The sequence below is a fragment of the Pteronotus mesoamericanus genome, unplaced genomic scaffold (genome assembly GCF_021234165.1).
Source record: "Pteronotus mesoamericanus isolate MK-2021 breed Mesoamerican mustached bat unplaced genomic scaffold, CSHL_Meso_final contig_94, whole genome shotgun sequence".
In the NCBI taxonomy this organism is placed as follows: Eukaryota; Metazoa; Chordata; class Mammalia; order Chiroptera; family Mormoopidae; genus Pteronotus; species Pteronotus mesoamericanus.
Window position 1 is genome coordinate 52,211,604 of NW_026555285.1, and position 241,358 is coordinate 52,452,961.

At 58.4% G+C, this 241,358-nt stretch overlaps 6 protein-coding genes and 1 non-coding gene across 10 annotated transcripts; 4 read left to right on the plus strand and 3 right to left on the minus strand.

The window, feature by feature from the left end:
• Positions 1-232: 232 nt before the first annotated feature.
• Positions 233-10,909, minus strand: HDHD5 (haloacid dehalogenase like hydrolase domain containing 5). Of its 2 annotated transcripts, none has more exons than XM_054586691.1 (8): positions 10,759-10,909; positions 7,697-7,900; positions 6,595-6,707; positions 4,794-4,887; positions 4,520-4,553; positions 2,821-2,995; positions 1,002-1,190; positions 233-909 (listed from the first exon to the last, which is right to left on the minus strand). In XM_054586691.1, the coding sequence occupies exons 1-8, from the start codon at positions 10,882-10,884 to the stop codon at positions 630-632; spliced, it is 1,215 nt and encodes a 404-aa protein (XP_054442666.1). In that variant the 5' UTR covers positions 10,885-10,909; the 3' UTR covers positions 233-629. The 2 variants fall into 2 exon arrangements, with proteins under 2 accessions (XP_054442666.1, XP_054442664.1); XM_054586689.1 differs by having other exon boundaries at positions 10,744-10,909.
• A 6,233-nt stretch (positions 10,910-17,142) lies between these two features.
• ADA2 (adenosine deaminase 2) lies at positions 17,143-36,718 on the minus strand. Its single transcript, XM_054586692.1, has 10 exons — positions 36,602-36,718; positions 34,747-35,076; positions 33,553-33,772; positions 31,740-31,950; positions 21,628-21,755; positions 21,274-21,364; positions 20,479-20,587; positions 18,324-18,481; positions 17,526-17,728; positions 17,143-17,270 (listed from the first exon to the last, which is right to left on the minus strand). Exons 2-10 carry the CDS (start codon positions 35,066-35,068, stop codon positions 17,171-17,173), a joined length of 1,542 nt encoding a protein of 513 aa, XP_054442667.1. The 5' UTR covers positions 35,069-35,076; positions 36,602-36,718; the 3' UTR covers positions 17,143-17,170.
• A 47,305-nt stretch (positions 36,719-84,023) lies between these two features.
• On the plus strand, positions 84,024-173,630 carry LOC129080987 (chromatin remodeling regulator CECR2). The gene is made up of 18 exons (XM_054586583.1): positions 84,024-84,287; positions 144,078-144,172; positions 152,670-152,853; positions 154,018-154,157; positions 154,715-154,819; positions 155,894-155,940; positions 156,610-156,779; positions 162,867-163,020; positions 165,154-165,283; positions 165,768-165,805; positions 165,883-165,974; positions 166,195-166,321; positions 166,916-167,307; positions 167,638-167,766; positions 167,970-168,804; positions 170,187-171,561; positions 172,496-172,607; positions 173,226-173,630. Exons 1-18 carry the CDS (start codon positions 84,162-84,164, stop codon positions 173,229-173,231), a joined length of 4,257 nt encoding a protein of 1,418 aa, XP_054442558.1. The 5' UTR covers positions 84,024-84,161; the 3' UTR covers positions 173,232-173,630.
• A 6,589-nt stretch (positions 173,631-180,219) lies between these two features.
• SLC25A18 (solute carrier family 25 member 18) lies at positions 180,220-187,496 on the plus strand. 2 transcript variants are annotated; one of them, XM_054586694.1, is made up of 9 exons: positions 180,220-180,374; positions 181,431-181,553; positions 181,714-181,769; positions 182,241-182,331; positions 183,818-183,936; positions 185,342-185,468; positions 186,060-186,214; positions 186,439-186,514; positions 186,827-187,496. In XM_054586694.1, the coding sequence occupies exons 1-9, from the start codon at positions 180,355-180,357 to the stop codon at positions 186,858-186,860; spliced, it is 801 nt and encodes a 266-aa protein (XP_054442669.1). In that variant the 5' UTR covers positions 180,220-180,354; the 3' UTR covers positions 186,861-187,496. The 2 variants fall into 2 exon arrangements, with proteins under 2 accessions (XP_054442669.1, XP_054442668.1); XM_054586693.1 differs by having other exon boundaries at positions 186,823-187,490.
• Positions 187,497-187,863: 367 nt separating this feature from the next.
• On the minus strand, positions 187,864-200,002 carry ATP6V1E1 (ATPase H+ transporting V1 subunit E1). The gene is made up of 9 exons (XM_054586584.1): positions 199,824-200,002; positions 196,937-197,002; positions 195,378-195,487; positions 194,932-194,998; positions 193,537-193,626; positions 192,572-192,640; positions 191,404-191,498; positions 189,420-189,507; positions 187,864-188,360 (listed from the first exon to the last, which is right to left on the minus strand). Exons 1-9 carry the CDS (start codon positions 199,854-199,856, stop codon positions 188,298-188,300), a joined length of 681 nt encoding a protein of 226 aa, XP_054442559.1. The 5' UTR covers positions 199,857-200,002; the 3' UTR covers positions 187,864-188,297.
• A 3,963-nt stretch (positions 200,003-203,965) lies between these two features.
• On the plus strand, positions 203,966-236,569 carry BCL2L13 (BCL2 like 13). Of its 2 annotated transcripts, none has more exons than XM_054586586.1 (7): positions 203,966-204,109; positions 211,379-211,557; positions 220,461-220,569; positions 223,329-223,485; positions 228,277-228,346; positions 231,450-231,593; positions 234,818-236,569. In XM_054586586.1, the coding sequence occupies exons 2-7, from the start codon at positions 211,423-211,425 to the stop codon at positions 235,583-235,585; spliced, it is 1,383 nt and encodes a 460-aa protein (XP_054442561.1). In that variant the 5' UTR covers positions 203,966-204,109; positions 211,379-211,422; the 3' UTR covers positions 235,586-236,569. The 2 variants fall into 2 exon arrangements, with proteins under 2 accessions (XP_054442561.1, XP_054442560.1); XM_054586585.1 differs by having other exon boundaries at positions 204,010-204,109; positions 211,379-211,531; positions 220,462-220,569.
• LOC129081190 (small nucleolar RNA SNORA58) lies at positions 225,006-225,141 on the plus strand. The gene has a single exon (XR_008530263.1). It is a non-coding gene; the product is annotated as a small nucleolar RNA SNORA58 (small nucleolar RNA).
• Positions 236,570-241,358: the final 4,789 nt, after the last annotated feature.

Sequence of the window (241,358 nt, forward strand, 5' to 3'; positions counted from 1 at the left end):
AGGCAGGGTCCTGGGGGGCGCCGGAGCCTGGGCGGGCCTCCCAGGAGACCGAGACAGCCAGGGCGCGCGGGACCGTGGCTGCTGGGAGGGAGGGGCCACCTGGGGCTCCCCCGGAACCCACCCAGCCGCCCGCCCAGCAGCCTCCCCCCACAGGACCTCTTGGTCCACTCCAGACACCTTCACAAGACAGGATATAACAAATATTTATTATGATTATTTTAATTAAAAAAATAAGCTCAGTAGTCTCTGGGCAGTGAGCTGAAGTACAGTAAAAAGTAGTGTCTGAGTGTCCGCTATGCGCCTGGAGGGCGCGCAGCGGTTCCCTGCGTGCGGGTGAAGGCCCGGCAGCCGGCTCCGCGTTACTGCGCGCGGGCCCTGAGTCCAGGGGCCCCGCTGAGGTGCAGGGCCGGGCGGGGGCCGGGCGGGGGCCGGGCAGGAGCCCTGGACGCCGGGAATCCCGGTTCTGCGCCCGGCACCACCCGGGGCCGCTGCCCGCGGGCCAAAGAGCGGGTCCCCTCCGAGTCCCCAGCGTGTCCCCGGGGCGCGGCGGCGGAGGCAGGCAGGGCAGGACGCCCCGGGACCCAGGCCGGAGCCAGCGCGGGACCCGCGGCAGCCCCACGCCCCACGTGCTACGCAGCCCAGCCCTCCTGGCGGAGGACCAGCCGCACGGCCTCGTCCACGTCGCTCACGACGTGTGCTGCCTCCAGGAGCCCCGGGCTGAGGCCGAAGTCGCGGTGCCCGTGGAAGGGCGACGGCTCCGCAGGCCCCGGCGCGGCAGGGCTGTACACGCCGGTGCAAACCAGGATGGGCGCGCAGCTCCGCGCGGCCGACGGCGCCTCCGCGCCCTCGGGTGTCTGCAGGTGCCGATGGAACAGGTTGGCGCCGTAGACGTCGGACATGGGGTTGTCCCTGGCGGGCAGTGAACCGAGAGTGAGGAGAGGGAAGCCGGTTTGGGGCTGCGGTTGGGGGGTGGGGGGGCCCTGGGGCTGCAGGGCACTCACCCCACGGCGTACAGGTTCCGGATGGGTGCAGCCCAGCCCCGCCGCGCCGCCTGCTGCCGGATCAGCGCCTCCGCGTACCGGTAGGTGAGGACGCTGGGCTTGCCGGTCAGGCCCTGGTACCGCAGCTCCCGGCCCGTCACCTTGCGGTAGATGGTCTCCAGGCAGAGCAGGAAGGTGCCGTGGCCGAACCTGGCAGGGGGTGTGGGGGCAGCTCAGCGCCGGTCTCCCGCCCGCCGCTGCTCCGGGGCCCGGGGGGGACAGGTCAAAACGAAAGGACCTCCAGGAAGGACATGGACTCCCGCCGCACATGGCCTGCTGTTCTCTGAGAGCATTTACTGAGCACCGGTCTAGCCCTGGAGACAAACGTCACACTGATTTCTCAGAAAAGCCCTGAGATCACTCTCGTTTTACAAGTGAGGAAACTGAGGCATAAAGAGGTGAAGTAACTTGCCCAAGGTGGTGGCGCTGGGATTACACCCCTGGCATCTGGACTCCGGGAAGTTTAAATTCTGCTTTAGCGCCGAGGCAGACTCCTGGTCGCCATTCTCCCCTCCTCTCTTGGCGCTGACTTTCAGCCGAGCACAGCCACCAAGTGTAAGAACCATAGCCCCTTCCTCCTCTGCGGCCGGCTGTGCGGCCACGCGCCTGCACTGCAGGCGAAGAGTCAGTGACATCAGAAGTGCCGGGCCACCCATCCCGAGAATACCCTTAAAACGGTGGAGGCAACGCGCTTCTCTACCCTCCCCTCTTCCTCCCTGCTGCCTGGGATGCTGCTGCGATGGCTAACACTGGGCAGCCATCTTGGGTTATGGAGCGAAGGCCTAAGGACCGCACGGCAGGACCACGGAGGGGCCTGTGTCCCTGACAGGCGGAGCTCCACACAAGACCTGGACTGCCTACCCCGGACGTACTTTACGTAAGAGAGAAGTTTCTGTCTTGTTTAAGATGCTTTTGGGTGTTCGTGGCTAGCCATGAAAACACACCTGAACTGATACTGCACAACGTGTTAAAGCGATGAACCGACCCCCCCCCCCCGCCCCGCCAGCACACCCTGACTTGGGAGAATGCTTCGGGAAAAACACCCAACCTCTCGCTGCAGAAATGCACTGGGAAGGAACGAGAGGGAGCCCCGCCATCCTCTCTGGGCCCCTGAGCAGCCGGGCTCGAGGCCACCCCGGGCCATGCAGCCCGCACAGGTCACTCGCCAGCTCATGGGGACCCGTGGGGGGGGCCCCGGGAGAACACTCTAGGCTTTGGCCTTACAGGTAAGAGCAGCCGAACATCGCCGAGCCGCTGTCAGCTGCCCTCCCTGTAGGGCGCCGCCACGGCCGGGGCAGCGCTGTGCTCGCCTCCAGGGCCAGGAGGGGCAGGCGAGCTCTGCCCTGAGCCTTGAGGGCGTCGCTCAGCCCCTGGGCCTCAATCCCCCGATCTAGGCCAACAGCACAACAGTTCTCTCCCTCCCCTGCCCCTCCTGCTCAGGGGCAAAAGGAAACAAAGAAGCAAAGGAAGCAATGCCAAGGCTGAGGGCAAGGGAGGAAGAGCGGGAGCCGCGCGCACCCCCGCCCAGAGGCCGCCCTTCGGGCTCCTCTGGTCAGAGACCAGGCTCTGCTATGCATCTGGGAGGCAAGGACGGTTCCTCAAAGACCGTCTCGCCGCATCCTCGGTGCGCGGTGCGCGGTGCGCTGCAGCTTACCTGAACAATCAGCGTGTGACGTGGCCCCCGAGACCCGTCCCGGAGGGCCCAGGCCGCGGCAGCTGCAGGCCCACCCGGGCCCAGGGCATCAGGGTCGGCCGGCCCGAGGCCGGGCTGCGTCCTCACCTGGGCATCTTGGCCTCCGCCATCCAGAGGAGGTCCATGTTACTGGCCAGGACGGGGAGGTGGGGGTCGGGGGCCGTTGCGGGACCCGTCCCGGGGCTCCCGTTGCTGAGAAGCACATCCATGATCAGCTGCAGGCTCGTCTCCCAGCGCACTGGCTCCCCGAGGAGAAGCACCCCTTGAAAGAGCCAAGGCGTGGGGTCAGGGTGCAGGGTGGCTGAGCCGCCCGCCCCTCGAGGCGAGGCGGCAGGAGGGAGGCTCGCAGGGACCAGCTGGGGCCACCCCCAAGGGGCTCAGCCGGCGAGGGCACGGCCCCCAGGCAGCCCTGGGAGAGCCTCTCGCCTCCCCTGGCCATGAGCAGAACCCGGGGCCTGAGGCGGCGCCTCCCAAGGGCCGCCCGTGTCAGCGCGTCCAGCACATGCTGCGGGGGAGGGCGGGGGGGGGCGCCAGAGACAGGACAGGCAGCAGCCAGGCGGCCGAACCCCTCCCCCACCCCCCCGCCACGGGTGCCTGGCTGAGCGCCCCAGCCCCTCTCTCTGGGCCCAGGACCAGCAGCCCAAATGGTGGGGGCGGGGGCAGGGGGCGGGGGGCAGGACGGAGCCCGCGGGCAGACTGCCAGCTCGCCCCCGACGACCTACCGCCCCTCAGCCCCTGCTCCTCCGCGCACGGCAACACCGCCTACTGCGGCTGCGAGAGGAACCGCGGGGTGCGGCAAGCACGCGCTGAGCCTGGGCTGGACGCTCAGTGCTCAGCAAACGGACGGAGAGCGGGCCGCTGCCCCGCAGGGCGGTGCCCTGGCAGCTGGAGGACGTGTGTCACGGCCGCGAGGACCGACGCCTGGCGGCGGGTCGGAGGGAGGGACCAAGGACGCCGCACGCTCAGGACAGCCCGGCTCAGGCAGAGCCTGCCCGCGCCCCGCGCACCTGAGTGTCCCCGTGGGGACTCGGGCCGGGGAGCAGCCTGCTGGTAACTCACTGCGCCTAAACCCTAGTTCCATTCTACCTGTAAACACAAGGTGTTTGGGGGTACTTTTAACAAATACTCATTTTTCCAAAAACGTTAACTATCACATAGGAGAAGGCTGGACTTTATTTTTTCAAAATTTTGCCACGAGTTACTCCGTTTTGCAAAATCACTTCGCCTGTGGCAGAGCTGAGCCAGTTTCTGAGCCGCCAGCAAAACTCGCCTCCGTCACCCCTACAGACACACCACCAGCCTGCGTGTGTAGCGGCGCATTTGGGGGGATGCTGCGCTGGATGTGATCATTTTACCACTTCAGTTCATCCTTTGGGATCCTTACTACACGTTGGGACACATATTTCCTTACTGAATTTTTTTCCGTTTACTCCTCCCTGTTATAAGAGATGTCATCTCGGAGTTTCACTTCAGGTCAGAGGAGGGGACACTGCAGGGTTTCCGTCCCGCCAGGACAGTGCCGGGCTCCTGGGCCAGGAGCCCCGGCTCCAGGCCGCTCCAGGCCGCCCCAGGCACGGGTGTGCCCTAGGATTCGCTAAGCCTGCATTTTTCCACAACAACAAGGCAAGGCAAGTGATGGGGAAGGAGAGAGGAGCGACAAACGTCTCAGAGGCAGTGAATGGCAGGCCCTCGACCAGGACCCAGGTGACCGCGCCTCCGATGGCCCCCGCAGGGCCGGAAGCGGGGGCCCACCAGACCCCGCCCACACTCGGAGAGGCCTCCTTACCTTCGATGGCGGGGAAGTCGTCCCTCGGAAGTGTCTGCCAAGAGACAAAGAACAGGCCCATCAGAGCCAGGGCCGGCCAGTGGCAGGAGTGCAGGGAGCGGAGCCTCGGCAGGGGCGGCTCCGTGGAGCCGCCTGCACGGCGGGCGGCATGCCCGTGGCCAGGTGCCTCTCCGAGAGGGCGGCCCGGAGGGCAGGCCGCAGGGTCAGCAAGCGGGGCCCACGCAGGCAGGGGGGCAGCACCGCGCACGAGGCCCCGGCGCGCCCCCCTCATTACCGTGGTCTTCGGCCGCCGCTGCAGGTCCACCATGTCGAGCGTCGGGAAGGCCATACGCAGCTCGTCCACAGTGACCACGTTCTCGAAGCCCAGTCTGGAGCACGGTCAGGGAAACAGCACTGGACAGTTTGGGGGGGGGCACCTCGAAAGGGAAGGGCGCCAACCCAGTCCTGACCACACAAGGCTACCGGGTGCCCGGACGGGACAGAGCCACGGACGCGCTCAGAGCCCAGCAGGCCGGCAGCACACGACCACCCCCGCGCCGGTCATGGGGCGATGCCTGGGCACGGGGCGCACGGGCGCCCCGTCCCCAGGGAGCTCCCCGCGGCCCCAAGCCCCTCGCGGCCAGCGTCTGGGAGGCGCAGCCACCGCGTGCCAAGCAGCTCAGAAGAGGGGCCTGCTCGGCGGCCTGGGGAGCGGCACCAAAGGCCCCGAGAAGTCGGCCTTCAGCTGAGGCTTTAAGATGACACGGATCCGCCAGGACGCAGAGGCCGTGGGGACGGGGGGAGCCGGCTCCAGCCTTGGCTCCCCAGGGCCCGCCTCCGCCTCCCCACCCTTAGCTCCCACTTGCAGTCTTCCCTGGGCCTGGTTTCAGGTCACTGGCTTCAGGTCGAAATGAATTCTCCGAACACGATGCTTCTGTCCGATCACCCCGCCGGCACCACGCCCACAGGCTCCCCACCGCCCTGGCGGGGATGAGCTCCCTGTCTCCCGGCGCCTGCTTCCGCGGCTCCCCACGCCCAGCACCCCGTCCCGTCCCGTCCCGATCTCCTGCTTCGAGGTCCTCAGCGCCCCTTCTCTCCCCGGCCTCCTGAGCTGCTGCCCCGGCCGGAAAACCTGGGCCCTGTCCTGTGGCACAGCCGCGCCCCTCAGTGAGGCCGCAAGTGGTTCCCGCGCCCAGGATGCTCCTGGGCCCCCAGCAGCCAGGACTTCCAGGAGCTGCACGGGTCACGCGGCCCTCAATCCCATGCTGCCCGAAACGCTCCGTTACCACGTGTGGCTGCGCCACGCCTGACTCCACTGTGAGCCCTCTGAGGAGCTCGCAGCCCCACTGCGCTTCCCCTGGCCCTGCCCCAGGGCCTACAGCACATGCTGGTGCCCAGGAAGAGCAGGCGCACAGGAAGTGCAGGCGCCCCAGGAAGAGCAGGCACCCCAGGAAGAGCAGGCACCCCAGGAAGAGCAGGCGCACAGGAAGAGCAGGCGCACAGGAAGAGCAGGCGCACAGGAAGTGCAGGCGCCCCAGGAAGAGCAGGCGCACAGGAAGAGCAGGCGCCCCAGGAAGAGCAGGCGCACAGGAAGTGCAGGCGCGCCAGGAAGTGCAGGCGCGCCAGGAAGAGCAGGCGCACAGGACAAGGAGGCGCACAGGAAGTGCTGGACAAGGCCTGCAGGAGGAGCAAATAAATGAGCTGCTTGCGAACAGGGACAAGACAAGCCTTCTGCCTTTTGAACAGCTCAGGGGACGACTTTGCTGCAGACGCCGGGGTGACCCGGCAGGGAGGCTGACGGAGCCCACGGACACAGCCGGTGGCGGGGGGGGGGGCCCGCAGCGCCCCACGGAGCCACAGCCGCCTCGTTTCCTTTCCAGGGCACAGGCTGCCGGCCTTTACCTCGGACCTGGTGACACGAGGCTCCCAGGGACCTGCGTGCCGAGCTCCCAGGAGGCTCTGAGCCAGACGCTGACTCTGGGAAGCCACCGGGCGCCAGGACTGGCTGCACCTCGCCGTGGGCCCCCTCCACCCTGGGGGGGGTGGCCCGCCCCGCCGCTTCCTCTGCAGCCGAGCGAGAAGCACCAGAAGGATACGCCCGGGCATTTTCCACCAGGGGCCCCTGCCCTGAGGCCAGCATCCGCTTCCCGTGGAACTGGGAGAAGAGCTTCAGGGGGCTGTGCGAGAGAATGACTTGGTCTGGCTCCACCTGTGGGGACCAACACGAGGCGGGAGAGAGGGGGGGCACACGGCTCAGGGAGAGCAAAGGGAGAGGCGGCAGCTTCCTTCACGCAGGAAGGAGGCCCCCGCCCCGGGAAGCAAGCGGGGAGAGCCCCCTCCCAGCTCCCAGGAACGACCCACAGCTGCGGGAGCCGCCGGCCTGGCGTGGCTCTCGCCACAGAGAGAGCGAGCAGGACGGACTGCCGGCCGTGGGCCCGCCGCTCACGCACCCAGCCCTGCTCGGCGCCGCTGCCAGACGCGGAGGGCGTGCGCCTGGCCTCGGTCACTGTCACAGAGCCCGGCCCCTCGCCTCGGCTTCCGGCTCTCCTTCTACTTGAAGACCGAGCTGTTCGCCATCCACACTCCCTATGACAAGGCCGCCTTTCCTCAGAGGGTGTTTGAAACCCTCCCCGGAAACCGCGGAAAGGAGCCAGGGTCCCGCCTGCGCCCCCTGCACTCACCCTCAAGCAGGGCCACGCCAGCTACGCACTTGGTTCTCCTTCCCTCCCAAACTGCACCCCCCCCACCACGGAGGGAAGGGTGGTCTGCAAGTGGGCGAAGGGGGACTGCTTTTGGGGGACCGCACTCGCTCTCACGCGCGTCTTGTGTATGGGAGCCGCCCCCTCCAGCCCCCCCCCCCCAACCCCAGCATACGGAGATTTTGAAAAACGCGGCCCTTGCTTTCCAGGGGCAGATGAGTCAAAAGGGACGACACACACCCAGAGGGAAAGCCCCGGGCACAGTGACAGTGGGCGGAACCACCAGCTCCACGGGCGGGAGCTCCTGCCCGGCACGCGTGTGCACGTCACACGCGAGCCTGCTGACGAGGTCCCCACTCGCGAGGCTGGGCTGGGACCTCCCGTTATTTTCCCAGCCGAGCTGGGCGATCGCTGCCGAGCCCACCAGCCCTGCCCCGGGCGTGCCCAGCCTGAGCCCCAACGGGGCTCCCCCGGGAGGCGCCTCCAGCTGTCGGCTCACCCTGAAGCCCAGCAGGGCCGACAGCTCCTGGGCTTTGTCGTGCTGTAAGATGTTCCCAGCGTTCGTGACGAAGACCACGGGCACCCGCAGCTGCCCCTGGGCGTCCAGCAGCCTGCGGAAGGCTTCCAGGGCGGCGGGGATCACTTGGTGGCCCCGCACCAGCACTCCGTCGATGTCCAGCAGGAATCCAAAGGTAGGCGGGCTCTGCAGGGGGGGGGGGGGCGGACAGAGCCGTCACTGCCTGAGTCAGTCAAGAGGCACAGGGACCGGGAAGGAACAGCCCTCAAAGAAAGGGGCCCCCGTCATTCTGGGTTGCTCAGGCCTGAAGCAGAAAGCGAGGACGTGGGGCTTCTGATAGAGCAAACCTGCCTCTAACAAAGGATGAGTCTTTTCCATATATATAAGGAAAAATATTATTCATTTATTCTTAGAGACAGGGGAAGGGAGAGAGAAAGAGAAGGAGAGATACATCGATGTGAGAGAGAAACTTCGCTCGGTTGCCTCTCCCGCTGGGGACCGAACCCGCAGCCGAGGCATGTGCCCCGGCCGCGGGCCACACCGGCCCCCTTTCGCTTTGTAGGGCAACGCCCAACCGCCTGAGCCACACTGGTCAGGGCTCATATATTTTTAAGCCTATAACTGCTTTGTTACAAATTATTTTTCCATAATTAATATAAAGAAATTTTTAAAGTGGAAAAGAGAAATTCAAAACATAATCCCTACAGTTTAGCACAACCAAGGAGTATTTTCATCGCTTCATTTTCTAGTCTCATCGTTTAGCTACAACTACACTTTACATGTGCAATTTTTATTTCTGCTTGACATATAAACATTTTTTGCCTGTTGTAACAGCCCTCACAACTGTGTTTTAAAATTGTATTATAACCACACAAACACACAGATAAAAACAAAAACTAGACATAGCCCTGGCTGGTGTGGCTCGGTTGGAGCGTTGTCCCAAAACCAAACGCCTCTGGTCTGATTCCTGGCCAGGCCACATACCCAGGCTGCGGGCTGGGTCCTGGGTCTGGATGCCGCCCAGGCGGGAGGCACCCAATCAATGTATCTCTCTCACATCAATGTTCCTTTCTCTCGCTCTCTCTAAAATCAGTAAACATATTTTCTTAAAAATGTAAACCATGCTAAACCAATTCTGGGTAAGAAGCAAAGACAAAGGAACATCTACGTAGCGCCTTCATTTCAAATTAGCCTTAAACCACATGCTCCAACCCACTGAGCCCCACCCGCCAGGGTGACCTGGTATGTTTTAAACAGCAGCAGCCCTGGCTGGTGGGGCTCCAGTGGGTTGAGTGCCAGCCTATGAGCTGAAAGGTCACGGTTAAATTCCCCGTCAGGGCACAGGCCTGGGTTGCGAGCCAGGCCCCCAGTTGGCGGTGTGCGAGAGGCAGCGATCTCACACACATGATGTTTCTCTTTCTCCCTCCCTTCCCCTCTCTCGCAAAATAAATAAAATTTTACAACAGCAACAACAGCATTACGAAGATAGCTCATTTCACTGCCTCCTCCAATCACTTCCCCACTGGAGGAAACTTACTATATGCCGGTCACTTCGCAAAGTCCTCTGCATGTATCACCAAATATACCAAACGCATATTCTCACAAAAACACCGCATGGGCACTAACATCCCCGTGACATATATCAGGAAACTGAAGCTGCGAAAGCCAGTGATTTGCTCAGGTCAAACGCCAGTCCCCGCTCCGGGCAGGGCTGAGCTCCAAAGCGGCCACTCTTAAATTCTGTGACGCGCTTCCTCCTTCCTTCCCTCTGTGCACGCTCACAAAGGTCACCCACTGGTACCTCCAGACCCACAAAGACACTAGAGGGAACACAATAATTATAAACGGTGGCGATTATTCTTTACACTTAGGTCATTGCAGTTTATAGTCCTTTTGTCAATAGCAGCCTATGCTTCCGGCTTGGGCACGTCGGGCTCAAGTGCCCAGTGCCGTTCCTTCTTTGCGTCTCAGCAGCTCCACAGGCAGGATGCCACCAGGAGAACGCAGCTGCTCAGAGCTACAAGGCTGGCGCTAGGCGGCCTGGGTTCCCGGCTCTGCCGCTTCCCAGCTGTGTGCCCTGGGGCAAGCCGCTCAACCTCCCTGTGGAACAGGACTTAGCCCACACAGTTGTTAGAGAAATGCTACGGATTCATGATGTATTTGTGGAGTACTTAGAACAGTGCCTGGCGCAAAGTACCATGTGGTGGTGGGTTTGTTTGTTGTTGTTGTTTTTTAAAATGGTTGGCTTAAACCCAAGGGTTGCTGTGAAAGCATCATACACACGTATCACATTACCATTACTGCAGACGGGAAGGGTGAATGTAGCAGGCAAAAGGCTGGGGAAAGGGGGCGCGCAAGACAGGGCTGCCAGCCTCAGAATCCTGGCACGCGGTGTGGGACCTTGAAACAAAGTCGTTAAAAACTGGACTCCAAACTTCAGCGCCCTTCCTAACAGCAGGGTCATGCCCGCCTCCAAGGCTGAGAGAACTGGAAATCCCCGAAGTACCTGGCACAAATTAGGGACCCTGCGCGGGTTTTCCTCCCCGCCCCTGACAGAAGAGCGGCTCCTTCCAAGCGAACTCACAACCAATGGCACCCAAGTCGAAAGCCCCGCCCCCCGAAAAAAACCCGCACTGGTCTCCGCGCAGCCCCCTGGCAGGTGCAGCTCCGGAGAGCAGTCCATCACGAGCCCCTAAATCTCTTTCAAACGCATTGGAAAATCAAAACCCCTAAGTCCTCGTCATGAACCTCAAAGAGGAAACAGGAAGGGGGAAAACGCCGGGGACTTTGGGGGAGAGCGGCAAGAGGCCACGAGCCGCTCCGGGTGCGCGTGTTCGGTGTTTTGTCCTGCTCCAGTCGGGGTCACTTTTCTCCTGACCAAACACGCGCCCCAAGGCCCGAGTCGGGGAGGCAGGGCGCGCGGGGACACTCGCGCTTCAGGCCAGAAACAGCAGCAGATGCCCAATCACGGCCATTTCCCAGGAGGCCGGGCGCTCCGGCCTCCCCGCAAGCCCTGCGTCCCGGCTCACCTGCGTGGCCCTCACCTGAGCGGGGCCCACAGAGTAGCCCCTACCGGGACAGGGGCCCCGGAACCCCGCAGCCCCGCGCGTCGCCCGCCGCCAGAGCCCGGGCACCGCTCGGACCGCGGCGAAGACGCCAAGCACAGCCATCCGGCCGCCGCCTGCGCGCACTGCGCCTGCCCGGCCTGCCGCGACCTCCGCCGGGCGGCCAATCAGCGGCCGGCGGCGCCCGAGGCTTCTCGGGAGTTGTAGTTCCGCGTGCGTGTCCCGGACCTCGGCCGCGTGCCGGGCGGACAGCGCGCGGGGCAGCGGGGAGGCTCAGTTCTCGGGGCGTACGTTTGCGCGCCCCACTTGCCCACTTTCTCTCCTGCGGAGCCCTGTGGGGGCCCTGCAGCCAGCCCTGACACCCTCCTGCGCTGGGCCCCCTAGGGGCCCTCTGAGCAGAGCCAGGGCGCCCTTCTGCCGGCGGCACCCCGGTGAGCAGCACACAGCGGCAGCCTCGGTGGCCCCGGACCCCGCTAGGGAGGGAACCGCGGGGACAGGCAGGGAGAAGGGGCTCAGGGAGGCTGACTGTTGAGCACCCACAATACGACCCGCACCTCCCGCTAAGGGCCGCGTTACAGTCTTTCCTATAGGTCAGCGCGCACCTCCGACGGGGGGTCGGGGGATGGAGGTCGCCCGGCCGCGCCTATACCGTGCAGCGGCATGGACCGAGGCGAGGCCACCAGAGCACGCTCACACTCAGCTTTTATTAAATCCAGGTTCACACGAGAGAGAATATCAACATTCCACCAATACCCCGATGACATTCCATTAATACCGCTGTAACACCACACAGTAAACACACAACAGCCGCGGAGGCGGGAGGGGAGGGGAGGGTAACGAACCTGAGTCCCAGAGTCTCAGTCCCGGGTCCAGGAGCCAGCCTAGCTCGGCGAGCGGGGGCCTCAGTCCGCTTGGAGCGCGGATCTCGGGCGGCGTGGAAGTTCCGGAGCTCCGGCGGCGCGTGGCCCAGAGCAGCGTGGAGAAGCGTCTCGGTGGTGGCGGCTCTGAAGTCCACTTCAATTCTCCCCAAATTCTTGGCGCCTGATGGAGCTGTGGTCGGGGCCGAGAGCCACCAGCGCCCTATCAGCGGGCATGCCCTCTGTGCAGACGCGTCTGCGTCCCCGTATCGTGGGTGCGCCGCCCGGGCAGGCCTTGGGCAGGGCGCCTGGCGTGGCTTAAGCTGCTCCCTTCCTGAACCAGAAGGTCACAGCTGACGGGCAGCCCTCTCGGTTGGTGAGTGACCCCGTTTTGTTTTATATACTTCACCTTCTCTTGACCGAGCCAACGCCATTTTATTGGCCCTGCCCTCCACGCTGACTTCGGCCCTGAGCCCAGGCCCTCACCCGCCCAGACCCCACCGGGTGGGGTCCGATCCCCACCGGGCTATGCCCCAGGTCTCCAGCCCTGGGTGTCACAGACCTTGGAATGGGTGTGCAGGTACCACCACTAGTGAAATAGTCCTGCCAAGAGCATCAGATTAAACCTTATCAAGACTCACCCACAGGAAGTACAGGCGCCGCAGGATGATGCGAAAGGACGCCAAGGGAGTGAGGCCCGCGAGGTGCAGACGGGGCGCGCTCTGCAGGACAGACAGATGACCTGGCCTCGTTACCAAATACATGTTAAGAAACAAAGGAAAAGAAAAAGCGTAATGCTGTGAAGAGCTCCAGCGGTGCTGTGGGGCTCGCACTCGGTTTTCACTGCCAGGAGCCGGAGCCGGAGCCCGCCTGTAGGGCGGCAGCAGCCCAGACTTAGGCGTCCCAGGTGGAAGGCAGGGTCGCAGTCCCGGGGCCGGGATGGGGGGAGGGTGGGTGGGGAGCAGAGAACCACGTGGACATCCGGCCTGGCCCCCCACCATCCCCCGCAGCCTCAGTCGGTTGCTGCTTTGCTTGGGAGCTTCCAGAGGATCTGAAGGTCAGAGGCGGGATTCCTCCGCCTCCGCGCACGGACCGACATTTTGAGTCTTTGTTGTGCGCGGCTGTTCTGAGCGTAGTAGGATGTTTAGCAACATTGCTGGCGATAGCACCCCCTCCTGCAGCTAGAACCACCAAAATGTTTCCATGTATGCCCAATGTCCCTCGGGGGGCCCAGTCACTGGTACTGAGGCCCTCTGGGGGGGACAGCTCACCAACCTCCTGAGTGAGACCAGGAGGGGACCGGAGCGCCAGAAAACCCAGTTCCTAAGCACAGACGGGGCTTCTCAAACCGGGAGAAGCCCCTGAGCAGCAGCTGAGCCCCTCACGCTGCCCTCCGGTCCCCCTCCCGGCCTCACCCCTCTCCAGTCGCGGGGATGCTTACATTCTCTTTCAAACCAGGGCTTGTTGCCATTTGATAGCACCCCCATTTGTACATAAGGAAAATCTGTTCATTTCTTTATAACCCTGGGGTAGGGAAATCTTCCGAAGTCAAGGACCAGAAGCATTAAAGAGAGAAAAATGGAGCCCCGGCCGGTGTGGTTCAGTGGTTTGGGCGTCAGCAAGAGAAGCGGAAGGCGGCCTGTTTCACGCCTGGTCACGGCGCATGCCCGGTGCGCAGGCGGGGCAGGGCGGGTGACGTGTTTCTCCCTCCCTTTCTCTAAGATCCGTGGGTGCGTCTCTGAGTGAGCGTAGGAATTAACTTGAATAAAATACAGTAAAAATGTTTATAATAACACATATTTGAGAACAGCCCAGGTGCAGATCTGTAGGGGCTGTAATATCCTTGTCAAACAAACGAGAGTGTGTTCCCACGATGAAATACTCCGGTATAAAAAGGAAGTGCTTTACAAGTACCAAAATGGAAAGATCCCTGGGACATAGTGCTAAATAAAAACACCAGAGTTCAGAACAGCATGGATAGTATGCTGTCTGTTAAATCAGAAAGGGGAAAACAGAATATTTATATTTGCATTCGTTTATTTTGCATAAAGAAACGCAAAAAACTGAGAGACGTGGTGGGAAAAATGAGCGGGGTGGGAAAGAGGGTGGGGGTGTAGGGGTGGGCGGAAGACTTTCCAATGTATCCCTGTTCTCTTTTTTTTTAATTCTTGAAATGTGATTGTATAGCTACTTAAAATGTTTACGTAAATGTAGTAAAATGTAAAGCTCTTGACAGCCCTACTCCCCCACCCTGTGCCACGTCCTCTAACTTCGCGCAGCAGACACGACTGTCCACAAACATCCACTGAGTGTCGTTCCCAGCAGCGACGGGAGGCGACCGCAGAGCGCGCTCCAAGCCCCGGGAGCGCGGCGCGGCGGGCGCCCCTGTGGCTCCGCGGGCAGCCGCCAGGGGGCAGCCGCGCGGCGCGGCGCGGCCCCGCCGGCGGCCACAGGTGCGGGCCGGGCGGCTGCTCCGGGAAGGGGCGTCCCCCCGCCCCAGCCCGAGGCTCACACTCCTCGCCATTTGCTCTCCGCCGGCTCCTGTCTCGGCCGCTTCCCGCTAAATGGCAGTCCCGGGGTCTAGAAGGGCCGCCGCAGTCCGCAGGCGGGGGATGGGGTGGGGGCGGGCCCTGGACAAAGGGAGGCTCCCGGCCAGGCTGAGGCCCTCGGTTCCCGGAGTCCAGGTCTCCGCTGGCGGGCGGGGGTGCGGACAGGAAACCGGGGCCGTCCGCCGCAGGTCCCGCAAGGGGTCAGCCTGCCCCAGCGGGAAGCCGCTGCCTGGGGGTCTGCAGCCTGCTGGCCTCCGGGGGCCACGAGGGCGCCGTCAGGGGCCGGTTGGGGGGACACAGCGGCTGAGGCCGCCCCTCTGAGCTGAGACCGGCCCGGGCCCCAGGACTGGACGGGGACGCCCGCCGGGATCAGGCTGCGGATCACAGAGGGTCGACGCGGCGACCGCCAAGCCTCTCCCAACTCCGACGGCCTGGGACCCGCGCCCTCCCCGTCTGCGCAGAGGGGCTGGCCGCCTCCGGGGTAGGGGCTGCGGGCTGCCCCCGGCAAAGGCCCATTGCAAGGCTGGGTCCGGGCGCCATGAAGGTGGTGGATGAGGGGATGTCGCCTAGAAAACCTCGACACGACACCACGTGGCCCTGCTGGGCAGCCTGTTCACAGGAGCATCGCGGCCTGGGGCGCTGCGCAGGGCGAAGCCCATCCCATGCTGCCCCAGGCCCACCTCGCTGCACCCCGACACCCAGAGTTCTCCCAGCCTCGCCTGCCCTGACAGAGAAGAAAGGGCAAAGAAGATTTTTTAAGTTTGACTTTCAGTCCTGGCAGTTGTGGCTCATGGATTGAGCGCAGGCCCGCAGCCTAAAGGGTCTCAGGGCACAGGCCTGGCTCGCAGGCCAGGTCCCCAGTAGGGGGCGCACTAGAGGCAACCACACGTTGACTTCCCCTTCTTTCTCCCTTCCCTTCTCTAAAAATAAATAAATCTTTTTTAAAAAAAATAAAGTTGATTTTTAGAGCTAAAGGAAAACATTGTGTTGTTGTTCCACTGATCCATGCCTTCATTGGTTTGTTCTTGCATGTGCCCTGACCAGGATCCAACCTGCAACCTCGGCATTTCAGGACGACACTCTTAACTAACTGAGCTACCTTGCCAAGGCAGGACAAAGATGATATTGCTTTTAGGATGATTGCTATTTAAAGCAACATATCAGGAGGAGAAACCCTGGCTGCTGTGGCCCAGTGGATTGAGCGCTGGCCTGCCAACCTAAGGGTTGCCAGTTCGATTCCCAATAAAGTAACATACTCAAGTATTACATGAAAACATTTATGCTCTAGTATGCTAACTTAGTTTTGGCTTGTAGACATACTTATATATTATATATCCAATCCTTAAGTGATCAATACTTGTGAGAAGCAAGGACAACGTCCGTCTTTCTAACTCCTGGCCTTGGGAAAAAGGGCATTCGGGGATTCTGGCCTCGGTGGCTGAGGCCGCTCCAGAACCCGGGTCGGTCAGCTTGGGAAATTAAACAGCCACAGCTTGCTCCTGGCGTGAGGTCTTCCGTCCGGGGAGGCCCCGCCCTGCTCCCTCCTGCGTCGGCACCCAGCTCGTTCCCACAGGGGACGTCCATCGGTTCACCGCGTCCTTTTCCGGGCACTGAGGAGGTCTGGGGCAGGGCCCGCGTGAAGCCATCATTAGCGGGGGCCCACACGGAGGCCCCAGTCCCGCGGGAGGGAGACCATGAACCGGAGATAAAAGTCACCCGCAAACCGTGGTAAGTCACGAGGGAAACGACCAAGGTATCACAGGCAGCCTGGGCGGCGCCCAGCGGCTGGACCCTCGCGGGGAAGGCGAGCTGGCCAGGCGGCCGCGAGAGGAGGCCCTGGCGCGGGACAGAGGTTGGCCCCCGGAGGGGCAGGCAGCCAGCGCGGCCAGAGTCCGGGGCAGCGGGGTCACGGGCCGGAGGAGGCTGGCAGGGGTGCAGGTCCAACAGGAAGTGCTACTGAGACACCTGGGGCTTTCCACGCGCACTGGGTTGTACGCAATGGGGTAAACTGAATTCATTGAAATTTAAAAAGTGTTTTCTACTGTTATTTATTGATTTTGGAGAGAGAGGATGGGAGGGGGAGAGAGAGAAACACCGATGGGAGAGAGAAGCATTGATCAGCTGCCTCCCAACCAGGGATCGAGCCCACAGCCTTTTGGCGTGAGGGACGACGTTCCAGCCACGGAGCCACACCGGCCAGGGTGAATTAGGTTCATTCTCTAAAAGCCGCTGTTTTGTGGAAAATGAAGTGAGAAAGGCAAAGAGAAGAAAAGGGAGATCGATGAGACAGCCATTGCCACAATTCAGGCGAGAGGGGGCGGGGCTGGAGCTCAGCCCCCAGCAGTGGAGGTGGAGGTTTCAGGGCACAGTCGCTGCGGGGAGCGGGGAGAGAGCAGCTCGGGGAACCTCCCGGAGGACGGAGGACGTCTGCTCCGAGCTCCCGGGTGGGACTGACCGACGGAGGAGGAGTTGAAAGGGAAGAGTTCGGAGTTCAGAGTTCAGAGTTGCACGTCGGAGTTTCAGAGATTCCTGCGGGCTAAGGGAATAAATAAACTTGGGAACCATCAGCAAATAGAGGGGATTTAAAAGCAAAAGCAGGAACGAGACTGCTCAGCGAGAGTCCTGAGTGAGAGAGCAAAGAAGCCAAGAGTCAGGAGCAGAGGAGAAGACGACCCGGCGCAGAGACCAGACAGGGAAGGAGGACGGAAACGTCCGCGCGCACAGGCCAGAGGAGACGGAGGGAACCACGGGCGCAGACGTGCCCGAGGCTGGGGCAGAAAAAGCCTTCAAAGCCCCGAGTTCCCTCGACCGGGTGTTTCTGAGACGTTTAGCCCACAGGAGGCTTTGCTCATCTTCACAAATTCGTTTCTCTAAAGAGACGGGGGGGGGGGGGGGGCGGGCGGCGGCTACACTGGAGGGGATGCGGAGGGGGTGGGAGAGAGCCTGTGCCCCAGCCGAGGAGCGGGGTCCGAGGGGGCCGTCTTCTCACTTCGGCCGCCCGGCCAGCTCGGCCACGAAGTCGTCCCACCTCTCGGCCCAGATGTCCATGGCAGCCTTTTTCTCCGAGTCCAGCAGGGCGCTGTACCTGCCCGTGCAGAGGGGCCCAGGTCAGCCCCGGGGGAGGGGTTGGGGGGCAGGACAGGGAAGGGAGGGACTCGCAGGCGCTTGCAGGACACACTTCCCCGCAGCCCAGAGGGGCAACAGACCAGAGAGCATGCGGAGGAAACGCCCAGCGCCCTTCCAGGCCCCGCCCCAGGCCTCCGTCAACGCGGCTCTGGGATGGGAGCTGGCATGGGGGGCGGGGGAGGGCGCGGTTCTGAGAGAGGCCCAGGCCCCTCACTTGATAGAGTTCAGAGCCAGCTGCTTGAGGGTCCTCAGGTCGGCCTTCATTCCGCCGATGCCCATGAAGGCCTCGTAGAAGTCGTAGGACAAGCCGGACGCACCGAACATAGCTGGGTCATCCGAGCTGATCACCACGGGGAACCCGGTCGCCATGAGAACAGCTGCGGGGTGGTTTCTCAGGTCCGACACCAGCTGCAGAACCTGCAGGGGCGGGGGGCGAGGAGGAGGAGGAGGAGGAGGAGGACAGACTGTGGCCCGGGAAGCCGTCACGAGAAAGGCCAGCCTGGGCAGCGCCACCAGCTTCTGTCTTTCTGTATTAACCCGTCCCCCTTGTGAGCGTGGGGGTGGGGGGTGGCTTCTGGGCAAAGCCCTGACACTGGGACTGGAGCCGCCTCAGGCTCCACCCAGGCTCCCCCACTCCGAGCGCGTGGTCCTGCTCGGCCCTGCTCAGGGCATCGAGCCCCAGCGAGGTCAGACAGTCCGATTCCAGAAGCGCCCGCGCGTCTGTGGGAGCAGCACCTGCAGCCCCGGCCACTTCCCTGGCCTCCCCCAGTGTCCCTTTAGTTTGTCCAAAATTCCACCCCAGCAGGACCCGCCCTGTAGCCTCGTTGTGCTGAATGGTTTCTGGCCGGGCTGTTCCCCAACAGCTGCGCCAAGTGGGGGTGGGAAGGGGTGCAGGAGCACAGGCGGTGAGCTGGGGACAGAAGTCACAGGTGGGGGGAGGGGTCTGGGAGTCAGAGCAGAGGGCAAGGTCGGGAGACGGTCGTACTGGGTGGACCCCGCGGGTCCCGCTTACCTGATTGGAGATGGGACAGACTTCCACAGGGATGTCCTTCTTCCACATGCCGGTCCAGACGGCCGGGTGTTTGGTCAGAGCAAAGCCGTGGCCGATCCTGGTGGAGTTCAGAATTAGGGCGTCCAGGAGGTTCTCATCGACGGAAGTGCCCTGCCAGTCTGCGGGGAGAGGGGAGCCTTCCGCATGGGGAGCCTGACCCCCAGGTCATCCTCCCCCGAGGAAGGGCGGTGAACGAACGTTCGCACAGAGACACACACGTATTTTCTTTCTAACAATGTTGACGAGAGTGAGGCCGCCTGTGCTTGATGGGCGCGTGTGTGCAGGTGTGTATCTCTAGCGCGTCTCCCGTGAGTGCGTGTGTGGCAGGTGGGGAAGGTGAGACGCACTGAACGAGGCTACTCGGTAGCAAAACTGGGTTTCACGCCTTGGTGTATAGGATCCCACAGTCCCTGTTTTTTTCTTTCCATGTTTTTGTTTGTTTCCAGAGCTATTTTCTAGGAATTTTATGTGCATAATCTTTACAACCATGTGTTGCAGACACTGGTGATACAATTATTTGTATGTACTTAGTTTAATCCGAATGTTTTAACAGGACTCTTGGGACAATAGCAAGAGGGCAGCGGCCGGAGGGGGCGAAGCCGTGGCAGACGCTATAGGCTGCCTCCGGCCTAGCTGTCCCCCCGGGGCCCGCCTTGCGGCCAGGCCGCGTTAGTGAGTGAGAAGGACAGGTCCCGACCCTCCCAGATTCCCTTGCAGCTAGGAGGCCTAAGGCCGGCCTGCGGGGTCGCAGGCGAGGAGCCTCTGGGGCTTCCTCTCCTGAAGGAAACCCCTCGCTTTGTGCTTCACGGGACGCGGTCTTGCCCGAATGTGACGGCAGCATCCCGCCGCTGAGGGATGGAGGCTGCTTATTGTGCGACGTAACAGAGCACCCCCTTGTCAGGCCTGTGGGGTGCGTGTACTCCACTCCTGGGAGCCCCAGGCATCCTAACTGACCCACGTGCGAAAGGCCAACGTGGCGCTTTTCTGTTAGGAATAAAACCAGAAATAAAATTCCCGCTGCTGAATAGGGTGTGCGTTTTTAGGTAGATTTTCACTGGTTTCCTATCGAGTGCTTTCTTTTCGAAGACATCTTCTTGAAAAAGGGAGGGGCAAGCATTACTCTTGGATCTGAAATGCCCACATCCTGGCAAAATCGCCTCCTGAGGCCCTGCCTCCGAGGGCTGGGTCGGACCCCGCCTCGCCGCGAGGAAGGGATTCCACACGCCTGTGACGTGCCCCACGGGACCCCACGCTCGTCAAGGTTAACCAGCCTCGTCCTGTCACCCACAAACAATGCTTCAAATCCCTCAGGGCGGCTGTGATCCAAATGGACTTGAAACGTCAAAAAAAAGAGAGGCCTTTCCTCTGAGATGGGGTGAGAAACCAAGGCTGAGGCCTGGCTGTGAAATCCGGGCCGGTGACGATGGGGGCCCAAGGCCACGGCTGTGGCTGGCAGGGAGCGGGGGGACCAGTAGCCATTTTCCTCCTGGTCGAGGCCCCCCAGCCACTCCCTTTGGTCTGAAGTTGCAGGCATGATCTGGGACTCCTCTGGCTTAGCGTTCACCACCGGAAGAGCTGGCATGGGCAGCGGCTGAGAGAGGAGCGAGCTCGCAGGCTGAGTTGGGGGCAAAGATACGCTGCCCGAAAGGTGCGTCAGAATGAGTAGCAGTCAGGCCCCTGGGCAGCGCGAGGTCCCCCTTCAGCTCTGGGGAGCGTGGGCCACGCCCCCCGGACGCCTGGGCAGGTCACTCACGCGCGTGACCGCGGAAAGGTGCGCTCGCCTCTCCGGCACGGGGCACTCATCATAAAATGGAGGTCAGAGTAAACGAGGGGCTCAGGCTCAGCCTCCACGACTTTCCCTTGGACCGAGAACACGTTGCTCGGAGCCTTGAGCTCTTGGTCTGTGACTGAGGCCCGGGGAGAGAGCCTGAAATAATGCGCGCGAGGCGTCCTGCGCGTCCTCCTGCGGGGATGGCATCCGGCTGCCAGGGCGACTTGGGATGGCCTGCGTGACGCGGACAAGTGCCCCGTGGGCGCGCTCCCCTCCCGCCCAGCACCTCCTCTGTCCCCCGATCCCCTGTCTCCACGCGGGATCCCCTGTCTCCGCGCGGCTCACCTGTCTCTCCGGCGTGAAAGAAGTAGGGCAGCCTATAGCCTCGCGAGGCGGGGATCGCCAGGGCCTCGCTGTAGTAGCTCAAGGATCTGCCGGTGTCCTCGCGCCCCACCTGCGGGAGAGAGCAGAGGGGCCGTGGGGCTGCCCGCAGGCCGGGCCCGGGCCGATGGCGCCCCTGCAGCCTGGGGAAGCCCTCCCTCGGCCCCCGTCTCCAGGGCTCGAGGACTGCGCCACCCAGTGGCAGGGTTGGGACAGAAAAACGTGCATTCTTGCCCCCGAAGAATTTCCCCAGAGCCTTTCCCACCTTGTCTTCTCTCGCCACCTTCACCGCCTTCCAAGCCCCCACACCTCGCCCTGAGCCCCTTCGCGGGGGGAACGAGTGATGGAGAGCGAGCAAGAGGCAGAGGACAGAGACCGGGGACACAGAGACCGGGGGACACAGAGACCGGGGGACACAGAGAGGCAGAGAGGCAAAGCGAGGATGAGACAGGCAGAGACTGAGAGCCAAAGAGACCGGGAGAGGGAGGGAGCGAGACAGCAAGAGCCGGGGCCAGCGCCCCCAGCAGGGGAGGGGGGACGGTGACTCCGTCTGAGTGGCCGCAGGAGAGAGGGCAGTGAACAAGGGCAGAGGGCGGGGCACGGGAGCAAGCCCACCCGCCACCATTGCCCTGCTCCCGGAACCCCTCCTGATTCTGGGACCGGGGCCTTCTCTGCTTCCTTTCTCTGGTGACCGTCACCGCTGCGGGCCCCTGGGCGGGCGGCCACGCCGAGCTCCCGCTGCTGCACAAAGACAGTTACCAGGTCAAACCCTGCCACCGTCCCCGGGAACTTGGTCCGAAGTTTCATGGCCATCTCGACGGATCTTGCAATGAGGGACACGTTTTTAGATCTGCGAGAGACAGAGACGCGAGGCCAGCGTGGCGTGGCGCTGAGCGAGCCGCGTGCCCTGGCAGGCCCTGCCCAGTCCAGGCTGTTCAGCCGCCCTTCCCAGCCCCTCGGGGCCGCTGCCCCACGGCTACCCCAGCGGGGGCAGGGACCGTCCCCGACACCCACGTGCACACGCTGCCCCGGGGTCCCCGGCCCCCGCCCCTTCTCCTGTCCCGGCCTGCGGCTCTGCCCGCGCCGCTCGCCCGCGGCCGTGTTCTCCCTCACCTGTGGTCTGAATAAATGATTTTGATGCCAGTAAACCCGGGATGCTTTTCTGCAAAGAGGGCAGCCACGTCTCTGTAGGTCGCCACCACCCACTCTTGGCTGTGGGTCGACCCGTCCAGCTCGTACACCTGGGAGAGGAAGCACGGCCCGGGCAGGCGCCGGAGGTGAGCGGAGCGGAACGTCACGCCCGCCGCCAGATCGCCGGCAAAGCCGGGCCGGCCTTGGCGACGTGTTTGTCCGTCGTCTCTCACGGCCTCGGACCCCGGGCAGAAGGCCCCGCCCCGCCGAGGGACCGCTGTCTGGTGCCGCAGCCTGGGGCACGGGCCTGTCTTGCTGACGTCTGGGTCCCCCGCCCGGAACCGTGCCCGGCCCTTGGGAAAGGCCCCCGAGCATCGACGCGCTGAACAAAAAACAGCCCAGCCGGGCTCTTCCCGCTTTTCTGACCCGACGCTGGAGGGATCAGCCTTGGAGGGTCAGGGGGTCTCCGCAGGGAAGAAGGGCTTTCTTCACCAGGGTAGGACCGCAAGAGTCCCCGGTGGGGGGTGGCCTTGGTGCCGAGCGGGGAGGGGTGGGTAGGGTTTGAGAAACAGGGAGCGGGGGCTGCCAGGCCAGCAAACCGGTTCATCGCAGGGGGTCTGTGGCTGCAGGGGCCGGGGGGGGGGCAGGGGTACAAGCTAGAGCCGGGAGAGGAGGCAGAGGTGGGACGGGCACCGGGGAGGCTCCCCCCTAACGGAGCAGCGGCGCCTCCTCGCCCGGGTGCTCGCGACCTGGGTGCCTTGCCCTCTCGGACCCCTGTGCCCCTGCCCGGCCCCCTGGCGGCCCCGGCCGTGCTGCCTTGGTCCCCGCTCGGCGCCCCCAGCCCACGGGGCGGCCTTTCGCTCTCTCGCGCCTGCAGGGCTCTGCTCTGCTGTGCCGCCGGCGGAGCAGGGAGCAGGCGGCCGTGCCAGGCCCTTCCCATGGCCCCGGTGGCCTTGCCATCTGGTTTCCTTGGCAGCTGCCCCTGTGAACCCTGGCACCGCACCTCCCCACCCCCACCGAGGCCGCCTCAGAGCGAGCATGCTCAGACGGGCCGCCTGCGAAGGCTGCCAGGACCCTCCAGAGCGGAGGGTCTGGGGTGGTTCGCTCAGGATCTAGTATTGCCCATTCTTCTTCTTTTTTTAAATCCATGCCTGAGGATACATACATTTATTGGTTTTAGAGAGAGAGAGAGAGACGGGTCTGTTGCCTCCTGTACACGCCCCGACTGGGGACCAAGACTGCAACCGAGGCATGTGCCCCAACTGAGAATCAAACCCACGAACGTTCGTGCCCGAGACGACGCTCCAACCAACCGAGCCTCCCAGCCATTCTTCCGAGCCATATGAGTAAAGGGCGGCCGTTATTCCTACGGTTCACTGAAGGGGATCAGTATGATCACAGTACGATGACTTAACCAGCCCCAGGTACGCCATTTTTTAAAAAATATTTTTTTAAATTTATTTCTAGAGAGAGAAGGGAGGAAGAGAGGAAGAGAAACATCCATGTGTGGCTGCCTCTCGTGCAGCCCCTGCTGGGGACCTGGCCTCCAACCCAGGCACATACCCTGACTGGGAATTGAACCGGCGACTCCTTGGTTCGCAGGCTGGCGCTCAGTCCACTGAGCCACACTCGCCGGGGCAAATATGCTGGTTTTCACACATGATTATTTTTCGCTGAAGGCAATTACAGAGCAGCAAATGCAGATGCCGCGCCCTGCCCTCTCCTGACCTGCGTACCAGCAGGACATCCATCTGTTTGGGGGGGGGCCTCCGCCCCCTCCCCTGCCAGGAGGAACACCCTCCGGACTGACACAGGAAGTCCAGGTCGGCGCCCGGCGGGGCGGGGAACGGGGGCGGGGCGGGGCGGGGGATGTGAAAAAACCAACTTCGCTAAAATGGCCTTTATCTTCTCGGGCTTCCCTCCACATATTTGCCGTCTTGCAATTTACTGCCCCTGGAAACCCAAACCCCTTTTCCTCTCTCTTGTCGCTTCCCTACAACTGATTTCCATTTGTTAAAATAGTCTGTAAAGCACCTGGTCTGCCCACTGCGTGGGGTCTTCACCTCTTTTCCACAAAGGCTTCTGTGCACATAAAAATCAACATCAGGCCCTGGCTGGTGGGGCGCAGCGGACTGAGCGCCGGCCTGCAAACCAAAGGGTCGCCAGTTTGATTCCCAGTCAGGACACAGGCCTGGGTTGCAGGCCAGGTCCCCAGCAGGGGGCGCGCAAGAGGCAATTACGCATTGATGTTTCTCTCCCTCTGTTCCTCCCTAGACTTCTCTCTAGAAATAAACAAATAAAATCTTAAAAAAAAAAATTTAACATCAGCCCTGGCCTGGCGGGTCACTTAGAGCATCATCCCGATACACCAAGGTTGCGGGTTCGAGCCGCAGTCGGGGCTCGTGCAAGTATCAGCCCCTAAATGCATGAATAAGTGGAACAACAAATCGATGTTTCTCTCTCTCTCTAAAAATCAATAAATAAAAGAGCTTTTTTAAAAGTAATATCAAATTAACTCCTGTTGACGTGGCTTCTGTCGGTTAATTTGCAGGCCCCAAGAACACAACGGAAGAAAGCTTTCCCTCTGTCCTGCTGTGGCAGGGGGTGGGGCCCGAGCAGTGGAGCAGGGACCCTGGGCCGCAGGCACGGAAGGTCGCCGGGGCGGAAAGCCGCGGGTGCCGGGCCACGGGCTCAACTGGGAAGACAGGGCCCTGGCCCTCAGGCTGACCCTCCGCCCCTGGCATGTCACTGGTCACGGGGTAGGCCCCCTTGGGGGACGAACAAGGGGACCAAGAGTGGCTTCAAGGGCCTCGCGCTCAGCCCCTTGGAGGACCACCCCTTAGGCACGAATCCCTGGAGACGACAGGGTGGCTCAGGCTGTGGTTCAGCTCCAGGCCCAGGAAAGCAGCAGAGCCCGGCAGGAGACGCCGCGGCGGCCCCAGGGCCAGCTGCGGTGACCGTGACCCCTGGCCCGGGCACCGACCAACCCGAGGCGGCCGGGACCCTCAGGGGACACGCCTGGGAAGCTGATGAGTGGTCTACTGAGAGCCTCCCCTAAAACCCTGGCCCGTAAAAGCCCTTTAGGGAGCGAGCCTGCCCGTTCCCTTCGCCTTGGCTTCCCCCGCGGGTGCATCCTCTTTACCTCTCTCTCTCCTAAGCCCCGTGGGCCCTTCTGCTGCTTCCGCCCCTTGTGCCCTGAGCCCATGTCTTCTACAGCTCATGTGTTCTGCCTCGGTGACTTTCCGGACAGACTTGCTCCCAGCGTTGGAGTCTCGGCCCTGAATCCCTTCTGAGCCAGCCCGCGAGCACCGAGGTGCCGAACGGAGGTGCGGCCTGACGCCTGGGCTGCCTCCGCCGATGCGAACACCCCTTCGCCGGGGACTTTTCCAAAGGGGGATTTCCTGTCCCTGATCAAGGCTGCGACAGGCTTCCAGGCACTCGGCTGGAATCCTTCAATCTCTGGGGTTGCGAGAACCTCCACGTGGTCTTGGGGACCCCTGCGGGCTCCCCTGGGCTTTCTCCGGCAGCCTACAAAGTCGAAACTCTCTTCGTAAAAAAGGTAAGATGCTATTTGTCTCCCCCCACCACCATTTACCTTTTATTTACCGAGTTTAGAGAAAAAGAGAAACGTTGACCCGCTGCCGCCCCGCCCAGGCCCCTGTCGGCTGCCTCCCGCGCGCCCTGCCCTGGGACTGGACCGGGGCGTCGGCACGCGCCTCCGGCCAGGGCTCTATTGTTGCCTTTTCCGCTCTCATTCTCTCAGGACTGTTCAGAATTTTCCAGAAGCAGCGCCTCCGGGACACTGTTGCTCTGACCGGTGACGGGCTGTGGGTGCTTGTGTGGCCTTGTGCTTTGGAAATCCCTCTGGGGTATGATTTCCCCGTCGGGGCTGCAGGACCCAGGATAAAGCTGATGTGATCCCCACACATGCGCGCACACACACGCGCGCGCCCTGGGGACCCGCGGAACGTCTTGAAGGTACAGGTCTGAGAGCCACGGCGGTAACTGAGCCCAGAATTGGTACGTGAAGTCGTCCTGGCGTTGCCGCCGGACCTGCAGAGGGGAGGACCAGAGTGCTCCCCGCTGCGGGCCCATCTGGGTGACGACAAAACCCCGGGGCAGGGGCGCACGTCGGGGTGCCCTTCCCCCCTCCCCTCCGGCAGCACCAGAGAGGGAGCCCTGCAGACAGACGAGCCCTAACGGAAGGCAGGGCCGCCAGGCGGCAGCCTGAGCCCTCGGCCCGGGAGCGTGGGGCAGGGACCGGGGCAGGGACCGGGGCAGGGACCGGGGCGCTGGAGGGGCTGCGGGCGGAGCAGCGCTGCCGGGGCAGGAGGGAGCCCGGGGAGCCTGTGCGAGAAATCAGCCCCTGACACGTGGGCCCGAAAGCGGAACCCAGGCGGGTCCATCAAGCGCGCAGAGACCGGCGGCCGAGACCGGACGGCGTGGCGGGGCCGCCGGGGCTCCAAGGCCTCAGCTGTCACTGCAGCTTTGGGCCGGAGGCACCGGCTTCCCGTGCCAATGCCAGCGCGGCTCCCACGGCCGGCCAGCCGCGGGGACGGGCCCGGTGCCCGCGCGTCTCCCAGTGCCCGGCTCTCCTGGGCCTCTGCTGGGAGACGCAGACTCAGTGGGGGCGCCTGGGGTGGAATCTGAGCGTTCGGGAGCGCCCCACATCCAGCGGGGGCCCCGCGACTCCTCCCGGCACCCATGGGTGAGGTCAGAGCCCTGCTGGGGAGCCGGGGTGGGAGGGAGCTCGCCTGCTGGTTTGGGGGCTCCGGTTTGGGGACTCCGCTCGGCCTTCGGGCTCAGGCCCTCGGTGGAGACGCTGTTCCACCTGTTCCAAGTGCGTCACACCTCGCGGAGCCAGAGAAAGGGGCAGGTGAGTTACCGTGGCAAAGAACTTTGAGATAATAACTATTAACAATAATAATGATATTATTATTCCCCATCTCAAAATCTGCAGCTTCCTAGACAGGAGAGTAAATAGCTAAGAATCTCGCAACCTGTGAGCCCAGGCAGGTGCCAGCCCTCTGTCCAAGACTAAACGATGCAAAAGCTGCTGCAGCCGTGCGTCAGGCCTCCTGCGTTAAAAACGCGTGGACTCAATTTATGTTATTTCCATTTCTAGATGTTTTTATTTATTGACTTTACTTTTACTTTTTTGAAAGATGTATTTACTTACTGACTTTTCAGAGAGGAGGGAAGGAAGGGTGAAAAAAATGAAGAAAACATGCAGGTGTGGTTGCCTCTTGGGCGCCCTCTACTGGGGACTGGGCCCACAGCCCAGGCCTGCGCCCTGACTGGGAACTGAACCAGCGACCCTTTCAGTCACAGGTCACACCAGCCAGAGCTATTGATTGATTTTGGAGAGAGAGGAGAAGCGCGAGAGCAATAGCCACATCGCTTCCATTGGTTGTCCCACCTATTCATGACTCCGTGGTTGATTCTTGCACGTGCCCTGCCTGGCGATCGAACCCACAGTCATTAGGGTATCGGGTTGATGCTCCCACCAGCTGAGCCACCTGGCCAGGGCAGACTGTCTCAATTTTGTAACTGTGGTGTCTTCGAGGAACTGTAAATTTGTGGAGAAATTAACCAAACGACATACAGCTTTCATCACTCCGCATAGCATCACAAAGTTTTATCGTCCCCGATATCGTGGCCTCGTAGAATTTTGAAGCTGGAAGGAGGCGAAGGGGAATTTGGCAGCAGAGAGTGGCTCAAGGTCACACAGTTCGTTTCCCCGAGACCGGAAACCAGGCCTCAGAATCTCTAACTCGGCACCCGTAGCTCCCAGGCATTAACGGAGCTTCTCACCGGGCGAAGGCCAAGAGCTAAATACCAAGCCTCATTTAATCCTGGAAACTGCACCTCCTTGTCTCACAGGTGGCTTACGGGGCTGGCGCACTCAGTCCTCCAGCATCTGCTGACCCTGAAGGTCTCCGCACAGCGGCCCTGCCCCCGCCCCCAGCCTCCGCCCTGGCTGCACCTCGGAATCAGCCGTCCCCGGGATCTCTGGGCTGGGACCTGTTTACTTTGTCACTCCCCAGGTGACGCTAAAGCACAAACAAGGTACAGCCAGGGCGGAGACCTCCCATCTTTGTTGATTCGACAGGTGAACAGAACAATTGCTGCCCGGTGAGGTAGATGCTGCAGCCAGCCGTCTTTTCTTTCTTTTTCTCTTTAATTATCACTGCCGGATGTGCTCACAGAGAGGGGGAAGGGAGGAAAAGAGCGTGGGAGAGAACCCTCAAAGCCAGAGAGAAACATCGACCGGTTTCCTCTCCCATGTGCTCCGACCGGGGATTGAACCCCAAACGCACGACCTAGGGACGCGTCCCGACTGGGAATCGAACCCACGACCTTTGGGTTTCCACACTAGGCTTCAACCAGCAGAGCCACGCCGGCCGGGGCCGCTGTGCGTGTTCTGCCGGAGCAGCACCCGCACCAGGAGGCCGTGGTCCTTGCAGCACTAAGCTGGGGGCACTTCTCCTGGGGGGCCTGCTGAGACCCCAGGAAAGGCTCGCGGTGGGGGTGAGGGTGCAGAGCCCAAGTGACCGCCCCCGAGGGCTCGCCACAGACCTGTCTCCTCCCGAGACCCCCAGGGTTGGTAAGAGCCCGCCGGGCCGTCTCCCGTGGGTGATCTCACGGGGTCACGAGACCCCCCCTTCTCGGGACAGGCCAGGGCCCCGTCTGGGCCTCAGATCCTGGCCGTGGGGGAAGGGACGGAGCCCAGGAGATAAGACCCGCCTAGCAACTGTTGCTAAAGGCAAGTAGCCTTTGTTATTGAGCATTAGTAACACAATAGGAGGCTGAGCGGCCAGGATAGTCCATCAACATCATCCCAGGCCCTGAATCAGCCCCACAAGCCGGGGTCGGGGGCGGGCAGTGCGGCTCAGCAAAAGAATTCCAGGGCCGGCGGCCTTTAGTTCTCAATGTGTTCGTGGCTGCCTGCTCCGGCTAATGGGGAGCATTAAGGCATGGGCTCTCCATGGCAAGAGGCCTTTGTTCCCGGGTCAGACCAGAACAAATGGTCAAGTCCCATCCCCCTCAGCCTCCCCCAGAATCCCAAATCCCGGCAGGCCTCCACCTTCCGGGAAGGCTGGGGGGGCGGGTGGGGGTGGGCCTCGCAGGGAGAGGGCGAGCCGAGCCGGTCCGCTGGCTGAAGGTCCCGGGGCCTGTGTCCCCGCCGGGTCAGCGGCAGAAGAGGGGAGGAGGGCTGGGCCGGAAGCCGCGCTCCGGCCATGCTCGGCCCCTCCCGTTCGTCCAAGGGCCAGCAACTCCCAAACTCCCCACCAGGCTCAAGACCAACGCCTGCCGCCTTCAGACCGGCCGGACCCGACCTGCCCTGCCCTGCCCGCTGACGGGGAGCCCCAGGCCCCCCACTCCCGCGCTGAGGAAGCCGCCGGGATTTGCCCCACAGGAAGCGGCCCTCCCTGCAGGGCCGGCTGGGGGTGGGGGCGCGCGCTCCCCGGCAGAAGGACTGCCGTCCGTCCGGCCGGATGCCCCTCGGGAGCCCCCGCAGGAGGAGGGGCTCCAAGGCCCTCTCAGGTGTGGTCCAGGCGGGACCACCTGCATCAAAAGCCCCGGGTGGGGGCGGGGCGGGGCCGCGGGCAGCCTCCGGCCCAGCCCCAGGCCGCGAGCTAGGAGCCGGGGGCGGGCGCAGGCGAACCCCAGGGCGCCCACGTGAGGACGGCCGCCCAGGAGCGTGGCCATGTCTGCGGTGTCTCTCGAAGTCACACCCGCTGCCGGCCTATCGCCGGGAAACCGGGCTCCTATGTCGGGACACACAACCCGGGCGACCACGCGGGTGCTGGAGGCGAACGTCTCGGGCCGCGGGGGAGACGTGGGCCCCCCAGTTCCCGGGAGGCGCTGCAGGGGGGGCTCGGGCCAGACCCGCAGAGAAGGGGGTCTGGAGCCCACGCCGGAGAGCGATGGGCTTTCCGGCCAAAACGGGAGCACGACTGTCCGGAAGGCCCTTCCCAAAGTCTCCTCTGGGCCGCGGGCGCACGCCGGCCTCTCCGTCCGGGGCTGGAGCGACGGCGCCCAGGCCTCATCTACGCAGCCCGCGCAGGCCCCCGCAGGCGCCAGGCTGAGCGCCCTCCGGCTCGCCCAGCACCGAGGCGTGGGCGCCCGCGTCTGCGCGGGGTCACACCGGCCAGCCCGCCCGGGGCGTCCTGGCGCGCGTGGAGCCGGGGAGGAGAGGGCGCACCCCGCGCCTGCGCCCGCCGGTAGCCAGCCTCCAGGGGGGCATTAACATGTCTAAGGGGGAAGGTGGGCCCGGCCGCGAGGCCGCGAGAGGGAGAGCGCAGCCGGGAGGGTGCTTTGTCTCCGGAGCAGAAAGAGGAGCCCGACCCGCAAACTGGAATTACTGGTTCCCGGGCGGGCGCCCTCCGAGCCAGCTGGGGGTGGTGGAGGCCCTCGAGGAATCCCCACCAGAACCTCGCTTGCTTGAGAATGCGAAGCCAGCAGAGTCGCTGTATGTTGCATTTTTTCCAGAGGTTCTATGGTGATAGAGATGCATGTGAAAACACTGTCCTCAACAGTCCACTTACACTAGTACATTTTGTTCCCCTGCTGGGCAAATAGTGGTAGTTTTTTTTTTTTTACTCCTCATCCAAGGGTATGTTTTAGAGAGAGGACAGGAGAGAGAGAGAGAAACATCGATCGGCTGCCTCCTGTCCGTGCCCTGAGCAGGGACAGAACCCACAACCTCTTGGGTGTACGGGACGTCACTCCAACCAACCGAGCCCCCCGGGCAGGGCCTCGGTCTTGTTTCCAAGAGCATCCCTAGAATCTCAGGCTCGAGCCGCGCTTGGCGAGCTCCGAGCTGCCCCAAACGGGCCCCACAGACGTGTCTGCAGAGCCTGTCCCTATGCTTGCGACCCCACCGAGGAAGACGCCTTTGCCCACCTTTTCCCTTCAGTGCGGGGACCCTGCCCCGGGTTCCAGGACGCGCTGCATCAGGCCCGTCCGCTCCTCGCGCCCGCCCGCCCGCCTGCCCGGGAGCACCGGCTGGTGCCGTCCCTGGGTTCCCTCTATGCCCTGTAAATGGTTCTTTTTTTTTTTTTAAGATTTTTTATTTTTATATATTTTTAGAGAGAAGGAGAAACATCGATTGGTTGCCTCTCACGCGCCCCCTCCCTGGGGACCTGGCCTGCCACCCAGGCAGGCGCCCTGACCGGGGATCGAACCGGCGACCTTCCAGTGCACAGGCCGGCGCACCGTCCGCTGAGCCGCGCCAGCCAGGGCTGTAAATCGTTCTGTAACGTCACGTGTGTTGTTTACCCACCGTTGTTGTTCTCAAGGACACCCGGCCCGAGCACAGCCCCTCCCAGGGTAGGTGCTGGCAGTTGTCTGGTGACTGGATGAACCGGAGAGAAAAAAGAAAGCGAGGAATAGGGAGGAAGGGCGGGGCGAGAACTGGGAACAAGGCTGGGGCGGTGATCGCCCTCTAGGCGTGCGAGGCCGCCACTCGCCTCTCGGTGCGAAGAGTGGAGCTTGATTCCACCGAGACTGAAGGAAACGCTGGGTGCACAATGGTTTGGAGAAAAATCAGGAAGGAAACTTCTGTGGTGGGACAAACAGAAAATAAGAAGAGTCTGCAGCCCTGGCCGTGTGGCTCCGTGGGTTGGGCATCGTCCCGCAAAGCGGAAGGTCACCAGTTCTGGTCACAGGCCTGGGTGGCGGGTTCAGTCCCCTTTGGGGCGCGTATGAGAGGCAACTGATTGATGTTTCTCTTTCACATCAATGTCCCACTCCCTCTCTTTCTCTCCCCCTTCACATCTCTCTAAAAATAAGTAAATAAAATCTATAAAACAAAGAAGACAGGTCAGTAGCATGCGGAGGGAAGGCACGGCGCAGGGAGCCATCAGGCCTGGAGCAGGAGCAGGGGGCGGCGGGGAGAGGTGCGGGGTCCCGGGCCCAAGGCGGCGGGCGCCATGGCCGCACTTTGTTTAGGGGTCCCCGCTCATGCCCCGTGAAGGCCCGCGTCCCCTTGGGGTGACGTCGTCTCTTACTCCTGCCCTGGCCCTCGGGAGCCCGTGCAGCCCTGCGGGGTGACGGGACCTGCGGGTCCAGCCGGAGCGGCCACTCACCGGGAACAGCACCGCTCTGAGCTCCAGGTGGAGCACGTGGTCCCGGTAGAACTCCTCCAGGCCCCGGAAGATGTAGTCTCTGAACACCGGCGCGTAGTTGATCAGGCTGGAGACGGTGTAGAAGATGATCTTGAACTTAGTCCAGAGGACGTCTCGGTTCGGGTACGCCGCCTCGGGGTTCTCGGTCACCAGCGTGAAATTCCTCAGGAGGCTGCCAGGACACGCACGGCGCTGGGGGGACAGCGGCAGGCCAGGGCGCCTGGCCTCTCCCACCCCGGAAAGCGTGGCCGCGAGCGAGGTGAGGGGCTCTGCCCTGAGACCTGCTCTGTACGCGCCCCCGACGGCCCAGGCCGGATGGCCCCCCACCCAGCCTCTCCCGTTCCCCTCTGCACACTCAGCCAGCCCAACCTGCTGACCCTGCGCGCCGGACGGGGCTCTCTTTGGGGGGTGTTATGCACTGAATTGTGTCTCCCCCAAATTCATATATTGAAACCCTCACCCCAGTGTGACTATATTTGGACAGAGGGACTTGAAGGGGGGGGCTCAGGTTAAATGAAGTCTTGGGGGTGCAGCCAATATCAAGCAGGACTCTGATAAGAGAGTCGGGGGGCAGGGTGGGCGCACAGGACGGGCCACGTGAGGACAGGGTGGCGGCGGCCAGCGGCAGGCCAGGGTGGCAGGGACGGGCCTCGGGAGCCGCCCAGCCTGCTCACGCCTCGGTGCCGGACTCCTGCCCTTCGGACCAGCGAGAAAGCCCGTGTCGGCTGTTTAAGTCGCGGCGCCGGTTGTGCCCTGCCGGGGCGGCCCTGGCCGACGGGTGGGGGATCCGTTGGAGGGAGGCGGCCCTGCGTGGCCGCCTCACGCGCTGCGTCCCCCCGTAACCACGCTGGACGGTCTGAGCTGGACGCTTCCGGACGAGACCCCCGTCACGGCCCACGTGTTCCCCGACGAAGGGCATCGGCACCTGAACCCGTCGGCTCCTTTGTGTGTCCGATAACACACCTCTGGAGCCCTCGCCGCACGAAAGCGGAGGCCACACACCCCCTTGTTGTTACAGTCACCGGCTCCTTGTTAACTCCTGACCATCCCGTGCCCGCCTGTGTCCAGGAAGCGCCTGTCTGGTCGTTTTACTTTTTACCGAATCCCAGCGGCCTCCGGCTTTGCTCCCCGCCGCCGCCCTCACCCACCACCCTGCATCCCGGGGACCCCCCTCGGCCTCCTCCTTGGGTCGTGGTGTGTAAAATAAGCGGCTCAGCCGCCTTTCTCTGGAGCGTGTCCTCCGTCCGCTGAGATCCTGCTTCCCGGCAATGGTTGTCAGTTTGGCTCGAAGAAACTCCCAAAAATTCTTACAGGTGTGGACGTTTGGGACGTTGACATTAGCTGCTGCCCTGCTCTCAGGCCTTGGGCAACTTCCTCAATGAACCACAAGCTTTGTGCTTCTCACAAGCCATGGGAAGGAACCTTGGGAACACCCCATAGGCTGTTCCGTGACCGAGACAGCTGTTGTTCAACATTCCCGCGCAGGCTCGTCCGGGAGTCACTCCGACCCAGCATCCGGCGCTTCGCCCACCAGCTGACCTGTCACCGACGAGGAGCTGGGGGCTCCTCTTCCTTCGGCGCTCAGTTGGGACAAATTTCATTTGACGCAACAACGGTATTGCTGTTAAAACCTTTGCTGATCGAACTGAATTTCTAACGCACCAGGAACTTCCTGGTAAAGTTCAAAGAAATCGCCTCTCGGTTTTTGTAAGGCCACCGCCCGCACGCCACGCCCCTGCAACGGGAGCGTGGGACGTTCCGAATCGTCACTCACCTCTCATCGAACTCGGTGACGTTTTGCAGCCCCTTTCGGTATTTCTCAAGCAAAACCCACTCTGAACACTCTGCTGACGTCGGGGGGGTGGGGTGAGCAAATCGGAACACCAGGACCCCGCGGTGGGTGACACAGAAATGGCAGTGAGGCCGGTAGGTGACGTTTTTCACCAGCCAGTCCATGCTGAGGAGGCTGAACTCGTGGACGTGCAAGGCTGCGCCTGCGCAGGGAGAAAGCGGGGCGTGTGGGGCGGGGGCTGAGCCCAGGTGCCCGGCGGGGCTTCCTCGGCCTCTCGCTCTCCATCGGGAGCCGCACCCCCACCCCCACCCCCGCTTACCCGAAGCCCTGGCACAGGCCCGGCCTGAAAGGACAGCGTGGGAAATGAGCCTGGCCTCGCTCCCGCCGCGACAGCCCACGGGGGTCCCTGGCTGCGGCGCTGCTGCGGGGACCCCTGCACGTGCTTCAGACCCGACACCCATTTCAGCGCCGGCGCCGCTGAAGGCCCGGGATGCACTGTCCCCGGACTCCCTGCCCCGTCTCAGCACCTGGCTGACCCTGGCCCTCGCCCAGGGTCCCCGCCGGGTGGCTCCGCAGGCTCCCTCTCTAAAGCCCGCGTCCTCCATGCCCTGGGGACACCCCTTCGCCAGCCTCGCGGGGTGTATTTTTTCTATCTATTAATAACGTCAAACGAAAAAGGTAAAGCCTTTGTAGGCTGCACTCTGCTGTTCACGTGCGGTGCTAGGATTCTTTTCCTCCCCGTAGAACCGAGTTTGCACTGTAAAAATCTACCACTGGAAACGTGTTTCTCCAGGATGCCCTTTCACACATCCTCTTTGGTAACTGAGCCCCCAAACAAAGGCTGGAAAGGGGGGTGAGGGACGGTGTGAAGGGAAGCCAGGGTCCTCCGGGCCCAGGACACGGTCTCCCGGCGGCCACGTCCCAGCCCTGTCGGGGGGGCCGGCAGCACCCAGGTCTGCTTCCTGCTCTCTCTCTGAGGCGCAGTCCCCGAGGAAGCGGGGTTCTCGGTCCCAGGGGCCACCTGTGAACACCCCCTTCCCTAATTTGCCAGCAGAACCGGGGCGGAGCCACTGGGCGGCTCCGTTCGGAACAACGGCAGGTCCAACAACAGTGACCGGCCCCGCGTTTCGCTGCCCGCCTTCCCGGGGCCCCAGCGGCACCCAGCCCGGCCTCTACCTTTTGGCATCTTCTTCAGGATGTGAAACACCTTGCTTTCCTCGATGAGGCGCTTGGCCCGGAAGAAGTGCATGCTGGGCGGGAACTGCCGGGTCTCCAGGGCCTGCTGCGCCTCGGCCTCTTTGATGGCCATGAGCCTTGCGTTGGCCAGCTCCTCTTCCCGCGTCAGCACCAGCTGCCCCCCCAGCCGCATGGCCCTCTCTCTCCGCAGCAGCTGCCCTCGTTCCTCGTCTACGGCCACGGCCGAGCAGAGGAAGGCCGTGGCTACCACCAGAAGCAGGGGCCGGAGGGCGGTCCGCCCGGGCGAGCCCCCCGCCGACATCGGGGTGCCTGGAAGAGGACCCGCGCAGATGGAGTCAGTGACGCGAGCAAGGGCTCTGCGAGGGAGAACCTACAGACTTTAGCGTCGATTTTCCTCACTGCCTGTTCTCAGAGAACCAGGACGCGGCAGGTGGAAGAGGCTTCCCTGAGACCCCGGAGAAAAGGCCTCCAGGCACGGGCAGGGAGGGGTTCCCCACATAAAAGGCGCCCGCAAGGCCTCCTTGTAGTGGAGCTTTTCCGTCGGCAAGCCCCGCTCACACAGAGAGCCAGGCGTCGCGAGCCGATTTTTAGGGTTCCGCTTTGAAACCTGACCAACAAGCACAATATCAGAAGACACGGGAAGAAAGGCTCTAACGTGGGAAAGAAACCTAGAAAGAACACACAGAGAGAAGGAACTAAAGGGAAATGGAGACAATGAAGGAAATAAAAGGAAGAGTCAAAAGAACCGGAATTGCTATCTGTACAGAGGTCTCCAAGAAAGAGAGATCGTGGTCATAAAATAGGAGGAAAAAAATAAACGATGAGAAAGAGCTTTTAAAAATCAGAATGTGAAAGCTCCAAAAGTTTTTTCTTTCTTTTTTTTAAATCCTCGGCCAAGGACACAGCTGTTGATTTTAGAGAGAGGAAGGGGGGAGAGGGAGAGAAACGTGGGTCGGCCGCCTCCCACGGGCGCCCTGAGCAGGGAGTGAACCCGCCGCCGAGGTCTGCGCCCTGACCCGGAACTGGACTGAGAGCCGTTGCTGTGCAGGGCGACGCTCCAAGCCCCCGAGCCACCCGCCAGGGCTAAGCCGGTTCATTTACAGAAAAACGTGAGAAAACAGAGGTGCAGGGATACGGCAAAGATGGAAAGTTTGGCGGCCACCGAAGTCCCTTACATTCAGGACCCGCTCCAGGCCCCCGGCCGCTCCGCCGCGGTGAGTCAGACGCCAGCGGGCACCGGGCACAAGCCGCCCCCCTCGGACCCTGCGTTCGCTGCGAGGGGACGGGGTGCCCGCGCACCCTCCCATCCACCCCACCCAGCGCCCCGGCCCCTTGTCCCTCTCCCGCTGGCAACACAAAACTGAGGCCACCGAGTGCCTTCCCCTCCGCCCCCGCCCTCCCCGAGGATCCCGCGTGCACCCGGCGGCCCAGCCCCGGCTCCTCCTGGCCCGCAGGCCAAACTTACCAAAGGCCTTATCGGGCGGGGCCAGGCCGAGCAGAAGGAAGGACCTTATTGTGACATTGAACCCCACTTCTCCCTCGGGGAACCCTGTCGTGACTTTGAAAAGAGGCTGAAGGAAACCCTATGAAAACGCTTGGTTTCCAGACTAAGAACAAAGAACCGGACCGCGCCCGCCTGCGGCCCTGGGTAAACGCCCCGGTGCCCACAACCTTCCCAGAACCCTGTGGCGCAGGAGGCAGGTGCCCTTCCCCCGCGACAGCGACGGGCAAGGCTGGCTGCCACCCGGGGAGCAAAAGCTAGGCTTGCCGGCCACTCCCAGGAGCCTCGGGGGCCTGGTGCCCCACCCAGTCCCCTCCCCGGGGGTCCCGTTACCTCAGAGCAGCACCAGAAACTGCAGGCTGTTTGCTCGCTGCCCCCAGGGGCCGGCCAGGAGCCAGAGGAAAGCTCGTGTGGGGTTTCACTTCCCGCCCAGGCGGGTTTCGCTTCCTCCCGGGCTCCTGCTGCACAGGCCACGGGTCACGGCCTCGGGGCCGGCAGCTGCGGGCTGGGGCGGGAGGGTGAGAGCATGCGGTGCCTGCGTGTGTCTGTTGGGTGGGGCGGTTGTACACGTGCGTGGGTTTGTGCTCGCCTGGGGGCAGAGCATGCGTGTGCTTGAGAGTCCTGCCTTCGTAGGGTCCAGAGCATAGCTTTGGACAAGGACCACAAGGACGCGCGGGGCCTGCTCCTGAACATTGGCAAGTGTGGTTGTGAAGCAGGGGGCGACCTACGGGACGCAGGGTAAAAAGATACGTCTAATAACAGGTAACGGTTTTAGGGGGAGAAGCCAGGGATATGGGGCGAACGCAGGGACCTGAGGGCAGACGGTCAGGGAGAAGCGCCTGCTTTAGAAGGGTGTCAGCCAGCGGTCCCTGGCGCCAATTCAGTGCCAACTGGAGTCTCCACCTTGGGCTGCAGGGAAGAAGGGAACGTTCGGGTGCGGACAGCTCGTGACCCCGCGCAGGACACAGCGCGGCCGGGAGGCGCCCAGGGGAGGAAGTGCTGAGCGACGCTGGCGGTCCGACCTGTGCTTCCCACGCCCTGCCCCGCCCAGCTGGGGAAGCTGGGTCTTCTACTCTCAGCGGGCAGGGAAAGCGGTGAGCAGAGTCGGGGGCGGGGCGGGGGGACCTGGCTTCTGTAGAGAGGGGCCCGGCTGCTGGTCCTCAGGCAAACGAGGGCTCCACATCCTGGCAGTGCGGTGGGTCCCAAAGGCGCGCTCCAGAGTAGTCAGAGTGGAGCTGCTCTGATTGGCTGGTGAAGACGCTGCTGGGCCGGGAAAGCCTAGCCCATTGGTTGGAGCAGGTCCCAGGAGCCCCTCTGCAGGAGCCCAGTGCAGGCTGCTCTCCCCCCTCCCAGGTGCACTTTGCATGAGAGCTCCCCCCGCCCCCCGCAGAGGCAGCCGCTATGCACCCCTTCCTTCCCAGCCCCCCCAAGGCCTTCTGCCCCCAGTGTACCCACAGACGCCCTGGCACTACCACTCTCGTGCCTGGATGGCTGGGGCCTCTGGGACCCTTGTCATCTCCAAAAAGCAAGACGGTTCCCCATTTAGTAACAAGAAGAAATCCAAAAATGAAAACAGAAAGGAATTAGCAATTCCTTCGTCAAGGGTTCAAGATTGATTTTTTAAAAGTAAGAAGAATCAGAAGGAAGACGCAAGTAGAAGGAAGAGTAAAGCTGGTTAAAGCAGAAAGGAAAGAGGCCTAAGTCGCTGACTTGGAGCATAAATATTTTGCGGATTTTTAGAAAACCAGACAAAAGCTGAAGGTACAGCCTTTCTTTCCAAAAGCTGTGGTTAAAGGTGGGACCGCCTTTCCGCGCCTCGAAAGGCTGGCTCTGGGCCTGCAGCTCACGGCCTGGCCAGGGAGTGTGTGCGGCGACGCCGGGGCTCCCTGTGAAGAAAGGAGTTTTTATTTATTTGTCTGTGTGTTTTCATTCTCATCCGAATATGAGCCCATTGATTTTAGAGAGGAAAGGAGAAGGAGGGCGAGAAGCATCGATGCGCGGCAGAAACATCGACGGGTTGCCTTTCGCACGCACCCGGCCCGGGGAGTGACCCGCAGCCCAGGCCTGTGCCCTGACCCGGGTCAAACCCGCAGTCTTGGGGGCACGGGGTGGTGCTCGGACCCACCGAACGACCCAGGGAAAGCGCTGTTTGTTGGTTTGTTTGTTTGTTTGTTTGAAGCTTCCCGAGTGATTCTGCCGTGCAGCCAGGGCTGAAAATCACCGCATTTCAGGGATTTCCAGGTGCACGTGAGGGTTCAGGCGCAGTACGTGGCTCTGAGAACGCAGCCAGGGAGGGAGTTGGCCGCTGCCTCTTTCAGGAGCTGGGGTGCGACGTAGCCCCGAGCGGCGTCCGGGGAAGAGAAAGACGCTGAGACGCGTGGGCCAGGCCCGGGGGGCCGGACAGGAAGGCAGCCAGGCCGGTCAAGCAGGGTTCCCCATGTCACCGAGTGGACGAGAAGAAGGAGGCTACGGAGAGTGACCTTGCAGGGCGATCTGGTCACACCGCCCTCACTGGGCAGGGGGTCCCGCTGGGGCGTCTCGCCCCAGGCGTGCGGCTTCTTCAGGAAAAGGCCTGTCTTTGCCTGGCGAGCCCGGTCCTCTGTTTCTGTGTGTCCGGGTTACTGCACACCTTGCAAATGCCTCTCTACAGACCCTTCCCTCTAATATGTGATCAGCCCCTCAGACCCCAGAGATCACACACTCTGCACCCCGCTCCACTTCAGCTCCCCGCCCCTCCAACCTCCTCGGAATCTTCCTTCATTTCTGTGCATAGAAGCAGCTGCAAATCTGTAATTCCCTGGAACACTTGAGATCTTGCGCCCAGGAACATGTCATCCGCTCGGCTCAGATGAACCCCTAGGAAACCCAAACCCCGCGGCTCGGCGCGCAAACCCCGCACTGCGCTCCCGTGAAGAGCTCTGCGGGGGGGAGGGGCCGCGCCTCCGGGGACACCGTGGCCCCGCGGCCTCCCGAGCACGAGGGGAAGGCAGTGCCTCGTGAGAGGACGTTCAGTTTGTGAACGTGGACGTCAGGCTTTAATTAAGCGACTCGTGAATCAGGCGGTTCCCCATCGTTCAGCAAGAAGGGCGCCCCGAGCTGCCGCACCAGCGGGGAGGTGTGTGCAGGCCGGCGGAGGGCGCGGCTGGGGGTAAAGGGGTTGACGGCGCCCGGCAGGGACGCCTGCCCTCGGAGAGGCCAGGAGGATGGGCTCCCAGGCCCACTCCCGCGAGAGAAGTTCAAACTGCGATTAGCTTCGTTGTTCAGTTTCGGTTTGGTGATGCGAGTTAGCACAAGCGACTCCATTTTGGTCTGTTGTGTCTTTTGTCTCTCGCAGCCGCCAAGGGCTGTGCCCACGGACCCGCAGGCCCTGGGGCGCAGCGTCTGCCCTCGGAGGGACACAGCTCCTCCATATTCCCTCCTCCGAACCGACGAGTATGTGCCTCCAGTGCCGGGAGGTAGGGAAGGTGCGGGCGGGGGAGGAACACAGGCTGGGGGCAGCGGATAAACTGGGAAGTTCTGAGCTAAGACCACGGTTAACCCTGAGACAAGTTCTGTGCAGGGGGTAGGGAGCGAGGGGTCCAGGGGGCTCTCTGCCTGCAGAACAGTCCCAAGTAGGCTTAGGGCGTGCTCCACACGGGCGGCCTACTGTCCAAGACGCCCCCGTATTTCCCCAGCGCCTCAGTCGGGGGGTGACTAGCTCAGGCCTCTGCCTGAGGCCTGAGACCAGGGCTTGGAGGCCGTGCGTGCCTGTAGGCACTGCCCCCTCCCCCGACCGACCGCGGACAGCAGTTTGCACCTGGAATCGTTTTATAGGTGACGGAGCAACCTCCCGGGTTACACTTCACCCCTAAAGGGATGAAGAGATCTGGGGTGACTCATCCCCCAAACGTGGAGCTTTGCACAGTGTTAAAATGTAAATGAAGAGCCTTAACTATTTTTAAAGTTGCAATACCAGTAATGGATTGCCCCTGGGCCGAAAGGATTACTTTTTATATGCAAATGGAAATAATGAATCTTTAAGTGCTCCTTATTGTCAGGGTGATAGGCGGACGCAGGCAGGGGCGGGGGCGGGAGGGGTCTGCTGGGTGGGCTGCGGTGCTTTGCGAACAACCCACCGGGGCCAGGAGAGGAAGGCCCGAAGCCGGAAGAGCTGATCAAAGTTCTCGGGGCCGCGTGCGGGTGGAAAGAGGATGGGACTCCTGAGTCAGGGACTGAGGGTGGAAAGGAAGAGACAGGAGACCAAGGGGTCACCTGAGACGGAGACAGGGCAGGACTGTTCCGTCTCAGGTGGGGAACTGGCACCCACCTGCCGTTCCTTTGACATCGTCTCTCTAACTAATCGTGTCTCTAATACGTCGTTCGTCAGTACACAGCATGTTTGTATAAGGATCCTGGGCAGTAACTTCAAACATATACAGAGTCCGACCTTCAGGCATCTCATCTCCGGGAGATTCGCCGACCTGCCACCGGGGAGCCAGGGTGACGCGAAACAAACCGTCACGTGTCTTATCCGGGTGAACTGTGCGCATCTGCACGCAGCACAGAGAGAATTTTGAACCCCCCTCCCTTGATCCTTCCGTCCCCCCTCCCTCCTTATACAAGCCTCTGCCTTCACCTCGAGTTCTGGGGGTCGAGTTGCGAGGGGCGCCTGCCTACCCCTCCCATGGGGCCCAGGACTCCTGCTGGGTCTCTCAAACCAACCCGCCCTTCACCGGTCACGTCCGACCTTGTGCCCGCCAGGGCCCGGGAGCTGTTCCGACTCGCCCCGGTAGAGCTCCGTGGCTGGTGCTGGGGGCCCGGCCGCCCCGAGGGCAGGGACAGCCTTTGCCGGGCCTGGGCAGGTGTCCTCGGGGGCCCTGCAGCGTCCGGGCCGCGTGAGCGCAGGCGGGGTTCAGAGAGGCGGGGTAGGGGGGTTCTGCGTGGGGACAGAGCCCCGGTTTCGTTTGCGGGAGAGCAAACCCAGGACTCGCAGCACAGCGGTGCCTGTCTGGGAACTCGCGCCCACGGGGTTTCCAGAAACTCGGGGCTCTCGCTGACAGAGGTCACTTCTCTTCGGAGGGGTCTCAACGCCTCTGTTTCTGTCGGTTTCCTGGGGCCGCCCCACAGAGCACCACAGACTGGCGCTTTCAACAGCAGAAATGTATTTCTCAGTGTCCTGGAGGCTACAAGGCCAAACCAGAGGGTCTGCCGTCTGGTTCCCCCCAGGCCTCTCTCTGCGGCCGCTCTCTGTGTGTCCTCACCGGATCTGTCCCCTGTGCACGCACATGGTGTCTCCGCGTGTGTCCCAGTGTCCTCTCCTTATAAGAACAGGCAGCCGACTAGACTGGGCCCAACCTAACAGCCTCATTGCAACTTAACCAGCTCTCTCAGGTTTTACCTGTAATTACAGTCATGATCTGAGGTGCTGGGGTTCGTGTGTCAACAGACAAAGCTGGGGGTAAAGCACTATCGGAGTAAGGGGTGTGGACCCTGGTCCGTTTTACCAGCTGGAGGAGGGGGGCGCTGGGAGAGAGGGCAGAGCTGTGTCGGAATCAGCAGGTCACGTTTAGGTTCCAAGGGCCCCTGCAGAACTTCCGGAAGTTCTGTCCTTTGTAGACAGAAAAAAAATCAGTGCTTCGCATAGAAGCCATTTATTGAGCCCCTGTCTGTGCCAGGTATTACGAACATAGAGCCGTGGAAGGTGGGAGGTCAGGCCTCAGCGCGATACAGATATCACCTGACCTAAGCAAGAAGCAATAGCTCCGGCCGGTGGGGCTCAGTGGACTGAGCGGTGGCCTGCCAACCGAAGTGTCGCCGGTTCAATTCCCAGTCAGGGCACTTGCCTGGGATGCGGGCCAGGTCCCCAGCAGGGGGCGCGCAAAAGGCAGCCACACAGGGATGTTTCTTTCCCTCTCTCCTGCCCTTCCTCTCTGTCTAAACATAAATAAATAAAATTTTTTTAAAAAAAAAGAAGAAGAAGAAGAAGAAGAAGTAGTTTCTGAGTGGCAGAGGCTAAAGAAATACCAGACATACTCGCCACCAGTGCGGAACGACTTTTGTGGGGGCAGCTAGACGCACTCTTACGAGACACCGGGAACCTCACAGGCCACGTACAGCTGAGCCACGTGCTGTGTGGCGCAGGCTCAGTTGCGGCTGGAAGTCGAAATGAGGAAGATGCGTGAGGCGGGGAGCGGACAACAACAAGCTCGCCCATTCCGAAGCGTTCGTCAGCCGAAGCCATCGTTCCCGCTACAGCTCTGTCTGTTCCGAGCAGTGAAAGCTGGTCAGAAAGCCCCAGTCACAGGGACGACTCCAAATCTCCAGTTTCATTTCAGGTTTCTACAATCACAAGGCAACTGCGGGCCTAGCCCGGCCCGCCAGGGTCCCACCCACCACCTGCCGCCAGCTGTGAACTGAAAGCTGCCGCTCAGCTCCCCTCCCCAGCCCGGTCCGCAGACGTGGGGGACCGAGCCCTTGCGAGGGGCCCCTCAGCCGCGGCCGCGCTCAGCGGCCAGCCGCGGCAGCCCAGTTGGCTTCGGAGGCCCCTGAGCTCGCAGGGGCCTCCGCCGAGGGGATGGGCCTGGGAGGGAAGGAGGAGGAGCCGATGGGTTTAGAGGGACAGGCAGAATCAGGAGGAGGACGGACACGTGTTCCTCTCTCCCCGTCGCCCGAGAGCCAGGGGTGCAGGCCGGCTGGGCTCCCAGGCAGGCTCTGCCCCGCTCTCTCTGCCAAGCCGCTCTGAGGGGATCCTCCGTGTTCCCCCCGAGGCAGCCGGGGGACGCCTGCTGCCGGTTTCTCAGGTGCCCTGCCGGCTCCCCGGTGTGCGGCCTCCCTCCCTGCCAAACGCGAGTCCACCCGGCGGCGACCAGCCCTAGGGACGGCCCAAGCGCCTTCCTCTCAGGTGACGGCCGGGCATGGCATTTAAAACGAGTCAGGACCAAGTACGTTAGAATCCGCTCTCCTTGTGGAAGCGAGTGCCCCGGGCGCTTTGAGGAGTGTGTGTTTGGGTGGAACGGAGATCAGGAGGACAAGGCCCGACAGAGGGCAAGCGGGCCCTGAGCCGGGGCCCTGGAGGGGCCGCCGGTCCCACGCTCGGGCTGTGGCAGGCCCCGAGCCGGGCCGGACCGAGGGGCCAACTGCGTGGGGGGAGGCTGGAGGGTCACGGCCTCCTCCCTTGAAGTCCTGTGTCCTTGACGCCCCCTTGTCTCCTGGGCTTGACTTCCCGGGGCGTCCGCAGTCCATCGGGGGCCTTGACTTGGCCGGAGCACGGCGTCACGGCCAGAGCGGAACGATGCTGAGTGGATGCTGAGACAGGACATGCCTCCCGGGAAGGACTGCTGGCCACCTGGGCTCACATTTAAAGGAAAAAAAAACAACCCACAAAAAACAGAGCCCAGCCGCCCTTTCTGCAGCGGGGTCCCTCAGCACACGGCCCTCGGGGAGCCGCCTGTCCTGCCGGCGGAGCGGCCCTTACAGGGGTGACCCGGGACCCCGTTTCAGCTGCTGGGGCTGAGGCGTCCCCCGTGGGATCGGGCAGTTGTAGCCCCATCAACATCTTCACTAACCAGTCATAGGGGCAGCCTTCTGCCCAATCAAGGCAGTGCCTTTTGGACCAATCCAACTAGGAGGCTTTGGAGCCCTCATTTGCATAAGGACAGACCAATTAGGGACTGGGGCGGGGACTTCTGACTATATAAGTCGGCTCCCCTCTGCCCCGGGCGGGCACTGTGTTCCCACTGGAGAGGGGCGGGGGCAGAGCGGGGGTGGATCAGAGGTGGGGGGGCCGGCAGAGCTGCCCATCTGCGGAGGGGGCTGGGCGCTGGGCCGCCTCACAGCCGCACTCTATCCCAGCTGAGCTGTTTGCCCTGTTCACCACACACCAAACTGGGGACTCCTTTGGGGGTTGAGTTGACACCAACAACCAGCCGTTGGCATAATCAACCCTCCCCGAATCCTTAAAAAGACGGAGCCTAAGTCTGAGCTTCCTGAGAAACGCTGCCTTGTTCTGCAAGATGGGATGGGCCCTGGCGTTTAGGCCACTTCCAGGTGCACGTGCGGGTGTTCGAAACCAGAGGCATCCCGACCAGAGAGTGGGTTTCTCGTCACAAGTCCTGCTGCTAACGTTAGGACACTTCGCTTCCGTCACTTGCCCGATTCATCAACCGTATTTGAGGTGGGTTTCTCGTGTATAAAGCGACATCCGCTCTGCATCTCAGCCGCCGACATGCCATCCAGACTGAGGGAGACCCGGAAACTTTGGGGCCACGCGAGCCACGGCCAAGGCTGCGTCGGCCAGCACAGGGAGCCCCGGGGAGGCAGAGGGGGGGCTGGCGGCTGGCAGCACCCCAGGACCGGCTCTGACAAGGACACCCAGGGCACTGTGGGGGCCATCGGTGTGAGGCGTGACCCCTTGAAGGGGCACCAGAACCTCCGCCCCTCCGTCGGCCTTGACCGACGGGGGGCGGCCCCCGGCCAGCGAGCGACGCGGGCAGACACGGCTGGAAAAAAGGCTGGAGCCGCTCCCGTCACTGATGCGGGGCGATTGGGCCCCCACAACGTTACGGGCGACGGGGAGGCTCCCAAAGGGGCCGGTGGTCGTAGAGGCCGAGTTCTTCCGCAGAGGAGCCGAGGAGAATAAGGTTGCAGGCGGGGCCTGTGTCCTCGTAGCTTGAAGCCACAGCGGGGGAAGTTCATTGAGTGCCTACAAGTGCTTTTGTCCAAAAACAAGTAAGCGTCCTGGCCCATGCGGCTCAGCGGGTAGGAGCGTCATCACGTAACCAGCGGTTGCGGCTTCGAGTCCCTGTCAGGGCGCATGCGTCTCTCTCACATCCATGTTTCCTTCTTTCTCCCTTCTTCTCACCATAAAACCAATGGGAATAATGTCCTCGATTGAGTATTAAAGAGAAGAAAAAGGCTACATTTGATCATTTAACGTCTGTGTTTATTTGTTTTTCAATCTCAGGTGAGCCCCTCATCTTAACGCGTGGTTCAGTGTCCGCTCTGTGCCCCAAGAGCCCAGTCGCAGAAGTCGGGGGGCTGGCCCCGGGGCCGCTGACAGGCGCAGACCTGTGGCGCGGATGCTCTCGCCGCGCCGGCGCCCAGGCCACGTCGCCAGGGGGCCGAGGGGCGCCTGCACGAGCCCTTCCTGGCGCGGCTCCGAAGGCCTGGGCCAGGGCCTTGTCTGCGGGAGCCTCCGCCCGGGGGCTGCTTCAATGAGGGAGCTAATAGCCCCTTAGGTCAGGAGGCTGCAGCGCTGCTCGCCCCCGCGCCCCCACACCGGGGACTAGGATTCAGCCACCCTCTTGTTGGGGTGTAAGGGGGCAGCCCCCACTCTGGCCGCTGGCCCATGCAGTGCCCAGAGCGTCATTCATTGACATCGGCTCCCACCTGCTGAGCACCCACCGCACGCCAGGTGTCCCTGGTCCATCCATGCTGATCCCGGAGCGGCCCTGGGGAGGCGGACACCTAGAGGGCCCGCTTCACCGGCAGCAGAACCGAGGCTGAGGGGGTCCCGGCGGCTTGCCCAGGACCAGGGCTGACAAACTGCACAGCTCAGCCCCTCTCCAAAGCCTGCTCTTCCCCCTCACGTCACACTGCACCACCGCCCCCGAGACGCAGGACAAGGCCCAGCGCTGTCACCGAGGCCCCGGGAGCCACCTGGAGCTGCAGCTCCCTGCACTCTGGACCACGTCTCCCGCTCGGGGCCTCTTAGAGCAGAGCACGGAGCCTAAGCCCACCCTGCAGCCCCGGCTGGCGAAGGGAGACCCCTCGGCACCAGCCCGCATTCTGGGACGTGCTGCAGCCCCCAGCTGGGGGGCCCAGCCTGTCGCCCGCCCTGGAAGGAGCCTCCGACAGCAGCCCCCGCAGCTTAGAGCCCGGTGTCCTGGCCAAGTTTTAATCCGGATCTCAGCCAGCCTCTCCCACCTGAGTTTCAGTTTACAGAAAACACACCGACGAAGGAACAACTTAACTAACACAACAGGGCAGTCAGACAAATTCTCAATATGGGATGTTCCATGTGAGAACCGATCTGTCTCTTCAAGAGTCGGTCAGCAGGTAGCTGTCGGCCCCCGCTCAGCACTAACAGGGGTCCCCAGTTGGGGTGCCGTGAGGAAGGGACACCGCTCAGTGCAGGCAGCCCAGTCGTGCCGCGGCCGGGCAGGGAGGGTGGCGGGGCCGAGAGGCAGCCGGCGCCTGGGCCCTTCCTGGGGGGCTGCTCCCGGCCACGACTCCAGTGAGAAGCTGCACGCAAAACGCCTGTGGGGGCGCATGGCTCGCGCAGCGGCGCCCTGCAAACAAGGACGGGGTCCTGGCCACGGCCACCAACGCCGCCCACGGGGCGCTTCGGGGGCAGCCTGCCGGGGTCAATTCCCTGAGGCCGCTTTCTTATGTACAGGGGAGAAACCCCACCAGCCCCCTCGACACACTGATCAGCCAGCCGAACGAGTCCTCTTCCCGTATTCTTCAGGTTGTGGGGAGAAATGGGAACCGCGTGACAGCTGCTCTCTCCGTAGGTTTCGGCCACCAACAGACCAGTCGGCTGTCTTGGGGTCCGGACGAGGCCACTGGCGTCTTCTACATCCGTTTGGGTCCTGCCATGTCAGTCACAGGCAAGTGCCCAGCACCAGTCAATGGGCGAATGGATGAAATCCCCCGAGGACGCGGCACCCTGACCTTTCGGAGAGCCGGCTCGAGCGCTCCTCCGGGAGGGAGCCGCGGTGGAGGGGCCGGGCGTGCTCTGCCGGCTCTTCTCGCCCTGGGGAACCTTGGCCTTGGCCTGAGAGAGGAGCGTCCCGTAGTGGCTTCCCCAGGGGGACGCCTGCGCTGGGGCTGCCTTGGGGACCCTGGGCCGGGGAAGCAGCCGTTGCGGCCGCCGGCGTTGCCGACCACCACTCCAGGGTCCGTTTGCGGGCAGCCTGGTCTGTGGGACAGGGATGGACTCGAGAGAAATCAATGAACATTCTGGAAGCGTGGGAACCCGTGGACTAGACAAGGGCCCTGGGGCCCAGCCCCCAGTCCAGCGTCTGGCACAGGGAGGCCCGGAGCAGGGAAGCGACCGGCCAGCAGCCCCCAGCGAGCTGGAGGTGGGCGGAGCAGGGCTGGCCACGGGCTAGGCCTCCGGCCGCGTTCCATGCTGCCCCCGCACCAGCAGCCTCTGCCTCACTGGCTCACAGACAGACGGACGGTCTCATTCCTCCTCCAGCCCCAACCTCGAAGGCAGCTCTCCACAGCCTCCCCGATCCCTCCCTCCCGTGTGTGTGGGGCACCGGGAAGTCCCCCGGGCTCCAGGCTCCGGCTCTGAGGGCAGCGGGCGGAGCCTGCGCTCCCCCAGAACTGTTCCTGTGGCTTCAGCGAGCCACCGACCCCGAGGAGGCCGGGGCAGAAGGCGTCTGTGTGCCTCACACGGTCCCCAGCAGCCAGGCCCAGGGCCCGAGAGCACCCTGGGGTCAGGGCAAGTCCACCGGCACCAGGCTGGCCTCCTCCAGGGCAGGACGGGGAGGGGACTGTCCATGGAAGTCCCAGCCAACGTTCTCCTTCAAGCAAATACACAAGAACATGATACGATGGAAAAAGCCAAGGTGGGGAAACAAGCAAACGGCTGCAATCAAAGCACCGGCTTTCCCCGTGTTCCTGGGAGGGGAAGTGTGTGTATAAACCAGGTCGAAAGACCTCAGGGGCGGCTCCGTGGGTTGGAGCATCGTCATCCTGTAGACCAAGAAGGTGGCGGGTTGGATTCCTGTTCAGGACACATACTGGGATATGGGTTCGATCCCTTCTTGGGGCGCGTATGCGAGGCAACTAATCGATGTCTCTCTCTCTCTCTTTTTCTCTCTCTGAATCCCTTCCTCTCTGGCTAAAATCGGTAATAAAAATGTCTAAAAAAAGAGGAAAAAAAAGACTTCAGGCAAGTCAGATGACCCCCAGCCTTGTTGCCAAACCACTTAGCCTGTGTGTGAGACACACGCCCTGGGGCTTGGAGAGGGTGCGAAGGGGCCCCGAGTCCCAAGCACCGGTCCTGAGCCCCTGAAGAGGGGGCCCGAACAGCTGCCCGGCCAGCAACAGGGCCCCCGGGGAGCAGGGAGGAGGGTGGGCGGCCCCTCGTTCCTGCCAGGGACTGTTTCCGTGGGTCTGGGCCCCGACGGCAGAGGCTGGCTGGTTTGGTCCCCCAGGGCCGCGCCAGCCCACAGGTGGGAGCACGCGAGGCGGGGCCCAGCAAGCCCAGAGGGGCCGCCTGCACCGTGGCAACCGCAGCACCTGGGCCGGGAGGGCCCTGCCCAGCCGTTTGCCTGGCAGGCGCCGGCACAGGGGCCCAAGAAACCCTCGCGAGGGCGCAGAGGGCGGCTGGCCCCCCAGAGCCGGTCCAGGAGGGGGCTTTGCTTCAGCCTCTGAACCTGTGGCTCCGGCAGGAAGACCAGGGCCCCCGGCCGGGCTGCTCATTCTCCTCCCAGCTGCTTCTGTCTCTCTCAGGCTCCTGGACACAAAACAGCTGAGCAGATAAACAAGTCACCACCTGCTCCCTCCTCCCCCGTGACACACTGCTCGGTCCCCAAGTCCCACCCCTCCTTCCTCGCGCTCTCTGCCTCCATTCCTCCCCGCAGCCAAACCTCCCCGCAGCGGCCCAGCAGCTGCGGTCTCTGCGGCGGCCCCAGCGCGGCCCCCTCCCCCTGCTCCCACCAATGGCAAATAAGGAACATGTGTACCGAGCCCTGGGCCCTCCCTCCTCCCAGAGCCATTTCAAACAAAACAGTGTGCTTTCAGAAATTAATTCCTGGAGCTCCGGGGTCCCCAAGGAACACGAGTTTATGGCAGCCACGGCCCTGGAGCCAGTGAGTGTCTGGCCACTTGGCCCGGAGCCCCGCACAGGAAGGCTGGGAGGAAGGGGTTAATCGGAGCAGAAAACGGAGGGGCCAGCTCCAGTCCAACCTGGGGGGGGCAGATCCCTGGCATGAGGGGGCAGGAAGCAGTTTAAGCCCCAAAGGAGGGCACGTTTTCAGCAGCTCGTGCGTGGCGCCCGCTCTGCTCCCGCCAGCAGAATAGTGGTTGTCACAACAGGCTCTGGGTCTGGTAGTCGGCTCTGAGTTGGTGCCGTTTAATAAGTCCCCAGCGCCAACGGAAGGGGTTCCTGAGAGCCTGGGGGGAGGAGCGAGAGGGCGGAGGCGCGGATGACGTGGGGACCGTGGGGACCGGGGAGGGCTCGAGCGCCTCCGCCCAGGGAGGCCGTGAGCCAGGAGCTGCTGGTGGAGAGCCGTCCCCCGGGTTCCGTAGCGATGGAGCGTCTCCGTGGGGGCTACGGCTGCTCCGCCGGCCCATCTTCACCCCCGGGCCTCGCTCCTCCCTCAGAGCCCCCGCCTCCCCGTTTCAGGGATGAGGAGGCCGGCGTGGATTTGTTGGGGGAAACAAGCCTGCCTCCCATCTGCTGCTGCCTCCCACGGGCCGGCTGGGCTGGCGCTGTCCCGTGGGAAGGCGCCCGAGCTCCGGGCCGGGCGGGCGCCGAGTCTGAAGCCGTCGGCGGCTCCGCGATGCTCAGCAAGCTCCACAGCCTCTCGCAGCCTCCGTTTCCCCATCGGTAAAACGGGAGAAGATCCACCTCACCCTCGCAGCAACACTTGAGATTCCAGGGGACGTTGAGGGACAAGGGAAATCGTGCGTGACATCCGTGAGACACCAGGCGTTCTGGGGCCCGGCGTGGTGCCCAGTGACACAGTTTCCTTTCCTTTTCTCTTTTTGGTCTGTGGGAGACAAAATGGACACACCAAACGGACACTATCTGGTGGAAGCGGCAGGAACACCGGGCGCCAGACCCAGCGCCTCCGGGGAGGCGCCCGCAGGCCCGCTGGGCGGAGGGGCCGGTGGAACTTCGCCCACCGGGAGGACGAGCTCGCGGGACGGCAGCCCGCGGCCTGCGGGGCCGTGTCTCACCCTCCGCGTTGCTGGGGTGCTGGCCCAGTCGCTCTTTGTTGGGGGGCCCGTGCGCCGCAGCCTTGTCAGCAGCCTTGTCAGCAGCCTCCCCACCGCTGCCCAGGAGACGCCGGCAGCAGCCCTCCTCCCGCTCATGACAATCGAATGTCTCCAGACACTGCCAGCGTCCCCTTGGGGGCCGGGCTGTGCACACAGTAGGGGTCAGCAGAGGCTGGGAGGACGGCCGCCGTTTGCCCGTCCCTGGGTTTTAAGCGAGACTCTCCCAGGCCCAGAAGGCGGGCGGGGGGCGGGGGGCGGGCAGGGGAAGCGGTGCCCACTGGCGACGCCCCCCGGAGCAGCCCTGCCGGGGCGGACGCTGCCTGCCTCTGTGTGGCGGGGCCGCAGCCCCCCAACTTGCTCCCAGAATCGAGGGGAATTTCAGTCCAGTGGGGACACGATGCGAGTTGCCGGGAGTCGGATACGTACCCGCCCTCACTCCGCGACCCCCCGGCCCACTGTGTGCCCTCGGCGATGCGCCTCGGCGGGCGGTGGGGCAGAGCCCGCGTGTGCTCAGGGCCCGTCCGGTAGCTGGAAGTCCCGTGGCCTGAGTTTAAATCAGCAGGGCAACCGGGGTGCTGCCGAGTCTCCCCCACCCCTGCGCATCACAAGCCTGCACGCAGGGTAACTACGCGCATGTCTCTGCTGAGACCACCGTGGCCGCCCTGGCTCGATGACCACCAGGGCTCGGTCAGTTGGAGCCTCGTCTGGTGAACCAAAGGGCTGCGGGTTTGATCCTCGGTCAGGGCACATGCCTGGGCTCTGAGTTCATCCCTTCCTCGGGGCCCGTGGTGATGGACGTCTCTCTCCCTCCCTCCCTCCCTCCCTCTAAGGGATTTAAATAAAGAAACTAATGATTTTTCAACCTTTAAAAAAAAAGAACTATTGTTGTCAAAAACTGTTTCACGCGTCCCTGCTGCATGAAAAGCACTCCGCTGGCCAGAAAGAGTTTTCCCGTTCCCCTCGGGGCCCCGAAGTGCCGTCCGAGAGGGGAAGGCCTCCAGCAAAGGCTGTAGGCAGAGCGCCTCCCCTTCTGCAGCACGGAGCCTCCAGGCCGCCTGCGCTTGGGGCGGCCCCAACCGCTAGGAGCCCGCCTGCCGCTGGTCGCGGAGCCTCAGTGGCTTCATCTGTAAAATGGTCACGAGGCTGGCGTCTGGGCCACGGGCCGTTGGGAGTTAAATGAGACGGAACGGGTGAGACCGCGCGCGTGGTGCTTGGCACAGACTTCATGGTGACAAACGGGTGTTCGTGGCGCATTTTCGTTGGAGACTCTGACAGGCCCGGACGAGGAGGAGGGCAGGGCTCGGTCTGGGGAGGCCCGCCCGGCGGCCGGGACGGAGGAGCACGTGCAGGGCCGGGGGCTGCAGCGCAGCCGGGTGGGCGGGGTGGGCCAGGACGGGTGGCGGCAGGAGCTGCCCTCGCGGATCTCGGAGCCCGGCCCGCCGTCCGCCCCCGGGCTGTGCTCCCGCTGAACGGAAGGCGCCTGCGCCAGGCAGGGGTGGCGGGAAAGAGGGGACCCTCAGGAAGTGCTTCCTTTTGATCAGACACACGCTTTCCCTTTTGGACACAACCACCAGGAAGCTCGGAGCTGAGCTTTCGGCTCGGCTGTTACAGCGTTTGCCTGAATCCAGGTTTTCTGGGGTCATTGCTCCCTTGCCCCAGCTTCCTGGTCACCCTGGGCCTCAGCCGTCCCCCTGGTGCCCGTGTTAGGGTGCCCTTGTTCACCAGCTGCCCCGAGCCCTTGGTGAATCCAGAGGGCACACAAGTCAGTCAGATACGAAAGCCCGCGGGCGAGGACGTGGCGAGGGCCTGCAGGGGGCGCTCCCCCAGGCTGGCGCCCGTTGGCCTCGTTCACCGCGGCGTCCCCGGTGCCCAGGCCGGTGCCGGGTGCCCGCGGGGGCTCAGCAGCCCGCGGCTGACACTGAAAGTGACACCGGGGACTGTCCCCCGGGGGGAAGCCGAGGGCCCGGTGCCCGGCCCGGCCCACGCCCGGGCTCCATTCTGGACGTCTCTGTTCGCCGCCCCTGCGGCGTGGCCCGAGAGCCTCGGGCCTCAGGCAGACGCCACGCCACAGCCCAGGGGCGCGGGCTTTGCCGCCTGTCCCTGTCTCCCACCACTGTCCCTCGACGCGACGCGGCCCCCTAGGTGTCTGCGGCTCCAGCCCGACACGCACCCGCTCTCCTGTGAGCTGAGCAGAGACGGGCAGCCCTGGCCTCTCCAGTCCGGCCGGACATTTGGCCGCGCAGAGTGCGCGGCTTTCCTCCGCCCCGTGAGTCCCTGGACACTTGCCCGGGGAAGGAAGGAAAGAAGGCTTCCTATTGGTCCAGGGGACACCTTTGCGTGCATTTGCCCGATGGCACTTTGTGCGCCCTCTGCACTGAAGGCGGAGGAGGGACGGCGGTGCCCCCAGCCTCCCACAGGAGGGGCGGCTGCCCTGCTCGGTGGCTCTGGGGGCTGGGGCACGGTTCAGCCACCAGAAGGTCGCGGGTTCCATCCGCGGTCAGGTGCGCACACGAGGCAACCAATGGATGCTTCTCTCTCACGTCAATGTTTCTCTCTCCCTCCCCCTTTCCTGTCTCTCTAAAATCAATAAACATCTTTAAAAATTAAAAGAAAAAAAGGAGGAAAAGACAGAGGCTGCTAAGGAGCGGAGACGGGGGTAGCAGACCGGCCTCTGAAGGACGTGGCCCCCGCCCCAGGAAACAGTGTCCCTCGCTGTCCCTGAGAGCCTCACCGGGAGGCCGCGTCAGGCCGGCGCCGCGGGTGCTCCTGTTCCAGCCGCGTGCGGGGCTCCGAGGGGCGGCTCACACACCTTTCCCCCTCGTTTTTCTTTCTCTGTCCCTCTTCTCTTCCTGCCTGTCCCAGGGCAAGGACCCCCCTGACAGGGGGTCTGGTTTCAGTCATCCGTGTCCCGGAAAGTTAGGGATCCTTTCCCCTTTCTCTTTTTACCCAGGATCGCACGTTCAAGGCCAGCGGGCGCGGGGCCTGCCCAGCTGCAGTCTCGGGCCTGGCCCCGGGGACCCTCGCCAGGGACCCGCAGAGGTCCGGGCGTCCTTGCAGAGCGGGGGCAGCTCGGGCGGCCTCCTGGGGCAGGCAGCTGGCCACCGAGTGTCCTTCCACGCCCTGGGCAACTACAGCCAAGAGAGAAGCACGGGGAACACCCCGTTATTTGTGATCGGACTGGCGTCCTTTAGAAAGAGAAACACTTCGCCCTCCGCACGTGCCGCGAACCGTTGGGCCGAACACGTTGAACCCACGCGAGGCTGCCTGTCCATTGTTAAGTCCGTTAAACTGGAAAAAAGGAAAAGACAGACGAGAGGACAAACGAACAGGCGGAAACGGAAACAGCAGAGGGGAGAGGGAGGGAGAAGGATCACGGAGCGACCTCCTTAAGTTCCCTCTGACCTTGGGCTCTAGCTGCCAAGAGCGCAATCGCAAGAGACGAAAATGCGGGTTGTGGACCTGGGGGAGGCTGGCCAGCGCCTCGGGCGCAGCTCTGCTCTCGGGACAGCGGGCAGAACCGCTCCTCAGTGACAAGCGCACGCTGGGTCCCCCCACGTGGAGGCCCCGGTGGTGGCCTCCCCGCCAGGCATGGACGGCGGGGGCCACCCCACGCTGAAGGCCGGCCCCTCCAGAGCCCTCCTCTCACGCGGGGGACCACGCGGCCCACGGGTCACGTGATTCCCGGAGGGCGGAAACCGCTCCAGGACCCGGCCCTACCGGGGGCTCCTCCCCGGGCGCCCTGGCGGTGCCCTGGCTGACGGTGGCTGCAAGGAGACCGCGCAAACCAACAGGACAGACACAGGTGCCAAGCAACAGGTGCAGGCGGGCGGGGGTGGGGGCGGGTGCGAAGCAGAGGCTGTGGCAGAGGCTGTGGGGCTGGGGTGGGTTTTGAGTTCTGGCCGCCGAGGCTGGGGTTGGGCAGCCTGTGGCCCCGGCGTGTCCCTGAGGGACCGGCCTGGCGCCGGCCTCCCTCTCTGCATGGGCGCCTCCCTCGCCCTCAGCTCCTTCCCGGCTTCTGGGGTGCCGGTTATTTCCCACTTTTCCAGGACACGATGTTTAGCACCTTCACCAAGGACGGCAGGGGAGTCGGGATCAGCGTCGGACCCGGGTTCCTCCCTCCGCACCAGGCGGGGTCTCAGGAAACCGCCCCCGGTGGCCCCGGTCCTGTCGTCCAAGCAGGAAATGCAAAGCCCTGGGAGCCACACGGAACTGCCAAGGACACCCCAGCCCGGGGCCGAGTCAAGAGCATTGGCCCCTGTGGCTCCAGACCCCTCTGCCCCCCAGATCCCGGCACCACCCGCCAGTCCCCTCCCAGGGTCCCCAGCTGGGCTCCCTGAAGACCCAGCTGCCCCTGTGCCTGCCCCGGGGCCGGCTGTGCGGCGGGAACAGCGTGCACATCCCCAGGGTTCCCAGAAGTAGTTCCCTCGGAGGGTCACCAGCTGCAGACGCCCCTGTCATAAACCGTCGGGCTCTACGCCGCCCGCGGCCCGGATCCCTCCCTCTTAGCTACTCATTACCCGGCTTAACGAGGCCAGGAAACGCCGCGCAGAAGACCCTCGCGGCGGGGGGCGAGCCTGCGCGCGGATTCTGGGCAGCGCCACTTCCTGACTGGGGGGGGGGGGAGACCTGCAGAGGGACCGGCGCGGGCGGGGCCGCCGCCCCCGGGGAGCTGAGGGCTGCGCTGTTTACCGGAATGGCACCGGATCTGCCCGCCCGGCCTGGCCTGCCCTCCCCTCACCCTCCCATCTCCAGGAACCTGCCCCTCCGCCCCGCCCGCGCCTCAGGGACTGACCACTTACGGCAGAGTCACCGGCAGGAGCACAGCCTCCGTTCTCAGCCAGACCCGACCTTACCCCCGCCGGCTGGCCCCCGCCGGCCGGCCGGGCCACGCGTGCGCCGCCGGACCTCCCGGCCGCCCGGCCAGGGGCTCTCGGCTGCGGGGCTGGTGGAGGGCCGTGGCTGCGGCCAGGCCGGGCGAGCCGCGTGGGATCTGGAGTCCCGCCCAAGCCCAGCCCTGCTGGCCCCTGATTCAGCCACCCCGGATAAGCGACTTCATCCTTCCGAGCCCCCGTTTCCTTGGCTGACACGAGAGACAGCACACTGCCGTCTCATCCCAGAGCAGGGGCCATTCAGGAAGGAGCAGCCGGCGGCCCGGAGTCAGGGTAGAGCCTGGGGGGTTGGCCTCTGAGCCCCCCGCCGACGTCCCCACCCCACAGCTCTTTGAGGGAAGCTCAGGAAGAGGGGAAGGTCACAGGAATGAGCTCGCACGGTCTGCTGGGGCACGTGTGCTGACACCGTTGCACGTAATCGTCGCAGTACCTGTGTGCGGCTGGAGGGGACGGCGGCCGCTAGCGAGTGGCAGGGCAGGTCCCGCTCTGGGGCAATGGCCGGACACCCGTCCCGGGTGCTCCAGGACATGCCCAGGGCGAGGAGGGGCCCCACCCCTCGGCCGCGGCCCCGCCCGGCGCATCGCCCCCTTCCGAAAGGGGCCCCCAGAAGTCGTCCAAGAACGACCGACGTCCGCCTGGATGTCCCCCCTGCCCAGGAGCCTGTCCCCCGGGGCCGCCTTTGAGCTGCTGCTGTTTGGTTCAGCGGCCCCTGGCTGGTGGTTCTAGCCCTCGCGGTTTTCAGGGTTACAGTGTTTCCTGACAAAACGTACGTTTCTCGAGGACTGACCTCATTTTCCTCATCTGTAGGAAGACTGAAGGGGTTGGTGATTATTCTTGGTCCTCAGCCAATCGTGCTGTGATGCAGAGGTTTTGTCAGTAATTGAGAAACGCTCTTGGCCGGGTGCTCAGTTGGGTGGAGCGTTGTCCCCAAGCACCAAGATGGCAGTTCAATCCCTGGTCAGAGCACGCACAGGAGTCAACCGATGAACGCGTGAGTCAGTGGAACAGCAAGTCGATGTTCCTCTCTCCCGCCTCCTTCCTCTTTCTTGCTAAAATCAATAGCAGCCCTAGCTGGTGGGACTCAGTAGACTGAGCACCGGCCCGCAAACCCAAGGGTCGCCGGTTCGATTCCCAGTCAGGGCACCTGCCTGGGTTGCAGGCCAGGTCCCCATCTGGGGGCGCACAAGAGGCAGCCACACATGGATGTTTCTCTCCCTCTTTCTTCCTCCCTTCCCCTCTCTCTAAAAATAAGTAAATAAGATCTTTAAAAAATTACAAAATCGATCAATAAAAATATTTTTAGAAAATGCTCTCCCCCTCCGCCAAGAAGTGGCAGTGTTCTCCGGCAGGCAGCCGTGGTGGCGGCGTGAGTGTGAGGAAGACGGGGTACCTCCAGGTCCCTCCGGAGCGGGCAGGGAACCCAACCACGGAACACGCCGGCCTGCTCGTCCATGGCCCGGCCCCTCCCTAGAGAGCCCGGGGGCCTGGTTCTGCCAGGTCCCCGATGGAACCTGAGCTTCCTCTCGACTGTTTCCGGAACTGCGCCTCCGCCTCCCCATCTCCTGCCCCCGTCTCAGGGCCGCGGGCTGGGGTGCCCTTGGGCTCCCTGGCCGCGAAGGCGCCTCTCACGTGAACCCGTTCAGTCAAAGGGAGCCGCTGGCCCAGCAGCCAGGGGCAGAAAACCGCAGCGTCCTACCCGTCGCGGCCCGGCTTTGCCCTCTCTCCTTGCGGCCTGAGATGAGTGCAGCTGGGGGCACATTCAAGGGCTCGACGAGCCGTCCGCGGAGCTCGGTGCGGTTCCGGGGACAGGGCTGGGGGCAGCTGTGGGGAGACGGGCGGCCCAGCGTGCGGCAGCCCCTGGCCAGGCCCGGGAAGCAAGGCCCAGGCAGCGCCCCTGCAGGTGGGGCTGCAGGTGCAGCCTCCCACCAGAGACTGTGGCCCGGACGGCCCTGGCGGAGCTGAGGGTGGGCGGGGCCGCCCCGCACGGCACGGGGCCCTGTTCCCACGCAGGAACCTCTCAGCACCATCGTGGGCTCCTTGGCGCCCCGCCCCCCACGGGGCCCACTCCCTACCCCTCCGTGTCTTCCTCCAGGGGAGGCCTCCTGCGCAGTGGTGGGGGGGCGGGTAGGGAGTGGGCCACGTGGGGGAGTGGGCACACCCCCCCTTCCCGCCCTGGGCTTGGGGGTAACATCTGCTTCTGCCATTGTTCCCCCAGTTCCGGGCAGGAAGGACCCAGCAGAGCTCAGCAGAACCTCCTCCCAAACTGCAGCTGGGACCAGCCTCCTCCGAGCTACTGGGGAGGCTGGGACTCCCCGTGGCCTCTGAATGGGGTTTCCAGGGCGTCGTTCCGTGGGGAGGGCTGGGGGCAGGGAGGAGGGGGACAGTCGCCCTCCGGGGCGACGCCCCCATTTCCCTCTGGCTCCCCTGAGACAGGCAAGGCCCCAGGGCACGTCTACTGCCCCAGCTGGCAGCAACGCGCCCCGAGCCTTGGCTGTGGGCCAGAGCCGTGTCCCCAAACAGCTAACGCCAGGCCATGGGGACAGGGTCACCCATACCCCAGGGCCACCTGGCCTGTGGGTTCGTGTGTTCGTCTGCTGGCCTGCTCAGGAAAGGCAGTCCGCGCGTTTCTGGCAGCCCTGCCCACGGAGCATCACGTTTCAAATGTCAGGTCGGAGAGGGAAGGGGTCTCAGGGGAGGCTCGACCAGCCTCACGGCTTGGCTTCTCTGGAAACGCGGGGGCTGGGCCGCTGTGGCGAGCACGCAGCGCAGGGCGGCCCGGCCCAGGAGGGCGTGCACACGAGGACAGGTAGGGCGTCCTCGAAAAATTAAAAACGGAACTGTCTTTGACCCAGGGGTTCCACTTCTGGGAACCCCAAAACGCTGATTTGAAAGAACACGTGCTCCCCAGTGTTCACAGCAGCATTATTGGTAGTCGCCAAGCTCTGGAAGCAGCCTGAGTGCCCGTCAGCAGATGGGTGGCTAAAACAGCCGCGGTGCCTTCACACAGTGGGATCCCACTCGGCCGTAACAAAGAGGGAAAGGTCCCCTTCTGCGACAGCAGGGACGGACCTGGAGAGCATTATGCCAAGTGAAATAAGCCAGGCAGAGAAAGACCAGCACCATACGGTCGCATTTCCATGTGGAATCTAAGGAACCAAAGGAACTGAGGGACCAAATAGAGAGGGAAGCCTGGACCCGGGGAACAGACAGACAGCGGCCAGGGGCGGGGGCTGGGCGGAGCAGGGGAAGGGGTCAGCTGAGGAACACACGCGCGTGACCCTCGGACACAGACAACGGTGTGGCGAAAGCCGGGGGCGGTCCTGGGTGGAGGCGGCCACGTCGGGGCGGAGACCTCCGCGTTAGCGCCCACAGTAAAAGCAAAGCTAGAAACCAGGGCAGCCGTAAGGGCTCGCCGCGGCGGCTTTCAGAGGTCAGACCGCGGGAGGCGACCTGCCCCAGAGCCCGGGGAGGCTCCCACGCAGAGCGCGGGCCGGTCTCCCACAGCACCCACGGCGGGGGGCGGGGGGGGGCGCTGCCCAGCAGCCCCGCGTGTCCGGGGCCCGGCCCTGCCGGCCTGACCCGCAGGGGGAAGAGGACGAGCCCCAACACATGGGCGCTATGAGCAACAACGTGTTCTTTCTCGCGTGGACCCACCTCTCCAAGCGGACGCGGTCGCTCCCGGCTCCGCGGGCCCCTCTCCGCGCAGCCCTGCGGACGCGGCGGCCCCGCTCAGGGCCTGCGTGCGGGCGGGGGGGCGGGGGGGGCGGGGCTCCTGTTTCTGCCGATTCTCCTTCCCCGTCGCCCTCACCATGGCGTTCCCTTTCCGAGTAAACAAACAGTACGGAGGCTCAGAACACATCGAGACGCCGCCTCTGGCCCCGCTTTCGCTCCCTTGGCCCCTGGGGTCCGCCACCGTGCGCCGCGGTGGCCTCGCGCCGCGTGCCGCGTGTCCGTGGGAATCATGCTACCCCCGCATTCAGCTGCGTCGTAGTGTGGCTTAGTCGGGGTGCCATGATTTGTTTATTTCTTTATTGATTGATGAGTATTTTGGTGCTTATTGATTTTAGAGAGAAGGGGAGTGGGGAAGACAGGGAGAAAGACCAAGGATGTGAGAGAGAAACGTGGATTGTTGCGTTTTCTACCCCGACTGGGGACCGGATCCACCACGCAGGCACGTGCCCTGGCTGGGAATGGGGCCGCGACGCGTCGGTTAACCGGGGACACCTGTTGACTGAGCCACACCAGTCAGAGCCAGACACGCTCGCTTTTGGAAAACCTTCGCCAGAGCAAAGGAGGACTCCAGCGCCGGCGACGCCGTTTCTGTTTCTCTTTAGGGGCCGTTCGCAGGGGGCCGCAGCCTCTTGCCCAGCTCCCCCCGGTCCCCTCCGCGACGGCCTGGTCCCGCTGTGTGGTGGTGACGCGTCCTTCCCTCTGGGAGCCTCCTTCATCCCTGTCCCCGAAGGCCCAGGCTCACCCCTCGTGGCTGCATGTGCCTCCCTCACCAGGGGGACAAACGGCCCTCCCCCCACCCCTCCCCCGTTTTCTCAGGAGCCCCCTGGACAAAGCGGCCAGCACCCCGGTCACCCCTTCCCTCGCCCCTCCGGCCGCGCTCTCGACCGCACGCTCCTCCTGCGCGTCCTCTCCGTCCTGACCCTGTGTCTGTCTCTGTGGCCGAGCCCTCGAGCCCTCGTCTCCTCGGACCCTCAGCTCAGGGCGGGGTTGCCTCCTGGGCTCCCCGCTCTGACTTCCCTTCCCTCACCACCCCAGGGCCTTCGCGCCCGTCAGATGCCGCCGGGGGCTCGCCCCTTCCCTCTCCCTTTCTCTCTCGCGCCATGGCCCCCGGTCCAGCGGCCTTTCCCCGCAGAGGCGTCGGCTCCGACCGCGGTCGCCTGAGCCAGCCCCGTGCAGCGCCAAGTGCCGAGCGGGTGTCTGATGAGCCCACACGGTGCAGGCGGCCGGTTCAAACGCCCCGGACAGAGGCAGCCTCCTCCCTCCGCCCAGCGCTGAACTCCCTGGGCCTGCCCTTCACAGAGTCTGTCGCACCCGCCCATGGTGTCTGGGCGCCGAGGGCGAGTGAGAGTTTCAGCCGCCCCTCCCTGTGGGGCTGCCCTCACAGAAAGAAAGGTACCGCCGTCCACCTGCAAACAAACAAACAAACAAACAACACACATGTGCGGAAAAGCTTTCCTTCCGTGGGTGTGTAAGTGGGCCCTGAACCCCACTCTCAAAGCAGGACTTTCTGTGGAAAGCACTGTTTGCCTGGGCCCCGTCTGTTACTCAGAGGTATCCTTTTGCAAAGTACAGAGCAGAATGGAGCTCAACACCCTTTTGTAACTCCAAAGACATTGACCTTCGTCCCTCCTGCCTTGTTACAAAGTACAAGCCGGAGGAACGGGTGGAATAAAACAGTGAGTATCGCTTGGGCGCTTAAGGCTGGTTAAAAGTAGAAGCCATGCCTCGGACCTCAATATACTTATTTTCTTTTTAAAAAAATAAATTTAATGGCTTTGGGGAGAGAGGAAGGGAAGGGAGGGGGAGACAGAAGCATCGATGGGCTGCCTGTTGCACACCCCGACTAGGGATTGAACCCCAAACCAGGCATGTGCTGTGACTGGGAATCGAACCTGCAAACTTTGGGGGCACCGGATGGCACTGCGACCAACGGAACCACCCGGCCAGGGCAAAACACTTATTTCCTATTTGACAATGCCAGTCAGAGGCCCTAGACGTCGTCCTGTGAAGGGACGGTTCCCCGTCAGGGCACAAGTGTGGGCTGCAGGCCAGGTCCCCAACTGGGGCGCGTGCGAGAGGCAGTCAATTGATGTTTCTCTCCCTCTCCCTCCCTTCCCCTCTCTCTAAAAATAAATAAATAAAGCCTTCATAAAATAACATCAATACGCAGTGCTGGGGTAGGGGCCAAAAAAAAACAAAAACCAAACACAAAGGAGAGAAAGTCGGGGGTGGAGACGCACGGCGTTTGCTGCTGGCCCTGGGTCGGACGCCGCTGCCCGCCCCTCGATCCGGGCAGCCCCGCGATGGCTGGGCGCGGCGTGGAGACCCGGGGTGCTCCTCCCAACCCGGAGCCCATCACGCCTCTCCCCTGCCCTGCACCCTCCGAACACTTCCAAGGCCCTGCGACCCGGCCGCCTCCAGCTCAGGTCCCTGGATGCCCTTCGATCCCAGCCCTGCGGTGTCCTGCTGTCTCGATTGCCTCTGGCCCTTCACGGGGCAGCAATGCCCTGGCGTTCTCCTTGGTCCCCAGGGGGTTCCACCAGGTCTGACTCACAGCCTTCCTACTGCCTTTGCTGCGCCCCGGCCTGCGGCACAGGCTCTGTGCTTCCCTTCGCAGCCCCGGCGGCTCTGTGTCACAACCACCTGTTGAGTTCTCTGCCTCTTCCATTCGACTGCGGGTCCGGGGCGGCCAGAACACCTCTGTCTCGTTCACCAGGACGGCGAGCCTCCCACGGCCCTTGGCACTCCGCGTGCCGGGCGTGGAGGAAGGGGGAGGGGCGGCACCCGCAGGAAAGGAGACGGAGGAGGAGGCATCCGTGTGAGGCTCAGAGAAGGAGCGAAGGCCAGGCCAGGCCGCGGGGAGCGGAGCTGACGGTGCGGGGGAAGGGCCGCAGATCTGGGGAGGACCCCGAGGGTGCTGTGCAGACGGGTCACGCTTGAGCTGCTGGGGACACAGTCGAGCAGAAATGACTAAGAGGAAGTGGGGGATCCTGCAGGGGAGAGGACAAAGCGAAGCAGGAGCCGGGAGAGTCCTAGCGGCAGGGGCTGCAGTGGGGCCCTGCGGGCGGCAACGCCGAGAAGGCCCCAGACCGGCGCGGGCGGGCCGGTGGGAGCAGCGCAGGGCCGGCGCGGCTTGGACTGCGGCGGGCCAGTCACAGGAACCAGAAGCCCAGCCCCCGTGTCTCTGGTGAAGGGTTAGTAACACCCCAGTAAGAGGGTAGGTGGCCTTTTTGATTTTCTACTACTTTCAGTTTGGTTGAAGTACCCCCCACCTCCCCCAGAAGGTGAATGTGGTTGAGTTCACTGGTCGCGGGGGGTGGGGTGGGGGCCGTTCCCTGCGGTCTGCGTCAGGTCCCGAGGGGCGCGCGCCCTGCTGCTGGCCCGCTGGGAGGAGAGCGAGCCGCGCCGCGCCGCGCCTGCCGCCAGCGCTGCGTCTGCTGCCTGCGCGGACCTGCGTGGGGCGGGAAGAGCGCGCGCCGCCGGGGACGCGGCCGGTGGCCACCCCGCGGCCCTTGCATCGTGGGGGACGCTCCTGCCTGGCTGGGTGCACTGCCGGCCACACCCGGAGGGGACGAAGGCCGGAAAAAGGAGGGCAGAGAAACCATGCGGGGAGGAGAAAGGAGAAAAGCAGAGTCCACAGCCCCCGCTCGCTCGCCCGCCGCCCTCTCCGGCCGGGGCAGCTCCGCCCCTTCTGCCTCTCCTGGCCCGCAGCCTCCGCGGGCGGCCGGCTGGTGGCGGCCCGGGCGGGCACTGGAAGGGCGGCCCCCAGGCAGCACGGTCGTCCCCGGCCATGGCTTTGGGGGAGACAACGGCTCCGTGGCAGACGGAGACGGGGCCCAGGCTCCTTGTGGTCGCGAACAAAGAATTGGGCCGACCACGCAGACGCTGTAAAGCGAAGCAGGGGGGAACCTTTCTAAGGAAAGCACACGTCCCGAGGCGCGGGAGCGGGCCCGGCTCGGCAGGGCAAGGCTCCCTGCCACTGACCGGCTACAGGCGTCGCAGGGCTTTTACTGGAGCTCCTGCAGGCACGGTTTCCCACAATCCTCCTGGATTGCTCACCTGGAGGTACCGGGAGGACACCGCAGTGCTAACCACTGTCAGGTGTCACGCGGCGATTCCCGGGAATCACGCAAGGACGCAGCGACAGGACGGCCATGGGCCAAGCCAGGAGGTGAACCCTCACCAGGTGCCAACTCTGCGGGCGCCTTGATCCTGGACTTCCCGCTGCCAGAACTGTGAGAAACACGTTTCTGTTGTCTCTAAGCCAGCTAACCTGTGGCGTTTTGTTGCAGCAGCCTGAACGGGCTAAGGCAGGGCCGATTCTGCCAACTCTTGGGCGAAGCTCTGGAGACCGAGTGTAAGACGTCCTGTGGCCGTGCACAGAGGCCGCAGGCCGCCCGGTACCTCGCTGGGGACGGTGGCGTTAGCTGGACCCTGCAACGCATCCTGGCTCACCTTTCACTTCTTCCAGAAAGTCCAGAATCGCCCGTCTGTATGGCAGAAGAAACCTCGCTGGCCTCCAGAGCCAGGAAGGTGCCCCCCACGCCTCAGTAGCTGAGGGTCGGAAGAGGAAGCGTGCGCATGCAGAGGCGCTCGTGTCATTGGAGCAAGGAGACAAAGGCCTGCAGCCAAGACAGCTCGCCTGCGACGAGCCCGTTTCCGGGCCTGCCGGGCAACGCTCAGCTCGCCTTCTCCGTTTTCCCTTGTCTATAAAATGACGGGCTTGAACTAGATGCCTTAGGGACCAGTTTCAGATCTAAAAGCTTTTGATTCTATAATTAACCAAACCCGTAGAACTCTTCCAACTTTGTTGAGGCATCGCTGACAAATGACACTTGTATGTATTTAAGGTATGTGATATGAGTACCACCCCCACCAGTTGATGAACGTGCCTGTCACTTCGCCTAGTGACCTTTTCTGTGTGCGTGGTGAGAACTCCTAGCACCTACCCTCTGAGCAAATTTCAAATATATGGTGCGATGTTTCTCCCTATAGTCACCATGCTATACGCCAGACAACTTTTGAGTGGACGTCTGCCAAACCTAATACTTTTTAAGGGTTAAATTAGTTTGAGGTTTGTTAAGTTCAATTCAGAGCAAAGCTCCTCGTGAGTCACTCAGGAGGTAACACGACAGCTCGGCCTCTTGGGGGCCTTTTCAGGGCCCGACTCGAACCCCAGCCTTCACATGCGGGGCTCGCCTGGTCGCCAGGCCTCGCGTGTGGCCGAGCCGCTGCTCGAGGACAGAGGCTGGGGGAGAAGTGGGCAGGGTCGGCTCTTCCTTCTGCCCCGTCACGCTGATCTCTTGCCTGTTCCTGGCATTTGATCATCTCTTTGGAACCAGGTTAATTGCCTCTTTTTTTTTTTTTTTTTGGCTTGTTCAGATAATAGTCTAGTATCATCTTCAAAGGCCAAATGTCTGGAAGAGAAACAAGAGGACATCTGACAATTTACTGGCCTCGGCCTCTGAGGAATAATTTTGGACACTGTGACCTATGCGGCCTGTTATTAGGAAGCTCTGCGTCTTAATTAGAAAGGGCAGGGAGGCTTGTGTATTAAGAGGGGATTAGTAGCTACTCTTAGTTTTCTTTGGAAATGCTCAAATGTGTAAGGATAGAAAAAAATAAAGAGGGCTGAGAAATATCTGATCCAGTGGGTATTTTGTTGTTTGTATGTATTTTAAGTTGTTTTATTTGTAGTTTTAAAAATGTTTATTGATTTGAGAGAAAGAAGAAAGGAGAGAGAGAAAGAGAGAAACATCAAATTGTTGCCTACGATAAGGGCCCCCACTGGGGGTCAAACTCGAAACTTAGGTGCGCGCCCTGACTAGGGATTGAACCCGCAACCTTTTGGTGTACGGGCGATGTTCCAATCAATTGAGCCACTTGGCCAAGGCGAAGGTTAAGTTGTTTTATTTTTAAATCCGAGAGCAATTTCTGGGTGACAATATCATTACTCCCTTTTAAGAGTTACTTTAAATAGCAAAGGAACCACCAAATGCACTTAACACACAGCAAACTGCTTTGAGATAAACCTTGTTTATGTTCAGCAGGAAAATATATCAGAACATTTAGCTAAGAAAAAAGAGCAGTTGCTTTTTTAGTACTTTCTCCGTGGCGTCCCAGAAATGGGCACGGGAAGTAGTTGGGGGTCCCGTGACGCCTTGCAAAGGTGAGGAGCCCTGCTGTTTGTGGGTGAACAAACCCCACCTGACTCGCCGAGGGTGTTTCCTGCCTCTCTGCTCTCCAGCCAGCCCAGAGGACACGGCTGCGGCCTCCACCGGCCTTGAGTGACGTTGCCCCGCTGGCCGGGTGTGAATCCCAGACCCACCAGTCATGAGCCACAGGACTTGGGCAAGTGTCTTTTTTTTTTTAATTTTTTAAAAAAATGTGTTTACTGATTATAAAGAGAGAGGAAGGGAGGGAAACATCGATGTGAGGGAAACATCGATTGGTTTCCTCTCATATGTGCCCCGACTAGGGATTGAACCCACCACCTAGGTATGTGCCCTGACCGGGAATTGAATCCCCACCCTTCGGTGCACGGGAGGACACTCCAACCAGCTGAGCCAGCCAGCAAGAGCAGGCAAGCTGCTCCTTAGGCCTAGTCCCTCTTGCATGTGCCTTGGCATTTGCAATGCACGGAGGCCAAAAGGACACCTTCGCAGCTCTTGTCCACCTTCCTATCAAGCTCGTCAGCTCACGTGTATCAGTTACCTATTGCTGTGTAACAAATGGCCCCAAACCAGCTGCATAAAACAACGAGTGTTCACGTTCTCCAGTTTCCAAGGTTCGGGAATCCAAGCCAGGCTGAAGTGGTGATTCTGACAAATAAATGACAATGTTCTCTAGCTATGTTTCTGGAACCTGGGCAAATTACCTAACCTCTTAACCTCAGTTTCTACATGTGTAAAATGAGAATACTGATGCTGGCTCATAAGATTTGGGGAACTTATATGGAATAATAAGTTCACAGATACTGAGCACTGAAATGGGAACTATAAGTATTTTCATCTTTTTTTTCTTGAAATTTCTGTGATACTTACAACCAATACCACACACATGACCCTTATTTATTTTTAAGTTATTTTTTATTTTTATTATTTTAATAAAAATAATTTTAGCCCTGGCTGGCGTGGCCCAGTGGATTGAGTGTCGGCCTGCGAACCGCAAGGTCGCGGGTTCAGTTCCCATGCCACGGGTCGCAGGCCAAAGTTTCTCTCCCTCCCTTTCTCCCTCCCTTCCACTCTCTCTAAAAATAATAAATAAAATCTTTAAAAAGTAAAAATAAAATCCTTTTTCCGTCACATGGATCCCCCCCAACCCTCTTCGACCTCCCTGCACCCCCGTGACTGCCTCACTGTTGTCCTGGTTCATGAATTTCCCTCTTTCTCTCTGTTTGTTTTGTTTCACTCAATCTCTCCGCCCCCGGCCCCTCCCCAGAGCGGTCAGGCTGCTATTTTTAAATTATTCCAAGGATGCTGATGTTGTCTCATAATCAAATCAAAAGCCCCCGTGAAGCGATGACAACTCAAACTGTTTCTGTGTCTCTCGTAATTCCTGGTTGAGCTCCGGGACCCAGAGGACGCAGGACTAAGTGCCCTGATGGGTCGCTTGTTGGCAGCGGGAGAAACACTCTCTTCTGGCCTTTAGCAGCTGATAACCATTTCCACATGTTGGGTCATCATGCACTGATGGTCGGGGTTTGGGGTTTAGCAGAAAAATGACCACATGACTGAAGCCACTTCCCAAATTATGAGATTTAATGAGCCACGGAAATTTAATTATTCTCCAAAGTGTACTTTCTGGTTTCGATTATAACTCCGCAGCAGTTGTTACCACTGTTACACATGGAACTGGGCGGAAAACACGATTTTACTCATCTATTCGTATTTATTAAGAATCTCCTATACGAAGGGCACTGAACCGCGCACGTTGGGTGCGAAGACGCACACGGAACAGGATCCCTGCCCCCAAACACTCCGCAGGCTGTCAGGACCGCCAAGCCGGGGAAAGAAGTAATTAGAGCACGCGGCGCTCGGCAGGGAGCGGACGCACGACAGAAAGGGTAGAAAGTCTGAAGGAGCTTTCCCCCTTCAGAAGGAGAGGATGGAGAAATCAGGAAGGGCCTCCTGGAAGAAGCGCTGTGTACACTGGGCTTTGCAGGATGAGTCGGCCTTGGGATTTCAATAGCTGGCATTGGGTAAAGGGCCCTTTTCAGCCGAGTGACGTTGGGGAAGACAGATCGAAGAAGTGAAGGTAGAGAGTCACGGTGGGGGGTGGGGGGGACGCAGTTGGGAGCCAAAGGCAGGGGAGCCTTAAACGCTAGGTTATGAGTTTTGATTCTATATATTAGACAAGAGCGGGGGTCTTACTCGTTTTCTAGTAGAAGAATCCTGGGACGTTTATTGTGCAGTTTGTGATGGATGGGTGGGATGTGCAGGTAGGAAAAACTAGGCGCAGTTGGCGTAGCCCAGGCGTGGGGAGGGAAAGGCTGAAATTAGGCGGTAGCATTGGCAGTGCCGAGGGGACAGGTAAGCGAAGGCTCTTAAGGATTCGTGACCCGGCCGGACATGGACGTGTGGGGAGACAGCAAACCCTGGGCTTTCGTGGATGACGAGGTGGAAGGTAGGTGTGTGGATTTTGGTGCTGTCCCGGGACATGCTGGGTAGGTGCTATCGAAAGAGAGGAAGGAAGGAGGAAGGAAGGGAGGAAGGGAGGGAGGGAGGGAGGGAAGGAGGGAGGAAAAGAAAGACAGAAAGGAAGGAAGACAATGCACAGAAGAGAGAAGGTAAAAAGGCCACGTGGAGCCGTCATCACAGACTGGAAAGGAGCCAGAAGGGAACACTGAAAGGGATTAAAGAAATAATTATGGCCCATGTGGATAAACTGCTCCTGGCGATCCGGGCGCTGCTCTAAGGGCGTTACAAGCACCAGTTCCTCTCATTCTCACAGCCGCTTCGGGAGGAGGCAGGGAGGCAGGGAGCGAGAGCCGTTTGCCGGGCGCCCGGCGAGGCTCGAGCCCAGGGCCACGGGCTGGCTCCGAGCGCCACGTTCTCAACCCCCGACACAGCCTCGAAACGGGGGTGGGGGGCAGGGTGGGGTCACTGAACTCGTGAGATAAGGAGTTTCAGGGAGGGGGCAGTCAGGGCGCCCGCGTGGACAGCAGGGCCACGGAAACGCGCCGCGCCGCCCGAGGCGGAGCCCGAGAGAGCCCGACTCCAGCGGGAGGCCCGGCCGCCCACGCGCGAGGCGTCGGGCGCCCCCCCCGCCCCTTGCCCCCCCCCCCCCGCTCCCCGGCCTCCGACGCCCGCCCAGGGCTCCGGACCCGGTCAGCCAGGCGGGACCCGGGGCTCTCCTTCCGCTCTGGGGACTGTCCCAGGGGCCAGGTGGCTGGGGCAGCGCTCGCCGGCCTTCTCGGCCATCCTCTCAGGTCCATTCAGCTCATCCACCTGCCACGCGGCGCAGCCCCGCCTGTCGCCCCCAGGAGGCCGTCGGTGAAGGCCGGGGGCCCCCTGAGGGACGCCCGCGTCCTTCCCTTCAGCGGGAGCCGGAGGGGGGTGGGGGGAGGGGCGTGACAGTCCCGGGATCAGCCGCGCGGGGAGCTCTGCGTCCCGCGTGCGACCCTGCGAGGGCACTGAAGGCTGCTGAACTTTCTCGTGCCTTTATACGAGGGCCCTGGCTGAGATTTCTTACTCTACTCAGTTATCTCTGTGCAGAATTCAAGGACGCCTGCTGTTTGCCCGGCAGACCCCACCCGGCCTTCTGTTAGCCGCTTCGAGTTTTTCCTGACCGACGCAAGGCGCACCGGCGGCCCGACCTGCCGCTCGCCTCCCCCGGCTGCAGCCCCTGCGTGCGACCTCCAGGCCTTCTGGCCGCGTGCCTTTCCCTCCTCCGACCCTGGGTGCCCGACCCTGGGTGCCGTTTGCTCCCACCACCCCACTGGCAGGGGACGCTGCGGCCCCTCCCTGCTGCCCAGCCCATGTACCTACGTATTCAGTAAATAGTTATTGGGGAGCAGGCTGTGGGGCAGGTACTGTCCCGGCTGGAGACGGGGAACAATGATCAGGTGGTTACGCAGTTTGTCAGATGGCGATGAGCGCCCTAAGCAAAGCTACATAAGCGAGGACGAGGGAATGGAGAGCGCGTGAGAAGATGGGGAGCTGCTGTGCAAAGAGGGGTCCGGCCCTGGCTGGGTGGCTCTGTCGGCCGAGTGCTGTCCCGGTGCGGGTTCGATCCCTGCTCAGGGCGCGTACGGGAGGCAACCAATCGATGTATCTCTCCCCGCGGCCCCTTCCTCTCTCTCTGAAAGCAATGAAAAAATGTCCTTGGGTGAAGATAAAAAAGAGAAAGAAAGAAAGAATAAAAGAAAGACGGCGACCGAGTATGAGGTAGCATTTGCGCAAAGGCGCCGGCTGAGCGCGGGGCGGGAGGTGGGGGGGGTCGGCCCCGGGGCAGGCGCACTCGGATCAGGTCGCACGGCTCAAGGGCGGGCAGCATGTCGCTCGGAGCGTCTACAGCTCTGTCTCGCACCGAGGAGCTTCTCAGTAAATACCAGGGGAATGGTCTTTTGAATAAAAAAATTTAAGGAGCAAAGCAACCTATTGACCTACGGACTGTTACATTGGACTAGAGAAAACACCAGTTGCACAGAAACTTCTTATAATTAGATAAACTCATTATTTTCAGGTGAGTGGGACATGAATGAGCACGGATTTGAAAAGGTTTCATTACATTTTACTAGGGACCTGTTCTTTGCAGCGATCATTGTTACAATACAATTTTATCTGTTGAATTAACCGGTTATGAGTTAGAGTTTTGTACATTTTAATACATATAAATTCCATTAAAATTTTCTGCCTTTCTTACAAAAATAACTATTTCAATTAGGCAATGTACTTACAAGACTTAAAAATCAGATGCTATAAACAGGCACACTCACTCCACACATGTGTGAGCTCACACACACACACACAGAGCCGCTGTTACTAGAATCTTGTATCCTCAGACTTTGTGTATATACAGATGAGTACAGATAAGTATTCTTGCCCCTTCCTTTTATACAAATAGTCCATTCGCCGCTTTGCTGTTTGAAATTTCATAATGCATCTTAAAGGTCTTTCCACACCGGCGTGCAGAGGGCTCCTCGTTCTGTTACGGGTGCAGCACATTCCTTGTAGGGAGGACGATGGTTCATCCAAAGAGGTGGCCCGTCAGGGCTCTCATCTTCTGTCGTTAGGACAAGGCTTCAATAAGTAACCTGGTACATGTACCCTTTTTTGCATCTGAGCGTAAAGCTGTAGAAGAAATCCCCACGAGACAAATGGCCGGATCGAAGGGCATATTAATTTGTAATTTGTACGGATGTGGCTGAGTCGTCTTCGCTAGAAGTTGCGTCATTTAACTGCAGTCAATGAGTAGAACATTCATTTCTTTTTTCTTTCACTCATTACACAAATTTGTACTGAATCTCCCCAGCCTCTCAGGCACCACGAGGAACACTAGGGAAAGAAATCAAATAAGACATGGTTTCTGCCCCAAAGGAGCTCGCAATCTGGGACAGTGGTTCTCAGCCGGGGCAACGTGCCTCCCCAGGGGATGCTTGGCAACGTCTGGAGACTCAGCAAACATGTATCTGGTCCAAAGCGTCAACAATGCCGAGGCTGAAAAGCCCTGTCTAGCGGGAGAGACAAAGGTTCAAATGTGCCGTGGAAGAGCGGTGCTCTGGAACTTTCTCACTGAGGCCCAGGAAGGGACGGAGGGTGCGTGGGAAGGGGAAGAGGGCAGCGGCCGTGAGAAGTGGAGGCGAAACAACCTGAGCCTCAGGAGGGAGGGCGGGTGGCTGCGAAAGGCTCGACAGGGAACAGCTGTGTGGGCACCGCGTGGGGACTGCAGCCAGCCACGCGTCTGCTGGGCAGGGGCCTCCGCTGCCCGGCTCCGAACTTGAAGCCACGTGGGAGCCGCCGAGGGGTTTAGGCAGGGGAGTGAGGGGCTGAGGTGTGTATCTCAGAGATGCGCCGGGTGCAGGGTGGGCTGGATGGGGTCGGCCACGGGCGAGGCAGGGGAGCGGGAGGCTGCGGTGGTGATCCGGTCGGTCGGAAGCGACCAGGGCCTCCACCACCGTGGGACTGGGAGGCGGTCGTGGGCCCCAGAGACGGAGAGGAAGGTGGAGTCGGGGCAGGGAGCTCAGGAGGCTTCCAGGGCAGTTCCGGGCTCCGGGGTTTCGGGTATGTCAGCAGCAGCGGGGGCGCAGGGGACGCATTCCCCAAAGCGGGCCCGCGGGAGGAGGGCAGGTGGGGCGAGGGGTTAGAAAGGAGGATGGATGCGCGGAGTCGGAGTCTCTGAGCGGGTGAGGCATCAGACCCGCAGTTCGGCAGGGCGCCCCGGGCCAGCACGCGCACCTCGGGGTCCAGCAAGCGGCTGCCCTCTCAAGCCCCGGGACGGAGCCCTCGGGGACAGCTGTGGACAGGCCCCCTGGAGCTCGTCATAAGGAGCGGGCTGCTCATCTCTCTTTAAAAAAAAAAAAAGCATTATACTTTTAGAGAGAGGGGAAGGGAGGGAGAGAAACTTCACGGCAAGAGAGAAAGATCCACTGGTTGGTTGCCTTGCACGCGGCCCGAGTGGGCACGGAAAGTGTGAGTGGAAAACACCTTGAGGGGCGCGCAGCGTCGCCTTTGGGGGAGGCCGGCAGAGTTTCAAACCGTGTTAGAAACCCCAGTGCCAAGGTAGGGGTTTCTTGTGTTCACATCACTCGTGCCTTCTCTGGACCCCGCAGCTGATCCTTTGCGGTTTCATCACTGTTCCCGAGTCCTGCTTACCTGGCATGTAAGGCGAGCTCGCCGACAGGCCGGTGCCAGCGCCCACCGGGCTCACCGGCGCGGGAGCAAGTGATCACCACGCCCCTCCGCGAGCGCAGGGGTGGCCAACAGGACCTGTGTCACCAGGACGGACACTGTGTCAGACGCCCCTGCTCGGCAGGCGGGATGCAAGGCTGGAGGGCACCTTCGGCTGGCACAGTGGGACTTTTCCAAAGGCGCGAGGCCGGGATGCAAAGAGCTATTGATGCCCGTTCAGGCTCCTCTGGGGCTGAACCTGGCGGGCTTTGCACGTGAGGGACATACCGAGAGAACCAGGTGATCTACAGGAACTTACCCAGGTCACCCTTAACTCACCTTCAAAATTCAGCATTTATAAACACCTTAAGTTTGGGGTGATTTAAAAATATTTTATAAAAATAACTCATGCTTGCCCTGGCTGGTGTGGCTGATGGTTTAACATTAAGGGGCAAGAGAGACAAAATTATGTATTTTTATTGAAATAATTTATTTTAATTTATGTTGAATGGATGAAAGGAAATAAATCCACATGTTCATGGGAAGTAATGCTGATGGAGATTCTGGGTAATTTTGTTTTAAATTTTGTTTAATTTATTGGTAAATTCTTCACACTTAGTAGGTATTTCTTCTTTTTCTATTAAAACTTAAATTTATCGCCTTTTTCCTTATGAAAGAAGCACATGCCCTGGCGGGGTAGGTCGTCCCGCTGCGCCAAGGCTGCGGGTTCGATCTGTAGTCAGGGCGCATGTGAGAAGCGACCGATGAGAGTGTGAATAAGTCGAACCACGAAGCGATGTGTCTCTTTCCTTCGCGCTCTCTGAAACCAATAAATTAAAAAACAGAACAAAACAAGACCCGTCGTCGTCATGAAGCCTCCCTCAACCACCTCAGGCCGCTCTAGGAGGAGCCAAACAAGCTAGAGTATTTCTTACACCCCTTCGTGCCTGTGGCGTCACGCAGTGTAACTCTCACACTCTGCGAAGTGGACAACTTGTCCGTCGCGTGAGAGGCTCCCTGCGGCCAGAGACGGAATCTTCTACCCGGGCGTGCGCTTCTGCGTTGAATGGAGCCAACTGGAGAGACAACTGCCCCCCAGAGAAGGAGTCTGGGGCCAGATGTGTACCTCCCTCGGCACCTTGTCGCCCAAAATAACGCGGCCTTTAAACTGAGCAGGGACCGTTGGAAGCCGGAGGAATGACAAGAGGAGCTAAAATAATTTAAAAGAAATTAAAGATTGTAGTCCCTTTGAGAAAGGTTAAGGGGCAGTCGTCTTGGCCTACCTGTAGAATCTGTAGACACAAGTGCAAAAAGAAAAAAGTTCTCCTTTTACCAAGAAAAGGTACAAATGGGAAAAAAAATTGCCTTTGTAGCCTTACAAATACTCATTCTCTGCTCTTACATAAATGGAAAAAGTCTGGGCTCTCCTTGGCCATCTCTCTAATAAAGTTCACTAACATCCAAGAAAAATTCAGCGGCTTCTGAGCGACCGCGCGGAGAACCGAGAGGCTGCAGAGCTCTGTGACCTGGTGTGGAGAACAAGGGCAGACGAGGCCACCATGAGACAGGCCAGAGAGGGCCGGGCCGGGGATTCGGAGAGGAATTTGGGAACAGCACAGCGTGAGCGCAGAGCCAGCAACCCAGAGGCAGCAGGGGAGCTGATTCGCAGACGTAGCTTCTGGAACAGGACGGCAGCCCGGGCCTTCGGGGGGACAGTAAGCGCTGGGGGGTTCTGAGTCCTGCCTCTAAGCCGCCGACCGGAGCGAGGAGGCTCGGCTGCTGCCTACGCGCCCCCTCGAGCGCTGAGTCAGCGGGCAGGTGCGATCCTCTCCTTTACGCCGCCCGTGGCGCGAGGAGGCCACCGCGGCCCTGGTCCGCGCTGGGACAAGCTGGGACGGAGCTCCCGAGAGCCGCAGCCTCTCTGCCCGAGGACGAACCTCTCAGGACGCCAAGGAGCCGCGCCCGCCGGGGTCGGGAGGGTGGCAAGCCTGAGCCTTCGGTTTTGTAGCGATAACAGATTCCCAGGCTGCGGGTCAGAAATAGAGAGAGCAGCTCCAGAGCCGGGGGCTCGGCGGCCTCGCGGCCGTCACCGAAGTGCCGTGCGAGGCCGGCGGCTGGCCGGCTCCCAGCACGCAGCGCACGCGGCGGAGTCCGCGACCCGGGGGCGGGGGGCGCGGGGCGGGGCGCCGAGGAGCGGTGTGGAAGGCAGACAGGAGCACCGCAGCGTAGCTGCCACGTCCACGGGCCGTTAGGAAGGGTAATGAACCGGAGAAATGCCCAGGGAAATCCCTGGGAATGGGGTACACTTACACGGAGCGCGGCACTGTGGGCCAAAGAATTGCCGGCCCCAATTCCGCGTTCACAGTGAATCCTTACGGTGCCTTTGGCTACTTATCCCAACACACTTCTAAAAAGACTCTAAACCGCCCTGGCCCGCTGGCTCGGTTGGCTGGAGCGTTGTCCCGAACCCCGAAACGTTGGAGGTTCGATTCTGCTCAGGGTGCGTACCTAGGTCGTGGGTTCAGTCCCGGGTCGGGGTGGTTACAGGAAGCAGCCAATCTATGTTTCTCTCTCATCTCTCTTTCCTCCTTCCTCTCTCTCTAAAATCAATAAACATATCCTCGGGTGAGGATTAAAAAACTAAATATAAAGAAAACAATGTAAGCTCCCTGCCGCTGTCTCTCTCAATCAATCATCTGCGTCTTTTCCTTCAGCCGGTCGGTCCTTTTGGGTCCTCCCACGCGTCACTTCTGCAGCCAGCCTTGCAGAACATGCAAACGCGCAAGCTTCCTGTGCCACGTGGAGGCAGTAGATGTGAACCAGGCGGCTGGGGAGGGAGGAGACTGGGGCCAAAGCTGACAGACCGTGGAGGCAGGAGGGAGACACTTGGGTGAGTGGCGGGAGGAGCTCCAGCAGCAACAGGGGACGTGTCACCCTGGATGGGGGGCTCAGTTTGTTTCGGTTTTGGAGCACCAGCCCGTACACCACAGGGCTGCGGGTTCGATCCACGGCGGGGCTCGTAAGGGAGGCCACCGACTGATGTTTCTCTCAAATCACTGAACATATCCTCCTGTGAGGATTAAAAATATTAATAATAATACTAAAAGTAAAGGAGGGTCAAAGATAAAAATAAGATAAAATAGGGAAAACTTGGAGAAAAAAGATAAAAGCACGGCCAACAAACCAAAATACAATTGTTTAAAATTCTCTCTCCTTTCATACCCGAAATGCCATAGATGGCCTCTGTCTTATTCTCGTGTGTAGGCAGAAATCCAAACTATGACTGTGCCCAGGAAGGAAGACAGAAGTGGGAGAAAGGCAATTCTTCGGAATCGGCTGTATTTTTTTTTTTTTAAATCAGCTGGCTAGCAGCACTTAGGAATGTCTCAATAATGAACAGTGAGTAATACTGTTAAAGTAGAAGGACAGAGTTCAAAAAAGGTTTGAATCTGGTTCTTTTCATAAAAATATAAGTTTCATCCATCAATCTGCATTCAGCACCTTGCACAATGCCTATTTTCTCTTAATGATTAAACCAACTGAAAGCAGTTTTCCGCTTATTTTTCTAATTGAGGGACTCTAAAACACCTATTCTGTCATTAAAACTTTGGCTGCTATTGATTTTTTAAAAAGTAATGGAATTATGAATATCTTATGGTTTTATGCCATCGCTCAATTACATCATCATTATATAATTATATAATCAAATTAATAATTTAATGACTCCATATTCGGGACAATCCCCTCCAAAAAGTGTATCTAATCTTGCTGAGAAAAAAAGACCACCTCAATTACAGTGAAAGATTTAAGTAGCACTTCAAAGTAAATAATAGAAAGGCGAACCAAGGAAGTGCTTGGTAAGTGAATCAGACAAACTGCAGTTTCTCTGGTCGGAGCACTCGGAGAGACAGCCCCGAGGCAGGGTGCTTTTATTACAGGGACATCCAGCCTGCAGGCCACGCTGGCCCAGGATGGCTAAGGCAGCCCATTGCAAACTTGTACATTTACTTACAACATTATGAAGTTTTTCTGTTTTCTTTAGTGTGTGTATATTTAATGTGTGGCCCAAGACAATTCGTCTTCTTCCAGCGTGGCCCAGAGACACCACAAGGTCAGACGCCCCTGCTGCGAAGGAAGTGAGCTTTGAGCGGGTCCTGGTCGGAGAGGCTGAGCTGTCAGTCTTCCCGGGCAATCCAAGGGCGCGATCAGGGGCAGGAGGCGCGGAGCTCCGGGGGAATGGCCCAGCCGGGCAGGGGGAAAGCAGGCGTCGGTCGCGTGCGGCGAGGACACCGGCTGAGGCTCAAAAGGCAGGTTGAAGCAGGTGCGGCAAGTCTTGAACGGGAATCTACCAGAGCCTGGGACTTTCCCTTGTGCTCGGGGAGAGTCGCTGAGTTGAGAGCCGGTGAGTGACAGGTGGCGTGATGATTTAAGGCTGAAGAGCAGTGATCTGACTCTACTTTCAAGGTAAAAGCCGTGGAACTCAGGGGCTGTTTACTTCAAGCCTTTGCTCTCCCTGAAGAGGTGGGGAGAGTGGGAGCCTCGTCTAAGAGCGGACCCGCGTCTCCTGACTCCTAATCTAACTCACGTTCTACAACCTCTAAAACTTTAAACTAGCCTGGCTCACAGCCCTCTCTGGGAACAGGCACGTCTTGGAACGCGGCTCTCTCATGGGAACAGGGGGCGTGTGTGAGCGTGTCGAGAACATGTGAGGTGCTCACACCTCAGCCATGCGTGGGCAACTGAATTGCGAACACCGGGGCCAAACAGTCCTCTGCTCTGGCTCCAGTTCAATTCCGAGTCTGAACGGAGGAGCGGCCAGGTCAGGCGGGGCGGCCAAGGGAGGGGAGGCGCCGCTGAACTAGGAGGGAAACGCAGCAGAATCGGGGAGAGGCCTGGGTGAAGGACGGGGCTTGTGTTGCAGTCCCCGGTAGCCGCGGTTATGGAAGAAGCTGCACTTTTCCGTGTTGCGTCCCTTCTAAGAGTCTGTAAATCAGGTCATGGATGTTTGTAGCTGATCATTTGGGACTTGCTCTACACTCGTCCTTTTCACAGAGACAGTGTTATGGAGAGGCGGTTGGCAGCTCGTGATGGTGGGGGCTGGTCGTGCCCCTGTGTCCGTGACGGAGACCCCCGAGGCCGGGCCCGCAGGCCACAGCCTCTTGGCAAGGGGCTCCTGGAGTTCCTGTGACTGGCTTAACTCCCGCTGTCACGACGACACGGTCGGAGATGCCAGGGAGGGCTGCAGGAACAGACTGACAACGAAGCTGCCCAGCAGCGCTCTACCGTGAGGGTCTCTACCCCATGTGAAGGCGTCGCTCAAGGACTTAATGCCCAGCGATGAGCTGTCTTGGTCAACGACATTCCATGGAAGGCCCAAGGACCGCCCAGGCGGCCAAACCACAGCGCTGCCAAGGCATCAGCCGGAAGGAGGGCAATGCTGGGTCCTGGGTCCCGCCCCCCGGCCCCCTGGCTCCCCCAGCAGGTCACAGGCCAGAAGATGGCCCTGTGGCCTCCGAGCAGCACAAGTTCTACTTTCCAGCTGCCTCATTTCCTCCAGGACACCCTATAAACTTTGGGACATCAAAACAGTCCCACGGTTTGTGTTTGAAGCACTTAAAAGCCCTACCTGTTTATGTGGGGGTCCAAGAAACCGATGTACCGCAGGACCCCAAGGGTTTATGACAGCCTGGCTTCCTCCCAGGAATGGGCTGGGGCCTCTGCTCCTGGTTCTGCTGGCCCTGCGCCCTCGAGGCCCGCCCCCGCCTCGGAGCCCCGCAACCGGGGAGGGGGACGGGGGTGGGGTGGGGGGGGAAGGGCCGGCAGCTTGTCTCCGCCTGGGGGCTTTCGCTCTCCTGTCAGGCGGAGGGCCTGGGGAGGGGAGGCAAAGTCGGTGTGAGGGACCGGCCGGCCAGCCACTGTAGATTTCACGGCCCGAATACAGTGGCAGCCTGGCCCGAACCCTTTAATTCCATAAATGTTTAAACAGTTAAAAGAAAAAAAAGTGCCTAGTTTCTCATATTATCCTCCAGAAACCTATATGAATCCCATCATAGCTGAAATTACTGCTTATTTTGCAAAGAAATGTAGTTGAGCCTCGAACACCCCTTCGGGGTTAGGGGCGTTGACCCCCTGCGCAGTCGAAAATCTGAGTATAAGTTTTGACTCCCCCAAAACTTAACTGCTGATAGCCTACTGCTGACAGGAAGCCTCACGGATTAGAAAACAGTTGAGTATCATGTTTGATATGTTATATGTATTATATACTCTATTCTTATAATAACGTAGGTGAGAGAAAAGGAAATGTCATTAGGAACATCACATGGAAAAGAAAACACGTTTATAGCACTGTATATACTTATTGAAAACAATCACTGTATAAGTGGACCTGTGCTATTCAGGCCTATGTAGTTCCAGGGTCAACTTCATAAATATTTTTGGAACATTAATGAATAAGCAAAACGGATTAGCCAAAGTAATTGTTGTGTGTTCTTAAATTTTCATTTCTTTCTTTATTTTTATTTTGAAGTTTTAGTCATTTTTTAGAGAGAGAAAGGGAGGAGGAGACCAAGAAAGAGAGAAACATTGATTTGTTGTTCCACTTACTAATACGCTTGTTGGTTGTTTCTTGTATGTGCCCTGGTTGGCGATCAAGCCCCCGACCTTGGCGCATCAGGACGGATCTCTAACCAACAGAGCTGCCTGACCAGGGCCTTGTTTTTTAATTAAAAAATATTTTATTATATACAATTATACCCCAAACTGTGATGTAGTAATTATTTCGTATCCAATGCTACATCCTTTAACCTGAGGACATTTGTAAAAGCAATACGTTTCAGAAATCCTGGGAAAAACCCCGCTAGCTATAAGCTATTTAAGCTCTGCTTGCAGCAGCTATCAAAGGGGAGCCGGCATCACGCTAACAGCATATGCCAAAATAGGAGAAGGAAGCTTAACACACAGAGAACTGTGTGTTTTATTCACTGATAAACTCAAAGTTCATCTCTCCTTTTTTTTTTTTTTGGCTCTCATGCACTTCATTTGTTTTATCCATCAGCAAAGCCCTGAAAAAGCGGTTTCACCTGGTCTTCAGACTAGGCTCTGTCTTCCCCTTGACTTATCTGGAAGGAACCAAGTTCGAAAGTCTCCTTGTCAGATCTAGCTACACGCGGCCAACCACAGAAGCTGTTCTTAAGGTATTTCTTTTTCTTTTTTTTTTTAACATTTGGATTTTTTTTTCTTTTTTTAAATTTTATTTTAATTTATTTTTTCAAATACATTTGTCTCTGCCTACCCCCCCCACCACTTTCCCTTGCCCCCTCCCTCCTTCCCTCCCTCAGCTCTTCCCCTTTGGTTTTGTCCAGGAGTCCTTGCTATATGTTCCTTGACTTTCCCCTTCCCTTCCTTTTCCCCACCCCCCCTCCCTCCTTCCCTCTTGTCTCTGTTGATTTCTTTTTCTTTTAGTGTTGCTGGTCTTATTTTCTTAAGGTATTTCTTGGTAAGGTATTTTAAGTGTCTTCTCGAGAACTGTTTCTCAGAAACCACTGTGATTTTCTCCTTGACGTGTTCAATGTGAATAACAGTCCTGAGACATCCAGCTTTTCCTTCTCCTTAGAAACCATTGAAACTTTCTGGATTCTAAAATTCCGTCTCCCATGGGATGAGGAAGGCCCACCCTGCGCTCCCAGGCCGCCCTCTTGGCTCCTTTGCGTTGGGCGCCATCGCGAAGGGGGTCCGCATGACCAGGGAGCTTATTGTGTGTTTTCTCAAATGGAAACCATTTATTCAGAAGAGGCTGTGGAGCTCACGGGCGTGAACGTGAAAGAGAATTAGCCCTCGGCATTGTGCTTTGTTTTTCTTTTCAGCACTCAGACCCTCTGTAATAGGCAGGCCGGAGCTGGGGTGGGTTGGTGTCGCCGCGGGGGGCCCGTGCCCCTGGCGCGCTGGAACTCCCGGGCGCACCCTGGATTCGGGTCCCTGGGACGCACCCAGGTCCTGTACACCTCTCAGCCCCCGAGGACCTCAGAGAAGGACAGTGCCACAGCCCTGGAGGGAGCCCAGGGCCCACGGGCCCCTGGCCGTGCAGAGCTCACTCCAGCGGCTGCTCCTGCGCACTGCGCGCACCTTCAGTCTTGGCACGTCCTCCATGGGCGCGTCGTGGATTATCGTCCCTACGACTGCAGCCGGCTTGCCAGTGGGTGCGACTCCGGAAGGACCTGGTCAGCACCACGTGGTTGAAGGGGGGGTTGGCTCCTGTGGCCAGAAACCTCTACAGCCTCACCAACAGCCTTAGGCGGACGTCCTGGCTCTTGGGCTCCCTGCGCCCAGCCTTTCAGTCCTTGTGGTGGCGGAGTCCACTGCCCTGTTGGCGCCTCCTGCTCCACCAGGTCCAGAAAGAGCTGCTTGGGACTCCCAGGGTCAGTTGAGGTCAGGGGTCGGACCGGGTGTGTTTTCCGGGAAGAGGACACGTGGATGCAGACAAGGTGAAGGAACTGGCCAGGCTGGAGAAAGCCAGGGGTGAGGCAGTGCTTGGAAGCAACGGGGGAGGGGACGGGGGGGGGGGGCGGGGCGAGTGTCTGACTGCAGGTACAGGGGTCAGTAATCTGGATTCCAGGAGATTAGGCTAGACGGCCTCCCGAAAACAGGCCTGGGGCATTTAAGTCCCTGGGGGGGAAAGGTGGGGCAAATGTTCAAAGCAGGGTCAAAGATCTAGGGTATCAATTCCGAGGGAGGCTCCAGGTGGGACCCGGGCTCAGGGAACACGTGGCTGCCCTTCCTAGGACTCCAGACTCAGGAGGCGCATGGGCACCTCTGACTGGGTGGGGGTCCTGGTGGGGGTGGAGGAGGGGACAGTGTGGAGCGCAGTGAGGGCAGGACCAAGCGAGGTCCCAGACCCAGAGTGGAGCTGGGCGGCAAGAAGTGGGGTTCCCGTCAGTGTGCCCGTCACTGAGAAGGGGCCCTCAGGAGAGAAGGGTCCGGAAGGCCAGTCACTCACGGGGAAGGGACAGGGAGTCCCTACCCACACCTGGGGGCACTTCCAGTTCCAGCACAGGGCTGTTGATGTACAGCGGCGATTTTCGACGGGTGGGCCGCGCAGCCCCGGCAACTTTGAAAGCACACAGCGCCTGGCTACTGAGTCCGGGGCGCTGACCTCTGCTCCCCTAGAGTGTCCCATAAAAAAGGACACGAGCCAGCAGGATGGTAGCGGTCTCACGTGAACGCCCTGTCTCGAACCATGAATAAGCAGGTCATACAATGTGTTGCATCTGATTGGTCACATGGTATAATAAGGTTGCGCCTAATTGGTTAATTCTTGGTACTAGAAATCCTTATATGCAAATAAAAGCCCCTGATTTTTTTTTTTTTAAGAGTCACTTAGGAGCAGAAAAGGGTAGGAAATTAGTATTATTTTTTTTTGTAAATCAATGAAAATTACACCTATTTTTTGTTAGATCAGCAAAAAAGATATTTTTTTCGGTGTGCTTTCGAATGTCAGTCATTAGCTTACGTGGCCCGTGACGTGAAAAAATTTGGAAATCCCCGATGGGCAGGGCTGGGCCGTGGCGTGGAGGAGGGAGAGAGCAGGGGCCCTCCTGTGGAGGTGGGGGCGTTAGGACCCCCGTTCAAACAGCAGAGTGACCAAGAGGGCTTCGTTTTCGGCTTTCTGGTATAGCTGGCCTTCTGGGCACTGTTGGGAAGCTGGCCAGTGGTGCCAATTAAGTGACCAGGTAAAAAGGGTAAACGATGATAAAAGATAAAGGCAAGAATGAGAGGGGAGCTGGAGAGCCGGGAAAAGGAAGGGGGGGAAGGGGCGGTCAGGACGCAATGGATTAGAAACAAATGTGAAGGAGAGCGGCAACCCTGTGATAAGAAAGTGTGGAAAGCCGGACTGATCTGGGAGGAAATGAGGACAGACGAGGAAAGGAGTCGAGGAAACAGGCAGTTCAGGTTATGGGATTAGCTCCACTGGGCTCGTCCCCCTCCTTCCATCTGATCTGTTGGTAGGGTGTCTACACAGTGGCGGTGCTTTAGGAACCCCCAAAGTACAGCCTTTGCTCTTCGGGCGCACGCCGAGCTTTGTTGAAGGTGAAAACATGCGGTGCAGCCTGCGGATGAATGTTAAACCATGAAGTAGTTCCAGGTAATGAACAGAACTGTAGAACTTCGGGGCTGTTTCTCTGGGCACGGGGCGCGGGGGGGGGGGGGGCGGCGAGTGCATTAGAAGATAATGTATTTTGAGATTAGTTGACTCATAAAAGGTACACTTAAATATCTGTTTTCTTTAAGCAGTTAGATTTAAAAAATTGGCTGCCTTATAAAAACAAAACGGGGTGTTGGAACTACCAGAGCAACGAGGGAGAGTGGGATGGAAGCCTGCCTACCGCGCGCCCCACGTCTCCCGCGGACCGTCCGTCACGCTCGTCGTCCTCTGCAGACGTCACACTGAGCGCTCGAAGGCAGAAGAGGACCTTCGATTTTACGGCCACACACTTTGTGGCTGTACCTGTCACGCAGTAAGTACTCGATTAATTTGGGGGAAGCGTCAGGGCCAGGCTTCCTGCCTGAGAGGTGGAATCCACAATCCAGCTAAGCCCTTGGAGGCTTTAGAATGGCACTACTAAATACTGGGTTCGGTTGGGTTGGTTTTTTTTTTTCGTAAAGTAAAAGACACATTTTTCATTTTCACCAATAACTTTATTGATTGGGATATTTTGAGGATGTCAGCTGTCTCCCATGTAGTGTAACACTGACTGTTCTCAACTAATGTCCGATCATTACCAACTTCCACTGGTCTACCTGACTGTGAAGCATCCTCCAGCAAGAAATCTCCAGCGCAAAACTTTGCAAACCACCTTTGACCCGTTCTATCAGTCACAGCACCTTCTCCACGCCCTGCACAAATCTTTTTGTTAGTTTTGCTTTTCAGTTGCATTTTTACTTTTCTTGAAATAATAAAGCATAACAGGCTGAAAATGTCGCATTTCTTCCATCTTCAATATTAAAATACCTACACAAAAATTCACCAATTTTGATTAAAAAAAATGCACGCTGATGACAGCTGTCATAATACAATCTAACAAAATTGTTTCTAATTAAGTTGGAGACAACTAAGCGCTACTAGAGCCATCTTACAGAGAAACAAACTTCCTAGCCAATGCAATACGTAATTGCAGTGACCACTACAAATATCTGGGCAGTCAATGTAGTTTTTCCAAATTTCTAGTCGCCTTTGGAGGTGATTTTTTTTTTCCTCCAAGAGTAGCAGAATTCTGACACTGCAGAATGCAACATTTCTAAAGTAGACGCCCCTACACCCTTCTGCTAGTCTTCCCTCAGCCGAGGGCGCGCAGGTCCCCACCCCCACCCGAACCCGCTGCTGAGACTCGCTCCCTTTTCCCATCCCCCAACCTTCGCACTCCACAGCGCGCACCCTTACTGGCCGGCAGCCGGTCTGCAGCCAGGGTATCTCCGGGCTCCAAGCTCGGCTTCTCTAGGGCGGTCACAAGAGCCCAATCCCGGAGCGGGGCGGGTGATGGGCGGGATCGCGCTCCCCGCACGTCGGCTGATTGGAGCCTCCCTTACCCCACCCTTCCCGCCGCGCTCCAGCCTCCATCCCCCTGGGCTTCAGCTCAACCCGCCCCGCCGCCTTCTCCCCTGGGAGGAAAGAGCCACTTTAGAGCGCCTTAGAGCTTCTCGGGTGGGATAAAAGTGTTCAGGAGCAAGTGGAAACCACTTCATTTCTCGAGGCCTTCGATTTGCGCGGTGCCCGTCCGCTGGTTCTCGCGGGCTACCTTCCGCACCAATAATAACCGAACTCCCACACGTGCGTCTTTCTGCATCTGGCCCCAACGGAAAGCACCACGCCGCGGGCCCTTTAAAAGGATGCGACCACTAAGGCCAAGTGGGGGGTGGGCGAGAGGCCGTCATTGTCCGCACTCCTGAAAGTCATTCAACTCCTCAGTCGCGAGCACCTGCGAAGCGGAGCGCCCCTCGGAGCGGTTCCTGGGGTGCCGCTCGCCCGCGTCCACTCACACTGCGTTCACGGGGCGCGCGGTTCGCTCTCCCCTCCCCCTCTCTTCCCGTGCAGCTGTCCCGGCCGGGGTGGGGGCGGGGTTGTTGTTGTGGCGGGGCGGCCCCGCCCCCTCCTCGTGGCGGCCCCGCCCCCGGGCCTCGCTCGGGCCCCGCCCCACCCCCGGCCCCATCTGTGTGCGCCGGCCGCGCGGTGATTGCATCGGACCGGCTGGGGGCGGCCGCCGCGAGATGGGGCGCGGGCGCGGAGCCCGCGGGCAGCCGGAGCCGCAGCCGCCTCAGTGACTCGGGCGAGCCATCGCCCCCCGCGCCCGCCCTCAGCTCATGCTCACGCCGAGCGGCGGCGGCAGCGGGAGGAGCCGCCGCCCGCGCCCCCGCCCGCGGAGCTGAGGCGGGAGTCCGGCGGGCAGCGTGGGGCCGCGAGGCGCGCGTCGAGCTCGGGGCCGGCGCTCCGGCCGCCAGCGCCGCGGCCGGGAGATGTGCCCGGAGGAGGGCGGCGCGGCCGGGCTGGGCGAGCTCCGCTCCTGGTGGGAAGTCCCGGCCATCGCGCACTTCTGCTCGCTCTTTCGCACGGCGTTCCGCCTGCCCGACTTCGAGATCGAGGTGAGCGGCCGCGCGCGGCGCCCGATTCCGCGCGGAAGGGAGCGGCGCCCGGTGGAGGGCTCGGCGCAGGCGGGCGGCGCGGACCGGCCGGGGCAGGAGTCGGGCTCGGGACGGGGGCGGGCGGCCGCCGCGCGCACCGCGCCTGCTCGGGCGAGGCGGAGCGGGCGGCGGGCAGCCGAGCGCGCTTTTGTGGGAGTGGGACCCCCGCGCTCCCCGGGCTCCGGGAGCTCCGTCTCGGGGCGGCGGGAGCGGCGCGCCAGCTGCCCGCGGGACGGGGCACCGGGCGGGGCCGCGGGGCCGGGCGAGGCGCGTCCCTTCGTCCGCGGGCGCGCCGGGCTGAGTCGGGGCCGCGGAGCCGCGGAGGGAAAGTTTAGGACTCCGTTATTTTTGAACCGCGCTTCTCTCGTCGGAACGGACGGCCCTCCCTCGGCGGGGCCCTGCGGAGCCCCGGGGCCGGCTTCGCCACCATTATCGCTGCAGGAGGGGGCGGCCCTGGCCTGGCCGAAGGCGCTCATGCCCGGGGCTTTGTGAGCGCCGCGCTCAGACCCGGGCTCCTCGCGGCGGGGCGGGTGGCGGGAGAGCGGGGCACGGAGGGGACCCGGTCGCCCAGGCGAGCGGCCATCCCGGCGGCGTTCGCGTCCTCCTTTCTTTTATTTTTATTTTTGGAAGGCGGTGTGAAATATTTGATTGGTCGGCAGGTTGCATCGCGCGGTCGCCTAGCGCAGTCTGCGTAGGAACTTCCCACCTTGTGCCTTTGCACAAAGGTGGATGCAGTCGGTGGGTCAGTTTTCCTTCTCAGTTCCGCCCGGGAGTTCGCCGAGGGAGTCATCAGAATAGGAATCGCCCGGTCGGAGGAGCGAATCGTGGTCGCGGCCTCCCCGCCCCCACCGATCTCACTTTCTGCCATTTTCGGATTGATTTCAGTGCTTTTACTCCCGCTGGATTTTTGGCCTCGCCTTTATTTTTAGATTTTGAGCCGTTCGCGGAGATGCCGTTCGCTTCTCCGATGAGTGGAGTGTGGGAACTTGCTCTGGTTGGGGAGTTAATGAAATCGGGAAAATAAAAAGATCAAAAGGGCCGGGGTGGGAGGATGAGGAGGAATGCAGACTGATACGCCGCGGCCGTTCTCTGGCTGCCTAGTTCCGTAAACTGATTAAAACAATGTGATTACCTCGCGCGCGGCTTCTGTTTTAGGAAGATGGAGTCACTGGGGTATTTTAGGTAGCACCACAGTGTTTATTTGCAAAGTTTGAACGTGATTGTGAAAAGCATGCTTTTCACTAAAAATTTTATTGGGGCGACTTGTTTATATGGATTGGAGAGGAACAGGGCCACAGGAAGGGAAGGTTTGGGAACGCTGCAAGTGGGGAGGGCCTCCCCATTATTGCGGTGACCCTGTGTTTTCCTCCGGTCGGTATGAGATCGTAAGCGGTTTCAATCCTGGGGCTCAAAATGGTGGCTGTTTGTTTGGGAGGTTTGGCCCGAAGCAGCGCGTCTGGGGTGCGGGCTGGGAGCGGCCCAGCCCATTTTCTTCCTTGCAAACCACACGTTTCGGGTTTAGGGGCGCATTCTAGAAGTACCGTGGGCAAACCTACCTTTCAGAGCCCATATATTCCCATTTTGTTGGTGGGAAAATAGAGGTGACTAATTTCGCCCTGTTACGGATACCAGGAGTCATCTATCAATAACTTGCCTTCGGTTGGGAGAAGTAAACTTGATTTCTAGGGATTAGCTACTGTAATTCCTAAAGGAAGTACAAGCTGATCGAGGTGGTCAAATTCGTAGGGGTCACAAATGAGGACTGAGCTGCAGGTGAGTGATAACCGCTTGAGATGGCAGGTTCTGGGGGTGACCCTCCCCCTGTGTGGGTGGAGGGTTTGCTGTTTGGAACTCTCGTAGCAGGAATGGGAATTTGGAGTCCATTTTGGTAACTAGTCACACCTGTATAGCCTTTCCTGTTTCTCAGGCAAGGTGTGGTTTGAAGTGGTTAATGTGAAATTAAACCTAAAATTTTCAGTCATTATCAGAAATTAAAGCTTAAAAATTTATCTTTAGGCTTGTAGGAAATTTGATTCAGTGACAGTGGAGAAGTCACCGAAAACACCACGAGTGTGGAGTCTCTAAGTAAATTTATTTTTACTTGTGTAGGTGATTTTTTAGCCTCACAGGTGATTGTCCTGTCAGTTTGAGAAACCCGGCCTCGGCTGGAGGTCACGATGCCGTGGGAGACCCTTCTTAAGAAAAGGCCACAGTTCTCCTGCGGAGCTGGACCTCGTCAGGCCACGGGAAGGCCTGCAGCCCTCTCGGGTGGCCGCCTTAAAGGTGGAAATGATGGCTAATGCCAAGTGGCCGAAGTTGGGTATCAGCTTCATCGGGAAGCCAGTGTTCACCAGTGGGAACGATCTCATGTTGCTCTGGACCTCCAAGCGGAACCCATGGATTCACAGAAATTCGAGGGAGCAGAATCCTCCAGGCCTTGGGTTCTGTTTGGAGTGAATCAGTCTTGAGAGTGAAGGGCTGTGAGGATTCATGCTGCCGTTCTGCAAGGGGGCAAGACCTCCCCCTTGGAGAGCCGTTCCCCTAAAGCGTGGATATTATTTTTGCGTGTAAAAGAGAAAACTTTGTTCTCTGTTCACGACCCTTGAATGCGCAGCACCCCTCGGAAGAGCCGAGGCGCTGGAGCCCTGCTTCGGGGGCCTGAGTAAGGAAGGCCTTGTATGTCGCCGCCCACCCCCGTACTGGGGCTCTGCACTCATCAGGCCAGGACTTGTGACTGTGTAGGTAATGTTTGAAGTTGTTCAAAATCTCTGACTTTAAAGGTAAAAATAAACATTACGTGAAACTTGAGGATTAAAGCAAAATAGAGGTAAGAGAATTACAGTCGCCACAGTGCCGCCACTCGGGTAAGCGCTGTTAGCGGGTTTGGAGGTTTCCGAACACCGGCCGGCGCCTCTGCCTCGGTGGCTGGGTGTCTTTCTGTTTCCCAGATGCGGGTGTGGAGGTGCAGCTCACAGCGGCGGACAGCAGGCACTGCACTCAGTAGTTGTTGCTGATCTCCCCAGAGATTTAATGCTGATTTTTCTTTTTCCTAGACAAGTTATTTTTGCAGTGAATATAGTGAGGTACTTGACCGAAGTAAGGGGGGGAAGATAGAATCATTGTGCATAATCGAGTCTAGAGTGAATCTTGATGGGCGTGGGGCTGGGAGCGGAAACCCCACTGCAGACACTTTGGGCCTATTTTCTTCGGGGAAGAGACCGGGATGCCTCTCGGTGACGGGTTGAAAACAGTCGTGTAAGATTACCTGAGTGGCCCCTGGATGCTGTAGCAGCCGGGTGACAACGACCTGACGGCCTGTCTGCTTTTCTGTCCTGAGCTCCCAGCCTCCCAGTACCAACGCCTTTGCCTCCTTTGTATCTGCTTCCTGGCTGTGGGGTTTGTGGTTCAAGTCCTCACCGCCGTCAGCGTGGGGATCCGGGCAGTGTTTTGAATGCAGGTTCCTGAAGTCTCCCCTTGTGTTCCCTGGGATCCAGCCTCTCCGTTGAGAGCACCAAGGCACGAATTAGCATTTGTTACAATACCTCATAAAAATCACCGAGGGCGGCTCAGCAGCGCGGCCCTTGGGCCAGGGGCTCCCAGCAGCACGTGTGGGTACACATGTGGGTACGCGTGCGTGCTTTGCTGGAGGGGAGGGACTGCTGCACCCCTCACATCCTGACCCCAGCCGCAGAGGTGGAGAGGCCGTGAATGAGGCGGAAGAAGAAGCTGGCTCTCAATAGGGCCATTGGTTCGTGACACAGGGGGCCCTGGACTAGGAGTCAGGGATCTTGAGCTCTTATTCTGATGGTGCCACTAACTAGCTTTTGTGACTTGGGGCAGGTAGACTTAGCCTAGTGACAAAAGGCACTCGTATGGTAGCACTTGGTACACTTTCCAGATGTCATCTCACTCTGTCCCCAGCCGCCCCTGACCAGCACGGTGGGGTAGGAGTCATCCTCACGTTATAGAGGAGGAAGTGGGAGGTTCAGGAGGCCAAGGCGCTTGCATGTAGACTTTCACATGGATCTCGGGTCCTTCGATGCCAAATTTTGTGCTGTTGCCTCTGTCTCACACAGTCCCTACCTCCGTGTCCTCACTCAAGGACATTTTCTTTTCATTGCTTTTAGAAAGAGAGGAAGGGGGAAGAAAAACACCAGTGGGTTGCCTCCCGAGCACGCTGGACCCGTTCCCCAGGCCTGTGCCCTGACCAGGAATTGAGCCGAAGCCCTTTGGTTACAGGACATGCTCCAGCCAAGCGAGCTGTGCAGCCGGGGTCCTCATGCTGCTTCTCCTGCAGGCTTCATCGTCCGTAAAACGAAGGGCTGGACCGAAACTCCACGGTGCAGATCGGCAGTCATTTGCTCCTTAATAATGTGGGGTACAGGAGATTGTTTTAAAACTCTTGCTTAATTAAGTACAGAAGGACAGGTTCATGACCTCATTTGTTTCTTTCAGCTGATACTTCATGAGCACCTACTGTGTGCTAGGTGCAGTGTGCTAGGCACTGGGGGTGCAGATGGGAACACAACACAGAGATGCCCGCCCTCTGCAGTGGAGGGAGACGGCCGGATGGTAGACAAATCATGTAGCGAGTCGGGGTGGAGGGAGGGCCATGTTGAGGGGGGTTGTTGCAATTTAAGATGGGGCGATGAGGCGCTGCCTGACTGTGAGAAGGTGGTGTGTGAGTAGGCCTGTGGGTAAGTGACTTAGAATGATTAAAAATAAGTGGTTTGCCACAGGAATCTGATGGGAGATGCCACACAGGAAACGTCCTCTGAGGAGTCGGGGCTGGCAGCTTGTCCGACAGGAGAGCCCGAGAGCGGACGAGGCTCGTGGAGGGGCCCGTCTTCCTGTCCCGGGAAACCCCGAGGCGGCAGGAGTGTGGCGCCGCAGTGTGTGTGCTGGGTCCCTTTCTGTTCATGCCAGCTCAAAAGGGGGAAGTCTCCTGTCCTCGTTGGGTCTTTGTTGCAGTGTTTGCTGCCGTGGGAGGCATCCGAGGAGCGCCGGGGGCTTCTCACCTCTGAAGGCGGCCCGGTCGGCCTCCACCTGGCTTTGTGGCGGAAGCTCAGTTTGGCCTTACTTAGCGTTCTGGGACACAGGCTAGGCTGACATACAACTTGGCTGATTTGGGCGCAGCCGACCGGCTGCCCTTTGACCGGGAGAGTCACAGGGCTGGGTTCCTGTGATTTGGAACGCGTCAGAGCAAGGGGAGCGCTGGCGGAAGGCCACAAACCCAGCGCTGGAGCTGGTGTAGGTAAAAGCTCGGTGTGGAGAAACGGAGCCAGCTGCTGACCACAGGGCTTTACGTCCCATGGGTGGGACTGAACATCTTTGCAGCCTGGATTGTGGGCCCCTCTTGTCGTTAGCTGGAGTTGTGGTGGTAGGCACATCACATGTGGTTTCGAACACCCCTTTTATCAAACGGGGCTTTTAAATTGCACGGTTCCTAGGTTTCTCCTGGGACCACAGTGCGGCGGTTCAGGAACGTCCCCAGCACGCACAGCACTGTCGGCTGATCCAGAACATCCCTGACCTCACTGGTTTGGACTTGGGGTGGGAGCCATGTTTAGGTGTGGGTCTGTAAATTTGTACCAAATGAAAGCACAAAACCACGCTTGGTGTGATTGTGGCGTATGTTATGTGAGTTTGCCTTTTCTTATCAGCAAATACGATTCGAAAGTCGCTTTGCGGGGTTGACGATAGACCACCTCCCTCTCTCCAGGGTCTCCCGCCTGCCCTAAGGTGAGAGGTCATGCAGAATTCTGGGGGAGGGAGGTCGTGAGTGACATTGCGTTCCCCTCACTTTTGTTCCTGACATGCAGCACAATACCTCCTTAGAACTTGGAATGAAGTCCCGAGCCTGCCGCTTGCCTTTCCTTCGATGCTGTGCCCTTCAGCGGTCTGCTTGAGCTTTCCGTTCTTTCATATTTCTCTGGGTGCTATTCCTTGGGTGCTTTTCTTATACCTCCTTTACATTAGCCTCTGCCGAATACTAACCCATTTATATGGGAGAACTGGAAAAGTCCCCCTTCCACCCCCCAGTAGTTCTCAGGCTTGGAAAGGCATTACCGGGCGTTGGAGCTCAGGATTCTGTGGGCTGCTTCAGTGCTCCGGGCTCCTCAGCCTCAGCGCGACTGGCGTTTTGGGCCAGAGAAGCCTTTGCTGTGGGAAGCTGTCGTAGCATCTTACAATGTGCAGCAGCGTCCCTGGCCTCTGCGGCTCCAGCTAGTAGCAGCCTCAGTCTCAACAAATAAAAATGTCTCCAGGCATCGCCAAATATCCCTTGGGAGAGGGGGCAAGATTGTCCTGCTTGAGAACCGAGCCTTTAGGGCGGAGGAGGGAAGACTGGGGTGGGGGGGGCGGGCGTTGTATGGGAGGTACATGGTCTGCCTGGGAAGTGGATGAGTTTTTTCTTCTCGTAGCGATTCTCTTCTCTCGGTGCAAACTTTTAGTATTTTTGTTACTAGAAATCGAAGGCAATTAAAGTTGTTCCCAGATGTGCATGGCGTTAGCAGTTGCACATGTTGGAAATTTGGGAAACGTGTAATTTCTTTCTTGTGGAAGGAGAGTGGTCTGGGGGCCGTGGGGAGGGGTGTGCGCGGAGGCCGGGCTGCCACTGCCTGTCAGCATGGCCGCGGCTCTCGACGCGCCTCCTGCGCGCGTGCCCGGTGGGCTGTCGGGGGTTAGTTCTGACCAGGGCGAAAGTTCAGTGAGACCCCGGCCGAGCATGTGTGTGTGTGGGCGCGCCCTGTCCTTGCGTGTGCCTTTGGGGCACAGGCACGTCTCCAATTACAGAAAGTTCATTATTCCATCAGAGTTTCCAATTTAGACCACACCAAGCACAGAACCTTTCTTGATGTCGCTCTTAATATTTTTTGATTTTTCCCATTGGGTGTTTTATAAGTATGGCAAAGCATTTATGGACTCAAATAAATTTTCATTTTGGGTTGGAGAGAAAAAGGTAACATGAGGATGGAAGCAGCAGCCGTGCACCGTGCAGGGCTTGGAGTCCTGGGGGGAGAGGTCCTGTGGAACTCCAGTTGTCATTTAGCTGCAGCTTCTGAAGCTGTCTGCTAGGGACAGTGTCCACCTCAAAGGACATGTCTGCCATCCTGGGGTGCCTGCTCCCCGGTGGCCCGGCTCTGTTTGCTGGGAAGTGAGACCGGCCACACCGGTCCTTCCCCTCCTGCCCCTTGCTGTGCCACCCCCTGGCCCGGGTGGAGGAGGGGCGGAGTGTCCGGCCTGCTCCGGGGAACAAATCCCTGAATTGGTATCGATAGGTAACGGGCAGTGGGTCACTTCGGACTCTGAGGGAAGTTTTCTTCTCCTGGAGGGCGAATGACCCCTCCCGTCGCTCCCACGTACCTGGTTTTGCACTTCATTGTCCATGCACCTGTTTAAGGCGTTGCGTGGTGCGTGTGACGGTTTGCTGCAGTGCATGTTGTGCTCTCCCGCGGGAGGCCCTGAGCCCAGGTGGCCATCGCGGTGGGTGTTGGCTTGTCGAAGCAACGTCTGTTCCTGCGGGTGTCAGGCCGTGGTGGTCGGCGGAGACTCTGCGCCCTGCCTCGGAGGAGCCTTCGGGGGGGCTGCTGCTTCCCCAGGGCGGGGAGCCAGAGTGCGTGCCTGACGGCGCAGTTTGTCACGGAGGCATGTGGCCCGAGAATCAGCCGTGTGAATGGTTGTCACAGCAGACTGGGTACGTCCTTCCCTGCCCTCCCCCCCGCCCCACATCAGTGAAAATAGAGGAAGTAATAGGGTCATGATTGTGCTCACCACTTCAAGTGTTTACCGTTGAACTTTTAAATCACCTCCAATTAATAATTCTGGAGGACAGAGTAAGTTCTTAAAATGGAAAATGCTGTCCTGCAGCCCGGTTGCTGCCAGAGCGGTTTGCTCCTCCTGACTGGTGCCGTTTAACGACCGCCCTTTGCCGCAGTCACGGTGTCCGGAGCAGTGCCCTGAGCACAGCAGGTCTGCTTGCCCAAGAAGGTGTTAAACTAACAGGTCCCCGTCTTCAGCAGGTCTTGTCTTTCCCGGTCCCACTGTCTCTTGTGGGAGACAGTTTTTAGAATCAGTGTCCTGGAGTTCTTTGTTCAGGGGACACTGTTGTGGGGGGGGGGGGTTGAAACTTGCTAGATTATTTAAAAATTAAGAATAACTTAAGTCAGAGTTGGCAGCCAGGGTTACATTAGTTTCAGGGGTGCAGCGCAGTGGTTAGCCATTTCTGTAACTCACAAAGTGCCCGCCCCCCATAAGGCTGGTGCCCACCTGACACCACGCCCAGTCACCCCGACGTGCTACCGGCTGGGTTCCTGGCGCTGTGCCCACTGTTGCTGTGCCCGTTGTCTCTGTGGCTGTTCTGTGGCTGCCAGTCTCCACCCCCTAATCCTTCGCCCCCTTCCCGCAGCCCCTCGGCCCCCTTCCCGTCTGTCAGCCACCGGCTCTCTGTGCCCATGAGTTTCTGTGTGTGTGCGTTGATTCTGTTCATTATACTCCATGTATAAGTGAAGTCAGTGGTATTTGTGTTTCTCTCGTCTTAACTTTTTTTTACCTTTTAATACCCTCTAGGTCCATCCACGCTGTCACTAAGATTTTTTTTTTTTTTTTTATGGCTGGGTAATACTCTTTTGTATATGGGCACCAGTTCTTCCTTAGCAAATCATCTGTCAGTGGACACTTAGGTTACTGCCACAGCTTGGCTATTGTGTATGAAATGTCCTTCTTTGTTTCTTAACAAAGCCTTTGTTTTAGGGTCTAATTTGTCTGATATGAATATTGTTACCCCAGCCTTTTTAAATTTCATTTCCACAAAATATCTTCCCCCACCCCTTTACTTTCATCTCTGTGTGTGTGTCTTTCCATCTGAAGTGAGTCTCTTGGAGGCAGCATATGTAAGGGTCTTGTTTTCATATCCACTCAGCCACTCTCTGTCCTTTGATTGGAGCATTTAACTCATTTACATTTGAAGTAGTTGTTAATAGATAGGGAGTTATTGCCATATTATTCATATTTTTGTTTTTTTCATAAGTCTGTTTTACATTTCTTGTGATACTGGTGTGGTGGTGATGATCTCATGTGGTGTTTTCTTGTCTGGGAAGATCTTTATGTCTCTTTTGATGCTAAATGATAGCTTTGCTAGATAATCTAGGTTGAAGGTCCTTGCTTTTCATCCCCTTGGATACTTCTCTTGCCAATCTCTTCTGGTCTGAAATGTTTCTTTTGAGAAATCAGCTGATGGTCTATCTCTCCTGTAAGTAACTCTCCTGTAAGTAACTGCTTTTCTTTTGCTGCTTTTAAGAGTCTCTCCCTGTCTTTAACCTTTACCATGTTAATTAGGGCGTGTCTTGGTGTGGGCCTCTTTGGGTTCATCTTGTGTGGGACTCTCTGCTTCTGAGATTCGTATGTCGATTTCCTTTTCCAGCTTTGGGAAGCTTTCCAGTATTATTTCTTCAAATAGGTTTTCAGTCCCTTGTTTTTGCGCTTCTGCTGGTACCCCTATTATGTGAAAATTGGTACACTTGATATTGTCTCAGAAGTCCCTTAAACTGTCCTCATTTTTCAAAAAATTCCTTTTTCTGCCCCGTCTGGTGCGGCTCAGTGGATTAAGCACTGGCCTGCGAACCAAAGGGTCACCGGTTCGATTCCCAGTCAGGGCACCTGCTCGGTGGCTGGGTGGTAGGGGGGCACACGAGAGGGAACCACACATGAATGTTTATCTCCCTCTCTTTTTGACTCCCTTCCCCTCTCTCTAAAAATAAGTAAATAAAATCTTTAAAAAAAAATTTTAAAGGTGCTCAGTGGATTGAGCCACACCAGCTGGGGCTAAAAAATTCCTTATTCTTTCTGCTGCTCTGATTGGGTATTTTCTGCTACCTCATCTTCCAGATTGCTGGTTTGATCCTCTGGTTCAGGTGATCTTTCGATTCTCTGAAGTGTGTTCTTTATCTCATAGTGTAATTGTCCTTTCTGACTGGTTCTTTCTTATGTTCTCCATCTCCATTTTCATGTTACCTGTCTCTTTGTTAAAGCCGTCGCTGAGATCACGGAGCCCTTAAAACCAGTGGCAGGGGAACGCTCGCCTCTATTCTCCTTAGCTCTTTTTCTGGCGTTTTGTTCTGTTCGTTCATTTGGGCTGTGTTTGTCTCCCCGTTTTGGCTGCTCCCTGTGCTTGATTCTGTATGTGAGGTGGATCTGCAACCGCTCCGTCTAGGCCGAGTGGCCGTGGGCTGTAGGTGTCCTGTGGGGCCGGGGGTGCTGAGCCGGGACTTCCGGGGTGCCCTTCCCATGAGTTGTGTGTGCCCTCCTGTTGTGACTGACCGGAGGACGAGCAGTGATTGCAGAGGAGAAACCGGTGCTGGGGGCTCACCCTGTGGGTGGACCCGCCACGCGTGGGGCGCTGGGGCCTGCGGCCGCCACCTGGCGGGCGGGGTGGGGCCCGCGGAGGACAGCCGCTGCCTGTGTGGACTGGTTTCAGGGAGGGGCGCCGTGCTGGCCGAGCCGCCACGGCTGGCGGGGTGGCCAGGCCTGTGACTGGGGCGGGGGTGGGGTGGGAAGGGCGGCACTTCTCGTCACAACGAAGGGGTATGACTTGGGGTTTTCCCACTCTTAACGCTGGTGTTGATTTAAGTTAACATGCTGCACAAACCCAGTGACTTTCTTCAGCGTCGTTTCTGAAAGCTTTTTCTCCCCATTTCCTGTGCAGGGCAGCGACCCAGCCCTCGGTGCGCGCTGGGGTTGGGCGGGGGCGTGCGGTGCCTGAGGGCCAGGCCGCCTGTGCCCGCCTCTCTTCCAGGGCACGGCCCAGCCTCGGCACCACCGGCGGTACGTGGGTTCCTGTTTGTTTTTAACCCTCACCCGAGGGTCCGTTTATTGTTTTGACAGAGGCAGAGGGAGAGATCGATGTGAGAGAAACATCGATTGGTTGCCTCCCGATGCGCCCCGACCAGGGATCAAACCCACAGCCGTTCGGTGTGTGGGTTGACACTGCGACCAGCCTGGCCCCTGGCCAGGGCTGCGCTTGAGTTCTGTGATACGCGGCTCCTCGGAGTGACAGAGCTGCCCCGGCCGGCGCGGCTCCTGGGTTGGAGCCTCGTCCCGCAGAGCAGGAGGTGCCGGTGAGACTCCCGGTCAGGGCACACGCCTGGGGTGCGTGTTCAGTCCCTGGTCCAGGCAACTCGATAGGTGTTTCTCTCTCACATCGACATTTCTGTCCTCAACCTGCCTTCTCCTCTCTCTAAAAATAAATGAAAATAAAATACTGGAATTAGAAAAGAGAAACCTCAAATCCCAGTCAGCCTCCCTTCTTGGTGGTTACTAACGTCAAGGTTGCAGAGGCGTGTGTGACAGGGCTGCTCAGCTGCGGCCGCCCTGAGAACTGGGGGTTTTTGTGTTCGGTTGGTTGGTTGGTTTGTATTTAAAGCGCGAGTGGGCGCAACGGTAGTGTGACCCCGTGACGCCGGGGTCACGGCCGCCACGCTCGTGCGGCAGAGGGCGGGGCCGGCGTGGGGGGCGGGGCCGGCTGCGCGAGGCGCCCAGCGGAAGCCGCCTCCTCTCAGGGAGCCTTGTGGAAAGGACGTTGGGCGGCAGCGGGCGGGACTGCACTGCCGGCCACGGTCGCCAGGCTTGTCGTTTTTATTCAGACGTTGAAGACAGTGGCCAAGTTTTAGGCTAAACGTCGTGTGTACCAGATGTTCCTGTCAGATCTGGCATCGGTAGCTGTGACGGAAACAGTGGAGTCAGACAGACGGGTTTTAGCCACTGGAGTGGTATGGGTGTGCAGTTGTCAAGTTAGTGGTGACAGGAAAGCACATGTGTCCCTGGTATTATTTCAGCCGTGGCAGGAATACGCGACCAGCAACGACGAGGCGACGGGGAGGTCAGGTAAAGGTGTCTTTGGCTGCACGCGACAGGGGCCGAGCTGGCAGGGGCTGAAGAACGCTGTGGGCTGCCCTGGAGACACGGCGTCTGGGGACAGGCGGCGCCGGCAGGGGTGGCGGCTCAGCGACCTGTGCCGGTCAGCCCGCAGGCCCCGGGGTCGCGGGGAGGGTGCCACCGCCTCGGGGCGCTCCGGCTGGACGGCAGCGCGGACGCGGCTCGGGCCGGGGACGGAGGGATGGGACAGGGAGCGCTCGGGAGGCGGCGGCGGAGGGGGAACTCAAAAAACACACACCTTTTCCCAAGTAACACATAGGCATTAGAGTGGGAAGAAATCCCTGTTTCTACACGGTTAACGTTTTAGGGTTGCACTGAAGAAGTCGCCCGTAGGACACTCCTGCCCCCTTTTTTCCAAAAAGAAAAACCAGCCTGTTTCCACATTCTGCCCTGTACTCTGTACAGGCAGGGCTCTCTCCAGCCCCCCGACTGTTGGGAGGGGTTACCCCGCCACCCTCGGAGGGTCTGCTGCTCAGTGTTTCTAGCGTCCTGTTTAGTAAAAGGAAAATGAAACTCCAGACTGAGAAATGCAGCCCCCTTTTTTTTTCATTAGAATTATAGATTCACTCTCAACTGCGTGTTACTTGGAACACTTCGGTTTTGAGCGGGTCGCTGCTCAGTGTGGAGAGATCCCGTAAGCCCTGCGGGGACTCTGATCCTTTTGTGATGAGGATTTCTGTACAAACACATAGTCGGGTGTCGATGGGATGTGTACTGTCTAGTGACAGGTTCCCAGGGCCTGGGGAGTCACGGCTTAACAGGAAGGCTGCTTTTTTTGTGTGTTAGTTTGATCTCCCCATGACTCTGCAAGAATTTTGGGAGGTTTACTGGCAGCTCTGCTGGCCCCTTACCCCCGTCTCTCCTGCCTCCTCCCAGGCCAGGTAAACTCATATCCTGGCCGTAATCTCCCGCATCTTGCAAGAAAAGATGCACTGGGGGCATCAGAGTCTGGCTCTTGGGAGTGTAACAGAGGAAGGACAAGGGCTATCAAGTAGGTGTGGAAAAGGAGCCAGGGCGGTGGTCCTGGCCAGAGGCCCCGCTGCAAGCCCACTGCCCGCGTGCGCGGGAGCAGAGGCTGAGGCCCAGCCGGAGGGGGGTGACGGACGCGGAGTCGGGCAGCGTGTCCTGCCGGCGCCCCACATCTGAGGCAGCCCCATGCCCTGCCCCCCAGAGCCTAACGCCTGCTGATTTTACTGTGTGTGTATATTAAATGTTTTACAAATGTGGATAGGATTATATTTCAGCTACTCTCCTGATTCCTGTTTTATTCTGTTAATATTACACGACAGAATGCCTTTTCAGCACATACATTACGACCTTTAACAGCTGCAGAAAATTACGATTAATTTAACCAATCCTCTATGGGTCATTAAGATTATTTTTAGCTGTTTACCATCATAACAGCCACAGGAAGAAGATTTTTTCCCCCCATGGGATTGGTGTTTTTACTCTGAAGCCTGTTTTTTATCTTATATTCCGCGAGGAGAGCCACCGCGATTTGGCACTCGTGGCGGGCGCTGCAGGCCTGCGTCAGGCACGTCTCCTGCATCCCCAGCTCCTCTGCTCCCGCTCCTTGTGGAGCAGCCGTTGATGCGCATCAGTTCCCCTGTGCAGCGTGTGGTTAGTGTGGGTTGTGATGTCATCACCGCAGTACATCTAGTTCACATCCACCTCCTCAGTCAGTTAGTGTTTTTCTTGGGATGAGGACTTTGAAGGTCTACTTTATTAGCAACTTTTACAGTGTTACAAATCCCAGGCGCCGCGCTGTGCATCATGGCCCTGGAACTTAACTTGTAACTGGGGTGCAGCATTTGATCCCTGCTACCATTACCTCTGGGCACCGTGCCCTCGAGGTCCAGCCGTGCTGCTGCAAACAGAAAGGGTTCCTTTTTTACGGCTGAGTAACACTCCATTGTGGGCGCACACGTGTCACGCTTTCTTTTATCTATTTATCTGTCAGTGGACAATTGCTTCCGTGTCTCGGCTGTTGTAGCTGCTGCAGTGAACATGGGGATGCAGGTATATTTTTCAAGACACTGTTTTTATTTTCTTCAGAAGAATACCCTGGCAGATCCATGTTTAATTTTGTGAGGATCCTCCACGCAGCTTTCCACAGCAGCTGCGCCAGGCTGCGTTCACACCCACAGTGCACGCGGCTCCCGTCTCTCCGCATCCTCGCCAGCACTGGCTGTGTGTGGATTTATTGATGACGGCCCTTCTGACAGGTGTGAGGTGGCATCTCATGGTGGTTTTTATCTGCATTTCCCTGATGATTAGCGATGGGGAGCAACTTTTCATGTACCTGCTGGCAGTGTGTGTGTCTTGTTTGGAAAACTCTACTCAGATTCTCTTTTGTGGTCCAGGCTTTCAGTCTGGGGTGGCGCCCTGCATTCAGCTCTCGGGACCCAGCTTGGCTTCTTCGATCCGGGTGGTCCCTCCGTCCTTCCCTCCCTTTTGGGAAGAGCACATCTGAGTGGCTGTTGATCAGTGTGGGTTTGTTGGGTGCACCCTTGTGATTAGGTGGTGCCATGTTTTTGGCAGGACTGCCGGAGCAGCGGCCAGTGTCCTGTGTGCGTCCTGTGGGTGGGGCGGGCCTACAGTGGTGCTCAGTGCTCAGTGGGCTTCCATGGTGTCTACCGCACCTCCGTTCTGCCGAGCTGCCACAGTGGACAAGCCTGGTGGGCAGATGCCTCGTGAACATCCTGATTCTCATGAAAGCTTCGCCCGTGCTTCATTGGAATCGCTATGTGATTCTTTGCCAAATTATTACATCATATTTGCTAGTTATCTTCAAATTCCATTATTCCTTTTACGTTTATAAGTTGGCGCACACAGTTTTTCTTTGTCGATTTTAAAGTGTTTGATTCAAAACTTTTTAGTATGTGGTAAGAATATAACTTCATAAAAATATTTTTGTTTTCTTGGAAATTTGCTAAAGTAGATTATAACTATCCACAAAAGGTCATTTTTAAAAGCTTTAGATATCATTTTTCATTTTATTTAAAAACTTCAAACCTACCATTAATTAGTTCACATTTCACCACATGAAATTTTTTTGCTGACTTGTTCAAAACTGAATTGGCAATGTGATGATTCTTTATCCCCAAAACACTTTTTGGCATTTCCTCAGAATAGGAACCTTCTTCCAAAGACCACACAATAGCCTGCCCACATTTAACAAAACATTGATTCTCTGATGAGGTCTGGACAGTCCATATTCAAATGCCCTCACCTGTCTCCAGAAGGACTGTTTTTACTTGATTTGTGTGTGTGTGTGTGTGTGTGTGTGTGTGAGAGAGAGAGAGAGAGAGAGAGAGAGAGAGAAACATTGACCTGCTGGTCCACCTGTTTGTGCCTTCACTGGCTGAGTCTCGGATGCGCCCTGCCTGGAAGAGGACCTGCCACCGTGGCTTTTTGAACCTTTCGCTTGGTGTGATGCACTTGGGATTTGTACATGTTGTTGCATGTGCTAGGCCTTCATCCCTTTTTATTACTGAATAATATTCCACGGTCGCGACAGATGTTCACCAGTGGGAGGACGTTGGAGTCATTCTGGGCCGTGAGTAAAGCTGATGAAGCATGCCCTCCCTGGTGTCGGTGTGAGCATGCGAGTTAAGGCGTGTGGGAGATGTGTGTTTAACTTTGGAGACCAGGCTTGTCGCTGCTGGGCTTCTGAGGGCATCGTGTGAGTTTCCACTCTGCACCCAGCCTTTGAGACTGCGCGTGTTTTTTGTATATTTTACTTTTTAAATTGTTAAAAAGATTTTATTTACTTTCAGAGAGATAGGAAAGGGGGGAGAGAGGGAGACAAACATCACTGTCTGGCTGTCTCGCGTGTGCTCCCTACTGGGGACCTGGCCCACCACCCAGGCCTGTGCCCCGACCAGCAGGGCACGTTTGTTTTTTCACGCTGCCCTAGTGGGTGTGCACTGGTATCTCACTGTGGTTTAAATTTACACTTGCCTAGTGACTAATACTGAAGTTGGGTTTTCTTGATACTGAGTTTAGAGAGTTCTTCATGTATATGCAGTAAGTTCTTCATCAGATACATTGTACTTGGCAAATATTTTCTCCCAGTTTGAGGCTTATCTTTTCATTTTCTTAACAGTGTCTCTTAAAGAGCAGATACTTTTAAATTTGAGAAGTCCAGTTTTCCTAGTTTTTCTTTTTTGGATCATGTTTTTGGTAACTTACTAAGAAATCTTTGCCCTGGCTGGTGTGGCTCGGTGGACTTGAGTGCTGGCCTGTGAACCAGGAGGCCGCCAGTTTGATTCCCATTCCTGGTCAGGGCACATGCCTGGCTTTCCGGCCAGGTCCCCTATTGGGGGCAGTTGATTGATGTTTCTCTTGTACTTTGATGTTTCTGTCCCTCTCTTTCTCCCTCCATTCCCCTCTCTCTAAAAAAGAAAATATTAAAGACCAGAAAAATAGTTGCTTTTGAAATGTTATTGAGAGTGTGTGAGAAAAATGTTTATTGCTCTCCATTTCACCTTTAAGAAGATTTGCATGGAACTCTTTGTCTGGGACAGTCTAGTGTACTAACTCTTCGAGGCAAAGTCCTGACTTTCTTTTTCCCAGCTCAGTTCTGGAGCAGAGAGAATCGTTCTGCATTGGAAAAAGACAAATCTTCCTTTTAGGTTGATGAAGGGATTTTCCTTGGAAGTTGGTCGCGGCTGCAAAAGCACATTAACGTATTCATTTTACATCTGTTGGCTCTGGGATTCCAGCTGGAATTTGGTGATGATAATAGAGTAGGTTATTTAAATAGGTGGTACAGGATAACTTAAAAAAGCAAACAATATTTGTTTTATATTTGATTCTGCGAGTAATTAATGGCGTCCCTTGATGTGATAAGAAGACTGAACAATCACGTGCAAATCAGTGGAAGTGGAACTGGAGGGACCCAAGCGGATTGGTGGGTGGCCTCCGGGTTGCCATTCAGGAAGACTCAGCCAAGTGTGCAAACGCCTCCGGGCCCCTTCCTGGAACCGCACCTGATCTGCACTTGGTGGAGGTTTCCGTGAAGAAAGCGCTCCCTCTGGAGAGCCTGACAGATCTCGCACGTGGGGCGGCAGAGCTGGAGGGTGCCTGGGTGGTCCTCCTCTGATGAGCGGCGCAGGCAAGGAAATGTGGACTAAATGACCTGCCCAAGGTTGCTCGGCTAGTTAATGGCAGAGCTAGATGCAAGGAAGAGTTCCTTTGACTGTCTGGTGGTTTAGGCTCTGCCATCCTGCAACCCTGTGTGCCCTGGGAGCCTCAGGCGCCAGAGGAGCCCACTGGGAGCCCCGGGGGCGGGGGCGCTGCTTGCTGTGTTTCAGTGTGGGGTGAACCGCCCCCACCTGACACTGCCTAGGTCAGAATCCGCCTGAGTTACACCTGCAAGTCTGTACAGCAGAGGGGAGCGACTATGGAAAGTCCTCTATTTTGATGGTGTTTAGACAAACCATTTGATTCTATGAATTTTTTTTTACTTTTTATTTTGAGAGAATTCAAACATACAGAAAATTTGAAAGACTGGTACAGTGAACACCCACATAGTCTTCAGTTAGATCTGACAGTTACTACTTTGCCCCATGTATTTCTGTCGAGTATATGAGAGGACCCAAACTAACCTGGAATTTATTTGTAAAAAACTGTTTATTTTTGCATGTTTAAACTTCAGTTACCTTCAACATACTCTCCATTTGGTGCAATACACCTAGAGATGTTTTTTCCATTGCTCAAAGCAGTTTCTGAACTTGTTGATCTTGATGCCTTTTAATGGTTCTGCCGGTTTTTGTTTCACCTCTTCCACATCAGCAAAGCATTTCCCTTTGAGGACTTTTTTCCTTTGGGGAAAGATCAGGTGAATAGAGAGGGTGGGGCACCGGGGTCATGCTGTTTTTGGTCAAAAAAAACGAACACTCAGTGCAGTGTGCGCGGGCTAACCTATCATGAAATGGGCAGAGGCGTTGAAAGAGTCTTCAAACAAAATTCACTGGAACCCAACGCAGCCTCTCACAACAACGCCAGCTGGTGCGCTGACACTGATGGTTCCTAGAACATGTGGCCAGCGGGGGAAGCCCGACTGCTAGGGCCTGCCCTCCAGAACGTCATTCTGGGTTTTTTGGGTCCCCTCTAGTATACGTATGTCCATGTGTGTGTACACACTTGCATATAAACACAAATACTCACTTTTTGTCATGCGCACATCATGACATGCCGTTACATACATCAGTATACATTGATTGCATAAGGAGGATATGAAAATGAGAACATTCTCCTATACAACCGCAATATCATTAGTACTTATAAGGAAAAATTTTAAGTTTCAAAATATTATCTAATAACAAAGTTTCATAATATGCAATATGAATTTCATACTATTGTCTAGGCCCTGGCCGGGCAGCCCAGTTGGTCAGAGCATCGCCCTGATAACTCAGGCTTGCGGTGCCACCGCCGTCAGGGCGCAGACGAGAATCCCCCAGTGAACGCATCGCTAAGCAGAATAACAACCTGGTGTTTCTGTCTGTTTCCCCTCTCCCTTCCCCTATCTCTTTAAAAGTTGATAAATAGACATAAAAAATACTACCTAATATTCTGATCCCCCTCATTGCAAAAATATCTTCATCATTGTCATTGGTCAAGGATCTGATCAGGGTTTCATACTTGGATATTATTTAATTTCTTATTCCCTTGACTCTGCTTTTTGTCACCTTTTGAAGAGTCTGGGCCAATTATCTTACAGATGGGGTTTGGGTTTGGCTTTTTTCCCCCTTTAAGATTAAATTCCAGTTACACATTTTTAGTAAGACTGTCATTGGGTACTTACTGTTTTACGTCGAAGCTTCATAATTTCGCGTTTTACTGCTGGTGAGATTTTTTGATCTCTTGGTTAAGGAAATCTATCTTTCCGATTGCGCAGTGTTAGCCGGCTTCTTTTCCTAATCCAGGGCCGCCCGAGAGGGTGGCTCTGTGGAGTCGACCCCCTTACACCTGTGGTTTCACGTTCCACGGCCTGCGGTCCGGAGCTGCTGAATGAAGCTTCCGGAGGTAAACGGGAGAAGCCGCGCACAGCACCTCCAGGGGCCCGCGTGGCAGCTCGCTCGGCCCGGCCAAGGGCCCGCCCCGCTCCTTGGTCGCTGGGCCCATCCTGTTGGCGGACCGGGTCGTCCCGTGACCGCGGACCTCCGCGTTGCTTAACCGCGCTCCAGGGCGGGACTGGCGATATTGGCAGCACTGACGGGCTGACGGGCTGATGGGCCCGGGCGAGCCGCCAGGCGCTTTCCAGGCGAGAAAAGGCGAGCGAAAGGCGGCTGCCGAGGCCGCTGAGACGGACGGCAGGGGCGACGGCTCTGTCTCACACAGCGGGAGGCGGGGAAAGAAACAGGGCCGGTGGTGCTGTTGAGCCCCGCGGTGACGCGGACGCGTGCAGTGCGTGGGCCGAGGGGTTCCCTGGGGTGCGCAGCGGCGGGCCTGACCTCTCCACAGCCGCTTGTTGGAATCTTCCCGTTTCTGGTTAGTGTTCATCTGCTGCTGCGCCTAGTTCGTGCGTTACGCTTATAAATAGGTGAGAACACGTAGGAAACCCACGGACACAGCAGGCCCTTGCTCCGCGCGTGGGTAGGTGCTGTGACTTGTGGCGAAGAGAGGCACAGCGAAGCCGCGGTACGTCATCTTGGTGCGACGACGGCGTGGCGGTGCGCGAGGGGCGTCCGTCCGCCCGCCCGCCCGCCCGCCCGCCCGGCGAAGGGGGCCGCCGCTGGCTTGCGAGCGCCCGGAAGCGGGCGGAAAGGTCTGGCGCGGCCCTCGGGGTCTGTTTCCGCGCCAGGTGGAGCCGTCGGCGCGGCTTGGAAGGGCAGCGCGTGGAGGGGATGGTGTCGCTTCTGACGGGGCGGGCGGGCGGGGGAAGGAGCGCGAGAGAAACATCCATGTGCGAGAGACGGAGGTCGGCGGCCTCTCGCACTGACCCGAGAGGGACCTGGCCCCACAGCCCAGGCCCTGACCGGAACCGAACCCGCAACCTTCCAGCCCGCGGGGCAACGCGGACCCCGGAGCCGCGTGGGCCGGGCGCTCCGCCGCCCTCAGCCAGCCGGGTGGGTGGTGTGCGCGGCGAGTGTCCCGAGGGCGCGGGGCGGGCCGGCCTGAGGAAGGGTCCGAGTCTGCAGCCCACGTTGACACGTGAATAGAAACTGAAATCTGGGGCCCTTGGACGCACACGGAAAGCTCAGGCACACGCGCTGCTGCGAGTCCAGGCGAGAGGAGCCGGCTGGGTCGGGCTCCGCCCGGGACCGGGATCCCTCCGCCCAGGTCGCGCTCGAGGGCTCTCGTCTTAGAGTATGTTTTCCCTTGTGTTTCCCTTTGTGTCCTTTTGATTGTAGCGCTTAGGGGTATAGGGAGGCTTTTCATCTGAAGCGGCGCAGCGTAGCCCACGGGGGCGCCGCAGAGAAAGGGAAGGTGGGGTCCGGCGGAGTTGACAGGTCCCCCGCGTGGAGTGGTGACGACGGGGGGTGCCGCTGCTCGTGGAGACGGGAAGCGGACGAGGGGTGGTGGCGGAGCAGGGCGCTTGGCTTCTGAGGTCCTGCGGCCGCGGAGCTGCTGTGGGCGGCGCGGAGGGAGGCGGGACTCCATGCGGGCGACGTGTCCCAGGCACCTCCCGGCTCCTGCAGCCCCTTCCTCGTCTCCAGAAGGGGGTCGTCGTACCCACCCACCTCCTGAGCTAATAGGAGCATTAAATGCCCGAAAACAGGAAAAATGCCCCAATTGTAGCAACTGTCAAGTTGTATTTAAATTAGCCATTGGTCCTCACCCGGCGTCCGGCAGGTGCCTAGCGTCACGCACCGATGTGCGCGTTACCTCGCTTGGTTTTTACGAAAAGCTGCTGCAGCGGGGAAAGCGGGAGGCTGGGGAGATGCAGCGTCGCCTGGGAGGGTGAGCAAGGCGGCGTCGCTCAGGCTGTGAGCCCGGCCGCCGGGCCGCCCTGGGCCTCCGGAGTCGGGCGGCGTTGAAGCGCTTCCAGGTGACAGCCACGGGGCGGGGGGTGTACACACACGGTAGTTAAAAATCTCTGGTAAAGTTTTCCAGGAAGCTTTATTTATAAAAACGGACAACAGCCCCGGCCCGGGGCTCCGTGCCCCAGAAGGTTGCGGGTTTGATCCCCGGCCAGGAGGCCACTGAGCAACGTGTGTCTCTGTCCCTTTCCGCCCTCCCCTTTTCTCTCTAAAAGCGACGGGTCTGATCTCCACGGAAAGATTAAAGAAGAAAGGAAAATGGAGGGCGGGTCGGACCCGGCGCCCGCGGGGAACCCGGCATCGGCCGTGGCGCCCCACCCCTAACTGCTAAGTGCTCGCCCTGTCGGGTACCAGCGGCTTCCCCGGTGTCGTCTCTGCTTCCAGGTTTCAGTCCTGCGGAGCGCGTGATAGTAGCTGCCACACCTCCCCTTAGACCGTTACTGCCATCAGCGTGGACTGGCGGGCGACCCCTGTTGCGTTCTGTGGGCTTCAACCTCGTACTGCCTCTGACTGCTGGACGCTCTTTCAGGCGGCCCCCGGGTGCTTTAGACACGTCCCCTCTCTGCGGCCGCTGCCCGCGCTCTCCGAAGGAGCGGTGCTCCGATGTGTGGATGTGAACCTGTTCTCGCTGATCCGTCACCAGGTGGTGGGCATTCGGGCTGCGCTCATTGTTTGGCTGTTAGAAACAGTGGCTGTGTGTTCCTGCTTATAAAACAGGTGTTCGTGTGGACATGTATCTTCTTTTCTCTTGGGTAGGTACCTAGGTGTGGGATTGGAGTTACGTTTAACTTTTTAATTAACTACCAAACTTGTTCACTGAAGTGGCTGCACCAATTTATAGTCTTGGTGGCCGCCTCAGGGTCCGGGCTGCTCCGCGTCATCGTCAGGCCTCGTTGTCTGTCGGGTGGTGGACGTCCTCGTGGGTATGAAGCGGCACTGAATTACGGTTTCGGTTTGTATCTTCAGTGCTGATGACATTTGGTGCCGTGTGTGCGTGTGTGTGTGTGTGTGTGTGTGTGTGTACTAGCTATTCACATATCTTCCATGGAATTTCTGCTAAGATCTTTTGCCCATTAAAAAAATCTGGTGGTTTGTCTAAGTTGTTGATACATTCTGAATGCAAGTCCTTCTGATGTTTATTTTCTCTCAGTCCATGGGTTGTCTTTTCAGAAGTTTAAAACCTTTATGAGTTTATCAATTTATTTATAATGGTTGTACGTTTATTATCATTTCCTGAGAGTCACAAAGTTTTGTTTTGGAAGTCTTATCGTTTAGATTCTGTATTTGGGTCTGTGATCCATTCTGGTTGATGTATACATGTGGTTGGTGGTACTCATGGAAGTTCCTAGTTTTGTTTGTGCACGTGTTCTGGCCACGTGTGAAAATCAGCCTCTGTCACTGAATTGCCTTTGTGCTTACGTGCATATGTGTGGGCTTATTTTTGTTATTCATTTTGTCTGTTTTTAGGCCAGTACCACACTCTCTTAATTATTGTGGCTTTGTAGTAAGTCCTAAAACTATGTAATGTTCGTTCTGTTGTTCCTTTTCATTTGTCTTGGCTATTTTGTATTGTTTGTGTTTCCATATGAATTTTAGAATTTATCAGTTTCTACAGAAAGAAAACCTGGTTGGGATTTCGATTGGGGCTGTGTTGAATTCATAGATCAATTTGTAGAAAACTTGACATAATAGTATTTAGTCTTAATTCATGAAAATGGTATGTCTGTTTAGGTTCCTATAATTTCTCACTGAAAAGTTAATATTTTTCACAGTTTAGGTCTCCTGTTTTTTGTTAGACTTAATACTGAAGCATTTCATACTTTTTCAGTGCTATTGTACATTTCTAAAAATTCCAGTTTGTCACTGGTATATAGGAATAAAATTGAGTTTTGTACATGGATTGTAGCTCTTGTAACCTTTCTAAACGTACTTCTCTTGGTAGCTTTGTTGTAGATTCCATTGGAGTCTCTACATAGACTGTGATGTTGTCTACGAATAGGACAGTTTGCTTTTTTCCTTGTCTGGATGCCTCTTCTCTCCGTCTGTCCCTCTCGCCCGCCTTACCGCACTGTGCGGACCTCCCTGTGAATTGCCAAGTCCACTGACTGCTCTGAGCTACTTGGCAGTGTGTTTACTTAGTTCCACATATTTGGAAAGTTTCCAGAGAGCTCTTCGTTACTGATTTTTTATTTCATTTTGGTCCGATAAGGTGCTTTATATGGCTTGCATCTGTTTACATTTACCGGGCCCTGTTTTGCGGCCCAGAAGGTGGCTCATGCTAAATGGTTTGCATGCACGTGAAAAGAATGTGTCTGCTGCAGCTGTTAGCTGGAGTGTTCTATAAGTGTCTCAGTTCAGGAACTTTAAAAAGTCTTCCAATGCAGAATGGGGTGAAATACGAAATGGATTTGTCTTCCTTGCTCAGATGCATAGTTGAGTCCTGGAGGTCCTGCCGCCTCTCCCTTCAACTTCCATCGTCATCCGCTGGTGGGGTAACAGGTCTGAACTGGAAGACAGGACTTTGTCACCCACCGATCAGCCACCGAGGTCGCCCCACTGGCTACTTAACTAATTAAAACAACCCTTTCCTGCCCAGTGTGCCTGGGGATTCTCCTGTGGAAAGGGAGAAGTCTGAAAGCTGTGAAAACTCTGCTGAGATCAAGATGCAGAGGTTCAGTCCATTTCAGGAGAAGCACCCAGTTGAAGGAGCGTGCTGAGTACGAATAAAACAGATAGAGATGCAGGTCCAGAAACAAGCCCTCAAACCTCTGGGGTGTCCCGTTGTTAACAGTGTTCCTGGGCCCTCATGGAAACGCTGTCTTCCCGCTCTCCGTCAGATGGGAAGCTGCAACGAGCCCTCTTTGCAGCTGGTCTGCCTGCCGTGGAGGAGGGGCCACAGGGTCAGAGCGGTTCCTGGCTAGTTGGTGACCTCGCCGCCACAGTCTGTGCACCAGAGGGAGGTTGGTGAACGAGCAGGCCATGCTGGGCCGATTGTAATCACAGGTGACAGAGCAAATGTGTGGGCCAGCATTTCAGAACTGGAGGAGACCTCGCATGAGATGAACGCACCATGGCCTTTCCTTTAGTAGTCGGGCAAGCTGGTGGCTGAGGAACTGAACATATGGAAAAGTCAGGCGTTGTTAACCCTGAGAAGGGGTTGGTGTGCCCCTCAGAGGACTTGCAGACCTTTCTGCGCCCAGACTGGAAATCAAACCCATGACCTTTTGGACATGGAACTGTGCTCCAACCAGCTGGGCCCCACTGGCCAGGCAGCACTTGAGTTCTGACTAGAACAGGAATCTCCAAAGCTGCTTCCTTGATTTGCGTAATCTTGTCATCAGCTGTTGGTAATCCCCTTTAAACGATGATTATTTGTTTTCTCAAGTTCATTTAAAAAACTTAGGTAAAATTTACAGAAAGCTAACAATGAACCGTTTTAAAGTGTACAATTTAATGGCATTTAGTAAATTCACTGTGTTATGCAACTACTATTTCTCTAGTTCCGGGACATCTTTATCTCCCCAGAAGTAAACCCTATCCCTACTGAAGAGTCACTCTGCCCTTCCCTCTGCCGCTGCCCTTCCCTCTGCCGCTCGCCCCAGGCACCCGCCAGTCTTTCTTTCTTGTGGACTCTCGATTCTTGGAAAGAGCGTAGGCCCAGAAGTCGAGCGCGAGCGCGTCCGTCCCAGAAGCCCTGCTCTTCCTCCTGCCACCTGTGGGGCGCCAGTCCCGCGGCCCCTCGATTTGCGTGACAGCCGTCAGTCGCCAAGTGCCATTTGTCTGTAAAGTCAGAAGTTCTAGCCCACGTTTGTTTGCTCAGAATTTTTGCTGGACATCTGTAACGTAACTGTTAATTCTACACTAATTTATTTCTCATGCAGGATGCTTCTGAGCCACCTTTCCAGATGCTGGATTTAAGTGTTTTTGGGTTGGTGTGCATGGAAGTGGAAGCTAATTTTGTTTCAGTCCAAATAAACTGATTGGGGTAAAGATGCCTCCAAAGTAAAAATGTATCCCATGACTAAGTGAATATATTTAGGGTTACCTAAATTAGCACCTAACTTGTATTGCTTTGTAATTAAAAAAAAAACAAACCAGAACAAATACATTCCTCCATCCTTGTTCTGGCCTCGAGCCCTCCAGTGGCTTCTTACACTTAGAAGTTGTGAGTGTGTCCTGGGCTGAGCAGGGTGCCCGCAGCCCCTCGCTCGCATTCTGGCTTCGCCAGCTTCTGTTTTTCCTCCTAAAGGCTCGGAGCTCCACAGGAGCCTGGACTGGCTGTTTCCTGTCTGAAAGGCGTGGGGGACCACGCCCTGTTCCTGGCTGTCAAGTCTTAGCTTAGATGTCACCTCACTGACACCTTCCATGATCGTCCTATCTATCTATGGCTTGTTCTAGACATTTAAAAGGAAGTAGAGAGATTATGGTGAACTCCATGGCCCAGCTTCAGCAGTTGTTAATGTTCTGTTGATCAGGATCACCCCGTTTGGAGTGGTGCTCCACAACTGCTCTGTTTTTTTCCCCCGCTCTTACCTTTTTTGTTTACTTTATTGTGTTTGTAGCTCCCCCACGCTGTATACGATGAGTTTCATCAAGCAGGCGTTTTGTCTTTTTCATCCTTTTTCTTAAAATCCTTACCTGAGAATATGCTTATTTGATTTTTAGAGAGAGAGAGAAAGGAACATCGATTGGTTGCCTCTTGGTATGCACCCCAGCAGGGGACTGAACCCCGCAGCCCAGGTGTGTGCCCTGACCGGGGATTGAACCCACAGCCTTGTGTACAGCACAGCGCTCCAACCCACTGAGCTATTGGCTAGGGATTATTCACTCTTGAATCCTGAGTACCTGGAATTACCTGGGTACCCAGGAGGTGCTCAATAAATTGAATAATGAATGAATGAAAGAAGAAAGGAAGAAAAAAGAGAGAGAGAAAGAAAAAGAGAGAGGAAGGAAGGAGAAAGAAAGAAAGGAAGGCAGGCAGGCAGGCAGGCAGGCAGGCAAAGCTTCCTGAACCAGGGACTGTGCTCTTGCACGCTTGTTTTCATAAGTCTGCCCAGGACAGGACAACTCACACAGCAGACAGACAGAAAATACTCAGTCAGATATTTTTTGCTTTCCCCAGTCTCTGTCCCTCTCTACTGACAACAGATTTGCTTACATCATAACCCTCTTCAGGATTTCTCTAATGCGAAGGGCAAAAGTGTCTTTTTCTTTCAGTTCCTCTCCCCGTCGCACGGCCTGTGTGAGAACGGGCTTCTTGCTGGCTGGTGGTTTCCTCCTCACAGATCCACCTGGTTTTAACTCACAGGTTAATTCCTTACACACTCTGGAAGCCCACCTTTATCTTCCCTTTGCCTCATCTGTTGTTTCCAAACCATAAAAGGTAAGATTGGGAGAGGGCGTTTGAGATAATTTAGGTTGGATTCATAGTTTTACAGGTGAAGAGGTGGCCCAGGTCGAACAGTAAGGCAGTGGGTTGAATTGGGGTTGGAACCAAGAGCCACACTTGGCAGTGAATAGTAGGCAAAGACTTTATCTTCTTTCCTCATCGTTTCGTATTTGTGAGTTCTGCCTATCGATTAAATCCTTTGTAATATGTGACCGTGTTTTAAACTTTTTTAGTGCCTGCCTTAGCTTTCAGCACTAGCCCCAAAGGGATGTTTTTGGGTTAGGAGAACAATCAGAAGGCGTTGCTTTATTAGATAATTAATTTAATATCTCATTTCCCCCTGCCTTATGGGAGGAGCCGCCTGGAGGGCAGACCTGGTTACTTGAGCAGTGGGTGCTCAGCGAGCTTTGGGGGCGGGCGGGCGGGCGAGCATGGGGGGGGGTGGGCAGACGTGGAGGGCTGACAGAAGGCTGCAGATGGAGGCTCGGCGCTTTGGAGTGAGTCCACGAGCTCCCGCTGGCCGGCGCCGTGTGCAGGCTCCATCTGGGCCTCCCCTGCGCGCAAGAATGTGATGTCACGGGCGCAGGGTGTACCCGCTGGGTTTTGCTGAAAGTAATTGTCAGGTTGGATCGATCTGGAAACGTTACAGTCGAGATACAAGGAACTGAAGACTTGGTTTAGTTGGTCCTAACATAGGGCTTCTCTTCCCATTTATCTAGTAAAATCCAGACCATTGGCACCTTGGTTCCTGTTTTTTTTATTTTTTATTAAAAGAAAAGTGTCAAAATTTAAAACAATTCCATTTCTCTCAAAAATAAAGTTGATTGTAGGTCTTCCCCATCTTGCACGATAGTGGCTGCAGGAGCCGAGGACCCCGATCCTGAGGAGAAGGAACCTGAAGCAAGAGGCTGATGCTGGTGTCAGGGTGAGGAGGTTCCCTAAAGTGGGGGATGCCCCACGGCAGCCGAAACCCTGTCCTGGTTCGAAGAGTTGGCAGACATTCCCGGTCGGCTGTGTGTTTCCGAGGGGCCGTGTGCAAGGGGTGATCCCCCTAAAAACGGAACTAACTTCTGGAGGGCAGCCCCATGTACTCCAGGCCTCCCCACTAGGCGAGTGCTCTAGAAACCATCTGGAGCAGGGCACCAGCTGGCGTTGTTGTGAGAGGCTGCGTTCGGCTTCAGTGGATTTCTTTGGAGACTCTTACCTCGTTCGCTCATCTCACGATGGGTGATTTAGCAGCGCACCTGCCCACACTGTGCTAAGTATCCAGCCATTTCTGACCAAAAACGGCGTGACCTCCACGCCCCAATTCCCCTATTCACCTGCTCTTGCCCTGAGTGGCTTTTTTTGTTTACTTGGATGAAAAAAGTTCTTAAAGGGAAATGTTTTGGTGATGTGGAAGAGATGAACCAAAAAAATGGCAAAAGCACTCAAAAGCATCAAAATCAACAAGTTAAAAAACTTTTGAGCATCAGGAAAAAATCTCAGTAGGTGTATTGCATCAGATGGAGAAGACTTTGAAGGTGACTTAAAAGTATAAGAATAAATACACAATTTTTTAGAAATACTGTTTTGTTTTGGGGTCCTACCCTCAAACAATAGTCCTATGCAGCGGCTAAATCTGGGATTGAAGAGGAGGAGGAGGAAGTTCTTGCTCCTGCCACAGAATGGGCTGGTAGTAACGAGAATTGTAACCGGTACCTGAGAGGCTGAACCCCCCGTAGACACGCAGGTGCCATTTCACCGAAGGTGCCTCAGAAGGTGAACCATTCAGCCAGCCCGCGGGGGACTGCGGGCCACCCTGACTCCCAGGACCGGGGCGGCTGGGGCTTGCTGCCTGGGGCGACCTCTGGGCCTCGGTCAGGCTCCTCTGCGTGGAACACACCAGCCGCTGCCATTGCCACCTCCTCCCAGACTGGCCTCAGCAGTCTGAAAACCCCCAGCAACTCCCGGCTCTTCCTCAGGAAGAGGCTGCGCAGCCCAGACGCCGGCGGGGGGTGGAGGGGGGTCTTCCACTCAGAGGAAGGGACGCGGGAGGGGGCGCGGCGGCAGTGGGGCTGGTCAGGCAGCCGCAGAGCCATGCGCTCTGCCAAAACCCAGCGCGGCTCCTCAGCTCCAAGGCCCCCTCTGCTCTGTGTCTGTTCGCACAGATGGGCTTTGTCCTCGCAGACTGGTGCTCTGAATTTCTAACGAAGAACCTAATTAAATACCTGATCTGTTGATAAAAAAAAGTTGATTAATAAAACTAGAAAATTGAGATAAAAAAATAAAATGGTCTTTTATAATTATTTATTTTGAGCCTCTGTAGGGTCTCTTTATATATGCAGACACAATTTTAAAATACGTAGTATTGCTATAACGTGTCTTAATGTCTTTTCCAAAGTAATATATAATGAACATTTTTCACGTCCGCGTGCAGGTCTGTACTAGCATAATCCAATATGGTTGTGCCATTGATTATTTAACCACTCCCCTGTTGACATCTAGGTTTTTCTTAGCCTGACATAAACCAGCGGTACGAAGCTGACCTCTGTGTATGCGTGTACTGATGGTCTCCTTGCGATAAAGTTCACGGTGCATTTCTGTGCTCACGTTATGTGCCAGCATTCATTCATTCACTCATTCAGTCCTCACCTGAGGTCATGCTTATCGACTTTAGAGAGAGGGGAAGGGTAGGGGGAGAGGGAGAGAAACATTGATGTGAGAAACACAGATCTGTTGCTGCTTGTGTTGGGTTGGATAAAAAGTCTGTTGTGTTTTATCCGCAAGATGGCTCTAGTATGCCATCTTTAACTTTATTCGAAACAGTTTTGTTAGATCGTATTGTGACAGCTGTCATACCAGTGTGCATTTAAAAAAAACTTACCAAAATGGGTGAAGAATGTTTGTGCAGCCGTTTTAATATTGAAGATGCAAGAAAATATGCAACACTTTTGGCGTGTTATGCTTTATTTCAAGAAAGGTAAAAACGCAGCTGAAACGCAATAAAAGATCAGTGTGTGGAGAAGGTGCTGTCACTGATGGGACGTGTCAGAAGTGGTTTGCGAAGTTTCTTGGTTTTGTTGGCATTTTGGCCAAATAATTCTTTGCTGCGGGGCTGTCTTAGGCATTGGAAGATGTCGGGCAGCACCCTGGCCTCTCCCGACTATAAGCCAATAGCAGGAGATGGCTGACACACTCAGAACACCCAAATCAGTGAAGTTACTGGTGAGAATGAAGCATGTGTCTTTGATTCTATGGAAACTGTAACGGACTTGATGGCCAACCCAGTACTTGCCCAGATCGGGGCTCTGACCCACAGCCTTGAGGTTCACGGGACGATGTTGCAGCCAGCTGACCACACCAGCCAGTGCAGGGCCGGTCGGGTGGTTGGTGGTTTTGAAGCAATGTTTTTGCTTGTGATGGCTGGCACTCCAGCAATCGGCCCCATTTGTTTTACGTATCAGATGAAAGACACACAGCTGTGGCTGCAGTTCCCGGTGCCCTCCCGTGTCGTATGAGTAGAAGACGTTGGGGAAGGGACTTCTGCTTACTCATCTGTCCCCCACCGTTGAGTCTTAATAACGTGGGACTCAGTCCACTTGTGTAAAACGGTCGTCCTGCTCCTTGCTTACAGCTGCGCTTCCCGTGCTGTTCTAGCCCTTTTCACTTTAGTTCCCTGTCCATCCGCCCACCCCCCATCCCCGCCCCCGTGCTCTCCAGCAACTCTTTTTTTTTTTAGGATTTTATTTGTTTTTAGAGAGGGGAAGGGAGGGAGAAAGAGAAGAGAAACACTGATGCGTGGTTGCCCCTCGCGTGTCCCCTACTGGGGACCTGGCCCTCAGCCCAGGCAGGTGCCCCGACTGGGAATCGAACTGGCGGCCCTGTGGTTCACGGGAGGCGCCCAGTCCACTGAGCCCCACCCACCCGCGCCCCTTCTGGTTTTGCGAGTGTGCCTGAGCGGGCCTGGGCTCTGTCGCACTTGCCAGCTTTCACAATGGGGACGGTCCCTGGGGGTAGTTCAGCTGCTCAGCAAAGGAAACTGGGAGCGGATCTTGCCTCGGGGTCAGAGAGAAGGTGGAGAGCCTTTCTCCAGAGGCTCTGCTCAAGGAGGAGGAAGACTTCTGAGGCTCGGCCACTGTGTGCCACGTCCTTTGTATGGCTCTAACGGGTCTTTGCAGTGATGCGTGAAGTCTGCAGGCAATCCACGTCTCTGGGAGTAGTGCTGTGTCTGCACAGGATGGGGGGCTTCTTGGGGGGAAGGTCTGCGCCTCCAGGAGACCGCTGGAGTGGCCCCCTTCTTGCGGCAGCATGGGCACAGCCGGTCGGCATGTGCGCACCCCGTCCGGGGGGAGTGCGTCCCATATTTGCAGACAGGCCGCAGTCTGACCTTGAAGTAGCCACTGTGCCGTTTCCTTCGGAAATGGCCGACTCCCTGCCCCAGGTGGACAGGGAGTCCGACCTCAGCCTCCGTGCCTGCTCAGGCCGCAAGCCTTGCTCTGGCTTTGCTGGCAATACGCCCTCTGCGGAGCCTGCAGCGGGTAGCCAGGCTGGCTGTGAGTGAAGGTGATGTGCGGCGGCAGAGGGGGGCGTGGGGACTGTGCCCACGGTGCCAGCCCGGGAGGCCAGCCGAGTTCCTAGGGGCGGCGGGGCTGCAACGTGCCCACTCCCGCTTGCTCTCTGGCGTTTCCTTAACACGCGGGCCTGTTGGGGCCGGGGTCGCCCGTTGTGTCCCGTTCGCGGCTCCTGCGGTGGCTCAGAAGCAAAGCGCCGTGTGTCAGAGGACTGACCCGCTTTGTTGCAGGACCTTAGGTCCGTCCAGGGTTCCGCTGCTAACGAGTCTGACACTTGGGACAGCTCTCCCCTCAGATGATGCTGCAGGTTAGGGGTGCAGTTCCCTGCGCGCTGGAAGACAGAGCCCAGCACCGCCCTAGGTCTCTGGGAAGGCAGAGTGTCTCAACGGTGACAGTTTCAAAGTGGGTTGCAAGCACTTGGTTACTGATTGTGAATTATCTTGCAAGTGCTGTTCCTAAAAATTTAATTTGAGCAAATGCAGCGTTATCCTTGTAATACTGTGACTCAGGTTTTCACGTGCTCTGTCGCACAGGAGAGGACCTGCTGGGGTGAGGCACTGGGGAGGACTGCGGCTGCACAGCGTCTGTAGGATTTACTTCTCGGCGCTCTTAGTGATGTGCCTTTTGGGACGTGCCTACGTGCATCTATTTGCAACCAGTGTTTAGTTCATGAGGTGTGGGTTACAAAGTGAGAATTACCTAACAGAATGTGAAAGTGTTTTTTATTAAATAGCCTTCTCTATGGAGAGTAAAACTGAGGTGGTGATTTAGTTCACGTAGAAGCCACTTCTTTCAGGGTCTGTGGTGTGTTCCTGTGTATTTGAATAAATGCGTAAGTAAATGAGAATTATTTTATTTTCACTACTGAACCTTACCTATCAAGAGACGTTTGGCCTTTAGTTCTTGTTACCAGCTTTTTCCATCATTTTATTCCCTGATTCAGTGTTCGGCCTTTTTGGCCCACTGTTTTGCTTCACCTGCTGTTGACGTGGACCATGAGATGGACTGCTTTCTGCTGCGTATTCCAGATGGGCAGTTTCGCAGCTCATACAGCTGCCCAGGTGTACGTGGGCACAGGGCCAGGGTTTCGGGCGCAGAGCGCGGGCCTGTAGTTTCTGACTGACGCGTTCCCCCAGGAGAAGGCCCGCAGACGGAGGGCGCTTTTGGAATCACTCCAGGGTAGCAGTTCATGGTCCCCAGTTTCACGAAAGTCCGGGTTCTCCAGTTGTCACAGTACTGTGACACTCAGGGCACTCGAGGTAAAATTTTAATTCACCTTAAGACATAGTTCAGGGCCTGGCCCAGGAGCTCTCAGCTGGTGACAGCGTCGTCCCAGTGGGCCACGGTGGTAGGTCCAGTCCCCGGTTGGGGCGCATGCAAGAATCAGCCAGTGAATGTATCAGTGAGTAGAACAGCAAATCAATCAGACCGTCCATCTCTCTCTCTCTCTCTCTCTCTCTCAAAAGTAAATAAAAATTTAAAAAATAAGTAAATCCATATGAAAGTATACAAAGCACCAAAGCTTTGAACCGCTGTGCTGTGTCTAAAGTCACCCTCCCTTTGTGAAGTAGAGAGAAGGGAAAGCGAGACGTTTGTGCGTTTTGAGAGTCAGGTTTTCTCCCTCCTCTCCCAGAGGTGCTCCTGCACAGGTAGCGTTACCAGTTAGCGTCACGGATGAAGTGCTGTCCGGGGCTGCGGTGGAAACAAGGCAATTAGTGGCCACGCGCGCCTGAACTCTTAGGATCTCAGGGTCTGTATGCCCTTGAGTACAGCAAGGCTCTGGGAACCGAGCGTTTTGTTTTCCAAAAACCCACTGGGTGTGCGGAGGTTTCACGGTGACTCTTTGGTCGACGGGTCGGTGGAGCGCATTTATCAGAACCGTTTGATTGGGCTGCGTGTATCAGCTATTCTTGATCTGCCTGCCATTCTGTGGATGCAGCGTGGCGGTTGAGTGCTGTGTTCACTTGGGATTATCTCGAAGCACTTTGACTTCCTTCGGGTACAATTTAGATGTGAGTGTGTCAGGGTGGTCTGGGTCAGCCTTCGTGACACCACCAGAAAATAGCAGCAATGATGGCGTCAGCCAGTGAAAACAGGCTCGTGGCCATTCGGGGTGCCAGTGTGGGCCATCCGTGCTGCCCTGTGTCAGTTTTTATACATAAAGTTGTGTGATTTTAATAGGACAAGAGGTTTGTACCCTGCTCTGCACCTCCTAGGCTCCCATTGGGCGCCCACAGCCTGCCGGTGTGCACCCCGCCCCACGGCGGCCCTGCCAGCGAGTCCTTGCCCACGGGCCGTTGCCGCACAGCTCGAGAGCTTGCGCCTCCGTTCCTGTTCATGGGTAGTTCTGAGTGTCAGTCGGTTCTGTTTTCGGTGGAGTGGGACCTGCGTGTGCTGTTCCATTGCTCATTTAAATAGCGGTGCGGTGCCTCCTGCATTGAAGTGTATCCCCCCCCCCCCCGTATGAGGACGTGAGGGGCGCCCCAAAGCTTTGTGAAGCAGCCTGGGGAGCCTAGTCTGGACCGTGCGGCTTAGTGGTTACCCTGCCTGTGCCGCCAGGCCTTCCTGGTGGCGGAGCTTCATGAGGCGGGCTCTGTGTTTCCCAGAGAGCTACTACTTGGAGTTGGAAAATGTTGGTCTTAGCAATTTCAGTTTATATCACGTGAAGCTTTTCACCTCGCCCCGCATCCGTCCTTCCGTCCCTCCATTCACTCACTGTAGCATCCACTGGGGAGACGCTTTCTCCTCCCATTGCGTTTTCTGCTTGCTGGAGATTTTGAGACCCCTCCTCCACTCCCAGAGGGCCAGGCTTCTGGCACACAGCTGCTTTCGGGGGAGGGGGGGATTGCTGTGAGCATCGCTTCTGGTGTCTCCAGGCTGGCTCCCTCCTGCGCCCGGAGGCTGGGGCACTGAGGCTCTGAGGCTCTGAGGCTGGCGGCTGGCGCTCAGGGAGCAGGGCTCTTTGCTGAAGTGCCTCTCAGTGCAGTTCCCTGCGTCCCGATTGATTTCGTGTGAAATACTTGAACCCAGACAGGTACAGAGTTGCAGGGTCAGCTAGAGAAACAAGTGGTGGTTTACATACATACACAGTGTGGGGCAAAAGTAAGTTTATAGTTTGTATAGATAATAATACAATAATCAGTATAAGAAAAAACTTGCACACTCAAAACTGTACATCTACTTTTGCCTCACCCTGTATACATGAGTACTAATGATTACTGAGTTTAGACTTTTTAAAAAAATATTTTTTTGGAGAGAGGGGAAGGGAGGGAGGGAGGAAGAGAGGGAGAGAAACATCATGCGTGAGAAAAACGTCGACTGGACCTGGCCCGCAACCCAGGCGTGTGCCTTGACTCAGAATCAAACTGGTGACCTCTTGGTTTGCAGGCCGGCGCTCAGTCCCCTGAGCCACACTGGCCGGGGCTGGGATTTTCTAACTTGTGGGCCAAGGAGAGGGAATGTACAATCCTTTTCATGGTTTTCTCTTCCTAGACCTTAATTGTCCCTCCCTTTTTTTGTTTCCTCCTCCCAGATACCAATAGTGGCCCCCCCCCCCGCCCCGCCTGTCCTCCTCATGGCAACAGTGGCACCTCACGGCGGGGGGGGGCGGGGCAGTCGGGCCCCCACGCCCCAACCTGTGCCGCCTCTGGCTCAGGCCCTCAGGTGCTGTGGCGCTTTGGTCTGTTGGTTGGTTTGTTGTATGATAAACAGTGCGAATGGACATCAGATGGGCTTGTGTTTTACTATTTCCATCTGATAAATCTCTGAAAGTGCCAAAGTTACTAATGTTTTTAAAGTCACTTGGTATATAATGTCATGTTGACATTGTTGTCAGATGTGTTCTCTCACAACAGGAAAATTCTTCATCTATTAAGAATTTAAAATAGCCTTATTATGGAGTTAGCAGTTGATTGGTTCAGTCCTGCAAAGAGACTTAATTTCTAATGGGCTTCACTATTAACAAATTTCTGTTGTATGCATTTCAATGAAAATAGCATTTCAAAAAATTTAAATGAAGTCCTGTGTTAACCAAAGGTTGTGGTGTCGATTCGACACCAGCAGGAACCCCGGTTTGGGGGGCTGTGAGGCAGACAGCCCGCCGGGGCTGGGAGGCCCTGGGCCAGGCCCTCCCCCTGGCCCCAGCAAGGTTGGGGAAGGCAGGTACCCACAGAGCCCCAGGGAGCTGACTTCGCGGCTCAAGTCCCTGCTCCTGGCCCCTCGCCGGCCTGTCCTCATGCAAATGAGGACTCCAGTCCTTGAAGCTTGATGGGTCCAAAAGGCATTGTAGCTCCAGTTATGGGGAAAGCCTTGCTCCCATTGGTTGAAAGAGGATTCCAGAAGCTCTGCTATAAGGGCTGCTCCCCAAGTGCAGTTCCCGGGAGGCTCCTGGGCAGAGACGCTGCTGGGATCTGGGTTTTAAAATTTGTGCCCGGAGAGCCGCCGGGAGCCCTTCTTGGTGGGCGTCTGCTTTCTTGGGGTCCGCCCTAGCAGCAGCCGTGGTTGGCATTGTGTCTTCTTGGAGGGTCGCCTCTTAAGAACTCAGTTTTGCCTTATCAAACAGACGTTTGCAGTGCTGCCCTTGCGCCCTAGAGAGGCAGTAATTATTTTTAGGTCTGTGGAAGGAAAGATACTACAGCAGTTAGTGAAAATATTTGTGAGTTTACTGCTCAAGTTTTACAAAAAGTATGCGGAAAAAAAATGTCAGGATGCAAAGTGTTACCTGCTACAGTCTGTGCTTAGCGCGAGAGGTGAAGCTGCGGCTGGTAGGGATTTCCTTGGCAACAGAGCTCCTGGGTGGCCAAGATTCTGCATATTGCGGTTCACCACTCTTGACCACTTGATGCCTACATCTTTAATTTACCCATTTTGAGAGGAAATCTTAATGGAATGTACAATACTTCCCAGTCTTTTCTTACAAATAAATTTTATTGAAGTATAAATGCATACAAAAAAGTATACAGATTTTACGTATACGGGTACTGTTGAGTTTCAGCCACTGTGTACACGTTTGTAACCTCCATCCCAAACAAAATTCACATCACTCCCGCTCCGCGGGACTCTGCTCGCTCCCCTTCTAGTCGCATTGAGCCCCTCCCCCGCCAACCCCTACAGGTATTCTCCCCACTCTTCCCCTGCCCCCCAGCTGCTAATCCGATAGGATTAGACTGGCGTGTCTTAGGAAATAAATAGAACCGTGCAATATTTGTCCTTTCCTGTCCGTCCTAGCCTAACGCGGTGAGTGTATGGATACACTTGTATCCAGTCCAGCACCTGTGCGCTGCAGCACATCGGTTACCTGTCTCCGTGGATCTGTGTGTGTCTTTGCCCTGACTTGTTTGGCTCCACACCTAGGTTTGGGGTGCGTTTTTGTGCTGGCTTTTTACAAGAGTGTTTCTGGCCATTCACTTCATGTCACACAGCTTACTGCTGGGATTCTGCTCTGTGTCTTGCATTTTGCCTGCGTTGTATTTTTCCTAGGTTGGGCCATTTAACTGGTCCGCCTGCCCAGCATGGCATGTTTGATGCGTGCTCACTGATCTGACAAAACAGTGAACACGGGTCCCTGACAGACATTGCGAACGGGCAGCTGCTGGAGTGGCCCTGCCTCTCCTCCCTCGCGTGCTCGGGCCGTCGTCAGCCGGCGCTCTTACTTTATCCCCGGATTCTCCAAATGTTCGTCAGCCCGTGGATCCCCCATCAGCCCTCGTAGTTCATCACGATTACCTCCCCCTCCTCTATCCTGACCCTGGCCCCCCACCCTGTCGCCCGGGCTGTGGGGGATTCCCTTCCTCTCCAACTTGCTCTCGCCCAGGGCGAGGCGGCCTGTCACATTTCTAATGCTGGGGAAAGAGCCGTCCACCTCAGGCCTGAGTTGTCCTTTGTGCAGCCTGACTCGTTTCTCAGCTTCCGGCCGCCCATCTCTGGAAACACCGGGTGGGGAGAAAAGCGCACGATTGCGTCATCCCTGTGGGCTGTGGCCGCAGGGCTTCTGCTGGATTTAGAAGCAGCTCAGTGCTGGGCTCTCAGACGGCCTGGAGGCAGCTGCTGTGCTGGTGGGAGCTGTGGCGGTGACGGGCAGCCGCCGCCCACGCTTCACGGGTGGTCATTTAGCAGACGGAGGGCCGTGCACGTCACAAAGTCCGTGCTAGGTTAACTCTCTTAGGTTACGGGGCCAGGACGGTCACCTCTGCTTGTAGACGCTCTGTCAGTACGCGGTTGCTCGTGTTGCGTGGTTAGTGGTTACAGCAACTTACAGAGAACCCTGGTGACACGACCATGGGGGTGACCTCTGAGTGCGAATCACCGCTCTGGCCACGTGTGTGCGTCCTGCAGGCCTTCGGAACGCTGCACCTGCTCTTGCTCAAGCTGCAGTAAAAGACACAGAAATTTAAGTGACTTCAGTATTAGGTTTTCAATATACTGTGTTTCACTTGGCTCCTATGTTACCTCTGATGTAGGGGCACTGTCTCTTTCACAGATCAAGAAACTGAAGCTTAGACTAATTGACCTGCTTTCTTTGGATCTTGGGGAAATTTGGTTTTGAGTCATGTCAGTGGACCACAATACGGCCTCCCTTGCAGGGTTGTGGGAAGAATCGTGGGCACGAAAAGCATCGGGCTTGGTGCCTGGCAGAGACGCTGTTAAATGGCTGTGCTTCCTGTCCTCACGAAACTCGTAGTCTAAAACATCATCTCAAACACCCCAGCTTTTGCTTGAATTTGTTCATTTCTAAGAGTGATCCATTCCATCTTGAGCGTGAAATTATTTGAATATAGATCTTTAATAATTGTCTTCATTTCTGCTCAAGGTGACGGCGTAGGTGAACGTGGTACTCACCTCGTCGCACAGCCACATCCAAAATACAGCCAACCTGCAGAGCTCCCTGCACAGCACTGCCCGAGGCCTCGCTGAACAGAAGTCCTGCGACGAAGGATTTGAAGCGGCAGGCACGTCGAGGCGGGCAGGAGGGGCAGATGACGGACCGGCCGGTCCCACACCCACGTGTGGCAGGTGGCAGGGATAGCTCGGCTGCACAGGACGCCCTGAGGAACGAGGGGCCCCGGCCCCCAGCCCAGGGCTCTAGGGCAGGGAAAGGTCCCCATAACTTTCCGGCTGTGAAAACCAGTGTAGGTGGAGGCCGAGTGGGACGGAGGCTGAATGAGTGGAGTCCCGGGCGGCTCCTCTTAAAGGGCTTGAGCACAGGACTTGCTCGGGCTCCCTCCCCCAAGCCCCAGCGCTGGGGCAGCGGCTCAAAAGGCACCCAGGACCCACGGGAGGGACCCACGGGAGGAACCGAGGCGTCAGACGTCAGGGCGAGAGCCGGCTTTCTCCCAGACGAAGTACTGGCAGAGGCCACTGCTCCCTCCCTGGGCTCCCCCATCACGAAGCCGCAGGCGGCCCCCACACCCGCGTCCCCACCAACCTGGCTGCCACTGTTTGTCCCGCCCTGGTGTCACCCTAAGGCCCCGCCCCCATCCAACTTGTGGGCCCACCCAGATGTTTCTAGCGGCCTTTCCGTACAGCGGGCCTCTGTACCCCCTACCTCTTGCTGAGTGGCTTCAGGCCTGGCTCCAGCAGCAGCCGGCTGTGGTTCACTGGTCTCTCCCGGGCACCTCTGAGCCCAGCACAAGGAGCAGCCACCTGCAGATGGCTTTGTAGCTCATCCCAGGCGGACCCAGGCAGGGCACAGGTGGCAGGTGACCTTGTACCCCCCCTGCTGACACCCAGAGACAGCACATCAGGCGGACAACATCCAGGCCCCACCCAGCACCCTCCAAAGCACCACAGTCCAAGGGCTTCTTCGGTGAGCGTGAGACCCCCACTGAAGCCAGCCCCGCCCCGTGGGGTCGGCCCCTGCACGGCGCCCCCTACACTGTGTGTGTAGCCGGTCCTCGTGACTGGTCAGCCTCGGGGCCCCTCTCTCCCGATGACACTGACAGCAGTCACGGCTCAACTCCCACAGGGTGGTGCGCACAGCCCATGGGGACGCAGCTGCAGCACCCAGGCTGGTGGCTGGGCCCTGCCGGACCCCTGCCACACAAGGCCACTCCACCAAGCCCAGGAGACGCAGCCATCTCTAGGTTAAGCAGCTCTTAACATAGAAACAAACTTAGGGAAGCAGCTAGAATGGGGAGACAAAGAAATGTGCCCCAAATGAAAGAACAGGAGGAATGTCCAGAAAACGAAATGGAAGCAGGCAAACTACCAGACAGAGTTCAAAAGAATGGTTATGAGGATGCTCAAAGAACTTACTGAGAACTCCAACAGCATGGAAAAGGACAGAGAAACCATGAAAAAGAACCAGACAGAAATGAAGGATACGCTAACTGAAGTGAGTAATTTACAGGGAATCAACAGTAGAGTAGGTGAGGCTGAGAATCAAATCAATGATCTGGAATATAAGGAAAAAGAAGCAGCAGCAGCAAAAATTAAAAAAGAATAAAAAAAATGACGGTGTAAGGACCCTCCGTGACCTCTTCAGGTGTAACAGTGCCCACAGCATTGCTGGGGTGCTGGACGGACAAGAGTGCAAAAATTGAAACCCTACTTGAACAAATGACAACAAAATTCTCCCCACCTGGTGAGGGAAACACACACAAGTCCCGGAAGCACAGAGAGTCCCAGACAAGAGACCCAAAGAGGCCCGCTCCAAGACGCATGGAAATTACATTATCGAAGTAGACCCCAAACAGGAATTTACTTACCTGTGGGAATGAGACGGTGGCCGCAGGACGATGCGGCCAGGTAGAAGGCGGGGAGAGGGTTGTGTTGTTGCGAGTCCACGTGTTTGTGAATTCTCTCAAGTCGGATGTGGGGTACAGTGCCTTTTCTGTCACCACTAAGTTTAGGAAGCACAGGTACCTCTTTAGATCATTGTAGTCTCATAAGGCAGGTTTTGGGGTGATGAGCAAGTGAGATGGGTCACAGAACATCTATTTGTCTTTAATCAGTGGAAATTCTGGGCAGATCCCAACTATACGCTGAGCCCAGAACAGACTCACTAGGTCTGATGTTACTCCCAAGGAGCAGCAGCCTCAGGAGGGCACGGCCCTCCCGCTTAACCCCCTTCCGTGCTGCTGCCCTCGCAGCCGCCCTGGCCCTGGCAGCGCAGCGCTTCTCTGGCTGCACACGGGTATGCCTGATGCTCTGGGGTGCAGTACAGGAGTGAGTGAGATTTGGGGCCGTAGAACATGGATTATCTGCAGTCCTCCCAGGATCCGGTGCTGGGCGTCAGAGAAGGCAAACTCCCTAACCTCCTCACTTTCTTGAAGTGCAGTTTGCTATTAAGTTAGATTATGCTTAGTTGCAGTGCAGGCGGGATTGGGACTTTAGATAGAGTCTTACTTGGCAGGCACAGTGCGTCAACGTTACCTGCTCCAGGGCATCACAGGCGGCGCCGGGGCGGCCGAAGGAAGGACTGTCCACAGAGCGCTCCTCGCATGTGGCTTGTCTGTCCCCGCCTGGATGTGCATTTTGGTAAACTTGCTTAATGCTCTTTCATCAGACGCACTCAGGCTTTGTCCCTTTTGAATAATTAATGTCCCTTTTGAATTAATTACTCTTTGGGCAACTGATTTTGAAAAATCTATGCTTTTACCACTACTAATTCCAACAACCCTTTTCTCAGATTGAGAGGCTTTGTCTGCCTGCTTCTCAGGGTCAACCGCGTTTGTGCCCACGAGTTTTCCCCAAACAGGGCCATCCTCTGGGACCAGCATCCCTTCTCGGTCAGGAGGAGGTTGTATAAATAGCTGTGCTCGCCTTCCAGAGGGGGAAGGGGGGCTGTGTTGGGCCCCAGATGTGAACTCCTGTTTTTGTTTCAGGGTAATTAACGTTTCCTTGCACTGGGCTGAACTTCAGGCTCTCGCACTTGTGGCTCTCGGTTCTGAATCGGCAGCCTTTCGGCATGGGTGGCGTGGAGGCATGGCGTTTGTATTTCCCGTCACTCCAGATGAATGAGGAAACACGAGAGCACTGTTGCTTTAGGGCTGGACGCGAGGCTAGAAAATGGGTTTGGGAGGCGAGCCCCTCCCCTAGAACCTGGTGGCCGCGGGGCAGGCGGGCCGCGAGGGGTCTCCTGTCGGACGCCAAGGGCTTGGCTCTGGACCGTGCCTGTCGGGTGTGTTTGCTCCTAGGTTCTCTGCTTGCTACTGCGAGGAGGTGGCCTTGCTCCTGGCTGCCATCCTGCCTCCCTGTCCTCGCCCCCTCCCCCACCTTGGCCTTCTAAATTAGATACATTCCTTCCTCCTCTCCCAGACGTCTCCATCGCCTCGTCCCCTGACAGAGCAATCATTTATCAAGTTGTTTCACGCGTTGTCGGGAGGGGGGCCCCGGGGACTTGAGTTTGTTTCGTCCCTTTGTTGAAGCTCCACAGGATCATCCAGCTCAGTCTCCAGCCAACTGCTGGGAGTTGCTGGACTCCGGGCACAAGTGTTAAAGGGGACGCCTTTCATCTACTTGCTGCTACTTCAGGCTTTTATTTTAAATTCCAATTTATTGAACGCGCGCTCACCCTGTCCCTGCACACGTACGTTTTGGGGGCGTGTATGCAACCCTGGGAGGGTTTTTCCCACCCACCCCCCCGCCCCAGTCGTTGAGGGTCTGGAAATGGGTCTTGGCTCTCTGGCTGGCTGTCACTCCCCTCTCTGCCTCGTTGCCACCCGCCCTCCGAGTGGTGGGCTGTTGTGAGCTGATTTAGGACGTGGGAGTCCTGCTTTCGTACGGCACCTTCGTGGGTGTGGGTTAGCTTCCCAGGGCCTCCTTGTCCCCAGTGTCACCTCCCTGTGGATGCAGCTGTCTGCACAGCAGAGGGACAGAAGATGTCAGAGTTTGTCAAACTTCGTTCCAGGGGAACATTACTGCTTGTTGCCAGCAGTTACACAAGTTACCCGAAGTGTCTAAAGAAGCAAAAGGACACAGGTGCTTGGGCTTGGGGTGCAGGGTGGATGGTGAGTGGCTTCGTGGACCATGTGTGGAGAGATGGCTGTCGCTCCCTGTGATTTGTTTAGAAGGACAGTGTATGTTTTGGGGGTAACAGAAGCAGCCCGCAGCCGCAGCAGCCAGAGGTGCTGCCTCTGCTCCTCTGGCTGGCAGCCTGCGGTCAAAGGCCATGCTCTTTGGGTGGCCCCACCTCCCTGTCCAAGGCTAAGGCTGCGTCCAGGTGGTCCCTGCACTTACGGGGTTGCTCGGTGTCTGTGGCTCAGGAGCTGCCGTGGGGACAGCACTCATCTCACAGAGACGCCCGGGGCGAGCTGGGCCGTGTCCTCAATTGCAGGGCAGAGAGGGGAAGAAACCGCTGCTGAATTCCTGCACGGTTCTCGTCAGAACCCGGCTCCATTCCTGGCTGGCTGTCAGCAGCTGTGCTCCCCTCCCAGGCTGCCTGGTCACTCCTGTGACAGGGAGACCTGCCCCCATCAAAGCCACCAAGTGAGTCCCATCGTCCAGCCTGCAGACACGGTGGGATGCCTGACGTGGTGCCACCACAGAAGTTGCAGCTGCTGAGTCAGAAGCAAGCCCAGCTCCCGCCCTCGCTCCAGAGGCAGAGGTTGCAACACAGCCGCTCGGACGCAAGAGGGAGCAGCCCGAGGGGCCATCCAGGCGTCCTGCACCCCCGCCAGCCTCAGCTCAGGGCTGCCGGCGCCCCCTGCCCCGCGCCTCCCACGGAGCCCCCCGGGGAGTCGAGCCCCAGGCACAGCGCAGTCACTCCGGTGGCTGTGTGGGGGGCAGGCCTGCACAGCTACACCTTCCATCACCCGCCTCGCTCGGACGCCTGCCTTGGCCTCTCCCCAGACGCGAAGAGCTTGAGCCACGTCTAGTCCAACGGCCTTGTGCTGACCGATCCATGTTTCTCTTCCTCGCTTCCTTCCTCTCTTCCCTCTCTCTAATAAATATTTTTTTAAAAAACATTGATCACTTACTGCCTTACACGGCAAGCCCCATGGTGGTAGGTGATACCTCACCTTTACAGAAGACTAAAACATTTTAAACACTTTAATTAGCTTAATTTGAGTAATTGTGTCTGTTCCCTCTTGAGGTTTGGAGCATGCCATACATGCTTGGGTTCTTACTGTGCTGAGTTACGCGTAGCACAGCATTGGGCGTCTTGGCCGTCCGAGTGCACAGTCATGTGGCGTCAGTGCGTGCACGCTGCTGCCCTGCCACCCCCGCCCTCACCCCAGGTGTTTGCACCGGGACCTGCCGCCACTGCACCGCGGCCCCTGGCAGCCGCGCTTTGCGCCCTGTCTCAGTGAGTCTGTCCTACCATGTCTGTCCTTTTGTTTCTGGCTTATGTCACTTTATAGCCTAATATCAAGTTGGAGCCTGTGTCAGAACCCTCCTCTTTTATGGCTGAATAGTATCCATTGTATGGACACCACGTTTGTTCGCCGATGGGCATTTGGGTTGATTTGCCTTTTGGCGACCGTGAGCAAAGCTGCTATGAACATGGGTGTACAGGTGTTTGAGTCCCACCTTCCATCAGAGCCGAGGGCCCTGATTTCTCCACAGCCTTGTCCACACTTATTTTCTGAGTTTTCTTTAAAATGCTTTGGGTTTTTATTGGAAAGTTATAACAGCTAGTGCTTAAAAGTCTCTTTAAAAGATACCTGAGAATCGGCAATATTTCTGTATCACCCCAGTATCAACTCGCATTTGAATAGAGCACACCTAGGAACCCCGAGAGCCAGCTTCCAGAGGGAGCTGGCAGGGCTGGCTGTGCAGTGAGCCTGCCAGGGAAGGGTTGATGGGCCTGGACAAGAGCCACAGGGGCAGGTGGGGACAGTGGAGCAACAGTTCACACATTGAGCACTCTGCTACCCACTGACAGTATGCGCCTGTGATCTCATACATTTCTTAGAACAGCCGTATGGGAGGGATGTTCCCAAGTTCCAGATAAGAAAACAGGTTTAGGATAATTAACTCCCCCACAGTTACGCAGTCCAGTAGTGGAGGCGCCAGGCCTAGGGACCAGAGTTGTCCAGCTGAGAGTCCGAGCTTTGGACTCCTGCTCTGGCTTGTGGCCTGCAGATGACAAGGAGGGAAGTGGGCAGCCGTGGCGGGTCCCCCCTCATCTGCCAACTCCCTGGAAAATGAAAGGGCACACAACTCTGTGCTTTTCTTCCTTTAATGACATCTTTGTGGCCGAATCCTGATTGGCTCAAATTAAAGTGCCCGGCCTCTAATCACATGTGTTGAACAGTGACCAAAAGCCCAGCTTCTCGGGGCGGCAGCCCCTCTGTGTCCCTGCTGCTGCAGCCACATCTCTGAAGCCCTGCCTTTCCTCTCCTTTCCTTCTAAAGGCCTCTCCTTATCAGGACACCTCCCTTTCTCACTAGCTGTGCGAAGTGACACGCCTTTCTCACCCGTTGCTCCAAATGAAAACTCCCTTTCCCGCTAACTGCTCCAGCTTTTTAGAATCTTCCCACTAGCTACCCCTCCGGCTGTGCTGCTGGCCTTCATGGCATCTACAAATCCTTACTCTTGGAAAACTAGGTTTAGTAGAATCTACATCACGTTTGACCTTATCTTTTCCTCCATTTTCTTAAAGAAGACCCTTTAACATCTCATGTAATGCTGGTTTGGTTGTGATGAACTTCTTTAGCTTTTTCTGGTCTGGGAAGCTCTTTAACTGTCCTTCGATTCTAAATGATAGTTTTGCTGGGTGGAGTCATCTTGGTTGTAGGTCCCTGCCCTGCTTTTTATCCCTTTGAATGTCTCTGGCCTCTGGCAAAGTTTGTTGAGAAAACACCTGACAGTCTTACGGGAGCTCCCCTGTGGGTAACGAACTGCTTTACTCACTCTTGGCACTTTTACGACTCTTTGTCTTTAAGCTTTGGCATTTTAATTACAGTGTGTTTTGGTGTGGGCCTCCTTGGGTTCACCTGGTTTGGGACACTGTATTTCTTGGACTTGTGTGTCTGTTTCTTTCATGAGGTGAGGTTAAGTTTTCCATCACTTTTTTCCAAATGGGTTTCCAATCCCTCGTGCTCTCGGCTCTCCTTCCGGCACCCCCATGATGTGACGTTGGTGCACTTGAAGTTACCTCAGAGGCTCCTGGCATGATGCCCTTTTTTTTTTTTTTTTTTTGTAATTGCTTTTCTGATTGCGTGTCTTCTGCTTTCTTGTCTTTCAAATCGCTGGTTTGATCTTCTGCTTCATCTACTCTCCTGTTGATTCCCTGTGTCATATTTTTCATCTCATTTAGAGTTCTCTTCATTTCTTACTGTTTCTTTTTTATGGTTTTCCCCTCTGTTTTTTATGTTTTCTACCTCACTGAGGTTCTCACTAAGTTCTTCTTCCCCTAAGTCCCTTGAGCATCTTGGCAAGCAGTGCTGTGAACTCTGCTGCAGGTCACCTGCTTGTCTCCGTTTTACTTAGTTCTTTCTCTGGAGCTTTATTCTTTTCTTTCATTTGGGACACACTTCTTCCCCCTCCTCATTTGGGCAGCCTCCGGTGTTTGTTTCTGTGTATTAGGCAGAGCTTATCTCTCGGGCTTGCTAGAGGGGCCTTATGTGCCAGGTGTCCTGCAGGGTCTGCCCAGAGGCACAGCCTCCTTGTTCACCCCAACTGGGTGCTCCAAGTGTGCCTCACTTCCCGCCTCCCGTGGGCTCGGTATCCTGCTGTTGCAGTTGAGCCTCGGTTGCCATTGACACGTCACTGGGAGAGATTTAATCCCAAGCCTGTCAGTTTGGGATTAAACGGACTGGCTGCCGTTACCGTGGAGGTTCAGCTGTGCAGTGGCCGACCCCAAGGAGCAGGACTCACTTGAGGGGGTGCTGGTGCCTGCGGAGTCCACCCCTGGAGTGCGTCTCTTGTCGAGGTGGCTGGGTGGTACTTCGGCATCGTGTGAAGCTGTCTCCTGGGTGTGCCGACTCCGAGGCCTCCTAGGAGGTGCAGACTGAGGTATCTCCCACCTGTGCCCTGCCTGGGTCCGCCTGGGATGAGCTACAAAGCCATCTGCAGGTGGCTGCTCCTTGTGCTGGGCTCAGAGGTGCCCGGGAGAGACCAGTGAACCACAGCCGGCTGCTGCTGGAGCCAGGCCTGAAGCCACTCAGCAAGAGGTAGGGGGTACAGAGGCCCGCTGTACGGAAAGGCCGCTAGAAACATCTGGGTGGGCCCACAAGTTGGATGGGGGCGGGGCCTTAGGGTGACACCAGGGCGGGACAAACAGTGGCAGCCAGGTTGGTGGGGACGCGGGTGTGGGGGCCGCCTGCGGCTTCGTGATAGGGGAGCCCAGGGAGGGAGCAGTGGCCTCTGCCAGCACTTCGTCTGGGAGAAAGCCGGCTCTCGCCCTGACGTCTGACGCCTCGGTTCCTCCCGTGGGTCCCTCCCGTGGGTCCCGGGTGCCTTTTGAGCCGCTGCCCCAGCGCTGGGGCTTGGGGGAGGGGGCCCAAGCAAGTCCTGTGCTCAAGCCCTTTAAGAGGAGCCGCCCGGGACTCCACTCACTCAGCCTCCGTCCCACTCGGCCTCCACCGACACTGGTTTTCACAGCCGGAAAGTTATGGGGACCTTTCCCTGCCCTAGAGCCCTGGGCTGGGGGCCGGGCCCCTCGTTCCTCAGGGCGTCCTGTGCAGCCGAGCTATCCCTGCCACCTGCCACACGTGGGTGTGGGACCGGCCGGTCCGTCATCTGCCCCTCCTGCCCGCCTCGACGTGCCTGCCGCTTCAAATCCTTCGTCGCAGGACTTCTGTTCAGCGAGGCCTCGGGCAGTGCTGTGTTGGCTGTGATTCTGATGTGGTTCTGGGACGTTCGGAGTACCGCATCCCCCTGCATCGCCACCTGACCCAGAACCAAGGAACTGATTTCTGGGGGCTCCGGTTTGTGCTCTTCTTCATGTGCCTGTCCCAGTGTTAGGTGCTCCACTTCAAAAGTTTTCAGAGGGACAGAACAATCTCAGTGCAGGAACTTCAGGAACTTCAGAGGTGTGCAGTTTGAATAGTGGTGACCTGTAACTTTGTGAAAATGCCATTAAGTTGTCATTACCATTGTATCACTTTTTAAAGAAACCAACTGAGCGCTGGCTGGTGTGGCTCAGCGGACGGAGTGCCGGCCTGTGACCCACAGGGTCGCCGGTTCGATTCCCCGTCAGCGCACAGCCCTGGTTGTCGGCTGACCTTGTGCACGGCCTGCCCGAGCCTTGCGAGCACCCATTCCTCCCAGGAGCCCTGGTCCCTTCTGTTGGATACCGAGGTTTTGGTGCGAGGTGGGCTCTGCTCTGGGCCTCCCAGCAGACGGAGCAAGATGTGTGTGTACAGGAAGCCGCGTAGAGTGGGACTGGACGTGAGTTGGCACTGACGTCCCTGACTCTTACTCATCTGCTGTGGGACATCCTCGCCTCTCCCTTGAGTCACTGTGCCTGCCGTGCCCAGCAGCGGGGGCCTGGCTGCCCCTTGCAGCCCAGCGACATCCTGCGGTGGCACCCCTTTATCAGCCAGGACACAGCACTTCTGGGCAGGGCCAGTTGCCTCTTACTCTTACAGTTCCCACTCACTTCCGGAGTTCCTCAGGTCGCGCATGTGTGTGTGATGCACTGACTTATTTTAGAGATGCCCCCTTTGCCTCCATCCTGGACGGCAGCCTGCGCCTTCAGGAGCTCCTCGCCCTTGACGTGTCCCTGTTCATACTTGAACTTGGAGTCTTCTTGGAGATGTCCTCCCTCGTTTTGGACCCGTGAGAGGGAGTGAAGACTGTTAGTGCGGCATTCGCGTTTGGCCAGGGACCAAGTGTCTTGGTTTGGGGTCCAGCTTCCTGCCCAGTCAGCTCTCCTAGTCCCTCACCTGCGTCTGAAGCTTTGGGTCGTCAGGTCTGGACGCAGACAGGCTAAGAGTTCACACAGAGTCTGTCTCTTGTCACATACTAGTCGCTCTTACTATCTTAATCAGCGGCCTGGGAGTTGAATCACTGTCTTAAACTGTCTGCTTTGCTACCTTTTATGTTTCATGTCCCAGGTTTCACTTCCACAAACCCAGACTTCATTTCTTGGGGGAGCACCTCACACTTGAACCAAGTCCTGCATGTCCCTGCCTGGGATTCGGTCATGTCTACATCTCCTCAGTGCTGGCAGCCTCCCACCTTCCCCAGAAACTCGCAGGGTGTGATCGACAGGTTTGGTTTCATCGTAGTTGGCCTTCGGCCACATCCTGGAGACCTGTTTGGGGAAAGCTACGCTCCTTGCTGACTGACATTAGTCCTTGTTGCTTCTCAGTTCCCAGCAGGAAAGACTCGCCTGACAGCCCACCCGGGCCCACCGGTTCTGTAGCTGCTGAACGTGTGCAGAAGCAGAACCCCTGCAGCGTGCCCTGCAGAAAGCTGATTTTGGGTGCTGATTGCAGTCTGTTCTCCCTCTGAGTGTAGAGCAACTGATTGTGCCCCCGGCCTACTGACATGTTAAGAGTCCCACTAATCTAAAGCAGTGGTGAGTTTTTAAAAAATTGTTTCCTGATCCTCTGTTGAGAGAGGATTTTTCAAGCACGGTTAGCTGACCTGTGCCTGGGACTGACAGACAAGCGGGGGACCCGCCCCTGCGCCTCCTGCTCTGGGCCAGGCTCCCATTTCCATCCACCTGCCTTTGAGAGCTGCTGCCTCCCTCCTACAGTGCCTGGGTGCTGGGCGTGGGGCCTTCCTTACCAGAAGGTTGGCTGGCCCAGGTAAGCACCACCAGCAGCCTCTGCCTAGTGGAGGTCTGTCAGGGTCTCCGGCTGGCAGTTTGCCCAGGAAAACGCCCCAACCAGACTGTGCGGAAAGCCCACTTTCCTTGTAGATGCACCTTGCTTGTCTGTGGTTGGAGAGGGAGGGCGGGTGGCTCCAAACCCGAAAGCTACCTGGTTGGTTTTGCCTGCAGTCTCAGTCTCAGCAGGAGAGAACACTGACAAGAGAAGCCAGATCGTTTCAGGGGCTGGAGTGGCGACCCTGCCCTGTGAGTGCGCAGTGCATGGTCCTTGGGGGCGTCTCGCTCACACGTCGAGGTACAGATGCAGGGCTGGTGCAGGGCTAGCCTGGCAGCCAGTGTGGTTGCATGGGATGCCCGCGGGGGTGCAGGTGGGCAGTGCTGGTCACCCGCCTGTCCCTCGGGGACAGACGGAGGTGGGGCGGGATCGGGGGGGCCCTCAACACTGCTGGGCCCCCCAAGTCTTGCCCCTCTGCAGTCTGCGTCTCTGTCCTCCGTGGGCTTTGTGGCCCCTCATTGCAGCTCCTGTGTTTGCTGTGTTGGTGAATATTTTCAGATTGAATTTTTGAAGAAAATAGTCTTCACAGATCTAGGTAATTGTTAAGTTACTTTATACCAAACTTCAGTGTATGTATAAAAGGTTTCAAATGCTCTGTTAGTCCAATAATGCTTCTCGACATCTGTCATTTTAATTGTTTGCCCATATACTGGGAGGACTTGGCCGCTTTCACAGTTTTACTGTGGGATCTTGGCTTGCGAAGAAGGCAGTGCTGTTCGGGGGACAGCGCCACAACCAGCCAGCAGAGCGCCTGCAGGGGCCAGTGCCGCCGCGGCGGTGGAGAAGATAAATGCCCGTCGAAGCGGTGGCTGGAGAGGGACGAGGACGCAGGGCAGTGAGAGGGCAGAGGCACGGGCACTGGGGAGGCAGAAGCAGGAAGGGCAGGGGCAGCGTCCGAGGCTGCAGGGGACGCGGGCTGGCGTGACCGGCCAGCGTGAGCAAGAATGGGCAGTGGATGTGACTGGCTGTCCACGGGGGCTGTCCAGGTGCAGCCTGACAGCCGGGGTACCCGCTGGCACTTGGTTCTGAGACGGTGGAGAGTGAACGAGACAGGCTCCCTGGAGCGCCCGGAAGAAAGCGCCACTGTTGAGATGGGGGGGGTCTGCGTGGGGGCAGCGCGAGGAGGTTCTGGTAAACTGCCTGGCCTGCTGGACCCTCAGCAGGGACTTGCCCAGCTGGCTAAGCCAGCCTCGGAAGTCTGAGCAGTGGGAGAGCTCTAAGGCCGCGGAACTGAAGGACAGGGAAGAGGGACAGCCCGTTAAGTGGCTGAGCCCAGTGGTGTCCTCTCACGTCGAAATTGGGGAGAGCAGGGGCCAGCCCAGACAGAGAAAGGGAGTGCCAGTGCGTGAGGACGAGCTCCGAGGCCCGAGGGGCCGGATTCAGTGGATTCCATGAGGACTGTAGGTCCCGCATGGTGCTGAGGACCGTTCATTGGATGTGACTAGATTACAGTAGCGTGGCGGGAATGATAATGTTTGCATCAGTAATATTGGTGATAATATTTTGCACAGTTTTTTTTTTTTTACCGTCCCTATGGTTCAGTCATTTTAGTGCAGTTTCACTATAAATGAACTACTGTATCATCAATTCGAGGCAAATAATTAATCAGGAGTTTCATTGCTTAAGGCGAGCCAATGAAATTTCTTGACCATCGTGGAGTTTTAAAAGGTATTTACGTAATTTTTTAAAAATTTGAGCTGTTGGAGAAGTGACTGTATACCGCAGTCTAGCTTGGCTGCGTCTACCTGAAGGGCGTGCACAGCTGTGACACAGACCTGGCCTGCCGCACCTGCCTTCAGCCGTTTTGGTAACTCCTGACGTTCATTTTATGCTCATTGCACTTTAGAGGAGTGAAAGTCCTATGGAGACATATGAGCCCATGCGGCCCAGCAGGTTTCCACTCTCCTGGCTGGTTTCTGTACGTAGGTGTCCTCGAAACATCGCAACATTCTCCAAAGCGTGTGTGTCGTATTTTTGTTGCAGGCACCTGGCAGCCCTGTTTCTTGGTTTTGTTCCTTCCACTTCCTCATCTTCTGCCTGTGTTACAACTCTATCCTCCATGTTGTTTGTGTCAAAATCTTCACTCAAATCCTAAGTCCTTTGCCTGTGTCTCAAGGACCCTCACCAGGTTTTTGTTTTTGTTGTGGTGGTGGTTGTTTTGTTTTTTCCCTTGGTTATCTTTTGGCTCCTTCCTGCTGTGAGGTTGACATTTCCCACTACAGATGCTGATAAAAACCTAATTGGGAAATATTACATTATTTATTTTACTAGTCCACTTGGTCAAAAAAGAATGCAAGGTTTCTGTTGTTTTGTTCTTTGGGGGAAGATGAGGGAGGAAGAAAGGGAAAGCAAGCAGAGAGGGGAGCTCTGGGAATGACAAAGGAGCCTTGTAGACAGGCCGAGGGAGCTGGAGGGCTGGAGGGCGGCGGCAGTGGCTGGGGAGTATGGCGGGGGGCGGGGGGCGGCCGCGGTACCTACCTGCCTGGAAGTTGAGTCGGAATGTAAGGAACTGAGTTAGGAGCCCTTTCAGAAGACGTGGGACCACCGTAAAATGTTCCTCTCTGTAACTTCCCCTTTTCCCAGACTGTTTTGGTCTCTTCCCTAATGAAGGGTGGTTCGCTTTGGGAGAGAGGGAAGGGCCGGAGTCAGTGAAAACTTGCATGTGTTACTGTGACTGAAAAGGTCCCTTTTCTAGTGGTAGTGACAGGTGAAAGCTGCCACATGTGCTTAAACTTCAGCGGTGCCCCATCTTCCCAAGGAGGTGATGCAGTGAAACTTTTGGGGAGCACTGACTTGATCATAGCAGGTACAGACTTTTAAAAAATCGACACTGAGAGTGATGTGGTGGTCCACGTTTGTACTCGCCGGTCGCTTCTGTATGTGCCTGGACGCGGAGGGACGGTGCTCTGCCTGTGCTACCGCCAGGGCGAGTCTGTGCGAACATTCAGTGACAGAGATGAAATAATCGTTTCTATTTGGAAAATGTTAGAGATATTTACATAAGCATTTGAACTTTCAAATTTAGAAGTAATTGCCTTTTCCTTGTCCTTATTTCCAAAAAAATAATTTATCACCATGCGAACCACTTTTGAACTCAGAGTTTTCTAGAGCACTTCACCCTCACTCCTGTCTTAATTTTTTGAATCTACTTTAGATGCCGTTTTCTGAAAATGTATCCCAAGTCACAAGTCCCTGGTCCTGTAATGGGATTGTCGGGTTTTCAGTTGCTCTGTGGGTGCACACTTGCAGTAACAGTGATTGTTACAATGACAGCCAACACTCGTCATTGATACCACACCCCAGAGCAGTCGCGGAATCCTTGTGAAGTGTTTTTTGTCTCCTTGTAGAACGGGTGGAATCAAGTGGCATCTGTGAGGATCTAAATCTAGCGTCCGCTGAGGTTGTTTCAGGCTGTTGTCTCTTGCCTAATTGCCGTTATCTTAAAATAAGACAGTTGAGCGAGCGCGTCTTGTAACAGAAGCAGGCGCGCTCACGATAGCTGTTGGGAGAGCATTGGCTCGGCTTCCCTCCCCGGCAGTGAGGCCCGCCCGTGGCGCCGCTGCCCTCCGGGTGAGTCGCTCGGTGCCCAGCTTCGTTGTTTCAAAAACTGAGCGCTGTCGTTAGGCTCCGGGTCTCAGAACGACACTTCTTTGTGAAGCTGGGGTGGGTCGTCATGTTCACTCCTGCCATTGCCACGGGCCACCTCCCTAACCGCGAGCGAGCCGCCGCGAGGAGGGGCCGGGGCGGGGGAGCGGCCCCCCAGCCCCCCGGGGAACAGGCTTTGCCCCAAGACGGCGTCAGTCTCCGTGGGGTTGGCCCGTGAGCCCCTCCAGCCCCTCGTCTTGGACCGCGCTCCCAGCAGGCCTCACAGCTGCTCCTTTTCCATGATAACATTTTTAAAAAGTGACTCATGCGACTTGTTTTTTTTTTTAATTCTCACCTGAGGATGTGTCGCCTACCGATTTTGGAGACAGAGAAACACCCACGGGTGGCCTCGCACCCAGCCAGCTCTGGGTGGGTCCCGCGCAGGTGCGCAGGACACGCTCCACCCCATGGGGCCGCCCGCCAGGGCACACGGGACTCCCCGGTCCAGTCACTCGCCGGTGGCCCCTAGTCGCCCTGCCTTACCAGGTTTCTTCTGCTGGTTGCCCTTCCCGCATTTCAGACGTTCGTCCGGCCGCCGCGCCCGTTTCCCTCCGCCCCTCAGGGCCCGCCATGCCTCCTGCGCAGGCGCGGGCGGCCGCAGGGGCTGCTGGGTAGCCTTCGCGCCTCTGGGCGGCCTGCCCTTTCCCGGGGCCGCGCCGCGCGCCTCGCTCCCCTCGGCCGGAGCCCGCGGCAGCGGCAGCCGCTCTGCGCTGCACGTTGGCAGAATCCTGCCCCCTCCTACCTCTCGTGTCACTTGAGGATGGCACTCTCGCTGTCCGCTCGCGTCCCCAGGGCCTGACGAAAGCCTGCTCAGTGCCTGTTTGCGGGAGCGCCCGGGATGTGCCTCCACTTGTGCCCCGTCCCAGTCCACGGCGCGCGTGTTGAACGGCCTGGATCGTCCCCCCAGGAGGGCCCAGCGCCTGCCCCGGCACGCGTGGGAGTTACGTGAACCTCTGTGTGCGCATTTCTGTCGTCGCCCGCAGGCAACAGGGCCCGGGAGGGCGGGAACAGCACTCCCAGGCGCGTGTTTTGAGCCGATTCACCGCCCCGACCCCCCCATTCCGCTGAAGTCACCCTCACTTCCATTCACCTGCGAACGTGCTGGCCCAAAACTCCCTTTTTCTTCTCTTCCACGCACAGTGTTAGTTGTAGAACCGCGTTCACGCTGCTCTTGAATCCCCCCCCTCCATTTCTGCTATCACCCTTCCGTCATCGGCCCCTCGCTTCCTCCTGGGACTAGGTTGGGCCTCGTCACCCTCCAGCCTCGGTCCCTGTGATGTGTCCTGAACACCATGTCCCATTGGCCTGCCCGACTCGACCGTTCTTGTCTGTTCAGAAGCGCTGCCTGGTCCACAGGGGCTCTCGGCGCCTGAAATAGCTCCCAGCTAATCCGGGCGAGTCCCAGCGGCCGAGGACGCAGGCGCACCTGTGGCGGCGGGTGACAGTCTGAAGGAGCTCCAGACAGGCGCGCCTTCTGATGAAGTCTCCTGTTATTTTTAAAATTCATGTGGATAAAATTCATGTTGATGTCGTCCTAAGCTGCACTGAAACCTGTATAATTGCCTTAACCAGGGTCACCCCAGTACATTGAATAAAACTGCGGGCGGGGGGCATTTCCCTAAGCCCCTGCAGTGACAAGAAATCAGAGTGAAGCCGAGTCTGGGAAGCCACGCCGTTTCCACCGTGTGGCTCCGCAGTTGCGGCGCTGAGGACGTCGCCCGAGAGGAGGGCCCGCCCGCATGGGTTCCCCGTCCACGCAGCCGGGCGGCTGTGCGCGCCCCACGCCGGCCTGGCGGAGGAGCAGTGCTGGGGGGTCGCTCCGAGACTTGAGCGTCGCCTTGGAACTTCTCAGCCTTTTACTCCCTCGGGGGCCGCTTTGGTAACTTACACCTTCGCAGAACCTCGCATGCGTGCAGGTTCGCCCTCTCTGGGGTGGTCAGTGTTTTCCAGGGGACCGGATGGTGGCGGCCGTCCCACGCGCGGCGTGGCTGGGGCTCCTCTCCGCTGGTCCCCAGCCGGCCGCGCGGCGCAGCTGCGTCCGTACCCAGGTGGGCCAGGGACGCTGCGGGGAGCCGCAGCGCGGACCTGCGGCCTTTGGGGAGCCTCGCCACTGTACCCACTTGAGCCGACTCCTCCTTTACAGTCTAAATTGGCCCGGGCAGGCCCCCGGGATCACATTAATTTATACCGAGTTGGAGGCATCAGCTGCCCAACTCCAGGGGCCCCTGGGGGCCTGCGGGCCTGTCCTTCTGACGCCGGGCCTTCCTGGCAGCAGCTGGGCGGCTCCATGCCCCGCCTGTGAGCAGTTCTGGCCTGAGGCCTGAGCCCCATCACTGCTGAGTTGGTTCTTGTGTAAAGTAAGAAGATTGGTGCCCTTCTAAAATCAAATGTAACATATTTGACTTTATGCCTCTATTTGCTCCCTTAAGTAAACACAAAGGAATTGTGCTTGGGTGGCAGTAGTAGAAATGAGTGATCTTTACTCTAATTTGGAAATAGCATTATCTTTAGCATTATTTTTAGCAAAAGATACAGGAACTAGAAGTGCATCAAGCAATAAGAGTTGTTTTTAAGAAAAGGTGTTAAGGGGATAGAACATGAAAGAAATTAGTAATATTCTGCCCTGGCTGGTGTGGCTCAGCGGATGTAGCGCTGGCCTGCGAAGCAGGAGTGGCCGGTTCGATTCCCGGTTGGGGCATGTGGCTGGGTTTCGGGCCAGGTCCCCAGCAGGGGGCGCTTGAGAGGCAGCCACACAGGGATGTTTCTCTCCCACTCTTTCTCCCTCCCTTCCCCTCTCTCTAAAATGAATAAATAGGATATTACTAATTTCTTTTTTTATAAAGACTTTAAGTCTGGAAATTATCTTTGTTGATTAGACAGATGGGAATTTTTTGAGTGAAGGCCTGTAGGTGTCTTTCGAGACATGAACCAAAGACCCCCCCTCCCCCGCCTGGCCCAGTTTGGAGTCATCCCCTTGCTGGGTCCTGAGTCCTTTCCCAGCAGCCTCTGCTTGCTCTGGAGCGGGGGGTGGGGGGCGGGGGACGCGGGCGATGTCACCGGGACTTGTCCCTAACGAGCTGTGACACAGCTGCTGCAGGACTAGCCCTGCGACTCCCCAGCCGCCGTCAGGGCCCCGTGCGGGGGGCCGGCCCCCGTCACCGTGCCCATTGGCCGGCTCTCTTGGCAAAGTTCAGGCTCCTGCTCACAGCTTGCTGCTCACAGTGAAAAGGAAATGCAGAAAGGAGGGGGGTGGGGGGCAGTTCGGAAGGGCATGGCCCACTGCCCTGGTCTAAGGCCTGGCTCCGCTCAAGGGCGGGGGTGGGAGGCTTTGAATAACCTGTGCTTCCAAGTGATTCTCTGGAGTTCTTACTGGCTCGACTGTTGTGAAACAGACTCCCCAGAACATTTTGCTTCTTGCAAATCTGGCTCTGTCCCCATTTAAGTGAAAAATGTTTAACTGATAGCGAGGTCTTTTGTTCAGCAGGAATAGAACTGCTTTCTCTTCTCTCTCCTCCTCTGAGGCCCTTCTGCAACGCTCCTGACCAGCGCCCCCCAGAGGGCGGTGACGCTGGGGCCTGGGAGGGTGCCCGTGGTCCACGCGCCAGCCCGGTCCGCACAGGGGTCAGCGGTCGTGGCTGGGGGGATGCAGGAGAGGCTGTGCCCGGGGGCGGCGGGGGGGGGGGGGGCTCAGCACCTGGGCCTCGTTTCCGGCCTGCCTGGTCCGTGCTGGAAGCTCACGGACTGTTGCCTGAGGGCTTGCCCTGGTCCTGCTTAGTGTTTTGGTGGGTTAGCTAGGTAGTTTCTGATGTACTAAGCATAGTATGTACATTTCTAAAAGCAACTTAGCATTTTGAGACCCATTTTCTTACTGACGATGAGTTTCTGTGTTCCATCAGTGAAATGGGAGGCAAGGGACTGAAGGACGGTATTTACCGGTGACACAGAGCTCCTCTCAGGGCTTGTGTCCCCTGAGAGGGGGCTCCGGGAAGAGCCAGCCCAGCACCTTCCGAGCCCTGGCCTCCTGGCTGCCGGCGCTGCCCGTGGGCGTGTCGCAGGGTCGCTGGGGAGAAACGCCGGCCAGGCCAGCGCCCCCCCCCCCCCCGCCCCAGCTGGACAGACCGTGGGTAACGTCTTTGGACAGGTCGTTTATAATAGTTTTTCAAATTGCGGTAGGGACGTTAGCCCCCAGTTTCTGCTGATAGTGTTAAGAAACCGGAGTTGAATTGCCAGCTAAACCTTGGTCCTGAGGCCGGCAGAACGTGTAGTGCCGCAACTTCTTTCTCCTTTTTTAAACCTCAGATGCCCAGACTTCATCAGTCATAGTTCTTGGGTTACAACACATCTCGTCATTGGTCTGTGGATGTTTCACGTCTCTCATTCACTTATAAGTAACACCATCATCTGTGAAAAGAGTGTCCGCGCCGAGCGACGCAGAAGGCTGTCATGACGCGGCTTCTCCGCCGCAGCCTTCTGCCCCCGGCCCCGTGGTTGCTGCTGGAGGCCCAGACACACAGTCAGGTGCCTTAGACTTAATACACTCTCGTTAGGACTTAGTAATTCAGCTATAAGGCGTGTGTTTAAGGTAACTCGTTCTTAGACTTTGAAAGAATCCATAGATTTAATTTACTAATTTTGATTTGGGCCAACTGCCCCAGGTTAACAAAATATCAGTATCTTCAGTCTGGAAAATTCGTTATTTACATGTAAATAAAACGTGGCCTTAAGGACGTTTCCTCTTTGGCCGTGCCACGCTTGACCTTCCTAGGCCTTCGTTTTTACTGTGTCATTGAAGGTTTTGCTTCAGACTCTCGTTGTCTGTGATTCTTTCTACTCGGCTGCTCGGCAACAATAAGACCGATGTTGACAGTTGATACTGTTTGGAGACCACTTGGACCAGAAATTTCATGACATGTCTTCACGTGTTTCTTGGTTTTTAAGAGGATTTATTGGTAGCAATGACTGACTTCTGAGGAGCAAGGGATCTGCTCTCCTCGCCAGGGGTGCTGGCCCTGGGCTGAGGCCGGCGGGCGGCTTCCTGGGTGTCAGGGTCACGTTTAATTCTGCGGCGCATCCCAGCAGGTCGCAGGTGGGGGCAGGGACGCAAACTCCATCCGCAGTGACAGCCGGGCTTGGCCCGCACCCGCGGGGGGTGATCGCCGAGTAACGCGGGTGTTTTTGATGAACGGGCTTTCGGTCTTGGGCCTCGTGTCGCCACTGTCGGTGATTGCGTTTCTGTCTCCCACTCGTTAACAGTGTTTATTAATCTTCCGAGTGTTCTCAACCCCCCACCGCCCCTCAGCTGCGGCTTCGTGTGCTGCAGCCCTTCTGCCTTCCGGCGGGGGCGCCCCGGCCGTGTGCGTCTGTGCGGACGGCTGCCTGTGGTTCGAGGAGTCTGCTGTGGGCCCCCCTGCAGGATCCCCCACCCCCTGCGTTTGCTGTTGAAACTCTCGCCCCACACTCGACCGCCCGTACGAGGAGGCCCACCCTCGCCCACGTGGCCCCTGGCAGCCTCCCCGCCCCCGTGCCTCTGTGGCGTGTCCCTTTGCCTCGTACAGCTGACACCACCTGCACGGCACCGCCTCCGTGTCCTTTGCTGTTAGGATGCCTGTGAATGGCTGCTCTGCCCCAGGCCCCACCCCAGTTGCAGGGCAGATCGTGGGGAACGCAAACAGGCGCACACAGAAACGGCCTGCGTGGCTCCCGTCTCAGCCCTTCCTCCATCGCTCCCTCCCCGCACCCGCACCCGCTCGTAGACGCGCTGGGACGGCCTCCCTCGCCTGGGCGTCTCTGTCGTGTGCGCGCCTGTGGTGGGTTGGTTAGTCTGCCGTTGGCTGGCCGCTGTGCTCCTGTTATAGGTGCCCCCCAGCCCCAGAGGAAAATGGGGGGGGGGGTTTCTTCCCTGATGCTGTTGCCTTCTCTCAGGACCGCATCTCGGGCAGAGGCCTGGCGCCCAGTCTTACGCAGGCGGCACCGAGGGGGAGGGAGGCGTCCCGTCTGTGCGCCATGGGGACAGTGCGGCAGCACGGCCTTTCCAGACCTGGCTTCTCTGCCTTGGCCTGGGGGAGGGGGAGTCGTGGGAGCCCCGGCCCGGCCTGTGGGGCGCGGCCTGTGCTGCGGCACCGCCAGAGCCCTGCCGCCTGGCCCTGCACCTGGCCGTGGCCCTCCCGCGGCAGCCGCTGGGGCCGCCCCCGCCCCTCGCTGACTTCAGTCGCTGCGGAGCCCAGGTGCCCCCCTCCCCCTGCTCTTCCTCCTCGCGCGGGGAGTCTGCCGCCCCTGCCTTGCACCCCGGGCGCTGGGCTCCTGTTTCAGGCCGGGCCGCAGATGACCCTCATGGTCCCTCTGCCCGTGCTGGGGCGGGTCCCCACGGCCCTGCAGGGAAAGGCTGGCCTTCAGCCTGAGCCCCGCCGCCCCCGAGTCAGATCTCGGCTCCTCCACCTCAGGCGCCCCCGCCGTCCCCGCGAAAAAGCCAGGGTCGCCACCTTCTCCCCGACTCCCATGGCGCCGTTGCGGACTCCTGTCCGTGTGTCTTTGTGCGGTCCCCTCTCCCGACTACGCCAAGCTCCGCAGCGTGTACGAAGCGCTGCATCACCGCACACGCAGGGCGGGCGCCCAGCACATGTCTGCTCCAGGAAGAGTCCTTGGTGTCTGCGCTCGGTAGGGTCTGTTTTTCTGGACAACTTCTGACTAGAATGTAGGAAAGAGCTAGGAACTTAATATAAGAACAAGACCCCCAGCTGTGGGCGGGTTAGTGGTTCCCAAAGGCAGAGAATGCGTGTTGTGTCTGAGCGTGTCCCAGGGCGCACCAGCTGCCTTTTTTTGCTGTTGCACTGCCTCAAGGTGGTTGGTGGTGTTTGTACCAGTGAGTATGCGTAACAGCTTTTTGTCCTGTGAAGTTTTTAGAGGGAATGTTTACAAAATGAGGAATTTCAAAAACGACTGGTACATTACAACCGCTGAGGAAGTTTGCGGGGTCCTCTGTGGTGCACCCCGTGCACGTGCGCTCCTGGTGGATCCGCACAGGATCCGAGGGGGAGCCGCTCACACCTGAGCACAGCGGCCCGTCGCTGCAGAGAAGCAGGGCCTCCTGAAAGTCCCCGTTGTCCCTTTGAGACCCTGTCGCTCCACCCCGCCGACCCTGGTTCGGGCGAGCGCTGACCCGCTGCGGCCCAGGCGAGGGGGCCGCCTCCCTTCCAGAGGGCGGTGCCAGGCTCGGGGCAGGTGCGGCATACACTTCAGGCGCCCAGTGGCTTCGTGCCGGTGCTTGTTCAAAACAGGGGCCCCCTGAAGCTGTCTCAGGCGATTCATGTGTTGAAACTGTTGAGCGAGCGAAGGAAAGCTTCTGAGTCCGCACTTGAAGCGCAGCATGTCGACGTCTGCTGAAGGCTGATTTATAGGTGGCGGCGTGTGTGTGCGTTTGGGGGGGGGGGGGGCTTGGGGGTTGGGGCGGGGCATGAGGCCTGGGGGGCAGGGGGCAGCGCTGGGACACTGGGGCTGGCCTCTCACCGGCTCTCTCCCTGCAGGAGCTGGAGGCGGCGCTGCACCACGATGACGCCGAGTTCATCAGCGACCTCATCGCCTGCTTGCTGCAGGGCTGCTACCAGCGCAGGGACATCACGTGAGTCTCCGACCCCAGCCTGTCCCCGGGACAGGCGGAGCCCGCCCTGGGCCGGGGAGCCGGCCGGGCAGCCGGCCGGGCACCTGGTCGCCGCGGGTCCCCGAGCCGTGGGTGCGGCTCTGCCCTGCCAGGCGCGGCTTGTCGTGGTCCCCTCACAAGCTGACGTCCGAGTGTAGGGCTGCCGCTTCTCTCGGGACGTGCCTCCCTCTCTGGCTCTTACTGACAGCACTGCAGCCTGACGGGGCCCCGCCGGGTTTCGGTGGCTCTGGTGCGCGGCGGTGCGGCCCCCACCCGAGGCTCGGGCTCCGTGCGCCCTACCTACCCCGTGGAACCGCAGGTGTGCGGGCGGGTGGAGGGTGCTGTGCCCGCATGGCTTCTGCTTTGACCCCGCCTTGATGGGCGTTTTCCTCGCCACTCCGTTTCCTCACAGAATCCAAGGCTGGCATACACAGGCCCTCCAATCTGGCGGTCGCGTCCGGCCCCGCAGGGGTTGGGGACCGTGGTGCATGTTTTTCAGGCAGGTAGAGGTGGCGTCGGAAGTGCTTCTGATCCCCTGTGCCCGCTACGAGGTGCTGCCGGTGCGGGGGAGCCGGTGAGTGTGTGGAGCCTGCAGTCAGGAGGCGAGCGAGGAAGGGCAGAGGCGCCGCCATCTCGGGCGCACCTGTGTGCCCGCGTGCACCGTGGTTCCCCAACGTGCTGTCCACACAGTGACTCTGCCTACAGAACACACGGGCGTCACGCCAAACAAAGAGAAGGGAAACGGGAAGAACCAGGCCGCATCCCCGCGCCCACGTGGTGGTGCCGTTCTCCGCACGTCCCCCCGCTCTTTTGGGGGCACAGCTTGGGGGCTTGTGCAGGTTTTAAGCAGAGTTGTGGCCATATTGTGTATATAACTTTCCATTTTCATATCTTGCACCTTCTCATTATAGTGACTTGTTTTCTTATAATCACTTTTCTTTAAATGTGGTTTTCCAAGAAATCCTGTTTGGTAGATCGACTTTTTTTTTTTTTTTTGGTCTAGCGTTTAACCGTTGAAAGCATATTGTGATCTGTGGCCTTGGACATAAGTGTGCGCATTGTGGGTCATCTCCTTAGCTCACCGTCCTGGGAACACAGTTCCCTGTTGGAGGAAGTGACTCTTCTGGTCTGAGCAGAACGGGCAGAGCCAGCGGTGGCCCCCGTGCTGGTTCTGTAGGGTCCGTGCGGCGTGAGCCTCCTGTGGCCAGCGTCCGCCCGCAGCGAAGCCCGATGAACGGGTAAGTGGGTGGGCAGTGATCCCGCCCCAGCCTCACGGGCAGTGAGGGCAGGAATCGAGGGTTGGACGCCCCAGAGCAGAGCCCAGGTCTCCTGTGGGTCAGAAACACGATAGGTTTGCGTTGCTCGGCCGTACTCTGTGGCCAGTGTTTGAAAGGAGACCTCGCAGGTGAAGTTCCTGGTAGCTGTTCGAACAGCTCTAACAGCCTGGCCCCCACTAGCTCGAGGGTCGCTGGCCGGCTGCACAGCACTGGCTGCCAGGCAGGCCTGCCGGACCCACGGGCGCATTTGGAGCCTCCCTGCTGGGCTGCGCCTGCCCTGCTCCCACTGGTCTTAGTGCCTCCTGCTTGTGGAGGCTTCCAGGAAAGGGTGGTGTCATCTTGCCATAGCCTGTGAGAAATAGTCTTAGTTTAGTTACAACCAAATAAACCTGTAAGTAAGTTTGGATAAAACTGACGTCTTCACAATATTGAGATTGCTCTTTGATTGCTTTTTTTATTTTAAGTCCTTTATATTTACTCAGTGAAAAGGTTTAGCCTTGTTCATTTAGGTCAGATGCATTCCTGGCTATTGTAATTTTTGTTGCCCTTAAGAGCAGAATCGGGGCTGAGCTGCTGTGGCTCAGAGGGTCGGGGGCGCCAGCCTGCGATCCACGGGGTCCCGGTTCGGTTCCCTGGGGTGAGGGCCAGGTCCCTAGCAGGGGGTGCGCGAGAGGCAACTACACGCTGATGCTGCTTCCCTTCTCTAAAAGTAAATAAAATAGTTTTAAAAATTAAAAAAGAGAGAGAGCGAGCCACATCCTGCCTCAGGTGCTTCCGGTGTAGAAGGCGCCCCTCCGTGCCTGCCTGGTGTGCGCCCAGCGCTGTGTGCGCCGAAACGTGCGGAGTGGGCGTCATGGCCGCCTGGGCTTGTGCGTGCCCGGCGCTGCAGGGTGACCCTCTGCTGTGCGACAGCCCCCTGGGGCCCAGCGCCGCAGGAGCAGCGGGGTCTGGGCGAGCACAGGGCCTGTAGGTGGGAAGCTGGGCACAGCCCCTCAGGGCAGCCTCGTTCTGGGCTGGGCTGAGGCGAGGCCGCGCATTGTTTCTTGTTGCTGTGGAGCAGCTTTCTGCGAATCAAGTAGTTCGGGGATGCATGACCGTGCAGTGTGCTGGTCAAAGGGTCAGAACGCGTCCACAGCGTCTCCCCGGGCGGTGGTGAGACTGTGGTCCGCGTGCTCCTGCGGGGCCGGAGCTGCACGCTGCTGCCAGCCCTCGGAGACCCTGGCCCTTCCTTGGCCCCAGCTCAGCGGGCGGGAGAGGGTGTGCAGGGCTGCGGCCACCAGGAGGTGCGCTAGAGCCGCCTGCGGTGTGTGCAGTCTGCTCCGGGCCGTCTTCCAGCACGAAACTGAAGGGCATCGGGTGGGTCGTGCACTTACGTCCAGTCGCATTTACGTAGTTACTGACAATGTATCATAGATTCCGTGTGTCACCTGATAGGCTTTTGGACGAGAACCAGTTGATTTTTGAATAATCACATGTGGATGCAATTATCACCAAGAGGTTTTGGTTTTGCCCCTTTGGTAAATGGCTGTAACTAGTTCCTAGTATAATTTTATTTTTCCCATTTTATTATTATCTCCACTATAAAGTATAGGAAAAATATATACTTACACTGATAATGTTCCCTAAAAATCGACTCGTTTGAAAAGAACCCTTTTCCCGTCATTCGTTGTGTTTTCACTTGGGTTTGTTTCGTTTTTTCAGTCGTCTTATGAAGGGATAAAGGAATGGTAAGGCGGTCACCTCACAGATTAATAAGGTGCCATTTTGTACAGAAAGAACCATCTGAAGATCTATTTGTCAGATCACGTAGCCAACTGGAAGACGCGTGATTCCGACGTCACCCTGCCCCGAAGACGAGGGAAGGTGAAGATCGAGAGGACAGGGGTCATGGGGGCTGAATTTTCGGTCTGCAGGTCAGACCCTTTCATGTCTTGTCGTCTGCCTGAAGTGAGTGCCCTTTGGCATATGAAAATCTGAACTTTATAAAGCTCCCCGGCGTTGTTTGGGGTGCAGACGGCCCCCTCCTTGAAGGGGGGTGCAGGGCGAGGTGTGTGGCCCCCGTGTGCTGAGCCGGAGGCAGCGGTGACGCGTGTCAGCGTGTCCGCCTCACCGTGGCCATGTGGGCTTGTCGTGACAGTCAGGCGCCCTGCCGCCTGTCCTCCCGAGTGCTTCCCACACGCCGGCAGGGGCCTGCCCCTCTGCCCTCCTCGGCAGCCGCCTCTGAACGCTGCTTCCCTCCTGGCCGCGGCCGCGGCGCTGTGTCGGTCACTCCTGAAAGCCGTCTTTTGAAATGAGGGGTTAATTTCTTTAAAAAAAAAAAAAAAAAAAAAAGTGACCTTCTCAAATGTTGAAAACTTGTAGGTGCTTGTTGCAGTGGGGAGAGGCCAGGGTTTCCCCCTTCCCCTGCCAGCAGCCACGGCGCGTTTCTGCTCCTGGAGGAAGATGGGGGGCAGAAGCCAAGGGAGCCCGGGGAGCCCGGTGCTCTGTCCATGACCCTCGGCTGGGGGGCGGGGCGGGGAGGCCTGAGATGCGTCGCAGCCGTTCTCAAACCACAGTCTGCAAAACACACCTGGGACGGGTCAGGTCATAGCAGGAAACAGGGTGGGGCTTTCATGGGTGTAAAAACTATATACACGTGAAATAGAACTTTCGTGAATGGTCAGGTGTCTGGGACCTGGTAGCACCATGATTTTGAATGAATCAGCCTGGGCTGAGGCTTGGGCTTCAGCCTTTCAGTGACCCTTGTCGCTGATGTGTAATGCGCTCCAGGAAAAGGCTCATTCCTTCACGTGCAGCTCAGGGACCTTCCACAGGCCGGACGGACCTGTGAGGTGAGCACCTGGACGAGAAGCCGCTGCACAGTGGACTCTGCTTCCTGTGCCGGAAGCGATCACCCAGAGTGGTGGTTGGCCCACCGGCTGCACCGTCAGGGCCCACTCCCTCTCGGGGGTTTTACCTTCGTCCCACCCCAGAAAGAGGGCCGTGGACGGGGGTGCACCCTGCCCTCTGGTTCCAGGAGCTCCCTCTTCTGGAGGCTGAGCAGGCGCTGGAGGTCCTGGTGCACAGCCCGCCTTGCCTGCGGGGTGGGAATGCAGCCTCGCCCGCCGAGCCATTGCCAGGGTCCCGGGAGGGAAGCTGTGGGCGCCTCAGACCGGTCCTGAGCAGTTGGCGGTGTCGCGCGCGTGGGTGGAAATGCTGTTCGCTGCTGCGCCTGCGGGTAGTAAGGACATGCGGGCTGCAGCAGCTTCCATGCCGTCTGTGTGGTGCCTTCCATGTCGCAGAACTGGGGCGGGCAGACTGCTGCTCCTGGGGCCAGGGCCCGCGACCTGCGCAGCTGCCCGCGCGGTGCTTGGGGCGCAGGGTGGGCCTTGGCCGGGGCGCCCACGACTGACTGCCCACCCGCTTCATTAGCATTTGATGGACGTTGCAGTGGGAGCTGGACATCATTTTCATGTGTCTCGAAGTAGTGTTTTCCCCACAATCATTAGAAAAAGAGCAGCCTTTATGTTCTTAGCTCTAGAGGGAGAGAGGTGTTCGTCAGTTTGGCCCGGGGCCCTCGCGTTTCAGCCCCCCATTTTAGGACGTCACGGCGGCGGCTGCTCTCGTTCCGCTAACTCGGTGTGGCTTTTAAGCCAGCGCGCAGCGCTTTCTAACCGTGTTCTCCCAACTGCCACCAGCCCCCGGACAGGACCGTGGAGCCCGTGTCCGCGGACGGTGGGCAGCACGTGGCCCGCCGGGCCTTTGCTGTCCTGGGGCCCCCCTCGCCCACCTGTCGGGGCACTGTCCCGGGCTCGGGGCTGAATGACTCACCTGAGGCCACCCAGGTCACACCCTGCTGGTCGCTGACCGCGGGCAGGTCTGGCGCCCCACGGGCCGGACCTTCAGCTCTGATCCCCAGCTGCATGCAGGAAATGAAATAAAGGAGGAACGTTAAGGAGAGAAAGCGGTTTCCGCCCGAGACCAGCGGTGCTGGCGCGTGCGGCTCCGGCAGGTGCTGCAGTGGAGGCCGTGGGCCCCACCTGAGAACGCGGTGTGCGGTCCCGCGGGGAGCCGCGTTGCAGCCGAACCCGGTGGCGGGGGAGCGCTGAGGGGGCAGAGCTCGGAGGCAGCGATGGGCTTCCTCGTTGACCGACGGAGCAGTGTGCTCTGGCAGTGAGCCTCAGTGCGCGAGACTGTCTTCTTATTCACGTATTGTTGATTGTGAATGTTACATGGAGATGCCTATAATATCTGTAAGGCGGCATGAAAATACCTGGTATCTTTCTTTTTTTTTTAGATTTTATGTATTTTTCGGGGGGAGGGAAAGAGAGGGAGAGAAACATCAGTCGGTTGCCTCTCGCACGCCCACACTGGGGCCGGAGCCTGCAGCCGAGGCGTGTGTCCGGCCGGGAGTCAAATCTGTGACCTTCCACTTTGCAGGGCGATGTCCACACACTGAGCCCCATCAGCGATAGCATATCTGGTATCTTTTGAGGAAAAATCCACATACTATTAAAATTACTGTGTTTCGCTGCCTACATTCCGAATGGAGTAGAATACGAAGTATTAATTACAGGTTAGTTAAAACGAAAACTAGTATTTCCTTACGCACGTTCACGGACCGTCTGAACTGAGTATGTGGGCCTCTGCTCTGAAAGGTTTTTCAAATCTCAGTCTGCACGACAGTCTGTGTCTTGGAGGCGGGGAACCTGGCGCCCAGCATGGCTCGTTCCGCGCCTGTGGGGCCCCGGGCCTCGGGCCCCTTCCCCCGGCTCTGTCCATCCCACGCCATCACCCTCGTCAGCCCTGCCTGCGGCTCCCGTTCTGGGGCCATAGTGTTGGGCTCGACGGGAAGGAACAGGCCTGGCTGGGTGGCGTTGATTTTGATTCAGAACTTGTTGTGCTGGGTGGCCGCCACGTTGGTGAGGTCCTCGGAGGAACGTCCCCAGGCCGACCGCTCCCTCCCGTGTTTTCAGCATCGAGCGCCCGGCGCCGTCACCCCTCCTTCGAAGGGGGTTCGTCCCGTGATCCGGGCCATTGGGGCGACTCCTGCGTAGCTTTTTTCCTCCAAAACGTCTCCAAAAACTAAACAGCCTGCTTAAGAGGAGGGACATTTTGAACAGTAATTGAATTTCTCAGTCCTTGAACATGTCTCTCTATTTCTTTACTCTCTTCAATTCAGTGATATTTTATAGGTTTCATTGTAAAGGTATTAGACATCTTTCCATTTAACTCTGGATGTTCTATGTATTTGATGCTACTGTGGATGGAAGTTAACATTTTTATTTTCCAGAGATTTTTCTGCTGGTATATATAAAATACAATTGACTTCTGTATACTGACTGCGTTTCCATAGTCCTGGTTTGTTGTTGATTCTTGAGGATTTTTTTTAAAGGTTTTATTTGTTTTTAGAGAGACGGGAAGGGATGTGTGAGAGCTACATCGGACAGCTGCCTCTTGCACGCCCAGATGGAGACCTGGCCTGCAACCCAGGCAGGTGCCCTGTCTGGGACTCGAACCCGTGACCCTTGGGGTTGCAGGCTAGCGCGCAATCCACTGAGCCCCACTGGCCGGGGCAAGTATTCTTGGCGTAGTTTGTGACTAAAGACAGTCTCGCTTCTTCCATTCCCTTTTCTGTCCTTGGTCCTTTCTTCCTTCCCCCGTCCTAACTGTGCTGGCCGAGGCTTGCAGCTCGGTGCTCCTGAGCCCGGAGGGGAGCTGTTCAGCCTCTGCAGTCGGGGTGATGGAGCACTGCCCCTCTGTGCAGGGCCTCACTTGCTTTGGCTCGTGCATCGTTCGAGAGAGTGCAAGGTCTTCAGCTCTCAGCGGCCAGGTATCTGGGGTGAGGTGGGCTTGACAGGCCAGGACACCGCTTGCGGCCGTAGCTGGGGGGACGGAGGGGAGCCGGTGGTGGGGAGGTGTCTCGCTCGGGCTTTCTGAGGCCGCCGGCGGGCTCTGGGTGAGGGCGGCTCGCTGGATCTGCGAGCTGGTGCTGCTCTGCACCTCGCGGGCTGTCCTGCTGCCTTCTCCACGCTTGTTTGACAGCTGGAAAACGCACTGTGTTGTTGGGTGTGCGTTAGAAAGTCTGCAGAGTGTGTGGTGGGTAAAGGGATTCTTCACCGGTGAGACTGTGGCCGCCCTCTGCTCTCCCGGGCAGCTTGATAGGCCCCCTGTCCAGCCGCGCCCCCGCCCCCCTGCCTTCTGCCAGGCGGCACCAAGGGGACTCCTCAGCCCCCAGGGCTCACGCAGCTCCTGCCTGGCCCGGCCTTTACGGAGCCCTCGTGGCGTCTAATGAGCCAACACACTCATGTTTCCCGCTTTGTAAAGAAAGGGTTTTCCCTCTCTTTGCCAAGAAAAGTTTGTTTCATTTGCCCGAGGCCCTTTGGTTTTTTCCACGACCATTTCCTCGGACGCTTTCTGCCGCTGTGACGACCTTAGGTCACAAGCCAGCAGGGCTGCGCACTCTTTTAAATTGTATTCACATGTCGCTCTCAGGCAGTAGGGGACATTATATCAGATTCATTCAATGAGGTATAGAACATCTAACGGTTAAACATTTTGTTATGCTGTATATAAGGCACGTTCTAGGTGCTCATCCAACTGCAGTTGTAGAATTGCCAAAGTCTAACCCCCAAAAATGTAAGCTGCCATCAAACTGTCTCAGATGTTTCCTATGGAAAAATGATTTTCAAAACTTGGAATGCAGTACTTTGTCACACGGCCTAACGTTATGTGTGATGGAATAGATCATTGTAGTTGCACATTGGAGCGATGCTTGTATTCCAGAACTTTCTCCACCTTTGCATTTTGACTGAAAAAGAAGTTAATTAGGGGAGGCAGGCCTGGCCGCATCCAAACGGCGCGGTCTCCCCCTCCGCCCCGTCCCCCCCACACGTGCGGGCACGGCCGCCGGCCTCAGCCTCACAGGCAGTGGCGCTGTCAGTGAAAAGCCGACCTCTTTGGCTGGAGGGGCCGCTCGTGGTTCCAGGTTAAACAGCCTGTCCCGTGAGAGGCTCGGGAGGCCTTTGCCCTGCCTGGGGTTGGACCGCGTGCGGCCCGGCCGGGGGGCCCAGGGAGGGAGCTGGCAGACCCGGCTGTGGCGGCCGTCCTCCTCTGCTTCCCGTGTGAGGCGCCCCTGCGTCCCCGCACCCCCCCACCCCCGACCCCCCACCCCCGGTCTTGAGTTCCCTATTAACGCGTCCCGCGCTGGGGCTGCGGGCCAGGCCCCAGACCTTCCACAGCTACCTCGAGGACATCATCAACTACCGCTGGGAGCTGGAGGAGGGGAAGCCCAACCCGCTGCGCGACGCCAGCTTCCAGGACCTGCCTCTGCGCACGCGGGTGCAGATCCTGCACCGGCTCTGCGACTACCGGCTGGACGCTGACGACGTCTTCGACCTGCTCAAGGTGCCACCGCCGCCCTGTCCCCTGGCCACGCCAGCCCTTTTCCTCCCGTGGCACATAAACCAGTTACTCACTTTCCGTAGCACACCAACGAAACATATTTTGCTGCTCTGACAGAAAAGTAAGGATAGTTTGATTCAGTCACAGGACAGCTACTGTTGTGTTGGCTGGTGTCATTTTTTTATTTGACAGCCTAAGGGAAAAGAGGTTCGCACCCCAGACTGAGTAGTTGGATGTTGCATGGTTTTAAAATTCTGGCGGCACGCCTGTTAAAAACCGTAGCCTTTGCGGGGTGGGGAAGCCAGCGCCCTGGGACATAAACTCGGGACGTGCTAAGAGAAGCGTGGGGTTAGCCCTGGGCCATCTCTGACTCTGGCGGGGCCTGTAAAATGTGGCCTCTGCAGCCAGAGGGTCCTAGGCCGCCTGCCCTGTGCACGCCTGTGGGTCCTTGGGTAGATCCCCAGTTTACTTCTGGCTCCTTCACTGCAGAGTTGCAGGCAACACAGGAGAACAGCCTTCGGGCCAAATTAGCCACTGAATTTGTTTCCTAAGGCCTGAGATTTGATTTAACATAATTGAAATACTACTGAAAAATCAAAGACTTTAACCTGTTTATGCAAATGAAGCTCATCCGAACTGTGCGCACCACCAGGGAAGTGCTGGGGAAGGGCAGGGCGGGCGGTGGCTTTGCACTGCAGGAGGCCTGCGCCCCCCCCCCCCCCAAAGTCGGGCAGGGGGATGGGCTGTGCGGGTGGCCTCCCCGCTCAGCCCTGCCCTTGGGCATGGAGCGCCGCCGCCTTCCCTGCAGGCCGCGGCCGCGGCGGCGGGGGAAGCCAGCGCAGGCCAGGCTGGGCGGGCAGGCAGGGGTCTCAGCCCAGACGAAGGCGTTGCTGCCGTGGCTCCGGGGGGGCCTGCGGCCGGAGGACGCAGACCCCGCTCGGGCCCCGTGTGGGCGCACACCTGGAATAAGCCGCCCCCAGTGCGTGTCCTGTGGCCCCTCAGATGGCTTTCGGTGCCTTTTTCCTCGGTGAAGCGAGAGCGGTGTCGGGGTGGGAGCCCTTCTCCGTGTGCCTCTGGAGACGGCTTGCAGCGCCCGGTATAGCCCCTCACTGTCCTGTCCTCCCGTCTCGGCCCCCATTCCCCAACCCTGCCCCGTCTCGGATCCAGGGCCTGGACGCCGACAGCCTCCGCGTGGAGCCGTTGGGGGAGGACAATTCTGGGGCTCTCTACTGGTATTTCTATGGCACTCGGATGTACAAGGAGGACCCGGGACAAGGAAAATCCAGCCGAGATCTCGCCCTGAGCAGGTATGTTGTTCGGGGTCCGGGCTGTGGGAGCTGCTGTGCAGGTCTCGTTCAGACGACGCGCCTTCCCAGCGCCGCGCGCGTGCGCCCTGCTGCAGAGCCAGCTCTGCTAGCACAGCGCGGCCGGAGGGGTCTCCACGCCAGCAGCGGGGCGCCCCATGGCCCCTCGGCAGCCCAAGTGCTTCTCGCCTCTGCGGTCTTGCCCACATGCTCCGGTCTTGAGGCCCTGCTTTCCTGCTGGAATCAGTGACTGGCTCCTTTAGGAAGGGACCGGGAGGACCTTGGGGACGGCCCCAAGCAGCTGTGCCCACTGGGGACCAGCCCTTCCCACGGCGCCCGCGGCAAGGCAGCCCTCCCGCCCCCGCCGGGTCCTCCTGCCGCTTGGGAGGTGCTGGTCTCGCCCAGGTCCCGGGGTCGGGAAGTGCTGGCTCCCCGGGCACCACCGTCTTCCCCGTGGCGGCTCTGCTCGGTCCTTCTTAGTGACCTCATGGCCAGGAAAGCGGTGTTCACAGCACGCCAGCACTGTGACAGGACATCCTACCTGAGGTGCTGTTTCTTAGGGAAAGCGAAGGACAGAGAAGTGTCTCCAGTGTCCCTGGGAAAACAGGAAAGAGAAGAGGAAGACCCCCCAAACGGAAGAAGCTACAGGAGGAGCTCGTGGTGAGGTAGGACAGCCTTGCCCGTGCGTGGCAGTCATCGACGCTTCTGTGGAAAGGGGCCTTCTTTCCCTTGTTCCTTCCTCCTTCCCTTTTCCGAGTGCGGGGAAGGGCCCGGCACCTGGGTTATGGAGCCGCGGGGCCCGGCCACTGCGCCCTAGGGAGCCGGGGCCCGGCAGCCACGCCTGTCTCCTGCCTGCTGTCTGCCCAGACGGGGCAGCCCTGGCCGGGGCGGAGACACCCGGAACCCGGCAGTGGGCCTGGCGGGGCGGCTGAGGGCCGGACGTATCGGCTCCCTGAGCGTGTGCGCCACACGCATCTCCCCTGGCACGTGGACCAAACCAGTTCTGTGATCGATAGCATTTTAGCAGAACTACCTGTCACATTCGAGTTTAGGAATTCTTTCCCGTTAGGGAGGTTTTAGTAGCAAACATGCTTTGCTTTGTTTAGGATACAATTACCTAAAATAAAGGAAAGGCAAGGCGTTAAATATGTTTTAAAGTATTTTATGTTTAATTTTAGCAAAGAAAAAGAGACTCCTTTGCAGTTAATCAGGATTTGATTATGTTTTACACTTAAGAGTCAGGACACCTTCCCAGAACTGTGACGGGCGTCAGCGCCCCTGCGTGTGGGCGAGGAGTGCCCTGCAGTCTCTGGTGCTCGCGGTGCCTGCGGTGCCTGCGTCTGGGTCTCGTTAGCGACCTGAGGGCTCCTCGCGTCCCCTCCTGGTGAGATCAACGCGCCTGTGCTGAGAACACGGAAGCACGTATTTAACAAGCGCACGTGGGCGCGTGCTGCCCTCTACTGGTCGTTCTGTTTTTCAGCGCTCTGCATTCAATGTGCTATTAAGTATCTACAAATAAAGTTTAAAATTGAGTTTCTTCATCACCAGCCACATTTCAGGTGCTTGGTGGCCATGTGTGGCCCGGAGCTGCCTGTGGTTTGGCAGTAGAAGTCGGTCCCTCGGGCCCCACCTGCCTGACACACGTGTGTGCTCCCTGTACTCAGCAGGGCCTGCCGTGCAGGGGCGGCACTGGTTCTGAACGTGTATTCAGTTGTTCACCTTCTTTTTCTGTGTTTCAGTGAAAAGCAGGAAGAAAACTTGGCACCCGAGCCGCAGGCAAGAAATGGTAATGGCCTCTGCGTGGGGAGTGTGGAGGGGGTGCCGTGACCGGTCGAGTTATTGGGGGGGGGGGGCTTGCCTGTCTAGGGTGCCGCACCGTGGGACCAGCCTCCCTGCCCCTCGGTGCTCCCTTCCTCGCGCTGGGTCCTGCCACCCGCCGCGGGCCACTGGAGCGGCGCTCTGCTTTCTGGCCCCATCACCCGGCCGCGGTCGCCTGGGTGCCGAGTGGCCTTTGAAAGGAAGAGCTGTGGTTGCAACGCAGACCGTCTCGCTGCCTAGCAGAGCGGGCTGGCAGCCATTCGATTTCAAGGCCGAGACCCAAGTCGCACAAGTCGGGGGGCGTTTGTGAAACCGGGGAGGCTCTGCTGAGGAGCCAGCCCGAGCCGCTGGCCTTGGGGGAGAGGCGCACCCCAGCGTCCGCGGCCTGTTTGCCGCTGCCTGTGGGAGGCCACACAGGTTACGCCTGCTGCCACCTTCGGGCGGGGCCCCTTGGCTGTGAGCACCGACGGCAGCAGGAGAACCAGAAGTGTGCGCAGCAGCCTAAACACCGAAAAGGGACAGGCCCTTCTTCCTGAGGCCCTGGCTTTGTCATGACCCAGAGGAAACGTGAAGATGCGCGTAGGCAGGGCACCGGCCCTCGTGGGGTCCGCTGGGTGAACACCTGTGTCCTCCCCAGGGTCGCAAGGGCCCGGCCACGGCACCTGGTGGCTCCTGTGCCAGACGGAGGAGGAGTGGAGGCAGGTCACGGAGAGCTTCCGGGAGAGGACCTCCCTGCGGGAGCGGCAGCTCTACAAGCTCCTCAGCGAGGACTTCCTGCCCGAGATCTGCAGCATGATCGCCCAGAAGGTGCGCCCGGCGCGCGCCGGCCTTGGGTAGCGGTCGCGTGTTCCGGGTGGTTGAGTGCTCCCCGCTGTCTCCACCTCCCCCCCAGGCCCCACACGGGCCTTCCCTGTGGGCCACAGCTTTCATCCTCCCTGTCCAGGAAATTCTCAGTCTGTTGCTGGCTTCCCTGCTCCCTCTGTGGCCCCCGGCAGGCGCCCCATCACCCTGGGCCCGCCTCGGCACGTGTGCTTTCTCCCCCTGACCTCCTGCCGGGGGCCCCTTTCCCACCGAGCAGCAGGGGCCGGCTCTCATCCCAGGCCCCCAGCTCTGCCCCCGTCCCTCCTCCAGGGCAGGCCGGGTGGGCAAGACCACCCTGGGTGTCACGCACACTCACCTGCCTCCTGAGGTTCCCAGCCTCGCTCCCTGCCGCTGGTCTCAGAAAGCCCACCTAGAAGGCACTCGCCCCCGCTGCTCCCTCAGCTCTGCCGTGAGCTGGGGAAGCTCCTGCCTCGGGAGCCGCGTCCGAGTCTCCCATGTCAGCCCCACGGCACCTGCCGTGGTGCCTTCTCCGCGGTGGGTGCTCAGGCCCACCCTGCCCGTTGGGTCCGGCCGGCCCTCTGTTCTGCCTGCCTGCCCTCCGCTGGCCCCCGGTCGGCGCTGGTTTCCTTGAGTGCTCAGGCGGTCGGGGGTTGTGGAGAGGGGCGCGTGCTGGGCGGCGGGCTGCCCAGACCCCAACCCTGCCGGCCGGTGACGGCCTGGAAGCCCTGTCTCTGTGGCTCTTCCGTCGAAGCGACCATGTGGTAGAACACGGCAGATCTTGTTACTAAGTGAATTCTACCCGAGTCTTGAGGAAACTTGTTTAAGCTTTTATTTGCTGCTGTATACCTGGATTCACCCTTCACCTCTCCCCGCAGCGCCCAGCGCGTGGGTGTGTTCTGCTGGGAGTTGAATGGCCCTGCATCCCCTTAGCTTTGAACCGCAGCTCGGTGGTCAGCTAGCTCCTAGCGGCCGGGGCTCCGCGCTGGCCCCCAGCCCTGGCCCTTGCTGGCCCCGAGACCCTGATAGGCGCCTCCTGGGAAGAAGGCGGCACTGCAGAGCCTGCGGGAACAGGCGTGGCTGTTGCTCGCAGCAGGCGGTTTTCTTTCTCATGTTGCCCTTCAGTTCTAGATGCGAACGGCCACGTGTCAGGCGGGGACGGCCTGGCCTGTGGCCTGAGGCTTGTGCTGTGCTCGAGCCGCAGGGGACGCCGGGGCGTGGAAGCGGGAGCTGGTGCTGGTCACCCCGGGCCGGTCTCCCTGCCTGAGGGAGCCTTCTCATTTTGGCTGGGGAAACTCCCTGCAGGGGGCAGCGGGGTGCCTGTTGGTGTTCCCCGGGGTCGGGGCTGAGGAGCCGTTTTTTGTAGGAGCTGCTCTGTGGTGGGTGGGGCCTGGTGGAGGGACCTGCCCTTGGGCCGGGGGCGGGGGGCGCTCAGAGGGCGGTCCTGGGCCGGCCTCATCCGAGGGGCTGCTGGCGGCCCTGGGGACCGCGGGCCTCCCCGGCTGTTGCCTCCGTCCGGCCTCCGGGGTGCAAAGCCTTTATACACCCACCCTCTCTCCCTGGGATGATGACCCCTTTTAAAGAAAAAAATTGTAATCAACACTTTTTTACACTGTTCAATTTTTGGTTTTCGGCCATTGATTGTACTTGCTTTTTAAAATAACTTAAAATTATATTAAATTTACGAGGATGACATTGGTTAATAAAATTATGTAAGTTTTGAGTGTAAAAACTTTACACCACGGAGCATCTAAAACGTAAAGCACCGCGGTGCCTTCAGACCCCAAGCCCCACCCTTGGTGCTGCATCCTTACACTCGCTTCCAGGGCTGGGGGGAGGCGGACCCCGGGAACGCAGCGCGCCTCGTTTTCCAGGCACGCGTGGCACGGCTTCTCTGACAGGGCGCCACTGGGAGCTCACCTCGGGGGGCTGCTGCGTGACGACACGCGGTGAGGGGGGGCGCCGGCTACACAGAGGTGCTTGCGGGTGGCAGGGCCGAGGCGGGCGTCCGAGGGGGGGCAGGCCAGAAACCTGGGGGAGAGGCCGTGGCGGGCGAGGCCGGCCCGCCTGGCGTGGGCTCTGGAGTTTCTGTCTTACTCCCTCACCAGAAGGGGGCGCCTGGGACCTTCACGTTTCGGGGTTTTTGTTCTGGTTTCGGGCGTTCGACGTGCTGCTTTGGTGTTTGTGTAGATAGCGGGTTTGTAGATGCATAAATGCTCACCACAGGAAGTCTAATTAACAGCACCGCACGATTACAAGGTGGTTTTTTTAAATGATGGGAACTTTTAAGGTCTGTCTCTCCAGCTTTCAAATGCACAGCACTGCGCTGCTCAGTGTGGTCCCTGTGCCGAGCATTGTTACATCCCTGGGACCTAGGGGCGTGGTGCTTGGGGGGGCTGGCGCTTATTCTGTTGGGTTGGGCTCCTGTGTCTCTTGCTTCCCTGGCGTCACGCCCTCAGGCCCCCTCCGCGCTGTCCGTCACGAGTGCCCAGGCTCCTTCCTTCTCCACGGGCGGCGCCGCCTTGTGCAGTTTCTCCGCTCGGCCATTCGTGGCGCCTGGCGGCGTCCATGCTTTGCAGTGAACACGGGCGCGTGTGTCTTTGTATTTGTGTTTTGGATTCTTAGGGTAAATACCCGGAAGTGGAACCAGTGGGTCACAAGGCAGTTCCATTTTTAGTTTTTTGGGGAATCCCCACACTGGTTCCCGCAGCAGCTGCCCCAGGCCGCGCCCCCCCCCCGTCGCCGCCCCCCCCCCCCCCCCCCACTGCAGTGCACAAGGGTCTCCCCTCTTCACGTCCCCGCCGGCGCCTGCTGCGTGTGGGTTTCTTGGTGGTGGCCGTTCGGACAGGTGCGAGGTGGCACCTCACTGTGGTTTCGGTTTCCCCCTCTCACGGCCGCTGGTGCTGAGCCCGTTCTCCTGTACCTGCTGGTTACCAGCGTCTCTGGGGAAATGCCTCTTCAGTCTGCCCGTGTTTTAATTGAATTTTTCTGCTATTGGGTTGTATGAGTTTGTTTTTTAAGATGCTCTAAATTCAGTTTTTACACCCAAAGTGTTTAGCATAAATATTAGTGTGTCTAAAAGTAACTAAGTAGACCCGTGCTGTGTGGGTCTGTGTGCGTGGACTGTCCAGAGTAAATGAGTCCGTAGAGACAGAGCGCGTGGGGGTGCCCGAGGCCGGTGCGGAAGGGACGGTCCCCTCTGGGTGCCACCAGTGTCTGCACCTCGGGGCAGGCGGTGGCCGCGTAGCGGCGTGAGGGCACCGGCGCAGTTTTAAATCACTGGTTTTACGTGAACTTCGGCAACACTATGTGGGTGGTTTTTACAGAGTTGCTTACGTGACGTAGAGCCTCTGGTTTGCAGTAACCATTTGCACCTAAGTTTTAAAATTCCTGCCTCATTGTTACCAAAATACTTTAAACTATTTAGAGTCGATTTTTAATACCTCAGCTTAGAAACCTACAAATTCTAATGTTTGGCTACTTTGACATAATTTAATTTTAGAGGTTTAACAGGGTTCACAGATGGGGGCGGGGGGGAGCAAAAAGTTAACGAAAATGAGATTGTTTTGGAACGTGGCGCGCGCGCTGCGGAAGCTCTGCCCCTTGGACGCGCCGCGCAGCGCTGGCGGTGACCTCCCGGCCCGGGAGCCGCCGCCCTCGGCCGCGCCCTCTGTCTTCCCTGAGCGCTGGGAGAGGGGGGTCTCCTGAGGTGTCGCCTCGGAGGCGCGGTTCCTGCGGATCACGCAGTGATAACGGTGCAGTGTCACTGGTCAGGCTGCGACGGAGCAAGTCCCGCCTGCCTGTCCGTTGCTGAGTGCAGGCGCTCCGTGCGGGGCCCTGACCCGCGTGCGCGAGCCGCCCCCCAGAGGAGTCGCAGGAGGGGCGGCAGGCGTCCGTCCGGCTTTCCGGGCCTGCTGCGGTTTATCCCCCGGCACCGCTCCCTGCGCGCCAAGGGCCGGCATTGCACTTTTCCCTTCGAGCTGTGATACGGTTTGTCTTCTGTGAGTTTCGTGTTTGTGCTCTAGTTGTTTCGGGAGTGGCCACTGTTTGTAAGATGCCTTTACATACTAAGAATAATAAACCACCACATTTGTTATAAAACGATTTATGCAGATGTGGTAAAGGCTTAGGTAATGGGTTGTCTTTCCCCTTGTTCCCCTGCCACGGACAGAACGTGGGCAGCGTCTCTGTGTTGTTGCACAGACACTCTCACGTGTTGAACCCTCATCTGAGGACACACCATCGGTTTTAGAGGGGGTGGAAGGGAGAAGGAGCGAGAGACTGCTGCTCGCCTCCCGTGGGCGCGCTCGCTGGGGGTCGAACTTGCAGCCCAGGCCTGCGCCCTGGCAGGGAGTTGAGCCCACGACCTCCCCGTCCACAGGATGGTGCTCCATCCACCTGAGCCGCACTGGCCAGGGCGTGACTTAATATTTCCGTTCACCAGTGATTGGCTTGCGTTTCTTTGGTCATTATTGACATTCTGGCCCTATTTACTGTGCCCTTGTGCTGCCGTCCTTTGTCATGGACGAGCCAGAATACACACGTATTGTCGTCATGTGAATAGTTGCCCATTTTTCTTATTTGTTCACTGTGTCTGGCGCGTAGAAAGTACTACAGTTTTCACAGGGTTCTTTGAATGAAGCAACTCCTTGGACAAGGCTTGCTGTTCCTCTGTCCCCTCCTCCCCCCTCCCTGTGAAGCCACCCTGCTGCTGAAAGGAGCAGTAGCCGTTGTTTTGGTTTGCTCCAGTTTGTTGTTGTAACTTCCCAGCTGAGTAAAGCTGTTGCCAAAAGGTGATGAGTGTGGCGGGCGGCAGGGTGCGCAGCTGGTGGAGCGCGGGGCGGGGCGTGGGTTGGCACCTTCCTCCGAGAGCGGCCCTCGCGCAGGGCCTGCAGCGCCTCCGGTTCAGGAGCATCTGCCCTGTCCGACTCCCTGCTCTGGTTGCAGGATGAAGACTTCAGGAAACCTGGGTTCTGTTTGGCGTCTTGAGGCTCCTAATGAGGACAGAGTTTCATTTTTCTCTCTCCTGTCTTACTCCAGATTTGCCTTGTGAGCAGCACAGGCCTTTACAGTCAGACCCGCAGAATTTAAATGACAAAAGGGACTTTGAAAAGGTCTGTGCAGGCACAGCATCTTCCCGCATACAAGCCAAGTGGACATCTAAGCGGCTTTTAATGACTAAATCTTAACCCGCAGTTTTGGTGTTTAATGACAGCATGTGTGAACGGCGAGCCCGCATCCCCCACAGTGGGGTCCCCTTGCGTGGGGTCCCCAGGATGAAACTGGGAAGTTCATCTGTATAACAGGTTCTCGGGTCTTCTTCCTGGTGAAGACTCTGAGGAAAAGCTCTGTGTTCCTGATTCAGTTTAAACTCACCCACACAATCGTCATTACTTCAGTGACAATTTTAAAAAATGAAAAGGTCTAGCTTTTACATCGCTCAAAAGGCAAAGACAGAAATTGAAAATAAGCAGTTTCAGTCCTAGCTTCAGTGTTCCGGGCTACAGAGCAGCTCAAATCAGCTGTATTGGAAACACACAGAGTAAAAGCTTTAATAAATGATGGTGATAGTCCTGTTTTTATTGGGGTGCTTAGGCAAATTCCCGGTGCGTGTATGGCAAAACAGCGGCCCTCCCCACCAAAGGCCCGGTTTTCCTCGCCGTCTCGCTGGGGAGGCGGGACGCACGGGTCGGGGTTCACGGTGGTGCGCGTCGCTGAGGCTCAGCCTGTGTCTGCCTAGCTGCTGCCTTCCGTTCTTTTGCTCGCCTCCTTAGGTGAGGGTGCTCTTCAGGGTTCCGCTGTGGCTGGCGAGTCGCTCCGGGAGCCTGGTCCCTGACCTGTCTTGCCCGCTTCTCCAGCCCAGGAGGCTGGCTCCCAGGGACAGGAGGTGGCGGCCGGGCCCCAGGTCTCCCCTGTGCATCACTGTCGGGGGGGGTGGGTCCTCTGGGCCATGGATTTGGAGTCAGGCCGTCAGGGACCCAGCTCCCTGGGGCCACTTGCTGAGTGGGTCAAACTCAGAAAACCCTGCCCCTCGGTTCGAATGAAGGACTGACCGTGCCCTGCTGGCCCTCCCAGGAGACGCCCGCGCTCGCCCGAGGGGAGAAGCGGAAGCGCCGGGAGGAGGAGGAGGAGCGCCAGGTCCTGCTCGCCGTGCAGAAGAGGGAGCAGGAGCAGATGCTGCGGGAGGAGAAGAAGCGGGAGCTGGAGGAGAAGGTCAAGGCGGTGGAAGGTGCGCGGGCGCTCGGTGTGGTCCCTGGGCAGGTGCGCCTGGGGCAGGCGGCGCGTCTGCCGCCGGAGCCGGGCCCCCGGGTAGGTCTGGGCGGCAGTGGGCACAGCCGCTCTGGCCGGTCCAGGCCGGTCCAGATGCGAGCGTTGTCCTCTGTGCTGTTGTCTCCCCGCCGGGCGTGTCTCCCTCTCTGTCTCTTGCTCGCTCTCACCTCTGCCATCTCCCTTGTGTGGACAGAAACACAGAAAGTGTTGGTGATGACTAAAGCCACAGGGACCCTTTTAAACACCAATGAAATCACACCTGTTTGAGCAAAGCCTTGCGCCAGAACTGCCGGGTTTGCAGGACCGCGGGCGGCAGAGGGTGCGCTGCCGCCGCCAGGGGTGCCCTCGGCCGGCCCCCGTGGGACGTGCGGCCAGAGCCGGGAGATGTGCCGCCCACGTGTGGCGCAGGGGCTCTTGGATCTGGTGCGAACAAACCGACTTTTTAGGAAGTTATTGAACATGTGGGAAATTTTCATTCTGACAGTATTTGGTAAAAAATCATCTTATAGCCTTTAAAATTCGCACAGCAGAGCAGAGGGCTAAGATGATTTCCAAGAACAGGGTGGCGGGAACCCTCCTTCTACCAGGTGACAAGAGCGACACTGAGCCGCGGGGCCCCCGGGGCGGGGGCAGGGCTGCATCTCCTGCTCCTGCAAGAATAGTTCCCAGACAGACAGGAGGACGGAGCCTTTGTGAAGAAAGTGCAGGTGAATAGCTTTAAGATACTGAGATAAAAGGGGATTTTTTAAGTATACAGTTCAAAATCTAAGAGGTAAGAGATGGATAAATTTTACTGCTTTAATTGTTTAAAACTTACATACGGAAGAAACACCATAAACAAAGTGAAAGACAAACCATGGGGCAGAAAAAGATAACGTCGCACACAGTCAACAGAGATTGTTTAAAGCGCTTCCGCAGACCAGCAAAGGGAAACCCCACGGCGGGCAGGGCAGGGTCTGTGAGCAGGAAGTGCGGAAGGCGGCCGTTAAAATGAGAGCGAGCTCATCATCGCTCCAGTCAGAAAAATGAGAGCGAAACCACCCTACGGTCACGTCACCCCGTCAGCTTGGCAGAATGCCGGCTTCTGTCCCAGCAAGCGCAGCCGCGGTGACTGAGCCAGTAACGGGTGGCTGTGGCCCCCGGGCTGGCGTGTGGACGTTAAGGGTGACGTGCTCCTGTCCAGTGCGCGGCACTGGTTCCCAGAGGCTCCGCAGCCCACAAGCGGCCGCGGTGGCCAGCGCTGTCACCGAGCGCAGGAAAGCTGCATCAGCCAGGAAAGGGGGCGCTGACCTGAGCAGAGCCAGCCTGGTGGGCACGGGCAGCTGCGTGGGCACCCATATAGTAGTTACACTTCCCTTTAAGCTTGAAGTCGTTCTTTTTTAATAAAAAACAAAACAGTTTTTAGAGGCGGTACCTTTGAGGAATTGAAGCAGATATACAGCCTTTATCAATGGAAACAGTGTACCAGCAGAAACATCAAGTTGATGAGGAAACACCATTGCAGAATCGAGTCATCTCTACGATGCGGGGGAGAAAACAAGGCCTGGTCAGGGCCCCCTGACCCCCGTGTGCGGGGCAGCTCCAGGGCACGGCCCCCGGGCTCCCGGCCACATGGGCTCCGGCCCGCGGCGGGGGCGGGGGTGGGGGTGGGGAGATGCACACGAAGGCCTGTGTGGTTTGATCTGAGGGCCTGGTCGGAAGACAGCACAAGGCTTTTTTGAGAGAAAGGACAGGCCTCTGGTGCGGAGGGAAAAAAGCCTCACTCAGCCTCCCGTGTTTTCCTCTTCCTTCTAATTTCCTTCCTCTTCAGCCTTGCTCTTTGCTTCCCCACCGCGGGGCTCGCCTGCCGCCCCTGCCCTCAGCCTGAACTCAGGGTGACAGGGAGGAAGGGCTCGTTTTTGTTTTCCACGAAGCGTCCCCTTCACGAGCCTCCCTGCTTAGGGCACAGGGGCGCGCCTGCCATCAGGAATCGGGACGCGGCTCTGCTTGGGCGCACTCCCTCCGCCTCTCCCGCGGTGAGGCCGTCCCGTCAGCGCCTAGCTCCCTGGGGAGGACTCGGCTGACTCGCGCCCCGACGCCCTCTGTCCGGCAGACCGAGCGAAGCGGCGGAGGCTCCGGGAGGAGCGGGCGTGGCTGCTGGCGCAAGGGAAGGAGCTGCCCCGCGAGCTGGCGCACCTGGACCCCAGCTCCCCCGCCAGGGACGAGAGAAGGACAAAGGACATGTGAGTGCGCGTGAGCAGCCGCTGCCTGTGGCAGGGGCTTGGCGCCCAGGCGTTGTGCTGATGGGCGCTTTTCTCGCTCACCCTTAAAACGCCCCGTGTGGTAGGTGCTGTTCGATGTTTGTGAGCTTCTCGTTCTGTTTTGCGTTTTTGTGGATTATTACTCTGAACCACTAACGTTCGTTGGAGTGGAGTGGGGCCTGGGGAAGAAGGCGCGGCTGGGGAACGAGCGTAGGACCGAGAGCAAGGGTCTGGAGCGCCTGCGCCGCCGCCTCTCCCCGACGAGCCCCGCCCCCGGCAGGCTGGCCTGCGCTGTCTCCTCCGTTACCTGGCGGAGCGGGAGTGCCGCTGCGCCTGTGTCTCTGACGAGGTGGTGGGTCCCTTGCAAGGCGCCTGCGGCCGGCCGCCTGTGCCCACCGGCGGGGGAAGAGCGTTGTGGGGTGGCGTGGCCCCAGCCACACTAATTTCTTACTTTGTGACCCCACAGCTTTGAGCTGGATGATGACTTCACCGCCATGTACAAAGGTCAGTCCCCGTGCCCGCTGCGGGGTGTCCGGCGGGTGTGCGCCGGTGGGCGCTGAGCTCTCCCCTCTGGCTCTCAGTCCTAGATGTGGTCAAGGCGCACAAGGACTCCTGGCCCTTTTTGGAACCTGTGGATGAATCATATGCCCCAAACTACTATCAGATCATTAAGGTAGTTAACCCCGCGCTGCGGTCACGCCTCTTGGGGCGTGTGGGTTGCGCTCGCGCTGTGTCGTGTCCGGTGTGGTGGGTGTGAGTTCGTTCCCGTCCTCGAGAGTTGGGCTGCTGGAGCCGCCGGGCCTTCCAGGATCCCCGAGCAGGGTGGTTGCTTGGTCCGTGCGGGTCGCAAGGTGCTTCGCTCTGCCCGCTGCAGTTCAGTGTGTCCTGTTCAGGTCCCCATGGACATTTCAAGCATGGAGAAGAAGCTGAACGGAGGCTTATACTGCACCAAGGAGGAGTTCGTCAACGACATGAAGACTATGTTCCGGAACTGTCGGAAATACAACGGGGAGAGCAGCGGTGAGTGGGCGGCGTGTGGGCGGCGTTGGCTCCGGGGCACCCGGCTCACGCTGGGCCTCGGCAGCCGAGAGCCACACCGCTGCTTCGAGAAGCAGGCACCCCCCCGCCCCCGATGCCGGGCTGCCTCCAGGACTGGAAGCGTGGGGGTGTGGAGAGCCGTGCCACGGGCCGTCCTGGCACCGTGCTCTGCAGCGGGAGCTCCCTCCTGCAGGCCGGGGTCCCGGCTCTGTGGGGCAGTGGCCGCTGGGCGCACGGACGCAGGGTGGAGCCAGTTCGCCAGTCACCTGAGAACTGCGCTCGGGTGGCCGTCCGATGACAAAGTGCGTGTGGCTCCAGGTGTGGGAGCTCAGGGTCCCTGAGGCCTGGGCCCTGTGTGCCGTAGCCTAAAACCGAAGCAGCCTCGGGTTGTACCTGGTAAATGTTTGGCGGCCTGACTCCATTTTTCCCGGCGTGGGTGTGGGCGTGGGCGTGGGCTGGCGCTCCAGCCGTGCGGCCCGGAGCACTCTGCACAGAAGCTCATGCTGGCACCCAGCAGCGCCTCGGGCACGTGCGTGGGTGGCCGTCCCGGAGGTCAGGTGTCGCCTTTCCCTGCAGAGTACACCAAGATGTCGGACAACTTGGAGAGGTGTTTCCACCGGGCGATGACGAAGCATTTTCCTGGCGAGGACGGGGACACTGACGAGGAGTTCTGGGTCAGAGAGGACGAGAAGCGGGAGAGGAGGCGGAGCCGGGCGGGGCGGGGCGGAGGCAGCCAGGTGTGCACCCGCGCCCGGGACCCCGAGGGCCCCAGCAGGAAGCAGCCACCCACGGAGAACGGAGGGAAGGGGCTGCCACCGGCCCGCCGAGCGCCCTCCTCCTCCGGAGCCGGTCCCAGCAGCAGCTCCTCGCAGCTCCCGCGGGACCTGGGGGCTGCCAGCGTCCGGGGCCTCCCTCGCCCCCTGCCCTGCGGTGGGATGCCCAGCCAGGCGCCCCTCCCGAACCCAACGGTAAGGAGGCTGGGACCCTGTTGAGCCCGTGCGGGGTGGGGTCACAGGAGAGGAGCCTGCTCAGGCGGCTCTGCGCGAGGAGGGGGCCGCGTCTCCCTCCTGGGTCCGTCCTTTCTCCTTCCTCCACGCGCCCCTGCCTCGGTGCTGGCCGGGGTGGGGGCGACAGGGCTGCGGGCGGCGAGGGCAGAGGCAGCGGGGACGCCCGCTCGTCTGCGCTGCGGGGGCCGCCGCACCCCAGGCCCTCCTCCCCACCCCGAGCCTGTGCTTTCCTTCCCGTCCGCCGTCCGTCCGTCCGTGCGTGTGTCCCCGCCGTCCCGCGATGCCCTGCAGAGGCCTGCAGTGCCCGGGACGTTGGGCCCTCTTCGCGGGTCGGATCCCGCCGGCGTGTATGTCCCCGTGGGGGTCCCGGAGCCGCACCCTGGGGAGCCTGTCCAGCAGCGGCAGCCGTTCACCGTGCAGGTGAGCAGCCCTGAGGCAGGCCCTGCGAGTCAGTCTCTCTCTCTCTCTCTCTCTCTCTCTCTCTCTCTCTCTCTCCTCTCTGTCTCGAGCGCGCGCCTTCCTGGGGGGCATGGCTGTCACCTCCCAAGCTGCAGAGCCTGTCCTGTTGGGGGCGCTGCACGCGACGGCCTGCAAACGCCGCTGCCCTCTGTTCTCGTTGGCAGCCTCCGGTCGGGATGAGCAAGCACCGCGGGCCCAGGCAGGGCGCGCCCGAGGAGAAGCCTGTGTGTGGGGGGCTGGCGCACCTCTCCCATGTGGGGCCGCACCCAGGGCCCCTGCCTTTGGGGCGCCTGAGCGGCCCCCCCGGTCAGGATGGCAGCATGTACCCCGCGGCCCAGCTCCAGCCTGGGCTGATGGCTCCCAGGCACGGAGGGGTTCCAGCCCGGCCCCTGGACTTCCCCGAAAGCTCAGAGATGCCCCCCGGCCACATGTTCCGGTCCTACAAATACCTGAACCGCACCCATCCCGCTGTCTGGAACGGGAGCCACGGTGCGGCGAACGTGGGGCCGGGCGACAAGGCCCTCCTGGAGCCTGGGCCCTCGCACCCACCGCGCAGCCTGGGCCCCCCGGGGGACTCCCGGGGGGCGAGGCCGCCGCTTCCTCCCAGCCAGTGGGCCGAGCGCCCCAGCTTCCTACCTCACGGCGTTCCTTCTTCAGGGTATGTGCGGCCACCGTGCCGGCCCGCCGGGCACCGGCTGCAGCCGCCGCCGCTGGCCCCGGGCCCCCTGTTTGGAGCCCCGTCCCCGGCTCTGCGCGGGGTGCAGGGCGGGGACTCCATGATGCAGAGCCCCGAGATGCTGGCCATGCAGCAGCTGTCCTCCCGCGTCTGCCCGCCGGGCAGGCCTTTCGCCCGGCAGCCAGCGCCCCCCCACCTGCCTGGCCCCTTCCCACAGGGGGCTCACGCCACGCCGGTTAGCGTGTTGGCCCCCAATCCTGCCTTGGGGGACCCCGGGAGGACGCAGGACAACAGTGAGACGCAGGAGCCTGAACACGACCCAGGTAACTGAGGCTTCCCTCTGACTCCCACCCTGTAGGTGTTGGCTCGAGAGAATCTCCTCACACAGCACGAACCCAGTGTGAGCGGGTTTCCAGCCTCCCCCTCTCGAACCACGCGGGGCTCGGCCAGGCGCCACGTTGTGTTTGATCCGAAGGCCCGAGAGCGGGTCTGGCGGAAGCGGTCCCCACGCAGGTGCAGTGCGTGCTGGGCCGGCAGCCGGCCTTGCCCTCCGCCGCTGCCGCCGGCGCTGTTTGTACAGACGGGCACCCCGAGACCCAGAGACAGCAGGCGGCGGGGCTGGGGTTCGACCCCGGACGGCCCGGGTCCAGCTCCTGCGTTTCCAAACTGCTGCCGCGCAGTCCGTTCTCGGGGCCTTCACGTCCACACGCGCGAAGGACGGGGAGCAGTGAGGGGAGCAAGGCCTGAGGGGGCTTCTCAGACGCCTGTCGGGGGACGCCTGTGTCTAAGCGCAAGGGGCTCGCAGCCCATCGCCGCTGCTCGTGGGGGCGGCCTCCCCCGTGCCACCGAGGCTCCGCGCAGAGTGGGCGGCGGGCCTGGAGCTGAGCCTGATGGGGCTGCGGGGCGGGCGCCACCCTGGGCCGGCAGCGCCGTGGGAGGGGCCGCCGTTGTGACGTCCTGTGGTGACTGAACAGGAACGGGCACAGGCGTGACCTTCACGGTCTGCCGGCCCTCGGTCTTGTCCTTGACTCGCAGCGCCGGGGGGTGCCGACCGTACCTGAGCCGCGGCTCTGTCCCGCTAGAAAGACCTTGACGCTGCGGCCACAGTTGCTGGACAGCACAGGTGCAGACGCCAGGGTGTCGCTAAGCACCTGAGTCCAGCGAGCGCACTCGGCCGTGTGTGTTTGGTTTCTCTCGTGGGTCGGCCAGGGCGGGTGCAGGCTGTGCTGTGGGCGCCTTGTTTTGAAGATGTTCAGCCGCGGGAAGTGTTTTGGGTGCCCGTTCTGGGCAAGAACTGAGGGTTTGGTGGGGAGCAAAGTGGGGCCCTGCTCTGGCGCATGTGTGCTGATAGGCCCCACGCCAGGGACAGCCTTCCTGCCGTGTTCCTGTGGGTGCGTTTTAGAGCCTCCCAGCCTGGCCCACGGTCCTGGGGTGGCCGTGCCGTCCACACACCGTCCTCACCCCACGTCCTTCCACCCTCCTGCCCACGAGGGCGAACCCTCTGGGTGGTCACCGGGGCGCTGGGGCCGCCCCTGGCCTGCGGTGGGGGGCCAGGGGGTCCGCGCACGCCTGGCTGCGGCTCGAGCGGCCCCACGCCCGCCTCAGCCCCAGCTCCCCTGCTGGCCGCCCGTCGCCTTCTCACTGTTTTTGCCTCCGTGGGCAGTGCAACTTCGGCTGCTGAGCTGTGTTCTCCGCTTTCTTGCAGGAGACCCCTTGCCCGGGCTCGAGAAGCCCCCCAGCGCGGGCACCTCGGACAGCATGCACCTCAAACCGCTACCTCACGCCATGCCGCCGCTGCGGAGCGGCTGCGCCCAGCAGGGCTCGCCCCGGGACAGGGAGACCCAGGGCCCCGAGCTCCCGGGTGACCCCGCAGCGTCTGAAGACACCTGCCGGGCAGCGACGGGCGAGAGCGCCTGGGCCTCGGGGGGCAGCTACTCTGGCCCCACAGCCCCAGGGTGCTCGCGGGACCTGCCCGCGCTGGCGGCCCGGGGGCCTCTGCCCGAAAACGGAGTGCTGGCCGAGGGACCCCCGTGCGGCGCGGAGGGGCAGGGCCTTGGTGGCTGCGGCCCAGAAAAGCCCCTCTGCGCCCGGGGCGAGACGCTGCAGGACACGGCTGCCCGTGCGGGGCCGGGGCCGGCTGCCCCCCCCGGCGTGGGCCCCGGTGGCCAGTGTCCGGCCCTGTACTTGCCGGGCCTGGAGTACGCCAGCCCGGCCCCGCATTACCACGGCGGCGCAGGCCTGCAGGGCCTGGGCCCCGCCATGGGAGCCAAGCCCGCCGGGCCGCAGCCTCCGCACTTCCCCCCGCGGGGCTTCCACCCCGGCACCCCTCACTCTGGGGTGTTCCCGCGGTACCGCCCCCCTCAAGGAATGCGGTACCCTTACCAGCCGCCGCCTCAGCCCTCTTACCACCACTACCAGCGAACTCCTTACTACGCGTGTCCGCAGAGCTGCCCCGACTGGCAGAGACAGCTCCACGCCCCGGAGAGCCCGGGCGGGCCCCCTCCCAGCCAGCCGCCCCCTCCGAGGCCCCTCTTCTCAGACCAGAACGCCATGGCCAGCCTGCAAGGCTGCGAGACACTGAATGCTGCCTTAACGTCCCCCACCCGCATGGACGCGCTGGCCACCAAGGTCGTGGCCGCCGATGGGCTGGACCCTGGCCCAGAGGGGGAGAAGCTGGATGAGTCTTTGGAGAGACCAGAGAGTCCCAAAGAGTTTTTAGACTTGGACAACCACAACGCCGCTACGAAGCAGCAGGGCGCGCTGTCGGCCAGCGAGTATCTCTACGGAGCGCCACCCGCCCCTCTGAGCTCTGGGATGGGGTTCCCGTCCCCCGCGTTCCCGCCGCACGGGGGGATGCTGCACACGAGGCCTTCCTACGCAGCCCCACGGCCGGCTGCCCACTTCCAGGCCAGGGCCTACGCCTCCGCTGCGGCCACCCAGCCCAACGGCCTCCCGCCGGAGGGCCCCGTCTACCGCTGCCCCGAGGACGGCCTGGGCCACTTCCAGGCTGTGATGATGGAGCAGGCAGGCCCCGCAGGGGCCATGAGGGGGCCCTTCCAGGACGTGTACAGACCCTCGGGGTAAGAGTGCATTTGATTCCCTCCCCCCGCCCCCTGAAAAGAGCAGGCGTGAGTGGAAGAAAAATGGCTTCGGGAAGGAAGGGGAAGGGAAGGGAGCAGATGGGGAGGCTCCGTGGACGTGTGTTGGCCCTGAAGTTTGATTTTTGTCTTTGCATCTTCGCCCTCATGGAAGCCAGCGGGGTGTTCCAGGGACCGTCGGGTTTGGGTGCTGGAGACAGGCGGCCCCGAGTGGGCGACGCGGGCTGAGGCCTCGCCTCTGTCCTGAGCCCACACACTCTGACCGAGGACACGCGGTCACTCTTGGGACGTCCCCTTCAGGCTTCGCTCCTCGCGGCCACGGAGGTCAGGAGGCCGAGTTAGAGAGCCTGTCTGTCCACTCAAAACCTGCCTGGCCTCCAGGCCCGCCCACCCGTCCTGTCATTTTTGGTCGCTCTCTCTCTATGCGTCTGTTTTATTTTGTTTTCTTTTCCCTTCTTAAACTATTGGAAAGTAGGTTGTAGGCTTAATGGTCCTTGATCTCTGAGCACTGGAGCAGGCACCTCCGGGCCGGGGGCCACGGCCGTTGCTGAGTCGCCGCTGTAGCCGCGCGTCCCTGCTTTGTGTCGTTCTGGTTTATTCTCCGTTCACGGCCCCAGCAGGGCTCGTGCGTTTACCCGTGGCCGTTCACTCCCGTAACTCGCAGCGTCCCTGGCCGTGGGCTTCCCCCCCACGGCGTGCCCCGAGGGCTGGGTCCCAGCCGTGTCCTCGTGTTCAGGGTCAGGCGGATGTGGCACGGGAGCCACGTTGCCCTGCGGGGCTCTCGGCGCCCGCTGTGTCCTGGTCCCGGTGACTGCAGGTGTGACCCCCTGGGTGAGGAAGGCGGTGTCGGCGGCCGTCTCGGTGACTCGCGTGTCTCTCTCCTTCCCTCCCGCCTGCTCCCCCTGCGTGGCCGCAGGGTCCAGGTGCAGCCCGTGCAGCCGCCGCCCTCCTTCCCAAAGACCCCAGCCCCCGCTGCGCTGCAGGAGGAGCTGCCGCCCCGCAAGCCCCCGACACTGCCCCTCGATCAGGTAGGACGGCCAGAGCCCTCCCGCCCGCCCCCTGCAGGTAGGGGGCGTTCACTGCCGCGGGCGTTGAGCTGGCAGTGGGCCTGCGCCGCGGTGCCCGGCCCCCCCCCACAGCTCCTCACTGGACGTCACTGTGTCCCACCGGGGCGGGCACTTCCGAGAAGGGCTTCCTGCCCTGCAGGCCCTCGGTGGGGCTGGGAGAGGCCTCAGGAGGCGGCGGTGCCTCGTGTGCCCCCTCCGACCGGCTGTTTGCAGGTTGCTTGAACTTTGTTTTTCTGAACTGGCTGCTGGCATCGATTGGGGTGCGTCTCCTGCCTGTGCCGTCCTTCCCGTCTCCTGGGTTTCTGAGGGACGAGGCTGCAGGGTTTGTGGGCCGCGGGCGCTGCCTTCGCACGCTGCCGTGCTTGGCGCGGTGCCCCCTCCGGCCCCCCGCGGCCGCCAGGGTGCCCCACCTGTGTGCCCTGCCTGTGTGCCAGCGGCACGGCAAGCCGTTGCTGCGAGGGCCAGGTCGGGCGATTCCCCGGGCGGGAGGGCCCGCTCTTGGGCATACTTAATTTTTTTGAACAATGGACGCAAACGTGGATTCTGTGTAAGTTGTCGTCCCTCTTTTGCTTTTCCCAGAGCTAGTCCAAGGACGAGACAGCCCCCGAGGAGACAGGCTGCACGGGGACGGGGACACAGCACGCGGGGGCGGCCGCGCCTGTCCGTGTGCACCGCCACAGCGCACCCCGCATGCCGCAGCCCTCGGAGCACACGCCTCGGACCAGCACCGCGGCCAGCAGGGCCCCGGCGGGGTCTCCTGCACGCCTGGTGGTCGGGAACAAATGAACTGGAATTGGTGGTGGCTTTTCTAAGTCCTGGGACTGTTGCTTTAGGAGAAGTCGTCTGAACTGCAGGGGAGGGGGGCTGCGTGAGAACAGAGGTGCTTGTAGATGTTCACGAGCAGCTAAACTCAGGTACACATTTGGGGAAGGAACTACTCGTAGTATTAATGTTCGGAGCTGGGTCCAGTTTACAGAACTTTCATGTTGCCTTTTAAACTAATTTTTGTTGTTGGTGGTGAATGTATTGTACATAATGGGGGTGGGGGGTCCGAAGCAGTGAGCGTCCTGACCGGGGGGGGCACACCGCCCTGGGGGGGTCTTACCTGTTTACAATCACGTCACACTGAAGCCAGGTGGCTGGACAAGCGGGCGGGAAGGCTCCTTGACCACGTCCCTGGTTCCTGGGCGGCAGAGGCCCCTGCGGCGCCTGGGAAAGCCATCCCGCGGCCCCAGCTGCTCCGCCTCTCAGTGCGGAGGCGGCGGGCTCCCGCGGCCTTCGGGGGGTCTGTGCCGGGCCGGGGCCCCGCGGCTGGGGCCCTCCCAGCTGCCCGCAGCCGCGCGGAGAGCGGGGGCCGTGCCTGGGAGCGGGTCTCGGGGCGCCGCCCCCTCGGGGACCGCAGGGCTGGGTCCCAGCGGCGTGGCGGCTGCGGGCACGAATCACGTCTGTGGAGGCGACTACTCAGGTCTGTATGTGTCAGAACCAATAAGGAGATTGCACAGTTCTGACCAGGAGAGGTGTGTGCTGTAGGTTTACAGTTTAGGGGTATTTCAGTGTATTTAGTCTTTATTCATTTTAAGTGAATCATAGGAAGGTCAGGTGTGGTCTGAAGTAGCTGTCATGGCAGGTTCTGGAGCATCATTGTTGTGTATGTGTTAGGGGACAGTTTTACAGTATTAAATTTATCACAATTTTAGACACAAATTACACTGGATTCTCCTGTTTAGCATCCTGTGTCTGATTGTAGCTGAGGTGCCACCAAAACTGGGGCTTCAGTGACTCTCCCTCAAAGGAAGGGACGTGTGTAGGGGGCAGCTCGTGGGAGGAGGGTGCACCGTGGGGCGGGGCCTCGCGTCAAGGTAAAAGGGGACGCAGGGTCCGAGTTTGCCGAGCACACGCTTGCTGTCCTTGGGGAAGGACCCAGCTGCAGGTGTCCCGCTGACACAGGTGGCCCCAGCCCCGGCCCCGGCCGCTGGGGGGAGCAGAGCGCAGCGGGGCCCCCGTCTCGGGCCGGGCTTGCAGTTGTGCCGCGGGAGCTGGGAGGCCGCCTCTGCATGGAAACCTGCTGCCGGCCTGGCCTGGCTCGGGGCAGGCGGTCAGGCCTCTGTGTGGCCAGCAGGGGTCGTCTCCTGCATCTGCTGCTGTGTTTGTGCAAAGCGGGGCAGGGGCGGGGGTGCGAGAGACCAGCCAGTGGCGGCGCGGGCCTGCCCTGGAGCCCTCTGCCCGGGCCACCTGCGGCTTCTCCGAGCCGACCTAACAGAGGCCACTGGGCGCCCCGAGCTGCTGAGCTGGGGGCTCCCCAGCCACCAGCCTCTTCCCCTGGGTGGACGCCTCGGGGGTCCTTTGTGCAAACCCCTGGGCGGGGACCCCCGCTGGGCACGCACTGCCCAAGGCGACCCTTTCTCCTCACTCTCCCAGCTCCTGACCCCGTTCCCTGTTAGAAGCTGTGAACAATATAGGAAAAAATTGGTGATTTCTTTTATCCGTAATCTCCCTTCTTGGTAGATAGAAAGGTGAGAAAATAGTTAAGGAAAAGGATAGGAAATTGAACTACTGTGTTGCGTTCTGACACTGTGAACAAGGGCGGCCGCGCTGCAGCCGCGTGCGGGTCTGCGGGGTGTCCCCGGTGCCAGGCCCCGTCGCCAGGTGCGGGGGCTGCGGGCGGCAGGCCCTCCCGGCCGACTCGCTCTTCCCCTCTGGCCCCCACTCAGCAGGCGTCTGCACGGACGGTCGGCCTCTGCCCTGTTAGGGAGCAAGTGTCGGCTGTGTGACCGGAGGTCATGAGGCACGAGGACACCCTGGGAAGATCGCGCTCGGGCCAGAAGGACCGTGCACAGGCCCTGCGGTCCCTGGAGGGTCAGCGGGTCCCCGGGAGGGATGGCTCTCCTGCCTGTGTGATTCCACGTTAATGGCTGGCCTTTGTTACAGTTGTTAACCAGTTAGAAGTTTTTCCCCAAGACCCAGGAGGAATGAAAAGTCCAGAAAGAAAAGAACCTTTCATAAGGTTTCTGATTTTGGTTTTTTCCCCCTTGGAGTCAGTTTATTAAGAAAGGGAAGCCGTTGGCTGACATTACAGAAGGTGCATTTAGGGAATGAGAAGGGACAACATGTGCAGATTCTCAGTCACGTCATTTTTCCATCCCGCTTCCTGAAAATGAAACTGAGCCCTCCCTCCCCTCCCCTTCGTTGGGTCGGGCTCACCGTGAAGGTGCACGGGAGTGGGTGGCCTGCGCGGGCCCATGTCGGGCAGCACTCGGACGCCCCGGGCAGGGAGCGGCCACCAGTCCTGGCCGACCGTGCGGGTCTGCCGCGCCACGCGCAGACCTGCTGCGCGCGGGAGACTCCAGGTCCGAGGCAAGCTTGCGACCCCTGCCACTTGGTTCAACTTTTCCCTTGCTTTTTTTAATGGATGTTCAAGTCTATAAATAAGGTACTGCTTCTTAAAACCTAACTTGGCTGGTGTGGCTCAATGGATTGAGCACCGACCTGGGAACCACAGGGTCGCCAGTTCGATTCCCAGTCAGAGCACCTGCCTGGGCTGCAGGCCAGGTCCCCAGCAGGGGGCGCATGAGAGGCAACCACACACTGATGTTTCTCTCCCTCTTTCTCCTTCCTTTCCTCTCTCCCTAAAAAACATAAATAAATCTTTAAAAAAAAGAAAACAGAAAGATCTAATTTGAAAGTTCCTAGGACTGAGTCTTGCCTCGCAGCCCGAGGCAGGCAGGGGCCGAGCCCTGACCTGTGGGCGGCGGGACTGTGGGCGGCGCTGGGAGGCGTCGGGTGTCCTCGTGCGGTCGCCCCTCGTGCCTGCCCGTGGTCCGTCCGCCGGGCTCCACGTGGGCCCCAGTGCAGGAGGCGGCGTGGGAGGGGGGCCCTGGGATGCAGGGTCCAGGGGCAGCGTCTGCCTCCAGGACACTGGCCACTCTGCGGGGAGCAGGGCGGGGCCCGGGGACCCAGGCCTCTCATCCTCCTGAGGGCCGGGACTCGCCCTGCGGCCTTCAGACGTGGAGCCTTGTCCTGCTTCCCTTTGGTGAAGCAGGACCCGGGGGACACATTGGCACGGGAGGCTGGCACGGGCTTCGTCTCCGGGCAGGTGCTGGGCCCTCTCTGCCTCGGGCACCTTTGCTGGACGGACTTGGAGAAGCTGCCCCCTGGCTAGTCTCTCCTTCTGCCCCCAGGGACACTCTGAACCTCCCAGCAGAAATGCCTGGTCACCAGCTGGCTGTCCCGTGGGGTGTGGTCGGAAGTGGGGGTGTGGATGTGACGTCACGGAAAGGCTGAGCCCCCATCAGACGCTCCGTGGGCCCCCCTCTCCCCCACCGGGCCCGCCCTGGCCCGCCTGCCTTGCACAGGGGTTCGGGGACACTGCGCCTGCCGTGGGGGCGCAGGAACCATCCTGGCCAGTACTGGAAAGGGGAATGCTATTTATTTTTATATTGTGTATATTTTGTCGTGGTCTGCTGATTCCCTGTTCCACCGAAAGCGACTTACCTCAATGACTAGTTCAATGTCGTGTGCTGGGTAACTTTTTGGAAGAACTTTTTAAAAAGCTTTTTGATCCTTGGAGGTCTGTAGATTTATTTCCATATGAACTGGTTATTTTGTATAAAGTACATTCTTAAAATAGCAAGTCTCACCCATGTGTGCGTTGTGTGTCTGTGTCTCACTTTCATCGTCAGGGTGGTCCTGGCCCGAGCGCCGTCACCCAGAAAGGGCCGCCTGGTCGCGGCCTCAGTCCCGGCGGCGGCGGAAGCAGGACCCCCCGGGCAGGGCGCCGGGGGCTGTGCCCCAGAGAACCTGCCAGCAGAAAAAACCACCCGGCCGGGGCAGAGCCCTCGCTCCCCGCACCCGTGCCGCCCCGCGCGGCCGGCAGGTGGGGCGCGGCCTCGGCCATCCAGCATGTGTCATGGCCACAAACGTGCGAAATCGCTCCACCGTCTGGGTTCCCGACGGAAACCCTCGTGGCGTGAATTCTTACCGAGAGCCAGGTTTTGACAGTTTCTGCTAATGGTTGGCTTTGCCTTCGTTTTCAACGGATTTTTAGCCTGGTGTTGCCAGGCTTCTCTGTGTGGGGCCAACACAAGGTGTCCGCCGCTGGCCGGCTCTGTTTCAAAACTCGGTGCCGTTCAGAAGCTGACCTTCGCCCTGAATCCCACCCACAGAGGGGACTGGCCCGTCCACACCCTGTTGGGCAAGAGCTGCCGTGGCCCTTCCGCCTGCTGCCCGGGCTGCAGCCACCTTGCCGCCCCGCCCCCGCCCCGCCCCCGCTCTGTCCTCTGTGGATGGGCTGGCTGAACCAGTCCCTGGCAGCGTGGTGGTTTTTTTATATGTCTACATCTACGTCTACAAAGTGTAGCACGTGTGCAAGTATTGTCGTCTCCTAAAAACCTTAACTGCAAAATGGACTGAAAGACGCAAGCCAAGAAGGCGACCGGAAAGCCCCCGGCTCCGGCTGCCGTGCTGGAGGCCCCTGCCCTCTGCCAGCATCTGCGTCCGTGTCCGCATTCAGGTGCCGCAGAGGAGCCTGTGCCCTGGAACAGGCCGCTGCATCTGCTGCTGTTCCTCGTGACCAAGTTCGAGCCAGTGTTGGCAGCGCCCGTACCGCGCAGTCAGGAGCAGACCCCGCCCCCCGCCCCGCATGTCAGCGCCCAGCTCTCCAGCCTCGCCCCCCGCCCCCCAGCAGCCCCGCAGTGTGTCCCCCAGTCCCCCTGTGGTGCAGAAAGGCGCCCTTGAGCGGCCGGCCTCAAGGGGGGTCGCTGTTAACTGGGGAGCTGGGATTTGAACCCGCGTCTCAGCACCACCGTCTTCCCCGAGTCCTTGCCCAGGCGACAGGGTCCTGCACTGTGCAGACCTGGTGTGGCTCGCCAGCTTTGTTGCCCCCACGGCTTCACCCCATCCCCAAACTAGACGCTTTGTGCCTGAGAAGCAGAGGGGGTTTGTACTTCGCCTCCAGAGCGGAGCCGCTCCCAGCTCAGACGGGGCACCCTGTGGGCAGCCCCAGCCGCTGAGCGCAGGTGCGAAGTCCACGCCGAACCAAGCACGGTGTCCCCAGCGAGGGGCCGCCTGGAGACCAGGGAAATGCAGACCGGCCGCCTGCAGCTAGAAAAGTGCCCGCGTCGGGGGAGCGGAGGTCAGCCCCTGGCAGCCGAGGCCTGGCCGCGTGTTTGCGCAGCATCGATTTCCTGTCGTTCGCCCTCCTGACCTCCGGGTCTCTGAGGGGGCGGTGAGTCTTCCATCCCCCCGCTGCACACGTGCACGCACTGCCTTGAGCAAACTTCAGCCCGCGTTCTTGTCCCAGTCTGACCGGCCGTGAGTCAACGGCCACCTGGGGCCAGAGGGCTGGGCTGCACCTCCTGGGGCTGCTGTGGGCTTGAGGGGCCGCAGGCAAGGCGGGGACGGTCGGGAGGCCAGCGCCCCGCACGACTCAGCCGCGGCCCGGCCTCTGCCTGGGCACCCGGAGAAGCCGAAGGTTGTTCCTGAGAGCAGGCGAGTGCTGGGTCGTCCGACGTGTATCAAGCTCGGAGTTGGTGGGAAAAGACGCAGAAGGTGTGGGAGCCTCCGGCTGCCCAGCTGGGCTTTTCCGGCCACACCTGGGTCGGGAAGCAGCTTGTGAGAGGAAGGGGCCGCTGGGTGCCCAGCTGTGACACCCCCTGGCCCCGGGGAGCGTGGGTGGCCGCTGGAAGGCAGGACTGGGGCCCGGGACCAGACTGACTGCAAAGAGCCGCCCTCCTGTCACCGATGCAGAGGTCGGCACTGAAGGACCCTGTGCAGGCCGCCCTCGGGTGCCTGGCCCTCTCGATGGGGCTCAGGCCGCAGCACACAGCGGTGGCCCAGCAGAGGGAGTGCTGAGACCGGGCGTTGGGCAGGGTCCCGGGGAAGGGCTCCTAGACACCTGTGGGGGCCTGGGGAGGCCATCACCTGTGGGGAGGGTGTACGGGAGGGAGCTGCAGCCCAAAGACCAGCCTGTAGTTGATGAGGTGGAGACGAGGAGGAGGTAGGGGCCAGCGCAGAGGCCGAGGCCCCGCTGAGCTGAGCCGGACGTGCAGAGGGGCCCACGGGGAGGGCGCGGCAGCGACTGCGGACGTGTGGTCGCTGGGGGTGGGTGAGCCCTGGGGCAGTCAACCTCGTGTTGGGGAGCAGGGCCCAAGGGCAGGGAGAGCTCAGCGGCCGGCCCGCGCGAGGGCTTCGCGGTAAGCGTGGCGCCCCTGACCGGCCGAGGCCCGTGGCCGGGTCTCCAGAGCCCAGAGCCGTCAGAGGTTGAAAGTGCCACGAGAGCCACACAGCAGCGTCAGGGCCCAAGGGTGTCCTCCCCATCCCTGGCCACCAGGAGGGGGTTCCGGACCCACGGCTGCCACCCTGGAAGCCCCTCCCCCAGGCCCGTCACGGTCCGGCCACTCTGCTCCTTTCTCCTGGTCTCAGCCCCCAACATCCGAGAGGTGCGGGAAGGGAAGGTGGCAGACGACGCCCCGCCCCATCGCAGGTGCGGGTCCCACACCAGGTGGTCAGGGCTGGTCTGGTCACTTCACAGAGGCCCCAGGAGGCGGCTCCCGCCACTCCCCGCTGACTTCCGCCCAGCCCGGCCGCCTCGGGGGGCCCGCGGCTCGGACCCGGACGCCACTTCCTCCACCTCAGCCAGCACCTGCCCTGAGGAGCGAGCCACAGCCCTGCGCCCCGGGACCCCCGAGGCCTTGGCGCCCCCTCCCGCAGGATGTCCAGGCAGGACTTGAGGTAAAGTCGGGGAGGCAGCCGGGCCTCCGGGCCGGGCCGGGGACGAGCTGCTGCGGGGACAGCCTGGCTCAGCTGCCCTGCCGAGCCCTGGAGAACAAGGGGCCCATTATCGCCCCCTGGCCCCCGCCAGCCCCCCGGGTGGAGCGCCATCCGGTAACCAAAGGCTGCCTATGGGAGCAACCGGTAGATTTTCTCCCTCCCCATCTCCCTTAAAACAAAACAAAGCAAGTCTTGGCTGCTGTGGCTCCGTGGATTGAGCAGCAGCCTGTGACCAGAAGGGTCACTCCTTCGATCGCCCGTCAGGGCACAGGCCCGGGTTGTGGGCCGGGCCCCGGGTCGGGTGTGTGGGAGGCAGCGGATCCGTGTTTCCTCTCTGTCCCTCCCTCCCCTGTCTCTGGAAATAAACAATTAAATTCTTTTAAAAAGCAATGGAAAAAAACGGATGAGGGTTGTTTTTTTTTAAGTACATATATAGTAATTTTTAAATATAATTTGTAATTGTAAGTCTATTCATCTAGTTTTACTGCTTCTAGGTAATATTTTGCCCACATCTGCCTCTGGCCAGAAACGTAAGAAAATGTTACTCGGCTCCCGGGAGCCTGAGGAACTTTATTTCCTATTTTCAGAGTTCAAAAACTCCGGGATGAGGGGCCCACTCACGTCAAGTGAGACGTTTCTTTTGGCCAGAACCGATCTCGCGAGTTTAACCCGGGCCTCGGGCAGGCGGGAAGCCCTCGTGCGGAGGGCGGGCCCTGTTAGGACCCACGATAGTCGGAGTCCACCAGACGCGCTGACGGTTCAGAGCCTGAGACGGCCGCTTGGCTAGCTGCCCCGCCGGGACTCATTCCAATGTCCTCAGATCCGAGCTAAAATTCCAGGGTGTTGGAAACTGCCGGCACGTGGCCCTGAGTGGGGACAGGCTCTGGAAGGGGTGCCCTGAGGCCCAGGGAACCCGGCGGGGGCGGGGGCGGGGGCATCCTTCCCAGAAGCCCTTGCAGCACCTGCGCTTTATGCACATCTCCCACCCTCTCACCATAGCCCCTCTTTCCGTGACAGCATCACAGCAAAACTCATCAACGGAGGCATGGCGGGGCTCGTGGGGGTGACCTGTGTGTTCCCCATCGACTTGGCCAAGACTCGACTGCAGAACCAGCAGGGGACGGGCCCATACAGAGGGATGTAGGTACCGGAGCGGCGGGGCGCGGAGAGGGCCACGCGCACCCGGGGGCGGCGGACGGGGGCCCGCGGGGGCGCCCAGCAGCGGGGGGCGCCGGGTGTCAGGAGGGGTTGGTGGGGGCAGCCTCCTGCGCGCACTGACGTCCCTCGGCCCGGCCTCCAGGACCGACTGCCTGGTGAAGACAGCGAGGGCTGAGGGCTTCCTGGGCATGTACCGAGGTGGGTTCCCGCACCCCAGGGGCGGCCGGAGGGGGCGCGCGGTGCGGGGGTGGGACGCGGGGGTCATTTCCGCCCGGGGAACTCCTGGGGCCGCAGGCTGCCCGGTGGCCCCAGACCATGTAGCCCTGGTCCCTCGGTGACATGGGCAGCCGTGGTGAGGTTTGGGGGTGTCCGCGAACTGAGGGGCCCGGGACCCCTGGACCCCTGGACCCCTGGACCCATCCTGGCACGACCCTACCTGCAGCGCGACCCTGGAGGCACAGAGCCCCCAACCCCCCTTGTCCCCCGCCCAGGGCTGACCAGCACGAGCAGGAGAGGGGGCTGGCAGGACTGGCAGGCAGGGTCCCCAGTGTCCCCCCGGCCAGGCAACTGTGCCCCGAGGGCGGGCAGGGGGTGGGGATGCGCGGCCGGAAGACGATGATGTGTCCCAGTAAAATGAGCAGACGGGTGTCCTTGACCCGCCCCGCCCAGGCGCCGCTGTGAACCTCACGCTGGTCACCCCGGAGAAGGCCATCAAGCTGGCGGCCAACGACTTCCTGCGCCAGCTGCTCATGGGAGACGGGTACGCGCCTCGGCTTCCCCGTCTGTGCAGACGGACGTGTGCGCTCCCGCGGCTGGGGCTGGCGTGGGACTTGGCAGGCGCACCGTGGGGAGAGGAGCGGCCGCCGTGCGGGGGTTCTGGGTGGATGCGGGCGGCGTGCGCGGGCGGGGGGCGGGCGAGAGGTGATGGACAGATGCTAGATAGGGATGAATACAGCCAGATGACACCGTAGAGAGAACGTGCGCACATCAGGGAGCTAGTGAACATCCTTTTAGTTTTTTTCTTGTTATTCTTTAATCCTCACCTGAGGCTATTTCATCATTGATTTGAGAGACACCAACAGACACTGACCGGTTGCCTCCCCGGACGCTCGCCGGCGCCTGCTGTGTGTGGGTTTATTGGTGGTGGCCGTTCTGACAAGTGTGAGGTGATGCCTCACTTGGGTTTCATTTTCGTCTCTCTGATGATGAGTGACGTTGAGCATCTTTTCATGTGCCTGCTGGACACCTGAGTATCTTCTTTGGAAAAATGTCTGTTCGGGTTCTTTACTCATTTTTTAATTGGATTGTTTTTCGTTTTTGTTTTCTGTTGAGTTGCATAAGGCCTTTCTCTGTTTGAGGCATCGATCCCTTGCCAGGTTCAGGATTAGCAAATACCCCCTGCCCCCCAGGGCCCGCCTTTTGCTTCGCTGGTGTTTCCTTGGCTGTCCAGCTTGGTCGTCTGACGTCATCCCGTTGGTTTATTTTTGCTTCTGTTGCTCCTGCTCTGGGCGACCGATGTCAGGAGCTTTGTCCGGGTCTCCTCCTCGTTTCATGGTTTCAGATCTCCCACTTAAGTCCTTTTTCCACTGCAAAGCGATTTTTGTGAGCTTCCTAAGACACGGCTCGCGTTCCCCTCCTCCGCCTGCATCCAGTTTTCCCAGCACCGGTGGCTGAGGGGCTCTGTTCTCCGCTGAGTGCTCTTGGCTCCCCCGCCCCCGGGTGTTGGTTGGGTGTACACGCTGGGGTCTATATCGGGTGTCTCGGTTCTGCTCCATGGGTCCCTTGTCTTCTTTTATGCTGATGAATTTTTTTTTAAGATTTTGTTTGTTTCTTTTGAGAGAGGGGGAGGGAGAAAGAGAGGGCGAGAAACATTCCTGTGTGGGACCTGGCCTGCAACCCAACCAGGTGCCCTGACCGGGAATCCAACCGGCGACCCTTTGGTTCGCAGGTGGCAGGCTCTCAAGCCACTGAGCAGCACCGGTCAGGGCTCTGCTGATGAATTTTTAAAAGTCGGCCCCACACACTTTCCACCTCTCCCCCCCGCCTCCTGTCGCCGTGGTGATGTTGCCCAAGGAACCGGGGCAACGCCTGCAACAGGCCGCTTCACTGCTTGGACTGGTTTCGGCTCCCGCACGGGCGCGGCCTCCTGCCTTCAGGGAGGCTGACGCTGTGCGGGGTGAGGGGCGGTCGTCGGCGACAGGGCGGGGGCTGCCTGGCGCTGAAGGACACTGACTGCCGGCCCGCAGGACACAGCGGAACCTGAAGATGGAGATGCTGGCAGGCTGCGGCGCTGGGATGTGCCAGGTGGTGATCACCTGTCCCATGGAGATGCTGAAGATCCAGCTGCAGGACGCGGGGCGCCTGGGTGAGGCCGGCCCCCTCCCCCCAGCGGGGCTTGGGCAGGTCTGCGTGACCCAGCCCGCGCTCTCAGTCAGCAGGCGTCTGCCGTTCACGGTTCCCATTCTAGACTCCACCACGTCCCGCTCTAGAACCCACAGCAGGAACGAGAACCCCGATGTGGGAGGGGCAGAGAACCCGCCCCCGACACCTCCAGCACATTGCCTTGACCTTGAGCCTTGGTTTCCCGAAGCCTTGAGCACGGCTGCCCACCACCCCGCCGTCCACGGAAGCTTCATTTTAATGCGTCACTTTACGCCGTAGGGGCTGGGCTGGGGTGGGAAGGCACAGGAGGGACGAGGAGAAGGGCTGCGCTTCTCCTGGTTTTCTCTGAAAGGGACGTTGGCCCTTTGCTAAGTCCAGGGTGGAAGGCTGCCCTGCTGGGGGTCAGGAATGGGGACGTGAAACAGCTTCCTTTCTGCAAGGGCTGAGGGTCCACGCAAAGCTTCTCGAACACCGAGAAGAAAACTGGCATTCACAGTTTCAGTGGACCGAGTCCCATGGTCACCAACGGGACTGACCGCACTTGGAAACGCTTGAGCAGCCCCCACCTAAATGTGTGTGATGTGCCCAGGAAAAAGTACCGCTATCCTAGGTATTCGATGTTTAACTCATCGTATTAATTTTTTAATAATTTTTTAAAGCTATTTATTTATTTTTAGGCAGAGAGGAAGGGAAGGAGAAAGGGAGAGAAACATCGATTGTGGTTGCCTCTCGTGCGCCCCCCACTGGGGACCCAGCCTGCAACCCAGGCCTGTGCCCTGACTGGGCATCGAACCGGCGGCGACCCTTTGGTTTGCAGGCCGGCGCTCGGTCCACTGAGCCGCACCAGGCGGGGCCTGACTCCTCAGATTATGAGCCCTGACTCACTCAGCCAGGAGGGGCTGGCTGCCTTCCCAAGAACCAAGCTCTGTAAAACGGCGCAGGGACTGGAAGGCATGGTCACCCAGCCAACGCCAGCAGGTGGAGGCTCTGCCGACATCGGAAGAGCTGGTTTTCAAACCAGCAGAGAATTCGCTGCTTCATACCTGAGGCAGAAGACACATGGGGTTCCCGTGTCCCAAAGAGCCTGCGGGCAGAAAGGATGTCAGTCAGCAGGCTCAAGGCCGGTTGGGACAGGGAGGGAGAGGCCTGGGGGTGGGGCGGGGGCCGAGCTGCCCGGACGGAGGCTGGACAGGACCGCGTGCTCGCCGCTCCGGGTCTCACAGAAGTCCCGGCACCAACGACCCGTGACCTAGAACTCAGCCTCCCTCCAGGCCTCTGGCAGGGCCGTCCCTGTGGCTCAGTCGTCCTGGACACGGGAAGCAGGGGCCGCGCCCGTGCACACCTGTGGGGCCTGAGCGGCCGCAGACACCGTCCCTTTTCCCCTCCAGCCGCCGGTGCCCCGGGCTCGGCCCCGTCGCCCCCCACACGTCCCTCTGCCACTCACATCGCCCGCGAGCTGCTGCGCACCCAGGGCCTGGCCGGCCTCTACAAGGGCCTGGGGGCCACTCTCCTCAGGTGAGGCGTCCCGCCCGGCGGGGACACAAAAGGGGCCCCACCTGCCCAGGCTGCTGCCGGGAGTCCACACCACCTGGGTGCTCAGGCGCCACCGGGGCCCGGGCGGGGCTGCACTGACTGGGTCCCTGGAAGGCGACTCCCGGGCCCCGTGTCCAGTGTCTGGGCCCACAGGACAGCGGGGTGACGGGGCCCAAGGGTCCCCGGGACGCCCTGCGTGCAGAGGGCTGTGGGTCCCTCCCCGGAAGCGAGAGGCCGCCGGCCCGCCCGCCCGCCCGCCCGCCCGCCCCGTCACTCTCTGCTCGGCCCAGCCCCCTCTGCTGGTCGGAGTGTCCAGGGTCAGGGCTGATCCTGTTCCCTGAGCGACAGACAGGTCAACGTTGCCTTCCTGCTCGCCCCGTCCCCTCCACTCTTAGCCCCGCCCCCAGCCCCCGAATCTGCCTCGAATCTGGGCTCCTTGTCGGGAGCTGCGGGTGCTGAGGGCAAGGGAGTGGGCTGTCACCTGCATTGTCGCGGGCCTGCGGGCGCGTCCCTGACCCCTGCCCCCTGGCTTCCTGCGTGGCCTGGGCCTCCGGCCCCCTCCTCTCCCTACAGAGACATCCCTTTCTCCATCATCTACTTCCCTCTGTTTGCCAACCTGAACGGCCTCGGGGTCAGCGAGCCGGCGGGCAAGGCCTCCTTCGCCCACTCCTTCCTGTCGGGCTGCGTGGCCGGCTGCGTGGCCGCCATCACTGTGACGCCTCTGGACGGTAAGCGCATCGGGGCCAGGAGGGGCGTGGGGCCGGCGCTACCGGACGAACCGCAATTCCACACTTGCAGGGTTGCGGCGGAGCAGCCCCCTCCTCGAACCCTCGGGCTGCCCCTGCGGCCACGGTCAGGTCTGCCCGGAGAACGTGGCGCCTCGGGGTTCAGCCGCTCTGTGCCCGGAGACCACGAGTGACACGCTCCCCACTTACTGTGACTTCTGCTCTAGTTTTGAAAACGCGAATCCAAACCCTCAAGAAAGGCCTGGGTGAGGACAGCTACAGCGGCCTGGCCGACTGCACCAGGTGAGCCCGCGCCCCCGCGGCCCCCGCGACCGCGCTCTGTCCCGTTCCTTTCCCTCCCTCCCACGTGAAGGGGCGCACGGGGCTTTCCTCTCCCTTGTGTCCCCCACGACCCACGGCCACGCCCAGCCGCCCCCTAAGGAAACTGCACACATGTCGTGGGGAGGCACCGTGGCTCCCACGCTGCTGGGACCTTGCTGCCACTGAAGCGACACCCCCCGCCCCCCCGGTTGGAGGAAAGGCGTCCCAACGCCAGAGGAAGGGCGCCCCGCGCGGCCTGCGGCGGGCCTCACCCGGCTCTCCTCCTCCAGGAAGCTCTGGATGCGGGAGGGGCCGTCCGCCTTCATGAAGGGCGCGGGCTGCCGGGCGATGGTCACCGCCCCCCTCTTCGGCATCGCCCAAGGCGTCTACTTCATTGGCATCGGCGAGCGGGTCCTCGGGTGCTTCGAGTGACCCAGCTGGTGCGCCGACCGGCCGGCAGCCGCCTCTCCGGCGGGTCTGCCCGGCCCCGCACGCTGTCTGCTGTCCTCCACCCGGCAGGACCCTCAGCCCTGGAGAAGCCGCCCTGTCCCAGCGCCCGAGCTGGCCGCAGCCCCCCTCCCCGACCGCCCCCTCAAAAGAACGGCACCTGCTCCGTTGTGTTAGTGGCGGGACCTTCACGGACAGGAAGTAGGAAGTCTGTTTGTACATTTTACGCCCCAGTGTTGCACTCGAGCTCAGCGTTTCTGGGTCAGCTGGGGATCTGGTTTTGTTCATCGGAATTAAATGATGGATGCCGAGTCCTAGCACTCATTTTGGGAGAAAGGAGACGCAGAAGGCCGAGGGCCCTGCGTGAAACCAGGGGACCTTGTCAGCTCGCAGGGCCGAGCTCAAGCAGTAGGGCCTGCCGACCAGGGCCCGGGGCTCCGCCTGAGTCCACGGACGCGCTGTGGCCTGGCCGTGCATGAGTCGGGGCAGCCGGCAGGCTCCCCTGCCACTGCGTCCGCCTCAAAACCACACAGCACCAACATGGGGGGGCTGGGGGGTTAGGCCTCACGGACGCGGTGACCCTGTTCTCTCAATCCCCGTGGCTTCTCGTCTTCCCTGGTGCTGCAAAGCCAGAACCACCGCTTCCTCAGTGAGGCCGCCCGTGCCTGGTCCCTGCGGGGGGCCGGCGAGCGATGCGTGGGGCGAGCGGCGGGAAGGAGCGCCGCAGGGCGAGGGTCTGGCAGACGTGAGCAGCGCCGGCGACGTGGGCTCCACGGTGCCAACTCCCACGGCCGCGGCCGGCAGGCGCTGCGAGGGCTGGGCCAGAACCCCTTTTCTAGGTGCATCACAAGAGCTTTGCCCTCTGAAACTGTGACCTCATGTGTGTAACATTACAACGCAATTCACATAGACCTTTTGTTTAATAAATAGAGCCCGTGGCGTGGGTTTTACATCACACGTGCAGACAGGAGCCCTGCCGGGCCCACAGGACAGGACGCATGCGCCCGCAGGGGGCTGGGGAGCAGGCACCAGGCGGGAGGCCACCCGAGGAACTAAAAGCAGAGGAGGGCGGGAGACGGTGGGGCCACGCAGCCACCGCCCGTTCCTTCACCTTCAGGCTGCAGAACCGGCGGGAGCCGGTCCCTTCAGAGGAGCTGGAGGCAGGTTCCCGATCAGAGCGACGCAGACGCTCTCCCGTCGTCACCGATCGGCCAGGGGGCGAAGGGCGTTCGTGCAGAGATGTCAGACACCCACCGAGACACAGACAGCACAGAGGGAGCCACACAGTGTTGTTTCTTCAGCGATCAGACACGCCGGCTTAGTCCAGAAACTTCCTGTTGGCATTTGCACCAAACAAGGCTCCGCGCACTTCCGGCATCATCTGCGAAGAAGCAACGCCGTTAATACACACGCGCAGTGGCCTGGAAAATCTGGGAAGGTCGGCACGTTGAGAAAAGCTTTATTGAATTTACGGGGGAGACGCAGGTTAATAGCTTCGTACAGGCTCTGGGGACACAGTCCTGCGCAGTGTCACCCGTGTGCTGTAGCGTGTGCTCAGGGCCCTGCGTCACGCCTCCCGTCTCCATTTGTGAACCACATGTTGTCACCACAGATGGCAGCTCACGACCCCCGATGGCTGGGAAGGGGCCACAGAGCCAAGGGCATCGGTTTGTCCTTGCTTGTCACAAATCTGGAGTTAAGACTAACTGCTGAAAGGGGACAAGGAAAAACCACACTAAAACCTGAAAGGCGTTGCTGTCTGAGGCTCCTGTGACGGGCAGACGCGCCCCCAACAGCGTGTGCTCTCTTCCCCACCTGGGCCGCCTATGGTCGCCCCACGGACGGCGCGGAAAGCGGGTGCACCCTGGGCAAGGGGCTCCTCGGAGCTGAACCGCTCACTTTGCTTAATGTAAACATCCATTTGCAGCAAGCGGCTGCTCTGCTGGGCCCCAACGCAGCACTCGACGCTGACACGCACCCGACTGCCCCCGCCGGGAGACACCCGGCGCTTCGAACTCCTTCCTTCTGTTCCCAGAATGTCCCCGTGTGCAAACGTGGGCACCGGAAGAGCCGGCAGCCCCACGGTGGCCCCTGGCGCAGTGTCCCCTCCGGTCCCCATCGTTCTTGCTGGACAAAGCTCGGCCAGCGCCCCCACGTGCAGCCAGTGTGCACCCCGGAATCCTGAAGAACCACCTTGGTGCTGGCCCCTGACGCTCCCTCCTCTGAATCAGGCGCCCCCAACGCCCGCCCGCCCGCAGCGCCTGCCTGAGCACCTCCTCCTAGTCCCCACCCCCTTGCACAGAACCGGTCTGGTGCCAGAAATGCGGGGCACTGCTGCCAGCAGATATGTAATCCCACGCCTTCTAAGAAAAAGTCAGAAAGTGGATGGAGAGGGACAGAGCCAAGCGCCAGGCCCCCGCCCTCCCAAGCCCCTGCTCACCTGCTGAGCGATGAGGTCCAGGCGGCTCTCCAGGGTGTTGGAGACCTTTATCTTGCGGTCCCCGTTGTAGATCTCGACTCCGCCAGCGCTGCAGAGAGCAGAGAAAACACCTGTGTGCACAGGTTTGCGGAAGACAGACACGCAGGCACAATTACGCGACCCCTGTCCTGCGGAGGAGAGCTTTGGAGTGTGGGGTGTTGCGTCACCCCACGGGGCCAGTGAACAAAAGCAGCAGCTTGAAATAAAGCCGCCAGCCCCTCAGGCTTGAAGGGACGAGCCAGCGGAGACTGCCGCTCACCAGGGACCGCCCCACGCTGAGCCTGCTGGCCGCAGCCGGCCTCGAAGTTAAACCTCTCCTGACCTACAGCATCAGAAGGCGGACCATTCCGTCCTAGTCTGCAAACGAACACGTAGGAGTGTCCTCCTCAGAGCGTTTCTTCAAGGCCCAATCGTGCTGACGACCAGGGTACTGACGCGGCCACGTCACGCGCCTCACACGGGGCGCCATCGCGGGAAGCCCTGCCGCAGCCACCCCCCACTTCCGCCGCCGCTCCCCCTTTCCCAGCCCTCGGCAGGCGCAGGGGTGAGTCCTGTCGCACGGAGCCTCAGGGAACAGACTCTGCTGCTGCGCGAGGCCGCGGCGTTACCAAGTAGCTCCCGAAACCAGCGAGCTGTGGGGCAGCGGCTGGGAGAGGCCTCGCCGGGTCTCTCTGGGAGGCGTTCATGGACCGTGACCCTAACATTTTCAAACTCCCTCCCCGCCCCGCCCGGCCCCCTTTGCCACGGTCTGAGCGGAGCTCTGCGTCGCGGCCGGGCAGTGAGGGAGGCGTGCCCACGGGGCGCCCCGCATCCTCACCGCATCACAGAGAAGACAGGTCTAAAGAAAGTTAACAAAGTGACGTTACTGAGTGAAATAGTGACAGTTAAACTCCCACTTGAAACTTGTGCTGGGACAAGCCCGCAGGCCTCGTCTGGAGCTCTCAACGCTCTGAACACACTGAACAGTTCGATTCAGGCGACACAGAAGCCTGCCCGCCCCTGGTTACGGGGCAGCACACGCCGAAGGGGCCTGCACGTCCCCTTTGTCCCTCAGAGCGGGGCGGGGGGTTGTGTCCCTGCTGCTCAGGGACACTCTGTGACGTGCGTGTTGGCAATGCTGGCGCTCAGAACACCGGGCCCCAGCAGTTTTGGGGGTGTGGCCTTGCCTGCAGCCCCCCGCCCCCACCAGAGCCCCACTCGGTGCCCCGCACCCTCCCTGCCCCGCGGCCACCGCACGGACGGGTCGGGGGGTGGGGGGGCAAGACGGTGGTCCCCGAGCCCACACCGGACCGGAGGGGCCGCAGACATCACCGCATCTAAGCTCCCAGAGCCCCGCGAGGCGCACGTCATCACCGGGCGGACAGGAGGTCAAGGCTCTGTGAGGTCACACACTGGGCCGAGGACACCTCATGGGCAGGTGGCAGAGTCAAACCACAGCTGACGGCGACGCGCAAGCCCATCCCCCACACTAACCCTCCTCCTGGTGGGTGGAGCCTGCAGTCGCCCTGGTCCTGCCCCTCTAGGACACAGAAAGCACACGTGTGCACCCCGCTTCACAGACGGGGTTAACCCCAGTCCCGGCCGTGCAGCCCTGCGTCGCGGGGGCGGAGGAGGGGGTCCTTCGCCCCTCAGGCAGCGCAAGGGCCGTGGCGTCCGCTGGGCTGTGTCCCAGGACCCTCACCATCAGCCACTTGGGGCTGCGTCCCGTTTCCGGGGGCCCCGTGGCAGGAGAGGCCACCCTGCTCGGCACAGGCAGGATCTGGACCCGGCTTGGTGTCCTGGTGCTGACCCAAGGCTGCTGCTCCGCAAGAGGAGCCCCGGGGCCCAGCAGGGACCAGAGCCACCCAGCCCGGCGGCAGAGGCGCCCGGGAGAACAGCCCCCCGCCCACCCAGGGGGCGGCCAGGCCCGCGGGGGACGCAGGTGTGAGAACGGGAAGGCCCTTACGTCTCCTCGGGCAGGTAGGCCTCCTGGTCAATCTGGACGTCGGCATCCTTCTTGGTGGCGATTTTGTACATGGGGATGGCTTTCTGCACAGCGGCCTGGAAACACAGGAGACAACAGGTCTCAGCAGAAACCGTGGCGTGGGCGTGAGGAAACTCCACACACTGTACAACAGCCTGGACTCCAGGTAAGAGACGACTCGCCAGCGGAGTGTGAAATGGTGCAGCCGCTGCCGAGAATAGGGCGGCAACTCCGCAGACCACCGGACAGAGCGCCTGCGCGGCGCAGCCACTCGACACTGGGCCCATCGAGCCGAGGAAAAGCAGAGACCCCGCCAGGCGCTGGCACCCCCCGCGGCCGAACGGCAGGGGCAGCCCCGGCGTCCGCTGACCGGCGACTTGTCACACGAGCAAGGCGGCGCCCGGTGCCACCCAGGAGAGGCCGGCGGGCAGCGTGGAGCCTGCACAGCGCGGGCGCCCAGCAACCCGGTTCGCCTACCTCCCAGATGAGGCCGCCCGTGCAGGCCGAGGCGGGGCACAGCGGGGCCACCTGGCCCACACCTGTCCTCCCAGGAGGCAGGAACCCGGGCAGATCACAGCAGGGGTGGGAAGGGACAGAGCGGCAGGCACGTGCTCGTTCACGAGACCCGCGACGGCTGAGGGTTCAGCACCCCCCGCCCCGCGCATGCTGCGCGGAGGAGCCCGGAAGAGCCCCGACGGCACAAACCTCGGCGAGGGCGGGCGCCCTGGGGCCACGGGCTTCCCGCCTCAGAGCCCCCTCCTCCTGCCACAACCCGGGGTGCCCAGCACGGCAAGCAGCTCGCACTGCAGACCAGGGCGCCTTCTCTCTTGGGATGGGCGCGCGGGAGCCCCGGGACCGTGGCTGTGAGCGGGCGCCACTGGCCAGCCGGCTCTGGTGCCCAGCACCCTCCTGGGGGCAGGGGTTAGGCTGGAGCCTCGCCGGCCCAGCACAGGGCGCTGCCCCGTCGCTGTTCCGCGGATCAGGGTCTCGCTGGGGCCCCAGGAGGGGAGGCGGGTTCGCACTCGCAAGGCAGCCTGGCGAGGTCACAGGCGAGTCGCCACGACCTGCTAAGACCCCTCTCACCCCCGCAGTCGAGCGCCACGTGCGTTCCTTCCCTACAGGAAAGGACTTCTTTCTCCGGGCCCCTCACCTTGACCAGAGGGAAGTCCTGCTTCCGGCAGCGAACAATCATCCGGGGCTCCAGTAACTGGTACATCCCCTGCGACACAGGCAGACGCGGTTAGTGGGGGACACGCTGCAAAATGAAGCAACAGCGAAACAGACGCTTTGACGACGCCCCCCCCCCCCCCCCCGGTTCTGAAAAAGTATCTCCTCATAAATTTCCCCAAGACAGTGTGTAACATGAGGACGTGAAAACACAGTCTCGATGTCACAAAGCAGGAACACGCACCCGAGGCTCCGGCGGCAGAAGCCGAATCCCCGTGGGAGTCGTGCCTCACCCCGGGCGGGTCGAGGACAGACACTACCGTTGATGAGCCAGGCAGCAAGCGGTTAAAATGTAGAGCCTTTAGCCTGAACCCCAACATTCAAAGCAAGTAATATTTTCGTGGTGAAATCAAGTTAGGGAAATGAATTCAGCTGTAAACGTGAAAGCTGAAGGTTGCGAGCAAAGCTCCAAGTTGTAAGAAATCAGTGAGACGCTACAGAAAGGCGGCAAACAGAGCCTGGTCCAGCCACACGGATGGCGCTGCCTCCTCGCGCAGCACACGGTTCTCGTTGGACGAGGAGGAGAGCAAAGGGAGGGAGCTGAGATGAGGAAAGAGGAGCGCAGGACCTGGCCTCTAATACAGCCTGTCAATTTTTTTTTAAGATTTTATTTATTTTCAGAGAGGGGGGAAGGGAAAAGGAGAAAGAGGCGGTGAGAACCACCGGGATGCACTGTGTGCAAGAGAAACATCCATCGGCTGCCTTCTGTGCCCCCTGCTGGGGGCCTGGCCCGCAACCCAAGTCTGTGCTCCGACGGGGAATCAAACCTGCAACCTTTCGGTTCACAGGCCGGCGCTCAGTCTACTGAGCCACACCCACCAGGGTGAGTCTGTCAATTTTTTAAGCACTGTGGCTATAAACTGGAGTAGGCCTGGCCTACACAGATACCTGGAGAACCAGTCCGTCCAGCAGCACCTGATACCTGGTCGTATCTTTCACCACCTTGCTGAGTCTCTGTTTTGCTTCATTGAGTAGGTCCTACAATGAGCAGAAAAGAAGAAAGTTATCTATTCACCTGGGCAGTCAGCGTGAAACGCATCCTGAGCCTGGCACCAGCTCATGCCCTGCTTCACAGCGCACACGGGTGCCAGGAGGCGGGCAGCACCGCGTGGCTCCCCGGAGGCCAGCCAGGCCAGCCAGCCCAGACCTTCTGTCAGCGCAGGACGCACGCAACTGGCCGCTGCAGAGGGCGTTGTAGGACAGATTCAAAGAGCAAGCTGTTAGGACAGCTATACAAGATGATTCTGTTTTTTGGAAAGATTTTATTCACTTAGTTTTAGAGACAGCAGAAGGGAGAAAGGGGGAGACACATCACCGTGCGAGAGAAACGTCAGTTGGTCGCCTCTCACACGTGTCCCCACCAGGGACTGACCCTGCCCGGACCGGGGCTGAACCGGGGCCACCCCGCCCACTCCGCCACACCGGTCAGGGCTCAGGCTTCCACTTTTACACGGAAGCACCACTCTCCTAGGCAGCCAGGCCTGACATTTAGTATTTGGCATTCACCTCGGAAGAGGGGGGGTTCCGTCAGCAGTCACCCTCTGGACCGTCCTCCTGTGAAATGTGTCAACAGTGACACCGTGCCAGACTCACCTAGTGAGAGCTGTATCTTACCATGTTTGTTTCTTTAATCATCTAAGATAATAGTATGTTTTCCATTTATTTAAGTTTCATAGCTTTTCTCATATAGGTCTCATTCACTTACATTTATTCCCAAGAATTAAAAATAATTTTCGTAGCTATTATAAAGAGATCCATCTTTTATTTTACTTGCTAAGTGGCTATTGTTGGCATACAGGAAAACTTAATTTCTCTACGTTCTCTTTGTAGCTGGTCACCTTCTGAACTAAATACTAGTTCTTCGTGTTTTTTGGATGTTGTGTGTTCTGTGTAGATGTTCTGATCTGCAAAAATGGCCATTCTTTCTCCCTTTCCACTGTTCACGTAACTCTCATTTTCCCACTGGGAAAGGAAACGAGGCCCCGGCAGTAGCTGTGGGAACAGCGGGCTCGCCGCAGGCCGCCCTGCTGGCTCCGGAACGCGATTCTGCGCCTCTGGGCCCTCTCGGGGAGGCGCCGGCTCCGCAGGTCCCCGCCCTTCCTAGGACGACAGCGCTTCCCAAACAGTTTCCTTGCGTCTAACCTGTGCTTTGGTTTGCTGACCTAAAGTTCTCGCTCTAAAAATCACTCAACTCTTTAATAACCTAACGTTAACTAGTAAATGCTCTGTAATAGGCAAATAAAGATTTTATAATTTTATAACCAATAGGGGCTAATTACTCACTGTAATAAGGTCATCTCTTGCTCTGAGGACTTTGAGTCTTGCTTGATTCATCAAATTGGACATCTGACTGCAAAGGATGTGAAAAAATAGTATTGGTGCAACATAAAAAACAAAAACTGTAGAGAAAGAAATATACAGCTTCTTCCGTATGTGCCTGCCCCAAAGAGAACGCCACTGAAACATATACAGGTATTTCTACCAAATTATTCTCAAAGATGATGAAATATTAATTAAATGCTTACCAAGCAGCGAGCAATTACATATCAATTATTTCAGTTTGAGCGTCCCACAGTCCTCTGGGGCTCCCACGTTCACACGTGAGGAAGGCAAGCTGAGCGACAGCCCAGGTCAGGTAAGCGGCCCGCGGCCCACGCCAGACGCGCCCCGCGGCCCCTCCGACTCGGGGCAGCCCCCCTAGTGTAACACCGGGACCCGGGCCCTCTTACATTTTCTTCTGCTGCTCTATCTGCTTCTCCTTCTTCTCGTAGTACTCCATGATCTTCAGTCTCTGGGTTTGCACAAGACGACCTTTCTCAATGTTGAACTCTTCTTCTGCCTGCCAGGGAATCCATTCATTCATGACACCAGATTTTGACAGCTTTATTTTAAGCAGTTGGTGACGAGAAGTACTTGCTTATAATCATCTTTTTCCGGATTAAAAACAGGAAATTTATGGTGACTCATCCTCAAGGCAAACCTAATTTACTCAAAGGGGGAGACCAGTGATTCCCATAATAAATGCCGAACCAGAAGACTGAAAACTTGCTCAAGGATCATGGTACCCAGAAACAAAGTTTCAGAAGATATAATCAGGCACAGTATTTTGTATATAAACTATTATGCACTCTAAATGCAATCCATTTGCTCGCTAGGGAGCTAATGAAAACAACACAGAGTTTGCGGTTTAGAGGACCTGGGTTACTGCCTCAAGAACAACGGGATACCCTGTGTGTGAGTAACCTGCCGCTGGAGATCGCCCCACGATTCCTAAACCCGGGCCGTCGCCTCTGTCACGGCCGGAGCTTTCCTGTCTACCTTACGTACTTCCGAGGTACGGATGTATTTTTTTTGCAACAAGCACCAATGGACAAAAAAAGCAAAATAGCAACAGAAAAATACTACACCTTCCTTAACCACTATCACAATTAGTCCCAGATGCTAAATATCCGAATGCTGGATTCCGTGAGAAAAATCAGTTCATTACATATTTTTTAATTAAAAAAATGTTTCACTGTTTGTGTGTGGAAAATCTGAGATTTACAGAAAAGTTGCAAAACTATTAGACTGCACCTTCAGCCAGTTTGCCCATTTGTAAACATCTTATATACAATTAGTCAAAACCAAGAAATACCGGCCCATGACAATGAACCAAACTGCAGACAACATTCAGTTTCCCTTTGCTGCTACCGCAAGCCCTTGCGCCCCCGGACACCGCCCAGGGTGCCGCCCCTACGCGGTGCGGCTCCTCAGACACCATCTGATCTGCGACTGTTTCCTTCCGGTTTTCAGGGCCTCGGCAGTTTGGAAGGTGCTGACACACACGGCACATCCCTACCGTGGGTTTGTCTCGTTTTTCAAATTTAACTGGGCTGGTGTTACAGTCGGGGCGCGGGGGACACGGCGCCGGTGAAGCGCCGCCCCCTGCGGCCGCACCGGGGGCACCCCGAGCCCTTACCCACAGCGCCCGGCGGGCCGCCGCCCTTCCTCTTCCTCCAGGGTGGTCACCGAGCTTCACCGAGGGGCCGCCCGCCGTGTCGCGTGCGCTTCCCCTCTAAGGACAGTGCCTCTCCCCCCCGCCCTTCCTCTGCCGTTTTGTGGGGTGAAGGTGCAGGGCGCTGACCGGCCATCAAGGTGCATGGAAGGAAAACTGCTTTTCACAGCGAAGCCTGACATCCTCAGTAACCCTATGCAATGCGCTGTCAAACCTCTTTACTAATTACTGTTTAGCAAAGCAAAACAATACACAACTTAGTAACTTCTTAAACCTCAAAAAATGGAATCTTACTTTTGCATCTATTTCTTCTGCTTTCTCATTGGCTTCTTGTTCAATAAAAGCCATCATGTGCTTAATCTAGAAGGAAAAAGAAAATACTATTTTACTTCTCAATATAAAAAGAGAAGAAACGTCCTTCCCGACGACGACTCACTGACCAGTGTGGCAGGCTCTGCGTAGGGGGAAACCGGACAGGCTCTGCGCCCGGGTCACGCAGTGTCTGGAACGCGCTCCCGCGCGCGGGACAGGTGCCGAGGTCCGGGGCCCAGGCGAACAGGCCGCCCCTCCTCCCAGGAACCGAGGTCCACGCCACCCCGCTCCAGCCGGCGCCTCTGCCCCCGCCCCCACCGCTGCCGCTGCCCGACTGGGTCCCAGAGCTGCTGCGTCCACCCGCTCAGCTTTCCCACCGCCGCTCGCCATACTCCCACTCGGCTCCGCCCTTCTAACCCACGGCAGTTGCGTGTGTGGAACCACAACAGTCTCCTCGGTCTGAAATCTTGGCCTTACCCTCCTTGATCTTCTACCATCTTTCTCTTTTTTTTTTAAAGATTTCATTCATTTTTAGAGAGAGGGAAAAGAAAGGATAAAGAGAGGAAGAAAAACATCGATGTGAGAGAGAAACATCCCGTGCTTGCCTCTTGCATGTGCCCTCACCTGGATACCAAACCTGCATCCCAGCCCTGCGCCCCGACTGGGAATTGAACCGGTGACCTTCCGCTTTGCGGGAAGACGACCAACCCCGAGCCACACTGGCCAGGGCTAGAGTCTGTTTTAAAAGTAACACAACGCTTACAAAGCCTCAAGGCTCGACCTACTTGGGGCACCTCATCGAGAGCTCCATGTACAGGAGGCCCTGTGACCTCGCAGAAAGGCCGCCCCTGCACCTGTGTGCGGCCCCCTGAGAATGGCAGCTCCGCGAGTCCAGTTGGAAGCCGCAGAGAACTCGGCCTGGGACTTTACAAGTAGTCTAACTGCGTACAGTAATCAAGTCGGGTGTTTATAAACACTACAATGGCGCTAATTTTAACCCAGGTCACAAAAGCCTGTTTACACCCAACCCCTTAAGGACATTTAACTCCACCCCAAGGCAGAAACATCTGACCTTCAAAAAATACTTTCCTTTTTCCAGCTACCCTGGTAATTTGATTCTTTGGAGTCAGACTGCTTTGAAAATCTGACACAGTAAATGACAAAGCAAATGCATGTAAGTATTTTATACAAGGGGAAAGCAGTCGGGGAATCTAGGATAGACTAAGCACAACGATGTGCTTAGCGCTTGGCCTATTCATGGCTGAAAACACAGGGACCAAAACCCCCCGGTGTCCGAAGCTGCCGTGTAGTGTGCAGGGCACTGCAGACGTCTTCGTCCTTTCCATTTTACAGAAGGAGAACGTGGTTTTGCCCTCGAGTCCAAGGAAACACACTGCTTTACCTTTATGTTCCCTGGGGAAGCCTTCGTCTTCAGAATGCAGAGCAAGAGGAGAAGATGAAGGCGCAAGAGGAGAAAGAGAACCAGTTCTAGCGGCGGAAGGACCGCAGTGCCTGGAGGGCACTGTCCTTGTCCACTTACCGAGTTTCTCCTGCAGTAAAAATCAAAGCAGCAGCGATAAATGTTCAAAAAGTCCCCCAGTCAGCCCTGGCCCGGTAGCTCAGCTGGTTAGAGCAGCGCCCCGATAGTCAAGAGTGCAGGTTTGATCGCAGGTGAGGGCACATACAAGAATCAACCCACGAGCGAATGCATAAATGAGCGGAAAAACAAATTGATGTTTCTCTCTCTCTCCCTAAAGTCATAAATAAAAACTTGGAAATATAGAAATTAAAAAAGCCCACTGTTCTGTAAGAACATTGAAAGATTTCTTGAAATTCTCCCTAGATGCCATTTGTCACCCTTTTTTACTTTGTGATTGGCACAAGAACCCCTGAAATGAAGAAACGCTCCATTCTTCTTGGTGCCTGTTAGGTTAAGACTAAAATGCAAAAGTATTTTCAAGGAAATGGAAACATCCGAAGAAAAAACCCTCCATTGCTCATCAAAGAACATCCGTAAGCCAGCGAGTGAGCTTTAGTCACAGGATTTTCCTGCTCCCTTAAAAGGGAGGCTTAGTTCTCTAAATTAGGCGGAGATTAAATTGCAGCGTTAATAAGCTCCCTCGTCTATCAAACCTATTGGCAACATGGCCCCTAAACCAAGGACCCTAGTTTCAGAACGTCTGTTGGCTGGACAGGTTCTGCCAAGAGGCTTTCGCAGTTTAACATTCCTACTGCCTACAGACTTGAAGGCGCGGCTCATTAAAAGAAAAAAAAGAAAAAAAAAAAAGAAAGAAAACCGAGGATACCCAGGACTGATTATTCGCCTGCAAAACTGCTGCGCGTTCACAACCTTCGTAACAATCCTCCCCATAAACCTTGGCTCATTTCGTGCCGAGCACCGCCGGGCGCCGGGGCGCACGCAGGGGAGGCGAGCTCCGCGCTGCACAGACAGGAACGCACAACCTCGCGGGACCGAGCCCTCCAAGGGGAAGGCGACAGTCGTGCAAGTGGGCGACCTCAGGACGGCGCCCGCGGGAGCGGCTCTCCGCCCTCAGCACCCTCGGGCTTAAAACCTCGGCCTCGCACTCCGCCTGCCTCTCGGCCCGGGTCTGGCAGGCTCTGCGCCATCGCGCACAGCAAGAACCCGGGAAGCGGGGGCCGAAGGGCCGGGCGGCCATCTAGGCGGCGCGCGAGACTGGGCACCAGTCACGGGGGTTGGCATGACTCCCTCCCGCAGACAAGCCACCAAGTCGCGGGTCCTAGGGGCCAGGGTGCCTCCTGGGCACCCGGGCTGCGCGAGGCCGCGCCCGCCCGCCTGGCTCCGGCCCGGCCCCGCTGGGCATCGCCGGGCCCAAACGCAGCCCCCCACCTGCTTCTGCACGTCGGCATCGCTGAGGGCCATGGCGACAGTGAGGCTGAGCCGGTGCGCGACGAGCTCGAGTTTACGCCTGAAGAACACGACGGAGGGACAAGAATAAGGAAAGCGAGCGCAGATTCCGCTTTCCTTTGCTTTATAATCCCAGCTTCCGGTTCCTGCCACGTGACCGCGCGGCTCTGGCACGTGAGCCTTCTCAGCCAATGGGAAGAGAGCAGGCTCCGGAGGACCCGGCCCCCGCCGGTGCTAAGCGCCTGCGTAAAAGCCCCTGCGGTAGCCCCGTCACTTCGCTTGCAGGTGATTTGTCCGCGCTGTTTTCGTCAACAGCCTCCTTCCCGGGGAAAGAGGGAAGGTCAGCAGTTCTGGTGTCTGCAGTTAGTGGAGCTTGCGTGAATGTCTCGTCTGAAGTTTAACTATTTCATTTAGACAAGTCCAGAGTTTAGTGTTTTACTGATTTGGGCTTAATGGAGGCAGCAAACTCAATAATCGTTTCTTCATCAATAGATTTTATTTTTAGAACGATTTTAGATTTACAAAGCAGACAGTGCAGAGGGTGTTCAGAAACCTTTGTGCCTCTCGCACAGTTTCCCCTATTATTGTTTTCTTGACTGAAGCTATGAGGGGTTTTTCCAGTTCCCCCGATTGGTAACATCTTAGGTTAGTGTAAAACATTTGTTACCCAATACGGTGTATTACCTGACGTGCAGGACTTACTTGGGTTTCCTTAGTTTTACCCTAATGCCCGTTTTCGTCCCAGGGCCCCACCCACGATACTGCATTTCTCTTAGTCTTCACATCTCCCAGGTTTCCTCGCGGCTGTGACAGTTTCTCAAGGAACCGGAGGGTCTTGGGACAGTTCTGAGGGGTCTGGGTAGGTATGTGGCCGGATGCACCTCGATCGGTTGGGAGTTTCGGGCTTTTCGTAGGAAGATCGCCGACGTCGTGTGCCTTTTTTATCAGGTCGGGGCAAGCATTCGCGCTGTCGGCACCTCCTCGGCCCCGGGTGTTGACCTTGACGGGCCGGCAGAAGGCGGGTGTCAGGTTTCTCCCTCCCGCCCCTTTCCGGGCGGTCCTCGGCGGAGGAAGTACGGAGAGAGTTGCGTGGCGCCGCCGCCCGGAGGGTGCAGGATCTACATGATTTATTTGGAATTCTGAAAGGGGTCTACGCACTTTTTTAGCGTCGTCCTCGGAACCCATTTAAAGGGAATTAGTCAGAAAATTAGGGGAGAAATTCCTCCGGGCGTGTTTACTTCAAACCCCAATTCCCCACCCCCCAGCTGTAAAGGCCAAGACTTGAAAGCCTTATTTTTAGGATAGACTCCTAGTAGTAGAATTATGGGCTAAAAGGGTCACACATTCTTAACACTAGGTTTTTATTTTGAAGAAATTTCAAATGTAATAAGCTGTAAGAATAGTACAATGAATTCCCTTCACCTAGATCCACCAATTGTTACCATTTTGCTGTTTGCTTTATCACTTTCTATATACAGACAGTACTAATGGTTAGACTTAAAATTTTTTTTAATTTTCTATTTTAAAGAGAGAGGAAAAAACAACAAACCCATCGATTTGCTGTTCAACTTCCTGATGCATTCGTTCATTGGTTGGTTGTTGTCTGTGCCCTGACGCGGGATTAAACCTGCAACCTTGGCCTATCGGGATGACACTAACCAACTGGGCTACCCAGCCAGGGCTGGACTTAATTTTTTAACCTTACAATAAGGCAAAAGAAATATGCTTTCAGTAGAAACTGTACTTCGAATTCTGAGTTTTAATCTCCCAGTCCAGCCACACGCAGGCGGCACGTGGTCTGGTTCTCCCTGGTGAGGTTGGGCCGCGGCGGCAAGTCCCACCTCTCGGGCAGTCGTGAGACCGGTGGGGTGAACAATCGATTCTCTACAATGTACTGTGTTGCGAGCATTTTTTGGATATTATTTTCACATTTTTGCATCCCATGTGTCTACAAAATGGTGTCTCCTGCTTTCAGTGAGAAGAGGAAGAGCCATTACACTTGAGATGAAACAAGGTAATTGCCCAGTTTGGGGTAGGCTAAGCTGTGATGTTTCATGGGTTATAGCACAATAAAAGCATTTTCAACTATGATGGGTTTATCGGGATGCAATTCCATCTTAAGTCGAGGAGCACCTCTCTGTGTGTGTGTGTGTGTGTGTGTGTGTATACATCTATATATGATGACTCTAAAAGAGTTCAGTGTTTAAGGGTGTAAATCAATCAAATTCAGGAAACTTTAGAAGTCCACACTCCCACTAATACCCGTCACGTTTTTTTATTCAGCATCTAATCCAAGATCACCTATTGTGTTATGTCTTTTTAGTCTCCTTTCATGTGGAATAGTTAGCTCCTTGACTTTCTTTCCCGATAGTGGCGTTTTTGAAGCGTATCACATTGGAAGGGGCCGGTTTTGTCAGACGGTTCCCTCATACTCAGGCTCAGCTACGCACACGGGAGGAGCAGCGCACGTGTGGTGTGCGTCCTCAGTGACGCGCCTGCCCGTTGTCCTTGTCATGGCGATGCTGCACATTTTTCAGGCTACCAGATTGTTTTCCAGCTCTACCAGTGGGGGGTGTTCTTTGAAGTGTATGACAGATCAGTGCATGTATTTGATAAAACTTTTAGTATTTTGTAAGAGGATTCAGCCGCAGGAGGGTAAAGCTTCAGGACAACCCAGCTTCAGAAACCCAGGAAGTTGACTGTATCTTACTAATAACAGAGCCACACCAGGTAAGTTTGTTTCTCTCATTTTGCTAGTTTTTGCGTCAACATCATTCTTCACCGTCCCAGAGAGACATTTCCAGGGTGATACCTCCCTGTACCGTCCCCAGGACAGCATGGGCCGATCCTCAGTCTTTTGGGTTACGGATCCCCTACCATTTATTTTTACAGTGTTGGGGAGTGAAACGAGCAGTCTAGTGACACACATATAATCATTTATGAAATTGCCTGCAACAGACGGAGGCAGCACTGTCACGATCAATGTGCTTTTGTTTTCTTGGAAAACAGTGCACTGGTCTTTATGATTTATTATAATGTTAAGACTCAAAACAATACGGAAAAGTACTGTGGGTGAAAAAAGGGGTTGTATGGAAACTAACCTCAGGGAGTGATCGCACCATAAATTCCCAGCTGGACAGGAAGTGATGTGTGGCCAGGCCCCTCGTGTAAAACATCTTTCCAAAGGGCTGTCCTAGCCTCTAGCAAGCCCTGTGCATTGTTCCCGTGCATCTAGGCTAACACCCCTTTGAAATAAAGTCTACCTCCAGGGGAGCAAATGACGGGCCAGCCGTCTTAGAATCCAAGCTCTGCTCTGCTTTCTTCCATCACCCTGTGATCTTCCTTTCATCCCTTCCTTAATTTCTTCTTACTTAATCCTCACCCAAGGACATGTTTGTTGATTTTTGTGAGAGGGGTAGAGAACTGGGTCCTTTGTCCTAAGAATTCTGACCTGTTCTCTAAAGCAGGGATTTTAGGGGAGGTCTGGGAGGGTCCAATGGACTATTCAGGAGCTTTCCAGTGAGTCCTTTCCGGGCCTGGTCTCCACGGACTGGCGGCTCCCAGGTCTGGTCTTTCGCACCCTCCAGACAAAATTTCGCAAAGGACGCTGGATTCTATTCCCGTTCAACGCACGGTGCTGCGAACAAAACGGATCGCCACTGGGGACCCCCTTTCTGTCCGCAGTGCCTCTGCTCAAGCAGGGCCCTCCCTAGATCGGCCTCTGCGCCTCCCGCCCCCGAAACCCTTCCCAGCTTTCCAGGGCGCCTTCCTGCCGGCTCCGCGGCTCTCTCGACACTTCTCTAACGGCCTTGTCTGTGGACACAGAACGTGTTCTGCGGACGCAGCAGCGCTCCCACCGCGGGAGCGGCCCAGCCTCTCTCCGGGCACAGCCGGAGAGCGTCCCACTCGCCTCTCTGCAGCCACCAATGACCTCCGCCAACCCCAGGAACCAGAGACCAGAGTGACTCCTGGAAAAGCGGCCAGGAGAGGCCGGCTCTTCCGGGTCACCTCTGCGCCAAGAGACCTCCAGGCCTCTATGGCTCGTACTTCCGCTCCGGAGACGAGGCCGCCTTTTCCGGGCTCCCGGGCGCCCCGCCCCCTGCGACGCCGGCGGTGACGGAAGCACGCCGGCGGTGACCTAGCCCCCCAACATGGCGGCGGCGGTAGATTAGGGCCGCGGGTCGCAGCCACCGGCGCCGCTAGCGGAGGGACGCTGTGGGGAGCCAGTGCCGCCGCCGCCTCTTCCGCCTCCTCTGGGCCAGGGCCAGGTGAGGGCAGTGGGGTCCCGGGCGGGCGCAGCGGGCCCTTGCCTAGCCCCGGCGGCGGCTCTCGCGCCGTCGGAAGACGTCCGGAGAGGGCGCCGGACCGCTGTCTGCTCAGCGGTTCCGAGGACGCGGGAGTGTCGTGGGTGTCGCCCGAGCGTTCTCCAAGCTGGACCTGTCCAGCCAGGTCCACCGCGACCGCGCGCGGAGCGGGGTTTCTTGAGCGGGCGGCGGGGGCCCCTCAGCCCGAAACGCGGCTCCTCTGCCAGAAGCCGGCGTTCGCCGCCCTGGTCGTTGGAGCCGTTTGTCCTGCCTGCGCTGACGTGCGGACACCCACGGCGGCGGTGATGGTCGCTGTCACACACCGCCCCGGGTCGTCGCTGCCTCTGCCGGCTGTCCTCTCGCCACTTCGGGGGGACCCCGCTCTTCTCCGGCCTCGGCCTCCGAGCCGGGGCTCGAACCTCGGCTGAGACGGGCGTCCTGGCCGCCGCGCCCGCACGAGCGCGTTCCCCGGCGGACCCCGCCGTCTCCGCCTGCGCCGCGAAACCGCCCCCCACGGGCTGACGGGCCAGACCGCCGGGCAGCTGGGTGCGTTCGCGGGCGAGGCGCCCCGGGGGCCGCTCGGGAAGCCGCGCTCGCTCTGCCCCGACCGGTCCGGCGGCCACACCCTCGTCGCGCCTGGTCTGGTCCCGTCGCCGGGAACTGGGGCCAAGTGCGGCGGAGGCCGAGCTCACCCCTCAAACTGGAAACGGCACGACCTCAGGAAATAAAGAGCCTCCCTCTGATGGGCGTCGCAAATCCTCCCCCGCACCCCGAGTAACCCGCTTTCTTACGGAGGGCGAAGCCCCGAGAATTCTGCGGGGCCGAGCGCGGACAGGCGCGCTCACCGGCGCGAGGTGGTATTTACTAAACGCCCAGGCGCCGAGCTTTCTGGGCAGCGACTTACCGCGGGGACAGTCAGCGCTTTAAAAAACGTATTTCTTTCCCAATGGCGTAGACTTCCAAAGCAAGTTCTACTCACTTATTTTTTTATCCCTCACCCGGGGACGTGTTTATTGATTTTTCTTTTCTTTTTTTTTTTTTTTTGAGAGAGAGGAAGGGAAACATCGATCAGTTGCCTCCCGCGCCCGCGGCACCGGGGAGCCAGCCCCGAGCCCGGGCCCCGTGCGCGCCGCGGATCGAGCCCCTCAGCCAACCGAGCCGCCGCCCAGGGCGCAGAGCACGTTTTAAACAGTCCCTGGGCGCGGCCATTCTGCGTTTTATCCCCGCTTTTTAAACATGGCTTTGATTTATATCTTAGTCCAAGAAAGTGGTGACTAGGAGCTCTTAACGTATCTTACAGAGTTGTCAATATTAATAAAGCGTTATCGGGCGTGTTAGCACGGGGCTCACCGGTTGCATAGTTGAAGAGTTCCAGAACATTCCCCGAGCGCCCCACCGGGCACCGGCCTCGCAGCCCCGGAGGCCTCCCCGACCGCAGGCGCCCCAGCTCGCGCCTGGGCGGCCACCGTCCTCGCTCTGGACAGACATTTCATGTAAAGGGCAGTCACATGTGGACTCTACTACTTTTTTACTTAGCATGATCGTTTGAAGATTCTGTTTTTATTTTTACGGAGAGGGGAAGGGAGGGCGAGAGAGGGAGAAAAAGAGCCACACCGACTGGCTGCCTCGTGCGCCCGCAACCAGGGGCCTGGCCGGCCACCCAGGATCGTGCCCCTCCGGCCAGGGGCTCAGCCCCGTCGTCTCGGGGCTCAGCTGTGCATGTGTCTTCAGCTCTTGTTTCATGGCCACATGCTATCCCACCATAAGAAGCTACCGCATTTTTGTGTTTGTCAGGTGATAGGCAGTGATTTCCACTCCGTGGCTTAGACTGCGGTGCTGCTGTGGTCACGTGCAGGTTTCTGTGCAGACATGTGCCTCCATTGCTCGCTGGCCCCGACCCGGGAGCGTCACAGTAGCTGAACTTGGCCTCCCTGTTACACAAGTGTCGGCACATGCACAGGAGCCTGCGGCGTTCACTGTCCAAGTCGAGACACGTCTGTCTGTCTGTCTGTCTGGGGAGAGGGTGAGTGCCAGCAGATGAGTGAGGACATTTTAAGGCAGCTCTTATTTATTTATTTGTTTATTTTTAAATTTGTATCAGTTTGTTTGAGCTAAGCTGACAACAATTGCAGGGAAGCAAAAATCTCAACCGATTGAGAAACTGCTCCCTGGCAACTCTTTAGGTTTTATTTTTAGAGAGACGGGAAGGAGAGGAGGAGGGGAACATCAATTGGTTGGTTGCCTCTCACACGCCCCCAACTGGGGCTTGGCCACGACCCAGGGCTGTGCCCTGCCTGGGAATTGAACCTGCGACCTTTAGGTTCACAGGCCCGTGCGCTCAGTCTGCGAGGCCCCATGAGCCAGGGCTGAGCTGGAGTGTCTCAGTTGGGCGTGTTTGCCTTGGACAGGGATCGCCTGCATTGTAATACATGGAGTCTGCTGAGTTTTCAGAATTGCGCTTTGCTCAGTCGCATTTCTCAGCTGGATGGAGTGAATTATTGCAACTTCCAGTTTTCATTAGGGTTATTTAATTTTACTTTTATTTTGGAGAAAATCTTAGAATTCCATAGGAGCTAATAAAGCATGGATTTAAAAAATAGTCATTGGATTCATGTTAATTTGTGGAACTTCAAAAATAATTCTTTACTCAGACCACCAGTGAATCTTGAGACTAAAGGTCTGGTAAGCAAACAACTTGGTTAATGTTTAAAATTACAAGTTTTGACTTGCGGCTGAGTTATCTGTGGATTTTTATTTTTCCGTTTACAGACCAGGAGCATAGATCTGCCTGTGTGGCTGGGGTGCTCAATAACCTTGTTAGGGTACAATTTTATTACAGTGGAAAGACGTGACCTAAACACAAAGAGCTTCCTGAATTAATTTAATTAAATATGTTACATTGTAATATGTTTCTGTTATGGTTCTAAGGGGTATGTGAGAATACAATATAGGTATGACATTCTGTTTTTAAAATTTAATTTTATTTATTTTATCTTTATTGTATTTTTTTCCAATTACCATGACATTCTAAATTAGTATGTCAGAGGCAGGTGGTGTAAATTACTGTATGTATATTTTTACTCCTCCCCTGAGGATATGGTTATTGATTTCAGAGAGGAGGTTAAAGGCGGAGAGAGAAACATTGATCGGTTGCCTTCTCTTGGGCATCTGGACCAGGAATCGAACTCACAACCTAGGCATGTGCCCCGACCTGGAATTGAACCCATGATCTCTTGGTCGGCCGGGCGGACAACATTCCACTCAACCAGGGCCGTGAAGCTCGTGTTCTGACACTGAGTTGCTCTGTTCTCCCCTCTGCTTCAGAACTTTACTTCATAATTTATCTCTTGCTCTGTGTTTCTTTGTATCTCATTGGTTTTTTCCTGAGCTGAGTGTAAACATGCTTAATTCTCCATAATTGTGAAAAGAAATGAAACAAAACAGAACAAACTCTCGACCCTTTGTTTCTCTGGAGCCTCTGTTCATTTCTTCCCTGCCAACTGTGCTCCGTCTTTGGGAGAACAGACCCAGAGCCCCGCTCCCACCCGCCCGGAGCCGTGCTGCCCGGTGGGACGCTGGCGCCCCCGCCTCGGGCGTGCTGCGCGCCTGCCGGCCCCCTGCCTGGAGCGTGGGCTGCTCGGCCGGTCTCCTCCCAGCCCTCAGCTGCCGCTGCCCGCTGCCCGCCTCTGGCCTCTTGGCCGCCCCCGAAACGCCCATGTTGTCCTGAGTGCTCACTGTGTTTCCTTTTTACAGCCTGCCTCCTCCTGAGAGGTCAGTAGTCCTCTGGCCCGTACTGCGGTGGTCGGGTGCGGGGGGGGCAGAGTTCTTCCCTCTCAGGACCTCACTGAGCGTCATTGACCCAGACAAGGTAGGGGGTTTACTGCCCTCTATTCTCTATACTTTGTAATCTGGAAACAACAGGTAATGTTTCCTGTGTTCGCACTCGGGAGCCCCCCCCCCACCCCCCCGTGCTGGCTCGCATCTGTGTGGACACAACTTCGCGTCCCTGGTCTCAACCTCCTCCTGGGTCTGAGACCTGTGTATCCAGCTCGTAGCTGTGCGTCCCCACCGGGACCGCCTGCAGGCGCCCTGGAGTTCAGCGGCACCGAGGTGAGCTTGGTCCCCAGTCCCCAAGCCAGCTCCTCTCCTGTGTCACCTGGCTCGGGAAACAGGAGCAACACCATTTCCCCCGCAGCTCATGCAGCCTCTCGCTGAGTGAGTGGACGCACCTCTAAGCTCTGCCTGTTTGCCCATGCACCGCCTTCGCCCGGCTGGCGTTCCTGCCGAGTTCGTGCCCGTCCCGTTCCAATGTTTCCAGCCCTCCCCTGGCTCGTGTCCTTGCCTTCCACCTCCAGTCTGCCTCCCGCGCCAGCTCTGGGGTGATGTGAGATATTGTGGGATCTGCTCATGTGCTTCTCTGGCTGAAATCCCTTCCAGGGTTTCTAAGAGGGTTCTGCAGTAGTTTTTAGCCTGTTTACATCATTACCTAGTTTGTGAATCTAATGAAAGAAACGGAGTGTTTTTCTCTCTGGAAAAAAGGGCTCATGTGGATGGAATTTGCGCAGTTTTAGAAGGTTTGTTCTTGGGCGTGGCCTCAGCGATCCCTGGCAGACAGGACCCAGCGCCAGCTTCCTGGCCTCCCGCGGCAGACAACCCCAGCAGCCTCTCCTGCTGCTGAGGCCTGTTGAGCCCCAGCAGCCGTGTTGGACAGGCGCAGCTGTGCCGGGCGCCTTGGTTTGCGAGTTGTCCGTGCTGTGCTGTTCCACGCTGTGCCTCTTCCTGACCGGCTGTACACCTCGGGTTCAGCCCTGTCCCTCTGCCCAGCTGGCTCGGTCTGATGCCTCTGCATGTCCCCGCGGGGCTAAGGGTTTACTAACCCAAGCCTTTCCTGGCCTCTCCTCCCTCGTCTCCTTCCCCCAGGAGGCCTGCCCAGGTCCTCTCCTGGGCCGCTGTCCCCACTCCGGACACTGACATGCACCTCTGAACTTCGGTTCCCATTTGTATGTGGTTTTCTCTTCTCAGGTGAAAGCTCCTGAGGGCAGGTGACTGATTCGCTGTCTTGGTGTCTGATGCCTGGGGTGTGCTGTGTGTCATAAGGCATGCGTTGAATGAACACACACAAAAATTGTCAGAAGGGATTGTCTTTTATTTTAGTAGATAAAATTACTAGGTCTATATGTGCACTTTGTAGAATTAGAATATTTTCTAACCTGTAAATTTGGAATGTAGTGTGTTAGGATTGTTGGGAAACTGCTTTAGAAATTTTAAGAAAAGTAGGTTCCAGTTAGGTCTCGGTGGCAAACACAAAGCAATGCTGCAGTACCTGCGGCAGCAGACAGGCGCGTACGGAAGGGCGCGGGTCTCCTGCAGGGCGGGCAGGACAGCGGGGAAGGAGGCCGGAGCCGCGGGCGGTCCTGCTGCAGGCTCCACCGGCCCGGCCACAGGACCAGTAGGTGGTCAGCGCCTCTGCGGACCACCCCCTGCCTTTCCCACGAATTTCCTTAACCGTCTTCCAGAGTCCAAACCCGAGGTGGAGCCCCTGGCCTGGCTGCACCTGGGCCGCCTCTCGTCCCTGGAGGTTGCGGACCAGAACAGGAGGGAGAACCGCCGGCCTGTCTCAGCTTCCTTGGGGGGGGACGGGGGGGTGCTGCGTATACAGGAAATTGGGGTCAGAGAGCAGGCTGGCAAGAAAGTGAAATAAAAAGGCGAAAGCCCGTTCACGTACTGCTGCAGGTCGACGTCGGAACGCCGACGTCAGAATCTCCGTCAGAAAACTGCCCCACGGGCCTCCTTTGTCACGTCTGCAAGTTTGGAAGGTGGGGGCGGGACTGAGTGAGCTCTGCGCACCTGCGCAGGCTCCCGGGGCGTCGGCGTAGCGCCCGCCCCTTCTTTGGAGGGTGTAGTGACAATTTTGAAATACCTGTCTGGAGCTTACAGGAACTTTTCAAGTTGAGCAGGGCAGTCCAAGGCACGTTGTTCGATTTGTTAGATATTTTGATGGAACTTTATAGCTTTGCCCCAGAAGATAGAAACAGTATTCGTTCTTGGACACTTCTCTTTGTTAGCTTGTTGCAAATCTTAAATTTTGCCACCCTTGCTTGTCTTTATTTCTATTTGTTGATTATCCAGACCTCCTTCTTTTACCGTGTATTTCTTGACATCTTAAAGCAGTCCGTATTTTTTTAAATAGAAAACAAAGTTATTTAGAAACCCCTTAATGAGACAGTTTGGTTGGAAACAACTCGTAAGGTGACGTGCACCGTGGGGACTGCAGTTAGTGACACCGTGTTGCCCAGACCGGGGTGGCTCGGTGGGTGCAGCGTCGCCCTGCAAACCTAAGGTCCCGGTCCAGTGCCTGGTCAGTGCACAGCCCCGCGATACAGGTCATCCCGGTCGTGGTGCCTCCGAAAGAAACTCATCGACGTTTCTCACGTGGATGTTTCTCTCCCTCTTTCTCCCTCCCTTCCCCTTTCTCTCGAAGTAAATAAATAACATCTTTAAAAAAAAAAAGTACATGGCGGGTAAAATGGCTGCTAAGCCCAACTGAAAAGGAAGAGTTGTGCTTGTGTCGATTAGGGAACGAGTTAGGGAGCCTAACGAAGAGCCTCAGAAATCAGGCGCTTGACTACCAGCCTGGAAGCCAGTGGGCGAGGCCGGCGAGGCCTCTGGGTAGCACCGGGGTCCTCGGGGCCAGGGGCCTTCTGTCTGGCGGCCTCGCCGTCCCCTACAGTGGTGCCCTGGTTCGCACGTCACAGCCGGGCGTCTGACACCTTCATAGCTCAAACCCTAGAAGGTGGGGAGAGGGAGGCTCGGGAAAGACCCACATGGCGCAGAGAGAAGGTCTGCTCACGGCCCGGGGCGGCCGAGCCTGTGGTGTGTCACTGCGCACGAGATGGGGAGGCAGGCGACCGCCCAGGCCGGGGCCTCGCTGACATCGGGGAGGCGTTGGTTAGTAAGAGAGGGGAGGGCGTGTGCCCTGGGGTGGGGGTGGGGGCATCACCAGAGTCCTTGCCAAATGGGTGAGAGGGGAGCAGCTCGGGGGGAGGGGAAGTGGCTCCTGATGTGAAGTCTGAATAAACTGCCGCTGGTAAGTACGTGCATTTTTAAAACATGACCGAGGAGAGGAGTCTGACAGGCACCTGCTTCGGCATTCAGGGGACTCGCTGGAGTCAGTGGGAACACGCACTGGCGTGTAAGCAGCTTTGAACCGGAACCAGGCCTTTCTGTCCGCAGGTCGCCCGCCTCTGCCGCAGACCCTCCGAGAGCCCCCGCCGCCCATGGCGTCCGCTGCCGCTGTGCCCGTGGGCTTCCACTACGAGACCAAGTTCGTGGTGCTCAGCTACCTGGGGCTCGCCTTGCAGGGGCGGCGCCTCCCCTCGCCCGCAGGTACTGTCCGGGGCGCAGGGGGCTCTGGGCCGCAGCAGGGGCGGCTCCCCGCACAGAAGGACGTGTGTCCGAGGGGCTGACGCTCTCGGTGTCTGTGCTCAGATGACACCAGGAAGCTCTTAGGGAGTGGCCTCTCTTCCCATCCCCGATCCATTCCCAGAAGCAACTGCTAGGAGTGCCTTTTAAGAGCTGGATGTTTTCTTTATTTATTTGTAAGCCCTCACCGGCGTCCATTTGTTCACTGCTCTCAGGGAGGGAGGTGGGGAGGGGTGAGGGAGGAGGAGGGACGGAGGCATCAGCTGGTGTCTTTCGTGCCCACCCTGGCTGGGGGCTGGAGCGGCCCCCGGGCCTGTCGCCCCAGCACGACCCCAGCGGCCGCCCCGCCGGCCAGGCCAGGGCTGGGCGTGTCAAAGGTCAGCCCCGCTGCGCACACATGACTAGGCTGGCTGTTCTGAGAGAGCGTGTGCCCAGTGCGCTGCGTTAGGACTGCCTGAGGGGCTTTCAGGGTCCACTGCAGTGTAGTTCCTTGGATCGCCTTTTCTCAAGGGTGTTAGATTGAAACAGTGAGGTCTTCTAGCTGCTGATTTTTAAGTTTTTCTAATTTAGTTTTTAATTCTCACTGGAGAATATGTTCATTGATTTGAGAAAGAGCGCGCAGCATGGCTTTGTGGTCCGCCTTCGCTGGCCGATCCCTGTGTACACCCCGACGGGGCCCCACTGCAGCCCTGGCTCGCCGGGGCGACGCTCCCGCCGCCGGAGCGGCCGACCTGGCTTCTGAGTGGCCTCCGAAGCTCATAGGCTCCTGCCTTCCTGCCTCGCCACGCGCACACGGCTGTGTCCTTTGTTGTCTTCTAATCCTTACTGACGTGCACGGAGTTTTTACATCGTCATTAATTATTTGTGAATTTTTTTCACTCAGTTTTGTCTTAAAACATGATTCCATGTTCATCTTCTTTAGTGTATGCGTAGTTTTTTTGTGTTCAGTCAATAGCTCTGCTATGAAACTTGGCGTCTGCTGTGGGGGCCCACCCAGGTCCGGGGCCCACCCAGGTCCGGGGCCCTGGCGGTCGGGCTGAAATGGAAAGAGTTGGTCAAAGTGGGAATCACAAGTAAAGAGTCATACATAAGAAACTTCCGTTTAAAATGTTAAAAAATGTGCATTTATTTAGCGATTTTGAAGTAGGGCCAAGGCTTTTTTTAAATATGGGTCTGTTTACAATTCCCAGTTTATTTCAAGTAGAGTAAGAACATAAACACACGTGTAAAAGTCATCTGATTAAAGACTCATCGTTTATACGATTTCCCCCCATCCTTCTACAGTTGTTTCTCTCACACCCGCTCTGAAATGGTATTTTTAAAGCAACTTCCCAAAATGTTTAACTTGTTTAACCAAGTGTCTTCGTACAATCATACTTCAGTGATGTCTGTGATTTTAAGTAAATTACAGAATTGCAATTTCAACTTCCGTACACAGGCTGGGAGGAAAATAGCCGGCACGCCGCTAGCAGCCGCGGCGGGGGGCGGGGAGCCCGTCGGCAGCCCCTGCCCAGACGGCCGCGGGCCTCTCCGCGCAGCGGGAGGGAGGTTGGTGGCCCTGCTTCCACTGTGCACGGACTTTTTAAAACCTTATTTCTGCTAAATTAGCATCTGGAGTCAGACGGCCCAATCAGAGCAACACTGCTGTCAGGAGCGCCCTGCCGTTTAAAATAAGCAGGTGGCCTGGCCTATCGGGTGTCCTACCAAGTAGTACCTCTGTTAAAGTTCTCAGGCGCTGCCTTAAAAACTGGTCGTGACCCCTGAAACCCCGGATCCCGTTGTTCGGAGCCTCAGGCGTGAGGCGCCGCGAGCCTGTGCGGAGTGTGGCCGGGAGGCCGTGCACCGGTGGGGCCGTGCACCGGCGGCGAGGGGCCTGCCCAGGGGCTGGTGTCTGCGCGGCGCTTCCATCTGAGGGAGGGTTCTGGGGATCGATGTTAGGCAGCCCGCGGTCTTTTTGCCTCTGCCTCCTGGCCCTCTGTGGTGCCAGAGCCGACGGCAGGGTTGGGGCCCGAGCAAGGCAGCCGGTGGCTGCAGCCTGGCGGGCCCGGGAGGGCCACCGAGGCGACGCCGGTCCCCTGCCCCCAAGCCCCACAGGGTGCTGCGGGGAGCCCCTGGGCGGCATCTCCCGCAGGCCCGTCCCCGGGGGCCTGTGGCCTCTCTGTGGCCGCTTCTGCCCGCTTGTGTTGCCGAGGAGGCTCAGCGTCAGAATGGGGCCCTGGGCCTCACTCTCGAGCAAGGGTGGCGGGCCGCTCGGCTCGCCCAGGCGGCCGCTCCTGCCGGGCTGTTCTGCAGGCAGGCCGGGCGGGGGTGCCTTGCGTCTGGCCTGGCCCATGCAGCACAGGGCGAGCGGGGGGTGGGGGGGGTGCCCTTGTGAGTCAAGGAGGCAGACCCCAGAGGGGCCTGGGGTCTCAGACCCACCAGCATCAGGAGGCAGCCCCCTCGCCAGGAGGTGTCGCCAGCCCCCCACCCCCGCCCCCGTGATCCTCCCTTCTGAGCCAGGATGTGGTCCCAGGCCAGGCCGTCACTTGGGCAGCTGGCGCGAGGGCACTCAGACGCCCTGCTGACCATCCGGGGCTCGTGCCAGCTCACTGGCTCAGGGAGCCACCGTGAAGGACAGGTTTCTAAAATCAAAAATAAAAATAAACTGGGACACAGAGTTCACGCCCGGGCCCCGCTGCTATAAACAGGACCTGCCGCCGAGCTGATTGGTGAGGTGTGGGGTGGGCCCGGTGCCCAGCGTGGGAAGCGGTGAGTGTGAGAAGGCAGGCGACAGGAGGCGGCCACTTGCGTGACTCAGGAGTTCGGTCCCATTAAAAATGTCTTTCGTTTTTCCCTGTGAGTCGTGTGCTGTGTACAGACCCTTTTTTATTGCACACTCAAATGTTTATTTTGCAATTACAGCTGACGTTCAGTATCGCTCTGTGTTGGTTGTCGGTGCCCAGTGTGCCGGTCAGACCCTCGCGTCCCCCGCTGCCCCGAGGGCCCGCCCGCGGCCCCCCTGGTTTTCACGGGGTCGTGGGCTCGTTCCCTACGTTGTGCTTCACATCCCACGGACTTTCCGTAAACAGCGCTGGCCCACCCTTGCACAGAACTGCCAGCCCCTCGCGGCAGGGCCGGTGGGCGCAGAGCCGTCACCGGTGAGGGCGCACGTTCTGACTGGCGCCGTCCTGCTGGCTCAGTGTTTGGTGCGGCTGAACGGCCGCTGCTGTGTCCGACTTTGCACGTGTGTACCAACGCAGAGAGTGCCTTGAAGCTGCAGTGATCAGGACAGATTTAACAGTGACACGTTTCTTAATAGGAAGAACACAGTAAAGATTAAATTTTAAAACAGACATTTTTTCTTAGGTTAGGAAGGAACCTTCCTGTGTGGTGATTGGTAATGTGACTATCAAATACATGTGGTTGTGATTCTGATTTATTATTCAACCATTGCACATTAATTCCACATTTTCCTCTCCTCCTTGCAGACCACGATTCTGCTTCCTGCCTTTGTGAATTTGACTATCTAGGCACCTCATTTGAATTAGGCAGTATTTATCCTTTTTTGTCTGCTTCATTTGCATAGCATAATGTCTAAGGTTCATCCGTGTTATAGCACGTGTCAGAATTTTGTTTCTTTTTAAGGCTGAAGAATATGAGGGGGGACCCCCAAAGAACTGGAATCACCTTCTGGAGGGCGGGCCCTGGCAGCCCAGCTCCCCTGCTGGGCGCGTGCTCTGGGAACCATCAGTGTCAGCGACCAGCTGGCGCTGTTGTGAGAGGCTGCGCTGGGCTCCAGTGAATTTCTTGAAGGCTCTTTTGACGTGGTTGCCCACCTCATGAGTGATTCACAAGCCCACCTGCCCACACCATGCTGAGTGCTCAGCAGTTTCTGAAGAAAAGCAGCATGGCCCCCACGCCCCGCCCATTCACCTGATCTCGCCCCAAGTGACTTTTCTTTTGTTTCCATGGATGAAAAAAGTCCTCAGAGGGAAACAGTTTGCCCGTGTGGAAGAGGTGAAACAAAGTCAGAAGCACTAAACGGCATCAAAATCAGTGAGTTTAAAGATTGTTTGGAAGCGGAAAATTCTCAATAGGTGTATTGCATCAAAGGGAGAGTACTTGCAGGGACTGATTTAAACATGTAAGAATAGAATAGGCCACCGCCTCACAGGGCTGCCCGCACCTGCCGTGAGATTCCATGGGTCGGGCTGGACCGCAGCTCCAGGGGCACGGAGCCTTCCGGAGGCCCCGCCCCTTGCTCCCCGCTCGCGGCCGTCTCCTCGCGGGTCCGCCGCCACAAGCAGAAGCTCTGGCGACTGTCCCGGGGTGTGGGGGGTCTGTACCCTTAATCTCACACAGAATGGCTTTTCGTTTTCTTTATTTCTTTTAATTTTTGCCATTTGAACTGACTTCAAAATACACTGATAACTTTGTTTTTTAATTCGGGATTTATATGACTTTCATGTTGTCCTCTTTCCTCAGCGTCCTATCTCCCCAGCCAGGTCCTTTCCGTGTAAATCCATTCATTGCAACCCTCGGAACCTTCGTTACGGAAACAGAAAGGCAGAGGCGCACTGCGTTCCGGAAGCCATGTGATCTTCTTTTAAGAGCTTTATTACATGAGGCGCAGAGAGAGAGATACAGTAGGAAATGTTGTCCATGTCAAATACAGCATTAAGTTTTAAAGCTCTCCCTTAATGTGACTCTGAATAAAAGCTAAGGATATGTCACCAAAGTGCAATTAAAACAAATAGTTAACACTATCTGGAGACCTTGGTTATAGGTATGTAAAATCTAGAATGGAGAGGTATGGAGGGACTACCTGTCAGATCAGGAAGCTTATGAAAAATTAGGTCCAGCAGGCTGTAATCTTCGGCAAGTGTCTGGAATGCTTAGTTCTATGTTTCTGATTAAGGGCAGGGCAAGAGCGGACTAGCAGGGATTAAATTTGACATGTTTCTGCAGAACTTGGAAAGGCTAACCAAAACTTTTCAGCATGGCCGTTACCTTCCTTCTCTTGTGGAAGCAGATTTGAAAGAATATCAGTGTATATAAAGAGGATTCTCTTAAAAACCCTTTGATTCATTGTAGCTCATGACAATAATTGATCAAAATTCTAACATCCTTGAGCATGGCAGAGATTGTCTCAGCCTGGACAAAGTTTGAAGTCAAGCCTCTTAAAGGCAAATCGCACCGGCAAACGCAAAACCATGGAACATCTGGTATTAAGGAACGAAGCTCCTTAGTGAAACTTCTTATACAAATCTATTGTGAACTGTACCCATGATTTTTTATCCTCACCTGAGGACATGCTTATTGACATTAGAGAGGAGGAAGGAGGGAGGGAGAGAGGGAGAGAAACATCGATTGGTCGCCTCTTGTAAGCACCCCGACCAGGGACCAAATCCACAAACCAGGCATGTGCCCTGACTGGGAACTGAACCGACAGCCTTAGAGATAACCAGACGACCCTCCAGCCCACTGAGCCAGAGCTCTAACCTTAAACTTTAAAATGAGACTTCCTGTCAAGATGGCGGTGTAGGCAGACAAGGCTCGCTTCTTCACACAACCACATCAAAATTACAACTAAAATAGAGAACAACCATCACTCAGAATGGTCAGAAATTGAGTTGAATGGAAGTCTGACAACTATTGAATTAAGGAAACCACATCCATCCAGGCTGGTAGGAGGGACGGGTCCCATAGCCACGTGTGATAGATAAAAATCGGGAGGGAGACCTCGGGAGCAAGGAGCCCAGGCTCCCCAGCCCAGGGTTCCCGTGCCAGGAAGGTGAGTCCCCACACAGACTGGCCTGCTCAGACCCCCTCCCTCTGCGCTCCAGCACCGGGGCGGGGCGGGAAGGCACCAGCGGCCTGCGGGGGAGGCTGACGTGTGTGGCATCAGGGCGAGCAGAGGCCATGGTCCCTCTTCTAAACTACCCGCCTTCCCAGAGCCGGCAAGCTGATGTCACTGGAAAGAACAGGATTGATGTTAAATCAGTCTTCCAGTCTGTGTGTCCCTTGTTTTGGTCACGTCATGGCTCATCCCGGAGGTCTCTCTGCCGGGCGCGGTGTAGGCCTCAGCGCCGGTGCAGAGCCGTCTCAAACTGCCAGCTGTTCGGAAAGGGAAGCCGGCCGTGAGGAACAGGCAGCCCTCGAGGTTCGTGAGGAGTCAGTCTGTGAGTGAAACGAACGAGTCTCTGGAAGACAAGCAGGGTGTGATTCCACTTGCGAAGTGCTCAGAGGAGCCCCGATCAGAGCGAGAGACCGCAGCGCCCTGGCTGTGGGGGAGGGCTGGGGAGGGGGGATGAAGGGCTGGGGTCTGTGGGTGTGAAGTCCGAGCTTTCCGAGACGAAGGCTCTGGGGCGCTGGGCGGTGCTGGCAGCGCCGCGTCACGACGCGTTCAGTGCTGCGGGATTCCATGCGCAGCAGTGGTGAAGACGGCAGATTTCACGTGAGGCGCATTTTACCATGAGAAAAATTGGGAAAATAAAGCCTATCTGTAAAGGTAGACTTTTTTTTAAGTTTATTTTCTTTAAAACAACCACCATTCTGCCTGAAATTAACACTTGTAATTTTGCCTAACAATGTCTTTTTCCCCCCAAAGATACAAAGATTTTATTTATTTTTAGAGAGAGGGGAAGGGAGGAAGAGAGGGAGAGAAACATCGGTGTGTGGTTGCTTCTCACGCCGCCCACTGAGGACGTGACCCCGGCAGGTGCCCTGACTCGGAGTCCAACCGGCGACCCTTTGGTTCTCAGGCCGGTGTTCAGTCCACTGAGCCGCTCCAGCCAGGGCAAGACTTTCATACTGACGAGACTTGATAAAGATTACCTCCTTCCTGGGATACCTTGCCTTCAAATTTTGCTTAGTAGGTTGTATCCGTTTCTATGTAATGTTTGGTATTTTTATTTTTTGAAGGATCATTTTCATTACTTTTATGTACAGAGAACTCAACAGTGTGACTCAGCCTGGCAGCGCGTGGCCTCTGCGAGCCACCCTGGGGCGGCAGGCCCCGCCCGTTTGGTGTCTGTCATCGTGATTGGCCCGGAGGGCTGCCCCCCCCCCTTAGCCAGAGCTCTCTGGTCTCCCGAGTTAACCCGTGAGAGCCCAACGGTGGTGCCGGCCTCCCGGGGCTGGACGCCCACCGGCGTTGCCCTTGATGAAGCAGCGGGGAGCCCCCATTTCTACCCCGGGCCCGCCCTGTGGCACCGTGTCATGTGCCGGCCCGACCAGCGGGCCTCCTCTTCTCCCCCAGGCTGGTGGCAGTGCTAACCCCTGCCCGGGGGGCAGGCGAGGACTCCCCCTTTGCCAAGCAGCCCCTGGCCTCGTCCCGGGCCTGTCCTTGCGGGCCGGCGCGCAGCCACGTAGCTGCTTGGTGGTCCGAGGCCTGGGCGGGCGCTGGCAGGGACCGGCCTCTTGCCACCGAGGTCCGGTGTGGCGGGGCCCTTTTGAGAGCGGGTGCGGCCCCCCGGGGGCCGGGGTCCTGTCCAGGGCCAGAACCCTCGGGCCTTTTCCCAGGCGGGGTTTGCCGCCGCCTTGGCCCTCTGCGTCTCCGTGGCACCAGGGCCCGGCGCCCCCTCCTTCCCTTCGGCCTCGCGGGCGACGTGGTGGGGGCTCCTGCAGTGTGTTCGGGTTTTCGTGTGTGTCATTTCACCCAGGGCACGTGTGTAGGCAGAACAGGTACGTGAAGCGCCTGTTGAAGCGAATGCGCGTTATTCCCGGCATCGAGGGGCCCTTCATGTCGCACTTCAAAGAGAAACTGAGGAATTTTATATTTTCCACAAAAAAATATTCTCAGCTCAGAAGGAAAGTTTTTATGTGGCCTAAAGGAAAACTATTTTTGTCAACTTTAAGGTTGAAAACTAAGTGGATCTAAGATACAGAAATGTTTAACCTTTTGTTTTTCCAAGGTATTTTAAAGACTCACAGATGCTATAATAAGTTTATTGACCTAAACTAATACACTTATCTTTGGTTTTTGTTTTTGTTTTTTTTAACTTACTGACTTTTTTAGAGAGAGAAACATCGATGTGTTGTTCCATTCATTCACGCATTCGCTAGCTGATTCCTGTGCGCGCCCTGATCAAGGACTGAACCCGCAACCTTGCTGTAACCCACTGAGCTCGCCAGCCAGGGCAATAAGCTTATCTTCAAATTCAGAATTTTTTTGCTTTCCAAAATGAAAACATATAAGAAGCCTAATCTCTCTTTATGAAACTTGTCAGTGGTCGAAAACAATGATGTGAACTACTGGGAAAGTACCGAAAATGCATCTATAAATATATTTGGAATAGGAGGGGCAGGCAGTGTTGTATTTGGGTCCAGCGTTTCAGAAGAAACAATGAAGTTCTCCAAATATCTGAGGCAGAAGTTAGTAAACCGGCAGGCGTCCGGTCCGCCTTTCTCCCCCAGACTCCTGGCCTTGGGTCTCCACCCTGTGCCAGAGGCCCAGGGCTCCCCTTGCCTTTTACCGCCTGAGGGCGGTCACGGTTTCCTTCCGGGGAGGGCAGGAGTCTTCTGATGATAACAGGCTTTCTCTTGGGCCGAAGTTTGCATGAAGATGAGGGACCGTGAAGGTCAAAGCAAAAGATAGTGTCACGGGTCTGAGCCGACAGGTGTCCGCTTCTGTCACATCACAGACATTTCTGAGCGCGATCCTCCCCGGCCGCGTCCAGCGACGCACGCCGCAGGCACGAGGGGCTCTGCCCCCAGCTGGCCGGGTCCAGCCTCGCTTCTCCCGGCAGCGGTGGGGCTGGCCCGGGCCCCTGCCCCCTTTTCTAAGCCTCTCCCGGCCGCCAGCCTTCACAGTGTGTTGTAACTTTATGTTTTTGATTAATAGTTAAAGTGCTGCCCCGGCTTTAATGGCTTCTCTGTCCCTCTGTTGGTAATAACCTTTTCGTTGTTTTCAGGAGTTCAACAAGATGTAGCTTCACAGCCTCTGGATCGAGAAGTTTTATTAAAAGTAAAAACTGAAATTGAAGAAGAGCTAAAATCCCTGGACAAAGAAATTTCTGAAGGTCTCTTTATTCTTACTTTCCTAGTTAATTAGAAGATTGTTTGCTCCGATTTATTGTTGGTTTAATTTGATATTTTACAGTAGAGTATTCTCAGCATTGCCCGACTCGACTAGCATGGGGTTACAAGGGGAAACTAGTGGCCTCTCACCCTTCTTTCCGGGGGGACCTGCACCCACCCGAGGGCTCCCAGCAGTTCCCACGCGGCCTGTTCGGGGGCTGCGTGCTGGGCCGCAGCGTTCCGCTGGGGCCGTCTCCCCTCAGCGCAGCCGTGAGGACAGCGCTGAGGGGCAGAGTCGGCAGCCTGCCTTCAGGTGTGCGCCTGCCGTGCCGGCCTGCGGCTGCGATGTGAGAGCCACGCGCTTTCTGCTTTGCGTTCCATGGTGAGCTTTTAAAACAGTCACCATTTTACTAACTGTGGAATTCTATATATTCAATGACTGTTCCATTATTCCCTTAGTATTGAGAGGAATTTGGGTTGTTTCTTGTTTTGGTTTTGATAAATAAAGATGCATGGGACATCTTTTTTTTTTTTTTAAGATTTTATTTATTTTTAGAGACAAGAGAAGCGAGGGAGAGAAACATTGAAGTGCAAAAGATGCATCTTGGTTGCCTCTCGCGCACCCCAACCCAGGCCTGTGCCCTGCCTAGAAATTGAACTGAAAACCTTTTGGTTCCCAGGCCGGTGCTCAGTCCACTGAGTCATACCAGCCAGGGCAGATGCATAGGACACGTTGCCCAATGATTTCCTTTGTAGATTTACTTTTTTTTTTTTTAAAGAGATTATTTACTTTTAGAGAGAGGGGGAGGGAAGGAGAAAGAGGGGAAGAGACACATTGCTGTGCAAGAGAAGCATTGATCGTTTGCCTCTTGCACGCCCCAAATCGAGGACCTGGCCCACAACCCAGGTGTGGGTCCTGACCGGAATCAAACTGGCCACCTTTCGGTTTGCGGGAAGATGCCCAGCCTACTGAGCTACACCCGTAGCTTTGTTGAGATATATTTTACATGCAATAAAATCTGCCCATTCAGAGTGTACAAAGTGTTCAACCATCACCACAATTTAAATTTAGAATATTTCTTAAATTCCAAAAAGAAGCACTAGGCACATCAGCAGTCACTTCCCACACCCCACCCCCACCCCCAGCCCCAGCCCCAGCCCCACCTAATCTCTTCGGTCAGATCTGCATCGGCCTGTTAGGGGCAGGCAGGGCAGGCACGGAAATGGGGCCCTGCACTCTGTGGCCTTTGCGACTGCCTTGCCTGCGGCGCGGTTTCTCCGAGGGCCGTCCGAGCGGCCGCGTGGAGCAGCACGCCATCCCGGTCTCTGGTGCAGTGGTTCTCCATCATGGGGAGACGCCGCCTCTTGTTTCCCTCTCATCAGCTGAGGGGCAGTCAGTGGGCCCCACTTTTGGCTGTTATGTGTGATGCTGCTGTGGACATTCTTGCACAGTCTTTGTGTGGGTATGTATTGCCCAGTAACTTTTAACAAGAAAAATTATAAATCATGTTTATAATAATCAGTTCCCCATTCGTGGAGAAGAATAGGAGTAGAAATTTACAAGTAATCCAGAAAAAGTTCCAATTCTATTTTAAGCCTTCCTCCACTTCTGGCAGCAGTACTTACACTCATAAAATAGGCAAAAGAAAGAAAAAAGCAACAAAGTTTTCATTGCATTCACCTCCTTGAACCCCCATATTAACAAAGACTGGCCATTATATTGGCGCACCCAGACTTGCTCAGACAGGCAAACACTTGTGAAGTTGGCGGCCATTCGCATCTTTCTTGGAGGAAGCACTTTGTAAAGAATAGTGGACTTAACACTGGTAGAATTCACGGCCTTCCAGGAGCAAGCCTTCAATGAATGCAGACGTTCTTGGGAGCAGGTGCAGCTGCCTGCCCTCCTGGAGTCGGTGCCCTGAGCCCCGTGTGTCCCTGGGGCAGCGACTCCGCGCGGCTGCGGAGCCTGTGCGGGAAGCCCAGGAGGACTGGCTGGGATGCTTCCTCCACGTGCCACTCCTGTCCCCGTAACCCTTCAGGTTTAATGTGTACCCACGTGCAGGACTGTGGAGCCAGAAAGTGTGTTTGGAAAAGAAACCAGTGCCCTGGCTGGCGTGGCTCAGTGGATTGAGCACCAGCAGCCTGCAAACCGAAAGGTCACTGATGTGATCGATTCCCAGGCAGGGCACCTGCCAGGGTTGAGGGCCAGGTCCCTCGTAGGGGGGCGCAAGAGGCAACCACACACTGATGCTTCTCTCCGCTTCCTCCCTCCCCCTTTCTAAAATAAATCATAAAACATTTTTTTTTCATTTACTTATTTTAGAGAGAGGAAGTGGGGGGAGAGAGACACCGATTTGTTGTTCCCCGGCTCTCACACTCTCGGGTCGAGTCCCTTGTGCGCCCTGACCGGGGTCGCGCCCACAGCCGGGGCGCCGGGGGCGGCGCTGTGGCCCGCAGCTGCCCGGCCAAGGCCCGTTTGTCCACCTGACACGACATTGGTCTGTAGTAATGTACTGCATTGGTTTGTGTATCTTGACATCTCAGTTTAGTCTTTTTCTTCTCTTAAAACTAAGATTTTCCAGAAAACGTTTCCTTTAAAACTCTAAATTTAGGACCAAAGATTAACAGTCCGTAGTGACCCTCCGGCCCTTCAGAGGGCGGGGCGGGGCGGGGCGGGCAGCGCGCTCCAGCGGCGGGGTCCCCTCCCCCCACCCCCGGGGGCTGCTCTGCGCTAAACCCGCTGCCTCCGCCCTGTGTCCAGCCTTCCCCAGCACAGGCTTCGACCGGCACACTTCGCCCGTGTTCAGCCCCGCCCACCCGGAGAGCTCCGTGGAGGACTGCTTGGCGCGCCTGGGGGAGCGCGCGGCCCGCGAGCTGCAGGAGCCCCTGCGGGCGGCGCTGGAGACGCTGCTCCGCCGGTGAGTGACCCCGGCCCGCGCGGCCCGCCTGCGCGCGGCTGCGCTCCGCGCCCACCGCCTCGCTTCTCTCAGCCCTTCCTTTTCTCCGCTGCTTCTCCTTTGCTTCCCCAGAGCATCTGTGTGTGTGTTATGAGTGGCAGCTTTCGCACCAGAGAAGCGGTTTAACCCTCCCCCTGGATTCGAGTTGCTTCCTGTTGAGCTGTGAGCGGCCGTCGCTCTGTCCCGCCCGCAGCCGACACAGAGATGGGGGCCGGGCTGTGGGCCTGGGAGCGGGGCTCACGCTCCGTGTTCCCGGCGCCCCGAATGGGGTGGGCTGCGGGGGTGCGCATCTGCCCGTGGAAGTCCTGCCGCTTCCTGGGGTGGGAGCCCCCGCGCGGTGGCTCCGGCTGTCAGAGCTGCGGCAGGGCGCTCACGGAGGAAGGGGCTGAAAGAGCCAAGTCACTTACTATGAGCCGTAAGAATCCATTTCCCCCAATTCTTGGCTCAGAATCACTGTGGAATGGGCATGAGTTAGGAAAAACATTTGTTTTAATGAAGATTAACAACTATCTAAAATAGGATGACGACTGTCTTTCGCTAAAAGGGCCAAAATTCAGAAGCTAAGTTGCCCTTGCAGTCGGGTTCTTCCTTGATTTGCGTAGGAAAAGCCATACGTTACCGTTTACTAGAAGGAAGCACCGTGGGTTTAAGGCGAGTTCAGCTTGTTCCCGCGTGTCCTGGCGACACACGCAAACGCGAGGCCCCCGCCTGCCGGGGGGGAGTGGGGGGACCCCGCGCGTGGGGCTCTCGCCCTTCTGCGCACACGGCGCAGGGCGAACGTGGAGATGAGGGCGGTGGGCGGGCGTCGGGAAGTGCAACCGCTCAGAAGCCTAGGGGCGGGGCGGGCCTGGCGGGGGACCTGGGCGCAGAGGGCTCGCTGCTCTTAAACTGGGGGGGCGGGGCGAAGGGGGCAGGGGGAGCGGGGCGGGGTGGGGGGCGCGGGGCGGGCCTTCCGCGGATGCTCCCTGTTGATGTGTCACAAGCTGAAGGCAGTTTGTCTGCCCGAACAAACCCTGTGAAAGCTACTGGGACTGGGAATAAAATAACTGAGATGTGCAAGACAAAAAAAGTCTGTTTCCAATTTTGATACAAACGATCTCAATTTATCCATCTGATAATTTTAACTTTACTAGGATATCACAGGCTCTCTGAAGAACAATATTATATAGTTTTTTTAAAAGTATTATTTTTGGAGTCCTTTTTATAACGTACCAGAAAAATTGATGTCTTCCCACTGCCAAGTAAGTGATATTTTAAAAAATCTTGTCTTTGCCCAGGCTGATGTGGCTGAGTGGATTGAGTGCCGGCCTGTGATCCAAAGGGTCACTGGTTCGATTCCCAGTCAGGGCACGAGCCTGGGTTGCAGGTCAGGTCCCCAGCAGGGGGCGTGTGAGAGGCAACCACACGTTGATGTTTCTTTCTCCCTCCCGTCCCCTCTCTCTAAAAATAAATAAATAAAATCTTATAAAAAAATACCCTTGGGGCATACCCGTAGACCTTGCCTGACTGTGCTCATGGCCAGGCAGGGGGGACAGTGTATGCAAGAGTAATGTGGAGTTTGTGCCAGCTCTAGCCATCTTATTCGATGGCTGGATAAGTTGCATTACTTCAACATTCTTAAAAAAAAAAAAAAAAAAATACCCTTGTATTTGACGAATATTCAGTTTGTTTTTTCTTAAAACCCTGATTACAGATACAATTATTTTTGAAATTGGTATGTCTGGTTGTATATCAATGATAGACCCCTGAATACATTTTTTTTCAGAATTATTTTTCTTTTTTAGTATTGCATTTATTCTCAGTATTTTTTTTCTACTCAAAGATAAATATTTGTACTGTTAAGACACATGTTAAGCCCTGGCTGGTGTCGCTTAGTGGACTGAGTGCCAGCCTGTGAACCAAAGCGTTGCCAGTTTGAGTCCCAGTCAGGGCACAGGCCTGGGTTGCGGGCCAGGTCTCTGGTTGGGGGGGCGCATGAGAGTCAACCACACGTTGATGTTTCTCTCCCTCTCTTTCTCATTCCCTTCCCCGCTCTCTAAAAATAAGCAAATAAAATCTTTTTTTTAAAAAAAAAGACACGTTACGATGTCCTATTTACAGAATCTAAAGGATAGCAAATGGCAAATAGTAAAGCACATTTTCAGTTTTTAAGGAATAGCGAACCCTGTTTAGCAGTCAAGAAGAAATGCTCTGTTAGACTTTAGCCAATTTTGAAGAAAATAATTGTGATTATCAGAAATATACTTTTGAATGTCATTACTGCTATTATTAGTACCTTGAAAATAACTATCTGATGATGAACCGTAATTACCCTTTGGGTTTGTGGCAGCATCTTTTAAGGTGGAAATGACCACCTTCCCCAGTTTTGTTCTGGGAATTTAATCCCCACCTCTTCCTGTAGGAGGAGCCTTTTCAAAACTTTCCTGCTACCCCCCCACCCCTTTTTCTTTTTCTTCGTTTTTAAAATGTATTTTTTTTTTTTTTAGACAGAGGGAAAGGGAAGGAGAACATGAGGGAGAGAAACATCGACTGGCTCTCTTGTACCCACCCTGACCAGGAGCTGAACCCACAGCCCAGGCCTGTGTCCTCACTGGGAATTGAACCTGCGACCTCTTGCTTTATAGGGCGACGCGCCAGCCCCCTAGGCACACCAGCCAGGGCTTCCCTTTTCCTTCGCTCTGTTTCACATAGCTAGCTCATCAGATAGGTCTTATTTTTCGGCTACTTCCTTTTCTGTGTATTAGATTTCCTTTGAATGTTTTAATCTGCTGGATTGTTTATTTGCATATATGTGTGTACATACAATGTTTCAAGTCCTTTCATTCTGAAGGAAGCTAAAGTACTCTAGCCTGATAGGCAAACTACCAGCAGGGCCCACCGGCTGCACCAGCAGCAAACGGCCCAGGAAAGGGAGTGAAGGGGCTGAGTCATCTGGGCCGGCACCTCCCGAGGCCTGCTGACGTTCGGCTGCCACCGGCGCCACGCCTGCTGACGTTCGGCTGCCACCGACGCGTAGTGTTTAGTCCAAGGCTTCTAACGAACACTGAGCTTGCTTTGTTGAGGATATGGTATCAGGAATGTATCATACTATCAAAAAGGTCATCCCTGGTATCTTAACATCGCTGTAGTATTGATTTTATTTTGATTTGTATAAAAGGATACCTGCGTCATCAGAACATTTTTTTAATACTAGATTTACTTTTTTAAAAAAATTCGTTGATTTTAGAGAGAGAGGGAGGGGAGAGAGAGAAACATCAGTTTGTTCTTCTGCTCATTTATGCACTCCTTGGTTGATCCCTGTATGTGCCCTGGCTGGGGATCCAGCCCACAACCTTGGCACATTGGGACGACGCTCTAACCCACCGAGCAGCCCGGCCAGGGCTCCAGAACCTTTCTCCAGAAATATCTAAACAAGCACCGTCCGAGAGCTACAGTGTGGGTTGCATATATGTAAGTAAAAAATTGTTAGCAGCCACATAAAAAATTAGATTAAATTATGATTTTTAATAATATATTTTACTTAACATATTCAAAATTCAGTTTTAACATATGCTCAAAGTAACAGCTTATTAATGAGACACCTGACATTGTTTTTCTCTGGCGGAGCCTTGGCGATCTGGCAGGCGCAGCGCGCTCTCTGCGCTTCACGAGCCCCCCGCAGGTGCACTTCAGCCACGGCGGCATCTGGGCGTAACCAGGGCAGGGCCAGCGTCCGCGGTCCACTCGGCGGCGCCCCTGGTTGGGATAGATCCCCACGTTGCTCCGTGCCAGCTCTGTGGGTTTGGGATAATCTCTTAGCTTTCCTGAGCTTCAGTTTCCTAGTATTTAAAATGGTGATCTGAAATATAAATGTATGAAAATGTAAGCCCTAACAACAGGCTACTGATAACAACTGGTCACTGTTACCAGTCGCCTGTGTTCGCAGGCTGAAGAGATCACAGACCAGAGTGGTCAGAGCAGAAGACACCCTCGGATGGACTTTAAAAGGAGACTGCTCTCCTTTTTATATGCATGCTGGTCTGTCTGCAAAAAAGGGGAAGAAAATTTTATTAAATCTATTCCTTGAGCTATTGATGCCTTCGTATGTTGCTTGTTAATACTTGTAAAAGTAAGGCATTTTTATTGTTAATTTGCACAAGAAACCAAGACTTAGAACATGTGGCGCTTGGGGCCCCCCAGTAAACCACTGAGTGACGTTGCCGTCACTGACCGGCTGAGCCCCGGCAGGGCGGGGCGCCCAAGGCCACGGTCCGGGGGCTTGTCTCTGCCCTCCAGGGCATTGGTCAGGAGACACCACGTTAAAAATAGCCCCCACCCGCTAGCCTTGCTCATGCCACCTTCCATGCTCAGTTTGAAAAGTCTTCCAGTGACATGGCTCTTCAATTTCTAAGTATTTTAGGGTTTTTGCCTTTAAAAAATTAAAATTGTGCTTTTAATTTTAAGATAATTTTATCATTTGATCCTATGTGAATAATCCAAGTGTTTATCTACAACATAGAATCCCAGTTGGATAAGTTTCAAGCAGTTATAAACGTTTGTTATTTATTATTACTTGTTACGTTAGCTGCCTGCCGGCCTGTAGAGAATGCGTGAAGGGAACCGCGCACCGTCTCCTACACACAGTGTGGTGGGCAGCCTTGGTTGCTTTCCCCAGAAGTTCGCACAGCGTTCGAGGGGTGACTGTGTGTTCATTCGTCTGGAAATGTGGGATTTTCCTCCCGAGTGACTCTGACTTTTGAACTGACCCCGCAGGCCAGTGACGTACCAGACGTACCAGGAGTGCGCGCTGGAGACCGTGGGGCAGGCCGGCGGCTGGAACAAGGTACCGGTCACCTTCTCCTATGGGGCGTCCGTGTGCCCACGGCGCAGGGCAGGGGCTGCCGGCGGCCCCCGGGGGAGGACTCAGCGCGCTCCTGACGCGGAAATCCCACCATGTGAAGTGGGGGTTTTTGATTGAAGTAGCTTTTAGGTTAACGCTGCAAGGTCCTGCCCATCCCCAAAATGTGTGTGTCCTGCTGTAAGCCACGCGTCTCCTGCGTGCCCCGGACCCCCCCAGGCGCTTCCTTCCCCACGAGGCACCCTCCCTGCCCGCCCACCCTCCGCCCTCTGCCCTCCGCCCTGGGTTTGCCTTCCACGTGTCCATGGAAGTTCGGTCATGTCGTGTGTAACTTCAGCCCCTTTTCACATGTGGGCTCCTCTCCCCCCTTTCTCTCTCCGACTCACTCGCATGCTGTCTGTCCCCTGGGCCTGTGGACCGTGCCGTCAAGGCGCCGTGTCCCCGACTCCAACGCGGCGACTTGTTTCCACAGGTAGGGGGTCCGTGGCCCGGGCGCGTCGGGCTTACCGTTGGTGGCAGCCTTGCTGCTGCCCCGTGTTGCCACCCGCGTTGCCCTGGGTGGCGGCAGCGCCCGGTGTCCACCTCTGTCTGGGGTTTCGTTTGGCAGCAGGTGGGCCGGAGATGTCAAGCCCGATGGAAGGAGTCTGCAGACAAAGGTTTTACTAGAGTTGCTGAGGCGCGGATTGTTCAGTTGTTGATGTGGGGCCAAACCGCCACCCCACCTCTCTTCCCCTGGGAGGCCCCGGGAGCTGTTTGGTGCACCTTCGCCCAGACTGGCTCGCGTAGTTGTCAGCCGGGGGTGGGGGGTGTTAGCAGAGTCCGGCTGCTGGAAGGAGAGGCAGTGGTATTTCGTGGTCAGAGATACCTTAGGATTGTGTCACAAAAGTGACTGAAGAAGAAAAGACCCGCATGTGCTGTGGGGGTGGCCGCCCTCCGGTGCCGCAGAGAGGAGTTCGAAGGGGAAGGGGCAGGGCTTGCTCTGCAGCCCTCGAGAGACGAGGACAGTAGGGCCTCCTAGGCATGGACGCGTGGGAATCCAGTTTTATTCCAGCACTTTTTTAATCCTGTGGGAGGGGAGCTCAGAAATGTGTCAGGTGTGCAGCTGGGATCAGTCGTGTGCAGAGCCCGCTCCCCGCGGGCGGGGCTCGGTCACGGGAAGAACCCGTGAAGCGGCGGCCGGAGCTGTGCTGGCGAGGCAGCGGCCTGGGGGTTGCACCCGGGGTTGCGCTGGGCCCGCCCCTGCCCTGCAGGCCGGGGAGGGAGGCGCAGGGGGTCAGCGAGGGGCCGCCCTGCCCAGAACTTCGGCCCAGAGACTGAGAGGGAGCGGGACTAGGGACTAAAACTGAGGCAGCAGTGAAGGAGTTAGAGCCGTGTCTCCAGGGGGCTGCTCTTCGGGGAGAAGGAGGGGCATACGGCCATGAGGCACCTGCAGCTTACTTCCCTGGGCAGTGATGGAGCTCGCGCAGGAAGCCCTTTAGAGGGCCGCATGTGCGCAGCCAGGCGCGGTCCCTCCCGGCCTTTGTTGGCTGTGAGGGGATGTGTCAGTCCCCAGGCCGCTGTCGCTGCTCCTGCCGAGTCGGGGTGCGGGGCTGGACGAGCAAGACGTGGCTTTGTTTTAACAGTGTGGCAGGTGTTTCAATCATGGAAAACCCTAATGCTTTCTTCCTTGTAGCCCTAGGCCCTCCGCAGTGTCAGGAAGAGGCTGTCAGCGCGCCCTGGGCTGGGGTTATTTTAGGGCGTCCGCCCCCCAGGGCCGCTTCTCCTTCGACGCCGAAGAGTATCGGCGTGAATGCGAACTTGCTGTCGCTTCTGCTTGTCTTCTGCAGGAGTATTTTGCAGTTTTTCACTTATTACTTTGGCAATTCAGTAGCAAGAAATTGGAATTGGTTTAATTTCCTTTTGCATTTCTTTTCCAGTCATTTGTATACTTCTTGATGTTTTAGAAAAAAAGAGGTTGCATGCAGATGGTTAACTGAAAATGCTTAGGGCTTTTTTTTTTCAGTAGACCATTTAGGGGGAAGGCAGGGAACTATGATTAGTTTCTGTCATAAACTTTGATGATGTTAAAATACTGAGCCATGAGGTTATTAGGGATGATGATAATGCCTCCCTTGGTTTTGGTGACTTTTATAAGGTAGCTCAACATTTTGACAGTTCTCATTTTCAGATATATAGGGATTGGCAAAAGTAGGTTTACATTAATAATGCAATAACTAATAAACAGCAACACAAGCATAAAACTGTTTTGCGTGCCCTCGACTGTAACCTGCTCTTTCCCACCCCAGAACGGCAGGCGCGTGGCGTACAGTGCACAAAGCACAGGCAGCGAGCGGCGCCGCGGCCAACGCCGTCCGCCTGCCGCCAGCGGCCCGGGCCCCCTGGGCGCGCGCTCCCGCGGTTGCCTGTGTCGGGGCGTTTCCCCGAGACACTGTGGGATTGTGCAGACACCTGTGTTTGTTTTGTGTCTTTTACACAAAAGCCACGATTATCGTACACACTCTCCAGGATCTTGCTTTTCTCGCCGACGGTGAGTGTGGGCGGCTGGGCGCGGAACAGGCTGACGGGCCGCGCGGCGGTGCGGCGGCCTCCGCGCTTCCTCTGCGCCCGTGGAGCGGCGCGCGCAGCGGTTTCTCTGCGCTAATTCTCTCTGGCCCCCAAGGCAGTGGCCCCACCGCTGTCATCTCCTGGCCCGTGAGCCGACTCCACAGGGCCCGCAGCATGCCGAAAATGCATGTTTTTGCTAATCTCACAAAAAATAGTCCCGATTTGGATCCGTGCGCACCGGACGGCGCTCGTCGTACTGGCTGCTGCCGTTTTCCCGTGTGACGGTCTGACGGGAAGGGGCCGCACCCTGCGGCCCGGTGCTGCCAGTTTCAAACGGGCTTGTGGCGCAGGGGCGGAAATCGCTGCCCTCAGGCCCGAAGCCGCCGGCCGTTGTTCGCGGCAGGGGCCGCTGTTCCAGTTCCCTTGCTGCAATGAAAGCGGGACTCCCTCGCGACGCGTCTGTGCTGCCGTCCCGCAGTCGGACGCTGGGGGTCGGGCCGCGAAGCCTCGTCTCTGCTCTCACTCTCTCCTCTTTGCGTTGAAGGTCCTGGCGCCCCTGGTGTTGCTGCAGCGCCTGCTGCTGGAGCTGACGCGCCGCGGCCAGGAGCCCCTGCGCACGCTGCTGCGGCTCGGGGTCACCTACCTGGAGGACCACGCGGCCGAGTTCATCGTCCGGCAGGGCGGCTGGGTACGCGCTGCGGCCTTTGCGGCCTTCCCTTTAAAAATATTAAGTATAGATTTAATATCGTGAATATTATCATTTAACGTTACCTAATACGGGTTGCATGACGACCCATGGGGAGGCTGTTCTACAGTTTCAGTTAAACTGCTCAGATTTCACACGTCGTAAGCGGATGTGTGGCGTTTTTAAGCCGTTCTAATCATGTGTCCCAGCCCCCGTCAAGCTGGTTGAACGTCTGCTAAACTCAGGTTCCCGGGAGGCAGCCAAGCCCGTGTGTGTCCCCACCTTGTTTTCTGCGAAGTCACGGTCGGCGTGAAACAGTCACGCAGGGCGCCCGCCCTCCGGGAGCGCCCGGCCCGGGTCTGGCGTGTGGCGGGGCCGCCTCTGGAGGACGCGCCTTCAGTCCCGTGGTGTCTCGGGGAAGAGATGCGAGAGGAGGGGGAAGTGTAATTGCCTGGCAAGGGTGTTATTTCAAGCTGCTTTTTTACTTTTTAAATTTTTTCTGTCTAGATGGTATTTTATTTTATTTTTTTACTTCTACTAGCATTTATTTTTATCCTGAATTTGCTCCTGGGCACCAAGTTTTTGTTTCTTCGTTTTCTTCTGGGATACCTTTTTCTTCTGTGCAGCCCCCCACTCTGGTTCGGGAACCACCTGCCCTTCCTCGGCAGGCGTCGCCTGGACAGGGACAGGGCTCCCCGAGGGCTGCGCCGCGTCCCTGCCCCGGAGCCTGTCCGCCAGGTGCTTGGTGGCCAGAGGGCCCGCACCTGCGCCCTGCCGCACAGCCTTCTCCTCCGCGCTTCTAAGCACGTGCAGCAAAAATTCAGCACGGTGCCTGGGCCACCGTCCCTGCTTCCTGCCCCGTGTTCGCACAGGGCGCACCTGCCCGCTCCCCGACCGCCAACAGCAGAAGGGCACGCGTGGCTTCTGTAAAGCAACACCGTTAGGTGCTTGGCGTCTTTTGAGCACGCACAGCCGTGGTGGCCCAGGCAGGTTCAGGAGTGTGGTGGGGTGAACGCACAGGTCGAACCTCTCAATGTGCGTGATTTTGTGGCGCAACCTCTGAGAATGAATTGCCGAGTCAGTTTCAGAGGGCGCATTGGGCTGCTCACGGGAAGAGAGCAGACGGCACTTAGAGTGGCTCTGTCCCCTGCTCACGCCTCCAGAAATAGTAGCGACCAAAGCGAAACGGTGACGACAGAGACAGCAATGGGAACGGCCCCATTTGCTGCCTGCTTGCCGTGCACAAGGCGCGAGCCGAGCACTTGGAGCACCACATCCAGTTCTGTGGCAGTTTTCCCACGTGACCGGTCCTGTTTCCTTTATGAAGGAATTGGAGCGTACAGACAGTTAAGCAGGACGTCTGGGCCGCAGAGCCGTGCCGGGGGCACGGGGCTCAAGCCGACACTTCTCGCTGCCACGCGGCTCGCCTCTCCGCCTGCGTTCATTCTGGACGACGCGATGCCTGGCAGGACCTCTTCCTGAGACTGGAAGGGGGCACTCGGAAGTTGACGTTAAGGCCCCGTGATTTGCTTGGCTGTATTCCTCGCTTCCGTTTTGTGGGGCGGTTAGGGGGACTCCTGATTTAGACCCTTGGTGTGCACAGAAAGCTGCTGGTCTTGACTGAAGAGTGGAATTAGTCTACGTTGCACATCCTCGCCGCCCCCCCTGCAGCACGCACGAGTGCCACCCCGACGTCCTGGAACGCTCGCTGTAGAGCCCCAGCGCGATGCTCCGGCGGCTCTCTTCCTGTCTTTCTGGACACGCCCGACCTCTGGGCTCCCCAGGCACCCTGTGCACGCACCTGCCTGACACCTGGCCACACAGAAGTTCACGACTCACATGCCGGTCTTCCCATCTAGACGCTGAATTTTTTTTTTCAAGATTTTATTTTGAGAGGGGAAAGGAGGGAGAGAGAGGGAGAGGCACATCGATGTGCGGTAGCATTTCGTGCATCCCCTGCTGGGGACCCGGCCTGCAACCCAGGCCTGTACCCTACACTGGGAATTGAATCAGCGACCCTTTAGTTTACAGGCCAGCATTCAATCCACTGAGCCACACCAGCCAGGGCTAGACGCTGAATTTTTTAGGAACAAGAATCACGTCTTGTTTGTTCTTACGACTCTGGTGCCTAACGCCGCTCGTCCAAGGCCATAGGCACACAGTGGGTCCTGTTAAACTAGACAGTTAAATGTGGAAATGAAAACCAACACTGCTTGCTTTACAAGAGCCCCGCGTTCTGGTGCCTGGCGTTCTGCCGCAGCCACAGAGCAGTGGCAAGGCGGGTGGTGGCCGCTGTGTAGCACAGACGCCGCGGACTAGCCGCCTCCCTGCTCCCTGGTGAGGGAGGTGCATGTTGCCGGGCTGCACCGCCATCCTCCCCGGCCCTGCCTGGACTGCACGTCCTGTTCTCCTCCACGTGCCCTGCACCCGGGGTAACCGGGGCTGCTTCCCGCTCCCCTTTTCCCCTTCTGTGCTTCTGCTGGCGCTGCATCTTCTGTGTGGCTTTCACCGTGAACGCTTCCCTGGCCTGCAGATGCCGGGAGGATGCACATACTGGTTCCCCCACGGCACTTTCCATCGCCTCCCTGCCCCCTCCAGCCTGCACCAAAAAGTCATTTCTCCATCTGAACCCTTTGTTTTTTTGACGTTTTTAAAATTTACTTTTAGAGAAAGGGGAAGGGAGGGAGAAGGAAACATCAGTGTCTGAGAGATACATCGATTGGCTGCCTCTCGTGTGCCCCCTCCTGGGGACCTGGCCTGCAGCCCAGGCCTGTGCCCTGACTGGGGACTGAACCTGCAGCCTTCTCTGTGCAGGCCGCGCGCGGTCCCCTGAGCCGCACCAGCCAGGCTCCACTGGACTCTTCCTGGTGCTCCAGGGCATGGTGGTGTTTTTGTGCTGCACTTAGTCGTCACATCCTTGAGAGCAAGTTTCTAGCCTTGTTTTCTCTGCTAGTTCACATTATTTGTTGTATTGAATATATATAAATTTAATTAAATGTGAAATAACTTTTTTAGCTTCAAGGAAACTAGTTAGAGGACCATCTCTTAAAAAATTTTTCCTCTTCATTGATCTACAAGTAATGCATTTAATCCAGAAAGTACCGTATGTTTAAACGATGTATCGTGTTTGTTCCTGGCACTTCAGTTCAGGAAGGAATTTTTGCTCCAGATTTATGTTTAAATGGTGTTCACCCTTCCTTGTGTTGACTCTCCTGCTCCTTTTCCAGGGCACTGTCTTTAGCCTTGACTCGGAGGAGGAGGAGGACCCGGGGGTCATCGCCGAGGACAGCAACGACATTTACATCCTGCCTAGCGACAACTCTGGGCAGGCCAGCCCCCCGGAGTCTCCCACGGTGACCGCCTCCTGGCAGGCGGAGAGCCTGCCCGTGTCCCTGTCCGCCAGCCAGAGCTGGCACACCGAGAGCCTCCCGGTGTCCCTGGGGCCCGAGTCCTGGCAGCAGATTGCCGTGGACCCGGAAGAAGTGAAAAGCTTAGACAGCAACGGGGCTGGAGAGAAGAGCGAGAACAACTCCTCCAACTCGGACATCGTGCACGTGGAGAAGGAAGAGCTGCCCGAGGGGGCGGGGGAGGCTGCCGCGGCGCCTCTGGTCTCGTCAACCAGGGGGCTGCTAGAGGCGTTCCCGGAAGCCCCGGCCCCCTCGCCTCTGCGGATCCCTGCCACCTCCTCGCTGCAGATGCGGGACCCCGACACAGAGGCAACTGCCGCCGGGAAGGTCAGCCTGGCGCCCTCCTCGGCCGCAGAACCTGGTGACGCAGAGGAGCAGGCAGTCCCCGCGCTGGAGCCCACGGGCACGCTGCGGAGTGAGGGGGCGGAAGCAGGGAGAGGGCGTCTCCTGGCCGGGCTGTCCCCGGCGGGCGAGGAGAGGGCCCTGCCGCCTGCCAGGGGCACGGCCACACTGCTGTTCGGAGGGGCTGCCGCTGTCGCCGCCCTGGTGGTGGCGGTCGGAGTGGCACTGGCTCTGAGGAAGAAATAGCCTGTCTCTCAGGAGGGAGGGACAGCGAGGTCGCTAGGTTTCATCTGTGCTGACTGACTCAGCTGCCAACAGCTGCCTGCATGGCCACAGAGCACGCGCGAGTCCCCGGGGCGGGAGGGGGCGGCTCTCAGGGGCTCCGGGTGACTCTCGGTCCCTAGGGCCATGGCTCAGGCTCGACTCCGGGGCTCAGGAGCAAAGTCCTCCGCTGGGCACGGGTTCCCGAACCTCTGCACCGCGGTGTCTCGATCACCCTTCACTGTGGGAAGCTGTCCTGTGCGGTGCAGGATGTGGACCAGCATCCCTGGCCTGCACCTGCCACATGCCTAGCTCCCCGCCCCCAGTCGCGACAGCCCAGAGTCCCTCTGGGCATTGCAAGTGTCCCCTGGGGGTGAAGCTGCTGTCCCTGCGGAGCCACTGTGTGTGGGGGGGTGAAGTTAGGAGCCTTGGGGTGGAGGGCCCCTCAGCCACGGGTGGCCCTGCCCCCCGACGCCCTCGCTCCAGACGCCCCACGCCCTCCTGCAGCCCTCCTCTCCTGGCTCCTTCCTGGCCCTCCTCTCGGTCCCGTTGCGTGAGGGGCTCTGCCCTGTGACCCAGCTGCCTCTCGGGTTGCCCCAGGTTCCCTCTGAGACCTGTGGAGCGAGCCCACTCCGTTCCCATCGCGCCCGACGCTTCTCACAGCTTCACCCGGTGGAGGCACTGCCCGTGGCCGCCTTCAAGGAGAGGGAGCCGTGGGGCCCCAAGCCCGGGCCGCAGGCTCACGGGCCTGCCGCCTGGAGGGGCAGGCGGCTTCCGTGCAGATGGCCCCGCAGGTGTGGCCTGAGTGAACGCAGGGCTGCGTCTGGGGCCGGGCCCCAGGCTCCGCCTCCTTCCCGGTTGGCCAGCGGGCTCCTTGCGGGCTCCTTGCGGTCCGTACCGGCCCCCTGAGTCATACGTAATTCTTACTAATAAAGACAGAAAGTCTCCTAAAGGCCATTGAACTAAAAAGTACGAAAGAGAAGCTTGACTTTTTTGGTTACCCCAAGATTCTAGTTTTACTTCTTCGCTGAACCCTACACAGCCCAGCGCCGGAGCGAGGGGCCCGCGGGTCCGAAGCGGCAGGTGCCCGAGCGGACTGCGCAGTCTTCCTTCTGCCAGCCCCTCCATCGCTCGGTGGGGGCTGTGTCTCCCTGTGCCCGTGGGTCTTGGTGTCGTGGTGTGGACACAGTCGCCTGACCCCGGTTACCTCGGATCTATCTCAGCAAGTGGGACATGTTACTTTTTAGATCCTGAAATTTGTGATAAAATTACCTATCCTGACCGCCAAAACTTGATGTTTTAAATGTGCTTCTTTTCTTAAATTTATTTTTAAAAATTAAGCCTCCCTAAAGCAATACTGTTTAAAAGTTGGCCAAGTCCTGGCTGTGAGGCCCAGTGGACTGAGCGCTGACCTGAGAACCAAAGGGTCACCTGTTCGATTCCCAGTCAGGACACCTGCCTGGGTTGCAGGCCAGGTCCCCAGCAGGGGGCGAGGGAGAGGCAACTGGCAGATGTTTTTCTTGCACATCAGTTTTTTTTCCCTCCCTCTCCTCCCTTCCCCCTCTAAATTTTTAAGAAAATGGTCAAGAGACGTTGAGAAGTCCGCACACCAGCCCCGCTCCCCCACAGCGTTTCCACGCTCAGTGTCAGCGCTGGGGGGGGCCTGGTGTCCTCTGGGGCCTCAGGGATGAGCAGGCTGGTGCATTGCCTTGCTTTGGGTTCCTCTCCCCCTATTATAAAAAAACATTTTTCTTACATGGTTTCCACCTCCTCGCTTCTCGCCCTCCTTTCTTTGGGGGCTGGCAGGGGAGGCCTTTCTACTTTGCGCCCCCGCCCGCCGACTTACGTAACTAGATCTGGGACAAAGGGACAGTTCAGCAGAAGTCGTGCTCGCAGAGCCAGCGCAGAGCCAGGGTCACCGTTCGCCCTTCCTCCTCCTTCCAGCCGTTGAAGGGTGTGCATCCGTCCTCGAACACTACTTGACTCTTCTGCTGGAGGGAAGGGTTTCTGGTCACTTGGCAAAAAAAGCCAGTGACTGCTTATTGAGAAAAATACCAGAATTAAAGAATATTCACTTACCCTCTCTGTAATAAAAGGAGGAATCCGAGCCCAGAGAAAACGGTTTCTGTCGTGTGCCTTAGGGGGCTCTCCGAGCCTCACTGCCTCCTAGAGGGAGGCTCCCTGGATGGAGAAAAACGCCCGGCCACCGGGCCCCACACAGGCCCTACACCCCGCTCCCGCCCCACCATCCCCGATGCGTCCCCTCTCTGGTACCTGGGTCTGCGCGCGGGGGCGGGGGGGACACCGGGGCCGGGTGCGCAGGGACGTGGCGTTGGGAACCACGGCTGCATTCGCGTCGGCCTCTTGCGCTCGCTCCCTCCCGTGGTGTCAGGGCGCTGCCGCCCCCCACTCTGCTCCCACAGGGGTGACTGTGGACCGGGGGCAGGCCCACAGAGTTTTTAAATTATTTTAAGAGCTGTTTTATAAAAATAAAAGGTACTGCAGGTAAAATTTTCTTTCTCTTTTCTCTTAATTTCTTAAGACTTTTTACATGAACTTCCAAAAAAATCTGAGGTCGCGACACTGCCTCGGTTCGCAGCAGCAGCCCCGGGCCCTGGCCTGGCCCCCAGAAGTGCTGTGAGGAGGCCGAGGCGCGCATGGTGCGGCCGGCGGCACGTTCCGCCTGGAGGGTCGGCAGGGCCTGGGCCTGGGTCCTGGGGGTGTGTTCTTCCTCATTAGGTTATCTTTTTTTTTTTTCTTTAAAAAGTGTGGGTACTCGTTTTTCCATAAATACTAGTTGAGCATTTACTAATTTTTCTGAAGTCCTCTAGCCCAAGAGGCAGGGATTTGGATTTTTCTGGTTCCAGGTGTCATGTGTTTGTGGCTTTCACTTTTTGTGACCTGCCAGGTGGGACTGGCAGGCTGGGCGCACAGCACGCCCGCCCGTGGCACACAGGGCGGCCTGGGCGAGCCCCGCGCGAGGGGAGCCTCTCGGGGTCTGGCCGGAGGGGCCCCCCTGCAGGCTGGGGACCTGCGTGCCTGGGGCTCCCCTGGGGCCTGGTCGCGCCGGACGCCCCCTCTGCTGTGGCGGGAGATGCCTCAGCGTCCCGCGCCCGCAGCTCATGTAGGATGGTGTTTCTGCCTCTGAACGAGGCAAGACGCTGGGGCAGGAGCTGCACCGCACCCTGTTCCCTCCGCTCTGTCCTGGCTGGGCCTTGGGGAGCTGAAGGCAGTGGGGCCGCCCCGGGCCCTGGGCCCCCGCGGCCGGAGGCTGGCGGCAGGTGAGCCACGCGAGAGCCCTGGGAAGCGGAGTCGGCAGCACCTTGACGGCAAATCCCAGGATGGCTGGAAACTGCCGTGTGGCCATCACCGTAACACATCTCGCCTTTTTCTTTACACAAAACTGACCTCCGCTGAGCTGGTCCGCAAGGTCCTCCCCCGGAGCCGTGTTTCCTTGGGAGGAGCCACGCGCCTTCGCGGCCTTCGCTCAGGTGGAGCTGCTCGGCCTCAGGCACAGCTGCAAGGCCTTGGGCGAGCGGAGCAGAGGCTCCGGCTCAAGGCCCTTCCTGCCCGACCGCCCTGCCCCCCACCCCCGCCTCCCCGAGGGGAATCTGCAGTGAGATTGAGCCCTTCACTGCGCGCTGGGCACCACGCGAAGAACGTGGTTGGCTCGTGTACTCTTTGGAGCACAGCCTCGGCCAGTGGACAGGTCGCTGCGTGAGGGTGGCGGGCTGGATTCCCGGTCGGGGCGCAGGCCGGGGTTGCGGGCCAGGGCCCCAGCAGGGGGCGCGCGAGAGGCGGCCACACAGGGGTGTTTCTCCCTGTCCTTCCCCTGTCTCTGCAAGTAAATAAAATCTTAAAAAAAAAAAAAAACCCAAAAAACGGTTCGTTGCATCCTTTCCCAGGAAGAAAGGAGGCCGAAGTACGGTCTTCCCCGTGAAAGTCTGCAGTAACGTGGCGGTTCCGGTGCTTCTAGCGAGAGAACTGTGTCAGAACACAGACCGGGCCGTGAGGGGAGAACGTCTGTTTTCCTGGGCCTCCAGTCTTCCTGTCGTCGTTTTCCGTCTCTCTCTCCCTTGAGGGAAAAGGTGCCTTTGCCGACCCACTTCTGTCCTCGGCCGCGTGAAGGGCGTTGTTGGTTCGAACGGCCTCGCAGGGACGGGCCCGAGGCGGTGCCGTCGGGCGGGGCCGCTGCGGCTCCTCAGCTCCCCCCGGGGCCCCGCGGGCGGCCGCCGTCCCTCCTGTTACCGGCACCTGGCCCCTCGGGGACCGACTCCAAGTCAGGGTTCGCTTTCCGTTAGAAGGGCCGCGCTGCGGGGAGAAAGGCCGTGAGGAAGGAGACCTGAAGGGAGTCGGTGGGCCCGCCTTCCGACCCAACGAGCGACTCCGGCTCGGGAGGGGTCGTTCCCGTGACGTCATCTCCCTGAGCGCCCGCCCAGTCCGACCGCTGCCCGAAAGCCCGAGCGGAGCCGAGCGCCTTCCGGGTAAGTTACCGGTCGGCACAGGCCACGAGGTTGCTGGGGAGCCCGCCCGGCGGGGCCCCGCCGGCGCCCGCCACCGCCTGGCTTGCAGATGCGCCTTTGGGAGAAAACCCTTAATCTTTTTTCTTTTTTAATCCTCGGCGGAGGAAAGGCTTGACCTTAGAGAGGAAGTAGGGGAGAGAGAAACGTCCTTCGGTTGCCTCTCCCACGCACCCTGACCCCAGGGGGCCGGCCCGTCCGACCGGGGATGGAACCGGCTGACGCCCCGGGGCGTGCCATCGGGGAGACGGGTGGCAGCCTTGCTTTACAAGCAGTTCAGTCGACTGCTTGTATCTAAATTGTTTTCTGGAAGAATCGCCCCCCCCCGCCCCCCGCACTGGTGGATACAGGTGTGGGCGTGTGCGTACAATGCGAGAGATTCAACTTGTTTCCACTGTGATAGGAGCCCTTTGAAAAAGGGAGTCCACTCCAGAACACGGGGAAATTTCCTCCCAAGCGATGGCCCCCACACTGCGTGGCGACACCTGTTTGCGCTCCGCAGCGGCGGACCTTGCACCAGGCTGCGCCCCAGCCCACGTGCTGTGTACTTAACGCTGAATGAGGTCCTCTTAGTTCTGTTTTCTGGTGAATTCAAACACTTAAGGAACAGAGACGCGTTTGGTACCAGGAGGTGTTTATTGGTACTTCATTACTCTTGTTCCCCAGTGTCATCTTCACAGGAACAAGGGTGTTAGTGTGGAGCAAAGGTCAAGTGCATGACGGACCAGCACCCACCGTGACACGTGCAAACGGGACCCTAGGGAATGCTCGCTGGGAGCCAGGGCCGCGGGCAGCGCGGCGCCACCGCCAAGTACACGCGCTCCCTGAGATCTGATTTTGTGCCCCTAGAAAAGACACTTCCTCCACTCTGGAATTTTTAAGTCTGTGTTTTCAGTTTTTATGCCTAGAAACACCTGCTCTCTCCTGGTACAGCCTCTAAGGCTCGAAGGAACTGAGGGGCGCAGCTGGAAAACGAGACACGAGATTGCAGGCAGACAGCCCGCCCGGGACACGTGTGCTCGTCGGTGGCACCGCGGCACCTTGAAAATTTTATCGAAGCCCCAGGCTTCCTGGAGACGCGGGTGCCCGCAGTGACCCAACTCTGGGGACTGGGTCACGTGGGCCCTCAAGCCCCCTCCACGCCTTTTACTCGCCTGCGTTTTTTCTCAACTCTGATAAAAGGGAATCCAGTTAAAAAAATCCAACGTGTTTTGAATCCAGGCTCCCCGGGCTGTGTG

What these genes read in the sequence shown, in the direction of transcription:
- HDHD5 (XM_054586689.1), bottom strand. Translation starts at nt 10,884, where the DNA reads ATGGCTGTGCTTGGCGTCTTCGCCGCGGTCCGAGCGGTGCCCGGGCTC. An exon ending in AGCGGCGGCCGAAGACCACG is followed by an intron (nt 4,554 to 4,793) that starts GTAATGAGGGGG and finishes GTCTCTTGGCAG; the next exon opens with ACACTTCCGAGGGACGACTT. An exon ending in CGACTTCCCCGCCATCGAAG is followed by an intron (nt 2,996 to 4,519) that starts GTAAGGAGGCCT and finishes GGCTCTTTCAAG; the next exon opens with GGGTGCTTCTCCTCGGGGAG.
- ADA2 (XM_054586692.1), bottom strand. Translation starts at nt 35,068, where the DNA reads ATGTCGGCGGGGGGCTCGCCCGGGCGGACCGCCCTCCGGCCCCTGCTT. An exon ending in TCAGAGCGGTGCTGTTCCCG is followed by an intron (nt 21,756 to 31,739) that starts GTGAGTGGCCGC and finishes TTCCTCTCCCAG; the next exon opens with GTGTACGAGCTGGACGGGTC. An exon ending in TCTGTCCCATCTCCAATCAG is followed by an intron (nt 17,729 to 18,323) that starts GTAAGCGGGACC and finishes CCGCCCCTGCAG; the next exon opens with GTTCTGCAGCTGGTGTCGGA.
- LOC129080987 (XM_054586583.1), top strand. Translation starts at nt 84,162, where the DNA reads ATGTGCCCGGAGGAGGGCGGCGCGGCCGGGCTGGGCGAGCTCCGCTCC. An exon ending in TGCCCGACTTCGAGATCGAG is followed by an intron (nt 84,288 to 144,077) that starts GTGAGCGGCCGC and finishes CTCTCCCTGCAG; the next exon opens with GAGCTGGAGGCGGCGCTGCA. An exon ending in GAAGGTCAAGGCGGTGGAAG is followed by an intron (nt 163,021 to 165,153) that starts GTGCGCGGGCGC and finishes TCTGTCCGGCAG; the next exon opens with ACCGAGCGAAGCGGCGGAGG.
- SLC25A18 (XM_054586693.1), top strand. Translation starts at nt 180,355, where the DNA reads ATGTCCAGGCAGGACTTGAG. An exon ending in CAGCTGCTCATGGGAGACGG is followed by an intron (nt 182,332 to 183,817) that starts GTACGCGCCTCG and finishes GCCGGCCCGCAG; the next exon opens with GACACAGCGGAACCTGAAGA. An exon ending in CTGGGGGCCACTCTCCTCAG is followed by an intron (nt 185,469 to 186,059) that starts GTGAGGCGTCCC and finishes CTCTCCCTACAG; the next exon opens with AGACATCCCTTTCTCCATCA.
- ATP6V1E1 (XM_054586584.1), bottom strand. Translation starts at nt 199,856, where the DNA reads ATGGCCCTCAGCGATGCCGACGTGCAGAAGCAG. An exon ending in TGGACGGACTGGTTCTCCAG is followed by an intron (nt 192,641 to 193,536) that starts GTATCTGTGTAG and finishes CCTGTGTCGCAG; the next exon opens with GGGATGTACCAGTTACTGGA. An exon ending in TGGACCTCATCGCTCAGCAG is followed by an intron (nt 188,361 to 189,419) that starts GTGAGCAGGGGC and finishes GCTTCTTCGCAG; the next exon opens with ATGATGCCGGAAGTGCGCGG.
- BCL2L13 (XM_054586586.1), top strand. Translation starts at nt 211,423, where the DNA reads ATGGCGTCCGCTGCCGCTGTGCCCGTGGGCTTCCACTACGAGACCAAG. An exon ending in CTGGAGACGCTGCTCCGCCG is followed by an intron (nt 223,486 to 228,276) that starts GTGAGTGACCCC and finishes CTGACCCCGCAG; the next exon opens with GCCAGTGACGTACCAGACGT. An exon ending in TCGTCCGGCAGGGCGGCTGG is followed by an intron (nt 231,594 to 234,817) that starts GTACGCGCTGCG and finishes CTCCTTTTCCAG; the next exon opens with GGCACTGTCTTTAGCCTTGA.